The following is a 288,358-nucleotide window of genomic DNA, read 5'->3' as shown; positions in this document are numbered from 1 at the left end:
GGGACTTTCATCCCTTTCAACTCGGTCCCTTCCTAAGAACTGCCCATCTTGCTGGCTAAGCGAACAGTCTGCAATGACATGAATAAAACTTCAAAACGTAAACGCAGTTAAATCCCTAGGGGCAACCAGAAATTAGGAAAGAGCAGAGTTATAATTCTTTGATATCACAACCTGAGAAACAAAATAATATTTTCAGGTATATGTTCAAAACATAATTCAAGATACCAGTAAAAATGCTTATCTGTAACTATCATCATGCACCACGTAGAAGCACCTGAACACTCATAGTACTACTGCCCTTTTATTCTTAAGGGCTAAGGATGTTACACTGTCTTCTGTGGACCACTGCAGGCATAATTTTAGCAAAACCAAGTGTGATCCAACCTCTCCTCCCCATCTGACAGGAGATAAAGCAGGATTCCTCCTTAAAATAGCTCACACCAGAGGCAGGGGAGTACCATGAAACCCCTTGGATGGTTAAAGTGGGCTTTGTGGAGCCTAGTTCCTGCAGCCAACTTGATAGAGATAGAACAGACCACGCTACCGGGAGGCAGCAGCACACCTTACCAACATCTGACAAATCGGGATATCTTTTATCTGGTGCACAGATCACACAACTGATCCACTTTGGGGTAACTAAGCACCAGCTAACCTCATGGAAAATGCTTTAAAATGAATACATCTATCACCAAACATATGATGGACTTAGAGAGGACCCAGAACCAGACGAGGCTTACCTCCATCAGTAAGAAAATACAAACGAGTCCCGTGCCTTACAGTTAAACACGGTAAAGGCACTGACGAGTCTCCAGGTGCACAGGGATATCTACCACATGCACCTCATTCCTGACCCCAGCCTGCTGCTTCAGCACTATCTCAGTGACAAAAGCATGGCTGAAACTTAAGCAGTAGTCACAGCCAACTGAAAAAAAAACCATCAGTAAGGAGAAAGTTTCACCAACAGCAGTTTCCCGAAGAACAAACAGGCTGAGCTGGAGGCTGCCTTCCTCGACCTGCCTGTGCCCAGCAGGAGCTACCACCGCCAGAAGGGCCAACACACACCACACGCTCCCAGAGCTGGCAGCCACATCCCTTTCAGCTCCTGCATAGCCACAGTAAATATTAACATGTGATAAAGTCTAACCACAGGAAAATTTCTAAATACAAGGTAGCAAATATCAACACAAATGACTGAGTACACCGGGCAGGTTTGGGTCTAACTGTTAAAATAAAATCACTTTAGTCTCTAATGAAGCCCTTTCCATCCCTAATAGTTAGTCATGCTACCTATTTTGGTAGTTACCTGAAACACTCGTTCACTGCTTTCATCTACTGCTTTCACACAACAAAATACTGTTCTGCGAGTACTAGGTGCTAACAAGATTATTTACCAAATGAGAAAACTCCACTAAAAATGGGTTATTTTTCAGAAATAAGCTCTTCCACTCACTATCTTTGGATCATTGATACAACAAACCCAATAAATTCTATGACTCAATGGATGTAACAAAATGCATTTGTAACAACCCACCTTAACTTAAACCTAAAAAAGCATGAGCAATTTCATTAACGACTGAAAAAATACTAACAGAATCTGTTACTTCCCAAAAAAACTCTCATTTGAACTGTTATCCACAACAACCTTAAAACTGGATTCCATCTTTTCTCAAGTGGTAACTGGTGGTCAGTGAGAACTTTGACACCTCAGATAAACCACCATTCCTCTCCAGTCTTCCTAGACACAGGTGCTCATGGCTGCGAAATCCTAACTGCATAAAACACTCACCCTCGCTGCCAGCACTAGAGCAGGAGAGCTCCTGCACGGTGATCTGCTGTGGGACATGGGAGAAGACTCCTGGGTACATCCCTGTCACTAAGCTCACCTCCAGGTGAGCGCGGGAGGTCGAACATCCGGAAGGTTCCTCTCCTACTGCACTGACCCCCACTCCCTGTATCTAAAGACTGCCCTCCCGCCAGCAATATCAACAGTGCACACAAATAAAAACTGAGGAGAAGGACCAGTGCTTAGAGAAGCACAGGGAAAGCAGAGAAGCAGGACAGTACTGGAGCCTTGCGGCCCAGCACCAGTCAGGAAGCAAAACTGGCAGTGGGAGAAGGCAGGCTGAGTGACCTGGTGCTGTAGGAGAGAGCACACATCCCACCCGGGGTCAACAGGGATGGTGGCACACTGCCAAATTCTACAACTTCTGATAGTCACTGGTATTACTGCCTCATTGCTTGCTTGCTTCCCTTAGAAAGATGGGATTTCAAAGCCACAAGAACAATATACAAAAAAAGTCAAAATAGCAGTAAAAATGTCCCTTTTTTTTTTTTTTGAACAAACTCGAAGAGAAAGATTTAAAGGAAGGTGGCGTCAGACGCTGGCAGAGACTGATGCCTGTTGTTTGCACTTCTCTGGAAGAAAAAAAACAAGTGAAAGGCTCAGAGAACAGCATGTTGTGATTTAGCCAAGAGAACAAATCAGGTCAAGTAGCAATCACACAACATGGGGGGGAAAAAACCCAAACCCTATCACTACTAAGGTAATTTACTGGAGATTATTTCATTGTCATAGCTTCAGTATGTCATACCCAGATTATGATATATGTTGCAAGTATAACAAATAGGGAGCAAATACAAGAAATACAGTATTAATGTATCATCTAATGCACAACCAGGCTGTTGTGAACTTTACACTTTCTGTTCTTCTGTTTGAAAGCAAACAGCAATACCAAAAACTAAAACTCATGATATGGCAAAACTAGCATGATTAATCCAGATGCCAAACTTTGTACCATCTGCAACCATCATCGGGTTTAACAAAATTACATATTTGAAAAAATGACACAAGTTTTTAAGAGGTATGTAATAATAAACAACAGGAATTTAGAACATTTTTACTAAAAAGCAGCTGAAATCTTTATGTAAGTTTAGCTTGTTTATGAGACTGCTTTGTGAAATTCAGGGTCCTAACAGAAACATTAGTATTCCTAATGATTAAACAGTTCCACTGAGACAGTGGTTTGTGTATATAGAAAAATGTGTACATTCAGGACATATAAAACTGCCGCTTCCTTAATAGTAACCCCTTGCATGTTCTGGATATGGCAGCATGTATCAAGCAAGCAAGCGGAAAAAATCACGTACGGATGCAGAATACCACCTAACAAGGAAGACCAACATGATATTTGCTTTTCAGTTTGAATACTGGTATAACTCCTCTTAGGCATTACTTGTATCACAATCATTTAATAATATAGTTTAATTACAAAGAGGCAATATGCAATCTGATTGTATAAGTAAATTAAATAAGCGATAAACTTCAAAAAAAAAACTACATATTGAGGCCATAACATACACAGCAAAAAGTGCTTTTTTAATCTCCTTTAAAAATTCCAAACCTGTATCTTCAAGAATTACTTCTATTTGAATCCTACAGTAGCTTTAAAATATTAAAATCCCACTCCTCATAGTGAACCTTCATAAGACTTAGAACACAGGTACTATAACAAGAATTACTCCACTTTATTCAAAGCTGAAGCTTGTAGAAAGCTTACAAGAGAGCGTCTTACCAAAGCTTAGTACCATGAATAAAACTACTGAAACTAAATCATGACATTAATGTAATAGTCAGGAAGTTTCTAAAACATATATCAAAGACACACCAACCACTCCCAAACAGCCGCCAGCTCAAGGAATAACTGAATTGCCAAAAAAACCCTGAAAAAAACCAACCAAAACCCCTAGTAATACTGATAAAACCAGTCTTTATAATCACTGCTATCACAGTTAAAACATAAAAACTTACTTTATGAAGATAATCACAACCCCTAGACCACCACCACTCTTGAATATTCTACTGATGTTAAAGGGATTATTATTATTAATAATGTGTGGATTTTATTTTCAATTGCTTTATAATGAAAATACCAACTTCTTAAAGGACACTACTTTTCTCATCACTTTTACTAAGAATAACCTAAGAAATAACAAAGGCTGTAACATCCTTGAGAGGCAAAGTAGCTAGCAAGAGGGTATTAGGACACACACTAAAAAAATTGGCTAAAGTACTGTTGCAAAATTTAGGACAAAACTGTGGAACCTATGAGAACATAGCATTAACTAGAAAAAAACCCCCAATATTTACCAAATACAGCTATGCAGTGTACAGGTCGGATTTGTCTAAGTCACAGGAGTGAAAAAAAGCAGTATTACAAATCCTACTTGTAGCATCATCTGAGTTTGTCTCCATAGAACCAAGAGGCCGAAGAGTTCCACGGTGGAGAATGGAAATGGGAAACACCTCTGTTGTTCAATCTACGTCATCTGAAGAGCATCACAGACCCACAGAGGGAAGACCAGGATTTAAATTATACTGTTTCAGACTTGCAGGACTTATGAAACTCGTGTATTTATTGTAAGATTACTTTCCAATTTCTTGCTCTTCAGAATATAGTTCAGAAGTTTGTTTACTTACAAAGAAAAAAAAAAATGCAAGCCATCAAAAGTTACAGATGCAAGACAGAGGTTGAAGTATCTGTATGCTTTCAGTTCAAGGTAGTTACAAAAGTGAATAGCTAAAATGCTGGGTGTATGTGACATCATACAGTAATTTTTCTAAAAGCATCAGGATTTCCTTTATTCCTCAAAAAAACCTGTTATTTTTCTCTTACAGGTATAGATCTATTAGAAGTCCATAGAAACAGAATCTAGTACTCCTCAATCCCCCAAATAATTATGGTCAGGCTTCACTTCCTGTAAAAGGCACTCTGGAGTTTATTACCACCATCCCCATCTCCTAAAATCTGAAGTTCAGAGTCCTTTGTTCTTAAGGGCATTATAAAGAAAGCACTGCAGCCTTAAGTTTCAACCTATTTAAAACTGCAGATACGATGAGGCGAGATACATTGCTTAATGCTCCTGCTGCCACCTCTCAGCAAGCAGAGGTGGACCCAGGGAATACCAACCTTCTCCGTGACTTCCAATTTCACATAAAGGCTCCAGTAAATTAACTTTCCCACTCCAAAGTGATCAGATTCCTGTCACAATTGTGTAGTCACTCAACAATCCCTAGTTTCCCCTCTAAATCCTTGGAGGACAGTTGTCAGCTTCAGAGTCTCTCCAGATAAAACTACTGAGCACAAGGCAGGCATTTTTTCTTATTTGTGTATTTTAAAAACACGCTTCAGCACCAAATGCTTAATCAAAGCTTGGAGCAATAAGTTTATGATCTATTAAATTCATAAAAGAGAAAAATAGATTCAAACATTATAAACTTTAATGCTCTGCTGGCAGCTAGACCATCACATCACTGGAAGCTGTGGGTGAGCTGCCTGAATTGGAGTTTTGAAGCACTTGATCAGCTTTCACCAGCAACTGCTTCGGCCACTTTCATTTGTTCAACCACTTCAACAGCTGGTTCACTCAGAACTGCAAAAGAGCAACCAACAACTTGGAAAGCAGGAATGCCTGGCTTTCTCTTCCAAATGATGGACAAGAAGGACTGGTGACTAGATTTGATCTATCAACTCCAAATCTCGTAAGGCATGGTGACCAGAAGTAATTGACTCATTTCACAAACTACAGCTAATTCTCCTTTATCTGTTTTAAATGCAAAGCACATTTGGATATATTTGTTTCTTATTATGTACATGCACAATTAGAATTCATTTTATTTAACTAAGTTAGCTAAAAGCTGTCTAAAGCACAGGGAATTATGTTTCTTAAACATTAAGAATCTAAGCTGCATAACTCCTTAAATAAATGCATGTAGATGTGTCCCCTCCTGCCTAAAAAGAGGTATGACCAAATTAGACCAATTAGAATCAACTTTTCTTTAGGAAAAATAATTAAGCACAAATGCAAAATAAAATTAAAAACAATTATTTAATCAGGGTTTCCTGCTCACTGATTTAAGTCATGATTAAAATTAATAATACAGTCACTCAGATTTCAGTCAATCCCTCCAGCATGGACCCATCCCAAAGGGTTGCAGAGTCCCAGTCTTCCCCCAGCATCTTCAGCACATCCAACTTCACTTAAGACCTTCTGTTCCCTTCTTCCAGGACTAAGATTGAGGTGGATTAAGGCTTACAAGCAGTCATGTTCCTGCCACCTACCACATCCTCCCCAGGGAAAGCCTAGGTGCCAAGATTTTTCTGCTGGTATACCCCAGCACTCTGCTCAGGAATGAAAGAAAGGTGCCTGGGAAGGAAGCAGACCCTTACTTCCTATCCTAAACAAAGCATCTCATTAAGGATGGAGTCAAGATGACAGGAAATGTAGGATCCAAAATACCTTCTGATGCTCACTAACGCTTCCCTACCGCTAGTGAACTTTGTCCTTAAGTACTGCACATGAAGTGCAGTACTTGTTCCTTGTTATTTTCAGCAACTAGTAGAAGTTTTCCACTTGCAACACCTGAAAAACTGGGTTATATTATGGTGGCCAGCTTCTGTTTAACTGCTCTCCAATGATCACAACTGAAGTACTGGCATTCTCAACAGAAACCCTGACCACTCTACTTCCTCTACCCACCTTCATATATCCACTCAGACCAATTTGGCAAACCAAATTTACCTTTTCCTCTTTTACAGCTGAAACACACCAAGCCAAACAGAAAGAAGTTCATAAGGCTTTTCTTCCTCCCACTTGTGTCCTTTTGCGCTTTTTAGCTACAGTTCGGGAAATATTCTACTGCATAAACACTGTTTACTAACTTCAACATTTTCTTCTTGTGTAAAAAAGCTCAGCATGGAAGCAAAAAATTTAGTATGAGAGTAAATGGATTGGGAGCAAGTACTACTTCAAAACGCAACCTTATACCAAGAATACAAAAAGCATAAAGGATTATTTAAGACTGTCATATTTCCATAATCTCAATTCTTAAGGTAGCAAAATTCCATAGAACTAACTTTGATCACGATGCACACATATATGGTAGTGTTTCCCAGGAGTCACAACAATATTTTGCAACCATTTAGGATTATCAGGCTCTAAGAAAACCCAAAGAAATGTAAGGACTAACTGCAGACCACAGTTATTACTAACAAGCAAGTTTACTTCAGCTTGGTGGAGAAAAAAAATTACTTGCTGAAAGAAAAAGCAAACCAGAAAAAAACAAACAGGAAAAAAAAAGAATGAGAAAAATAACAAGCTTTTTATTTGAACAGAGATAATAAATAAAAACATGCTGTCCTTATATTGATTCTCTCTTCATTTAAAATGGAATAGGTTAATAGGAAATTCCATTCCAGGCAGAATAAAACAGAATTAAAACAAAACAGTTGGCCAAGGACTAATTTACTCTATTTGCTACAGCACTTGCCTTTTAGAAAACCAGATTCTAACAAGGATCTGTACTAAAAAAGGTTTCCTTTTCCCTTTCTCATTTGGACATGCTACAAGATCTCCTAAGAATTTGGCATAAGCATCAGATTACTATGAGAATCACATCTTCAACAAAACCAGCAATAATATCACAAGCTAGAATTTGTGTGTATCACTGGCACAACATTAATATCAGACAACACCTGCTCACGCTACAGCCAGCCTAAATAACCTTTTACGATTGCTGTGCTCATTCTGAGTAGAAATATGCCATCATTTTTAAATATAAAAAGTGTTCCTGTTCTTCTCTGCCCCCATATAAACTGCCCAAATCCATAAAATTTTTAATCTACAGTTGAATTATAAAAACCAACAAACTTAATGAGAACTTACTGTAAAAGCAAATAAAGTAGCTGAGGTTTTACACTACAAGCAAACAACAGAAAACAACAACTCTGGAAGTTTTAATACGATTCAGGTTGCTTTTGTGTTCAAGGACTAATATATTGTACGTAGCATACAGATACAACCTGGCATCTAGAAGCATTTTCTAGACTGGAAACTTAAGGAAGAAATAAACTGTACCTTTGTGCTACAAAGGTATACAACAACTACCATCACATTTTAGGTAACAATAAATACAAATTATACATATTTATCAAATTCTAGGAAAAAAGTTACCAACAAAATTTGCTACCCATACAACATAACTTTTCAAAGACTGTCAAATACAAGGCATAAGTTTATTTACTATTTTGCCATCATATATTAATTTGGACTCAAATCTGAAAACCGAAATTTGCATTCCCGTTGTGTTAATTCAAAGTTCTATTTGGCATTCTATTTTGCTTTTAGCAGAGTATTGAAAGCCAACAGCACAGACAAAAAATAACTTACAAAGCATCATGCTTAATCACCAGACACTATAGCAATGCCCAGTGAGCCAACCATATCCTGGGCTGCACCAAAAGCAGCGTGTCTAGAATGTGACGGGAGGGGATTCTGCCCCTCTACTCCACTCTGCTGAGACCCCACCCGGAGAGCAGTGTTCAGCTCAGGGGCCTCAACATAAGGACATGGACCTGCTGCAAGAACCCAGACAAAGGCCACAAAGATGATCAGAGGGCTGGAGCATCTCTGCTATGAAGACAGGCTGAGAGAGTTGGGGTTGTTCAGCCTGGCGAAGCTCCAGGCAGACCATACAGCACCCTCCAGTACCTAAAAGGGGGCCTATAAGAAAGCTAGACAGACTTTTTACAAGGGCATGAAGGGACAGGACAAGGGACAGTGGCTTTAAACTGATACCAAGTAGACTTAGATTAGATATTAGGAATAAATGATTTATTTTGAGGGTGGTGAGACTCTGGAACAGGTTGACCCTCTTGCAGTTGTGGAGCTGGGCCTACTGTATCCCTGGAAGTGTTCAAGGCCAAGCTGAATGGGGCTTTGAGCAACCTGGTCTAGTGGGAGGTGTCCTTGCCCATGGCAGGGGGTTGGAACTAGATGATCTTTAAAGTCCCTTCCAACCCAAGGCAATGTATGGAATCTCTTCTGACTCTCTGCCTTGTCGTTCTCCATTTACCAAACAGCACTCTGCAGGTATGCGCTTCAATATTTTTAGTTACGCATATAAAGCAACTGTCAAGAAGTCAAGAAACTTCAAACAGGAAATTGTGTGACTGCAATTATGTGAGCTGTGGCACACGATTCAGTCATACAATCACACATACAGTATGTAAAACAATACCGCATAACAGTACTCCTAAATTCCTGATAACATCTACTGCAAGGCTCTTAAGTGACCACATATACCACATGTAAGTTATGGGTATATAAAACAACGGACAGAATTAAAGACATTTACAAGCTACACTAAAATGCAAACAAGAGATAGTTCTTATACAGTAGAAATGTGCAGGTGCAACCATACTCAAGTCCATCCCAGTCTTTTCATTTCAAAACCTCAAAACATAAATTCAAATCAATACAGCAAAGCCATGAGGCCACTCCAGATCAAGATACAGAAGATAACATCCAATGGAAAATGTTGCTGCAATGTTGCAGCACATTTTAAAAGAATAAATTTTTTTTTAAAATGTTATTTTCACCTGTATTTTCCAAGTAGTCTCTTTTGATACTGACAAGGTATTGCCATTTTTTCAAAAATGAGTTTGTGCAATAGTTATATATACCAGAGCTTTTCTTTTTTGCTTTTTTCCTATTAGAGATTCAGAAAATATTTTTAGAACTTCCTAAAGGTGTTGCAGGCTTCTGTTCTTAATAAACGAGAATGTTCAAATGCCCATGTGAGACATGAGAGCTGATACCAGACCTTCAGAGGTGAGGTCAGATCAACCACGGCACATGCGGTACGCTCTGTGAAGGCCTGTACTTCCAAAGGCAACAGGGACACAACTCTCACAGGAGCCAACCAAACGGATTTTAATCCACAAACACGAAGGCCAGGCTGGGAAAGAAGCTCTGCACAAGTGCCAAATGAGCTGTATCGGTAAATATTACCCACTCAAAATTGGCATCAGCAGTGATGCAGCTGTGATCCAGTATATGGGCCAGCAGCCCTGTGCATTGCTCCAAAACTCACAACCTCCGTTAACAGCACAAGGTATCACAAGTTTAGAATTGATGACGGCACAGGCTCCTATAAACACACTACACTGCAAATACAGCATGCTTATTAGCTTGATCTAGGATCAATCTTTCACATATATAAGCCAATGTCTATGAATATACCGATGTATTTATATTCCAGGGCCTACTGATTTCCGGCAAAATACTTCATTGTAAAATGTATATACATAAAGTAAGATGTGTTGATAACATCTCATAAGCATGAATGCAAAACATAAACCCAAGCATGGCAGCTTATGCTCATTTTCAAAGAGAGCTACCTAGTGCGGACATACAATTAAATGCAACCCAGGAACACCATGCAAATACAATACGTTATAGTACCAGGCAAACACCAAGGTTTTGATTACTTTTAACACCATAATCTGTATTAGAGGATGCAAATTACAGTATCCAGAAAAATCCAACAGCATGAGTTGTAAGAAAAAAATGTAAAAAGCATCATCATCATATTAAAAATGAGTTTCACAAAAAATATTTTTCTTGTCTCAGTGGAGGTACTCAAAGACCACCATTTTTTGTTAAAATAAAGATACATAATTTATGCTGCAATAATCATTTCAAGCTTGTATAGCAGGTATTTGAAATACACCCAAAAATATCCTACATATAGATATTACATGTATGCATATTCATAACAAGAGTTGCAACACTGAAGAAACCTACTCTCAGTAAACTTAAAACTACGAATTTGGCTGGTGATTGTCATTTTTCTAACAGCTTTGGCTTCCCAGAGAAGATGAGCACAAAATGCCTGCCACTTTACTCAGCATCTTTAACATGTACTGTAATTCCTTCCCAGGTATTTTCTAGAGCATTTCACGTCCATCTACCTGCAGGAGCATGTGCAAAAGTGACACAGAGTGATACAAGTCTGACAACTACTGGTGTGGAAAATGGAGAAACCGGACTGTGTTATACATTTTCAGGATGTCGAATCCCTGTTACCAAGCCCCTAACATTGCTTATCAACCAAAAAAAAAAAAAAAAAACCAAAAAAAAAACCAAAAAAAAAAAAACAAACCAAGAAAACCCAAAAAGCAAGCAAGCAACTACAGGAAGACCTAAAAAACAAAGAGTCCCCATCTTGGCAACTATTTCTATTTTAAGTTAGCAAGTTTCCTGCTTGGGCGATGACGTTTTGCAGATGCTACAAGAAATGCTACGTAGTATTCATTAAACTGGGGCAAATCAATTAAAATTATACAACTGCTCGGTATGCAAGTATCTGTGCATAAAAGTTCTCCTCCGCCACTAACCGGCGTTCAGCAAGTAGTTATTTTAGCTAAAAGCGCCGAGCAACTCACTTGCTGTATAACTGCTACATCTTGTGGCAACACATTTCAACACAAGGAGGAAAAGCAGACAATACCCGAAAGGGAACAGCGAAGGGACTTGTTTGCTCATAACCTTCATACAGATATTCCCTGCAAACACCCACAACACCCTGCTGTCGCTGTCGGTGTAACACAAGAGGGGAGGAGCAGGGGAGGGAGGAGAAAAATATTATCATCGAAGGCGTGATGGAGGACAGGAGAAAGTTGCAGTCATTCCGTGGCGGCCGCAAGGCGCCCTGTCACTTCTGGCCGCAAAACCGGCCGCCCCCGAGGGCGCTTTCCCCACGGGGACGAACCTCCGGTGTCGGCCCCTCTCCTTCCCACCTCCATGATGCCAAAAGTGCCCAACTCCCTCCAGCAACAGCGGCTGCATCCTCCAGCGCAACACTTCTACTTAGCCGCTGACGGAGGGGAGCCTATTTCGGGGAGGACGCAGCGAGCGGCCGCCCGAGGAGACGCGAGCGGCTGCGGCAGGCGGACGGCCCGGGGACGGAGGGAGCACGGCGGGTCCCCCTCCGCGGCCCGGAGCGGGGGGAACAACGAGGCGCCGCCGCACTGACGAGCGGGCGGGGGCGGCGGGGCCCCTCTCGCCCAGCGCCCGAGGCTCCGCTCACCGCCACCGGGCCCAGCGCTGACCCCGCGCCGCCGCCGGGGGCACCGGCCTCTCCCGCCACCGCTCCCCGGCAGCCCGGGACCGGCCTCCGCCGGCGGCGGTTGGGCCCCTCCCCAAGGGCCGGGCCCCCCGCGCAGCCCCGCGGCGCGCTGGTTACCTTCCTTGGGCGACTTGCCGAGCGGCGCGCCGTGCAGCTGGGAGGCCGCCGCCGCCGCGGAGCAGCCCTGCAGGCTCGGTGGGGACGTGGAGAGCCGGGACCAAGATGGCGGCCCCTCCAAACTTCCACTGCTACTTTGGACACTCATCAAGCTACTTTCCTGGAGCCCGGCAGCCGCCGGGGGCGGCGGGGAAGGCGGCGCGGCGGGGGGACACCCAGCGCCGCGCTCATGGCCGGGGGGCCGGCCCGACACCGGCGCGGGGAGGCCGCCGGCAGGGAGCGAGCTCCGGAGGCAGGCGGGGCGCGGGAGAGACGGGGCGCGGGGCCAGCGCAACCTGCCCGCACCTCTGCACTGCGTCGCCGCCGCCGAGCAGCCGCCTGTGTCTGAGGCCAACCTTCCCCGCTGCCGCCGCCGCTGCCGCCGGGGAGGGGAGGGGAGGGCGCAGGCGGGGAGGGGTCATGCGCAAACACGATCGCGAGCCGAGCGAGCGCCGCGCTCCGCCGGCGCCCAGCCGAGCCCCGCCGAGCCGGAGCCGCCCAGGGGCGGCCAGCGGGAGCGGCGCCAGCCGCGCACGCACCTGCCCCCAGCCCCACCGCGCCGCGCGGCCCGAGGGCGCCGGCCGCTCCCGCCTCCTGCCCCGGGCTGGCCCGCAGCCGCCCGCCGGCTGACCTCCCTACCCATGCACGCCCGTCCCGCGGCGCTGCCTCCCGCCCTTGCCCAAGCGCGCACCTTCCGCGCCGCGGGCGGCCCTCCGTTGGCCGCCCCGGCCCAGCCGGAGGGGGCTCCCCTGAGGCCGCGGCGCTCCCCTCCGTCCCGGTTTCCTCGGCGGCACGGTCCGCCCGTGCCCCCGCACCGACCGCCGCGCCTTCCCCCGCGCCCCGCCGCCACGGCCATGGTGGTGTCGGGGCGGGGCGGCGGGGGCGGGAGCGGCGGCGGAGACGGAGACGGTACGCGCGGCTGCAGCGGCCGCGGCCGGAGCCGCGCCGCCCGGCACCTCCCAGGCGTGCGGCCGCGCGGGGCGAGCCCAGCCCGCTGCTGCGGGAATGCGGGCGGCAGCGGTGGGGCTGAGCGGGCTCTTCCCGGCGCGGTCCAGGTGAACCTTGTTTTGGCAGCATCTCCGGGCGCTCTGGGGCGCCTGCTGCTTCTCAGTGTTCTTCTTTTCCCGGACAGGACTGTGTGGCAGCAGAGACTCGGGGCTACTCGGGAGAAGCTGATGCCCCGAGGGAGAAGGCTTTGGCCGCCAGTCGCAACCTGCTTCGCTGCGGAGCGGGAGCTCCCATCGGATGAACTGGAAGTCGAGCAGTAGCCATGTACCAGGCCCACCACCTCACCCGCTTCAACCACCAGGCTGAGGTTCCCAGCTGGGCACCAACGCCGACCTGGCAAATTTCTAAATTGCCTTGAGTTTAGAGACTAAAGTGCAAACTTAGCCGAATTTTTCAGTTTTTCCTTCTTTAAAATTAACATAATCATGACTGGGAATGTGAGATATATGGAAAGTCATTCAAAGCCTTTTAATATACCAATGCAACTTAAGGATAACGATGACTTTGATTACTTAACAAAAAATCACGGGTTGCAGATATATTGCATTTTGTGTATATGAAGAATATATTCACCACTCAGGCATGGCGCTTGTTTTGTGGTTGCAGTGTGGAGACATCCTGGCCATCTACTAACCTACTTTCCCCTCTATTTGAGAATGACAGGAATAGATTACTAATGTTGGATTGCAGCTCTGTGCACAACTCACATATTACTAATTCTGTCTCTTCCTTTTAAAGTGACATCTGTCAAATTATCTAAGATCTTCACCTCCCACAAGTATACAGCATAGCTGCAAATTTCCTTGCAATTTGGTATTAACTTAAAGTAAAAATTAGTATGTTTACTTGCTAAACAAGTCTGTTCCAGGACATATATTTAGTAACAGCTGTACTCTTTTTTTTCTTTTTTCTTTTTTCTTTTTTTTTTCAGAGAGAAGTGATCTGATATTTCAACAAGGACTTGCTTCTAAGGACTTGATCCTAAAGACTTCTCTGACTTTACCTAAGCAAGTTACATCAGGAAACTTCCAGTACTGGGGCATGAAGTAAAACAGTGCTAGTTCACTCTGACTGCAATATTAATACTTAGCAGCTGGCATAGAATATTCTTGCCAGGTTAAAACTAAAAAGTATTCGTAATTCCACAATCCATATGATAGCATAAGTGAACATGCACCTCGTTTCCTGTTGAATATATCCTGCTGCAGCATGCTGCTTTTAAAATCTGCCAAGTAAAAAGCAGTAAGTGAAAGAAATTGTCTCTTTGTTTATAGCCCTTTGCATCCACTTAATACTAACCCCTGCTATCCTTACAAAACCATACATAAGCAAGCATTCTTTCTGCCAGTTTTGCTTAGAAACTGTTGCCTACAAATCATTCCACTGACATAGTTGAGACTTCTTGTTTAAATAAATCATTACTTGCTTTGATTAGAGGAACGGGACACAATGAAGAAGATCCCATTTATTACTTCTATCAGACATGCAGTTTAACTATTGTAAAAACACTGAAGTGTCTTTTTTTTGTCTATTTTCAAACATTAACACTATGAAAAATAATCAGATCTTTGCCATCTCATAATGTGACAACACCTCATTGAGGGACCAGGAGTAAGTGGGCATGTACTGCAGAACTTCCCAGCAGAGCACACAGTAGCTGCTGAAAAATATGGGTTGAGTCTGCATTTTGTAGCATAGCAGAGCTGTATCTCTTGGTTTCATGAGTTGTTGATGTAGAGACTGAAAGCAGAGTGTGAACTATATAGGTCATCTCCAGATGAGACAAACCTATATAACTTCAAGAATACATGGAGCTGGGTATATTTCCCATCTTTAGTTTACAGAAAACCTACTTTCTTCTTAGTGAGTTAGACCTGACACTGATTTTAATGTACCCCTTTATTTGTAAAGCCACATTGCTTCAGTGTTACCAATTTAATAGTACCATGGCAGGAGAGAACACCTTCGTTAGTACCTTTCAGAAATTTCAAATTTCAAAATACTTATCAAATAACATTGTAAATGTACATAATGCTTTTCCTCGAATTTCCTGTCTTTATTTTGCAATAAAACTTTATGATCCAGTGGCCAGAGAGATGGTCTTTCTCTCACAGTTGTGAGCAGTCAGCATCACCTGCCCAAAATGTTAAAAACTAAATCCAACTCAAATAGTACTGAGTATTACTCTTTTTCAAAAATATAATAAATATTAAATCTTTCCTTCTAGTTTTTAGGAACAGGATAGCCAACTATCAAGGTTTCTTATGTGAACACTGCATGCCATCAACATCAGGCATAACTTGAGATAGTAGATACACAGAAATCAACTTTCAGTGGGATTGTACCGGATGACAATGAATAAGGTGCCACACACCTACCTACATGGGAAAATTTGATTCCAGGTGAAGCCCCAGACAATTCGTTTAGTTTTGCTAATTCCTAAGGAAGAGGACCTCAAAATTCAGATCAGAACAGAGAGGAGTGAAAAGCCTGTGTGCTGTTTTTCTCATGTGTCAAATGAAAGTTAGCAAGGTTTATCACAGTAGTAACTCTCTCATTGAGGATGGTTGAAGAACAGAAAAGCATAAGGAATTTTACTTATTCCAAAGATAAAAAAGCAACAAAAATCCTGAAAAACCTGAAAACGGTAAGAGCTTTCAACTTTGTCACTGGAGTTATCTGTGCAAGAAAATTTTATCACAGTAAGTTCCCAATCTCTAGGAAGTAAGAGAAGTTAACTGGCAGATAGCAAAGGAAGGTACTTAAAGAAAAGTATTAACGGTCTGAATAGCGACAATAAGGAAGACTACAGCAGGAGTGAGTTTTTGAGACATCTACATTGCATCTATAAAGATTACTGTGCACTCAGGTCAAATGTCAATTAAAAATTTTTCACATACATCCTTTAGAGAACAAAGAGACATAATTTCAAACATGACACATAAAATCCAGAGTTTATCCCAGATGTTCTCAAGGAAGAATATGCTATGATTGTGGGACCAGTTACAGAGACATGGCAGTTTCTTCCCTATTCTGAGACCTTCACCTTCACTGTTCACAGGCACCAAATACAGTTTGGTGTCTTCATGAAAGATATGTATCTAATAATATCAAATAATACATGCTCTTAATAACTGCATATATCTTACTTCTCTTTTTCCCACCAAAGTCAATTTGCTATTAGCTGGCTTAGGTTTCATGCAAGCAGCAGATACTGCAATACCAAGGCGTAGCAACTGACCACACCAGGCAACTGATTATATGAATAATGTATGTTTACAAATAGGTTCCAAATAAGACCGTTTTAAAATTAAATCAGTAATTAGAAGCAAGGCCTCAAATTCACGAGATTATTGGAAGAAGTAGAGATAGAAGAGGAACTTGATTTAGCAGGCTGGTACTTTTAGGAATGAAAGTCAAGAGTTATGAGAAATTACAATATCCTTGGAAAAGTAGTAAACTATATGCTTCCAAACTGAAATCAGTCTCTATCAGCTACAAATCAGGGAAACGTTAGGACTCAGATAGCATTAGGGTCTTTACTTCTGATGCTTTTGGCATCTATTTTGCCTATAACTTTCTTCCATCATCTTGGACTTGGCGCAAGACAGTAGAGCAACCAAGACTTAGTATCCTTTGGTTTATCCCCTCAATTATTTGTAATGCCAGTGAAACAGAAGTTTCAAATTCTTTGTTAGTTCCCTGTCAGCCTGGCACTGGGTAATAGACCCGTACTGGTATTTCTTAAAGCATAAGCTATTACAGTATGCCTCACTATATATTTGCCAATATTTATGAATTTTATACATAAAAATATGTATCCACATGTATTCACCTATCCCATATGTAGAAAGACCTACACACATCCTATAACTATGCCAACACCAGCAGCCAATCTGATTTAACTAGCATAGTAGAAAAATAATCTTACAACTAAATCGACACACTGGTGCAGCAGCTTGTGTAGAAAATGCCTAAATTATTTCATCATCAAAATTATGTATTTATGACATTTCTAGGTTAGATGTAATGTAATATGCTGTGAAAACATAATAGAAAAAAGTACTGTCTTCTGTCTTGGTGAATGCTGGAAGTTTGTAGCTCAAACACTCTGTCCTTCCTTCTCCTAACGCAGCTGAGCACATGTATGGACCCTCCCTGTATCAGACCAACAAGCTCCTGGCCAGTCTGGGTTGGAATAATGACTAGTATCTCCCAGTCTGTGTTCTGTAGGTCAGAAGACTCAGAATGCAGTTTTGGCACAAGGTAAAATGCCATGTGACTGTGCCAGCAAGTGCATTGCTGTGATAGAACGCCGTCTCAGATTGGAACAGCTTCTGCACCTGTTTCTCACAAAGCATTTCTATTTATGAGCAAATAGAAATGTTGCAATTGTACTAACATTAATTTTAAAGTTTAGTTAAAGTTTTCTAAAACTGGTTTAGTGCAATAACACTTTTATAGGAAAACGTGATTTTGATCTCCATTAAATCAATTTTGAGGCTCACTGAATTAGAGCTGTCTCCTTGAGCCATATACTGCACTACATGCTTTATAATATTTTTAATATTGGTATTAATATTGCTGGCAACTCTGAGTTGAAAGGTAACAAAACCTTACATAAATAATATACAAGAGTATCTTCCCTACCAGCATATCAAGATGCAGAGAGGCTAAAAGGAAAACAATGTTATCACATTAAGCTTACATTTAAGAAATAGACACAAACACTATGTAAACACAAATCTATTTTTATAATCTATGTGATTGTCATAAACAGCATTTATTATACCTTTAATATCATCACCATTAGTCTGATCCAGTGATCCACCTCTGCTGTAATGATTTTTGCTCCAAATCTCCATGAAGCCCGCAAACAGCTTCCTGTCAAACCAAACACAAAAATTTAATGGAATTTGTGGGGGGTTTTTGCCATAGAAATGTTCCTTTTGACTTCAACTCTAGCTACTTTGATTGTTAGCTACATTCTAGTCAGAATCAAGGAGAGTTTTACAATCTTCTTGTTTAAGTCATTTTAATAAAAAATAATTTGGTTTTAAATGTTCCCCAATGAAGAAATAAAAGAAATCATCTTGATGGATGCTACACTCACTTTTTTTCCCCACCTGTCTGTTTTCATTTTATTATATTACTTTTCTTCCCATGTCCCTTGCAATCTACTTGTCTGCTCTTCCCTGCAATTTTTCCTACACTCAGACTATTCCTTTTACAATGCTGCTCTCAGGTAAACAGGCCCCTCTTATCTGTCAGGCTTCCTCTCCATGTTTTTTTAAGCTCATGCTTTTCCACACATCTTTCATAGTTCTGTCTCACTCTTTACACCTTATATCTTCTTTCCTGAAGTATCTGTCTTGCCTGGAGCTTATTTTGTTGCCTTTGATTTTAAGCCATGAGAGGCAGACAGTGTTTGCAGAGAGCCATGCCTGTATGTGGTTTCCAATAGCAATGGGGCGTGTCTTGATGTTTTTTTCAGGCAAGAGTCTTACCAGTTTAAGGGGTTCAGGGTTTTTTGTAATTGTTGAATAAGGCCTTCTTTGTTTGGCCACAAAACATCAACATTAAGCCTGGAAGATGATTAAATATTATATACTAAAATAACAGTATTCTAATTACAAATTCTCTGCCTCTGTTCCCTTCCAGCTCTAGGTGAGCTGGTCTGCTGCATCATTCTGCAATGCCCCCTGTGCTGGGAATAGGGGAGCTGCTTTTCTCCAACTGTTCTGACAGCCACTCAGTTCAGTGTCCTATCCCTTGTTCTGTCCAAGCATAGATCCAAAAAAAGATAACAGCCCCATAGTCAGCAGATTTGGAGCAACCTTTCTTTCAGAGTACTGAGATTTCAGACAGTTGAGGGGATAAGAGAGAAAAGGCTATTTTGCATAGTTAGCTCATCAGTTAATACTTCCTAATGAGAAAAAGGTGGAAGATATAAACACAAAACTGATCACAAAACAATAAAATTAATGATGCCAAAGAAAGCATAGAGTGACAGAAAGAGTATGGGCTACCAAAAGTGGATTTTTCTTGGCTTACGGATTGAATGGGTGGGTAGATCTTTCGGAAGAAATTAATAAGGAAATAGAGCATAGGAGATACATCAGTTACTGAAAGAAGTGTATTAAAGGCACAAGAGCAGACTACCCTGATGTAAAGTAAGCACTGAAAGAGAGCAGCGAGGCTTCATCAGGAGCTATTTGGTTAACTAAAAAACAGGAAGCAATCGTGCAAAAGAGTGAAAACGAGAACCAATGACTAAAAATGGGTTTAAAGGAATAGTAAACTCACACAAGGAACAAATGGTGAAGGCTAAGAGGATAAATGAGTTAATCTAGGAAAGGACCTAAAAGCCAATAAAAGGTTACACACACACAAACTAAGGGAGACAAAGAAAAGTTCAAATCCAGTATCTAAGTAAAGATAGCAAATAATGTGACACAGAGAAGACGTATATTCAGTGCTCTTATTTGCCTAATGTGTCTACAAAATATCTTAGTGTCAGACATGCAAAGCAATTAATTTTAAGAAATGTCTACGACACATGGACCAGAAAAGGGAAGGAATGTGTTAAGCAATATTAAGGAATGCCAGTTTCCAATCCTGCTGACTTAAACATGTAGTTCAGAAAGCAGTGGATAAAGCCAGCATCCCTGTAGCCCTGTGTCTCCTGTTTGCATTAGCCCAGAGGAAAAAGTATGACTGAAGTTTATAGCTGAAATATTCATAACATTCTTCTGTGAGTTTTCCAATGCCTGATATCAGGGTTTCATTTACACTGAATTCCTTGTTGCCATGGAAAACTCTCTATTTACCTGCTTATTTTCACAAAATCTGTAGAAATGTGGTATCTCTGAGATCACAACTACTCAGTCCCGTTCAGTTGGAGAGTGAGCAACAAGTTCAAAAGGCATGGTGTGTTCTGACTGGTCATATGTGGGATCATATAAACTGTGTGTCCACAGGAAAATGTGCTAAAAATTACCCTGGAGCACTTAAAAGATAAAATAATCTCTGTATGATGATTCTGGGATGGGAGCAGGGGAGGGTGTTGTGGAGAGGTTTTTGTTTTGGTTTGGGTTTTTTTGAAAATTCATGAAGTGCAAGGGAGGTCCTAGAAGACTAGAAATGAGGAAAATAATGCCTGTCTTAGGAAAAAAAAATTGCATTGGCCTAACTTTCATAAATAACCATGCATCTCTGAGAGCTACTGTCAGAGGTTATTAGGCAGTTAGTGTACAGGCATGAAGATAACAATATGATAGAAAACAATTATGTAGTAAGATTTTAAAATGTAATCTTAGAATCATTACTGTGTCAAACCTCTCCAATTTCCTTCTTAGAAAGGGCAGCAGGCCTATTGAACAAGAAGGAAGCAGTAAATGGGGTATCTGTACTTTAAAAAAGCCTTTAGTTATGTCCTCTCTAATTTTGCCTGCAATACAAAAAATGGTGTAGACAAATTCAAGTAATTGTTGATACACAAGTTATGAAGTATTTCTCCCAAAAAGTATTTATTTAATGGTTCCCTGACAGAGTAGGGCAGAATGGCAGCAACATCCTTCAGGGACTTCTCATCCGTCCTATGCTCTTCAATTTTTCATTGAACAGTTTGGAAAACAGGAAAGGGAGTAAACTTGTATCATTTGCAAAAAGTCTGGAAGGGGGTTGCAAACACAGGAAAGCAGATCAGAATGCAAAATATTTAGATTATGTGAGAAACAGTACAACTGCAATAAACTCATACTAGACAGAGGGAAATTGACAAAAATAAAACACAGTATATTAATATAACCTGAGGATGCTTTAACAAGGCAACAGGACTGCAAAGAAGGCTAGGAAGGTTCAAGTGGATTTCAAACTAAATATGAGTCAGCATGATGATGTTGCAGAAAGGCATTTCACATTCCAAGATGTAGTAGGAAGTGTGCAGCATGTGAGATGCAGGACCTAATTATCTTGCAATCTTCAGTGCTGCTGAGGTCTCAGCTGGAGCATTCTGTGCAATTTTGGGCAATGCACTCCAAGAACAATTTCAACAATTTGGATGAAGTTGAAATGAAATCAACAAGAATGATATTTTGAGAATATGACTCACAAGGAAAGGTTGAAGAAATGAGGCTTGGCTTTCTCAGAAAAAGAAGACTGGGAGGAAAATGCATAAAAGGTTGCATACAGAAAGTCATGGTCAACAGATCTTTGTACACACCTGAATTAAAACAAGTAATTGCTTAATTTGCATCGGAGTAGACTAGATGTAAAAAATGAAACTACAGCAAAAAAAATCCTTTCAACCTAAAGTCTAAATTAGATGGAATAAATTTATGAGGTTGTGGAATCCCCTTCATTTGTGGTTTTTAACAGCAGCCTATACAAACATCTGTCAGGGATGACCTAGTTACCCACTTCCTGCCACAACAGGGATGGACTGGACCTCCTTTTTTTTCCCCCTCGTAATGATTTCATGACTGGAGAACCTGTTTCATTTAACTTGGCTGCTACAGATTAAGCAGTACAACTGTTACAACTGGGGACCCAAGGCCTTAGTAAAGTATAGCAAACCTCCACATAAAATAAAAAATCATTCAGAAAAAAACCCCAAAAAAACAAACTAGCTTTAACATTTTTTAAACATACATGTATCAAAGAGTTATTCTTTATTAATTACATTATTTGTTAAAATACAGTTCTATTGTCCAAAACATACCTTTTACAACCATTAAGAAGTCAAACTGAGATTTTGAATTCCTTTAAAATAACCAGGCTACTAAAAGTTATTATGATGTTAATTCGTGGTATCTTTATTTAAAGTGAAGAAATATCAATGATTTTCATCAAGAAAGAGAAGTGATACATGAAATACAGAAAAACAGCTCATAGGAGAACTGTCAATGAAGCTCTGTCAGCACCTCGGGGATATGATGGTATTATAAACATAACCACACAGGAGCTTTTCTCCTGTACTTAAGATGCTGTCATCAGAAACCTGTGTTTACCCTCGGTAGCTTTAGGTATCACTGTTACTGATACTTAGATAATATCAAGCTATGCACATGCATAGAGGCACAGAGTGTCAAGGTATAGTTACAATTGATCTCGTGACACTTCCATCCTGAGAACTAATGTGATCCCTTTTAAAGAAACCAAAATATCATTTATATTGAAGTCTTCATGACTACTGTTAAACTTTTAGATTATTTCTAAGAGTCAATTTTAAAAACTACATATTTGTTTTTCCATTTTTTGTATCTACCAGGAAGGCTTCTTCCAATTTTCTAAGCATGAAAAAAATTTTGTTCCAGAATAACATTTTAAATTCTTTAAAATTACTTGCCTAAAACTCTAAAATGGTTATATTTTCAGACCAAGCTTGTCGTTTACAAAATGTACGTAGCATAAGAAGCTTTCAATTTGTTTTAAACCCACCAACCAAGAAAAGAATCCAGCTCCTACTACTGGCCTGCAGTGGGATGAAAGGAAACAAGTCAGTAAACCACAGACATCTGGTTCAAAATATGGATGTGTGGCCAAAGGCTTTAGCAGGCCTAGATTACCAAGATCCCCATCAACCTTTCCAAAATATGTGAATTGTTAGAACTACGCTAAATGTTAATTGATCCAAGATCAATGTAATTCTCTTCCATTTGGCTCTCCCATTTCTGTAGACGGTGTGTTTAATTCTTTGTGTATTTCCCAGACTCTGCTAGGTGAAAAACAACTGTGAAAGAATTCACTAAAGTAGCAAGACAAAAAGGCAAAATGCTATTGCTTCATTTTGTGTATAACATTCATAAGGCAACTGAGGAGATTAGCTTTAATTTCCAATCTTAACACACAATTGCATGCTGGATTTTTACAATGCAAAAATGTGCACATTCAGGATATTGCAGGAACACTGACACACCAATGACTTCTCCATTTTCTGGATTGGATTTTTGATTGTCCTGCATGCCAAAATGTAGGGTTTTCTCCCCCTTCCCAACCTGGTTTAAAGCACAAAGAAAAGATATGAACTACATAATGTAAGAATTAGCATAACTGTTCAGGAAATACTGAGAAGAAAGTACAATAGTTGTGCCTGTAAAATAAGTTCTTATGCATGTAGAAAATCAAATGTATACAGCTGTGCAGTTTCTACCTACAAAGTAAAAGCCTGTGCTTATAAATATATGTTTTTGTGGCTGCAATGTATGTAGAATTGCTTCTTTTTACACCAGCTTCAAGTGAAATTGAATTTTAGGCCCTCCCGTTTTTCCACCAATCTGGTATAATTCTGCATATAGAATGAATGGCATAATAAGGGAATTTGTTTGGATCTCATCTCTTTTTTTCACCAAATTGTATTCCTAGACTGTTCGCAGCAGCTGTTCATCTAATTCATCGGCAAGAACCATATTCAACAAGATTATACTGCTTTCATTTGTCCCCTTCAGAGAAGCAGAAGAAGAGCAGAAAAGTAGGAGAGGTAAGAATGCAGTAAGTGAGCCTATAGGAAAACACAAAATTCCCAGAGTCCTGCAACTCAGTTAAACCCTAGCTATAGGCAAAACACCACAAACTGCCCTTTGATGTGTTAATTGAAATTTAGCTTTCCACACAGTCCCATTTTCTTCTCAGCACAAGGGACCCTAGCTGCTCTTGAGAAAGAAAAAAATTAAATGCCTGTCATATAGTTTTTCCTTGCTTACTTCAAGAACAAAGGGTTAAGACAGGCATTGAAAAAGCATCCAAGAGATTAGATAAACAAATAAAAAAAGCTTATGTACATGTGTATGTGTGCATGATGATAAGACAATTCCTATACATATTTCCTTCTCCCCTTGCTGCAACACCGACAAAAGACAGTGTCAAGCCTGTTAGGCCTCCTCCCTTTCTCTTCTGCTACAGCTTTCAGTCGGCACAATGCTTATTAGTACCATAAGAAACAGGGATTTTGCAGTTCAAATGAATCACATGTTCTGGGCTGTAATCAATGGCTAAATTAAAAAAAGGAAAGGTCATAAGCTAAGGACTGAAACTGCAAACAAACCCAGAAAGGAACAGCAGATGTTAAACATGCCACAATATGTAGAGATGACATTAACTCTTACCTGCATCATATCAAAGAAGCTCAAAGATCAAACCAGACACATTCATCTCTTGCTTGTAATTTGCTCTATGGCAGTCCAGCAGTGTTTCACACAAGTATTAACAATCACCAAAAGTACAGATGGGAAAGAATTCTGCATGTCCTTCAGCCAATGCAGGATTTTTCATTTTGTATTTTTCTTTTCTTGGTTCAGCATCAAGCACCGGAGATTTTTAGTGGTGGATCTGCAGCCCAGTAGCTCTCAGTACACTGGAGTATTCTTCATTATGGTCTGGCAATGTTAGCTTTGCTGATTTTTCTAGAAGGCACAAGATTTTTTTTTGCTACACTCTCTCATCAGCCTTCTAATTCTCCAATAAGTACTAAAAGGGTTTATAATTCTTGCCAATTTTAGTAGGAAGCAGTTACTGTCCACTAATAATAAATATTTATATTTGCAAAGTTGTTTTTTCTGTTATGTTACATCTTGACCCATAGCTGTTCATTTCACAAACAATCCCAATTTGTTGCATATTTGTAAAAGTCAGTATCAGTATGCAGATACTGTAGCATATTTTGAGGATGTCCTGTTGCTGTCTGGATTCTGTGCAATTTATATCCTCCATTATGATCTTACTTTGAGATATCTTATATTTCCCAGCTATGTTATATTTCAATCCCCCTTTTTTAGATTGTCTCCTATTTGTTGGCCCTGTGCTGGTAATGCTAACTGAATGCTTTCAGCCTGGTCTGACAGATGTATGCCAGGATGAATCTACTGTCATAGTTCATACATTAGAGAAAAAAAAAACAAAACTGCATTGTCTGCAGCATTGATTAAGGGACAGCTTGAATTCCTAAGGCATTTCAGAGCACACTGCTAAAGATATTACCTGTCAAAATAGGAAAATTTAATCTATTGCACACAGAATAAAAAGCCAAGTTCTGGACATATTCAGCACACAGCCTGAAACATACTAGCATGAAATGAGGCAATGGAGTGGTGTCACTGTGCCAAGCTGAGTATCTCAGGATGTTGACATCTAATACCACAATGCAGAACTTTGCCCAGTCTTGAGTAAAACTTTCAGTACTTTCAGACAGTAAAAGGACTCTATCCCCGCATGCTACTGCTCTGTTTCCTTCTGGTTTGATATAAATAATTCTTTTTCACTTTATTTTTTGGAAATTATTCAATGAAATCCTTTTCTTGCCTTCTCAAGCTCACTCTGTCATATACACACATTTCTTCAAGCATTTCCTATTTGCAATCAAGAGACTTGAAGTTTCTCAGGGAGGATCATTGCAAAGAAATTCCAGGGCCATCTTTAGTATGAGTCTTGGTTTGTCTTTTATAGAGACAGAAAAATTCCCTAACACAGACTACAGCCACTGCTGAGTTTAAAGCTACAAGGCACCACTTGGTCTGAGAGTCAGCCAATTTTAAGTGTGCAAACAAATACAGGCAGGGATAAACTGAATGATATCTCAGAGCCTCCTTAATTTGGAAGAGGCTATTACACAATGCACTGAAACACCCATAATGGCTCTATTCCTGCATATATGTATAAGCTCAGCAGAAGGTGATCTCCATTGCTCTGGCAGGAGGCACTCAGACACTATTCAGAGAAAGAGCAAGTGTTTCCATGTCATTAATCAAGCTGGTAACTAACATTAATACACTGATTGACAGGATGCTCACAGCAGCTATTATTGGCTATGGAAGTCATTCAGTGTTACCTTCTTCCCATCATGTTGCATTGATGATGTGCTGGCAGAGGCTGTATTTTATACATTAGCTTTCCTAGGAAAGCCCAGCTGCACCATAGGAGTAAAACTGTGATCATCCCGAAGTCAGGAGCAAATCTCTCATTAGAATCATAGGCCTTTAACAAGTTCCAACTTTTAACCTAGCATTAGAAAAAGGGCTAGAATTTCACAGTAGCAGTTATTGTATGGAGAGATATACTAATCCTTTATTTCTTATCTTTCTCTCTCAGGAAAACTTATTTTCACTTTTGAAAAAATCTTTTATAAGACTCAATACTGACACATAAATAAGGATGTCTATCAGACTTGACCACTAAAAGACAATGCATCTCATCATCTGCTTTCCAAAGATAGATTCACCATTCACATTCATCTGTCATAGAAACAACAGTGAAAGCAATGCCTGTCTCAGATGAAGGGATTCAGTCAACGTTTAAGGGTCCTAGGGAGGCAAAGAAAACAGTTTGTTATCAGATTACTTGTCATGCATGTGCTTAATAAAGCTTACAGACCTCAGGAAGAGCCAAAATACTTCTTTCATTGCCAAGAAAACTTTACCTTAAGCCACTAAAATCAGTCATAAGACTCATACAGACAACTTTGTACACAATTTGCATTTTTTTTCCATGGAAAGTCCCACCCAATTTTCCTATCAGACAATTCCACTTCAGGTAGTAAGGGCAAGTGCCTAATAACATACAGGGCTCTTTTAGCTGCTTGCACGCTAACAACCAGTATAATTGTGCCTAGCTTTTCATTTCCAATGGAGACTACCTGCTTGCCATCATAATGGTCCTTCATTAGAGGACCTATTCCATCATGATTTATATGATATCTACGCAAGTTCCCAACAGGAGTTGTACTTTGAATAATAAAGGTAACTTCTTTGTTCCATACAGATTTTGTGCCAGTTCTATCTCCTTTTCACTTATTCTAGTCACTATTTTGATCTTCTTTTTGATGACAGTACCACAGTACACTCATAAATTCATATGCCAAGTTATTAAAAAGTTTTAAAAAATCCAAAGAAGTTATGAAGTACGCTGTAAAACTTGTTCCAAATTGAGGTTTTAGATCCTTATGGATAAAGGATAATAGATGGTCAATTGCACATACTTATTTATTTTACAACAGCATTTAGAGGCAAACAAAATAGCAGCAAGACATTTCTGCACATTAGTTTCTTTTTCCCATTCTATTTTTTGTGTATTTCTATAGTTTCCTGATCACACCTCAGGCATGCATAAAGCAACACAATTGCTATCTATGTAGTTCTATGATTCTGATTCTATGTGGACATGGGAAGAAGCAAGTCAACTTGCTTTGTTTTGGAACTTTTATTTTGCTTTACACACACATGCACACAAATATGGATACTTATGTTCCTTATTGGTAGTTTCTGAGACAGAGGTAAATTGTTTCCAAAGAAAACTGTCATGGTCAAGCTTTGCTCTTACTGAGGAAGGATCCATTGTTCTAGATGACCTATGTTTTATTTCTGAGCTTTAGTAGATCTCTTAAGTACGCCAAATCTCATTCCTGGAGTGCCTAGAGAAAATAGAGCAGAATTCTGATACCAATTTATTATTCTTTGAACAGGTAGAGCAAAGAACAGAAGACAGATGGGCTGTATCCTCCATCTCTGAGAATACACAGCACTCTTCTGTCTTAGCTGCAAGTCTTAGGTGCCAAACTTACTGCTGTGCATGCTACCATATCACTCTCACTCTAACCCAACCATGAGCAAGCAATGAGTTAACAATGAGTGAGATGAGATGATTATTCACCAGGATGGGATAATTTCTCATACAGCTTCATAACCAATTACAGCTTAGCAGCTGCACTGAACTCAAGGATTGCAGCCATGCCATGCCTTTTTTTGCTGATGGGACACATACAAAATATCCAGGTTGTCTGAGAAGCCTTTGTTTATATACAGCTTTAGTCAACCTTTATTATGGTGGTTATCTTATCCATGGATCTTGTTATTTGGTCCTGATGTTTAGCAATGGCAAACTGTTTACTGGATACTTTCTTGCCGTGGGATTCAACAATATGAAAGCAAAGATTACATAGGGATTTTTTTGAAAAAAGTTATGATTCCTCTTTTATAGAAGCTTTCACTTTTCAGTACTCTCATTCCAAACTCTAGCCCTTCTACCTTCATGTGGTAAAGGGTAAGAGTAACCTTTTTGACAAGGAATGGTGCAGAGAAGTGAAAGAAAAAAATCCATCTGGGGACCAGGGCACCAATAACTGAGGCTAGCACACATTCAGAATAACTCAGGACATCCCAGACTCCAGGTGAAAGAGCAATTGCACTGTTACTGCTAAGTTCCCCTAAACAGAGTGTGAGTGCAATGCCACAAAGATACTAGCTTTTTCTTGCTTTTTAGGGTCAGAACCAAACTATCACCCTGCGTTAATACAAAGAAGTACTTATTGCTAGGAATAAACTCAAAAATGCTATTTACAATCTGATGTGTCTAATGCTGGGTATCTTAGATAGACTATGAAATACCTAATCCCCATTACCAATTTGGGTATTTTTCCACAAAGCACTTCCTGAGTGCAATTCTCTAATTAGATTCCTGTCTGATTTCAAGATGATTTTGCTTTTGCATAAAAATCACAAACAAATTCCAAAATATTACAAGTCTCAGGCACCTTGTTAAATATACTACCTTGTCCATAAAGACTGTACAAGATACCTGAGAGATCTACACACAAATGCTGAAACAGAAGGAGACTGAAATAAGTGTATTACTAAGAAGTTCCACATACAAGGCAAGATTTCTCTTATACTTCTAATACAGTTTTTTGTGTAACCCCCAAGGCAAAGCTTCTTATAACCACTGTCTGCAGAAAAAATTTACTGTCAACATATACTGCATACTAAAGGAACAAAATTACCTCGGTCCACATTCACACCAACCCCACAGCTCCTTAAGATAATAATTTTCAAAATATTTTTCTTCAGTAAAATAAGCATTGTTTCAAGTTTCTTTATGGCAGACCAGTAGAATCAAAATGAAGGCAGACTTGCTCACCACTCAAAGCACTTGCCTTCTTTTTAATTCCTCACAGGAATGAAAAGTATATTCAGCTTTTCCTCCTTCAGCACCACACTCTGCCCTTGTAGATTACTGAAACATGAATTTGTGAAGGCTGTTTCAAGTAGAAGGATGTTCCTATGTATAGGAATAATGTTAATTCCTGTCACTGAACATCCAAGTGAGATTGTTGTTAAAGCTGCTTCTAAAGGACCAAGAGAATTTGTGCCACTCAGTTCAATGGCTTTCTTCACCTCTATTAGACTAAACATAAATGTAATATAGCCAAGCCAGATTCCAAAGGTTAGTCTTTCATTTAGGCAAAATACTGGAGATGCAAAACCTGTGTAGCATTTACAGGAATCTAGCACGGATTCAATAAACCAATTGAACACGAAAGGAACATCCTTTCTAAATGCAAATTATTCAGGTGCAATTTGAGTTCCTTAAAGGTTACTCTTCAGTTCTCTCTCCCTGTCTAATAAATGAGAATGCAGAATACCTTAGTTTCCTTTTAAAAAATTTTTCATATTAAGTCATTCTGCTGCTTCTGTTATGGGCCTTTTCTGTATGGGACTGCTTCTGTTTTGTGACTGCTGAACACCAGTATCAGTATTTTTTTAAAGCACTTCTTAGAAAAACTTAAAAACTAATTTAAAAAACAGGTCTGACAACACAGCAATGTACAGATATACTCAAATTGCAGCATTTTTTCTTTCCTTTTCATTTTGGGAAAAGATTCTACATTTTTCTATCTGGAAGTATAAAATCAAAAATATCAAGAATATCCCAGAACAACTCTTGATATTACACTCATCAAAGTGTCAACAGATCCCTGAATAGGTATGCAAAGTAGTTCTAGATCTGACTATGAAATTTCTTTACGATGAGAGCTTGTCTGAAGTGAACTCTGTGGTGGAACTTTTACTTGTTTCCTGAGGGTCAGAACAATATTTGTTGTATCAAATTTGAGGCAGAGTCACCCTAGGAATCACATGAAAGAAAACATGTCATATTATACCGTAAGTGTCATACTAGAAGTGTTCTCACAAGAGGGACAATATTTGTGTATAATGATAGTCACGGGCCAATAAGCTGCTGTGGGCCCTTTGTGGCAAGGCACATTCATTTGAGAAATTCACAAGTGTATTTTCTACACCCAACTTGCTTTTTTTTATTTTTTTAATTTAATTTCACCACAAGTCATATGGCAGCATTGTCAGAATTAACAGGGATGAGTGAAACTGGAGAAAGAAGCACGAGCAGTTTTGTAAATACAGTAAATATTTTGCATTTTCCATGCAAAATGGAAATTTTTTCACATAAGATTCAAATGAGACATAATATCTGGTCACACAATGTTAAGAGTTTCAGCTGGAATTGTGGCTATATTTTAGACAATCAATAATTCATTCCATATCTCTGTCTCATCTCACCTGTATTCTGTATTTTTTCAATTGTATCAACGCCTCATCTGTTATATATTAATGGTAGCACGCAAAAAATCACTAGTATTTCAAATGTTGTAGGTAGAAAATAGACAAGTAACAGCAAAAAGTGAAATTATGAAAAAGAGATGTATCATGGTTTTCAGTCTGTGGAAAGACAGCACCCAAAATAATTATAATAAAAACCAGTAATTAAGTCCCAAATTAATACCTTCAGCATATCATGCATAATTGAAAGAAGGATTCAATGTTCCCCAAAGAACATGTTAGGAAGTAGGTTGGATAATAAACATTTCCTGATTTTTCTACTATTGGAAAAATCAATTTGGACTTTTGTGGTTTCTTTATATCTACCACAGGCAGCAGAAATACACTTGTAGGTCACATCTTAGGCATTTATCTTCTGGAGTCCAGAGACCTTGACTCTACCTACATGCTGCTGAGAAACTCCATGAGAGCAACAGACAAGATGTTTATGGCTAGGGCCAGACCTTGTAGCACAAGTGTTAGAAGAGTCCTCTGCCCTAGTTCAATCAAAAAAAGATTCTTCTCATCATGCTGCTATAATATTGTCAAGAAACTGCCTTTTTTTGTAAAATCATCTGTCTTAGTCTTATACCAGCTGGAAGGAAACTGATAAAATTCAACTATTTTCAAATTTTAATGAGCTCCTAATTTGTTGTGGCTTTAAAACTCACACATGGCCGACTCATTTTTAAAACCTCAAACTTTGCATGTTTCAAGTTCTCACAGAAAATGAGGGCACAGCCTCATTTTGAAGCTCACATCTTACAGTAAGGTAACGGTTGTTTTTTTGACGGATGAATCAGCTGCACATGAATTGCCACTGTACAAAAGCACTGCATGTTGGATGCGATGGCCAGAGCTTTGTCACTTAACACAGCTACAGGTTTTTTACATCCTGTTAAAGAGTTCCATTCCCAGCTATTTCACCTACAAAAAATGGCTCTTGAAACATACTGTGCATACTCAGGATGAAAGTTTGACACAAGGTTTAAAGAAAAAAAGTATTTTTCCTCAAAACAGTCTTTCCTCTGCTGCCATCCACTTATTAGATATTCTTGCCTTAATTCAGAGTTACAAGGAGTTTTACCTACTTGACTGTAAGCAATCTAAATAATGAAGCATGTGCTTTACTCAAAGCAGAGCCAGGCACTGGAGTGCCCCTGGGCCATACCTGGCCTGCCAGAACAATACCCATGGGACCTCACAGCTTGTTCAAGAACTCGCTTTCCTGGAAGACCTTGGTAGCTGGATGGGGAGATGGCACCTGTGCTGCACATGCTCTGCAGAGAGCAGAGATTTGTGCAGAGAGAGCCAGGGGTGAGTCAGTGGCTGAGGTCTGCCCTGCCAGAGGCGCGACGCCGCTGCTGGCAGTGTACGTGCTTAGCCAAACTGACATTATTGCTGACCAGGCAAGATTTCTCCCTCCCTGCCCCACATTTTCAGGTGGCAAAGCATTCAGCAAGTACCTCTTCAGCTAGGATCTATGCAGGAGGCACAAATTGCTGTCAAAATAAAACACTGAACCACCAGTGTAAAACCTTGCTTTAACAAGAATGAGGTCCTACTATATAATACTGAATTATACAAATTCGTCTTAAGTGAAAGTGAAAATGCCTGTTCTGATTCTGTTACAGCACTTTGAATATCAAAGGTCCTACTTTAGCAAAGTTTCCATACAAATAAAAAAACCAAGTGTGCAGAACTTCATCAGAAATAAAAAACTCCATACCAACCTATGTACTAATGTTAGTATAGTACAGCAACTGCAAAGGTGATGCTAGTATAAATCTCTGATAATGTAATTCATCGAACTGACAATTTTCAGGCAGACCCCCACAAACTCACACTCCTTATTCCCTGAACACAATAGCTAAAACCCAATCAAAGAGGCAAAATTCACCCCTTCTAAGGCTTAACCTAAGCTTCCTTCCTTAATTTAGGTTGCTGTTATGTTCCCTCCCCCGAAGTCTACTTGTTCCACCTCCTCTGCATATAGCAAAGATACACAAGCTTTTATGAGAGGGTTCTGATGATTATCAAAGACTGAAACTCGTTGTTCTTCTATATTTCTTTTAATAATTTTTAAATTTTAATTAATTTTTTGTCATGGAAACCACAGTTTTTCAGGAGTATGTGTAATACAAGCACAGCTTTGGTTCTGATACAAGCCTATTAAGAATGAAATCATTCATGTCACCAAAGCTGCACACGAGTGTCCACTGTTCCCAGATTAGGGCTTTAAATGTTCACCTCTATATTTAGAAACCAAAAACCAAATAGCCAGCTTTCCTGATGAGTCAGCATCCATACTGACTGCAGAAGAATGTGGATCCCCAGCAGGCCCCTTGCATAAAAGTGCCTAAAAAGTCCAAACATGAAAGTTATGGCTTGTATACTTTTGCAGATTAAGAATAGAAAGACCCTTATTAGCTTTTCTTTAACTTCTTATTCCATACTACCATTTGTTTTAGGAAAAACTTCTAAGCAAACAATCTTTCTCTCTTACCTTACGTTAAATGCCTATTTAAAGAATTCCTTTTTTCTCATGCCTGGACCTTTCTTTAATTGGATGCCAGCCAATTTCCATTTCTCTACCTCCCAGCCTGCTGATGTTCTCTAGGCTCTCATTTTGTTTTTATACATACACATATACAAATGTACATGTATGTATATATATAATCTAAGCCCATTAGGCTTATCTTTGGCAATAACTGTTTTGTTGTGGTTTTGTTTTGTTTTTAAAAGAAGAAGTACTGAAACTCTCTCGAGAGATAGAAAAGGTTGCTCTAGGCTACCTAGGGGAAAGTTTGCACGTTCATTGCTGATCTCACCACACAAGCTGGGCATGAAGTTGTCATTGTTCATGTAGTTACACATGATTACACATACATGTTTATGTCAAACTTCTTATTTATTCACTTTATGAATACAACCAGTAATACTTAGATAACATATACTTAAAATATGTAAGTAATACTTACTTACACTCCACTTGAGAATCCCTAAAAGCTTTATTAAGATAAATCAGAAAGTAGTGTAGCTGGAAACAAGAATATAAAAATTACATGAATTATCAGAAGCATACATACAGCATACCTCTACTAAAAAAAAATTGCTGGTAACACACCAGATAAGACTGCCTTATTCTTGATCTCACATAAGAAAGGAAAATCCACTGGAAAAAACACTTAGCTAATATTTGCCTGCATTACCTTCAACTATCTGTGACTTCCAAAGAGTGTATGTTTGCTTTCTTTTTTAATCTGATTGACTAATTTAGAAAAAGGAGAATGAACAATTGGAAAAAAATAGAAGCCCAAAGCATATATAAGTTTAGATTATATTTTGTACTGGCATTTACTTTACTGGTATTTCCTTAGAATCACATTATGCAAAGTCTTTTGGTAATGAAATAACACAATGTCTATGAAATGTAAAAACATAGGAAAACATAAATATGCATTTTCACTTTCTGACAATGCATTAAAAAAAAACATTTTTTCCCTTATTGGTTTTTTTTCCTATCTTCACAAACTTTGTTATTTTGGACTTCAAAGGTCTTTTAAGTTTAAGAATAGGCATACTTTCTTACAGGAACTTTCTCAAGTATGTGAGAGAAAAACAACAAACGTGTCTTAAGGATTTTATTATAAATCACTTATCTTAATCAATCATGCTTATCTGATTGGTTATTAAGTTTCATAAAACTTATTACCGACTACAGAATGTTGTAGGACAAAATATTCTGAATATCCTACACAAAAACATAAACACGTATGTGAGCAAACCAAATTTCAGCCCTTAAACAAAGTAAGAGTAGTGAACAAAGTATTTTTGTACTTCGGTGTTTGCAATTTTATCTTTACAACTAGTATTAGGCCCTGTCATGGATTAACCCCAGCCAGCAACTAAGAACCACCAAGCCGCTCGCTCACTTCCCTCTGGTGGGGTGGGGGAGAGAATCGGGAGGGTAAGAGAACTCATGGGTTGAAATAAAGACAGTGCAATAGGTAAAGCAAAAGCTGTGCACACAGGCAAAGCTAAAAAATTAATTCATTCACCACCTCCCATGGCCCAGCAGGTGTTCAGCCATCTCCAGGACAGCCAGGGCTCCACCACACGTAACAGTGACTTGGGAAGACAAACACCATATCTCCAAATGTCCTCTCCTTCCTCCTTTTTTCCCCAGATTTATATGCTGAGCATGACACTGTATGGTCTGTAACATCCCTTTGGTCAGTTGGTGTCAGCTGTCCTGTGTCCCCTCCCAAATCCTTGTGCAACCCCACCCCAGCCTTCTCACTGGCAAAGCAGTACAAGAAGCAGAAAATGCCTTGACACTGTGCAAGCACAGCTCAGCAATAACAAAAACATCTCTATATTACCAATCTGTTTTTAGCACAAATCTAAAACAGCACCATACCAACCACTGTGAAGAAAATTAACTCTACCCCAACCAAAACCAAAACAGGCACCAATTAACTTGGATTCCAGTTGTGAGCAGCTAGTCAGTATCTTGAAGAAGCTCTATAGACTTTAAGAGTCTTCTGGATTTAAACTGACATAAATGATGTCAGAAAATTTGGATCAAAGATTCAAAGATTAGTTTTTTCTTTCAGATTTAACCCTGAGGCCTTTTACTAACATTGTTTCAAAGTACAATAAATATTTACTGTTTCTGATACTCTGCCTCAAGCCAACTGATGCAAGAAAAAGAGAGTGATTTAGTATCTTGTATATCTTACAAGCTTAAATATCTTGTGATATAATAATACTTGCATGTTTTGTAGACTGTGTACCGTGCAGCCTCCTTTTCCATCTGCTTTCTTTTGCTATTAAAATAATGTAAAAGAAACAGAAACTAAACCAAAGGTTCTTGCTGATTATATTGATTCCTCATAAACTTCAGTAAAACAAAATGCAGACTTACTACCAGGAGGATTTTGTTCTTCTTTCTTTGTATAAGCTAGCTCAGACTGTTTCTGATTTTAAAAGCAGATCTTATTTCAGAGTTTGGTAACTATCACTGAGGATTTATTCAATTCACTCTTTATAATATTCACTCTTGAATAAAAAGACAGAATGTTTATCTAAAATAAGATAATGACTATGTTTGTCATAATTTGTATGTCAAGAAAGTAATGGTCAGTGACTGTCATGGCTTTTTCATATCATCTTTTCTTAATACAAACATCTCTGGTTGTTAGATCACAAAAATTCAAAAGGATTAAATGAATGATTTTGAACAGCATTGTCTGTCATCCTGGGGTTTAGCTCAGCCCATGTGTAAACAGGCTTAGCATTGTCATTGAGAATTGCACCCGTTTATGCCAGGGATTAACATGCCAGAGTCTCTCTGCGAAATCACAGCTCCATGCTAAAGATGCAGCTTCTCGCTACTGTTATTCTCCTCTCATTTTAAGTAAATGCATGTTTAACTACAGGCTGCACTGGTAGTTTGCAGGGATGGAGATTAAACCTGAAGTGAGCACAGAAGATTCAGCTCTGCTCCACTTCAGAGTAAGAACTGTTTCTCTGAGAGATTATCGCCCACATGCAAGTGCTAGAGTGCAAATCTCTTCCCTGAAATGCCTCGCATTGCCTTTTCACTTCACCCACTACTCTTTCTCATGCTCTCCCTGTTGAGTGTAATCAATGTCACTGGAAGCTAAGCTGCCCGATTCCTCAGAACGACACCTGACTACTGTGCTTAGTAGAGAACGTAGCAAACAGAGACATTTAAAATGGCAAAGCTTTTCCTAATGTAAAATACAAGTCTAGCGGTAGCTTTGGGTTCTCTAAGCCCATCTGCTAAATCCTACGCTGCACAACAACCCTTTTATTCAAGTTCAAAGATGCACTCCCCCATTAAAGAGCACTTGTTACCTCAGAAGGAAATGGAAGCTATAGTGTGCCCACTAAAGAAAGAAAAAATTAGTGTTGGCTTTGCAATGAAACCCTCCAAAAGAGGCAGTCTCACCCAAGCATAATTAATCAATTGTAACTCTTATAGCAAACCAATTGCTTTCATTCTTTGGCTTTTAGCTTGTACACGTGCCAGTTTACAGTTGTAAGTGACAGGGAAGTGTCTTACGGTTGTCTCTCTCCCGCTCTCTCAGGAACTGTACTGCATTTGTCATGCTATATAAAATACAAAGTGCTGTGTGATTGCTACAGGACTACATGTTGTCATGCCAATTAGTATGTTCTCTATTTTTCTACCTTTTCCCCCACTATCTTTTCTTAATTTGGTAACTGTGTCTACTAGACCCATTTTGTATTCAGGCATATTCTTCAGCTCTACTGTTGAGCTGAATGTTGAGCAATGTTAGGATCTTACAAAAGGTAATGAGAAAGGTTTTAGGACTGTTGTTTCTTTGTTTTTTTTAAATTGGAAGCATTAAAAAATCTTGAACAGTAAATATGCAAAATTCCCCTTTCACACATATAAAAATGAAAATGGAAAAATCTAACACAATCAGTTTTTGGTAACTCACCAACATTTTAGCCTTGTGAACATTGTGATTCCTTGTTTTTATAGGTCATGGTCATAAATATATACAATGAAGGTTTGTTGCCTGCCAACTTGACTAATTTACCTTGCTTTTTGTATCATGTAAAGATATAAATTAGACCCTCTAAATACTAAAACATAATATTATATGCCATTCTCACATTGTCTATCATTCAATTCCCTGAGCTGTCTTCATATGAAAATTCCTAGAGACATGAAAAAACGTCACTATTTTTACTGCATCTTTTTCTTCTAGCTGAACAGGACACACTACAGAGAACACTAGACTGGATTTATGCAGTAGCTGTAGAGCATTCTATTTTTACATCATGCTTAAAAATTTTAACATTTTGGTTGTTTTTATAATTGTTGTATAGCAGCATACATCAAGTCTGTTTTTTAAATGAACTTAAAATTTAGTTTAGTATCAAAACACAGGAATGCCTAGATTATTCTTAATCTAATTATTTATTAAATTCTATATGTCATCTGTGGCTTTTAGCCTTATTAAGCTAATTCACTTGCTTTCTTAATCTTTCAAGCTCCCTTCAAAATTGTAGCAACCTGATCAATAAAATGCCCTTTGAAAATGAGACTATCTTGTTGCTAACTCCTTTTTCACAGCAACAATTGATAAGGTATCTTTGGCTAACATTAAGTATACAAAGCTTCAGAACATGGGTTTTAGCTTTAATATTCTTGACATACATTATACCTCAAATAAGCTAAGTTTTCAGCTTCTTGGATAAGAGCTCCTTTGCAACCATAAGTGTTTTAAAATAACAAAACATATTCCTTCTCTAAATTGCTGTAATCCCAGATGAAGCCTATTATGCTATTTTTCTTTAAGCTTTATTTCTAGTTTATATAAATTCATTTAAGTTCTGTTGAACAGATGCAAGCATAACAGAAACTGATATTCGGAGGCTCTTCGTGGTGATAATCTGCATATATCGTCCAGATTTAAATGGGACATCATCAGAACACATGAAGTAAATTTAATTGTTCTACCTTGATTGAACACAATCAGGATACAGACACTTCTGTTATTCTCTGGTATTTGCTTCCCAGGAGGTTAGGAATGTAGCTTCTGTCACTATAGGGTTCTACTTGAAAGAAGGTAAAAACATTGTTCCCTAAGGAGAAAGCAAAAGCAGGTATATCATACACTTGCCTGCACTGTTGAAAACATGTGCATAGCACACACAAACTACAACAAATTAAACATTCCATCTTTTTAATATATTGAAATACATTGTGCACATATGGATGAAAGAAATACTGTAATATTCTGCTAAGACGTGAAAATACATTACCACTTGGGAGAATGAAAACTTCGATGATAGGTCTTTCTGCCTCCAATCCTTATACCGACGCCTTTGTTTACCCAGATTTCACCCTATTTTTGTGATGAACAGTCCCCTTTCTCTTCTCGCCTCCACTACTTCATCTCATTCATTTCTAGGCCCAAGGTCCTCACCCTGCCACACTGTATCCTGTGACAAATCTTCCCTATAAACCATGCCCACAGTGTTCTGTTCCTCAGTTGCCTGTTCTGCATCTCATTTTTCTTGGTCAGTTTATCCAAGCTTCCTTCTTACTCTAGTTTCCAGAGGAAACAGTCACTCCCTCTCTCACCTGCCTTTGAGATGCATCTTCATTTTTCTCCTCTCCTGCATGGATGGCTCTTCCTTTCAAATCAGGCAAGTTCTCCTTTTAGTTGTTCAGTACTAGCAAAGGGTGAAGGATGGTCTCTCAATGGAGAAGTTTCCTTCTCAGCTCAAAGCCCAGTCCAGGCCTCCTGTATGCCAGGAGACACAGCTAAAACAAGGAACCTGCTAAGATGCCCATGGCAACTCGTAGTTCTTACTGACTACATAAAAAGCGTAACTGCATAGAGGAGACTTACGCTTGTCCAGATTCTGGATGATTCTTAAGAGAAGGGGAACTGGTATATAACTGATGTAAAAAAATCTTCATGTCCAATCACTGTTCCAAATGTGGAGAGAAGTTTACATATACTGAAAGGCAAAGTGACCTGTATTATTAACAATAGCAGTGTTTAATATTTTTGCAATATGTATACATGTTTTATTTTCAAGGTTGTTCAACCACCCATTATGAAGATGCTCTATGGAGAAGAAATGGTTTATAAATGATGTCATATATCATAGACATCATACCCATATTCAAGGACAGGCTGGATGGTGCTTTGAGCAACCTGGTCTAGTGGAAGGTGTCCCTGCCTGCAGCAGATGGCTTGAAACTAGATGATCTTTAAGGTTCCTTCCAACCCAAACCATTCTATGATTCTCTGACACTTGACTTAAAATGATTTAAAATTAAAGCCAATACCATTGTAATTTAGCATCTATACAACTCACTGCATTCACACAAAAAGAAAAAGCAATCTGTACAGAAGGAAATAAAACTCTTTTTTCGATCCTAACAATAACTCAGCCAGCAAACTTTACTGCAAATATATGTGTATATAGCTCCTGGGGAAACTGCTTAGTTGTCCACTACACACAGGAAAAAGAGGAAGCAAACCATAGGTCAACAGATCAAAGAGCACACTGGAACAGTGAATAAAGTTTACACCACAAATGAAAACGAAGTAGCAAAATTTATGTTAAGTGATTTCCACCAGTGTTTAATACAAATTCTGGGGTTGTTTGTTATAAATTTTTATTCATTATTAACCAGCAGAATCAGGAGATTAGCTGCACAGTTTCCAAGACAATAAACTTTTCCCTAGTGTTGTGAGAGTTCCTACTCAGTATGATGACACTCCTCATCAGGCCTGCATTTTGACTGTCCTCTTCACATTTGGTGGATTTGTGAATACCACACAAGCACCTGCCTTGGTTCTGCTGGGAAAAAGACAACATTTTTTTAATATGAGCCAATTGTTATTGACTAGATACCTCAAAATTAGTGTTGGAAAAAAGCTTGGTCACTTTCTTTACTTTTTAACTGTCTCACGTTTGCTTAAAAACTAAGGAAGGTCTAAACCAGTAAGTACCATGGTCAAGTGTCCCTGTACATAAACGTCATGCAATACCAGTGGAGCTGGGCAAAAAATACACAGTACTCATAAAGCAAGCCAAAGCCAATGAAGCCAAAGCTCAATTCTAACAAGACTACCTTTCTCTAATTGCCATTAGGAAGGCACGCTGAAACAATCAAAAAGACTCCACAAAAACTTAAAGAAAATTTGCAATTACAAATTAAAATGTTTTGTATTTGTAGAATGTGTATAAATTAATTTTACGTACACATCTGATTAAAGAATTAACTTCATATGTCAAAAGTGAAACTTAAATGCCTTTTTCTATATTAATAAACTAATTTTTATTTCATCCAGAAATTAATTAACAATAAGCAGTTTTAAACTGCCTTTCCTATATACGTCTCCATCTCTTTTTCTTCTTTTATTTCAGTAGTCCTACTTGCCTAATGCAGATAATTTGGAAGCATTTTAAAAATACGTCTTTGATTAAGCTTTTTGAAAACTGAAATGTCATGAAGTCAAAATACAGAAAGTGCTACTCAGACTCAAAAGTTCTTAATGGGAATGATGCCTTTTTCCATATCCCCCTTCTTTGAATCTTACAACTGTTCAGACAGTGGATATTCTACACTTAAAATAGTAACTGATCTTATTACCTCTAAGTCAGGCACCATTATTCTAAAAGAGGCAGTCAATACTTATGCTGCAAATTGTGGAAGAGAAACAGCCGATTTTGCTTAAGGCCATTCAAAATTCAGGGTTTGTTTTTTTGTGATGTCACACTTTTGTTAAACTAACAACATAGCACATTCATATCCTGCCAGAATCAATAGATCTTTGTGAGTGCCAAAGCAAACATTACATTAGCCTCTACATATGGAAAATTTTATGTCACACACATGAATAACACTGCACGACGCTCAAGAACTTATCATCATCACTCCCCTGGAAAATTCTACAAGTGAAAATGATTTGTGCTAGCTAAGAGCTATGTATATTCAAAAGCCACAATTAATAAAACAGAGTAGCAACATATTTAAAATATAAGGAGATATTTATTTATATTTTTAATGAGGATGTTACAATCTCTTACAGTTTTAAGAAACACAGCTGTGTTTTAAACTTTGATTTATACCACAAGAGTTTTATTGCAGTTTACAATAATGCCATTGTTAACCAAAGGTTCCTAAGCCTCTTAATTCATTAACAGTATCTTCCTGTAATGGGAGTTTCGAATATATCAAAAATGCAGGTTCAGACCCCTTATTACACCTCATTCTTGAAACACATCTGGGTTAAAGGGAATGAAGCTACTTGGCATCCCAATTTAGATCGCTCATTCATGGGTTTTCTTCCTAGAAGACCATCAGTCTTCCTTAGCTTGGCAACTAACAGATTGCAAAAAAAACCCAACAGGCTGGGCTGTCAGCTGGGACACATTTACCCTTCAGACCAAAACAAAAGCAAGAAAAGAGACTTTGAGTGTCACTGTATTAATGACACTCAAAACTACATGCTATAGATTACATGCATCCCCTACCGTTGTTGAAATAAGAGATTTATTTTATTCATTCACCTGTTTCTTGATCTCTCCTCCTTGTAGCTAAGTGATTTAAAATTATATTTAAATAGCAAAGTGGTATCTTTAAATCCCAGCTCAACAGCCTCAGGATCATGTTCTACATTTGAAAACAATGTTTGCATTTCAGTTTCCTTCTTAAAAGAACTTGAAGTACTAGTGTACTCCTGTCCTTTACTGTATCCCCACCCAGCCAATAAAAAACATTGCATTTTCTTTCTAATATCCAATCCCTAAGAAAGCAACTTATTTCTGTAAATAACAAAAATATCTCAGCTGCCAGGTAGATTACCATTCTAGTGTGATTATATTACCCTATAACAATACTAATAAAATGTACTCTGGACTACTGTTTTTGCTCCTCCCTCTAGCATATCTAACATACCATAAAAATAATGTTTGTATTTATCCAGACAAGTATTAACTATTTGGTTTCGGCACTGTTTTGGCATTTTAGTAATTCTTTTCTACAAGAAACATGTTCAGCTTATAACCTAGAGCACTTTAAATATAATGTATTGTACGTGAATTTGGCATGTTCCTTATGAGCATGTAGATGAAATGGGGAGACTTCAGCATAGTAAGTCAGTCACAGTGGAGGACACCAATCACTGAGTAATCTGATATGTATATATAGCACATGCAGCTAGTGTGAAACATTAGCTTACATGCAAATCAGAAAAAGATTTTTGTCTTCATTATTTACACATCAAGAAATTTCCCTCCAAAGAGGAAATACAGTTGCAAGACCCACAGTGGTTGAAAAGGACATGACTCAGAAATTAACACAGTGTAGTAATAGTGAGAACAGATATTCTAAATCTCTGAAACAACTATGCTCCAGACTAAAACTTTTTACATACTGTGAATTTCAACAGGAATGAGGTATATACTTGGTACTTACTGACTATTCATATTCAAAGGAGTAAAACAGTGCCTGGTCACAGTTATGAAAGATTATTACAAATAAAGCAGAAGTCAGAAATGGCCTTTTCCCCTGGAGATTTTTCTCACACATATTTACAAAGAAAGTCAGAAAAATGTTTTCAGTTCAATATATTTATTGAACTTTTTTATACTTTTCAGTGGCTAAGACAACATTTACGGGAAATATACGTACTTAAATTTGCTTCAGTTTCTGGAGTTCATTTCTGTACCACATTTCTGGAGTACAATTATTTACAAGGGTGCCTTTTGGTGGTTTCTTCAGGATAATGCAGAGATAGCAACGGCTTCTGGAACTTGCTCTGTATCCAAACTCGCTGCATTTTCACTTTTTTCTTTCTGTTTACTTGTAATCGCCGATCAACTAAATTCTGTACTTCAGTTAATCCAGCCAAGCTGAACATGTTCCATACCTCATCTATTTTTTCATATGAAGAATTATTGCAAATAAAAAAAAAAAAAGTCATTTGTAGAATGTAATAATTGCCAACCTGTAGTTCAACCAAAGATGGAAGTAAATCTGTTTTGCAATTTGAAAGATAAAGGACACTGCCTGTAAGAAGGCTTCTGTTAGAAATTCATTTTTACAGCTCTTGATTTACATTGCAGTAAAAATGGTTATGTTGAGGCTCAAACCACATTAGTCATTACTCATAGGATCCATAGATACCCTTTCTTCACAGTGTTCAATATGCCATAGTTGAGTAAACAAATGCATGCCATTTGGTCACTGTTCCTGTGTTATCAAGATAAAGCTATTTCACCTGACAAATGACAATCCAGACTCTTATGCCATATATAGCTACAGACTCTCCTTCCAAGCATGTTTATCTCAATTTTAAGAGAGAAATCATGTGCATGTTTAAATAATAAAATTTGAGCATACAATTAGACACCGGATACTTAAAGAGAAATTTCCAGTGATGTCTGTAAGCAATCTTGCAGGACCCCAAATGCAACAAGTGTGCACACAAAGGAAATTATTTCCTTACAACAGTTAGCTTTGGGCTTTTTAAAAGCAGAGAATTAAAAAAAGCCAATAAAACCTTCTTTAAATTTATGTTTTAAGATGAGCTTTCATAATCCAAAACACATTGAGAAACACTCAACCCTTTCTATGAAACTAAAACATTCCATACCTTTGGTAAAGAAATATACTCTGGTTCCATCTCCTCTTACATAAAAATTTTCTGACAAGCAATGACCTAAGAAATTAGAGCAGTAATGAAAAAGGACATGTCACTTTTTTTCCCAGAAAGAGCTAAAATGAACAGTGAACAACAAAAACATCCAGAAATTACCTTTTTTAAAGCGAAGTTGAGCTGTATCGTATCTTCCATAGTCTCGAAATAACAACATTCCTCCAGGTTTCAGTAGCTTAGCCAACCTATTTACAACCCCTTGCATCCTTAGAAAATAGATGGGATACTGGTGAAGTTTGCAAACATAAGCAAGCAATTTGGTGCCACAGACCAAAAAGGCAGCGCCACCCAAGAATAAGAGACTCTTCAATACAGGTAGTTGTGCACAGAATTACACACTCTGCCTATATAAACAGAAGTTTTGCACACACAGAAAAAGTGTATGCGCACAAAAAGTGAAACTGCTTTGAGAAATCCCATCCAGCAAACTAGAAGACATTAATTACACAGCTTGAAGAAAGTTTAATACTTTGAATTCTGCAACCAAATTTTAGAGGTGCCTTCCAGCAAAATTGAACCGTGTTAAAAACTGACTACCAGAGTAGCAATTATCAAAAACTAAACACAACAGCCTAGAGAGAAATTACTAAGTAACAATTTTCTGAATATAAATGTGTCCCTCTCACATATATTTTCCATCTTTTCAAAGCACTGAAGTTCTGCATCATGATTCCCTTGGTTTTTTTTTTTCATTTCCCACTTTCAAAGTTTCCAGGAAAAATGTATACTGAGTAAGATGAATCTGGATCACATTTTCTTTTATGCAGTCATTTTAATTCTATGAGATAGCAGTGATGACTAACACATCTTTGGAAAGCAGGTCTCACAACACAGATAATTACATGAAAATCTTCATGTGTGTATACACACACATGTACACAAAAGCATCCATGTCAGCCCTGGGGAAAAAAAAAAAACCAACCCAAACAAAAAACCAAAAACCAACAATGACAGAAAGACCCCACAAACAAACAAACAACAAAAAAGAAAACCAACCACAAAAGCCCTCAAATGTATTCTTGAAAGACTAATAGGAAAAGATACACAGGAATTCTGACAGAACATCTGATTACTGCTTCTACAGGCAAAGTGATTGAATGAACCACTATTGTCCAATTTCTTTCTGGCAGCATCACGAGAGTTATGGAGATCTGAAGTCTCCTGCTTGAATTGTTTTTGAAACCTGGACCCTGGCTTTTTGTGACTCGTGCTCATCTCTGAATAAAAAGAAAGGAGAAATATCCTTTACAGGGAAGGTTATTCTGTATGAAGCTAATCACTAGTAGCAGGAAAACAGTTCTCAGACTTGGGCAAATACTGTTCTGTATGTCAAGCCCATTTTAATGACATTCTTAAAGTTATAAATGTATTATCACACAAACAGCATGTCTTGCCCTTCATATAACCTAGTTAGAGTCAAGAAGTTAAACTTACATGCCCTGTTTCACATTTTTCCCATTAAAAAAGGGCATTTTCACAATGAGCCAACCTTAACAGTCATAAAATTTGGTTCATCAGACATTGAGAGGCATTAGCAAAGGCTAACAGTACTCAGCATAACACCATACATGAAAATTAGATCAAATGTTCTTAATCCAAACAAGTTACAAAATTCTGGACGCATTCTAGTTTAAAAGGCCTGCATGTAAGCATTTGAATGTGGCTAAATCAGCAATCTAAGTCTATATCAACATACTGTAAGGTGTTAAATCATGAGTGTCAGTCTGGTTTTTTAATTTGCAATTTTTTTGAATCTGTCACTTCTAATAGAGGTGTACTTAGTTACAATATACCCCTTGTATTTTGATGGAGGCTGGAGACTCACTAATTATAATTAGCCTGACCAGCTTTTCTCCTGAAGCCTGAAAATGGTAAACAGCATTTAAAATACCTTGTTTTATATATATTGTAGCTTATTAAATAACAAAGATTCATCATCTTTTGCTTTTATTGAAAATCTCCAGTTAAAAAAGAGATTTAACCCGTTTTCTTTGCCCTTTAGTCTTCATTTACCTGTCAGGATGAATAGTAGAGAGCACAAAGACAAGGAGAATGACATCCAGGATCTCATCTGGAAAAGGATAGGGTAAAGCATCATCACACACATCATGAACAAAGGCAGAACACCAGGCTGAATTGTAGGACGAATGTGACTGTCAGGAAAAAGATGAAAAGAGGCACAGAGAGAACAGTAGTAGTTAATACGTTTACTCTGACTCAAGAAACATTTTTTCTTCAATTATTCTGCATTGTAAAACATCTCATATAAAAGCCTATTCTGTCCGGTATCTTACTCAAGCTGAGCAGCAAGCTCACTGATGGTATTCATTCCACTCTGCATACAGTATGACTTTGTTCTTTGGAATACTGAAAACTTCAGTTAAAAGTTGTCAAAGCCATCACATTCTTTTTCATGAAGATGGCTTCCTGGCAGCCTCCTGAATTACCGGCTTGTAAGGTACTCTAAAGCGAGTGCATGAATTACCTTTACCAGCTCCACTGCTCCTGAAGCAAAATCACAACAGTATAGAAAGGTTCCAGGTGTATTGCTAGGAAAACAAAACCAACATCAGTTAAAAAATTATTAATGTAAAAGATGAAAGTCTACATCAGTGTTCATGAAACTTCAGAGGGTCCTCTGGGGTTCACCACAGGTTTGATCAAGCATGCTTTATTGATGTCTAGCACGTGGAAAGCCACATAGGTTGTAATGAAGCAATAGGGCAGACAAATTAATAAGAACACCAACAGGCAGTTAGTATAAAAAGAATTATAGCCTTGTCAGGGAGGAGGCAAAAGGAAAAAAAAAGGTCACAGAGGGCTGTCAGAACTGATGACAATGTCCTGGTGCTGTAATGCATAAATGCACATTAATAGGTCGCATTTTCTTACAGGAGCACTGCATTATTAGCCCATGCATGCAGTTTAATTAGCAATATGATTTGGGCAGGGATGGGGTGTTGCAAAAGTCATCCAGTTCTGTAGAAGTTTCGGTTTCCATGTATCACCTTGCTGTTCTTTTCATTTGATTAAGCATTATTGGTTATTGTCCTCCATTATCTCCTGTTTTCTAGATAGAATGAAGAATTTCTTCTAGCGCTGTCTTCCCTTCCTATCCAAGACTAAGCCTGCAAATTTCCTTGTACCATTCATCAGATACTAGTAATTCTAGGGAGAAGTTTTTTCACCTCTGAAAAATTCATTTAAGATAAACTGAGAAAGCTACTCAAAATCCACTGAGAGATGACCTCATGATCAATTTAATTAATTAAAAATATATTTGTGATTTTGCATAGATGGCTCCTTTAGAAGGGAATCAATAAACTCTGCCAGTGCCTATAACATCTCACAGTATACAAAGTTAGTGACTTCTGAGGGCTCAACAGGAGAATGCTTCTGGAACAAAATATATTCCGTACTTGTTGCTGAGTAAAACTTTTATCAGCTCTGTGCCCACCATGAGAATTGACGAATTTACATATTTATTATGAACAAGGACAAGCAGCCAGGCTTCGGACCCAGCCAGTCCCTTGGGAAAGGTTAAGCTGATTACCTAATAGACTTGTTAGAATATTGGGTTTTTTTTATTTTTTTAGAGCAGAATATGTAGAAAATCCACTTAAGACAAAGACATGGCTTGATGCGGATGGTGTTTTCATGACATGCTGTATTCAAAAGCACTAACTTAAATTTTAAGGGAGGGAGGGGGAAGAGGTTTAAAAGTTACATTATTAAGCTAAGTGAAATTTTCTTTTGTAGCCAGGGTACCCTTGCTTAACACTGGCTTGTTTTTACATGCATATAATTATATGCATATAAATATATTATTTTATATGCATATAATTGCCAAAATGGAAAATTTTATATTACTGAATTCAGAGTAAAACCAACTGTTCTATAAAGCCAAGCCTGCTAAGAGATAAGAGATCTTTCCATTAGGTCATATACAAGACAAACCAGCAAGTTGTTCCATGTATCAACCAACATGATTGAGTGAAGGATTTACATAAGAATAGAGATCTCCAGGAAAAATACCTTATGAGTAGAGTCTTAATTATCAGAAACGCCAATCTATGACTAATGCCTCCTGTGAGGAAAACACAGAAGTTTGTCTCATCCTTTTCAATACAGCCACATGGTATCTTTTTCTATATAGTGTTCCTTTCAAAGTTTTCGTATGAAACCAGGCTCTCCTTTCACTACATGCTGTCTAAAGCAAAGCATTTGCTGTGGGATGAAGATGCATTGCTAACACTTAGAGGTTTCATGTATGACCCTGGTGCATCACTCAATTCCTCCTGCTGCGTTTCCATATCTGCAAAATGGAGTATTTTTGTATAGGTGTGATACTAGCAATCAAAATTCATTGATAGAATAACGAATTGTGTTGTTCCCAAGCTCTTAAAGGCATGAATAAAAATAAATCTATTTCAACCCTTGATACATACATAGCCTTTTCTATAAAACCTTCCTGCCTACATGGATGGGAGGACAAGCTGTCATAACAGATTTTTCTAAAACTGGAAGCTAAATGGATTAAGATGTTTCAATGAATTAAGTAATGTGATACAGGACTTGTGCCTTGACACTAAAACCTGAAGTAATGTGACAAATATACCAGCCAATTCAGAAACAACAGAACTTTTTTCCAGTAGATCACATGCCATTATCTATGGTCTCTGATTTTAGCCTTTTGAAGAGATACCTGGTTGCTTTACTGTGATACATAAAACAAGAGACTCCTTCATCTGCCTGAGATTAACTACAAAAAAATAAGCCTGAATGCACCTGAAGACAAACTTTGTCAGCAAATATGACCCCCCAAGACCAGGGTGGAGCAATTTGAGGAGTATCCTATACTGATGCTGCCAACATTATCTGTGGTCTGACACAGTAAAAATTTTAGGGCTGTAAAATGGTTCACTCAACACTTCCTGCAGCACTGATCCAGCACCAACATTTGGTGAAAATGAAGATGTGAATACAACATTCATATTTGGAAATCCAACATTACGTACCATAAAACTTTCAAAATAGGAAAGACACTGTTTCCAGCTCCACAACCAACCTAAAATCAGAAGAGAAAGATAAAGTTGAAATAAATGAGCAAATAAAACCTTTTTTTGGTTTTTTTTGTCTTAAATTAGTTGGCAGGTAGGACCCATTAGACTTCAAGTCTATGTTGGACAGAAAAGGTATAAACAGCTCATACCACGAGCTCATTCACGATTCATTTATATCATCCCATTTCTCCCCAATGTCTTTCTAAAATTAAGAGAAAATCCATCTCTCAAACTGCATAAGAAAATGCAATATTCCTGTCCAATTTCACCATTTGGCAGGAATGCAGCAAGTACTTGCACTTTTAGACAAAGCACTTAAACACACACCTTTCCTTAGGAAATGAGAAACCTGACTTTCAATGAAAATGGAATCTGACAATCTAGCCCTATTCTGATTTGGGAGAAACTTTAAAGGGAAAACCAAGTACAGATCCTAGGTTTCTCTGAAAGTTTCTGCCATAAATGAATGTAGTATGTAAAATTCCAAAGGCTTCCTTTCTTGATACTTAGTAAGGGTCTTTATCAGATTTTTGAGCAATTAAGTGGAGCTGTATATGATGGGTAGAACATTTGCAGTGCATTACCTCTAATATTCGGTACGTGGCATCACAACCAGGGAAGGATTCTAGCTTGCCAAGTTCTTCTCCACAGTTTTTACCTTGAGGATTGTCTGTAAGAGCCTTTGCTTGATTTTCATTATATACACATCCTTGTCCAGCAGTAGAACCACCTCCATAATTTTTCCTCCAGTATTTCTCTCCTTCTTTAAGCATTTCATTTTCAAATGAAAAACTGTTGTTATTATTTATTTTTGTGTGTTCTGAAGATATTTTTTCTATTTTGAACTCATGTCTCCTTTTTTCTGGAAGAATTTCTGGAAACTCCAGAAACAGCCAATTGCGATCCTTGAAAAAGCTATTTTTATGGGTCTTGTAAAATTCATTCCAATATTTACTGGCTTCTTTCTCATATTTATCTGAAATTAAAACAGAACAAAACCTTGGTGAATATGAGCTCAGCTAGAATATACTCTAAAGCAACATATAATTTGGACCTCAATATACAGTTTAAAAATCCATAATTCCACACATTGTACATTTAAATTAAAACATATGGATTTTCTGTCTTACCTTAACTTGTGCTCAAAATAACTCCTATGAAGGTTTAATCAGATTTTATGTCGCTTAGGAAGAGGTAGACAGGCTTACTGCATTTTTAAAAAAATTTAGAGACATCATAGAACAGCACCACCAAAATAAGCAATCTGAAGTTCCTTAGACAAGCTTTCATGGCTCAAATAAAAAAAGCAATGCATCTTTTCACTTATTTAAGAAATATTAAATTGAAATTATGTCATGCTTTATGAAATTCCATAACCAATTGCAAATTTGTTGGTACCTCATCACCTCTTAAAACAAAATTCCAGTTCTGTGAACTGGACTGACAAACGCTACTGCATAGCAAATAGACAGTAATTCACGCTTAACCATTCACCAATGCAGAAGGAACATACTGGCTTTCTTACTTTCAAAACACGTCAGAGTCTTACAGTAGACCTTTGTGTTAACTTCTAATTCACAAAACATTCTAACTGAGTGTTAGAATGTCAAAGAGTGGGACTGAAAGGGATTTCACGCAGTCAGGGAGTTCATACCCCTTCTCCACAAAGATCTGTCCAACTTATTCTTAAAATACCACTTTGCACATACAACTTTCTTCAGTAATATATCACAGTCCTTAATTTTCAATGCAGTTGGAAACCTTTTCCACTACCTAACTAGAAACTTCCATCTTGCAATTAGGTCCAGCAATTCTTGTCCCAGCTAGGGACCAAGCAGATAAAGCAAAGATTACTCTCTTTTCTCTTTGCAACACCTATTTACATATTTGAAGTATTTTACTATGTCTCCATAAACAACCTCTTTTCTAGATTGTCTAAACCTAACTCTCTTCTTTTTGATTTTTAGACTTCTGATAATTTCAATTTTTCTTCTCTAGATTCTCTCCAATTGATTTACTACTTTTGGGTGCTGTATTCTGGCAAAGGCATTATCAGTGCAGAGCAAAAGGAGTATTTTACGAGGCTTACAGGTTGTAATCCTGTTTATAACTCCCAGCTTGCCATTTTGCAACAGTATGACACTGCTGATTCAGCTAGTGATTCACCACAACTCTCCAATCTTCCTCTGCAAAATGACTACCAAACCAACTGTTCCAGAATCTAGGTTTTTTCAATGGATTCTTCTGAAGCAAAGAAATCTGCACTTATTTTTAGCAAATTTATATATTTCAGATTATTTTTTTCCACTGTTTGTCCAGATCTTTCCAAATCTTAATTCTGTCCTTCATCATACTTGAAACATCTCTTCCCTTAACATCATCTTCAAGTCTCCTGTTTCCTGAGGTCACTAATGAAAATACCAAGCAGAACTGGACACAGAATAAAACACTCCTCTGCCCAGCACAAATCCTTTCCCTTCTGAAAGGATCTCTCTAGGCATTCATTCACCCAAAAGCAGTTTCATTAGCTCTTGCTTGCCTAACTTGCTTATGAAAATGTCAAGTAAAGCAAGTCAGAAGCCTGACTAAGGATAAACTTCAGGACATCTGCTGCTTTTCCCTTATCCCCAGGGCTTGTAACCTTCTCCAATAAGGAAATTAGCTTGATTTTACATGATTTATTCTTGAAAAAAATGATTGTTGGCCAGTATTCATCTCCTTTGTTCTTCTGAACCCAATGTCTGCAAGTTCTGGATGTACTCTTCCAGTATTTTCCCAGGAACTGAAATTAATTATCTGACTCTTCTTTTTTCCCACCTCCCTTTTTAAAAAAGCAAATATTCTCTTTTCTGCTTTTCCAGTCATCCATGTACTCTATGGATGTATTTTGTAACCTGTTCTTTCTCAGTTCAAGAACAAAATCTTTCCTCCTTCTCACTAGCACTAAGTGTGCTAGCCACTGGACTGGAGCTAGCTAACCCTTTCAAAGGAAGGCTGATAAAAAGATAAGAATTACAGCTTTTCAATGTCTCTTTTGCTGATGGTTTTCCCTTCCTTATCCCTCCTAAGTACCAAACCAAACCTTTTTTCTTGCTTTCCCCCCCTTATTTCCAAAGCATTTGCAGAATTATCTTGCTACCCCTGACATCTCTTGCTGCAAAAGTGTACCTCATATAATGTGTTGCCTTTCTTATTTTGTTCTCACTCACACCAACACATTAATTCTTTTAATATAAATGCACAGAGTAAATGCATGGTGCACTTCTCCTACTACTCTCTTTAAATCTTAACATATTATTTCCTAAATCACTACAGCTTTTCAGAGATAAACAAGGCTGAGAATTATCATTAGAGGCACAGACAGGCAGTGGGAAGTGGTAAGGAGGTGGCAGAATGCCTTGTCCTAGAAATCTGCATAATGTTTTAAAATTAACATTTAATATATCCAGTTGTATTATTAAAGGGCAAGACCCAGCCATGTAATTGTAATTGTACAGACCTGTTTTATAAGTTCAGAGTTGATTGAGGTCATACATATATCAGATTTCAATAGTTTAAGTTGCACATTTATAGACTGCTCAGTTTCAGTATAAAAAACAGAAACCCTTCTACTCAAAAGGTTCTCAAATTATTATCACCCCTTGCTGTAGTCACCACTTTCCTACAAGTCTGCTCAGAACCCTTGTACTTAAATTCACATCCAGTTTTCTGAAGGAAAGCAGTACCTAAAGTCAGCCTTTCAAATTGTGTTAGTAAGGAATGACACGGGTTCAAATGAAGGAACACTTTACTCTGCATTGTTGCAGTGGTCATTCCTGCACCTCTGTGTAATAACATGTATGCAGTATTATCAAATTTTTGTTTCATTTTGTGTATTTAATTAGCCTACCCACTAAATTTGCCAAAGCATGTAAAAATTACATAACTAAAAAACAGATAAACTTCCAAGACAAAAAAAACCCCAGCCCTCCCCCGCCAAAACAACTTTACTTTATCAATCAATTTTTCTCCATAACAGAATCTTCCAATGCTAGCAAGCATGCCTGAGACAAAATTGCACATGCTAATAAGTAAATGAAATTCCTAAAGGTAGTATCATGAGTTCATTCGGTTTAACTTCTCTTGCTTTAAAAAGGCTCACCAGGACTATTCTACTTTAGTAATATAATAGTATTGTTGAAGTCTGTCTTGTCTTTTTTCTCCTTACAGTATTTTTCAAGGCCCCAATATAATCTGCTCATTAGCCTTGGTCTAGTTCATTGTTTACACAAATAGGCCAAAATGTACTTCCACTTGCAGAATGAAGCTGAAGCTTTCTGAAGGAGCACTATCACCAATGCTCACCTATTCAAGTTCTAAACAGAGGGGCATTCATAGGAGATGTCCTTGGATTCTTGCATTTCTTGGCAATAGACAAATGACTGATTATTCCATTTCTCACCAACACAAACTAACTTGTAATTGATTGTAGAGAAAGAATGAAAGGTTCCATGAGCCACATGGTCACACAACTTACTTTTCAATTACGAGCTCTTTTTCAGCTTTTTATACAGATCAAATGAAGATACTAGATGTAATTTTTGAAAAACAAACATTGTACTCCTGCATGTAGATAAAGAATGTGTGAGAGGTAACAGAGAAAGGCAGGCTGACAATCCCAGAGTATTCAAGGTGGTGAAGGCCACACAATGCAAGGCACGTTCTCAAGTAATTCAAATAAACTCCAACAGGTACCTTAATTACATCAAGGCATAGGATCACAATGACACTATCTGACAGATTCACAACAGGCTACGTAAACTGAGGCACAGGACATCCAAGTAACTGCTTTCAGAATATCTTTCAAACAGAACAACAAATTAAGAATCCAATCTTCTATGCTACTATCAAGTTGATATTCCAGCTTTAGCATTCATAACTATCCTAGAGTTTAGTCTATGGTTTAGTTTGCCAGTTTGAACCTAGAGCTATCACTCTTCAGAAATCCAGAACACACTAAATTTCCTTTCTGAAGACAGGCACAAAACTCCTTAATCCCATACAGAGCAGACTGTGCAGGATGTATTGGAACACCCTCCACACAAAGTGAACACATTGATTGCTGAAGCACTCCCAGTTCAGCCTGGCAGACAGCAAGCTGGGACCAGCTGGGACCACTGCAACTTTCATGGCAGTTAACTGAAATATGGTGCAATGTACAAACACAAGCTCTCTAAATAGTCCACAAATCCCTAAAAAGCATTTGAATATTGTACATGGGAATCTTCATCCCTAGTACCCTAGCTGAATGCAAATTCATTCCCTTTGATCCTGTAAAAGCCTTGTGTAGTAGGAGTTGTATTCTGAAGGACTGTGAAAGGGTTCAGAACAACTGCACCATACTGATGTACTTGTTTACATAGAGCCTACTGCCACTCCAACTGCAAAATTGTTCAAATAAGTAACTATATTGCTAGAAAAACACACTTTGAGATCTTTTGAGGCAACAAAGGGAAAAAAACCCAAAAACTAATCAAAAAATTTAGACAAGAGAAAGAAATAAGAAGGGTCTTCCTGAATTCTACAGCATCTTCAAATGTTTTAATAAAGAGCATTAAAACGAGAATTTTTATACCATTCAATATTTGTTACCTTGGTCTTCTGATTGAACTTTCACAAGGGAGTTCTCTGTTGCTTTTTTCTTGGCATTCTCCTCTTCTTCTTGTGACCATTGCATGTGGTCCCTGCAGAAGGCAGTTGAAGACCCAGCTTTTCAGTAGGGTTTTTCACAATATTTTTTCCCAGGAAAAACAGTCATGAATTAGCGACACTGTCTCAAATACTTTTTTTTTATATTTTGAGTGCAAGCAAATGACCACAACGAGACTGACAGTTAAAACCTAAGTTTCAGTGTATGATAGATGAAAATTAATTACTAATTAGGTAAAAGTCAAGTGATTAAGATGTCCCAACTGCAAAGAGACTGAAGTAGAATGTATTTCTTTTCTTAAATATGGATTACATATATCTTGCAAATTGAGTGTGTTTATAGGCATGTATTTTGAGTATCCCATTAGAACTGTATTTAGCTGAATACAGTAACAGACCTACCGACAAACACCCTAATGCAAGAAACATGTCACATTAATAGTGCTTATGATGGGAACTAAGGACTAGCAAAGAAATCAGCTGTTTCTGAAACAGGAAGCATAATCCACCTATTCAACTGGAACAGGTGGAATTGATTAACAGGATTTTACTTTTCTGAGGAATAGAGATAGGTAACATTTTAAAAAAACCTGAATGAGACATTTGTAAGAAAAGTCAAGCAGTGCTGCAATGTTTCCAAAGTCTATGCCATCTATATTTGTGTGGTTACCTAAATGTTATGTTAATCCATGGTCACAGAACCAAGCCCAGATCTGACCCTGATGACTAAACTGCCTTCCCTGCAGATTCTGGGTTTGGATCAGACAATGGGGGGTGCCCAAAAATGTGCTGCGGGATGTTTTCAAAAGCCAGTCAGCTGTCCCTCCAAATTCTCCGGTCTGAACAGATTAAATTAGATAATATAATTCAAGTCATCTATTAGATCCTAATCCTACTGAAATCGACTAACTGAAAGCCCATTACTAAAATTCCGTTGGTTACTATGGGAAAAGGAAGAAGGTGCCAACTTGAAAAGAGTTGATTGTCTCTAAAAGCTAATGAGCATCTTCCTTTTCCGTACATGGTGACATATAGGTAATTTAATTCTTAGACCTTCACTGTTCCTCTTTTGTTAATTGTGGGAGACTAATTGGTATATATTTGTCTGCTTGCCTCAGACTTGATTTCCGCCTCTCTACTGAAATATTTCTCATTATTGTCCCCAGTAGGTTGCCTCTCCCCTTCCTGTATTTGTTCATATACCAAATGTTCCTGTGCAGTGTCATGGCTCTGACAGACACACTGCAGCAGAATAAAACCAAATGACTGAAGCATTACTAGGCAGACATCCTCTTGGAAAGACTTGCTTCCCTCACCGCTATCACCAGTTTTGACCTTGCCTATTCCAGCAAGCTGAAACCAAGGACTATTCAGATGGCAATAATACACAGGCAGCCCTTCTGACAGATGACTTGCTGCGGTGTAATCTTTAGCTGATCAATTTTAATCCATCATTGCATGTCTGTCAGAGCCCTTAGGGGCTCAACACACAATACTAAAGGTGCCTGAAGCCCTCCATCTTCATTAAACGCCTTTTTTTTCCTCTCCTTGGAAAGTCATAGAGCACCTTTTGGCACTTTTGTAGAAATTTCTATATGGTAGATCCCAAATAACAATACTGCTGCAGCACTTCTTGATCAAAACCTACAAAAGAAGGGACATTGTGTAGCTCTCCCACAAACTATTTACATAGTTTGGATGCTTCAAATGAGGCAGCTCCTTCAGCAATACAAGTCTTGAACACAAGACACATAAGAATTCTAAGCACAGAAGTGTTTAAATACAGAATTGTTTTAAGCTGAACACTTAGAGCAGCAAAGCAAGCTATCCATTTTAACCACACCAGGAACTGTTAACATGAGCAGGCCTGATATGAGATCAAACAATGCTGCTTTCAGTTCTGCTTATTCAACTTAGTCCTTTTCCACTAACTTGTTTGCTAACACAGGGTTTAATTATCTCTGGGATAATGTGAAAACTCTGTCAATTACTGACCTGAATAGAAGCAGGCATTTTTTGCTCCAATGTCTAGCATCATTCATTACTTCTCTCCCAAAACGACAGAAAAGCACCACAACAAACATCTAAAGCATTAGTTCCCAAATTTAATTTACTTAGTATTTCTAGCAGCAATGGTAGTAGCTCTTGTCTCTCTGCCAATTCACACAAAAAGAATGCCACTGTATGAACTACCAAAGATGATGAGTGGAAAACAAAAGGACATCATATATCAGTGCTAGAGGAGATGAGTATCTTATGGTCACCCTGTATAATCTATTTAGCTTTACCACCACTCATCCTAATTCTCCTTATGTCCCTAGTGAGAACCCTGCCAGTTCAGTGAGATTCAGAAACAAGGACCTACCCCACATCATAGCCAGGTTCTTGATTTATCAAGACCATCACAACATCCATGGACTTCTGCTTCAATTCAATTTCACCTGTTTTCCCATCTGAGCTACATGGATTCATCTGAAGATCCACTTCCTGAACAACCCTGTTTCTTTCACTTCCATCTTCACAATCCATCCCAACCACCTGCATCAAAGTTTGATAACTTTGTATTAGACTGTCTTCAAAGGCTAGCAGGAAAAACTGAAGCTACACATGATCAATTTTTTGAAGGAAATTATAAAACAAATGAATTAACTGAGTTTCATCAAGAAAAAATGTTACAGAAAAAGGGTGGCCTTTTTCTTAAAATCTTTGCCTACCTTGCTTATATAGCCTACATTTGAATCAGCATTTACACATGTAAAGGATTCATCCACATAGCAGGAAGCACTGAGCCTGGAAGATGCTCCAGAACTACACTGCATATAGATTTATGAAATACAGAGACAAACTTTACACTCTTAACACAATAATCAGCCAGCTTCCAGCTTTTTTGACCAAGAAGAATAGCTAACTCCAAATTTGGCCTTAAAGTGATAAGTGCTGGAGACCACAGCTTGGGGACATCTAGTTTAGAAAACACTAACAGCTGACAGATCTGGTTGTGTATCTTAACTAATGAGTTAAGCCCAAATTTAGAGACTAAAAAGAGTAACAAATATACTACTTTATTAACCAGAAGACAATCTTCTGTATCATATTCTTAAGACATTTTCTTCATCAGAATTTGATATAGAGAATATTTTGAAATAATTTAGATTAAAAAGCAAAGTGGACCAATAAAACAGATTATAAAAAAATTAGTAATTTTAAAAGCCCTGGCAAGTTGAAACTTCATTTCAGAACAAATGCTTGTCTTGTAGCTTCTCTGACAGCTGACAGCAGAGGACACCTCTGAGGAAAGTAAAAGTAAAATTGCAGATTACTTCTATGAAGCAAGCTTAAGTCCTGAAATGCGTCATGTTACTCCTATGTTATGTTACCCATTGGTTATTGTTAGCCACATCCAATCCTTTTCCTAATTTTGTTAAACCTTTGCTTTCAAAAATGGTGACAGAATTCAAAAATACATTTAACATTTTGTAAGAAGTAATTTTTTGTATAGCTTCTAAATTTACCACTTCTCAACAAATATTCCTTGGGTTTATTATGAACTATAGGAATAGAAATTTCTGGTCTCCCAAATATCTCAGGTAGATAGATATTTGGGAGACCAGATATTCTACTTCCTAAACAAATTTAGATATTCTTCTATCCTTCTAACACTTCCTATATCACTTGCTGTTTTGTGTTCATCTCCATTCCACAGTCAAAAATCTTAGGCTTTTCAATATAATTTTTCCCACTGTGTTGAATCTCACTCTTTTCTGAGTATCCATTAACCACAAAAATACCTTTTAGAGATGGAGATGTTGCAAATCAGGGCAATTCTTATTCTTGTCAGCATGTATACATTGATGTTTTCTCTGCTATTACATCTTTATGTTAAAATTCAATTTACTTTTTTTGATAATTGCACAGTGTGTGAAAATTTCTGTTGAATTATCTGTAACATCTTCAGTACACCTTTAGAAGAATATGAGTAATTTACACGTACCTTCCAAAATGATGTCAGTTTTAGACTAGGGTGCCAGCATGCAATGTTATTGTACGTAACTAGCAACTTTCTGCTGTTATAAATAACATGAACTATCTTATCTCTACATTTTCTATCTCCTAATTGATTACTGATCTATAACAATATTTTGCCTTTCACTCCTTGACTAACTATTTGCTTGGCAGCTTTTAACGCGAATCACCGAGAGCTCGTAACTGTCAGATTACTTCTGACAGTCTCAAGTTTCCTCTAGTGCTACCTTCACGTGTCTGTTCTGGCAGTACCTTGTTTTATACACCCACACCATCATTCGTCAGAGTAAACAGTATACAAAATTATATGAAAATCAGCCTTGAAGAAACATCTTACCACATGTTATGCTCAAAGACCTTAGAAGGATCAGTTAAAATCCGTGATCCGAGTGGAACCGCTGGTCGTCTACTACTTTGGTGCCTGTGTTGCATTTTGCTTTTCCTCAGATATAAAGCAGAAAGCCTTGTAAGGAAGTTTATTGTGTTGAGAGACCTGAAAACACATTTAACTCAAATTACAGTTTTGTAGTAACCTAATTATTTATGTCACTTACATGAGAGACTGGTCAAATAATCAAGAACTGGTATCAGATTTACCAAAATGATTTACTAAAATATCAATTCAAATGCTTTTTATAAAATGCCAACACCCCTTCAGTGCGCTGAAAGCCCAAATAATCCCAAAGTAGGCTACTGGAATGAAATCAGTTGAAAGGTAAATTATTTGGTATCATTTCAAAGTCCTATCAGGCAGGCAAAAGAAAAGAAGTACGCAGTAAAACAATAACCCAAGTTTGATATTGTATGAACGCAAGCAAGAAATGATCAGTAAAGAAACCACTTCTTCTAGTGGGGACATACTGTCAGCAAAATTGACATTTTTCACCCCACTCATTTTCTTCAAATGGAACTGTGACTGTGGTTTTATGCTTTTAAATAGGAAATTATATTATCTTTCTTTAAGTGTAAACATAATGCACATAAAGCTTTCCAAAATTTCTGCCATGTATTCTCCAAATCCCTGTTCAATGCTGTCTTTGAAATCTAATGGTTATACATGTTAACTTCTACTAATGCAAATCATAAAGTGATTCAGATTTTTCTATTACATGTATTATTTTGTCTTATATTGCTATATTTTACCTTATTTGGAATATCTTCATAAAGGATCTATAAAAGTTAACAAGTGTGTGCAGCTAGTGCCAGCATTTTTGGTGGGGTTTTTTGCATATTGTTTATGTAGGCTTTCTATGAGACGAGTAAAATGAAATACCCCTCCTGCTACTTTTATCCTAATGGGCTTTTGTTCTTTTTTCCTTAAATGCTCTGCATGACTTTAAAAATTATTCTAAGTCCTATTTTTCCCGCCTTTTTCCTCTTTTTTTTTTTTTCCCCAATGCTGCTTCTGTAAAAACCACACAGACAAATTTAATGCACTGGAAACACAAAACGTAGTTACAAAAGAACAGGCACAAAACACTACTAGAAAACATTCTGTGCAAATTGATTGCAAAACAAAGATTTTTATCTCAAGGAAAACAGTACTAGTTGACAAGTCTTGTACTGTGAATTGAAAATTGTTAATCTGTACACATCAATACAAAGACTGGCAAAGGAATCACTTTAATTAAATGAACAATTCCTCATTTAACATGTACTTTTGAATGAGTCATGCTTTAAAAAAGGCATTGTTTATTCATTTTAAGCCTAAAGGAGAAAAAAAAGGAAAAAACATTAAAATTTCTTTTTATTTGTCAAAGATTAAATAAAATGGAGCTTGCCTTATGGCTGACAATGCCAAATAAAACCACTGTTAATTTTGGCTGTTGAGACTGCAATGTTACCGAGACATGGAAGCACTGCCATACAGTGAAAATGTAACATTTAGGCCTATTAAAGAAATCAAAACTTCTTCTAATGTTAATGAGTTTATTATGGCTTTTTAAAAAAAATGTGGCTCAGCAGCTAAAACAATTCCAATTTATACTTCAATTACTACAAGTTGTTCATGGTTTTTATTTGAAAATATGTATGCATTTTTCATAATATAATCTATAATTATTAACATATATGGGATATAATGAAATAATAATTATGAGGCATGAAAATTAAGATATCATGACAATTTCTGCAAAACGTGTAATTTACATAAAGGCAATGAAAAATAAAATTCTTGAAAATAAAAACAAATAGAAAGTCCTCCAAAACCTCAAACCACAATCGAAAATTATTATTACTAAATTACAGAAATGCTTGGACAAAGATTCCATTATTACATTGCAAACTGTTTACAAATCCTCTTCCTCCCTCTGTCATTTGAAAAGACCTGAGTTAGTATCTTGCATTTCCTGTGCCAGCATTGATATTCACCATAAAACACAATGATTCAGCTGCTAGGCTAGTCACATAATTTTTCTTGGCTTTCTAAATATCTCAATAAGAACATGAAAAGATGTGCAGATGGGAACTATAGTCAGATGACTAAGATGATCTTACATCAGTAAAATCCAGATATGCAACTCCTTCTTTGAAAAAGTGAGCCTTTGAGTGATAATTGAACAATTTCAGTGGATAAATTCTGAAAATGCAAGGTAAGTAGGGTAGGTGAGGAAGTTTACTGCTGCATTCAATGCTAAATGTGAAGGAACTCCCTTGAGACATGCATGTATATCCCTGAGAGTTAAACGTCATCCACAGATCACGAGATTAGTGGGCAACAGGGCTACTAAAAGTTCAAAAAGCATTAGATCACTTGTAAGCCTAAATCAGATTTTCTGAAGCGAGTCATTGCTCGATTGTTCAGCTGAAGTTTGTTAATGAAACAGGCAAACACCCTTTCTTGTTATCAGGTAAGATGATCATACCCTGAAGTTATGACAGCAAGAAATGTTGTCTAAAAGAATTAGGAGTTCTTTCCTTGTTCAGAGTCACAGTCAGGAATATTTTAAGTTTGATTATTAATCAAAACAATTCAACTTTCATCTTTAAGGAAATTAACATAAAACTGAATTACATTAAAAATTACTAAATTTTGTGGCAGCATAACTATTTTTCAGAAAAAAACTTTCAAAGAAACAATGCACTTGATAACCATGTTGAAGAGCAACATGGAAGTCTTAATTTCTCTGTGGAGCACTGCCTTTTACACTTTACAATTTTGTCACTGTTACAAGTACAGATCAGGTCCTCAGTTTAATTGAGAAATTTTAAGAAACAGCCTTAAAACCCCTTCCCTCCACAAACAAGCTAACACAGCATCTTTAGTACAGCTTTATGCAGGTGAATATGCAGAAGAACGTACATACATCCACTGCTAGCCAGACCTGATGTTGGCATTAAATTAATTGATGTAGGCTTTAAAACCCTGAGCAGTCACATCCACAGAAGAAAAATTAGATACAGGAGAAAAGAACTGCTCTAAGATTTCTAACAGTGAATTACACCCCAAAACATATGTAAACCACTTAACTGATGAGTAAAATTCTTTAAAAGCATCAGTTCTGAGAGGGATGTCAGAGGAAAAAAAAACAAAACAAAAAGAATAGAAATAACCTGTTACTTTTGTCCAAGAACCTAATTTTATGTATTTACTGGATGAAAATATTTTGACGTTTGACTGATCTCCAACTACAAATCTAACAACTTCTTCCATCTCCAATCATTAAACCTACTTGTAGAGTCTCTCTTATAAAGAAAAATATAGCCTATATTAGGAATAGTATGCGCAGTTTTTGTGACACTCCTAGACAGAAAAGTATTTTGAAAACTATTAACTTCATACAATTACTTCTGCTTGGTACCTAGAAGCTTATCTAGACAATATTTGACCATTAATTCCCAATGCTCTCCTGTAAAGCCTTCCTAATCTGTATTATCACCACCAAACACTACCAAAACTCAAAACACCTTACACAAAACAGATGCAAGTGGCAATCAGGGACATAAAGGAAAAAAAATTTCAAGATAATGGTGACACAGAAGATATAACTACAAATTACCAGTGGTTATTTTTAAACTACATACATATTAATATTTCTTAATATTTCCAATCTGGGTGGAGGTGGGGGTGACTTCACTGTCAACCAGACTCATTCATTAACTGAGTGCTTTACTCTATTTGGCCAAATGACTAATCATGCCCTCTTGGGGCTTCATAATTAGTTTTTTAATTATATACATCCAAAAAATTTTGCACATTTGAAACAACAGGGTATTTCACAATTTTTCAAACTCAGCAGATATAAAAATTTCAACTGCTTTTCTTTCTCATGCACCGGGAATGATGCAAACCTCCCTGTGAGTACAGCAACCTCAGTAAAACTGCTGCAGAGCACTGCCTCCCAGGGGAAAAGAAAAACAAAAGAAAAATTATTTTGATTTATTCTGATTCCTATAGAGACAACAAAGTTAAAATTAGTTGAAAAGCAAAGCAGATAAAAACAAACAAACCTGCCCCTCCAGATATAATTTTAATCACAAAGACATGTGCTGAGAGAGAAGTGCCTGTTCTCCCACAAGCTGCGAGGCAGCCTGTTAAAAATAGTCGAGCAAAGAGGAAAGAGTTTATGCAATGGTAGAGGGAGAGAAGGGGAGATAAACCCTGCTGATTTACTGGAAATATTTACTTGAATAATCAAAGAAGGGTTCCTCGTTACCCTGCACACCCTCTGCTGGCTGCTACTTACACAGGAAGGAGGGAAAGGAAAAAAAAGAGCTGTTGAGACTTTACGTGTATGCATACATATATACTTGCACAGTGAAGATACATCTAAACCTCCAAATGCAATCACTTAAACTGTTTTTAACCAGATTATCTACAAAATGCTGAATATTTAACTGTATTGCCTAACAAAAGATGATTTGTCTCAACACAAACTATGGGTTTTTTTATTAAAGATTATGAGAATTGGGATAGGGCAACATGAATTTTACTACTTGTCTACAATTTATATTCAAGAACTTCATCCATTTACATTCTTGCAGGACTCTGGATGTCCACGTGGACTTTGCCTTACCAGCTCTGAAGTCACTGGCGATGTTGCTAATCCACCGCACAGTAAGCTCCACTTACTCCTCTAATCAGCTCTTTGAAGGAGCAACTGCAACAATCGAGTTTGTGTTTAGCTACCTTCACGAAATAGCTGCAAAGCAGCAGAAACTTAAAGGACTTTCTCTATTCTTAAAGTATTAGTGATGATTCAAGGTTCCGCTCAGATCCTGAAGAACAGATATGGGCACACAAAAGATCAGCAACTTTTGATTACCCCATTTGGTCGCTTGGTTTCTGGCAAGGAAGAGAAAACAAATCTGTCTACAGCCTCCAGTTGCTCTGCCGGCAAGTAGCGATTGATGACTGCGACAACATTTGAGAGGTAGCTCTAAAAATACAAAAATGAAGTGTTACACGTCTTAAAAAGTTTCTGTTGACCTTGGAGTTTTAAAAAGCTTTCAACAAATCCCTTAACCGTCCCCCCAGATCCAGGTACACTCAATCCCACACCGCAGTACCCAAAAAGGCTCGCGGCCGGTGCCCCAGGCTCGCAGGTGCCAGCTCGGGCGTTCACCCCCGGGAGTGCCCCGCGCCCAACCCCGAGGATTGTGCTCTACAGCAGGAACATTTTAAAAGAAAGAATATACTAGTTCCCACTTCTCCTTAACTAGTTACCACTAAAAAAACTTTCCTGCCATTATTTTAAAAAACAACCGGTAAAATGCTTCCATCTGCACGTCCCACATGCCGAGCGCCCGCATCCTTCAGAGCAGGGTCGGCGGGGAGCCCGGCGGGGGCAGAACTCCCGGCGCGCCGGCGGCTCCGCGGGTACCGGCGGGCGGCCGCTGCCGGCGGTTCTCACCAAGCCCTGCGCAGCGCCTGCTCCTGCCCGGTCCTCCGAGCAGCGCCTTATCAGCCCCAACGCCGCAGCCCTCCCCCGGAGGAGAGCGACCCCGCTCCGCCCGCCACCCGCGGGCACGACGCGGCCGCCTCAGCCGGCCCGGCCCGCCCGGGAGCGGTGGCGGCCCTCCGCGGAGCGCGGCGGGAGGTGAAGTCCGGGCGCGCCGCGCGATTCCTCTCGCGAAAAACTACAGTACCCGGCGAGCCGCGGGGGAGGCGGCGGCGCAGGGCTGTCCCCGCCTGGCGTCTGCGGAAACCGGCGCTGTGGTGGCGGGGGAAGTGCAGGGCGTGGAGCACCGTCGGCAGGCCTCGGTTTGCCTCGCTCGGCAGTCAAGGAGCAAGGGGCCGTTCGGGCCTTTACCCGCTTCGCTTCACCTCTCGCCGGGCAGGGCGGGGGTTTGAGAGAAAGCCGGCGCGGGCCTGGCCCTGCAAGGCTGCACGCCCCGCCGAGAGCGAGCCTGGAGCGAGGGAGAAAGGCGATCCCGGCCCGCGGGCCGGGAATATGCCCGCAGGCGGCCGCCGGCGGGGGCAAGGCCGCCCCCCGGGCGTGCGGGGTGCACAACGTGTGCCGCCTCCTCAGCCGCAGGGCCCACGGCTTCTATGCCAGGGATGCTGGTGTCGCCCACAGGAAGAACCTGGGACTCCTCAGAAAGATAATGTGTCAGGTAATGGGCTGCGTTTCGGCGCTGGCTGCATCCCTGAGGGTACGGGCTCTCAGTCGAGGGGGCTGAGTATCAGTCCTCTGGTGTTCGAGAAGTCCCCGGTCACGCTGGAGAACAAGTTGGGGGGAAAAAAAGGTGCAGTTTTGACGAAGACAGTTAGTAATGGTTAAATTTATTTCACAAGGCTCGGGCCTAGAAATGTAGAGAGGATTGTGCTGGGCAAAAACTGCAGAGGCACTTGTATATCTAATAATTGTGTTAGAAATAAGCTTTTATGAGATTCTATATCACCTATTTCCCTAAGATGGCTTCATATTTAATACTAATGTTAAAGTCTTAGTGTTTCATGTTAAATTTGAAAGGAATTTTGCACAATAAGATAATCAGCAGAGATTTTCAGGTAAATGTAACCCCAGTTCTTAGTGAAACTAATGTTACAGAATAAATAGGAATTAAACCAATTACAAACTGAACCCTTTTTTAAAAACAGTTTTAAAACAATTACTGCTTCCATACAGTAGTTGATAGAAATACATTGGAAAAGACTGTGGAAGTGAATTGGCAATTATCTTACACTGAAAATACATTTATTGGAAGTCATCTGAAGTATTTGCTTATGTAACTAGATCAATAGGCATGCAAGGTTTACTGAAATGAAAATAAGTATGTCTGACTTACACTTTTTTTTTCTAATACTGGTACCTTTGTTAATGGTATAGAGCTCCTGATATCTTAAATGCATGGAAGAAACTTTAATGTGAGCAGTCTATTTCATCAACGTTTTGAGTGCTTATTGCAAATAACAGTAAATACATTTTTCTGTCTTTCACACCGAACACCACCAGCAGAATGGAATTACGTATTTAATAAATCCAATTAATTACATATAAAAGAATTCTGTGCATATTTATATTCTGGGGAGTTGAGTCCTTGATTTCAAAAGTCACCATGGAAGGTTAGTAGCCAGTTTTAATGCAGGCAAGTTAATGACAAAATATTCCTTACCCCTGCTGTCCATTATAGCTAATTAAAAATCTTTTAACTTGGTTTTTAAACAAGACAAAATTTTCTTTAAAAAGGTCTGGTAATTTTATTTATAAAAACCAAATAAGATTCTTCCTTGTGTATTTGGCTGTAAAGTTTCAATTAATGTGAATTATTAAGTTGCAGGAGCCAAATAAAATATTTTTCAGAAGCAAAGTTTGTTACAAACAGCCATCACTGTTAAAACGATTCTGTTTCAGGAAAGTACTAAATTCAAGAATGTCTGGACAACTCATTCTGCATCTCCTATTGCGTATGAAAGAGGAAGAATTTACATGGACAATTACCAATGCTGTATTACCAGGTAATAAATTTACAATTGTAAGGTACTGACTTACAGTTTTGAGACTGATTCTGTGTTCCATTGCTAACTTTACTCATACAAATAGCTGGCATGAATTGAGTGGAGTTTTCTAAGGAACAAAAAAAAACCCAGGTGCATAAATCTTTGGTTTACAGTCTTTGAATTACATTTAGATGTCGCTGTATCTTAATGTGACACCTACTTTGGTAAAAGAAAGCCTGATCTTTCTGGTGCTGTATAACCTCAGCTTTCAGAGCAGGAATGGAAGATTAGCACCATTTTCTAGTCTTGCACTAAAAAGCCAAATGAATAGTAGTTCTTTGTAGTCTGGTAACTAGCACTGTGCTAAAGAGTGTGTCACAGAATCAGCCTATGTAACAAGCTTGGTACTACGTAAATTCTGTATAAAATAGGTAAATTATTCTTCATGTAAAAGTGCAGCCCGCAGTATGTGCTAGTTTTTGCTAATGTATTTTGCAGATTAGTTCTCTGATCTAATGTATTCTCCTGTTCCATGACCAGTTGCAGATACACAGGTTAGGAGGCAGGACATGGTAGGGTAGAGGACAGGAAATCTGTGTCCACCAGCCCTTGTCCTTGCCTGTCCCTACTGTGAGGGAAGTAGCATGGACTTGGAGAACTGCATTGCTGAGGAAGTTGTGGGCAGAGCAGTTTTGAGATAGTGTCATCTGATACATAAAAGACAAACTACTCTGTCAGTGTAAACCACTAAGAGTTAATTAAATTAATCTATAACCCACAGCTGAGATCTAAATCTGCTTTTTTCCTACATTGTATGAATGTTTTCAGTACTGGGTTAACCTGTCTAACATCTTTCAGGTTTTTCTTTGTCTCATCTTCTCCCAGAGGGCAAAACTGTGCACAGTACACAGCTTTTCTTTTAGTTAGTAGAGGTTTTTTTTAAAGTATCTGAACATGACGCCACACCTTTGTTATGAACGGCAACATTGGAAGAACTTGAGGGGAAGGTTCCAGGATGATCATTAGTTTTTGAAATGTGCTTTCTTCTTAATGTATATCACTAGCGCAAGAATGTTACTATTGTTACTTAAAAGAAAAATAAACCAAACTAAAAGTAAACCCAAAACTAAAAACAAACAAAAAAAAAGCAACCAGACCAAAAGATTTAGAGAAGTTTAGCTTTTAAATATTGCATTATATTAACTATTGCTTATTAGGCCTTATTTTGAGAGCAATTTCAGGTATATTTACAAAGGTATATTTACAAATTTTTCTGACCGGCCTAAGGAGAAGGCAGGATTTATAAAACTGTATGAAATGACTTGTTGATAGAAAGTGGTCTATAAAATAGACTAATGATTAGCAATCATTTTCCTCTAGCATTGCACAAGAGCCAAGAATACTTTATCAAAAGTCAAAGTGTGCCAAGTCTGAAAAAATAGAAGATGCTTTATTATTGGAATGCCCACTGGTAAGATTGCTTTTTACTGGAGCATTGTTGTGCAAAATACTAAATTAATATATTTTGGTGAAACATTTAGAATGGAGTGCTCTTTCCATCCAAACCATTTTCTCAATGTTTTTAGGGAGTTAAGTCATTAAAGGTTTGCAACATGTGCCTTATTTATATTAACTGAACATTTAGAGGTATACTTCTCTGTATTTCTCAGTAGTGCATTCAAATGCTTTTTTTGTAAGCTTTCATGGAAAATTTTAAAACCAGTGCTTTTATGCTTATGCAATTAATTCTTAATTCCTTACAAAATAAATTCTAGGACAGTAGCTGGGAGTTTTAGTTTTCTCCAGATCTGTTGACATTAAAAAAACCAAAAAGCAGATACACTGGAGGCCTATTGAAGCAACCATGCCCAAAAACTGTTCTATTGTTTCTAACTAATAATTACATAATTTCTCTCCTTCACCCAGTGTCCACAGAGCTTAGAAATATAGCCCTATCCATGAGGTACCTAAAAATAAAGCAGTGTAAATGCCATTTGTAGCAGTTACTACTGAATGTCTCATTTTGAAATACTTAAAGAACTTTATCTTCAAGATTGGTATCAATTAGATCAATAAGCAGTTAATTTTTCACAAGGCAAGGATGTTTTAAAGGCTGTCTTTTCTAGAAAAGGTAACTGTCTTGCAAAAAATGTGACAGCAGACTATTTATGTGATAGGTGATTATTTGGCATGGACATGAGCTTAGAGATACTGATCTGATTAGCAGGCAGCTTTCCTCCTTCAGTTTTTGAGGAATGTGTATTTACTTTTGTGTTCTTCTGACTGTGTCAAAATGTTATGTATCCTCCTGATACAAACTTTTTTCTAATAGCCTTTTTTTATGTAGGGGGAAATGCTACCGAGTCCATCAGATTACAAAGCTTCCCTGATAGTCTTGACAGTGCAGAACTGGCTTCTACGTCTCTCTGCTGATAGTGGAGAAGTACTGGAAAAAGTATATCTTGCTGGTTCCTGTTGTAAATTCTTCAGGTATTACACAACAACTAGGCTTTATATCATTAGCAGTCATTAGTAGTATAGTGGAGAAGGAGAGCTTTATATAATTAACAGTGATTAGTACTATAGAGGAGAAGGGGAATTGTGTTTATTTTAGTACTATCCTATGGCTGACAACAGATTTGTTAATCTAGAACATTACCTGGAGTAGTGTTCCTGCATGCTCTTACCTGTAGAAGAATTTCACCAACTTAAGTATTATGGGGTCAAATTTGGTATCAAGTTCCACAAAACCTAGCGTACTATTTGCTTTTCTCTGACAACTTTACAGCCTTTAGTATTGCAATAGCAACATACCAAGAGAGGACTTTAAAAGCTGAAAAACAAACCTGATCAAACATACAAACAATATGCTCAAAGTCTGAGATGTTTTTAATTTGCAAAGATTCTTCTCCATAGGGTAGATTTTAAAGCAGAGCAGTTACTTTTCTGGTAAACTGCTTCTTTTTTTCAGTTTTCAGAAGAAATTATTTTCTTTAGGCTGAAGGATAAGAAAGTGTGATTATGAAGGGAAGGAGAAAAATTAAGATAGTGAATGTTCATGCTTTCCAACTATTTCTCACAATCCTGTATGAAATAAGCCATTCCTAGTTCCATGGATTTTACATCATTGCAAAGAGCAAACATCTTGAGCACCTCTTCCAAATCAAATACTGAAGTTTGCCTGGGCACAGGCATTGGCTTAGTTATGGTTGACTATATTTTATGTGAAATAATATATTTATTAATAAATAGTTTTTATGTCATTAAGATAGGCCTTTCTTGTCACAAATAGGTATCTGAGCTGGGATACTCCTCAAGAGGTAATGATTGTAAAGTCAGCTCAGAATAAGCTCCCTGCAGCAGCACGGCAGGTAAGTTTGTCAAAAAACTGTCATTTTTACAACATTGATCAAAAAAATTTACAAGCACAAAGATGGGGACATTATACTTTGTTATTACGGTAGAAAATAAAAGTTGTCCTACCTTTAATAACTATATTCAGTATTGTTCCTTCCCAGGCAGGAATCCAGCAGACTGTATTGTTTTATCTTGCTGTATTCCAAGTTTTGCCTCTTTCATTCATTGGAATGCTGGAAATAAACAAAAAGGTAAGTTAATTTTTCTAATAACATGTGATCTGTAATGTAGTTCTATGACAGCTGTAGTTTAGACACTTATTTCAGAATTTCAGAAGTCATACTTACAGCTTGTAAAAGCAATTGAAACATTAATTAGCAGCAGTGTTCTTGTGTCTGATAGAGGCGTTGGGGCAAATATTCTTAATTCTAATGACCAGAAGAGAAGATACAAATAGATTCTGTTACTGGGTTGCTCTTTGACATGTGGAAGGACTTTAGCCTTTTCTTAGAACAATCATAAGAATTAGGAAATCCTAAAGTGTTTGTACACTTCTTTTCACCTCCTTAAAGAAAGATAGATGTGCCTCTGACCCAGTCCTAGTAACTGTCTATCAAGTCTATATGCAGTTACAAATGTTTCAAACTTTTATTATCACTGTTACTGAATGACAGAAGTAAATATGTCTTGCTTTACCAGTCAAGAACAAACAACCTGAGTTCAGTTTCTGACCTGTAAGTAAGCGCATATACTTAGGAAGAAACTTTGAGCCAGATTGCAATTATTACTGTTTGATTTTAAGTCAAGAAAGCTCTGGATACAACTTACACATGAAAGAGTACAAACATGCAAACTCTGTCTTTTAGGTTCTGTGAGGTACAGTGTCTTTTAAGGTCCAGAGCTATAAGCTGGAGTTTTAGCTGGTGCTAGGTTGGGTTGAGGCTATAATTGAAATTGGGCCTGACAAGTGAAGGCATGGGGTTAAACTTTTTCATTTGGGCCCATGAAAGTTTGGGGGTACTGTGTATTGTTCTGTTCAAAATTAGTATTTGGGACTGGAAAAAATGTTACCAGTATCAAAGGTATTCTCAATCTGGTTAGGAATGGCATGCCAAATTCATCATGGTCATAGTAGGCGGAACATCTGAAAGAGCACTTCTTCAGCTGGGTCTGTACCAAGTACTCATCAGAGAAATTGTTAAACTATAATGGAAGGGCAGCATTTTAGATGTGAGAATCACCCAGCAGGAGATGCAACCAGTGAAGGCAATGCCAGACCTGCCGCAGATCGGAGGAATGTGACTGTTAGATTGGAGTTAGGGTGAGTGTTACTGTTTAAGACTGCAGAATGCACCTCATGCATCAGCTTTACTGAGATGGTGTACCACAATAAATTCTGAGTTCAGAGTGGCTGAGGTCTTAAGGATAGAAAGGAGACTTGAGGGTTGGAAGATTATTAGAGTTTGTGTCTGAAAGACACAGAGACCTAAGCTAACAAATGTATTGAGAAAGAGCTGTAAAACGAAGTAAAAGGTGAAGTCTCAGAAGTGAATATATCTTTCATAACTGAACAGATCACAAAATTGTAGGTAGTGTTAAGGTGTAGGTGTCTTACAGTTTCTGGGTTTCTTTATTTTTTATTGGTTTTGAGCCTGTTTTAACTGGTTTAATTGCTTTTTTACATAGTAAGTCAGATTAAAGAAAACTACATTTCCAAGCATATCTATTAAAAAAACCCAATGAACTTCACATGTTGCTATTAATTAAATATGAAGAATTCGTTTGTGAGGTTTGCTCAGTGATGTGTTAAGCAGTAGCACAAATGAATAGTGCATAATTATTAAAAAGGATAAGTCAGCTTCTCATGTATATGTCTAATTTGGATTCAGAGAGAATCCTGTACTCTGTGACAGCTGGATAATGAAGTTTTAGTACAGCTGTACGCAGCCATAGAGTTGTGATTAGACTAGTATTTTACCCTGGTGGTGAAGAAAGAACAGAAGATCTGAAATCAGGACTTTTGGATTGAGTTGCTAGTTTTGCTAACATTCCTGTGGGATGCTGGATAATATAATCTATTCATGTATGATAATAACTGGGTAGCATGATATGAAGATAAACTGAGAATTTATTAGAGCATGAATCTGCTTGCAGAATATGACTAATCTAACCTCAGGTGTTACTGCAGTGCAACGGATTAAAGAAACTCAGCAGAAGAGATGAGTTACAGAAAACTTCATGAATTTAAAGACTGATCGTAGAGATTGGTCAGAATAAAAAAAAATAAAGCAATTGCAAAATCAAGGACATAATGTCAGTTATTTGTGTTTTCTCTCAATTATTTCTTCTCTAATAGAATATTTTTTGCTTTATTTTATTCCAGATTTTTGGTAATAGTGTGACAGATGTTGCTGTTTCTAATGGAATCCTGATTGTAATGTATAGCATGGGTCTGGTCAGGCTCTATAACTTCAAGGCCATTTTGGAACAGGTAATGAAACAAAAGAGTTTTCATACAGTCCATGCTGTTTTTGGGTAAAAAGTCATAAATATTTGTGTATGCTACATAAGTACATGGGGCATGGGTCAAAGGATAGGTTCCTGCCCGAATTTATGGTCAGAAGATACAAATGGATACACTATTAGAAAAATTACTTGCAACAGTTACAGTTGGCAAAACATAAGAGATACAGGGTCAGACAGGCACTTCTGAGGAGTTATGTAAATGTTAGACCAGATGTGCTCCTCTTTACACACGTATACTGTAGTTATAGATGATTGTTAAGGCCAGGAACTGGTGGGCATGGGGAAGTTTGATCTCAAACAGAACTGCAGTGAGACTTGTGAGTTTATATCCTTCCAGTCAAAAATCAAACTAATTCAAAAATAAGACCTCAAGCAGTGTCTAACCAGATAAAGAATGCGGTAGTAATAGAGCAGTAAAACTAAAAAGCAAATAAATATGCATCTGTAAAGCTAAATTGTTCTGTGTTATTTTAGTTCATGGAACAACCATTTGATTTGGGACAAGAATTCAACTGGAATGGTCAGGTGGGAGTTGTAGGAAAGTATCCATTTGGTCTTCCATGTAACATTAAAATAACAGGTAATTATGATCTTTGTATTGGCTTGACTGGTGGCTTTTATGGATTAATTGTGACTTATTTCACACTAAGGAAAAATACTAAAATCACTGTGCTCATGTTGTGCTGTAGCTGTATTTCTGGATTTACATTATAGTAAAATGCGCTTTGCTTTACTTCTAATTACAGTAATAATTATATAAGACACACCAAGAAAACTATTAGAGCAACTAAGCTATCTGAAAAACTTTATAAGCAGTGCATGAAATGGAAACCCCTTTCTTTATTTCTGAGATGCAACTGTTCTTAAGAAACAGGAAGGACTAGGATAGCTGTTAGTAGCACCCAGAAACAGTATATGGTATGTAAGCAGAAGATGTGAGAACATTTACTCCAGCTTGCAGAGGAAATTCAAAGAGACTGAATAAAATTTGTCTGACTTGCATTTTGATATTCTAGGTTGTCAGAAATGTGCCAGTTTCAGTAAAATGAATTCCCGAGAAGAGAACAAATTATTAAAAACAATTCTAATGCCTCAAATCATTAACTTATAAATGTTCTGTGTTACTTAATGACTTCTTTCTCTAAAATGAAACAGTGGCTTCTGTTGGTATACTTGAGATTAGAATTTGGTGCTAAGAATCTTAATGAATGAGCAAAGCCTGAGACTTTCTTCGAAATTTCTTTTCTTACTTTAAAAATACATTCTCACAAGTTCACACTTGAGGCATCTAAAAAAAAAATTTAAAAGGTTGGTTTCACAAATATCAAAGAATGCATGTATTTATTTATTTAATTTAAAATGCTTCTGTATTAAACGTTTTTTACAGGTGATTGTCCACATAAAATATGCTTTTTCTTTTCAGTGTCAGATAACAAGTGACACATCAATCCATATTTATATAAAAATGAGGGAGTACACAAAGATAAAATACAGACTTACATAGTGAAGTTATAATGCAATGTTTTAGCAAAACAAAGTAATAGGCTGCTATATTTGATCTCTCAGGTTCTTTCCCCATTTTTCTCTCCATCTCGATCTGTGAAACCACCATTTAACGTCAGGGACCTGTGGAAAGCCTGCTGTGGGAACTTTAATAGGACGATTTGATCTCATGGCTTATAGATCATTGTAGTTTTTAGTTTTGAGATTTAAAACCGTGGACTGGAGAAAACATTTTTGATCTTTAATCACATTCAGGAATTTGTGGTTAGGAAGTTTTGAACCCATGACATACATTTTTCGTGGTTGCTTTTTGCAAATAGTTGCATTCCTGTGGTTTCCTTCTTGAAAGAATAGTTGCATTTCTGAGTTGTTTTCTTTCAAGAATGAGACGGGCAAATGCTTCAGTGAGCAAGATCCTAACAGTTTCAGAGTGCAGGCTTGTATTTACTATAATTGAACTGTGTAGTTTTCCTTTTTACTTAGTCCTAGCCTCCCTACAGAAATTGCCTGAAGGGATGGCCATTATTACAGTACTGTTTCCATGGTGTGAGGTACCCAAAAGGAAGTGTAGAGAGATCGAAACATACAGGCTACTATGTACTATGCTACAGCTCTTAACTGGTGAGGAATTGATTTTGGTCACAGTGTGTGATTTTCTGAACGGTCCAGAACTTAAAACTGTAGTTTGATTTATTGTTAGATGATATAGTAATTTCAGGAAAAAAGCAAGGAGAAGGATACCTTGTAGAAACCTTTTCCTGTTCTTGTTTCTTTGGTTTTATTTGCATTTAGAACAAACACTTGTTAGTGCTGCCAGGAACAACTTATGATGAGTTTAGATGAGTCTGCAGAGTTTAAAGTAAGTGAACAAAGAAGCTCAATTGGAGATTGAAAACTGGCAAGACTTGAGAAAGGACTTGCAAACAATAAAACAGGAGGTGTTAAGCAACCAGAGCAAGTGACATACAGCAGGAAAGAGGGAGTTGAGGCAGCAGAATCACATTATCACAGTGGTTTAGGTGGCTATGATCTTGCAAATCTTTGCCAAATGAACATAAAAGGAAAGGCGTATTTTATAAGTAGGCTCTACTACTCAGTATTGATATACTATTGAGATACATTTAATTGTATCATTTAGTTCATCTACCAGAATTTTTGAGGGACCTTGATATATATGCTTTATTTAAAAAGTTGTTTGGGTAAAATGTTAGCAAACTTTCTTAAGTCATTTTTCATTTTCTGACTGATTTTAGTATCAGTAGGTCCTTTGCTTATGCTTCCATCTTCAACATTCTCTACATTTCCAGCAGATGCATGAGTTTTTTATAACCTGTAGTTTGTTATATCTTGCACAGAATCACCCATTTCCTATGCGTCACTCCAAAAGGCAAATAGAACATAGTCACTTTCCAGCTTAGGAAAGACTTCATTTCCATTGGCATTGAACTAATTCCATTCAATCTAAATGGCTAAGTAGATGGAAACATGAACAAAGGAAGAGGAGAGAAGCACTCCATAAACATAGTATCTGATGTCATGTGACAGCACCATTGGCAGCTAGGATAATTATCTACACTAAGCAGGATAAGAACAAGTCAAAATTTGGATAAGACGTTTGGGACCCAAAGTCCAAATAAGAACCTTGTTCTCCTTGCACTAGTTCAGTTTGGGTTTTTGTGTTCTGCCTGTCTAAATTCCCCTTGTAACTGCAGATTTTCTCCACATTTTGTCAATTTTTTCCCAGCTTTTCTCTGTTAGAAAGAGCTGATCTTCACTCTAAAGTTGATTCAGTTATAGCAGCTGTAGAAATTGCTTTGATTTACCTAGTTGGCAGAAGTTGTAAAGTTCTGTGCAGTCCATTTCATTCAAAATGCCTCTCATTTAGTAAACAGAAGACTTGTAAGAATGGCCTAGTACATCTCTATAATTTATCCCAACTGAACTGAAAGGAAAACTAGATACCTTTTGCCATTAATTGCAAAAATTTTTATATTTTGATTGATTTTTATGAACTCAGCTACAGATTGCATCCATTGTGGTCCACACTATTTTGTTGTATTACACAAAAGGAAAAAGCAGAATCTGCATATTCTATCCTCCTGCATTTAATTCAGTTGAGATTGCTGCTTGCTGTTTCCAGTTATTTATCACTGTTTTTCCCAAGACAATAGTGACCATTTTGATATGGTCTTCGATCTGTTCATGTGTACATCCTTTCTCACTCAGATAATTTTAATTATTTGCTGTGTCTTTGCTTGTAAATCAAAGGTACTAGAAAAGTAGTTCAGCATCAAGATCTAAGAAGGCAGTAACCCTCCAGAGGGAACAGTGCAGATGTGCACCCGGATGCTAGGTGAGGTAGCATAGCTGGTGCTGGAAAAGAGTTCACAGCCAATGTGTTTCCACCAATCTTCAAAAGTTCTGAAGAATTTGTAGCTTTATTGGAATTTAGAATTGTAAGGATCAATGGAATTATGACTGTTCTGCTACTAATGGTGTTAACATTACCGAATATTTGCAGATACCCCACCTTTGCTATTTGAAGCATCTTCTCTGGAGAATGCATTTCAAATTGGAGGTTACCCTTGGCATTATATCATCACACCTAACAAGAAAAAACATAAAGGAGTCTTCCATATTTGTTCTCTGAAAGACAATGCTTTGGTAATATATTCAGAAAGCAGCTTCTCTGAAATTAATGTGTATTATGTTTGTCTTCATCTCTTATTCTGAGTAGGTAATAATACCTTTGTTTAGCAGTGTAGAGCTTACACAGGGATCACTCCAGTATCAAATTAGCTATCCCATGGAGTCATATGTAAAATAGTTTCTTCTGAATTAGTACTGCTTCTCATATTTCTTTCATTCCAATATAAACAGTAGCGCTGTCAGAGCTACACAGCACTGTATTCATGACTTAAAAGTTAAGTCTCATTACCTGTTTCCTTGGTTACATGGTAACATCCTAACACTTCTGACTAGTCAGCCTACTAAATGCTGACTAAAGAATTATTTTAAATTTTAAGAAATTGCAGAGTAAATGTCCTTGATGTTTGTAGTTTATCTTTGACTTGTACCTTCTCTCTCTCCTTAAAAAGATTTGATTGCTCAGTTTAATCCCTTTTTGTCCCTAGAAAGGTTTTATTACTTAGTTTAATCTGTTCCTAATTATTTTTGTTTATGTACTATTCATCATATGAATACTATTTTGTGTGAGCTCTCCCTCTCAGCTTTTATTTTGAATCTGGAATTGACCTGAAGATCATTCTGTATTTCAAGCAACTTCTAGGTCTGTTCAGAGTTTCTTGACTAAATAAGTCTCATTTGTAAATGTCCTTATCTCTTTTGCTTGCCTGATCAAACCAGTTATTTCCCTCCTGTCTTATTTTCAAAACTGATGTTTCACAACTGTAGCTGAAGATCAATTTTGATTCAAATGGACTTGTAGAATCCTTTCTCATCTGTTTTTTTCTATGTGGGTTCATATATTTGGCAATTTGAATGATCGATGTCAGCTAAATTTAACAACAGAAAGCCACTGCCAAAATCCCGAGATTTTGACTGGCTTGCATTTGATTGCTGAAATCACAAGGTATTCCAGGCTTACATGCTCCACAAATAATTTGCACAAAAGAGGCTAAGCCTGAGGTTTGAAGCTGAAGTAAAACTCCGTGCTAATGTTTGTCACATATGTTGACACGTCCCATGTCTTGGATACTCGAATAGCGGGAATTATTGAAGCGTTTGCACAGTTTCAGTTAAATCTTCATTTTGCTTAGTTTCAGGAGAGATAGGATGATACATAGCTAAGGTACAAGGTTATTGCTTATTGCGTATTAAAAATCTCGAAACTGCTCCACCGAATATCTTGAGAATTGGAACTGAGTCTTTTTATTATTATTGTTGTTGTTTTTATTATTGTTCCACCGCCATCCTTTCTGGTCATGGTTAGGAGCAATACTTAAAAACCTCCAGAGGTATATAGTGAGGAGCTCAGTATTTCCTCTTTAATTAGATCTGTGAGACTTTCAAAATACTAATATTCTAAGCTTTCTTTTTCTTCTTCAGGCAAAAAATGGCATACAGGATATGAAATGCTGTTCACTTGAACCTGACTGGATATATTTCCATCCAGATATGTCAGGTAGAATAATCCACGTGGGACCAAACTTGATAAAGTATGAGCCTTTTTTACTCAAATCTTGTTTTCATTACAGAAGAAGTTGCATAACTGCAATAAATTCAGTACTTTGACAATTTGCAGGACCAAAAACTCATCAGACCATAGAAATTGTAAAATCTATTAATTTGTCAGAATCAAAAGTTCTTCTAGAAACATCTGAAGACTTCTGTGTGATGAATGTGGGCACTAGAGGCCACAGTTTAGATTTTGATATGAAAAATATTCAAGGACCACTGTGTCAAAATTTCACTGGTAAACATAAATTACAAAAATAATTAATTTTCATTTTATTTATTTACAATGTTTTAATATAGATTTTAAAAAATTATATAGAAATGTTGCAGTAAGCAGATTAGAATACATTGACTAAATAAAGTCAGTAAGTCATAAAGTCACCCCAAGACATTTACTTACTTTATAATTTCTGTTTCTTTTGTAGAGTCTTAAAGCTTAAGGAAGTTAAAAATCATGCAGATCAAATGGAGATTGCAGAAGATTTTACAATTGTAGCCAACAGAGAAAACTGTGTGAGTTTAGTGTCTGAGACCACAATGTGTAGTTTTGAGCTATACACAGGGGGTTTGCATATCTGAGTAATCACTGTGTTTGATGGGCTTTATTCAAGGTTTATTGAAAGACATTTCTCTGTCTTCATTGGACTTTAAGCAGTATGAAAAGAATTTTGAAAACAATAACACTTTCAGGATAGATTTCTGAAACCTCCAGTCTTTTCTTTAGTTTTCAGCATTCTTTATGGTGTGCAGTGTAAACATGTATCATGGATATAAAACATACTTAAAAGATGGTGACAGATTTCCTTCAAATGAAGGTGCCACCAAGTGATAATTGTGTGCATCTCTGGTGCTCAGGTAAGTAGAGCATACAAATGCTAGAAATGTTTCAAGTCTCTCATAACTTAGGGGTAAGTCTTCATAAGCCAACAAAGACAATACACTGCTTCCAAAAGTCCATTCCTTTTCCTGGCCATCCACACCTGTCACTCTCTCGTGACAAGTCTGGCATTCATCTAACCCTTGGCACTAAAATAACAGAATAATAACCTGACAGAAAACGTGAGTACTTTCCTGCTTGCTTGTTTTGCTGAACTGGAGCAGAACAGGATTGAATCATCAGTGAATCAGAAGAGTGCAGAAAGGTGGAATCAAGCGTGAGAGGATGTTTAAAACTACTGGTAGAACTGAGCTCTTAAATCACCTCAGTTGTTTCACGAAGTCTTTTACGATACAGAATCACAAAGACAATCTAATGTCAAAAAGGTTAAAGAGCACACATGAAAACAATTCTAGGTAGTGCCTGGAACTGTCATTTTGATTGAGCAGACAAGTTATGTCTTATCTAAAAGCAAATTTTTATAATTTGAATACTGTAAAATGTCTGCGAATCTGTGATACTAATTTTGAAGCTTTTGCAGGAAAAAAGGTTTGTGTATTAAAAATCTACACAAACTCAAGAACAAAACTTGCATTGAATTAAAAAACTAAACACCAAGTCATCTAATAACTTGACATACCGAGTTCTACTGCTGCCTGTGCTGTGCTTATTCCTTTTGACTTCTATTAAGACACTGATAACCTTTTTTTAAAATATTTTCGGTGTTAATGAAGCCCAGTGGAAGCACCCATGGTGGTTTAAGATGCTACTTTCCCCATCTTCTGGAAGTAAGAGTTTAGGAAAAAAATTGGTGGTGATTTAGCAGTCATAATTCTCATTCTAGCATCTTGGTTCTAGTCACTTCTGTTCAAAAAATTATGGTAGCTGAGAACCTTTGCCACCTCTGTGGGACACCTCTAAATATGAGTAAACAGCAATAATATCTCAACTAAAGTCACCAAGTTCATGAACTCCTAAGGAAAACAGCAGCACCAGGGCTATGCATAGCTATTGAGTAAAACAAGGTCAGAAAACAAAATATATGAAACAGATACGTTGTCAAATCAATAGAAACTAAATTGTTCTGAAGTCTAGAGACACTTTTTGTATGTTTCTCCAAAGGTGAACAACACTGTTACTGTAACAGCTTCTGGTCGAGTGGTGAAAAAGCGTTTTACCTCGCTGGATGATGACCCAGAACAAGAGGTAACTGATGTAGTAAGAGCACTTCATGGATTATTTCACTGTTTAGCTAGCCAAAAGCCCTTCTTGTTTCAGGTGCGGTGGGTGTAACCATTAGCTGTGTGTATCTTTGAGTTCTTTATTCTTCTTCTCTTTGTCTTCTTCTAATTGCTTCACATGCTGTTTATCATCTTTTCTCCTTGGTTGACATTTGAGCTTTGAATTTTCTTTTTCTTTCAAGAGCTGATATTATGCCCCATGATACCATAACTCCATGTGCCTTCAGTGGCACAGAAAAGATATGTTAATGTGTCAAACCATTACTCTTTATTTAAATGTCTACTTTGAACGTTCCTTATAAAGCATTTTACGAAATGAAAGGCACTTCTTCTTTTCCTCTGCTTTAGGATCCTCTTGTCTTTTTTATAGTATCTCTAAACTTTCTTTTTCTCTCCCAGTTACTTTGATTGGATTGTAGGATAAGGTATTTAACACTTTTCCTTTAAGTAACTGCTTCTTGAGAATGAAAACACCCCTTGAGTCTTAAAAGGTTATGAAAAACATTTTTTAGCTCTATCTAGAGCTGGATCTGTAATTGACATAAGCACAACAGGTAAAATTCATCAGTTTCTGGCAGTCTCTCCTATTCTTTATTCTAAGGAAATAGATTTTACTATGGTAAAAATACAGCACAGTCCAGTATAACCCATAAGGGTCTGCAGTATATCTCTATTCACTTTTTCTTTTAACCATAATAAAAATAATTGCACACTATTTTTCTTTCCTGCTGTTACACTTTACTTGTGATTCCAGTAAATGTTTTTACATTATGGAAGAAAGACTGGCTTGAATTTAAAGAGCATGTCACAGTGAGATAAAGGCAATTAAGATAGTTCACAATCTTCCCATTTGGGTCTCAGTTCTTCAATGACATATATCTGTGGAGCAAGAGAGAGATCTGAATAGAACATAGAGATATTCAGGTAAATGGAATTACTCTAATGTACCCGTTCACTCAAAACCAATGATGGTTTAAAGCTACACTGTCTCTTAATGACTCTGCTTCAATAAATACATATAAATAAATACATTTCTTCAGCCTCTCCAGAAGTACTTATTTTGTATTTCCTGTATGTTACATATTAAATACATGTACTTGCACATTAGGATTTTTCTGAACATCACTTCTTTTCTCCTACTTAAGGAATTTTGCTGAAATACCCTGACAGCTCATGTTGGGAAAAATGCCTGTTGGGTATCGAGCTCCCAAAGTTTTCTTTCAGAAGATAAGTACTAGAATTTGCCCAATTCTGCTTTCACCTGAAAGAAAAAAGAGCTCTACAATTTAGGTAGAGAGGAATGTGAATTTATGTTTGATTTGTAATCTTGAGGTTTTGTTTTTCCTAAGACATTCAAAATTGTGGACTATGAAGATGAATTGGATTTATTATCCACGGTGGCAGTTACTCAGATAGGAGCTGATGGAAGAGCTCACCTTGACTTTCATTGTAATGAACATGGGATTCTACTTAAGAGTATTCCATTAAAGGAGTCCTGGGATGTGGTGAGGAAAATTCTTGTCTTTTGTTCCCACTGTCTCTTCCCCACACTCATTTACATACCACTTTTCACATTTCAAGCAGATATAGAAGTAGTGTTGCGAAGGGATGAGATTTGTATAAAATAATAATCACAACTCTAAAATTGTAACTGCTCCATCAGACAGTAGTTAATTTACCTGCAAATCTCCTTTATTTGAAATTGTGATTTTTTTTCATTGGTTGATTTGTTTGGGGGTAAGGGTTGTCCTTAATGTATTTCTGAAGTATTTATCAACTTAAATACTCATTCTGTGGCTATTTACATCAGATTAACTTTGCAACTTGTAAATAGTCTCCCTAGTTTAACTTGAACTACTCATGCATTGAATGAAGCATGGACCTCACTATGTATATATTTGGGAAGATGGAATGGGCTGTTCATACAGTCCAAGTTTAGGTGGACATCCAACTAATATGGTCTGAAATTTTCAGCACTTTTGCACCTCTTTTATCATTGACTGCATAGGCAACTTGTGATCTTTAAATCGGATGCTCTGAAATTAGATTCCTGAAATAGGGATGTGAGAAACCTCTCACAGTTCTAAAATTCTGTCCTTTATCTGGAAGAGTAATCTCTGTGTATCCACACAAAATTTCTGCCTGATCATGGAGTTCACTGGTGTTAAATATTTTTTGTTCCTTGCGGAAAATGATATGGATCTTAGCAAGTTGTGGAAATAGAGACTGCAATCCTTTTTTTTTTTTCTCATTTCAGACTTACAGTCATGAAGTTTACTTTGACAAAGACCTCGTATTACATATAGAACAGAAGCCTAACAGGAGATTCAGTTGTCATGTTTATCAAATGGTCTGTAATACTGCAAAAGATGATGATCCTTAATGCTATGAAAAAAAACAGAAAGTGTTTTGAAAAAAAAAGGAGGGAGAACTTTTGTATATATTTAAGCCATAAGCACCAGCTACAGAGACTTTTGGATGCTATTTAATGATACTGCAAAAGATGATGATCCTTAATGCTATGAAGAAAAACAGAAAGTGTTTTGTAAAAAAAGGAGGGAGAACTTTTGTATATATTTAAGCCATAAACACCAGCTACAAACTTTTGGATGCTATTTAAGGACTCCATACATATGAAGTAGTCAACTACTGTTTTTCTTGCTGGATTTAATCTTAACATTTTATACTACTACATAAGGTTTTGTTTCTTTTTTTCTTTGTGACACTGTACACTTGCCTGTAGTTCCTCATGGCTTTTCATGTATTTACCAGTTCATCATTAATGCTAGATGCAGCATTTATTGCTTCTCTTCAGCAATAGGATTGAAATACTGGATATCAAGAAGAAAGATGTGGACTTACTTATTATCTACCATTTGCTGTGATCTGTCTTACATAGTTTTACCTATGCAACTCTAATACAAACTGTTAATTAATCCAAGTATGTAAAACTATCTAGGATAAATTTTGTATGTAGTATGAAAATTGTAGTGTTCCCATTAAACCACTTAGACAAAATCCTTCTCTTGGTTTTGTGTGAGAAATAAAATCACTCAGGTTTTCTGGTTGTGTATGTTTTGGTTTAAAGAGAAATATTAATAAATTATGTATTTTACTGTCTTTTTAATATATCTTTTTATATGTTTTTACAGATAGATAGATAACCAAGCAGTTCTCTGCCTGACTCTGTTAAGGATCAGGAGTTGTACAGTGTGAGCCAAAGCTCCCAGCTGTTCACCCTTACAACTTGTGTGCAGATACATTGGAATGCTATGTGGTATATTCAGAATCTGCAGAATGAAAGCTTTCATTTTAAATTAAAAAACACTCACAACAACAAAACACAGGCTCTAGACTTCACAGTGATAAAGTTTTTTCAAATGCAAGCCAAAGCTGGGCTCAGGAGAATAGCTCATCAAAACAGAACTCACTGCTATCACTGTCATCATAAGCATGGCGATTCTAAATGCAAATACTTCTTTTTGCTCCAGGCTTTACTAATTAAGTGTGGATCATTCTAGTGATGCAATAGAGAAGAGCTCTAGAAGAATGATAAAATTTTTCTATTGTGAGTTTTTAAAGAAAGTGTAATGCAAAAGAAAAAGTTAATTACAATTGTGGAAAGAAAAAAACAACACAATAAGGACATTTAAGAAGATAATGAAACAACAGTAGAAAAAAAGGGTTGCAGCAACACCCAACTTCCACCCTATCTTCTGTAAGTTATCACTCTGGGTCCAGGAAAGAACATCTGTCCATTACCTGCTATTTTATAACTATGTAAGTAATATATGAAGATAAAAACTAATATGAAGCTGTATTCTTAAGACAGAAGACCCAACTTTTAAGCAGATACTTAAGATAATTTTTTCTCTCATTGCTGTTTGCTTTTTGAAGCAGTTCCTCTCAGAGAAAGATATTTAAACTTCATCTTTTATTAAATAATGCAAGTATTGTTCATCAAGACAAGCCATAGCTTTCAGGAGTTTACTGTGCTTCCTCGTGGCTTATTTTTAAGCTATGGCAGACTTATGAAGTGATAGTCTGTTAAATCTATAAATGTACATTAGTATCTTTTTAAAAAACAAAAATGCAGTAATTTGTAATGACCAAAAGGCAGCCCAAACTTTGATGAAGATTGAGTCTTGTGCAAGAAGTTCTATCACTCTAAATGCACACTGTGTTGCTGCATTACATATAAGGGCAGATGTTCCATCCTGGCAGGTCCCACATAGACATTTTCATTCAGAAACAAAGAGGTTTCTATGGACTTTAAAACACCTTGAAAGCTACTTAAGAATAGAGAATCCCAAATGACTAGCCCTGAACACTTCTGAGTGTCTTGGCACCCTACTTACAGCCTGGAACACACCAAAGAATCAGAATTATTAAATGTTTATGGTTTGTGCTTTTCAAGCTGTGAGTTGCCTTCTGTACCTATGCAGAGACCTAGAAAATTCTAAAAATAAACTACTGTTTAAATAGGAGGAAGATGCTGACCACAAACCAGTAGTTTTTACACTATTTAAAATAACTGTATCTAAACCAAATACAAATACCTGCATGCTTGGTGGCAGCCCATCTGAATCAACTGCTTTTACTTCAAGTTAAATTTCTAAACAAAACTCATCCCCCAGAAAAAAAGATAGTACTTTACTTCTCCAGGAGATTTTATATGCAAGCATTTTTAGTCACTGTTGCTGGTAGGGGTGTACTGTTGTGTAGTATCAAATTGATATTAAATGTGAATTAATGCATTAGATTAATTAAAGTAAGACAGAGAAGATAAAACTTTTCTTCCCTTCTTATAGGCAGTACCTAGCTCCTTTTTTATCAGGAAACCCATTTTACTGATAGGTTGTTGTGGGGTATGCCCAGCCCCCGCCCTGGAGGGACATCTGCTGAGATAAGGAGATTGAGCAAACATCCCAGCAGAACTCCCCTGGAAAGGGAACCACTTTGCAGTTAAGGCGAGAAGAAGACAAACCCAGAATCCTCTGGGAGACCCTATGCAGATCCTTTGTAGCCCATTGGCCTTTACCCTCTGACACTCATCCCCTGTGTATCCCTATAAAGCTGGCCCCCTGCCCCTGTGAGGGCAGAGAGAGGCTCATCCCTGGCCTCCCCTTTGCCGAACTAATAAAGCTGCCTCGTGTGGAACAGCTACACGAGCCTCTCGTCTCTCTCCCTGGTCTGGCCTGGAGGCTGCCCTGCAGAGCTGAGCTGAAATCACGAGCTGACAATCACTAAAGAGCTGACAGCTTCTGCACGGGCCCTCCTAGCCAGCAGCTGAGGGAAGACACCGGGCCTCGGGAAGACAGTCTCTTTTTGGGACCATCTCTCCGGACCGGTCACAGCTTCCTCGGTCAGAGCTACTGACCCCTCACCAGCGGTTTTTATTTTACAGAAATTAGACTAAGGAATTATTATCGACTACCCTTGTTTCCTGTGATTTTCAGAGGGTGCTTAGCACTCATGCCATGGCTTCCAGAGTATGCAGATAAAGCCTCAATTAATTACATCAAATGCAGTTTCAAGTACATCCTTTAAAATATCAAACCAGAAAGGCTTATGGCCTATGCTTCCATTATTTTCACTAGCACTAGATGCCCAAGGGAAAAAGATTATATATACATATGTAGAGAGATGTAAATATATAAGCGAACTGTTAATGTGAGGAAACTCTCAAACACATATTTCAAACATAGAGTTGAAGGAATCTTAGCCACTTTCGCCAGCATTCCCAATTAGGTAACTTCATCCAAACTTTCCTTTTGCATTTTCAGTGTGGAGAAATGTTTCTTTTTATTTATTTTTTTTCTGAATGTGTCCAGTTACTTTAATGGCACGGTTTCTTGCTCATTTTATTCTCATTTTGTCTTTAATCTTCCTCTTGTTATTGAGAAAAATACCATTTATATTACTTAACGGTAACTGAAGATTGCCAAAAACTCACCAGCAAGAATTTTTTTCCTTATGGAACTGTAACAGCTATCCCACAAGATGGAACAGCTAATAAATTAATTTGGTTCCCAGTTATAATAAAGATTGTTAATAGGAATACTTGCTAGAAAGGACACCCATACAGGGTGGCATGTAGGCTGAGTGCTTTCTGAAAGAACAGTTGTGAGGAACTGCTGTTTGCTGCTTCAAGCAAGGTCTCTGAGCACTCTGCCTGCAAAAAGCAAATTGTTGGTCTAGTAATTAAAAAGGTCATGGACTAGTGAATTCATGTTGGATTTCACCTAAGGTTGGTTGATACAAGCTTTCTGCTGTTGCCAGAATGAACAAATCCTAAATGATAAGTACAAAAAAGGGGAAGTAGTAAAACTGGTTTTCTAAGACTGAACCACAAAAAAATATATAGAACAGCAGCTGAGTTCTTTTCTAACTGCCAAGTATTGCTACACTACAGAACTTTAAAAAGCTGCTTTTTTCTTGACTTGATCTGATATGTCTGTAGCAATGCCTCAAAAATAATAATTGAAGTGTATCAGCAATTCAGAGAGGATCACTTGAAGCTCTCTTGTTGCTAGACTTGGCATTTATACAACTATAACTTTAGTATTTATTTCTGCTTTACTGAAATTACAAAAAGATGACCAAAATATTCAGGTTATTACATTCTTATATTCTTATATAATATAGAAAGAATTGGAAAGAATATAGAAAATAATTTTATGCCAGTGCATTCAAATATTTATAGATTGAACAAAGTAGTTAAAGTGCTTGCTTCAGCTAATAAAAGATTAACAATTGCAAAAATGGGTTGATTGGATTTTTTGGTTTTGATTTTTTTTTAATAAAAGGAACTAGGTATCCTAGCAGAGTGAAGAGTTACAATAATGTGATTGTTAAGAACCACTTGGTATAGCTTAGTAACTCATTTAGTAAACTGGGAGTACAAATGCCTTATTCCCACCTGAGTGGAGAAGGAATACTGTGTTGTTGAGAACATTATATTTTTAGGGAAGAGTAAGTGCACATTCTTCTCAGGAAGAAAAAAGGAAACATGGTAGGGGAAGCTAAAATTCACTGGAATTATTCCACAAAGTGACTCAAGAACTCTGTCTTACTTGAATGCTGCAGAAAAAGCAATGCATTCCACATGATAGTCTTGCAGGCTCTCCAGACAGTCCCCAGTAACAGCTGCTTGCCAGAAGACAGACAGGAAAATTATTCTGTTAACATGTTTACTTGGATGTTCCATATTCAGACTCATACATCGGCAGTTTTCCCTATTATCTTCTGTAGCTGCAGTTAGTCTCAACTTTGGATGTTGCCTGCCTCTAACATGCAATTTGCAGCATGGTTGCACACATTTCCATGCTCTGGGGCAATGGAAATCTAGGAAACTACTGAATATTGACACCACACTCTTCCTATTTTAGCCCTTTGTAATGCCACTGCCTCTTCTTTGTAATGTCTCTGTCCCTGTATGCTGAAAGATGAGTCAACAAGGCAAATGTCCAGCCTGGAGGGGCAAGGAGCTTTTGAAGGAACTAAGGAATAAAAAGAGGATGTATCGTCTTTGGAAGGAGGGTCAGGTATCTCAGGAAATACTTAAGGGGGTTGCTAGGGCATGTAGAAAAAAATTAGAGAGGCCAAAGCTCAGTTAGAACTTAATTTGGCAACTTTTGTGAAGAATAATAAAAAATGTTTTTACAAATATATTAATGGCAAATGGAAGGGTAAGAACAACCTTGGTTCTCTACTGGATACAGGAGGGAATTCAGTGACCACAGATGGGGAGAAGGCAGAGGTGTTTAACGCCTTCTTTGTCTCGGTCTTCATTGGAAAGACGTTTTGTCCTCAGGACAACTGTCCTCCTGGGCTGGTAGATAGTGTTAGGGAGCAGGATGGTCCCCCTGTTATCCAGGAGGAAGCAGTCAGAGAACTGCTGAGCCATTTGGATGTTCATAAATCTATGGGACCAGATGGGATCCATCCCAGGGTGATGAGGGAGCTGGCAGATGAGCTTGCGAAGCCACTCTTCATTGTTTACCAACAGTCCTGGCTCACTGGTGACGTTCCAGATGACTGGAAGCTGGCCAACATGACACCCATTCACAAGAAGGGTAGGAAGGAGGATCCTGGAAATTATAGGCCAGTCAGCCTGACCTCGGTACCTGGCAAGGTAATGGAGCAGCTTATTTTGAGTGCCATTACACCGCACTTATAGGATGGCTGGGGGATCAGACCCAGCCAGCATGGGTTTAGGAGGGGTAGGTTGTGTTTGACCAACCTGATCTCCTTTTATGACCATGTGACTTGCCTGGTGGATGCGGGAAAGGCTGTGGATGTTATCTATTTGTAGTTCAGCAAGGCCTTTGACACTGCCTCCCACAGCACACTCCTGGAAAAGCTGGTAGCCCACGGCTTGGACAGGAGCACTCTTTGCTGGGTTAAGAACTGGCTGGATGGCCGGGCACAGAGAGTGGTGGAGATGGTGCTGCATCCAGCTGGTGGCCAGTCACTGGTGGTGTCCCTCAGGGATCTGTGCTGGGGCCAGTTTTGTTTAATATTTTTATTGATGACATGGATGAGGGTATTGAGTCTTTCATTAGTAAATTTGCAGGTGACACTAACCTGGGAGCATGTGTTGATCTGTTGGAAGGTAGGAAGGCTCTGAAAAGAGACCTGGAACGGTTGGATAGATGGGCAGAGTCCAGTAAGATGAAGTTTAACAAGCCCAAGTACCGAGTCCTGCATTTTGGCCACAATAACATCCTGCAACGTTATAGGCTGGGGGCGGTGTGGCTGGACAGTACCCAGGCAGAAAGGACCCCGGGGGTGGTCGACAGCCGGCTGAACATGAGCCAGCAGTGTGCCCTGGTGGCCAAGAAGGCAAATGGCATCCTGGCCTGTATCAGGAATGGTGTGGCCAGCAGGAGCAGGGAGGTCATTCTTCCCCTGTACTTGGCACTGGTGAGGTCACCCCTCGAGTGCTGTGTCCAGTTCTGGGCTCCTCAGTTCAGGAAGGACGTTGAGACATTTGAATGTGTCCAAAGGAGGGCAACAAGGCTGGTGAAGGACTTGGAACACAAGCCCTATGAGGAACAGCTGAGGGAGCTCGGGTTGTTTAGCCTGGAGAAAAGAAGACTCAGAGGTGACCTTATCACTCTCTACAACAACCTGAAAGGTGGTTGTTGTCAGGTGGGGGTTGGTCTCTTTTTCCAGGCAACAACTGACAGAACAAGAGGACACAGTCTTAAGCTGCACCAAGGGAAATTTAGGTTGGATGTTAGGAAAAAGTTTTTCACTGAAAGAGTGATAAAGTTCTGTAACTGTCTGCCCGGGGAGGTGGAGGAGTCACTGTCCCTGGATGTGTTTAAAAAAGACTGGATGTGGCACTCAGTGTTTCGTTGAGGTGGTGTTAGGGCATGTTGAACTTGGTGATCTGAAGGTCTCTTCCAACTGGTGAATTCTGTGTGTGATTCTGTGTGATCTTTTGTACTGCCTGAAAGCTGGCTTGATCTAATGACTGTCTTAGGAACATTTTGTTTTGTGGACCAAAGCAGCATACTTCCGGCATTTCTACTTCAACAAAATGACTTTTATTTCCCACTTCACCACGACATCTCAATGACTGGTTCAGGACAAGAGAAGCAAAAATGGGATCCCCAAAGTGCTAGTCCTTTATTTGTATTGACAAATATAGCTGTTTAGAGGTCAGGTGCAATTTCCCAGCCTAGAAACTTAAAAGATATGAAGGAATGGCTTCTCTTGATAAGATTTGCTTTGAGCATAATAAGAGTGCCCATCCTGCCTTTCTCTTTTCATTTGAGTACATACCCATTGGCAAGGCTGGAGAGTGGTAGGGAAGAAAGTAAGAAAGCACAAGCCAAATAAAAACTGAAAGCAGTTAAACTTTATAATCTTGCATTGACAATTCCAACTATTGTCCCACAGTTCCACAAGTTTGAAAAAACTACAAAATACTTTAATTATTAGAAGAACATCCTATAACTCACAGAAGCAAAATGTTTATGGATTGAAGGTCAATAAAGAGTTTCATTGCACAGGTAACAGTGACTGGCCTATAACCAGCATAGCATTTTGGACAAAAACTGTACTATGTGCCCTATTTTATCTCAGCAAAAGCTCTTTCTAGGGTGAAGAATAAGTAAAAAATAATTTATTGGAAGAGTCTTGTTCCAAAGAGTAAAAGGATCATTCTGGTTTGTTTGTGCCATTCAAGCACTAATTACTTGAACTCCTTTGTCTGTATTACTCCTGGTAAGATAACTTCTACAGGGGTCTTTCTAAAGCTTCCACAACAGTCAGTTAAATTAGCTGCCAGAACAAAGCTGACTGAACAATCTCAGCAGTTTTGTTTGTTTACAAACTGAACAGCCATCAAGCTTCTGAAAAACTCATCGAAATGCTTTAAGGGGTACTGTAACTTATCTGGAATATCCAGATCTAAGGCTTAGATCTTAAATTACTTGTCCAGCATGGAAAAACAGAGATAAAGTTGTAGCTGATAAAAGAGACTCTAATCTTATTTTAAGTACAGAATACAAGCCAGTTACTGGTCACCGGAAACTAGAAACACTTCATGTATTAAAAAAGTTACATGAGAAGCACAAAATAATGGCCTATGGTGACATGGTGTGTTGCTTAGATAGGCATTTATGTACACTTATGTTTAGGTTGCTGCTCTCAGAATATATGAATGGTATAGCAATGATGACAGCAGTTGCCGAGTACCACACGTTCAATACCAGCAGGAATCCACTGCAGCCTCTTCAAAATAATCTGTGAATCTTTGTCTGTTTTGTAGGTCTTATTTTGCCTGTCTATTTTGTAGGTTCTTCCAGGTCTGAAGTCACAGTTATCCTGTGGGGTATGCCCAGCCACTGCCCTGGAGGGATGTCTGCTGAGATAAGGAGATTGAGCAATCTCCCAGCAGGACCCCCTCTGGGAAGGCAGCTACTCTTCAGTTAAGGTGAGAAGAAGACAAACCCAGAATCCTCTGGGAGACCCTATGCAGATCCTTTGTAGCCCATTGGCCTTTACCCTCTGACACTCATCCCCTGTATCCCTATAAAGCTAGCCCCCTACCCCTGTGAGGGCAGAGAGCAGCTTGTCCCTGGCCTCCCCTTTGCTGGAGTACGGACCAACAATAAAGCTGCCTCGTGTGGAACAGCTACACGAGCCTCTCATCTCTCCCTGGTCTGGCCTGGAGGCTGCCCTGCAGAGCTGAGCTGAAATCACGAGCTGACAATCACTAAAGAGCTGACAGCTTCTGCACGGGCCCTCCTAGCCAGCAGCTGAGGGAAGACACCGGGCCTCGGGAAGGCGATTCCTTTCGGGACCATCTCTCCGGACTGGTCACAGCTTCCTCGGTCAGAGCTACTGACCCCTCACCAGCTGTCATATTATCCTACATCTGACAATGCAGCAAACCAAAGAAAGAAGTGCATGTTAGATCATGTCCCAACAGAACTGCTAAGAGGGAACACACACTGATAGAGTTGGTAATGTATGGAAAAATACCATTGTCTCTAGGAGACAGAGGCTCTGGAAAAGAATAGAGATTATGAACTGCTGTAGAAGCTATCCACAGTAATGGTTAACAAAAGCAGGTGTTCATTGATCCAAGAGACTTGAAAGCCCCATACAGGATAGTTCATTTTTATGCCAGTGGAAGTTTATTTTCCAAACAAATTATAAAGTGCGTCATTCAGCCCTCAGCAGTCAGCTGTATCATGTTGAGTTCCCACCCCCAGGTAAACATGAAATCCACTCGGACATCATAGCTGTGCTAAGGATTGCTTCTGATTCTGTACCAATCTGACATTTGCAGCAGGTGGGCAAGAAGAGGTGGAAGAACAGGAAACGTGGAGAAGTACAGGCCAGAGTTACTAATGGTGCTGCCTGAAATCTCTTCTGCTTTACAGATGTTCCATACAGAACATTTCACTTTGTCTAACAATTTATTTTGCACTTTGCTCTGGTTTGGTTTATTTAACAATCTCTAAGCTTTAGAATGTCTTCAATTCTATTTTTTTTTTAAAAATTATTCATCGTTATTTGGTAAAACTAGGCTTCCTTTTCAGTTCAATAAAATTTTGTGTTTGCTCTTGTTATTTGCTGCTTTAACAGGGTAAACCAGTTTGAGCTATAGGAATTCATGAAAGTCTTCCAAGAGATACAGTTTTAGGTTAAGTAAAATCTGCTTGAGTAGAAGATTCCTAAATGGGGCTGTTGGGATACTGGATGTAATCAAAGCTTGTTAAAATCAGTGGGAACTGGAAGCATTTTGCAATTGGGAAATTTAAGTTCATAGGAGGTAAACTAAAATAAGTATTTATGTCAGTTTTTAGGCTTTACAGAGACAAAAGCAATTTTATTAGACCACCCCATGTAACTGGAAAGAATGGACACATTTTGGGGCCTGTGAATCCTTTCTTATGGAATTTCATGTAAAAATTTTGAAACTCCCCGTATGGAACTAATATGTACCATGAAACTGATGCTTTGCAATCTGTAACATTTCAACATAAATATGAAGGTTTTACAATACTCTTTAAGGAAATACTAAGTTTTTTTTAAAGACATCAAAGATTATAAGGTTGTTTAAAAGACAATGAAGAAAGGATTCTGGATGAGTAGAGGAAAAGATATTTTTACAGGTAAAAATATCCCCAATTTGATCAAGTAGAAACACTATTCTGTTTAACGCACATGATATTTTTTGTGCATAAGCAGGCAGATCTACAGCTTTATTATATGCTGGTTTGCACAGAAAACTTTCATTTAAGAATCAATAGAAAACTTAGTAAAATTTTAATGACCATAATATTGAGATGACCTGTGTGCCTCATAAGCTAATGACAACCTGGCACCCTTGCAAGTTTATGCACAAGTGCATTCATCAGATGATTCAAGGCTTAGATCTTCTGTTAGATGCTGTGACTCGTGAAATTTAACTATTTCAGTGTTCTAGTTACCATTGTGAGTAGAATGAGCAACCAGTTAAATCCTGAGGGCAGGTCACAACAAATCCATGCAAATTAAAGTTAAATATCTTTATACAAGTGATGTTCAAGTCAAGCTTTTCTTTAAAATGTCAGCATCTATTTTTAGGAGATTAAAGAGAATAATGAAGAAATATATTTGCATCCCTCTCCAATCTAGCTTGGTCTTCCTGTGTCTATGTAGATATTTCCAACACTTTAATCAGTATGGTGTTTGAATCGGCAGTATTCTGCTGGAACTATTTTAAGTTTCATAAAACTATTTCCTTTCACTTTCTAGGCCTCAATACAAGTGTGAGATACCAGAGAGCTCAAATGTTAGCCAGAGTAAATAGTATTTTTTTCACTCAATCAGTTAATGAACTTCTAATTCATATGTAATTCAACACTACATATATTTTAAAAATAAGCTAATCAAATACCAGAAAAGTAGTGTTGAATATATGTTTGGACATATCCTCCTACTACATCTGACAGGCTTCAGAGCCAGGTGAATGACACCAAAGCAAAAAGTAACTGCATTATTTGACCAAACTGGTCTAATCTATCATGTTATATTTTTGGCAGGTTGCCTATTGTCTCTTTTGCAATTCTCTTTTATTTCCCTCTGTTTTCCTCTCTAACTTCCCTGCAATGGGCCTTTCCATACCTATTGGAATTGTCTAAATTTTAACGCATTCCCTTTCTTTGCTAGTGGATATTTGATACATTTGTGCTATTCAACAGAACAAAGTCCACATCCTCCTGCCTACTTAGGCCAGACTCCACATATGAAACTGGTTAGTATCTGTTCTATATTTGCAGCACTCAATTAAACCAGTGGGAAGGGGGAGATCATGATGGCAGGACTATGCTCCAGGTACAGTACATCAGTGTCCTTAAGCGCGCTCCTCCTTCTCTGCATTTTCTGTATGCGTTTCACCATAGCAGCGCTCCTGCGTTATCTCTAAGTGCTTATGGCTGTGGTGGCTTATCTTTATGTCGGGTCTGTGAACTCCCCAACCTCCACAAGAGCCTCTCGCACAAAGCCCGCGACCGTCAGCTCCCTTCCTCGGCTGCCGGGGGGGGAGCGCTTTGGGGCTGCCACCATGGCAGGGGACAGGCTGCCACAGAAAATTCTTTCCTAAGGCGGAGTTCTGAATGCGACGGGACGCTCGGAGACCGCAGGGTGAGGGGCACGGAGTGCCGCCCCGCTCCCGCCCTGCTCCCGCCCCTGCTGCGCCCGTCCCGTCCCCGCCGGGCCCGAGCCCGCGCCCGAGCCCCACCCCGCCCGGCCGCCGGCTCGCCCCTCCTTCGCGGCGCTCGCTGCCGCGCACGGGGCTCGAAAGATGGAGGACTACGGGCGATTCTTGGCGCTGCTCGCCTCGACGCTGCTGGTTGGGTTCGTGTCGGTCATCCTCTCCCTCGTCTGGGTTTTCCACTACCGCGAGGGGTTGAGCTGGGACGGCAGCCAGGGGGAATTCAACTGGCACCCCGTCCTCGTCATCACGGGCTTCGTCTTCATCCAGGGCATCGGTGCGTCGGGGGCCCGGGTCGGCACGGAGCGGGTGGCGCGGGGCTGCGGGGGAGCCGGGGCTGCCTGGGGCCGGGGCGGCGGGGCGCGGGAGGCTCCGCGGCCGGTAGCGGGTGACAGCGGGAGCGCAGCAGTCGGTCCGCGGTTTAGGAAAGCCAGCACTCCCGGAAAAGGGACAAAGAGTTCCTTGTAATAAGCCAGAATTGCTACACATGGGGTTTGGGTTTTTTCGGGGTTTTTTCTGCAAGCACTTGTTTATTCTGGCCTGGGGATTGCCGTGGATTTTGAGTAAGGCTTGCGAGGTGTGTTTTTCCTACGCAGCTGGAATTTATGCAAGTTGAAAATCGAAATGCCAGAAATGCTGCCCTAGGAAAGTTTTTCTTTTGGCTCTCTTCCATGTCCCAAGAGGAGAAAGGAAATTCAGTACCACAAAAGCCTGATCCAGGAACGGGGTTTTTGCCAGAGAAAATGTAGCACCATAAGCACTATTAAAATGCAGTTCTTCAGCCTAGACTTAGCATTAATTGTTTTGTAAAGTATATCTCTTAAATTAATCATTTGTTCTGTTGCTTAAATAACATAATAACATACAAATACTAAGATACAGGGTTGCTTCTTTTTATTTCCTTTTTTTTTTTAAAGTGATTTTTTTTAAGAGTGTATGAACTTTGGATTCCACAGAATTCAGCTGTGGACTAACATTTTCCCATTACACTTCCAACCAGTTAAAAGGCTGGAAGATGCCGAAGGCTGTCTAGTTCTGGCTATGAAGGGAATGTTGTGATTTGAACATACACTGTAAGATTTTGTTTACCAGTGGGAGTGGGGCTGTTCTCAGCCTTCTTGTAGCTTCAAGCTGCAAACTACTATTGAGCAATAAACCACATTTTGAAGTTGTTTTACATAATATTGCTCAATAGGAAGTGTAATTCCATGCTATAAATAAGCAATGAAAACCACCTGTTGACTTCACTAAGATCAATACTACTTAATGTGCTCAACATATTGGTTTTTTATACACGCATAGAACTTACAAAGAAAATAGGGAGAGGTTTTCTGCAGCTTTTTCCTATGTATTTTCTTTTTTTTTTTTCCTCTGAAACTGAGTTTTTTACCTGTGTCATAGAGAAAGGAGGTTGCCTCAAGCCCTGTATAGGTAAGGACATAAGTAAAGTAAATGGAAGTTTACCATCGCTAAGAAACCACACATATACAAGGAATTCACTAAAAAGAGAGCATCATTTAGGCAGGAAATCCTATTGCATAATAGGAAAAGCACAGTTGGAGACTGAATGAGCATTGTAGTAAATCAGATGAAATATCAACAGATAAGATACCACTGTGAACCTGATTCAAATTTGGCTGACAGAAGTCTGCCACTGAATTCAAAGCAAATTGGATGAGACTGGGAAATCAGATATCTCTTTGGACACGTACAAGAAAAATCAGTCTTTAAGTAGTTGAAAATAGAAAGGTGTACCTAAAAAAGCTTGGTTAAATTTTTGTAGAGGACTTTAAATAATAACTAAACCAGTTGTTTCTTGAGTTTATTAGCCTATACAAAGGATGGAAATGTTGTGTTGTTGGTCTGTAGGGAGTAGAAGGGATGACTATAATACAATGAGCATACTGGGAAGTAGATGTGCCCCAATAAAAGTGTTGTATATATCTTGTCAATCAAATGGCAAAGCTGTAGGCATGTTAATATTAATACTTATTATTTGTGGATCAGCATCTATTGGTAAATTATACCTGACAAAACACTGTCAGTGCACAGTAATTGTCCTCAAGATTTCCTATACTTAAGGCAGGAAAAACATAGGCAATAAAACTCTGTGTGTATATTAGTACAGCAGCATTTTGGAAAATAGTAAGAAAAAAACATGGGGAAAAAGTGAGTTTTAAGAAGAGCTTGAAGGAATAGTAGTGTGATAAAATGTGTTAAATAAGTAAATGAGGAAATCTGTCTTATTTACATGTGCAAATGTTGCAGTGTCTGTAGACTCAGGGCATGATTCAAAGGTGTATTTTCATCATGGTTTGTGTTTGACCTGCAAATGATAATGTTTGGTTCTCTCTCAAAGGACTAATTAAGAAACCCATCAAGATATAATGTAGTATAAATTATTTTTAAGAATTTCCAATTACTCACCTAATAAAAGAACATTTTTTTTTCTACAGAGATGTAAAAATCTCTGTTGCAGACTGAGGAGCAGCATGGTGGCTTTTGGGGTTGTGGAAGATTGAATAAAGAGTGAGTCAGAACAAGCAGGGTGGGGTAGTCTTTGTCTCCCACCCTCAGATCAGACTTCTACTGCTTAGAAGTCATATGTAAGTTCTATACAATAAAGTTGTAAGTTGACTATAAATCTTGGAAGGTGCTTGGAAAATTAATATTCCTCTCATATATGATTCATAAATATCCTATAAACTGTATTTTAAACAGGCTTAAAACATGAAGCTGTAGTCTAACAGCAGCAGTATATCAATAAAGGAATATGACATGCATGTTAACTAAGAGAGATTACACAGAAAAGAGAAGAAAAAATCCAGATCAGCCACATCACCATGTGGTGTTACAGAATCAATTAAATTTCATTTGTTTGGATTAAATTATCTAAGTGGGTGAGACAGTCTAACAGCTCACCATGTCTGAAATACTTCAAATACTTCTACTTTTTTCCTCTACTTCTCCTTTCAGCTTTCTCCTTGACTCAGACTTCACCTTCCTACCCATTTGTTTGTGCCAGCTCCGGCCACTGTCAGATGCATAAACTGAATTAACTCAACTAGCAGAAAATTATCAAATACACCCCCACACCCACCCCAAGTACCTTTCTTTCTCAAATAGAAAGCTGAATCGCTTGCACAAAGGGTCTCTGAACCACCACAGATGGGAGAAGGGAGATGATGGACAATGTGCAAGAGCAAAGAGAAGGAGTGCAAATCTATTTTAAAGTAAGCATAGTCTTTCATCTTGAAATAACAGATAAAGCTTTCTCTGAGTTATCTGACATGCGATTACTTTTGCTTCAAACATAAAATATTTCTTCAAAGGAAAAACAGATAAATGCTGGAGTTCCTAACATCCAAGGAGCTGCAGAATTCTCAAGAACTGGAAGGGTAAATTACTGGTGACCTGTAAGGGTCTCATCACAGGCAACTTTTGAAGACGGCACTCTCTTGATGAGCTTAATTGAGTCCCTTTGAAATCATAAATCAGCATTTCTCCATTCTGGTGTTGAAGTTATTTCCAAAGAACCTTGTGGGCATTCAGAACTTCCCAGAAGTAAACAACAGGATCAGCCAAGAAGGGACAGAAGAGGAAAACAGGAGGAGGGAAGAGGAACGTTCCTTTCTGACAGCTGTGAGGTGCTGTGCAGTGCAGCCCCAGTGCACTCACAGAGCCATTCTGTGTACCTTCTAAGGTGGAAGGCATCTTGTAAGCAATCCATCACACTTCCCTACAACATGTGAAACGCATGCCAGAAATACTAGGAAGCTAACTCTAGAATTTTGCCCTGTACATTTGTTAAAGGACAGATGTCCCATGCCATATAAAGATATTGCAAGAAAACTGTGCCTTATGTGATGTGTTTTAAAATCATAGTTCAAAACCGGAGTAAGATCTGAGTCAAAAAGCTCAGTCTAGGGTGCCTAGGCTGTGAAATCTCTTAACAGTACTAGAGACGCTCTACCTTGATAAAATTCTTCACAAGGCTGCTTTACCATGTCACCGCTAAACATTCTAACTGGGTATGTGCTTTTAACCCAGGCTGTTTTAGTCTTGACAAGAAATTAAACATCACATCTGAGTAAGTTTTTAAGAGTTTGTACCACTGAAAGGTGAATCTTCCTTCTCTCCCCTTTGTTCCCCAGATTGTCTTCTTTCTTCCTGCAGGTCAGAAAAGCTCCAGTTATGAGAAAGGCAGGGAGAAGCACACAGAAGTGGTGATAGGGAAATGCAACTGTCTTTTCACAGTAATAATTCTGCTGAAGTTGCAAGGTGTAACTTCACACAAAAAAGAAAGAGGATTAAACCAAACTGTAACATCATGCATATGTCCTGGGCTGTGGCATGTAACATGGTAATGGATGGTATTAACAACTGGCCAAACCATTAGTCTGTTATTCTTTGGTTTCCGATTGTAATGTTTATGGGAAGCAGTTTAGAAAGTTCAAGGCCCAGAGATCTGAGACTGTGGACAAGTGACTAAGGATTTTGATAGTGATTTTGGAAGTTACATCAGCTAGATGACAAGAAGAAAACCCTTGACCCTCTGAGATCAAAGACTGAAAACTGAGACCAGGACCTATGCTCATCAAGTTTTCTTCATACAGAGTCCAGTACTCTGCTGTACTTTGAATAAATTATTGACAATACTGTGGGACATATGGTAGGGAAGATTTACTGGAATATCCTCATGGGACGTTGTGGCCTGTTTGGGGCCTTTTGATACATCTGCTTTACAAAATCAGGAGTCATTATCATTAGTACCAAGTTGATTAATAATAGTCTCATGCAGGATATTACTGGCAGACAGCTGAACATGAGCCGGTGTGTGCCCAGGTGGCCAAGACCAACAAAATCTTGGCCTGTATCAGAAATAGTGTGGCCAGCAGGACCAGGGAAGTCATTCTTCCCCCGTACTTGGTACTGGTGAGGCTGCACTTCAAATCTTGTGTCCAGTTCTCGGTCCTTCAGTACAAGATAGACACTGAGGTGCTGGAGTGTGTCCAGAGAAGGGAAACGAAGCTGGTGAAGGGTGCGGAGCACAAGTCCTGTGAGGAGCAGCTGGGAGAGCTGGAGTTGTTTAGATGGGAGAAAAGGAGGCTCAGGGGGCCCTTACCATTCTCTACAACTGCCTGAAAGGAGGTTGTAGCAAGTGGCGATTGATCTCATCTCCCAAGTAACAAGTGATAGAACAAGAGGAAATGGCCTCCAGTTGCACCAGGGGAGGTTTAAGATTGGATACTTGCAAAAATTTCTTCACTGAAACGGTGGTCAGGTATTGAAACAGAAAAGTGATGGAATCACCGTCCCTGGAAGTGTTCAAAAAACATGTAAATGTGGTGCTCAGGACACGGTTTAGTGTGGACGTGGCAGTGATAGGTTAATGGTCAAACTCGATTATCTGAGAGGTATTTTCTAACCTCAGTGATTCTGGGATTCTGTGATTCCAACATTATCACGTAATGTCACTTTGGGGAACTGTTGGAGGTGATAAGCTTGGTGTGCTGAATCATATTTATGTAATAGATTGCTTTAAGACAGTCAAACCATTTTAAAAACAAGGTTTCTATCTTCCTGATTTTGTAGGATTTACTACTGTTGCTTTTTATAGTAGAACGGCAAGAACAACCGAAGTGCTGTATATATTTAAATATTCTAAGGAACGCCTTCATTCCAGTATTATATTTTCACACAGTATGTAAGAGCATACATTGATTTAAAATCTGATCATAGTATGGAAATCTGACTTGTAAACTGTTTTCTTTGTGAATTACTTAGTGTAGTACTGTATTTATTGAAATGCATCCAAGTTTAAAAAAAGTGTGAACAGAACTTGGAAAGAATTTGTAATTTATTACTACTATTCATCAGAACATGCAGAGAGAATATTTTATTTATTTTCCATAATCGATGCTTTTTGCCTAAAATGCAAGGGTTACGGAGAAGTAATGAATAAGGTGCATGATAATCAATTAAGTAAATTTCTAATTTTTGCATTTATCAGATAATACTTTTCTATTTCTTAATGGTTGGAACAGGTTTTTTTTAAAAAAACCTATATAAATTATTATTCCTTTGTTTTATTATACCTAATTATATATAAAATTTTCACTGTAATTTCATAAGCAGAAGCCTTAAATTAGGATGTGATGAATCACTGAGTGGAGCTCAGACTTTTTCTTGGGCAAGACATTATAGATGGGGGCACTAGTCTTTATTGGTTAAATTATCAGTTGTCCTCATAAATATTTGTCCTCTGTTATCTGAATATACTTATGTGCTGTCACACATTCAGAATTACTACCTAGTTTGTAATCAGATGTACCTGGAGCTTCAGTGATCTAATCTGGTCTGTTTGTGTCCCCTGTGGAAAGCACCTGGGTCATATGACAGACAGGGGACAGTTGTGGCAGGATAGGGGCAGTGAGGATCTTGGAGAAAACTTGGCAAGAAGCAGCTCTAGGTTAAGTTATTCTTATGGACCATCCGCAGTTAGATCAATGGATATTATTGTTTTGTTCAGACTGGACAAAATACTGTCTGCTAGAGTTATTAATTCAAGTATAGGCAAAACTTCCCTACATTCATCTAACAGTGGTGGAAGACTTGTATTTGTCAAATGCTTTTGTCTCTTAAGTGTCAGATTATGATTCCCTTATGCTGAAGAGCATTTTCCCATTCAAAGTACTCCTATTGATATCAATGCAATAGACAGTCATATAAGTATCTATGCAATTAGAGAATAGCATTATCCAAAGTTGGCAAAGACAATAAATATTATAAAATAATTCTACACACTTTCTCAACAAATTATCTTCTCAACATAAGAATCAGGCTATATTGCTCTAATCTGACTAGTAGCAGAAAAATCAAAATCCTATGCCAAATCCCTGTTAGATCAATTTAATGACTGAGGAAAATATGATATCAAGTTGTTTACTGGTTTGTTTTGGTTTTTTTTTTTGAAACACACTTAGGTTTCTGGAAGTGTTTTTTAATCAGGAAAAAATCCCTTAAAAGCTATATTTAAGCCTCAGTTGTATATTTAGAATATGCTATGCTATGTGTATGAGAAAAAGCCTTTCAATAGACATTTTGAGAAGATTAAAGGTTGGATTTTACTGTAATTTACAATGTAACTATGTGAATTATGCATAATTATTAACATCTGAGAGAAGTTACCCTATAAGGCATAAAATTTTGTTTCTCTTCTTTCTTCAGCTATTATTGTGTACAGATTGCCCTGGACCTGGAAGTGCAGCAAACTCTTAATGAAGTTCATACATGCTGGATTAAATACCATAGCTATGATTCTTGCAATTGTTTCTATGGTAGCCGTGTTTGAATTCCACAATGCCAAGAACATTCCTAACATGTACAGTCTGCACAGCTGGATTGGGCTGACTGCTGTTATATTTTATTCTCTCCAGGTCAGAATCTAACTGTATTTATAAACAGGTTGTAAATTTGAAGAAAGTTTTGAGTAATTCAGGCACAATAGGCTCTCACAAGTACATTGTAACTACTGGGATAGCCATTTTACACTCTGATTTGGCAAATTAGCATGTAAACGTACAAATACTGGATCACTGACTCTGAAGAAAAATGCATTTTTAAGCATATTTTATTTATTTGCTGGGATAACGGCCATTAATTTACAATACAGTTACACAATAGTGTGATTCTAAGCTCTATTAACTCCTGAACTTACAGCAAGTTATTTGGTTTGTTGGCAGCATATTTAAATATAGTTAGAGCATTTATTAAGGAAGTCTTCAATGAAGCAACAGCTTTTCTTTTTTTTTTTTTTTCTTTTTCCAGCTATCATAAATTTAAGTAGTCACTTCTTGGCCTCAAGACTTTTGTTAATCAGCAGAACAAGTGCATCAGGGAGCAGTAGAGATGTAAAGGATCTGACACATCTGAATGAGCTACTACTGGCTAACCAGTTTTCCTGAATCAGCAAAACTCTGATAGATGTTCCAGGGCATGCTTTAAACTGCTCCTCTTGGCAGAGAATTAGCATTATTGTAATGTAAAATGAGCTAACTTAGTACGTTTTGCATTTGGCAAAGAAGAGCAACCATGCCCTGAAATTTACAGAACACATACAGATGCTTCTGTGTATACATTCTGAACTCCCTAAATTGTGTTATTACACTATGGAAATTTATTTTGTTACTTCAAATATTTTTTTTCCAAAACACTAGAAAAGACTTAATTATCTATGATCAAGCACAGAAAATCCTCAGCTAAGGGATTTGGGTTCTGGACTTTATCCTTCACTGCTCAGGCTAGGAGGTACAGGAAATGTTGAAATAGTGTTTTTAACACTTGGAAAAAAAGAAAGCATATTGCAGCATTGTTGAGTATATTCTCTATAGCTGAACAAATTAATAAGAATGAATATGAATTAATAAGAAAGAACAATGTTAAGATATTCTTTGTCCTAGTAAAGCAACTATTTCAAGGAAGTCTGTGCTGCCACTACGCTGAGTATCAGTATCTTTTCTAATGGTTAAATGAAGAATTGCAAGTAAGATCTTAGTTCTACTTTTCATTTTGCTACTATAAACATGACCAATGGCACTTAATGCCTTGCCTGTCACATCAAAAGATCCTTGGTGTTCCTTCCTCCAGTCTGGGATGTAGTTCTCCAGTCAGACTGATGTTTGTTAAGTGACTGAGCACTACTAAAAATAATCATAAACTAGTATCTTCGTTAATAGAGAAGATGTTTGGCACTTACCAGAAGTGGCATGTCAGTCCTACGCTCACATAATACTCTGCCTACAGGAACAATATTGTAACTATACTGTATTTAAGTCAAATGTAGGTTAATACAGTATAGCACACTGACATAAATTTAAGAATAGGGCAAAAATGTAAAATGAGACTGTCTCTTGGAAAACGATGTCTCTGGAAAGAAGTACTCAAAAATTACATGAAGCTCCAAATGAGTTCTCACAATGCTGTGACAGCAGGAAAAAGATGGCATTAGTGAAACTAATATGAAGTATTATGGAATAATTTTTTTTTAAATATAAACGAATTATCAGAAAAATTAAAAGCAACAAACCCAAAGAAACTCTGGAAAAGTAATTTGAGAGCTGGAAAAGCTATCTTCCAGTGCAATACTTAAAAAACTCCAACCGTTCAGCAGATCTAAGATTAAGAGACTATTTGATTATGGTGTACTAAAAAGCTTCCCAGGTAGAAAATACCAGGGTCTCTAATACATCATGGAAAGACAAAACAAGGACTAAGACTGGAAGTTAAAGCAAGATGAATACAAACTCATGCCCTGTGTCTAATTTAGCAGCAGGGGCAAGTAACAGTAGAACAAACTAAAGACAGGATGCAACCTCAATATGACTGGGCAAGCCTGTGACTGCAACCATGGGACATGATGGGTTATTTTCCATCACAAAATTAGTGCTAATGGGAGGACTAATGTCCCCTGAATAACTTGATGCCACCCATACATGTCTTCACTCTGTAAATGCCATGTGATTGATATCTTGAGAGACCATTCTCTTTCTAAAGATAGGCTCTTGAATTTAACTGAAATTGTTACAAGGTAAAATTATTTAATCCATTTAAGTCAGAAGGTTAGACTGCCTTCTGATGTTCCTTTATGTGCAAATCTGTAACAGGAGCAGAGAACAGGACTTGAAGAGACTGTAAAAGTGCAGCTCCTCACACCTTTACTATACTAGCGAATTAGTGACACTGAAAACTTAGTTTGGCTGGAGTTTTAGCATTATCAGTAAGTTTGGACACTGATATTAAGTAGGATGATTTATAAAATATTGAATGTCTGCTTCCCAAGTGCTAATCCAGAATTTTGTTTTGGTTTTGACAGGAAACACATTCAAAAATAGAAATGCCAATTCTTTTCAAATTTTTACCTGAATATATCTCAGAATGGAATTTTTATGATTATTTTTATTCTGCTTGAGAAGTGCAGTTTGTTTTCCATCTAGCTTTAACTATAAATCTGTTTTGGTTTTAGCTTCTCTTGGGTTTCGCTGTGTTTCTGCTCCCTTTTGCTCCAGTTCACCTTCGAGTAGTTCTCATGCCAATACATATTTATTCGGGTCTTACCATCTTTGCAACCGTGATTGCAACAGCTCTCATGGGAATCACAGAAAAGCTTATATTTTCATTGTAAGTATTTGTTTCCACTTGTTTATTAAGGTTATTCATTGTAAACTATACTTCCATTTGCCCAGAATAATAAGCATCCAGTGTTGGGACACTGTTTTGTTTGTATTAAAATGACCTACCTAGTAGGAGACTGCTGCTTTTAGACCAGGATTGTTTTTAAAACAATCTTTTCTGACCTTTTCTTTCTTTTTCCCTTTCAAAGGAAAAATCCTGCATACAGTGCATCCCCACCAGAAGCAACTTTGGTCAACTGTCTTGGTCTTTTGCTTGTCATATTTGGTTCACTTGTTTTATGGATGGCAAGCAGGCCCCATTGGAAGCGCCCCCCAGCAGAGAATGCTAAAATTCTGAGGCTCAATGCAGCGACTCCAGAAGGCACACAAGTGGAATCCACAATGACAAACAGTAGTAATGCAGATAAATCTGATCTGAGGATCAATACTGAAGCAGCCAGAAAACAAAACATCAATTTTGATGAAGCAGGACAAAGATCAACTATGTAAGAAAATACACAGAATAAAAGTACTATTATACTGCCAAATTTCCCCTGGTGAGGGTCCTTCTAATTTAGTGACATTGATATATAAGTAGGTTGGGGGTTCATTTTTAGTATGGCTTGCTGAAAAATACTCAAGTTTTCTGCATAGGGATTTAAATTCCTGTAAGTCCCAAACATATATTGGTCCATGCCTAGTCCTCATTTAAAAAACAAGAGCATGAATGACATCACATAATGGGAAAATCACATAATCGGAAACTGTTTTCCATCTCACTTCTTAATTTAATGCTTATATCTCTAATAGTCATGAAAAATTTAACAAGATTCAAACTAGATTTTGCTCTTGAGTGATTTTTCAGGTTATAAATCAGACATGAAGTATACCAAACAGAATAATTTAGTTTGTCACACATGAATTTCCTGGTAGTTTTCACTTTTTTAAAGCTCTGATTTCTCTAGTTAATTAACCCCCTCACCAGCTGCTATGTTCTATGGGATTTGAGGTCATTCAGCACTTTACAGAGTTGCTCCATAAAATGTTTATTCTAAAATTTTTAATTAAAAAATAAGGAAATTAAATGTTTGCTTGATATCTTCATAAAATGTTATGTTTCCCTTAGAAACTTCTGGAGTTTTTTGGTTTTATTTTTTTAAAATCAGAATGTATTTGTTGACTTTTTAACAAATTCTACCAAATATATTGTATGCAGACAACATTTGGCTTTGAATTATGTGCAATTATTACTGAAATCTAAGGAAATTTAACGACATCCAAATGCAGAATTTGTCTTATTTGAAAAGCTATAGAAACACACTTAGAAAAAATTAACACTTAGTTTAAGTCTTCCTTTTATCCCAGAGGCAGTATTTTACTACCTTTATTTGATTGCACAGTTCTGTTGATTTGTGGTACTAGACTACAAATTAGGAGGTTAGAAACCAGAAAAATCTCCTATCAGTCTCACAGAAAAAAAAATAAGCTTGAAGTGAGAAATGCTTTCTCTAAGACACAGGTGAGCTTTGCTGTTTTAATAAAATGCTACCTGTTAACTGAAAGCCAGTTTGGGTATCTTCACACCTGACATCAAAAGCATTATTTTCATATGCATGAAGACATGCTTTAGTCTATAAGCAATCTATATAAACTCGATGACTTTTTAATTTGAAATTACAGTGTAAAATAATGCCATTTTCTCTAAGTAACGAAGAGTCCCTACTGGCACTTTACTTTTATAGCTCTTTCTAATAATTAAAGTATTAATGTATTATGCTCATTCATTAATTTCACAGGTACAAACAATATTTATACTTCTACTACTACAGAAGAATAATTTTAGTAGATTATTTGGACTGCACATGTCCAAAACGATGAACGATTCTATTATAATCTCTTGTAAAAGCTTCAGAGCCCACTAGAAATCTAAATTTACCACTGTTCATGTTGGAATATACATAGTTTCAGACAGCATGTAATTTCCTATTTTTTAAATACTACATAAATTTTTATCTTCTTCAGCTTTTAAAAACATTTTAATACATTACCCTTCAACAAATACACCATTTTTGTAGTTCACAAACTATTTTGGACAAGAGTTACTCTAAGTTTTCTCTGACAAGAAGCACCTCAGTTCCTGTGATTTGATTTGTAATAATATTTTATTATTTGGTGAATTCAGTACAGAAAGCTAGCATAGTAAAATACTTCAAAAACTTTTCTGCTGTACCATTCGGGACTCCAGGACTACATCCCAGAGTTCTATGTTTTCACTTGTTGAGGATGACTGGGACCAACCTCACATTGGTATATTTTTTCACTGTAGAAAATATCTACGTTTAATGTACAATTCAGGTATGACAGAAGGAATACTAAACTAAACTACTAAACTATTGTGTGAGCATTCCTCCAGTCCCACTATATGCAGTGAATCAAACAGTGAAGCCTGACAGGGGAAGTGAATAAATGAGCTCACTTGTAGTAATTTACTATGCAGCTTTCTATACTGCACTCACACAGGCCAACAGCATTTGAAATTGTTATGCACTGGCCTGTTACTCTGTCTCATCCACCTGAGAAAATGAGCTCCCTCAATTCTTGCATAGTACTAGGTCACATAATAAAAGCACGTGTTTGTATGGAAGGTAGTCAGTTGCCTAGGGATTGTTCTGGAAGAAACTAACTGTACAGTGTACTGGAAAAGAACACAAAATCTATGACTTCTTTTGTTACAGCACTGAGTTGAACGTATTGAAATGAACAGCTTCTAGGTGACTGGTTCTATATACTGTTAAAGTTAAGCTATAATAACCAGTATGCCCTCTGTTTTCCATTGTATTCCATGTACTGTTCAAGGGGAATGATACTTGAAAAAAGAATGATGGCATTTCTTTACTTCTCTATTCTCAAAATCAAGGATTAGCAACCTTTTGAGGGGAGCCTCACAGAACATAATTTTGTTTTTAAACTTAGAGGTTAAACATGATGGTAGAAACTCAGTGGAAGCTGGAAGATTCCATTTGGGGAATTTATAATCAGTGATATCTCATGTGCATGAACGATGGGATTCTGGCTACTGGTCTTTGGAAGGTCCCCATGAGATGCAGTAGCTGTGCGCTCCTGAACCTTGATCAGTCTTGGTGAGTGCAATTTAAAACTGACAAAACATACTGTAGACTTTTGGCTTAATTCTAAACTGACTAGAAAGACCTCTAAGTATCCTTGCAAAAAATGAGGTTAGTTCAAGTGCTAAATAAAAATACATAAGTATTTGGAGAGTAATAGTCCTAAACCTACTTCTCAAAGTGGCCTTCCGTTAACTTTCCTTTCATGCAAATTTTCTTACCTGTATTTATGAGTAACATAAATACGATAGTAACATAGGAAATAAAAAAGTGTATTTTCAAAGATACAAATGGGAGGTAGAACTCTAGCTTTTTCATCAGTATTTTTCTGCATGTTTGGAAATCATCTATGTGGTCGTTTTTACAGGAACATGATTGTAGAACTTACATTCCAGGTTTGGATTCTTACAGAAAAACAGGAAGTTACAAAACCTAACATTGAATCTGCTATCTTTTTAAGAGGCCTGGGAAAAAAAATACTATCTTTACGTGCTGTCATGCAGTACTATGCACAGAAGCAGAAGACTTTTTTTTCCAACATTAATGAAACTGAGAAATGATGGTGCAAATTTGGTTTTAAAATTGAATGTAATTACATGTGTACTTCTTACTACATGTAACCAAGAATATTGCATATGATATTGTAAATATGAATTACTTGTTTACATGGATATTTTATTGAGTGACTAAAAGATATTGCCAAATATTTTCTATTTCAGAAGTCTCTTTCTTTCGCTTTTATTTCAGAAAATTCCTTCCTCTGTTTCTAACTGTTCAAAAGAATTTTAAAAATTATTTTATTATCCAAGGTACTTATTAGTAGATGAGAGAAAATATTTAATTACAATGTCTGTTTTCCTTATTCTTTTTTTATATGTTAATAAAAATGATTTTTTGAGCTTATGATACTACTGAGTACAGATTTTTCTTATGGTACTAAAATATAACTTTCTAAATTTGGATAAAGATCAAATTATTCCTAAATTACTTTTTGAAAACAGGAGGACAGTTGTACAAAGTTTCTTAAAATGTGTCTTAATTTCAACTATTTATTATGATCTTTTTGATGACATTTATATCCTTTGTAGTCTTAGAAACATAATCAGTATACGGCAGAAAATGAAGGAATTCACTGTATAAACAATTTGTATTTCATCTTCTGATCATGACAGAAATTCCTCATAGCAGTTGTTAGAGGGAGGAAAAAAACAAACCAAAACTATCCTGTCATAAGAATGCTGTAGCAAATACGGGAAGATCATGAATTCTGATATATATAATGGTAATATAATGCACTATGAGATCCATATACCCTCAGATAAGTAACAGCCAGACTAAGCACAGACCCCATGGAATCTTCTGACCCAATTTAACATCTGCCTATCAAGTTACCCATGAATAGGTTAATGATCATAAAATGCTATAAAAGTAAAATCATCTATATGAATGTATCGGTAACAGCTAAGAATTAAGGTATGTTCTTGAGTTTAGTAAGTTTAATTGGAAATTCTTCTGAAAGTGTAAAGCATAAATTGATTATTTGTGAATACCATATGGCTGTTGGCTAAAATTTTCCAACATTGTCATCATCATGGAATAAGAAAAAATACTATTACAAACATTAGTGTAGCAGACTGTTGCATTCAAACCTGACAATTCCCTTAACTGATAACTTCCCTTAACTGTTGCCTGTAGGCTGGATGTGTTGGGGAAAATTCTGATAAAATAGTCCAAGTTTTTAAAATATTTTGATTATTAAAAAATTCAGTAAAAGCTCAATTGTATTCAAAGTTGAAAGAGGGGACTAAAATTTTGGCATGAGGACTACATTTGTGTGGAAAAGTGGTTTTTGTAAGTGGTTGATGGAACCCTGGTAACTTACAATACAGATTTTTGCATTGTGTTATGGTATGAGCAACTCTTGTGACCTCTCTAAGACTAGTGGGCAGTAATGAAGGGTGAACTATTAGTCAGGTAGAAATTCAGGTCCAGGTCAACAAAACAGATGACAACCATTCCAGGCAATTCAGGTAAGAGAACAGAAGAGGTAAAGCTGAGAAAATCCAGTTACTACTGTATACATACCAGAAACCTAAAAAAATGACAGGGCCCCAGCTAACTCTTACAGAAGAAGCAGAAACAATAGATATAAATTTCAGCGAGCTCATTTATGTTCACCAAATGTTCTCATCATAGAGCACCAGCCAACATATGTTAGCGTGGGGCTTGAGTTTACAGGTGAATCCATGGCCATGTACACTGATTACTCATTGGCTCTCAAATTCCATATTTTGCTGGTCTCCAAGTCATGTCATAGTCACAAATACAGCTATCAGAAAATGGATAAAAGTTTTGAAAATGTTTGCAATTTCTAGTTCAATTTTCACAAGCATTTCATTCCAACAAAAGAAAATTCCATTGAGTAGTACTCAAATTCTGCAGGACATAATTAAATATTAGTGTGATTAATAGCGTGATGGTCAAATATTTTTGTGGCAGATGATCCTTCTCATATGTGTGTACAAGCACTAATCCACTAGGTGGCAAGCACTACCAAAACGGCCTTTAGCAGATGCTAGACCAGCCTTGCTTTTAGATGATAAAATATGATGAGTTGTCTGCCTCAAAACAAAATTACAAGGTTAGTAGACATAAACCACACAGTCATGTCAGAACTTATATATCCACTTCTCTGTTCTTTTAAAGGGTCCACTTGGAATACAGTATTTCTTCATTCCTGATGTTGGAAATTGTTCTTTATTGTGCTCTACCTCAGAGCTCTTAAACTTCTGTTTGTAACTTTTGTGCAAATACAAGCTTGGTTAAAAGACACAACAACGAGAACAGAAAAGCACGAAAGTTTAGGGATAAGTTCATATACAAGATAAGAGAGTAGCAAGAATTAGAAAAAAACCAGGAACTTCCAGTACTTTTACCATTTGACCTTGCAGCTTAAAAAAATTAAAAATTGATCCTGAAAAGGGGAACATGAGTGCCAATTTCAAATAACGAAAAAGAACACTTCTGCTGTCTGATACATGCTAACAGCTTCTGTTCTTAATCTACTCTCTTTGTGGATACTGGCTTGTTTTCTGATGATGTTTTCTGATCTATTCCACTGAACGGACTAGTTTCAGTACTACTGAAAGCTATTTTTTACATGGTATGCTAGTGATATTGCTTGATCTTCCTTGCTTACCCATTCTCTCAGTCTACACTAGAAGTAATTTTGTCTCCTATGGCTAACTAGTACTGATGTAGACAAGGCACTGCGGTTTTTCATGAAGCTTGCTATTCATGTTTAGGTCAACAAAGTGGAAAAATTCATGTAATTCTGAACATTAATTACTCTCATTATTGTTATGACTATTGAATCTGGTAGAAATACTAGTTTAAAATACCCTAGCAATTCAGCTTGAGTGCTTGATCTTTTTGTTAAAAACAGCAATTGCTGTTGCAGTTAAGGAATAGCTCGTACATCACTGCAGCAATGGGAGCACTAATACTGTCTGGCTCCTGTTTCTGATCAGATGTAGAGAGTGGGATTAAAAATACAAGAAAATTTACATGACTGTTCATTGCTGTGATTACTGTATCTGTAATGAGGAATTTGGAAAAAAGTTCAGTATGGTACAGCCTCTCTAATCATTTTAGTCTGTTCCAAATGCAAGACTGCCAATGGATAATAATGACCCTGAACACAGTAACAGATAGCCTTTAATGGCCCTGACCAGCCTCACCTGGGAGCTTCAAACCCCATACTCCTGCTCCTGAGTCCAAGGGCTCTAATCCAGATCCACCTGGCTGTTCTCAGTGCTTGCCTGCATCCTCTTGGACCTGACTCCCTAGCCTCATTTCTGCCTGACCCCATCACCCTGGACCTGCCTAGTGACCACAAGACTCTGGCCCTCAGTAGGTCGGGTTAAGACCTGTGGAATGACTTTCCAGCCTATCTGTCAACCTGCCTCAGCAGCTGAACCTGGTTGCCATTTCCTGCAATTTGTGCCTGCCCTGCTCCCGGCCATTCTTCATTGCACCCTGACAGCAATCTTCTTGCCTGTACTCTGAACTGGATAGATCAGTCTTCATGAAGTATTTGCTGTAGACAGACAGTGGCTTCTCCATTTATAACTATTTCTTCTGTTCATATTGTTTTATGGAAATACCTTGCTTAAAAAGCCTAAAAATTACATTTTAGTTATAATCTACAAATAACAGATGAGGTGCCTGGAGTGAACAATGATATTTGCCAGACAGTTACTCAACAACAATAAAGCACTTTTTTTTTCTGCATTTACAATTATACTGAATGATACCATCATTTCACAAGTCTCCATACCTAGTAAGACTAGCAGCAGGAAATATCCATTTCCATGTAGAAAGGTATGCTTTTTTTAAAATCTGCAGCAATGTAAAATCAGAGATAAATTTTGTCCTCACTTTATTGCATACTGTAAGCAGAAGTTGCAAGGGCCTAGCAAACCAGAACTGCAGCAGATTTTAAAATGCTGCAGTAGAAGTTTTCCTAGCTCTTTGGTCTGTACTGACAATTATGCAGCTGGTGGCTGGCGTAAAAGACTGCAGCTCTGAAAAGAAGGCACTGTTATAGATGGATTTGGATGAACTCTTCCTTGCCACCAAGCAGCGGAACCCTGATGGTGGCACTGCAAAAGCCTAGGACCAATTTGTCTATTCATGGGACTGTAACTGTATAACCACAAGTACTATTTGAGTGAAAAAGTTTGCATACGGACCTAAGCACTGCTCTCCTCAAATAAATGAAAGAAAATTCACAGGCAATACAGGTGGTCAGCAACTCCCACATTCAACAACTGTTCAAATCCCCTCCACAGTTACTTCACTTGGAAAAAAAAGTATCTTTAAGTAAGAATTGCTTCGAGAGCTTTTAGTTGACTTCAGGGACAGGAGAGTTCTCTGTTACTCCAGTTTCTGACTGTATCTGTACTCCATTTGCACCTGCTTTTAATATGAAGTCAAATATTCTGGCACAGAATCACATGGAGTGCTTCTTTTGATTTCTTCCTTTGTAAGCCTATGTCAGTCATCATGGAGTCTTGTGTGCTATGTTTGATCCTCTTTTTTTATTTTCAATTGTTATTCAGGTACTAACTATAGGAAACTCTATCAAGGAACCTACACATGGTCTGAGCTTGCCACAGCACTGCCTTGGTCTTCTTCCTAAGTGAAGAGGTGACTACAATCCTATGACAAAGTGAAGCGGTGACTACAATCCTGTGACAGTTCAGACATTTCTCCACATTTTCCTACAAACTGTATTAATTTGCACTTACTAACATTATTCTTTCCAAGCCACTGAGTTACATGTCCTCCATTCACTAATTAACATTTCCTTCTTATCCCAAACTCCTTTCTCCAGTTCTTCTGAGGACATTTTACTCCTATCTTCATATTCCCTGAATCTCTGCTCTAGCAACAAAATCTTTATATTTCTGGGTATGTTTCCTCTGGTTTAAAACCTGGGTAATCAATGTCTCATCTTGGGGAGGGTAACTCAGTTTAGTCTGAGTAAGACAATTCCTCCTAATGCCTTAAAGGACTAATTCACTCTAAAGTAAACTCTTGTGGAATGTAATAACTGGATACAAAGACATCTTGTACATCAGTACAATATGTACAAATGCAAATTATATCACAAACCCTACTTTTAGCCTTATTATGTTGTCACCATGTTTATGATAGTTATTTGTATTTTAATTAGTCTTCCTTTGCCTATCTCTAAACACCTGAAACATCCCTAATCAAATAATAATAATAAAGAATACCTTGGGGTTTTGATCTAACATTTTGAATTTTCAATTAAATATATTTTATGGCTTTAGAGCCAGTCTGTATGTAAAATACATAAAATTAATTCCACCAGCTACATCCAACAATTTTTGGTTACTTTGTAATTTCAGGTCTGACTCATTTTGAGAGAAGACAGCTTGTGTAGTCTCTATGTAAAACACTAGGAAAAACTTCAATTTGTTCTCTTTATAGATTTGTTTATTCAGAAAGAAGCTTTGAAAGAAAAGGCATTGAAAGGCTGGCTGAATAATGAATTGTTATTCTTTGAAGGCATATTATCTTCAAAAATACAAGAAAACCTGAGGGTTTCTAATGAGTAGAACTCTTATTTTTGAAAGAAAATAAATGGAAGAGTTTGAAAAGATTTTTTTTCTTGTAGGTTTTTTTATTTTCTCCTGGAGCTGCCTGTTGCTCTCATGTGGAAGCTTCCTGCTGATTTGACTTTCTATTCTGCTGTGAGACTGATGCCAAGATTTACATGATTGCTGTGGATAGGAACTGGATTTAGCATAAGGAAGAAAACTGCTTTCCCCTAGGGAGAGACAGAAAAGGGAAAGACAGAGTGGGGCACATAGACAATAATATCGGAAGCTATATTCTTGGTCAATTATTTTATTCATCCTCTATTTTAGATTATGCTGCAACTAATAAAAGGCAAGAAAACTACTGGTCTCAAACCAGGAACAAAGATAAGCAAGGAAACTATTTGTGGTTTAATGCAAATGTCCAACTATAATGGAAGCAATGTACTGTTTTTATGCAGAACTGACATAGTGCACCTTGTGACGTAAGTGTAATTATCAAAAACTCTTATCAGAATCTGTCAGGCAGAGATTTGCCTTCTACACAGGGTCCTTCAGCAGAGAGAAAAGGGTGACTGTAGAACTGTGCATCATTACAATTATTTTAGCAATTCATTGTCTGTATAGTCTTTTGCACATTCTTCAGTTTTTAATTACATTCTCTGAACATTTAAATAGGTAAAGATTTTTGCTTATAAGGCAGACTTGTGCAACTTGAAATAATTTACAGCCAGTTGGCCAACAACTGACTTCTGTTAACCTACAGTACTGATGGAAAATGCAATTTTTTGAGATACTGCAAAAAGTTTGCATCAAAATGTAGGGAACTTCACAAGCCAGGCAAGACTCCACAGTAAGCACACAATAAATCCTGAAGGCAGAAGGCAATTAATGGGACTTTGGCACTGAGAGGGTGTAGGTTTTCAAATGTAATTATTAACAGGTGATTTAATTTATTTTAGTATTTTTTCTAATACTAGATACCTAATAAATAAAATTAAATACCATAATTGAACAAAATATAAATATTATCTACTTGGTATAAAAGTTTAAATTCAATAACTGGAAGATAGCAAAATATTATTGAGGTAAATATTCTGGAGTTCCTGAACTAGATGTATCTAACAGAAAAAAGGGTAAGAATTAATTTTATTCCCTTTTCATTTGATCAGTTACACAAGCAACATTTATTCTGACATTTAAATCAGATTTTCTAACTACAATGACAGATTTTATGGTTTTGCATTTTGTTGATTATACATTTATGATTATCTCATGAAATTCAATTATTAAGAATAACTGATCCTTTAAATTAAGTCATGCCTCTTGCAGTGCTGGTTTTGCTGCTAGAAAATATTTGAGATATTCAATTATCATCTGCAAATCCTCAAATGGCATTTCTTGAAAAAAAGTGTCATCTTAGGGCCACTGATAATAATTGCTCAGTATGTTCTCATTTGCTAAAGATTACCTCTAATATCAGTGTTACTTGAATAGGAGTTCTAGCAAAGCCTTAAATTTGGAGTATATGGACAAGCTTCCTGGAGTTTAGAAGTTTATTTGAGCACCCAAAGTCCCAGTGAATCCACCATTCTATTGCAACTCCCCTGAACACAGAATTAATTTGAAGATAAACCTAATAACCTGATTCATAACTCCAATATTACCATGAGGGCTATGGTGTACTCATTATCTACCTTCGAGAAGAATTTATTTCCTTTGCAAATCATGGCAAATTGAGACTTGGTTTAGGGTTTTACATTTTGCTCCCCTGCTTTTAGAGTGGAGTGTTGACATAGAGTTTCCTTGTTTCAAAACCTCTAATTTTTTAACTATCTCCTGCTATGTTGCATTTGACTTTAATTTCTCTTACATGGGGAGGAGAGCATGTGGGGAACAAGAAGTTATTGTTATTTCTCCCCTCTCTATTTCCTACAGTTGGCTAATGAGATTTCTAATGATGAAATTCAGGGCAAGAAGTCTTACCAGGAAGATCAGAGAGTGTGAAGTCCAGCCTCTGTGAACTATTCTGATCTCCTACAAATAAAAAGTTGTAGGTCTCAGTCAGTAACTCCCATAGCAGTTCAGAAATTGTGCATAAGCATACAGAAAATATGACAATTAAAGAATTTAGATAGAATAGATAGAATATTCCTCTTACCCTAGATACACTGTTCCAAACTATAATTAATAAATTTTTTGAAGTACATAATTAATATATTAAATTTCTCTACCTTCGACTTTTGATCATTGGATTTTATGCTTTTATCTAGTAACTAAAGGATCCTCTACTACTAGATGTTTTCCTTCTATATAGATATTCATAATTATGACTCGTTATCTTTTCTATGAAGCTAAATGTGGAGTCTGCATATCAAGCAGGTAGACTGTTCATCCTTCCACCCAAAATGAAAGAACCTACCCCACAAAGTTGACTAGATAGAGCATCACTTTACACCCTTACACGGAGCTATAATCAACTTTAATAGCCCAACCTTGGGCTTGTCACTGCTAGCTCAAACTGTTACTATGTTCATTGTGTTCCAACAGGGTCAGCAGGCTCAATGCAGAGACAGAGCAAGTTCACATTTATTCCTACAGAATACAATATAAAACTCCCCAATACATGATAAAGGTGGCTTTAGGACTTCTTTGGAATATATGTGCTCAGATAAATTTCCATCATTTCATCTGAAGAATAAAGTATTTCTAGTTTTGTAAAGATTTGGAATAAAACTGACTGTCCCAACAGAGTAACAGGTCACCTTCTTTCCAGAAGTTCTTTTGGTCATTTCATTCATTTGTACGGTTAAGCACAGGAGTGGGACAAAACTACCAGCAGCTAACAGCACTTCTTTACCTCAATTCTTTTCCACACTTGTACCACAAGTCAGGGAGGTGACATTATGAACATGGTTCATCAGATTGATTAGAAAGACAAAACATCATATCCTATTTTGACCCAACACAGAAACCTGTCCAATAAGATTTTTTAAAAGCAACCAACTGGCCATGATTAACAGCAATATAACCAGAAGAGACCTTCTGAGAGGAAAGGAGAAAGTGCCAAAGAAAAGGCAACAGTGTATGCAACTATACATACACCCTATCAGTGAAAACTAGCTACAAACATAGTGCTTTTCTATAAAATCTGGAAAAAAAATATATGTGCAAACTGGATTTCATGCAGAAAAACAGAAGTCTTCTTAGCTGTCTAAGCTATTAGGATCCAGTCTTGCCAGCTCTCCAGAGCTGTTCCCTTAAAACTGTCTTGTTCTATGATGCATGCTTACCAAAACCTGACAGTGCTTCACTGATACACTGAATTCACTGTCTATCATACCAGCCAATACCATCTTGGATTTTTTAAATACTAAGCTTGAGACTAAGCTGTCTACCTCTGTCCAACCTATTTTATACTTGGATTATAGGATGTGCCAGCGAAGAACAATCTTTTTTTTCTTTTTTATTTGTATAGTTCATTGTACAGCAAATTCCTTGTTCCTTACTAGAGCCCCTATTTATGTCAGTAATACAAACATAATGAGAAGAGAGGACAGCAGAAAACATCCAAAGTATTGACTTCAGCTGAGCTCTATCACTGAAGGTCTAAGAGGAAAGCCTACATTTCTGCGGTAGAAGTATTTGTAAATCCACCAAAAGATAAAATTATGAATACTTCTTCTTTGCTTGAAATAATGAAAAATCTTACCTACAAAGTGTGCTTAACATTCCACAAGTCAATGCTGTTTATTACAGTGTTATTACATACCTGCAGCCATTCATTACAGAATAAACAAAATTAAAAATCTCTTATGTTTCGCTGGGTCAAGAAGCACTGGCAGAGCTGTGCTTCAATTTGTTACAATGTCCCTTGAAATCTAGTTTTCATAAACATGAAGCTTCCTTTCCAGATATACAACCAAACCACACTGGATTTGATGTCAGAGAGCTCATCCAATTAGTTTTCATTGACTTCAATATATGCTTATGTTTCTTAGCTGTCGTTGTCAGTTTTACAACAGTATTTTTTATTCAAGGGTAGCAAAAGGTATTTAACCATTTCTTAACTGGACTTGGCTGCACAGTTCTGGTTGCTGGCATATTTTGCTAAAATCTCTTGATTCTTCAGAATAGTTTTGTGTATGATAAACCCTAATCCACTGTCTTTATGCAGCTGTACACAGGATCAAATCAAAATCGAGTTAAGAAAGCTTGCAGAATGAATCAGCGAACAGTGTTTCTTTAAGAGAGAACAGAGTCACTGTGTTTCTAAAATAAAAAAAAAAAATTGTATCACAGGTTTCCTTACGATATGAGAAGTCTAACACACTGTAGTAAGCCCTCCATCTGAATGCATGGCAGGAAAAATACAAAACACAAAGTTTAAAAAATCCAGTAAAATTGTGAAGTCTTTTGTAGTATTGATTCTACAGATCGCATTACCTCTCGAGGTCGGAGACAGAGTCTCATAATGTAATCCTTTTCCAAGCAAAACAGGCATCCAAGTAAAAGACAGTCGTGTGGTCTAGCACAGTGTTCTGGAAGTTGTTTGAGATATATGCAATATATGTAGGATGTTCCTGCATCAGTATATTCTAGCATCATCATTTTGGCAGATCCGTCAGTAGAAAACCAGTTCTAATTCATACCTAACATCTTTATTCAGCAGCCTCAGAAGTTCCATCCTGCACACTTCTCCAGTCTCCTGTCACCTAGTTCTGCACATCTGGTTGTCTTTGTGTTATTTGCTTGGCACAGTCTCTTTCCACTTCAAGCTAAATATGAATAAAATATTTCTCTTTAAATGCTTATCCTTTCTCTTTTTCTGTGGTTAGCCTGCACATCTGGTAGCATTCTATTTACCTTTCAAGCTATTTTAGAAGGTAACAACATTTTTGCTCCAATTTTAGAACCTTAATGAGAACTTTCTTGCATTCACATGCAAAACAACAGCAAACAGAACCTTGCTGTGCCTTTAAAAACTCAGAACACCAAGGTTTGATTTGTATTCTGAAAGAAGTCCCTTAAAAATGGAAATCTGGGGAACACTTACCTTTGTGCACTACAGTACAGTGCAGATCTTTGGCATACTGATGACAGAACCTGCAGAGTCCCTTTTAGCTCTCTAGGGAGTCCTACAAATTTCAGATGCAGCAGCCCATGGTTCAATTTCTTGCTGGAATGGATTCTCCACAAGTAGGGATAATCCTTCATTTGATGCTTACTCACTTGCATACATTTCTGTATTCCATACTGGCCATACCAGGCTTTGCAATGCTTATTCTTTCTTCCCAGAATGTGTTTCTGCATTAGCTGATATTATTACACTTATTTGGTTGAAATGGCAATTTTCTTTTATGACCTTCTTCTCATTAGGTTAAATGAAATTTTCAAAGCCATTATCTCTAGGCCAATGCTTATCATGCTTGTTGTCAGGCTAACAAGTCACATTTTTTCCATTTTTAGTTTGAAGAGAACCACTCAGCAGTTTGTGGGGATCAGACTTTCAAGTATATACAGATACAGCTGGTTTTACTAAATACTTACCAAACACAGTAACACCTTATTTTCATTCTTTTTTTTTTTTTTAATTTTTCCCTCCTAATTATAAGTACATAAGATATAATAGCACCTCAAACACCACTTTCAATTTTTTTTTTTGTTTTGAATATCTTCTCTCTGGTTTTATAACAGCTATAAGGTATTTGGAGCATCTTTTGACTTGACTCGCTACCTGAATTTATTAAATAAAATTAACAATAACCTCAATACCCTTACTATAAGAACTACGCATAAGTTAACACACATACTACATGCATGTATTGATATATTACCTACATTACATAGTTTTAGTTTATGTAATAATTATAATAATAAATATATTGTCTAATATCTCAAGTAAAATACAGCTAAGTTACAACTTACAAAACACAAAACAGATGTTAATGTTGTAATTTTGAATCTATAAAAGCAGTCTAGCTAGCTAAGATTCAAAAGAATATGCTGTTCTCCAGGTAAATAGAGCACAGTGAAGCACACAACATTTTATGACCTCATGGTCATATAGATACATATACATATAACAATAATGCAGTTAAGGAAACAGGTTATTGCATCTGAAAGACAGCAGAGGAAGATGGTAGAAAAGTTAGCTTTATGCAAACCTTATGCTGTACCACCTGCCACCTTGTGTCATGCACTGTTCAGCCATCACTGGAGCTCCTGTGAACAATGAAAGATTCAAAATAAATGCAAATCAGAACAAGCCACAGTCTTCTTATACTAAATACTGCTTAATCTTCCTTAATAATTATATTTTTGGTATCTACTATTACTGAACTTTAGTTGGTTAAGAAAATTCTAAAAGCATTTCCAACATTTTCTTAGCAGATACTGAATCAGAATTTTCAATTGCTACAGTATCACACAAAAAGTCTGTTTAAAATGAATTTTAGTCAAAGCCCTGAGCAATTTCTCATTGCTCAACTTCCTAGTACCAGCACTGTTCTTCACAGTGCAGAAACAATTCAAAATACACAGAGTCACATTAGCATTCTGCTGAGTTCTACATGTTCTAGCAAATAAAACAAGGTGGTTTGACAATCAGAGATATTACTTAATCTTTCTGGATAAATAAAAAGCCAGTAAATTTAAGCATTTCCTTTCATTTTACAAAATATTGTGGGATTTATTTTAATAAAATGAACTCTAAGACCTAATTGATTGGTTTCCATCTGTAATTTAGAGAAAGATTTTCAGAGGCATGAAACGCATCTAATTGATTTTCAGAAAGAGCTGAGGTCTTGATGCAGCCTTTACTGCAGTCAGCAGTGACATTTCCATTGATTTAAATAAGAACAGGTTCATATCTGCAGAGACCTAGCTGCTATTTATGCATTTTACATTATTCCTTCCATAGCTAGAGATTTCTTCCCTTTGTTTTTGTACAAATAATCTACACACTTTTGTACCTACACTCAGTACCATTTCTTTTATATTAAAAAAAAAAAGGTCACATTTCCAAAGGTAATGAAAGTTTTAACACTGAAGAGTGAACACAGTGCAACTGCCATTCAGTTTTATGGTGCCTCTCTTCACTGAAGTCAATGGCATTATTTATGAGTAAAACAACCACAATGTTGAATACGTAGTTCAGTTACTCGATACTAAGATTACTCAAACTTGAGTAATTATACATAGAACTATTGTTTTACTGCTGCAAAAGTGAGGAAAATGTTATGAAATAGTCAATTCTATCAATAAATGAAACACTGTGATTTTATTCTGGTTTATTTAGCAAAGAAACGCAACTGAATATTTTCAAAGTATTCCTGTCTAAGGAATAAGGCTTTTCAGAGAATTGTCTCACTGATACGTGCAAAGATCAAAAAGGGGTGGTAGTGTTAGCATCCCAAATTCATTTAGATGAAACAATAAGATAACTAGGTGTAAAAAATGCACAGTCTTATGTTCAATGCAGTAAAGGATCAATTTCATCTAAAGGCAAGTGGAGTGTACACTATATCATCTGATCCAAAGGAGTGACCTTCTTGATTCAAATGCAAAATGCCTGTGCGTAGTGCAGATGGAATTTACCAGGACAAAATGTTCAATAGAAAGATTGCATTTCCACTGGGGCAGAAAGGTATTTGTCAGTGTCTCATTACAGCTTTGATACAAACATCTTGGATTTCAATTAGCTTTGAGATAGAACAGTAATCCAGCATTGTAACTACAGACAAATCTTTATTTCATTTTTGTGGATTTTTGTTTCATTTGCAGTAAGATATTGCAAGATTTCCAAAAGAAATAAATAGAAGTAAATAACATTCCAGCCATTTTAATGTCACTTAGTGATTGTCTGTCTGATAACTTTGCACTAGGAGGCGAGGGTGACATAATTTACATTTTTTCCAGCATAAATGAAAAGTGCTGAATTCTTTGAACCATAAGTGTCCCATCAGTTCTTCTACCCTCACTGTCCTACCTCCTATTATTAACATACCATATCCACTCTGATGCTTTTGATCCTTTTCTATGAAAAGTAATTTGCCTTCCCAATGGAAATAAATATGAAATTTGCTTTAGTACATATCAGGAGTTCAAACAATGGCCCATAAAAATTTCCACTCTATGGAGGTCATGTTTTAACTTCACAAATTTAGTTTGCAGTCGTTTAAAATGCTTACTTCTACATACTGTTTGATATTTAAGAAAACTTGTATATTCTTCTGAATCAATCAGAGATGGACTAAGAGATGGAAGGGCAATTTTTAACCAGCAATTGAATATCTGTGACTGATTTTGGGTTAACTCCTGTAAAACTCTGCATAGTATTTGCCACCTTTACTTTATACCTATGTCAGAAGAGTAACTCTGTCAGCTTCTGAAATGTGGCAGGAAGAAGAGCCCAGAAATCACAATTTGGTATGATTCAGATGTTGATTTCCTTTCTGGGAAGGAAGTTATGAACTATTTCACGCAGCTATGATTTTAATAACACTCCAAATTATATATGGTGCCTTCCATTCAAAAGGCTTCCTTTCAAATATCAAATCACATAGCTTTAGCAGTAAGGAATATTGCTGTTGAAATCAGGATGGTTAATTTGACACATTAAGCAACTGAGACTAAGAAAAAATAAAGATATGTTTGTAACCTAGTAACCAGAGACACAAACTACCCAGGGCAAAACACCACTTTTCCTCCGATGACAACAAGGTGAAAAAGATATGACTTAAGTCACTTGACCCCACAATTCAGAGCAAGGACAAGGGGTGAAAAAACAGTCCTTTTAAGATGAATTGTTTTATGTACTAGCCACAAGCTTTTTTCTCTCAGAGAAAAAAATGCTACAAAATGCAAGATTTATTACTAAATATAAAAATGAAAAGCAGAAAACTATAAAATCGCATTGATCCACATTTTTTACTTCCTCTTGGACTCTTAATTGTTGACATAAATATATCACAACAGCTGAGCAGTAATTGTCTGTGGACACATACAATGAATTAAGCATATAGAATGGATGTTTTACCTCATTCCTGAATTGCAACCATCTTTACTAGAATGAATAGCAAGAAAAGATACAATTCTATATAACTATATGAAATTAAAAATAATTTTCCTGATTAATGACAGTATTCCTTAAATATAACATACTTCCACTGACTTTAAAACCAACTGTAAATACATTTTGCTCCTACAAACAGATCTGTGAATGTGTTGGAGCTTGCAAGCATTAACAGCATACACAATACTAACAAAAATAATGCCGTTTATTTCTTGCAATATTGCTGTAAAAAAATTAAATTTAACAGATTAGACTGTGCTTTGTATATGTAATGCAGAGCAAAAACTACCAAATTGTATGTGTAGATTTGTTCCAGAAGAATATCTGAACATGTTCTATTTACTGTAAAATAAATGCAAGTCCCAACTATAAAACTATAGTTAATATTCTAATGAAATTAAATTTAAATTTTATGAGTTTTTCCTGGAAGAAGGATTGAATTTTTTTGAAATTATTTTTTGCAGAGTGTCAAACTTCAATTATAAAATACTAGAGCTGTCTAAGAGTCCAGATTGCTATTCAACAATGTGTTCCATGAGAAGATTTACATCTGTTGGTCAAAGCACTCTAGGAACAGACTTGGGAAGGATATCAGAGATCTAGTCCAATCTGCTTTCTATCTAATCTCTGGTTAAAAATACCCAGATAGAAGAGATTCCAGTAGCAAATCTAACTAAACAAAACCACAAACTGTTGTCTCTAAGACAAGTAGGCTCATACCTCGTAAAACTTTTTTTGACAGAAATGACAGATTTGACTCAATGGAAAGGTGAACACTAACAGCCATCAAGACCTGTGGTGATGACACCTATGGTTAAAAGCATTTATTGAAGAAAAGTTTGGATTTCTTGATTCTCAAAACCATGTGTCATGGCAAACATGTACACTTACTTAGGTCTATACAAATTCACACACACACACATATATATATTCCATTTACAAGGCCTTTTGCAGTTTTGTCTCTTTTTCTGTTTCAATACATATGCACTCATGTAGTCGAGGGCATTGAATTATCTACCATGAATGTACCATTCAAACCTAAACAGATTACTTCTGTTCAAAACGTGTTATTTTTAAAAATAAACTACTTGCATAGGTCAAACTATTTCACAAGAAAACATAAACACTTGTCAAATGGGATATTAATGTGGCCAAATTTAGTTCAAGCAAAGCAGAAAGAAAAAAATTAATCCTGTTTTAAAAAACAATCAACAAACAGGTTAACACCATATAATGTGTTTGCCTAGAAAACCTATCCATAAATAAGTAAGAGGAGATATTGTTTGTTTGGAGTATAAAGCATTAAACTAGTCTTAAATTAACAAGTACATGAGTTTAGCTATTCAAATCATGTTTATTTACATGGTTTGAATTTAAAACTTTTTCTGTTATTTTTTTTCATAGCAATGCACAGTAATTTTGCAGGTTCTCATTGATTGATTTTAACATTTTTGAAATGGAACAAAAATCTGAATCAAATTCAAATACAGTTTAGTTGCAACAGTCTTCACTGACAGACAACCAGACTTTCAAAATATAAGTTTGCTTGCATAAAAGGTATTGCAAGATGCACCGAACTACCCCTTACAAACATTCCAAATTATGTAAAGTTTAAACATCACTGTTACTGTAACAGTAATTGCTACAGGTGATTCACTTGGCCATCACCTTTCTGCTCAAGTGTTTTGTAAATATGGTGTAAATACAGAGCTTGGCTTCTGCTAGTAATAAATGCATTTTCAACTATCTACTGCCTTGCAACTCATGTTAAAAGTAAAGATTTAAGCTAAGAAGTAGGAGGTATACGGAGAAAATTTTTATATGAAAAATTGATGCTTATGTGTTTGCTTTATAGTTTAACTGCGCTCTGAATGCAAGTAATTTTTCAGAGCTTCTTCCATCATATCAGCAAGTTTCTTATTAAGGAACCAGAAAAGAAACAAATTCTATCCATTTCTGTTTTCAGTAAAATGACTCCATGGCACCAGTCTTTATGAAATAGATCTGACTGATGCTGTGATTCAGTGACTCTACTAATCTCATAACAATGTGAAAATATTAAAATTTAACTGTTAGAGCTAACAGTTGCAGCAGGAAAAAAGTGCACACTTTCTGTCTCCTTATTTACCCTATGATATTTTTGGCTAGTAATGCTAACATAATCCATACAAAAGGAATCCATTATGATCTTAACCAATATTCAAACGTATTCTCCTCTTTTGATGAGCACACAGACTTCCATAAAGGTCAATGGGAAACAGGTGCACACACTGAGGGCAGAATATAGCCTAGTGTACAACATATCTGAAAACAGTTCCTTTGAGCTGATCTCTTTGGCAGTTCTCATACTCCCTCATAAAACCACTAGAACTAGTGCAGGTTTTTGTGCCCTACAGTATACCTTAAGAAGCTCTCATTACGTCCTGTCTTAACCACACAATAGAAAAAATTCGAGAGTACCGTATGCAGACTACACTGAGGAAGAACTTGGAAATTTTCAGCTGGTAAACCTATTTTCTATAGTTCTTGGCAGGGAATCACTCTCAAGTGCTGCACCATTCACTAGTGTATGTTTTGTGCCAAAGGTTACCAGACTGCAAAAGGGTTCTCATCTCAGAAAGGACCCGTCATTCACCATCACCTTATTTGGACACAACAGAAAAAAAATGTCCATGTCCATCTCGCAGGAAAGAGGGGAGAAACTCTTACAAAATGTATGGAGGTTATTAAATGGTCAGAAGTCATCTAGACAACAGACAGGTTTTTTTAAGGTATAGTACGAACCATGACTCACATGGAAGACTACAGCAAAGTAAATAATCAACACTGATTCCTGGAGCAATTGAAGTTTTCCTAGCAGCTATCCCAACGAAGTACCAACCAACCTGCTCAGTTTATGATATCTAACAGGATTGCAACAAAGCCGGACTGCAAATACAGCCTTTTTCCACTGCTTGTCAGGACAAGTTTCAAAAATACACTCACCAGGCATAACTATTTGTAGATCCAGTCATTGCAAATAAATTATTCCAATTCTGTAATAGTAGAAAATTTAACCTGCTCTGGATTTGATAGTTACTACCTCCAAAAAGCTTCATTTCATAGGGTGTTGTGAACATATACTCCGCTTGAACTACAGCAATCTTCCACGTAATTCTGCTTTGGTAAGCACAGTTCTGGCAGACCACCAGGCTGGGGGACCTGAGATAGTAGTCAGTAGCACTAGCCCAGCAGTTACCAAAAACAGGTAAAGGATTTTGATACAGGTTTCCACAGGATACAAGTGACAATGTACTTATTACTTTAGGACGAGTGGGGAACAGCAAAGTCACTTGCTACCGGTTTGGAACTGTATCAAAATGAGCTGTGTAACCACTCCTGGACAAATCTCATGATGGGAACGCCGTGTGGCCAGGGCAGTCCAACGCCACCGGCTGACACGCACAGAGCGCAATTTCCAGCGGCCACTTTGTCACTCGCCTGACGCTCACATCGAATCAGGCTTTTATACTCCTTATTCCCAGGTCACTGGAGGGATTATGGCTACGGGCCGCACGAGGGCCCCGCGGTAAAACCATACAGTTCCTTCAGTGTCCGCACCGAAACGACTCGTTTTCACGCTCGGCTGCGGGAGGGGGCTAACGCGAATCCTCCCTCACCGCCCGGAAGCCAAAGCAGAGGCGAAAGCGCTGTCCCGCCCATGGATCCCGCCTCAGCCCGCTCTGCCCTGCCCGGGACCGCTGCCGAGGCCTCCGTGAGGCGAGGTCGCCCCGCGCCCCCACCACCACCGAAGCAGGGCACGGCGCGCATGCGCGCGCACACTCCACGGCAGGCGGTGGCGCTCGTTGCCCGGACCTCGCGGGCGCTGAGCCCGAACTGCCGGTGGGTTCCCACACCGGAAGACTACAGTTCCCATCATGCAACGCGCGGGCCCTCCGCACTCACGCCCGGGGAGCGCCTGCGACGAGACCGACACAGCGGCGCGCGCTGCATACTGGTCGTCGTTGTTCTGCAAGCGGCTTCCCCAGCCAGCGCCCCGCGGGAGGGGTGTGGCACCGGGCCTCGGGAAGCGCCCCATCCCCGCGTCGCTTTGCGCTCTTTCCCCGTGTTAATTCCTTTCCGATCTCCGGCCCTGACGGTGCGGACGAGTGGGGAATTGGGTGCTTTACTGCGCAGATCTCCGTGCCCTTCCGCAGTTCCCGTAAATATCTGCGCATCCCGCAACGCCTTGGGAGCTGGTTTGACCCTCGTTGTCTGCCGTAGGGAGCCGCCTGCCAGCTGTCGGCGCCTTTGTGCGGCGGCGGAAGGGGCGCGGGGCTGAGGGCGGCGGGCGCAGGGCAGGAACCGCGGGCAGGAGCCGCGTACAGGTGCGCAGGGAGCCGGGCCGTGCCTGGCGCTGCTGCGGCCCGGTGGGAACGCGCCTTCCTTCGGCCTCGCCCTATGCAGCGAGGCCGCGGCAGCAGGGTGGGGCCAGGGGTGGCCCGCGCCGGGGCGCACTTAGTGGGGAGTGCTGCTTTCTCCCGGGCCGCGGGGCGTGGTGCGACCCTGTCAGGGCTGCCGGGCGCTCTCCCCGGGACGGCCCTTGTAGGATTTGGGTGGGGATTTTGGTTCTGATGGCACCAGGTTGGTAGCGCGGTCAGCTCCAGGCGGGGCGGGGTGCGCGCCGCTCTCCTCGAGTTCGCTCGGTTTGTGCTGCTTTGCTTCCCCGGGCCGGCTCTGGACGGGCGGCAATCCATGGTGTGACAACCCGTTTTCCTAGTGTTCTTCTAAAGGGACACGGGAATGCCGTTTGAAAATACCGACCGTATTTATTTATATAAAAGGTTGTTTATTTATTAGCACTTTAATGTTTAAAGATGACATGGAGGAATACATACATTTACTCCTATATACGTATTACTAAGATATGGGATTAGACGTATGAGGCTTGCAACATTTTGCATCCCTTTCTGTGCTTAGCTGTGCTGTGCAAACACTTGAAAGTATTCTTAATTTTGCATTAGCACATAGTCATATTACTAACGCTTCATCTTGTATCCTCATTGTCAAGCTTAGTGTAAAAGCATTTATAGTTCCCTCATTTGTTGTAGGACCACTTGTGCATTTTCTTTGCTGACTTGACTTTCCTTAAAAACGGTAAAAGTGAAATCTTCACCTAGCCCATTCACAGAGTTTTTCATACCTGTGTTCTAATTTTTTGTGAAGTTCTAAAGTTACAGGGTTTCCACCTTTTGTTGTTGACTGTCTTGTTTGTATTTGAGTTAGTTATATAAAAAAACTTTCTGTATCATTTTTGTCTCTAAACGATCCACCAGTTTATTAGCAGTGTAGTAGTTTTGCGGGAAAAAAATTATAATGCATGTATTTTACAGTTTTCTTTGACCACTACACTTGTACTTACATTGTCTTGTAATTTATAGTAATCCTACTAAATGTTTTAATAAATCTTTATTTTGAGTCATATATGAGTTTGTAGAAGGATATATAGCTCACATACTGTTAAGTTGTAGCATGCCAATATTTAGCTGTTGAAGTGAAAAGTGAAAGAAATATTGCATTGCTGCTTTCCTTGCTGTCTTCAGTCTCACAGTCTTTGTAGCTGCAGAAATCCTGTGGCAAAATCAAATACTCACATCTTCAGTGCCGAAGGTTTCTTTCACAGTAGTTCCTTCAAAGAGCATCAGACCTACCTTGGAAGTGGATGCCATCACCATGTCATAGTTCTGTCTGTTTGTTTTAAATCAATTACTTAAGTATTGAAAATGTGTTAGGTGAAAGAAAAACAGAAATAGGAATGTGGGTTTTTTCAATTATTGTTGACTTCTCAGGCTTCTGGTAAGCTGTTTTTGGTAAGCTAGTGTAATTTCTTTGAGGATACCTTCTGGAAAGAAAAGCTGCTGTCTTTAAAAAAACCCAACAACAACAAAACAAAAAACCAAACAAAAGCCAAGCAGTGACATGATTGCTGTTGATCAGTGTTTCAGCCATGTCTGACAAAAGTGAACTGAAGGCGGAGTTGGAGCGCAAGAAGCAGCGATTAGCTCAAATCAGAGAGGAGAAGAAGAGAAAGGAGGAAGAAAGAAAGAAAAAAGAAGTAAGAAATAATTTTCACTTTGAAAATTGACTTTGCATATGTAACTTGCCCAAAATTTAAGGGTAGGTTCACATAATCATTTTCTGTGTCCTATTCAGGGAGTGTCTTTTTAGTGGTGGGTGCTAATACAAATGCAGCACTTTCATTTTCTGATAATATGAACACCTACTGTTTTCTTTACAACTGTCCGTATGATAAGTTGGATTTTAAAAAAGCCCACAAAAATTAGTATCTTACACTAGCATAAAGTTCAGAACTACTTGTGTGCATGTGACGTCATTAATCAAATCACTCTGATCTATCGCATGAAAGCTCTACTTAATGAGTTGTGATTGCTGTTATTTAAAGAACTCATTTCTGAAGTAGGGTTCTGAGCATACCCATAGGAATTGTCTGACTGTCAGTATTATCATTGTACAATGTGCTATGTTATTCTGCTCTTTGACCTATCTATAGGCTGAACTTTAAAACCAGAGTAACACTCAGGATGTATACGGTACTTGTGTTTTGGATTTAGTATGTTAACAGTCTTGTGGCTTTCTTGCTGCTCAAGTATGTGACAATCAGTGACATATTGCTGTTTCTCCTGAATGCAAATTATACCTCATAAAAGAAACTTTTGCTGGAATGTTTTGGGGTACTTTTTCATTACTTCTCTGTGTTTTGGTTATGATGTAGTTGGTGTTCTAAATCAGCATATAACTGAAGACTGGGCAGTTGCCAACTACATGATTCAGACAAAAAGGAGAAGGAAATAGCTCAAATTATTTCCTAATGATCTTTTAACAATGTATTGCCAGAATTGCTTTTTAAAAAGCAGTTAACTAAGGGTAGAAAGATACGGAGTATTCAGCATCTTTTGCAATAGAGCTTGCATTATTTCTAAATGAAAGGGGGTGGGGGTTTACTTTTTTCTATGTAGCAGATAACACAACTTAAAACTACTTTCTTTTGATACAGTTATTGTAATTTTAAAATATTTATCATATGACTGTCTCTAAAATAATTTTATGCCCAGGTACAGGATGTTTTTTTCACCGTTTGCATGTTACAGTGTTTAGGATTAGTGTAAAAAAGGTACTCTTAATTTTATGAAGTGTTAGTCATTTTGGCAAATAAGCAGACACTTTTTGCATGTTTATATATGTCCTTCAAAGACAGTACCAAAGCTTCAGAATGTTGTCATTCCTGTCTTTTTACTTTATCTACTAAAAAGAACCATCAGATTTATTGAAATTGAATATCTAACCTACTTGATGATAGGTTTCAGTATTACAAAAAACACTGTGGGGTCTCAAAATAAATGAAAGATTAAATGATGTTAAATGCTATAACTTAATTATTGAATCATTTTTAGACTGACCAAAAGAAAGAAGTTCTTCCAGTACAGGAAGAATCTGATCTTGAAAAGAAGAGAAGAGAAGCTGAAGCGTTGCTTCAGAGCATGGGGTTGACACCTGAGTCTCCTGTTGGTAGGAATGTTACTATTTGTTTGAAATAAATGTTTGGGAGTTTTTTGTTTAGTTTTTTGGGGGTGAAGTGTTTTTCAGGGCTTTGTGTTGGGGTTTTTTTTTGTGGTGGTGGTTTGTTTGCTTTTGTTAGGATTTGAGGTATTTATATAACTAACATAAGAATTCTCTGGCCACTTTTTGTGGGGTATACATGTCTAGGTTTTATACTGTTTGGTCCTGCATTATTTGTTACAAATATCAAATTATGTGCTTCAGTACACATTACATAACATTATTTTATAAAATAACACCATTTACACTCAGTGGATTATTTGAAGTATATTAGTTAACATATGTAAGTATCATGTATGCATTTTCTTTTCCCCCCCTTTTTTTTCCTGCTCATTATTTTCCTCAATTTTTTTTCCTTACTCTTTTCCATAATGCCAGATTTTAGTGCTGATATTCTTGTATGGAGTTGGCTTGTTTCTTTTCCACATCTTTTACACTCTAGTTTTTCTTACCTCAAATACCTGACTGATTTTGATGAAGCAGTAGCAACACTAAATACAAAAATTAGCTTCCCAAGGTGCAAATTCGTATCTGTGCAGCTCTTGGATGTGTTAGCATATTGGCTGTTGCTTTCTGCCTTTACATAGGCACATCTCTATGGAAGATGAAAGCAAGGAGCATGATAATGCAACTCTACTTTTTCTCTCTAACTTTGAAATCAAAGGGGTTTAAAGCTTATCAGTTTGGCTTCTTGGTGAGGCTCTATTCAACTGGGTTTGTAAATAAAAAGTAATAATAATTTCTTACAGATATATCTGTGATTATATTTTCATAATTGCTTTTGTATAATCCTCAAGTGTTCGAAAGTGAACGTGGAATAAACACCCTTATAGCTGCTCACATTCCAACAGCCCCAGGAGTCATTTTTGGTAGTTGAAACTGTTCTTATAGTCAAGAGACTCCATTTGGCTGCATTCGCACTAGCGTGCAGCTGTTAAAGTAATCGATTCTGACCTACTACAGATTTTCTTTGCTAGACTAATAGTTGAACACTTCTCTTGCATGATACTGTGCTAAGGCAGTTGATGAAATTTTTGTGGAAATGTATGTGGTTGTTGGTTTTTTTCAAATCTGGAAGAGAATCTAAAAACCACAGAAGAGCCAGTCCTCAAAGCAAGTTAATGCATATGCTTAGAGTAGGTGTTCATGAAGAACTGGAGGTGCTGACATGCAAGACTGGGGCACGCCCCTGCGTATTGTGTTTAATTCCACTGAGCTGCTACTTAATCACAGCCTTCAATGTACTCAGGGAATTCATTCTGTTTCCTTTCAAGATAACCAGATCTGATATGGATCCTTAATCAAGTTAAAATGTCCTACTTGCTACTGCAGTTAGCATGCCTAAGGCACAAGCTCCTTTTCTGCTGACTAGGTGCTGGCAAATAGAGTGATTGTATGCCTGAACTGATGCTAACTCATGGCTGAGCTGCTTGGTGTGCAGGTAGCTTGTGCTTGCACTGTCAGTGGAGGGGGATAGCTTGATATTAGATTCTTTCATGGAAAACTGTGTTAATTCCTAAGGCAATTCCTGTGCTATTAACTGCTTGAGAGAGATACGGTCCCTTCTCTCTTACAGGAGAAGGGACTGTATCAATGTCAGTATGTTTTTGAAGCCTTAAGTTAGTGAACCAGAATTATTTTCAAGAAGATTCTATAGTTCAATCCTTTGGGGTAGGTGAAATTCCATCTGGTCTTTTCGTAAGACTGTTGGTCTTTCAGTGGGACTCACCTCAGTTTTGGGAAGGGTCTCGCGAGAGTCGCTTTGCCCACAAGAGAGCGCTGCAGCACCAGCACTGGGCCCTGCGAGTGGCGCCGCGATGTCACACTGTCCCGAAAATGCACACAAATGACAGTGCAAAGGCCTGCGGGCATCTCCTTCAGTGTACGTTAACCAGTACATGGTCAGGAGGAGTTGAAGAATTTATATATTCTTACAAGCCCGCAGTTACATAAGTATAACGTCTAAATGTGTGTATGTGTGAATTTATGAAATACAACTGAAGACCTATAAAAAAGGTCTCTCCCCTAGCGGGAATGAAATTTTAATAAATTGAAGAATTCGCTGTTATTTTGGTAAAATTAAGGGAGAATTTTTGTCACTCAGAACCGTGTCTCTGTTTTGGGATGGGGTAGAAAAATTCCTTAGAATTCACAATATACTTGTGATTTCAAGAAATTCTGCAGAAATCCTGAAGACCTAAATTCAGAGTTCTCCTATGCTTAACTGCTGACAGAGTAGACAGCAGTTTATATACATAATTTGTGTTCAGTTGATTAAAGTGTTTTTTAAGGGTTGCTAAGCAGTGAATGCTTTACATATTGCTGAAAAACAAAGCATATAAGGACCTTCAAAACACCGCTTGATTCTTGTGTTTAAACCCTAAGTTTCATTCAAAAATTATTATTTCTAAAAAGAAAAGTTGAAAGGAATATCAAAGTAGCTTTGTATTTGTATCAGATTGCATGATATCATTCACTATGTATCACTTCCAAAAAGCATGTTACTTTTTAAATGGTAAATGTAGTCTTCATCTACATGCAGAAAATGAACTGACACTTAAGAAGTTTAAATACAGTGGTACTAGACTGTTTACTGCCAAGCAAAAAAAAAGTCATTTTCAAGACCTAACACTAGAAACTTTGTAATACACAAGATTTATGTTGATTTGATTCAAACTAGAACAAAAATAACAGGATGTTTTATGACAAAGCCATTTTTTTTGGTCCACGCTTTGGTGATTCTATATTTTGAAATAACATTGCCAGTTACAGACATTCATTGTCTAATCTTTAAGAAAGACTAATGCCAGAGCTGTGTTAACAACTATTTTTTCCATGTTTAAGTAACATGAATCAGTGGAAATTACCCTTTGGAAATCAGTGTCATCATTTGTCAAAAGTTCAGTTTAAAAATATTTTTTCAATTCATTTTCTCTTAAATGTCTCCCCCTCCATGTCTTTTTGTATGCTCCAGAAGCATAAATGCCAAACAACTGCATGAAAGTCCAGCATGAATTGTTAACATTGTCTTTTCCCCTCTCTTTCTACTGTTCATTTTCATCCATGTATTTTTTGTTTGCCATCACTTTTTTTTTTAATACTTCATTTTAAATTAATTTGAAAACATCCTAAGCTGTGCAACCTCTGCGAGTAGTAACAGCGGATACCTGTCTGTTTCACTATTTAGTCCCTCCTCCTACCTCTCCGTCTTCCAAATCTGTGAGTACGCCAAGCGAGGCTGGGAGCCAGGACTCCGGGGATGGTGCTGTTGGATCTAGGTATGTTACTTTCCTTGTCATGTTCCTTTGCTCAATACTTGTATTCTGAATAATTAAGCTTTAGAAGAAATCAAATTATCAAATAATAACATGAGGTTATAGTGTTGAATCTGTCAAGAGTGACTGTTTTGCAGAAATACTTTACTTCAAAATTTGAAATGCAACTACACTTCCTGATTTGAAGTTGCCAACAATAATGTTGAGTTGTTTAAACTTGCAAGTTTGAAGTAAAATGAATGTCTTGGGACAATAACAAACTCAAAAAGTCTAGCTTCTGCTCTTTTCCCAGGCTTTTTCTAAAGGAGGGTGGGTATGGATGATAGGCTATTTCCTTTTTGCCTTACCTAGTTAATGTAATAAAAGATACTGTCTATAAACTTTGCATTACTTCTGATTTAATTTTTCCCTTACCCAGAACCATATTTCTCATTATTTCACTTCATCTGTGTAACACAACTACAGCACTTGCAATCTCTTATTTTGTCAAAGCATAACTCCATCTTAGAACAATTGCCGTTGTTTTGGTCTTTTTTCAGTGCCAGTACTTGTCACATCTGTTTGACCATTTCTTTGGGCATGGTGGTTTCAGACATGCTGCTCTAAAGAAGAACCAGATAAATATTTCTGTTAAATATTTCAAGTGGTGAAATATGGGTGATAAGGTGGGAAAACACTACTTCCAAAGGGTCTTTCTACTGTTTCTCATGCACAGTCTGCAAATAAGAGCAGTAGATGCCTGTTAATATTGGCAATATATTTTCAGCAAGTAAAGGTCGTGTACTTTAAATTTATAAATTTAAGTATACATTGTGGATGAAGTTTAGTTCAAACACAGTAACTGCAGCAATTATCAGTTACCATTGTTGTATGAGTAGTTGTTTTTGAAAAAGAGTCAATGGTTAGACCACTTTGAAACATCTTTTAAACTGACTGCAGTAACATCTTGTATGCGTGTGGATTATGCATGCATAACTATATGCATCTTAATCTGAAAATATCCAGGATACTAATGACCTGAACAAAGGTTACATGGTGCCTATTTCTAAGTAGAAATCATTAAGTTAAAACAGAGAATAAATACATCAAGCAGCAGATGTGAACCCAGATGTCTTTTTAACAATGCTCAGGTATGATCTTGTTTGCCTGTCATGTTAATTAAGAACCAATATAATTGTTCCTTAATTGAGTAGCAAGCACATTTTAATTTGTTCAAATTGTTATTATTGCTTATTAAATTGTCATTTTTTATATTTATATATGTATTTATGTTCACTAGAAGAAAAAAAACCCCGAGTTTTTGAAGTATGATGACTTTTTTAAAGAAAATATTATCTTTCCATTCATACCTAATTTAAATTCAGTATGAAACAGTATGGATAGGCCACTTACCTGTAATGGAATGCCATGTTGTGTACTAAATTTATTTCCACCTCATCAGTGCACTGCACTCTGATTGTGTGTTCTCAAACACAGTAATGCAATGTTGTATGCATGCATTTTCTTATGAAGCTTTGAGAAAACCCATATCCTAAGTCTTAATAGCTTCATGCATTTTCAAACTTTAAAACTAAATCTGTCCCAGGATTGTGATTTTTAAGGCACGAGGGTATGAATGTACAGCTAAACTGAAGGCTTTATGGAGTCCCTGTTAGAGTCCCCTTACTTGTTATCTAGCCCACCAGTGGATTCTTCCCTTTCCCCAGTAAATGGGTATCGAGATACTGGTTTATTAGTACAAGTTCATACATTTTGAACATGAAAGGTGGACTGTATATCCCTTGGTGTTATACATGGCATTTCACAGGTGACTCCTACCAATATGAGATGTATTATAAAGCCTCTGTGATGCTGAATCTTGTCAGTAACTCTTTCAGTAAGCAGTAGAGCAGTGTTCAGACTGTGCTCCTGCTGTTACTTCCATCTGTCTTGCTTTATTTTCATTAGTAAAGAGTTTTGTTTCCTGGTTTGATCCTGGTTCTTTCTCTTTTTTTCCTCAGTCAAGAGCGTAAGTTCTACAGTAGAAAAGCATACAGCTGGTTTACTTTTGGGCTAGGTGCATGCTTCATAGAATGAGTTTAAAACCACAAAATATTTTTAGAGATACAGGAAGTATTAGGGAAGTGCCTGGATACAGAAAAATCTGGACATATGTGGAAGAATGGGAACTTTGGTTCATTGAATCTTGTAGATAAATTCATTTAACTTAAGGCAAAACAAGCAACTGATAAACAAAAGAAACAGTATTTTGCATCATTTTGGTACATACACAATAGGTGAATTTTATCTTAGAATGTTACCTTTATTTTAAAAGAATCTCTGAGAAATATTTAACTGGATGTCCTGTACTACTGTGTTGGCTTCAACTATTTTAAAAGACAGACTGTCCCTGGTACCACTGAAGCAACTTTTGGAAGTGAAAATCATGCTTTGAAAGCAGGAAAGCTATCTCATTAACGGCTAGGTCTTAAACAGGTGCAGAAGTTGGAGCCTTTTATGTTTATAGCCTTTTCCCCAAGTTCCTCTCAAACGCGTTTGAAAAAGTTGAGAAAATATTTGACAGGTATTGTGGTAATGCAGCTTTTGTATCCAAAAATAAGGTGTCCCTTGCAACATGAAGGTTGGGGTGGTGGTTTGGTTTTGCTTATGATTGCACAACACATGAGCAATACCCAGCTTGAAGTCTCAGGCACCAAATTAAACTCTTAAGCTGAAATCTCTTCAGTCAAGAAAAGTAGCAGAGATCTAATGAATAAGTATGCTCAAAGTAGTTAACTTTAGGCTAAAATGATGTGTTCTCTGATACACAAAAGATATTAAAAGGTTTTGGAGATTTGAATATTAAGCTGTTGCTGTGGATGCTGTTGATTGGCTATATATGAAGACAGTGGATTTGTAATTCCTAATTAAATTATTAATTAAATTAATCCTAATTAAATGATTAATAGTCGTAATGCATACTTTCCACTAGAACAAGGTAATGCATGACACAGCCATACTTATGAGCTTTTATGGCATTGCGTGTATATTTTTCAGATCAACTTTAGGAATTCTGCACCTGTTTTATAGAAAAGTTACCATGTATGGGATGAAAATGTAAAACTATCTTTCATTGACTTGCCATAGTAAAATGTTGCATATTCTTTATTTTTTTATTCAAAAACGTTATTTTAAAAAATGCAGATAACATCTTGAGACTGTCTGAAAAAACATGCAAGTTAAGCTGCTAATCTCATACAAGTGTGTTTTTAAAATTCTGCCTAAGCCTGATAGCCAGTAGACTACATGAAAATTTGTGAAGAGGGGATGAAGGCTAAAAATGAAGGTAGAGGGAATACTGATTTCCCCCTTCCTACTTCTTCTGGTACAACTTGAAATGGATCCATTCTGTTTGTTATTCCACATGACTTTGAAACGTGTTATTAATATAAAGCCCACAATTTATAAGAGATTTTAAGTGTCTTAGATGCAGTTGGCTCTAACTCAGATGACACTTACAAGCCCAAGGCAGTGCTTAACCCATAATTACTGCAATGTCACATCTTGGAAACTCTAGCAGTTCTCTATCCCAGTGGAAATGCTTTTTTGCCCCACTACCAAAAGGCTTATGTGTTGACTCATTTCCTTCACCAACATGACAGTTTCCTCCACATATTTACTGCTTTGGGCAAGTTTGTGTTATGTTAACAAATCTGTCTTCATATACCTTGAACATATCTGAACATATTTTAAAAGGAATTTAAAGTTTTTAGTGGTTCTTTTCAGTATTTAAAATACTTCTATTTGCCTTTCATTAAGGCAACATTTGTTTGCAGACCTTTAATTTTCAATCTTTAAAATAATTCTTTGCTAATAGCTCTGAATTCTGTTTGCTTCTTAACTTTTGTATTTACTGCATGTGTTATTGCACTGAATGTTTGCTGAATTTCCCTTAACTGATGTTGCATTGCCTTGTTTCTTGTGAACAATGAAATAACTATAAGCTTGCTGTAACTCTAGAATTTCATAGTGTATATTTGCTTCACTAATCTCTGGCCTTTTTTGCTAATGCTGCATGATTGTTCAACCTGGGGTACCAGGACGCTGCATTGGGATACTGATCCATCAGTTCTTCAGCTCCACTCTGATTCCGATCTGGGGTATTGCATAGATTTCTTATATTCCCTCTTTCATGTGCTTATGGATAATAAGTATGAGCGTTTTTTCCTTTAAGACTTGTTGTTGTTAAGAAACTGTTTTGTAAGTAATAGAAATTCACTATCCCTAGACTTAGGATGGGAAATTTTTATATCATTTGATATATATTAGATGCTCATTTCTAACAAACACAAGTAAGTTTTGTTTTCTTTGAGTCTTTCTTTGACAAAATGTAAACTTTAAGAAGTCATTTATTTAAAATAAAAAGGTTAGCATGACTGCATTTAAAAAAAGAGCAACTCCCATCTTACAAATATTTTTATAAAAGCTGTAGCTCATTATAAGCACTAACTAAAACCAGTATTGTGTACTAAGAATTATGATTCCACCAAAACCTTTCGAAAAGAGTTATTCATTGCGTTTGTCTTGGGAGAGGAGTGGATAATAAGAAACTAAGTCTGATAATAGGTAAATTGTTGCATCATTGCAGTATTACTACAGTACATAACTGCAGTTGGGTTTTAGAGGAGGCTACAATGAATTGATGTTGTGCAGGTTTTGGAATATATTATGTGTTGTATGATGCTAGCTATATCTACCTTTAATAAAGTCAGAAAGCTCAAAGGTTTTCAGTATTGTGCTCTGGAACAATGTATTACGGATAAATCATTTGTCCATGTGAGTTCCAGGTCAGCCTGGCAGTTTTGCATTCTAAATAGTATCTTAGAGGTGGACGAAAAAGGGCAGCAAAGTTAAAAGACTAGGAAATGATTTTTCCTTCAGCATAACTAGGTTGCTTTTCAAGCTTTAAAATCCTAGAACTGTTGCTGTACAAGCATGACTTGTGAGTAGATCTGTACCCCCGATAATACAGATGTATCATATATGTGGCAGTATTCTGGTCAAGCACAAAGAGCAAAAATTTTAAATTATATCCTAATGTTCAGATATTTATATGTGCACATCTTCCTTTTTGTCACAGATGTATAAATAGTTGCTGATTTTAAATAATAATGATAAAATAGTAGTCATAATCGTGTGACTTCTTCAAAGTTTCCACTGGATTTAAGTTTGACTAAGCAGTGCTGTGACATATGACTTGGGTATTATTCTAGGCAAAATGTGAACTAATAAAATTAAATGGTTTTTTTCTGATTTTTAAATTAATTTTATTTAGACGTGGACCTGTTAAACTTGGAATGGCCAAAATTACACAAGTTGACTTTCCTCCTCGAGAAATTGTTACCTACACAAAGGAGACGCAAACACCTGTTATGACTCAGCCCAAGGAAGGTGAATGGTTAATTTATTACTATTGAGTTATTTTTTGTTTCTTTTAGTGTAATGATGACTGGCTGAATTAGAACTAGGACTTGTGATCTTGAAACTTAATAAGGTAAATGAAGGTTGATATGTGAGATAATTTATATGAATTGTATTACTAATTTTTTATAGGTTTTACTTAACTGTTACTGTTATTCTGCATCTCTTTTAACATCACTCTTGCTACTAATATGTGGTATTTTCACACTCCTAGTAAATGTTCAGATGAAACACCGAGTTGCTTAATTAGCTGACACCTGATAAATAAATGGGATATATTTTGCGTTTATGACATTTGAGAATCCACACACAAGTTGGCACATGGAGAACAGGGAGGTGATTTGAGGCAATTGGCATGGCTTCAACAAGGGCAACTCCTGCCTGACCAACCCAGTGGCCTTCTACAATGGAGTCACTATACCAGTGGACAAGGGAAGTGTTACATGTCTGTTTGGATTTCTCTAAGGCCTTTGACATGATCACCCCCAACATCCTTCTCTCTCAATTGGATGGAGATGGATTTGCTGAGTAGACTCTTAGGTGGATAAGGAATTGGTTGAATGGTTGCATGCAGAGGTCAATGGCTCAGAGTCCTGGTATACATCAGTGACAAGTGATGGCCCTCAGGGGTTCATATTGGGACCAGTGTTATTTATTATCTTCATCACTGACATACAGAGGGGTCGAGGGCACCCTCAGCATGCCTGCAGGTGACACCAAGCTGAGTGGGGCAGTTGACATGCCTGAGGGATGGGATGCCACCCAGAGGGACCTGGACAAGCTCAAGAAGTAGCCCAAAAGAAAGCCAAACATACCCTGGGCTGCATCCTCAGCAGCATTGCCAGCAGGTCAAGGGAGGTGATTCTGCCCCACTACTCTGCTCCTGGAGTGCTGCATCCAGCTCTGGAGAGGGACCTTGAGCAAGGGCATGTGGTGACTGGACAAGGGGTAATGGCTTTAAACTGGAAGAGATTAGATTAGAAATCAGGAGGAAATTCTTTACTTTGTGGGTGGTGAGGCACTGGAACAGGTTGCCCAGAAAAACTGTGGTTGCCCCATCCCTGCATGTGTTCGAGGCCAGGTTGGATGGGGCTTTGAGCAGTCTGACCTGGTGGAAGGCGTCCCTGCCCATGGCAGGGGGGTTGGAGCTAGATGGTCTTTAAGGTCCCTTCCAACCCCTAACATTCTGTGAGCTTACTTGAAGGCTGTGTATCCTTACAGCAAACTTAGCAATTAACCCCCCCCCACTACTTCTTAAGAATTTTAATTTTTATACCTGAAGCTTACACTTTGAGTTTTAAAAGAAGGAACTAATTTATTTATAATTTACAGAGTTTCTGGTTTTGGCAGTTGAACATAGGCTTTCTTTCAGTCACGACTTTTTTGCTTTTCAAAAAATAAATTTTTCCAAAGAAAATACAGTTGGCTAACAGATTTGCTTTTCCATGTTGAAACACTTGAATTTATCTGCAAATGAAAGTAATTATTCTTGACCTAGTTTGTGTGTAGTTCTACAACAAAATCTCTTGGTTGTTTAATATGACTGACTCTGAGTATGCCTCTATGTTAGTAATTTTAGGACATACTTCTACATCCATAAATTTACATTCTCCTGCTCTTTGATATGTGAACTTTTGGGTGTTTATGCAAGGATATATCTTTGAAACTTCATTATTCAGTGAGCCAGAGGATATGATTTTTCTCTAACTGTGTTTTCTTTTCTATTTTCTATTTTATCTGTATTCCTGCACAGGTAGGTGTTTGGGATTTTCCTGCTTTCGTTTCTCCCATGCCCTCAACATTTCCTTTCTCTAACCTGTCAGGTCTTTTTTCCTTTCCTCTGTCAGGTTCATAGAATCTGAAGACTTAGTTGATAGTTTATGTATTTGAAGAGTTTTACTTCTGCTGCCTGCTGACAGTGGAAATTGCTTGGGATTGTATGATCTGAGTTTCACAGTAGATAGGCTGTAGCTGAGGTTTACTGTAGTGGAGTGGAACAGTGGTCATCTCTATTTCTGCATTTACCAGAAAGCTGTCTCAATACATGTATTGTCTCCTGATCCATTCCACCTTACAAATACTGATTTCTTGAGGGCCATAAATTTTTTTAATATATTTATTTCGTGTTCTTCACAAAATTCACAGTCTTTTCATGATTTCAGTGTTGAGGATCTTTTTAAGGTCTGTCTTAAGACTACCTGAATACATTCATAATAAAGCTCTATGTTCCCATTTTACAATGATGTCTGAAATAGGATGTAGGTTTTAAAAAAAGAATAAATCATGCTGTATACAAAAAAAGAGTTACTAGGTAAGAGATTTTTGTTGGTGGAAGAAAATTTTAAACTCTTTAAAACAATTGACAAATGCAATATCCTGAATTTACAGGATGCAATTAGATAAATTTAAATTCTGTAAAATATATCTTACTGATTTTTATTTCTTCTCACAGTCTGAGTTGTTGTGCTTACTTATCTGAGTGCATATACTGTAAACAAAAACAACCTTGCAAAGTACTTGAAAGTGGAGCTTGCAACTGAGTTTACACCTGTAGTAGCTCCCTTATACAGTAGCAAGTTGCATCTGAGCTAGGTTAGCTCAGTGTTCACAGTTTCTTATAAAGTGAAGTGAACCGGACCCTTCTTAATATATCTTAAGATTTTAAAATACTGTTGGAGCTCTGCTTTTGAATAAGGAAAATAGAAGCAGTTTTATTAGATATGCTCTGCAGTCATTCTGCTTGATTAGGTCCACTTGTGCTAACACTTGGTTTGGTGGGGGAGGACAGCACATGAAATAAAACCAACAAACCCACAATGAATCACCAAACTAAATAGTTCTCTTTGTTCCAGTTCTGTGTGTTACAGTAGTTATGTAGTTACATTGTAAGCTGCATTAGGAAACATTCAAAGTACAACCAGTCTGTCTGGTGGGACAGATAGGAACTAGAAGTAAACTAGTTTTGGATTAAAACCATTTCTAGTTGTTATGGAAATATTTGTGGCAACACATACCAAGTGAGTTAAATATGAGAGATTTCATGTCCTCAGATAAAACTTGGCATTTGGAAATGCCTGTTTTGGATTCATGTAGCAGTTAAATTAATTTTGAAATGTGACAGCTTCCTTAGGAGATGAAGACATTTAGTGTTCTAACAGGTCTCACAACTTCCATTATTTTATTGCAATACTAAAATGTTGATTTATTATGACCTCAAAGTATTTGAGAAACTGCCTTAGGAAGATTGATCTTTCTATATTATAAAACAATAAAATCGGTCTCTCTCCTAGAAATCAGTTAATCCAAAGAAAGATGGGTGTATAGGGGAATATGATTTTGCTCAGCTGTCACAATTAAGGCTTTCCAGGGCTAACTGGATATTTGCTACTTAGTGTTGCTGTACAATACTGTGCATGTGCAATCACAGCTGAGTGCAGACAGTATTATTGCATTAACTCCACTCTTTGAGGAATAACTGTCTGCTAGCAACTCCAAGACACAGAGTTAAAATATTAAGCACAGTAATAAAAATATGATTTATAGGATTTGCTTCTTGGATGCTGGTATGACGAATGCAGGATTTATGAATTTTAGTATTTTTTAAAGAAATAACAGACCATTGTATATTCATGTATGATCCTTGTGAGTCCCTTCCAACTCAGAATATTCTGTGATTCTATATTATCTAGTACATGCCTTAAATGTACAGAAATACAGATAGGAAAACTTGATGTGAAGACATTCGGCTTAACCAAAGCCACCCATTTCACAGATGATTTAACTTTGATTAACCTACTCTGCAGCAACAGATTACTCAGACAACTGGAACTATACTCTGCAGTGTTATTGCTAGGTGCAGCCTAATTTACAGCACTGCTTTTCTTTCTGTCTTGCCAAAATACATCACAATTTTGATGTTAACTCAAAGTAAAAATTCAATGGTTCATTAAATCTGTTTTTAGCATTCATTGACAAGACATTTGTTGCTATTAAAGATTGCATAAAAATAGCAGCTACTTTACTGCTCAGTTTGTAACCTTAGATCCCCTGATTGCCTGTCAGAAACAACATGGAGTTAATCCCTTAGCATATTATAATGAATATTCATCGATATGTTGATGTGACATAGAGTCCCATTTCCTGTCTTCACGGCCCTGTGACTTTTCCAAGTCTTTGTGGCCTTTTTTGAATCTGAAATCATATTTGGTACACTGACAATTGAAGTGGCTTAAAATGCCAGTAGATACAGTCAATAATGAATAAGGGTGGATGCAGTTAGGGCATGCCCTTAAGGTTTCAAATTTAGGTAGCTGACTTGAAATAAATGCAGTGCCCCACTGTATCATGGGTTCTTGACTTATTAGATTGGAACTTTTTCAGAAATAGTATGTCCAATGTTTCAGTGTTTGCTGGGTGCTATATTATTGTTATGGTAATTCCTTGCAAATTCTGGCATCTGGCCTGCTATTAAATAAATTCAAGATGAAGGAGAGACAGGAAAAGTAATTAAAACAAACATTTCTTATCTTGTTTTTAGTCCAGCAGCTTAATGGTGCCTTTTTTGTGAACTGTGAGAAAGCTTCCTGGGTTTGGAATAGAAAGCATTCTAGTTTTGGATAATGAGGTCAAGAACTTGTATTTGTGGAGATTTTTTTTTTTTTTGGTGGGGGGGCAGGGGGGCGTTTCTCCAGATCCCTTAATGAGAAAGTTTGGATGCGACTCTTCTTTAGAGAGAAGGTTTTAGATTTATGCAGTTACGGATAAATCAGTGAGATGACATGTTCAATTTCAAGTCTGATGCTTTGAGAATATTAAAATAAGTGTTGTATCCTGCATTTAAATGCAGTAATATCAGCTGGCTGTATGCAGTGAAAGTACTATGAAGGAATTTAGAGCTCTGTATAATATATGCCATTTATGTTTCAAACATTAAAAGGCAGGAGCAATCAACTATATGATCTTTTGAATAAAATATGTAGATTAGAAGGTCATATAGCACTAAGGGGTTGACCATCTACGTTTGACAAGAATTTGACTCCTGTCACTGAAAATGGTACTTAGAATCAGTGTAGTATGACTAATGGGGGGTTGGGCTGAAATTTCTAATTTGGGACTTTCAAAGCTAGAATAATGTATCCAGTGTGACCCAAAAGCAAATTTCTAAATTTGAAGGCATAATTCAATTCTGCAAGATTGATTGGCAGGGCAAAAAAGAGGGGGATTTTTATCCAAGTGGCCATAATTTGAATATGTGATCCTGTATGTGTTTTTCTCAAAGTCATGTGTGTTAACTCATATTACATTTTTTAATTAATCATTGTTCACACCTGTAGTTATTTGACATTAAGAATTCCCTTCTTTAAAATTGCCACAAGTTATACAGTTTTCAGGTTACAAGGCTGCTGTACATGTGAATCCATCGAAAAAGGAGCAGTGTCTTTCTGTTTCTTTGCGTGATTATTTTGCCCAAAAAAGCTTTCATTTTTTTTAAGTAGCACAAAAGCTGTAATTGGCATGCTTTGTAAGGAAGTGTCAATGTGCAAGAGAGTGGAGATCACTAAGAATTCTTTTACGGGTTCTTTCCCCTTTGCACCACCGCCTCCTCAGCAGGGTCACTGAGATCACTAGCTTTTCTTGAAATGGCCATTTTCACTGGCAGGTGCATTATACCCTGTATTTTCAGATTGTTTTTCCATTCTGAATGTTTGGCAGGTTGATTGCTCTGGCTGCATTGACGGAGAAAGGGCTGACAAATGCGGTTGGGCTGGCTGAAAAGACAGTGATTACTGTTTTCCTTTGTGGCTGATTGAGGCCCTTGAAAGGAAAGATTTTAACCTTCACCATTTGGTTCAAAAGTATGAGCATATATTGAAATCATTCATGCCATTTATCCTAGTTCTGTAAACTTGTCAGAACATAAAAATCGCTCAATTTCAAGTAATGTAGGATTGGCATACGTCATTATCATTTTGATTAAGTTGGAGTTTGTATTATTGTGTGCATTATACAGTGTCATTTAAAGCTTTCTTTCCTGCAGGTACAGTTATATTTTTATTGCCTATACTATGGAGTTAGAAAGATTTTCAGACCTCTTTAAACCTATCACTATGTGTGTGGTTTGGCAGCTGGTATGGCCTACAAGCTGTATTTTGTTTGCAGGGTAAAGGCTTGTCTGTAGACCTCCTGGAGTGCTGGTAATTGCACAGGCTTGCCATTGGGGAAAGACATGATTGGAAGCAGTGAGGCAGAAAAATGTTGTGCCATCCCATTGCCACCTCATAGCAGAGAGACAATCTTTGCAGTACCATCTGGTTGTTGCTATCTAGTCAGCTGGCCTGGCTGCTGGGACCATGGCTTGGCAGCTGGTTCCCATCCCTTGACCACCCCTTGTTTTTTTTTAACTCTTTTTGTGTGCATGCATGTGGATTTTGGTTTTTTTTTGCTTTTTGTGCTAGATAACTTTGAACATGGGTCAGGGAGATGGCTGCAACAAACAAGCTTAGTCCCTGTTGAATACTGTCTCATTACTTGTGATGAGGTATGCAGCAGTCTCCTGCTGCCATTCCCTTATAAGCAGATGACGTAGCTGTTTAACCAATAAAAACAAGCCTTTTCAGAAGCTTATTCTAGAAGGTGGATAAAAAAAAGCCAGCATATCCCACAGTTCTAAGTAATTTAAAGGTATTTTCTGGTTTACAGGATTCAAAGAATAAAATGTAGAAATGCAGAAAGTGCTGTAAGCCTTGTCAGTATTCCTGAACATTAACATTTTATTGCAGTTAGGGAAAACACATTTTCCTGTAAAGTTCTCATTGCCAAACATGATACAGATAATGAGACTTGCATCTAGAATGACAGAAAAAATGTAATCTCTCTGCTATTATCTTTAGCAAAATTTGCCTCTCAGAATAGCAACCTGAAAGCTAATGTAAGCCATCTTCATGCCATGTGCAGACCCATTAGACTGATGGTTTCAGATCACAAGTAAGCAGCTGCTCTGTAGACTATTTTAGACATTTGATTTTTCTTTATTCCACGGCATTAATGTGTCAGTGTGTTACACAGAACATGCCTCCACCGCATGGTTCTGTGTGGAATCATAAATGCCTGTAAGACAGATTTCCACTTTGGATTCTTTACAATTTTCTGCGTGTCTTATTTCAGTTTATGCAACTACATAACTCAGCCAGTAATACCCAGGTGTAGACAGTATTCCAATGATATTTTGGTTTGTGATAATGTTATCCTTGGGACTGCATTTTACAAATGCAACCATTTTAAGCTACATGATACCATTTTTCATCAGCTTATATGGGATTCATATAGAATGTTACTGTTCCCCTTTAGAAACACTGCCTGTCTCACCATAATCTTTCTCCTTAGATGAGGAAGAGGAGGATGATGTGGTTGCACCAAAACCGTTAGTTGAACCTGAGGAAGAAAAAACATTAAAAAAAGAGGAGGAAGAAGAAGGTACAGTTCACCTCAAGACATTCTGTGTGTGCTGTAAAGAAAGTCATCAATACATTTTTAACTCTTTGTTCTATTAATTTAAAATTAATTTCATTGTTAAGTACCAATTAGCCAGCAAAGCACAAAATCCAAAAATTATTAAAAATCATGATAAACACTGTTTTTCTGTCTTGCAAGGAATTGGTGAAAGCGTGCAGTGCAGCAAATGTCTGTATAAATCTTTTTCAGCTGCCCCTCATGAACTCACAGAGGAGGAAAAGCAACAAATTTTGCATTCTGAAGAATTTTTAAGTTTCTTTGACCACTCCACAAGGATTGTTGAAAGAGCCCTTTCTGAGCAAATCAACATTTTCTTTGACTACAGTGGAAGAGACTTAGAGGACAAAGAAGGGTAATGTGAATATTGAATACTTTTCTGTGCATGTCCAATACTTTTAATTGAAAAAGTGATCTAAGATTAATATCTCCTAATTGTCTTTACAGAGAGATTCAAGCAGGAGCAAAACTGTCCTTAAATAGGCAGTTTTTTGATGAACGTTGGTCAAAGCATCGTGTTGTCAGTTGTCTGGACTGGTCATCTCAGGTAAAAAATAATGCTTAAATTAAACAGTTGACTTTGTAAATTGATGTAGTTCTGTGCATTTGACTCCCATAAAAGCACAGCTGATACAGGCTGTATTTCTAAATGTGTTCCTTATGTGTTCTATGGCTTGCAAAAAGTTGACAGAGCTGTTAATCTTCTGTGAAAGGTAGCAAAAGGTTCGTATTGTGAGGAAGGTTGGCTTATGGACTGCTTTGTAGAGGTAACTTGGCTTCACTTAAAAGTACTGGGTTTTACAGTTAAAAGCAAGTTGTGATGAAAGAACAAGACTAATGTGTATGTTAATGCTGTTTTAGGAGCTAAATTAGCAACAATTGCAGTTTCAACTGACAATTTTTCATGGCTTTATAATGCAAGGTGGTTTTTTAACCTTACTTTGGCAAAAGAAAACAAAGATTCCAGGATTATCTGGACCATTAGACAGTTATTTTGCTTACTTTGAGTCTTTTTCGTTTACCATGCAGTATCCAGAATTACTTGTAGCCTCTTACAACAATAATGAGGATGCGCCTCACGAGCCTGATGGAGTGGCCCTTGTATGGAATATGAAGTACAAGAAAACTACCCCAGAGTATGTCTTTCACTGCCAGGTATGATTCTGTCTTGGGAGGGATTTTATGTTGATGAATTTGGACAAGTGCTTTCCTTATGTTTGTCAATATAATTTCATTGGGCTGGCATTTGCTTTAACCACATTTATTTGCCAACAGATGTTGATAGCTAGAGACTTCAGCTGAGAAATATTCTGTTTCAGAATTTCTGACATCATTCAGAATTCAGTCTTGTTTGAGAACTCATTTTCTGTTTTTATTTAAAAACAAGAAGACTTTCTTGTGTAATGGTTGAACCACAAAGGTTTGTATGTAAGGGGCTTGAGTGGGATTGTATACTACAGCTTAGTTTACTGAATAAAATGAAGACAGCCTGAGGAAATGGAATGAGGATGAAAACTAGAAACATATGCATCAAGGAAAAGGGCAGATGGAGGTTTTCTAGTAGTTTTCTGAAAGATAAAAACATGCAAATCTCTAACATTATGCCAAGCCCAGGATATCCATATTTTTTCCATAGTTTTGGAAAATTACACAGTTGAATCAAAATTTAACCTCATGTTGTCACATTACTCTCAAAGCCCAGATTGCAAAAGTAACTCTGTTATATCAAAATGAATTTCTACATTCTCAAAGAAGCAATGACTACAGAATGTGGCAAAACATTATTAAAATCTTGTGTGTTACTGGGCCTTCCTTTGCTAATAAACTACGCTAGGAGGAACACAGATGTATGCATGTGAAAGAAAAGAGGAGGAAAACTTCATTTTTAAATTGAAACAACAATAATGTTGAGGGGTTACAAAGGGTGTGTGAATCCTTAAGTAATTGGGCAGTGAAATAATGTACTGAATAAATTTAGGCAAAGAAGTTCTGATACTTCCTTTAGCTTTAGACAGAGTATCATTGAATGATAGTTTGTGTATTTTGTTGTTTTTCTTCCTTTCAGTCAGCAGTGATGTCAGCTACATTTGCAAAATTTCATCCCAATCTGGTGGTTGGTGGCACGTACTCGGGCCAGATAGTGCTGTGGGATAATCGCAGCAATAAGAGAACCCCAGTGCAGAGAACGCCACTTTCAGCTGCTGCTCACACGGTAGGAGGTGAAATATCTTCATGGACTGTGCCCTGTTGAGATGTGTTTCATGTCTAGGAAATTCTGTCCAGTGCACTAGATTGGCAATGCTTAAATGTTTATGTCCATATTTTGCCACTTAGGAACCAGGCTATTCACAAAAATCAGTGTGTCAGAAAAAACAAGTATCAGTTTTATAGGGGAGTATCATTTGTACTTTTGATTGTGATCAATCTTTTGTGCTTTGTTAAATGGTGAACTTGTGTATTTTACTGTACGTTAATTATATCAGAACTGGTTATTACCTCTAAATTCTTTTCTGATAATATTTTGTTTCTTAGCACCCAGTGTACTGTGTAAACGTTGTTGGGACCCAGAATGCTCATAATTTGATCAGTATCTCAACTGATGGGAAAATATGCTCTTGGAGTCTGGATATGCTTTCCCAACCACAGGTAAGATAAGTTTGGATATACATAGTATCTATTCCAGATTTATATTCTACAAAAAATTCAGTTGATCTAATAAACATTAATCAACATTTTCCCAACATGTAGAATTAAGGTAGTTTGATATTTGATAAAATATTTCCCCACCTGTGGAATCAAATATTTTCTGTTGATTCTTTCGTATATTTTTGGTGTACTTGTGTTAGTGGTGAACACAAATGTAGTAATAAGACTTCCTTATTCCTGCTTAATCTATCCAAGTAAAATAAAAAGAAAACCCTTCTATTGTGAAATCTAAAGGATTTTGTAGGTGTTAGTATTTCTTTTTATATATTAAGTTGCTGATATTTTCACTACAGGATAGCATGGAGCTGGTTCACAAACAGTCCAAGGCTGTGGCTGTTACCTGCATGTCTTTCCCTATTGGAGATGTCAACAACTTTGTTGTTGGCAGTGAAGAAGGCTCAGTGTACACTGCATGCCGTCATGGCAGGTGAATACAAACTTCAATTATTCAAAGGAATTAAAAATAGTGAAAGGATGAGTTCCTGCATGCTTTACAATCAAAATTTTTGTATATTTTCTCCTTTGCACTAAGGAGTATCTCTGTCTGAATTCCAGTTCACTTTTTCTTGAGGAAGAGCTTCATTGAAAACAGAAATAGTTGGAATATTGAATTGGTATTACGAGTTGTTTGTGTTGATGAGGATAGCATAGGTCACTGTGCTTTTATTCATTTGAATTGTAGCAGAACATTCCAAACTTTGTATCAGTTTTGTAGATAATTGTACAGTAACATCACGCACAAATGTTAAATTGGCTAGCTGTTCTCCTGCTGTTCAATCTATTTTGAAATTGTCTGACTGTATCTTATCAATTGCTTTCTTAAATACAATTGAGTGTCCAGGTTTCATCTCAAATACATATCACCTTGCTGCACAGCTTTTTTGGTTCCAAAATACCCCAAATCGTATCACTTTTGTGTAACATCCTTCCCATCTGTTTCCCTCCTTTTCATCACCCCTGATAGGAGGCTATTAGGGATATATTTTTACTGGTTTATGTCTGAACCTCGTGCCCATTAAGTGTATGCAACTTCTCTTAATTTAATGGGAGTTTTATGCTTATTCCTGAGACTGGATTTTGTTCTTTGTATGAATTGAAGTTGTAGCTATTGCTTGGAGGACAATGTAGTTAAGTGTGTAGACTGGTACTTGCTGAATGAGTCTCTTGTCCCTAGGATACATTTTGGCACATAAGGTTAGTAGAAAATACTTGTTGAACTTAAGGTCTGTTTTGAAGCCTGGTCTTCTGTGATCCTGCTGTGGTGAAGCCTTTTGCAGTGGGGTAACATCCATATAAGGCAGCAAAACCTTCTTGTGGCTGTATTTAAATTGCATTTCAGTGCTATCTCTGTCTGCAGATGTTTGGTTTCCAGATAATTAACCTTGGTTGTATATTCTGAAACAGCAAAGCTGGAATCAGTGAGATGTTTGAAGGACACCAGGGACCAATCACAGGTATCAACTGCCATGCAGCAGTTGGACCTGTAGACTTCTCACATCTTTTTGTCACCTCTTCTTTTGACTGGACAGTAAAGCTTTGGACAACGAAGGTAACTTAGATAGTTCAGTGGTTTTCTTCATAGCCCTTGACACAAGGTGGTGCTATAATGTAAGCTACTTAAGGAGGTTCACTAACCTGAAGTCAAATTGTGTGAAGTTCTGAGGGTCTTAGCTGCAGTCCCGCAAAGAGGAGACAGCTGATGAGCAAAACTAAGATTAACAACATAAAACTTTGCTTTCAGCTTGTACATCATTTGTATATTTCTGATCCATTCTTTTCACCCTTTTGCCCTTTGTTATCAACAATTATTACAAAGTAATCAAATGTAAATCATGTTATAAAGTCAGTTACCTCATATATTCATAAGGCAAATGTTTTGCTACAATTTTTTGGAGGACTAAGGGACAGCACCAAAACTAATGTCAGTTAAATTTGGTGAGACTCACAATTGAAATACCTGTCATTTCCACTGCCAGAATTACTTCTTTCTCTGTTAGTCTGATGCCCTGAGAAATGCAAAGCAGAGGAAGCAGAGTTAAAATCTCCGAGTAATAGTCACTGAATTATCATTGGCTTGAGTTACAAGATTCTTAAAACATTAAATTTACAATTTACAGTTGGCTTGCTATTGATTGTTTTATAGTAGCAGCCAGCAAAATGGCTGCATGCTTTGGAAAGCATATCTTTAATAATAAAAAGCATTCGTTTTTGGCTGATTTTTGTAGTGGCATTTTTTTAAAGCAAGTCAAAATGCAAATCACTTTTTACTTACTGCTGGTAATGCTGTTGAAGTTCTGTATTTTGCTTTACCTGTTAGTTTTATAATTTTGAAGTGTAGGGTTTGGGTATTGCATTATTATCTTTGCTTCTTTTCAGAATAACAAACCTCTCTACTCCTTTGAAGACAACTCGGATTATGTTTATGATGTGATGTGGTCTCCAACTCACCCTGCCTTGTTTGCCTGTGTTGATGGGATGGGCAGACTTGACCTGTGGAATCTCAACAATGATACTGAGGTGAGAAGTCAGGTTAAGAGTCGAATGCAGCTGGAAAATTGTTTGTACTCTTAAAAAAAAAAAGTCAGGAGTTTACTGTAGTTTGGGGTTTGGGTTTTTTTGCCATAGATTGTTTTTTTTGTTGTTCTTCTTAAATATGCTGTAGTTCCAGTAGTTTCTGTGTAGTAAATAGCATTCTTTGATTACACGGTTACAAATGACTCCTCATAATGAATAACAGCAATAATTAAATTGTTTTGCATATAACAAAAGAGCAAAACATCTGTTGGTGTAACACTGATCCATGTTGGGAAAGTGATTATAGACCTCTCACCCTTGTCAGTCTTGTCAGCCGACAGCTTAACAGTGTGAATAAACCTGTTATCACACACCACTGTTGTTCCCATTGCCACAGTAATACTGCAGGGAAATACTGCAGACATTTGTTTCTAAACTTAGAGAATTGAATGTTTGGTTTTCTGGTGTGGATTATACTTCATTATAATATAAATCTTTCCCAAGATTTGCTGGAGGTAGATCAGAGGAGAGACCTGACAGATATTTAGTACTTAAATTTCACTGTCTGAAAACTACTTATAGAAGAAAGTTGTAGGACCATATGCCAGCCTGTGGCTTTAAATTGGAATTACCTGTTCAAGCCTTTTGGACAGGGTTTGACCTGCCAAAACAGCTGATTTCTTCCCTGTCCTGTGTCATAATCTTCTGACATCCCAGGGTGCCTCGTCACTGCCTGAAAGTGGGCCTGTGCCTCCTGTCTCATGAGAAGAGTGCAGATGTGCCTTTTGATAGCAGATGTTTGTACTTTGGCCAAGGGACAGATGTGTTGTTTTGGTCATGTCACTGGCAATAGCTTAAGGTCACTGAGGGTCTTTGTATTGTGAACAGAGTCCTTGTTCTGCATACCATGCACCAGTTGAAGTGTTGGGTGCTTCTTTTGATGCAGCACAGATGGCTTAGCTGTGTTCTGTAATCTCTAGTTTATGGAAACCTGATGCATTTTTAGCAATGTGTTTTGAATTGGTACAGGTGCCCACTGCAAGCATCACTGTGGAGGGCAATCCTGCTCTGAACCGTGTGAGATGGACACATTCGGGGAGAGAGATTGCTGTAGGTGATTCAGAGGGACAAATAGTTATATATGACGTGGGAGAGGTATGTATGCCATGTATTGTGCAAAGTATATTGCAAAACACTTGAGTTTCTTTATTTAGCAGCTTGCCTTTCACTTTTTTCTCCTGTCATTAGAGGAATAATAATTAGGTTTAGTTTGTATTTTTGAATTAATATTTCCTAGTGGTGTTTTATTTAAGGTATTCTAGCATAACTTTTTAGCATGTTGTCATCCAGTCAAAAAGAAGAAGCTTTACTGTAAGGCTGGTGAAATAAGAATCAATGGGTTTTTTTCATAGAAATTGTATCTTTTTTGTAACTGTGGCACATGTGAATTCTGCCCCTAGCTTGAGAAGTACTGAACGAAACAAAATCGTTGCAGTGAAGCAGACTTGATTTTGTTCTTACAGGGAAGCTGTTGCTACTGTGCAAGTATGTGTACTGCAGTAGTACATGACTAATTGAGGGGATGAGATATAGCATTAGTATTGCCCTTTGGAGGCAGGCTCTCAGAGGGAGATACATAGCACAAGCTTGTAATAATACCATTCTGTACTTCAATGCCGGAATCTCAAATTCTGCTTCTTTTATTAGTTGGAGCTTGTGTTGCTTACACTAAAATAAAGGTAAGCTTATCTAGTGGAACCTCTTCTGAACGTTGTTGAAGTGCTCTGCTGTTCAAAGTGAGCTCAGCTTTATTTCTCAGTAGGTTTCAGTAACACTCTCTGTGTCACAGCAAATCGCCGTTCCTCGCGGGGATGAGTGGACTCGGTTTGGCCGAACGCTGGCAGAAATCAACGCCAACAGAGCTGATGCGGAAGAGGAGGCTGCGACCCGCATCCCAGCATAGAGCCTTCCAAACAGGCTGCTGGGCTACACCTGGGAGTGGCTGGATGCAGATCCTAGTGTCAGTTCATGTGTCAGTTCTAATCATAGCTTAAGGGAGGAATATATGGATTCAACAATGGACTTTGAAACGTATTAAGATCAGTGAAAATCAGATCCTGCATTATGTTTTATATATAAATTACAAGCACATTCTTGGATTTGTGTAACTTTTAATACAGTTAACGTTGACTTTGCAAGGATCTTCTTTTGCTGAACACTAACCTGGTATAAATTTGCTACTTGGCTTCTGTAAAGTCCAATTTGAAACAATATCTTTCTGAAAAGTTCTGCTCCTACAACTTTCTGTATTACAGACTAACCTTCATTAGGTAGTAAATCTCTGAAGCATTCTTTAATTTGAACTCTTCAAATTACCCATGATATGCATGCATATGTTCCAAGTTTCATTGTTTATATATAGATAAGCCTCAGACTCTGGTAGTGGGTAATATATGTGAATAAAAATTTGTCTGTAGTTACAAACTTACTTGATAATCAGACCTGAATTAATGAAATACATATTTAATACCAATTTCCTTTTGTTGAATTGGTGCATTAAAAGGTGAGACTGATTCATAAATAAATATTATACGAGCACTTGTCAGCTGCCCTGACCTCTAATCTGTGTCCCTGCAGTAGTTTAAAGTTTCTGGGAGCTGATTTTACTACACACATCACAGGGTTGTTTTCTACTCCCAACCACCCCTTACTGCCATGGCAATTTGGTCGATAGCAAAAAGGCTCCTGTTATCAATTGTTTTTTTTCCAAAGGATAAGGAACTAGATTTTGACTTAATTTCTATAGCATGATGATTTGCATTCTGTTAACCACGGACGTGCTACTAATTTTCTGTACTAAGGTAAAGATTTTTATGATGATTATTATTGATTTTTAACATTTTTATTGAAACAAAACTTCTAATGGCTTGAAACAGAACAGTTGGAATTTCTGTTAAAGGTTACTTGTTTTTCTTTCTTAGCATATTATAAAGTTTTCTATCAAGACTGGTTGCAGGGGGACTGTTGCTTTTGGTTTTTTTTAAATAAATACTGTGAGTTGCACTAGTTAGGCACTAAATCAGTTTTGTAGCCTTTAACTTAGGACTCTACGTTTGTTCTTAGTCTTTTACAAGCTTATCATTTTCCCAGCAGATCTGGTTTTATATGCTTAAAAATAGGAAATAGGTTTGTATTCCTTAATCAGTTTTGTGTCCAGTATTGTCATTGTTTCTTCATTGTTTAACTTTTCTGGTTTGGGTTTTTTCCTGTTTCTCCTTGTCTCAGTTCTGTTATGAGCAGCTTACAGAGACACAGCAGTAACAGCAGTTCTCTCTTTAGAAAGTTTTCTTTTTTGGTGGGTGTGGAAGTGAAATGTGTTTAGGCTTCCCATTGGTGTTGGCATTCCAAGGGTGTGTCCCCCTCCTTTTTCAGTGCCGTCATGCTGCTTGGTTTGCAACATTTACCCTGTGTGTGATCTCAACCATACAACAGCAGCTCTGTTCAGTTGAGAAGCATGTGAACTGTGTCAGAACAGGCACATCATGAGATGGTTTGTACCTTTAGGCACAGGAAATCTTAACAAGCAGAAGGTCTCTTGGTTTGATGGTTTTGGAGGGAGGGGGCACTTGGGTTTTTGGTTGGTTGTTCTTGTGGGGTTTTTTACTGAGATTACTTCTCATTGAATAATACATTTCCCTCACACTTTTATTTTCAGAAGTCCAGTAGCTAAGGCTTTCTTCCAATGCCTGTTGCATACATGCAGGTCATATGGCATTAGTTTTGTGTCATTTCAACCTTTTAATAGTTTTTCAATTATTAAATTTAGTACTACTGTGTCTTTATTCCTGCTTGTGGTCCTCCCTCACAAATAGTTGAGTACAGATTAAAAATGTTGTAAAAGCCATACCTGCAACGATGAGACCAAAAGCGACGCTAGATGCTGTAAATGATCCTTCTGGGAGCCAAACTGTCCAGTTTTGGAGCTGTAAGAAATACAAATGCTGTTGTGCATTGTGAAGTCTCCTAAGGTCTTGATCAAGTCAGTCAACAAGCTGTGACTAAGATTAAATGCCAGTGGGTACGCACCATTTTTGTCTTTGTTTAGAAAAACACAGGACAAAATACATAGATACAGGAGAGGGTTCCTGTGAAGCCTGTCTCTATCCAGAAAACAGTACAGAACAAGAAATTCCTTCAACACAATACAACAAATAAAGAAGGAAGCCTTCGAATGGGATTATCTATAGTCATATTGGAGAATAGTGATCAGACTCCCAAGGTCAATGTATTGTAACCTGTGGCTCACTAAATATTATTCAGCATCAAAGTCATTTTTATCTTTCTTAGAGGCTAGAGCTGAAGGAGGGCTGGTCTGTGTAGTGTTCAGTTCTTAAGAAGCCATTTCTTCATAAACTGATTTATCCCTGATGGGCCTGCTGTCACCTAAGTAAGAAAACAGAACCTGAAATCAGTTTATACCACTTGGGTATTATCTAGTCCAGGATGTTTAACCCTGTAAGAAACATGTAAAACTTCAGTAAGCAAGGCTGGAAACCCACCCATCTCATCTCTGGCTGGCTGGACAGTGTAACTAATTTTGTTCCACAACAGGAGAAATCTAGACTCCCCTATTTCCTCTGACATTTTTGCATTTAAATATTATACCAGGGAAACTTTTGGCAGATATTAAGCCAGAAATAGTTCAAGCTTTCACTTTCTCTTTTACTTCCACTCACCTGTAAATGTAAATGTAAACAATCAGTTTGGTGTATTAAAATAATACAAATATAAGTAGGTTTTTTCCTCCACAGAATAACCTAATCTCATGGTAAAACAATCTAGAAATAAAGAGAATGCTTTCAGTTTTTTATAACAAGTTTTCTATTCGGGAAAAAAAGACACGCTGAGTAATAAACCCTGTAAAAATTCTTGAGTCTTGATTTGCCAGTAACTGGCAAATCTCTCACTGTGTTTTAAATATGCTGCTGTAGAAGTAATATCTATTACACATTTAGTATTGCCTGTATTTTGAGAGAATTCCTTGTCATAAAGTAGTGCTGCAAAATAAAATACTGCATGTGCTCATCTAATTACTGTGCTCTCTAACACTTATGAGCCAGCACAGAGCATTTTAATTCCTTTGCTGTTACCAGAGGGAAGGGCATTCCTGCAGAGTCCTGTCCATTCATTAAATGGTGCATCTGACCTTTACATTTACTCTGTGGAGGGAAAAACAATCATGCTGGACAACTTCCCAAAAATTCAAAGAAACGAACTGACACAAGTGTTTTTAAACATTTTATTGTCACGATTGTTAACAAAACACCTTCAAAACATCTGTACATTTCAAACTATTTTGAACTGCAATACCCATTATATAAATGTATGTGTATAGATGCCCTGATGTCTCTGTACAAAGATGTACAATATGTACAGTAACATTAAATGCAAGCTGTGCAAGGCAAAGTCTAGGCTACAGCTTCATGCCACTGGTTAAAACAAGGCAGAGAACCACAGCTTCAATCAGTTCCTTGTGTGTAAATAAATAAATGCAGGTATGTATGAATATTTGAAAGGAGCAATTAGATTTGCAAGCTCAGTTCAGCTAGAACACATGCAGCTGACTGGAAAAAATACAGCAGTACTCTTGTGAACTCTTTCCACTGCATCACTTTGTTCACTTGAAACATCTTTTCAGGATTCAGCTGTGTGCTTGAGCTGAGGTGGTGGCAGGAGCTCGAAACTTTGGAAGATACAAACCAAATTTATTTTCGATACCAGCAAACGTAGCTGTAGCAAGTCTGTATCCACCTATATGTGCAGGATTCACAGGAGGAAGATCGGAAATTCGAGTTTTTGGGGTAGATTCTGATCCAGTGGGTTTGCTGTTCGAACGAAGAAAAAAGGTCTTTTTGTTAGTCTAGATTACATAAGGAAGGACTTTAAATAGACTTATTCAGGCTTAAATACTTAATTCTTTTGTCTGAATATGGAAGACTGTTAAAGCTGACCTTAAATAATTAATGCCTATGGTGAAGTGAATGAGGTCAGACCACTACTTAATTTTAAATCAAACCCAAAACTGAAGTTACATTTTTTTGATACTTTCGTAAATTCTTTTAACTTCCAGTGTCACGAGGAAAATGGACAAAACTATGTTGCTACAATGGAAATACAAATTAGTGTATTGAAATAAATAGGAAATGGCTCTTTATCTCCTCATCTGTTTACAAGTGGCATGCAAGTTTCCCTCAATTATGTAAGGATATATAATTGAGGGGATTTTTTTTTACATGCTGCAATTTTAAGTACAGGTGCTCAAAGTCAACAAGCTTTAATGGGTCCTATGCATGAAAAAGTCAGGGTTTTTTTCTTAACTTGGCAGTTGTTTCGTGCAAGCTAAATAGCAAATACTTGACTTACAGGCCTCCAAAATCAACATAAAACCATCTCTGCAGAAGTTCGTAAGTGACCAAAGTAACACCAAACTGGGGTGAAGATCTGAACACACGAGCTGTTAAACATTACAAATCATAATGTTAAACAAATAAAACAATTCCTCAGGAGAGAAGCTAAACATTTTTAACAAGGTGTTATGTTTTTCACAATCACACCTGGTAAATACTGCTCTGAGTCCTTAACAAAGCAAGTGCTGATTTGCAGATTTGGGGTCAGCCTTCATAATTTTTTTCTCACCTCCAGCTCCCTTCCACAAAGCCGAAGGGCCTTCTTCCATTAGAATCTTTCTGAAGCAGTCAATAACTCCACTGTATGTTGTCTGACCAGCGCGAGCTGCCACTTGCAGTCTTGTCTTGATGACATCAGCAGGGGTTACCAAAGAAGCAGCAGGCACGCCTTTTAGAAGAAAACCACATTTAATTTGCACAAAGGATCTTGTAAAAGATGAAACACTTACAACTGAAAAATACAAGTGCAAACTTTCATATTTTTTACAAAGGCTAGACATTACAAAAAAAGCAGGTTTTTACTCTTGATGGTCATATAAACTGTCATGCCTGATATAATCGTTTTGACTTCCCTCTAAATTTAAAGGCTGTAACTGATAGTAAAGGAAATAAACTATCAAAAACCATTCTCAACATCTTCTAGTGGTCTGGCAATAGCAGTAGTTTGAAACAAGATAAAATTGGCTATATATGTAATATATAAAAATTAGTTGTGCAAATTTACTGTATTTTTTTATACTCTATGACATATTTTGCAAATTACATAGATGACTGATTTGGGAATTTAATCCTATGCATCCATTTGTTAAAGGTGTTGATGAGAAAAACTACTCCTTAAAACCCCTATTCTACAGAAATAACGTCTATACTGCTGTTTGGACTGTTCTGTAGAATAGATGCTGCTTACTTCAGTAGGCAAGCCATATAAAGACTGAGGACAATGACGGTGTTTTACAAGTCTGCTTAGTACCAACAGTGTGATATTAGCCAGCAGTGATGGAAGAACAAATCTCCACTTCTAAGGCACCACTCTCGGCTTTCTAGTCAAAGGAAAGGAGAAAGTTTTCAGAAATTTACTCCACAGTATATAACTGTGTTATCTATTTCTGAATACTTCTGCATACTGTAAAAACTTCATCCCCTTAAAAAGAGGAACCATCATCTGACTTAAAATTATCAAATTAATTTTGACTTCTGTTAAACTTTTACAATTGGTTAATACTGAATTAAAAATTTTTACAAGTCACTGGCTTGCACAGGTGATGATAAACTCTGAAGTCTCACTGACCGATTCAGGAGGTTTTAAAGGAAAACAGAAGCACTGTGATTAAGCCAGCAAGCATACACAAATAGCAATCATATGCAGATTTTCCTTCCAGGCAGATCCCTTCAGACTGTATTCTTGCCTGCTGCACACGCATAAGAGGAATTCAGTGAGCAACTGAGAATTTGAAATTTGCAATTCAGAGAGGCAGATTCCTGTACATACTAGAAAATTAGGCCTATGAGATTTACACACATTTTTAACTGGGTTCATCACTTAGTATGAGCAACACAAACACTAATGAAACAAAGAGAAGGTGTGAAGTTTGCAGTCTAAAAAGTCTTCTAGGAGATAAAGTTAATAATATCTTTTAAATTATATAGGAGTTTTGTATGAGTATAATAAGCTAAATAATTTTCCATTTCTGGCAGTTCTGCAATACTAAAGAATAAACAGGGCTACAAATCTATTGGATTTTTCCTAGGTGGTCTCCCTTCACTCTGGCATAAGGAACACACCAACTGGCACAGAGCAGGTGCGGCCAAGCTCTGTATCAAGTCCGATATAGGGAACTACTATTCACACACAGGCACTCATGACTGATGTATATCTATAGTTATGTCTTACAATTGTAACAAGTGGCAAAGTGTCTTGCTCAGCCCAGTGGTGTTTTTGAACTGCAGATTCTGACACTGAATCATTCACGGCTGAGAAGCTGCATGCGGATACTTGGTTTTCATCTGCTAAGCTCGTCCTTGGCAGTGCAGAATCTGACCCTCTCTATCTGCATGCCTAAATATCCACCACTATAGTTCCTACATCTAGTATTTCTATACCCCTTGCCATTTAGCAAAAAAAACTTTTTATCACAGCTGCATATTGTCTTTGTACTAAACTTGTTTGAGAAGCTGTAAAATATTTTAAATTTCAGAGTATGGTACTCCAGCTTCTTTACAAACTAATGCCCTATTTTCAGCAATTACATTTGAGCAAAGTTTCCTTTCAGTTATTCCGGAATCCAAACCTGGGTAAGTCATTTTCTTCTTAGCTCTTATGATCTCTCATTTTATGTTCATCAAAGATTCAAATTAGCCTTCAACTCTGAGAGCTCAGTAACAAGTAAAACCCCATTGAGACAGACAGATCAAATTTGACTACAAGTTGCTGAGCTGCATTATGCTGTTTATCCACATTATGCAAATGTAATTAGCTCTCATCAAAATTACATCGCCTCCCACTAAGGATAACAGTGATCAAATTTAGATTAAATCAGATACAATGGTACAGTACCTTCCTTTATATGGGGCTACTAAATGAATATTAAATATTATTCACTAAAAGAAGAAAAAAACTACTTTTAGGAAACATTCTGCAGAATTACCTGCAATGGCTCCAGCTGCAAGTAGATTAAGCCCTCCCACATGGCCACTTTCATCAGCAAGCATCATTTTACTATGAGCATAAACCGGAAAGTAGATTGCAGAAAAGGGAATGTCTCTGAGGAAACATGCTTTGGCACCCTGACACAGAGAAAAGAGACAAAATGCAAATAAATTCTGTAAATAAGGCTAAAATTGGTATCCAGCAAGCAGCCTGAGCCCTGAAAGTACAAACTCATTTGATATATCATGTAAATAACACAGAAGATAAAATGTCTCAGGAAACAGACAATACAGGGAACTTGCAAATAAGAATAAAGCACATCTAAACTGTCTGGAATAAGCAAGATTCAAGGTACATGTCTAATTTTGGTAAATTATACACATCAATCCTGACATCGGTACTTAGGATAAATACTTCTTACACACTGTGTGTCCAAAGGCAATGAAGGAAGTGGCAAAGATGAGTCCTTATGTCATTCTGAAAACCAGGGAAGCAGCAAGACAAGTCCCTGCAGGCCATTTTTTCCACCAAACACAAAGGCACTACTAAAATACCAGTGAGCACTGTAAGACCTCACACTGATCATCATCTGGTTGACCAAAGAAGCTGCACTGAAGGCTAACAAAAAAAAAAAAAAAAAGCTGCAGATTCAGTGCAGTTTAATAAGAAAATACAGTGGTCACAAATCTCATCTACCAAATTCAAAACAAAAGCTTCAGCTCTAAAAGTAAATGTGCACATGTCTATACTATTATTGCAGGTCTATGGGCAAATCACATAAAGCAATGTTTTGTAAGTGCACAGCTCATACAACTGCTGAATTTACGTATTACCCTTGCACTGGCAGAAGATACAGGAAGAAACACTCTTCTTGTTTAAGGAAACTAATAGCTTCTGCTCCATTACACCTGATCTGTAATGATGGCAGTAAGTATACCTGCAGGGAAGGAATCTGTTGACTGGCATTCTGCTGAAGTACCATACAGAACAGGCTTTTTTCAGTGGAATTTATTGACAAATCCCACCACTTAACTTCTTAAAAATCTGAATCCTACAAAACTTTACTACTGTTTCACTGCCATCAAATTATTAAGACAAAGAGAATATCCTGCTGCAAAGATAACAACAGAGATACAGAGATCCAAAATAAATATAAGAACGCACAGGGAAAGCAAAAGAAACTTTTCACAAAACCCCACCAAATGAAATGAGCAGTGCCAGAAGCCAGGAGGTCTGCAATACAGGGCTCCCTGTAGCTTGGCATATAAGCCCAAAGGATAGAATGGGGGAGTATTTTTTTGTATCCCACTGCCATTAATGAGTTTATAGAGTGAGTTTTCCTCAGTTTTCCATTGTGGGGCTGCCCTGCAGGAAGAGATTGGTTTTAAATTCAGAAGACATCTTTGTTTTTAACAGTTTTTGTTTGAACAATATAGAAGTTTAGCATAAAATGATGAAGGCACTCAAAGCAGAAGTACGTACCTTATAAAGACCAAGAAAGCCTAAATCTTTTATAACAGAGAGGGCACTGACTCTGGGTCCTGTAGTAATTTCTCCTGCTACCTGCAACCGAATCTTTACAATTTCCAGAGGATTGGTGAAGATGACCTGGGAAGCTCCTGCCTGCAAACCCAAGGAAAAAGAAAGTAAATTGCATTACCTAGAGCATGTGGTGATATATTGACTTTGCAAGTTGATGAGTGCCTTTACTTCTCACTGCATTAGCTGATATTCTCATGTAAAAATACATGAGAGAGCTTTAATAAAGCACCTGTCTGGAAGTTAAAAGCCCCAGATGAGAAATCATAGGTTTGCAAATATAGATTTTTACATTTATATTTTTATAGTCCCCTGAGGTGAATTAATTCAGTTTGTCTCTACTTTTCTCCTTGACATTGCTTTCTGGAAGTCATGGCTGTGTTTAAAAGTCTATCAGATATTACAGGAAATACTAAACTATAATAAACATTAGACTTGTGCTACGAGAGCATCAAATACACATAAAGACCTTATGTTTATTCAATAATAATCCATCACCAATGTGTAGACATGTTATTTGCATTTGGAAGTGATACTGTTTAAAAGGTAAATTTGCATTTTACAGTGTAATTTTAAATTATTAGAAAAGGTGTTTGGAGTTTTGTTTAGCAGTCAGTAATAGTCCTAAGTGGAAACAAAATATAAAATTCAAATAGGAAGACTAACATTTCAAAATATGATACTAGAGAGAAACAGGAGTCATATCTTTGCACTGAGCGTGACAGATTTTGCTTGCAGGAAATACTCTCTTGGCAGTGTTGAAGGACTACCTTGCAAACTTCCCAGCAGCAGTGTTGTAAAGCAGCTTTTGATTCTGCACTTTAACCAAAGACTTTCAAAGAACTGCATCTCAGGTTTGAGAGAGATTCAACCCGACAGTTCAGTTTCAGAGTTTTTAAACCCATTTAAAATGACATGTTTAGGTTTCTCCCCGGTTTGCTGCAGGTACTACCATTCACTTCTGAAGAAGTGTGTGGTTCATCACAAACCAGCTATATTTTACTAAGCTTGTTATCCTCCCCTCTTCCTAAGCCACCTTTTTTCATTTAAGAATTAAACCCACTTCCTTAAAATTTGTGGCATATAACCACTTGAATACAGCCAACTTTAAAAATGATTTCTTGCACAATATAAAAGCTCCTCTTAATTCTGATCCATTCCTCCAACCCATCAAATTTTAGTGAAGTAAATAAATGCAGAACATCTGCAATTAAAACATTTTACCACTTCTACATTGCCCAGGCAATAAACCCTTTTTGTGATGCTGGGGGTTTGGGAGGGGGGTGTGCATACAGGGGTGTGGTGAAGTAAACCCAATAGTCTGATATTGCACCTCCTGGACAGCCTGCATGGTGTTCTCTGCTAACTGATTCACAACTAACGAACACCAACCCTTTCTGCCTATAGCACCATCTTTTCTCTCCAGCAGCAGGCAGAATAAATTTGAGATTAGCCCTGATGCACAGTTTAGAAGTTGCCAATCTGCATTATTCTAGCCTAGAGACAACAGAGCATTGCAAACCTCATCAGCTCTTACTGAGAATGGCCCAGCACTTCAGGAGTACCTATGGGCTGGGGGCAAGAAGCATCAATGCCTCCGCTGACCAAGCATCCCATACTTCACTGAGCCTTTACTGAGCACTGACAGCCTTTTATTGCAAGCCCCATTTATAACTTCACTCAATATTGACACTTAAAATCATCACTGCACCAGCTTTACTTAAGCACCTTGACCCAAACAGTGGGAGATCCACCACTGCTTCTGATTAACTATCTCCACTGTAGTAAGTACTGTCTTTAACACTTCCTACTCAAATAATCAGTCCATACAGTCATTCTTAATTTTATTCCCTCACTTCTTCACCTCTCCGAAAGCAAATCAAAACCTACATTTTTGTGGACATTTGTTGCAAGCATCGGGAAGATCACCAGAACTCCCAGACCAGCCAAAGTGATTCCCATCTTCTCTGTTCCTTGGACTTACGGCATTGTTTACTCAGTTATCTGACACCACTCATGTCCAAAGGCATTCTTCAGACTCCCTTTACTTCTCATCTCATCTTTTCTTTTCCAGTTCACACACACCTATGCATGCAAGATGAAATGGCTGTCTTGCTAGGCAAAGTTCCAATCTAAATAAAATTTATAAAAGTTGCATCTGGCAAGTTCTGTTAAACAACTAATTTTTTTTGTTCACATTGCATTAAGCATAAAACCAATTTCAAATGTTTAGCATTTCCTTATATCATTTAAAAAAATAATTTTGGTAGATAAAATGTTAAGCAGTGTGTTCTGGCTACATAATACAATGGACCACACAAAAAAATTCAAGTAACTTTAAATTGCAACACTAAGCTAGAAATTCACTCCTTCTAGACAATTACCAGCTACTTGCCTATTAAATATGTATTATTTGTTTACATGTATATGTGAAATTCCATTTTTTATTTTAATGTTAAAAATTAGCACATCCTACAGAGCAGCCAAAATAACTCTTCCTATTTGCTTAACACCTACCACAGAAACACAAATAGGCCAATTTGTAAACATTCCTATTTTCTGCCCTGAATTCAATCTTCCTGCAATTAACATTTTCCTCTCCTAGGTGCACAGCTGCCTACCTTTCTGTTAAAATCAGCCATAGCCCTCTTCTGATACAGAAAGTAAAAGACTCTGAACACAAAACATTTTAATAATTTAGCAGCAACACTAATCAGACATACAATGTTACAAATTCTATATAGTTAACACAGAACTATGTATTCCAACAGTATTAAGAGTATGATTTGGTGATCAGGTTATTGAGAAAAATAAAATACGGAAAACTCTATGCTTATATTATCAGTAGAAAACCCACTGAAAAGCTCTTTAATTACATCAACACTTTTGAGTATTTACAGTGTTGACAGACTTCTCAACAGGCAGCTTTCTCAAAAAGAGCTGTAACTACCTAGATACCCCGTTAAATACTCCCTGTTAGCAATATGTCCTTCTATCCAAGTCTTGACTTACGCTGTTTTACTTGGAGCTTGGCAAACTTTTCTGCCCAGCAGTGATTTGATTCACACGAAGAGGAGCGCTGCATTCAGTGGAGTGACACAAATGAGTTAGGTCCCTCAACAGATCACAAGTACAGACAGGACAAGCATTGACTTTAATACAGAACATGTAACACAAGAAAACTCACTTTTTCACTGTGTATATTTTAAAGAATGAATGCAAGCATTGTTTTTAGTTTGTCAGTGTTTTCTATTTAAGTAAAAGATAGCCTGTCTATCTGACAAAGAATGTGTGAGGCAGAGGAGAGTGCTGCCTTGGGGAGCAGAAGAGCACTCCACAGAAAGGATGCAGAGGAGAATGACACAAAGGATCGCCAAATAAAAATGAACTGGAAGCATGTAGGTTTGCAGTACAAATCTCCACGCTCCTGTGCAAATCATTAGCAATCAGCATCATTCTTTTTCAAAGTCTCTTACTTCAGCTGTCAGCTATGTATGTTAAATACACGTGCACACGTATATGCACACAGAGGTATACATTGCAGTCCCTGAATTGCTTTTGGAGATGGTGCAGTAAATCTAGATTTCTCTCCCATAAAAACCTCTCTTCACACATAAATTGCAACAGACACTTTAAAAAAGGTTGACAAATTTGTTCCTGAATGGAGGTTATTCATACACATCAAAAATACCAGTAATAAAAGCTTCTACTTAACCTTAATGTCATGTAAAATAACTCTACAAGGAGCAAATAAAGGAACTAAATCTGACAGCAAAGGTTATGAGAGAAAAGATGTAGTTTGAGATCCCACAGCAAACGCCCCATGACATGCCAAAGGCTGAAGGAAATACACAAATGACCCTGCAACATGAGACCTCTTGCCCTTTCCAATTCCACCCGAGAGGCATATGCTCCAAAGGGGAGAGGCCTATTTCAAGACCTTCCTTCCTTCCTTTTTGAAACCACCACATCCTGGACCACAACTATGTCCCATAGAAGCAACTAAAATAAGATGTTACTTAAAACAGTCCTGTTTAAAAACATCAAAGAACTTGCACTTCTTTCTCTAGGCAAAGCTGACATTGTTCATGAACCTACAGTGTGCTTACTGTCTCTTTTATTAAACAATCATTTTCTCCCTGATTTGAAATGTCCACAATAGAAATCAAGATAAAGCAGTAAAGTTTAATTCTGCTTCTGTATTCATCTTTTCAAAGTATAATTAAAGAAGCAGAGTATCTTCAGGGTTTTGAAGGAAAAAGCAGTCTGACATCTACAATTCTATATTTTTGTGTTTGTTAAACAAAACCATTAACATTTCACATTATTTTTTCAAAAATAAGTATTTGACACAGTCCTATTTGCCTGATAAACCTATATACATGTTTGTGTGTATGTATGTATATATGCATGAACATGTATGAAAATTATTTTTCACAAGTATATGAAAAATATTTAGACTAAATGTTAGATTTAATGTTTATGAAAGCTTCAAGATCTATGGTAAGTTTGGACCCCTCTGTGAATGTATGTGCAAACACAAACACACATACACACATCCCAACCTCTAATTATCAACAGATGCATTGCCTACACCTCCAAAGGTTCTCTGACCCTTTCTGCCTGGCACCCCGCACTGTCCTCCTCCCTACAGCATAAAGCAAAACCATCTTTCTGTTGAAACACAATTCATCCATTCAAAATGCTAAGCACCATGCACAGGACAGGAAGAATCCATTTCTTCCTGTGAAACTCATAGGAATTACAGCCTAAAAATCACAGTATCTTTGTCTACTGTAACAGTAATCATGAATCATTTACATAGCATTAGATGTCTACTTCAACACTGCTTCCCATCTGAGAATGAGCAGTTGCCCTACAGCACCTTGCCCTTCACGATGTACTCACATGTGTCATGCGTGTAAGCTCCTCTGGGAAGCACTGTCCATATCAGGCATGCGCTCTCTGCTTCCCAGGCCTCTGTCGGGATAGAGGAAAGCATTGCCAAAGCCTCACTCAGTCTCCCTGCAACTCAAAGCTAACGGTAGCTGAAAACTTCAAAGGCAGGAATGCAGGTTAATCACTGAATTACAATGAAATGTAATTCAATTAATTACAGTAACAGTAGGGAAAGAAATTGTTTGCTCTGAACATGTGTAAATGTGGATAGTGCTGTTAATGATTAACAAACCAGCATACTTCAGGCAGGTAGGAAGACAGGCTATCAGTTTCATCTATCAGGGACAAGAGCCCTTTCATTGACAGGTATGACCTGACTGCTGTAACTGAGCTGCCCCACATAGCTGCTCTGCAGTTTTCAAATACAGCTACAGCTTGAGAGCAGCTGGGAGTATTTGGGCTCTGAAAGACCAGACCCTACACTTCCCAGTGACATTTGCATTGCCCAGCAGCCAGCAGGTAGGTTTAAAGGAGCACAGGGCACGGGCTGCCTGCGGGAGGTCCCTGCCCTGCAGTAAGGAAGGAAAGACAACAGACAGGCAGCTAACCATATAAACAGGCACTGCCTGGGCGGAAGTCTTTGTTAACTGCTGTGAGAATGAAGATGTTTCCTCTTACTGGGAACATGAGTTTACTCCATATTCTTACAGAAGATGAGAATAACTGGAGCCTGAGAAGTAAGATTTTGGCCAAAGCGATTCAGTCTCCTGGCATTAGCATTTCTGGAGGAAACCTGTGAGTGGCCCCCTTGCTGGACAGTACAGCACTGCTTGCAGGTACTCCAGAGCTGAGGATACTGACCATCCTACACAAGGTCTCCTGAATTACTACTGTCTTAATGTCAGAGGTTTCACCTGTTCTTATGTGTGGGTCTTAGAAAACTGTAACACCATACATAAGCTTTGATACAGCACTGCCATCCAGAGAGGAGAATTTGCCATGTCTGCTGGAACCTTTCCCAAGCTGCCTTCACTTCCTCACAAGAATTCTTTTGATTGAGGACTGTGGCATGCACAATGTGCTTTTGTATACCTTGCAAGAGGGAAGGCTTTCAAAAGCATGGAAGGTCTCTACTGTAAACTCTGTAAAATGGATGAAAATACAGCTCCATACCAGAAATTACCAAAAACTGCTTTATTCCTGTTAATGAGGAGATAGTTCAGCACTAAACACAGGTAAGTGAGGGTCAGAGACAGTAATATGTAGATCTCTGAGAACTACATGCAGGCATAATGTTATTTCTTCTGATATTGTGACAAGGTGAAAATATATGTTTTAATTTTAGCCTAGATTTATACTGTACTATTAGCAAAATATTTAAGTGTTGAACAGTAAGAAAAAGCCACAAAAAACCAAGGTACCCAAATCCTGATGCTGAAAATAATTTTGGCATATATAAAATCCAAACATTCGCACATTAACCCATCATTTTGTACTAACAGAGAGTGAAGGAAGAGAAAAAAGGAAAACTGAAAGGCAGCATCACCCAAACAGAAAGCCTTGTGTGCCCCTGCAAGGAAAAGGACTAAGCTTACTAGTGGCACTTCCTTGGATGTAACTGCTGGTTGCACCCCACAGTATTTTGTAGAAAAACAGAACACAGTAACACCGAAAGCATGAAGACCAACACTATTTCCAAGCAAGTCAACATAGAGAAGAGCAGTCACAACAAGAATGAAAAGGTCTGAGGATGAAAAAAAGAAAGACTAGTATCAAATTGTTCCTGCTTTAGCCAACTGATACTTTCAGACTCTTAACCTTACTGGCTTGCTAACAAAGATTCTGCTATTTAGGAAGAAGTGGAATTGCTAAAATTGAACTAAGCAGCAATACAGACAGAAAAATCTTCAACCAGTAAGATATCAGATGATCCAGATGAAGCTACCAAGAAACATCCCTCAGGTTGCTAAACTGTGACCAACACTTCTATAATTTTTTTAAAATTCTCCCAGATTGAGTGTGATTAATATTATCTTGAAAAAGGAGATGAAAGTATCAGCTAAGACAGTCAGCTTGAAGGTGTTGTGTTTGGACAGACTACAAATCTGCTCATCTTCAAAAAAACATCCAAATCTCTGAAAGCTTATCCGAAGCTCAATTTATCTCCAATTTTTCCATGTTCACTACAGTAAGACAATTCAGTTCTTTTGAAAAAAGGAGTACCTAGCAGGACATGAAAAAGCCTCTAATGTAGACTGAATTTAGTATTATATATTTCAGTACAAAATAATGTAAAATAATAAAATTCATTAGCAGATGTTTGATTTTAGTTATGAATTTAAGCACAACACAAATACTAATGAATTATATTCTCTTCCATTATAAATGACCTGCATTTGCTTTCTGTGTTACTGAGCTTTCTAGAAAAAGGTTAGTCTTCTGCTAGCTACACATTAGAGCTCTTTCTCACATTTCTCAGAAAATAAACTTTGTACACTGACAGGTGAAGACTCAAGCATGTACCAGGCTGCCAAATTCAATCAGGCAGAACTATAAGCAGCCTCCCTTCAGGGCTGTTTCTTTGAATTAAAAGTTTGCAGAGGTCAACAACCTTTCTGCCCCAGGTTTTGTTGTAAGCTGAGGAGGTTTTATACCAGCCTGTCAGCCTACTCAACTGGAAGTTATTAGTGCTCTCTGCTACAAAAGAAACCCAACTCAAGCCTTAAGCATATTATAGGGTTAACAACTGTTGGGGAATCCCACAAATGAAATTAGCCAACGTGCAAAACCAAAAGAAATCTATCATCAGTATCAATTCAAACCACTTACAGATTGCTAAAACATCAATTGAATTACAGCCCTCAGTTTCAACAAAAACACAGTTAGTTTTTTAACTATATTTAGATGAGGGCTGTAATTATCATCTGGACTAACATAGCTACATTTTATACAAAGTCATTTAAGCAGACAATTCACTCATACCTGTTACCTGAAAGGTAAGGCTATATTGTTCATGTTTTCCATATTTTCATAACAGTAAAAATTTCACATACAGCAAGTTGAAGAGTTTCTTTCTTTTCCTTCTTAAAATCATCAGCAAGAAATAGATTTTCTTAAACCATTCTAGACATCTCCATCCCACCCCTGAAGGAAACTTAATCATGCCTATAACCCATTCTCAAGGAGTACCTGTATCTTCCCACACTAATGATGAATAGCAACCCAGCAGAACTTACAGAAAGGGAGAATAGGCACCCTCTTCTTTGGACTTTGTGAATAAAACCACTGCTGAAACTGAAAGTTGCAAACTGAGCCAAAACAAGTTGTTTAAGCCCATCCTTCAAGGGAACTTAACTCAGAAGTATGCTAAGCTTTCCAAACAGACAAAGTACTTTTTTTAGTTCTTGCAACTGGGGGAAAAAAGAGTACTCCTGTTCAAATCGACAAAGCACACCCATTAACTGTCATTCCAGCTATTCTGGACATCACTGAGAATCAATTTTTCCTAGGAATACAGGACAGATACTTACACAGCCTCCAGCAAGGATCTCTGCAGGGAGTGGAATGGAACCATCTTTCTTAGTAAATTTGTCTCTGACAAAGTCATTAACCTAATAAAGATACAATATATTACACACTATTTTAAGGTATTTTTCCTCCTTACTAATACATATCAAGTACATTTGTAGCCATATATATTAGAATGCTTGTAAGTGGTCATCTTTCACACATTTTAGGAAATAAATCCTGTGCATGTTAACAAACAAAAGGATGCCAGGGAGGAGAAAAAAAAAAAAAAAAGATACGTACAGTTAGCTTAATAGCCTTTTCTGGAGCAACACCTATCAGCTGTGGTAACAAGCCTATAGAAACAAAGACATCATAAGGCAACATTATCTTCCTAATAGAAAAACTAGTATTTTATAAGTGCTGTTCAGAAATGCCTTTCTGCACAAGGGACATCCTTTGAGGTGGGAGGCATTTAAGTATGGGATGCTGCTAGAGCACTGCATATTCCTACAAGTACGATTTTATATTACAATTATCTGTTGAAAATTATAATGAAATGTGTGACCAGATCTGCCTTCCTCAACCAAGTCAAGCCTGATGCTGCTGCTGTACAGAAGGAAAAAAGTTTAATGACCAAACATATACCTTGGATATGTCTACTACATAAGTGTTTGTTTGACTTTTTTAGCCCCTTAGCATCATTTCCCATAAAGCTTGCAATCACTTTTTAAAATAGGATAGTAATTGTGAGATATACACATGACTATGATAAATTATCAACTCACTTCTACTTGACTCATTAACCTGAGTTTTCTGAAGACTCGAGTCAACTAAGGGTATGAAGGATTTTCTCTTGTTCAGTTCAACATGGTAGCATGAACTTCTTTAAATCCTATTAGTAGTAAGCATTTTTTATCTCACTAAAAAGAGGTATTAGTGGACAGAAACCAATTTTGGCAAGGTCCTTGCTATGGGAAAATAGCTACTATCAACATGAACTGTCATTTGAAAATCGCACATACACTTTTCTAGGAACTAATAGGTTTAAGAAGAAAATCAGTAGATGGCAGTCTTAACTTCCCACAACACATTATAACAGCATCTATTATTTTTAAATCTGTTTTCTCCACAGTCATTCTGGCACATGTATAGATCATAAAACTTAAAAAGAAAGGTTTTTTTACTAGATATGGTCAAATCCCAATGTTATTCCATGGTTATGGAATATCATTTTGTCAAAAGTGTTTGCCAGTTAACTAACTAAAAACCTCACAGCAACAAAACTGCATCAATGCTGCTTTCCACTATTCGTTAAGTATAAAGAAATCATAGCTAAAAATGTTAAATGTTCAGAATTCCCAAAAGTACTCAGTCTGCAGAATTTTTACACTACTTCCTTAAAAGGAAGCTCAAAACAAAGGTACCTTAATAGAAAGTGCAGCAGTTAATATATGCAGTGTAGGGTTTTCTTCCAACATAGTACTTTCTGTGCGATTTACAGACTTACTATGCTGAGGAAAGGTAGTTATTAAATACAAAGAAAGGTTGACAGGAACAAAAAGAAATGGTGCCCTCCCAGACTGAATTTCTGATCTACCATGAAAAGACAATCTGGTTCTGCAATGCCTACACTTAAAAAAACCAAAACCACCAGACAAAACACCACAAGACAATCCCCCCACTCCCTTTACGTAGCTGAACTCACTGGGCACCCACATTTGGTGTGCCAGAGAACCTGGGACTCTGTATGGTCTAGTGAGGGACCTGAGAAGAAACTTCATTAGCTCTGAAGGTGGATGTCAAGACTCAAAAGAGTCTTTATTTTCTTGACCAAAAATTCTAAGTTTTTATTTAGAATTATAACATTTCCAGTTTGTGTTCAGTTCTATTTTTTAAAGTGCGGTAAACAACTATATCGTACCATTATATTATGGTATAGATGCAGTTATATTACAATACAATTAGCATAATCCAGCTCAGGAATATAAGAAGCCAGTAACAGACCCACAGCCAACTCCGTAAGTGTTTCTGCTGTTTAGTTTAACATACTTCCAACAGACCATCCAAATCTCTGAGTCCAAATCTTAGTAACATGCTGACCATTAACTGTAACATTTTCAAAACAACTACATGAACTTCTTATCCTAAGCAATCTTGAAGACAATTATTAAACAGGCTATTAAAAAGTTTAGCAAACTGACATTCTTTCAAACAAGAACTTTTTTTCAAGTGTAAACCACTGCTTTTAACTCATCAATGGAATCATCCTTGATTTCAAAGTGTTTGTGAAAGGTCAGAAAACAAAAATAAAATAACAAATTATTTTAGATGCTGCTGTGCAAAAATGGGGCAGGGAGGGCAAGAGAAAGAAAACAGTACTGTAGAACAGCACTGAAGAATCAGTCTCACAGATGTAACTCAAGGAGTATTTGCTTTTGTGAAAGATATAGCATCCAAAAAAGAAAACAATTTACCAGTAAGACGTAATTTACACAGACTACAGCTATTTCATCAACTTTGCACCAACATATTCCTTCCCTTACTTACTTTCATAGCAAAATCCTGCAAGACTACAAAACACTCTTTAGCCAGAACCCACAGACTTTCACAGGCAAAAACTTCTTAGATACTGTCCATAAAGGACACTGTCCAGTGTCTTCACTGACAGAAAACATCACAAAGCAGAACAAAATGCTGTAGCCATCACATAAGTGAGTGACTTTGCTGCAGCTAAAGAAACAGGTGTGCCAATTAATAAATACTTTGTTCATCCTTATGATAATTGTGAACTTCATAAAGTTATGTGAAATTACAATTAAAAATAGAGAATTCAACTAAGTATCTATTTCAGAGGGCTGGTAAGCATTTACCCTGCATGTAAATCACCAATGTGATTAAAACTCTTTCAGAATCTTCCAAGATAAAACAAGGTATGATAGCTTTCAGCCTAACTGATAAAAAGCTGAATTCTTAATCTGTATCTTAGAGTTTTGTTCTTTAAATTACAGTTTTCTGAGTTCCACTGGTGATATTTTCAAGTAAAATAGAGCAACATAATTCAACAGCAGAATGCAACTTCTGTTCACCAGACAAAATTATAAAACAAGTCCCACTACCTGCAAAAGTATGAGGCATATGATCTGGCATCCAGCTTACAGATACATTTCAAAATTACTGTCTTTTGTCTCTTAACAAAAAATATTTGCTGTAAAATGAATCTTTATTCCTCAGATGCTAATCTGCTCCTGATGTCTGATCCCAGCCAAAAGTTGCAATCCTTACTTTGTGAGGTTACAATTATGTCCTCAACACTTACAGCCCAAAAATTAGGTCTTTAAACAACTTAAGCAGCAAGGAGCAAATCAGCAATAGCAACAAAAAAAGCCCAGTTTTTCCCAGCAATTGTTTATGATGAAGGGTGCACAATGGAAGATAAATACTGAGCTCAGAAATGAACGCAAAATTAGACATGCTATCAAGTATCCTGGTTTTCCCATAGGAAACTAGCTGTTGGGGTATTAAAATAAAAAAAGGGGGCAGAAAATTACTGACTTTTTTTTTTTTAATTCACTTACCTCTGTAAAGACCAAAAAAGCCTTCAAAACGCAAAACCTTTTTGAAGCAGTCAAAGCTGTTTTTATACATCAACTCCCCTACGACTGAACCTGTGGAGCGCTGATTCTGCATACGAGTTTTCACCAGGTCTATGGGATAGACTGCAGTAGCACCAACAGCTGTAAGAAAGCATTTGGAGTATTACTTCTGCAACATCATTGCTGGTGTAATATATAATTATCAGGATGATTTTCTACAGCATTTATTTAAACACAAAGAATATATAAGCTGGTAAGACCTCTGATATGTTGGAAGTAAGAAAGAACGTTAATGAAGGTTTAGAAAAAAAAGTCTCAAGGAGAACGAATTACATTGTTACATAAAACAAGGTGTGTAGAATGAACACCTATCTGAATTACCACTAAGGAAATTTGTTACTGGTGCAGTTTCAAAGAACTGTAGAGAGATTCTAGAAGCCAAGTGATAAGGAATGAAAGGGAATAGCAGAACCAAAATGGTTCCAGCATCCAATTTTACACATGTATAACCAAAACATCCACCTTAGATGAGATCAATTAGTCTGGTAAAACAGTGTTAAATTAACCCAAGCTTGAAAACAGGAAGCAGAAATATTACTCACCTCCAGCAACTGAGCCTAAAGTGAACCTGTAAGCTGACTCAGCTATTTGGAGCCAAATAGGTCTGCTTAATTCTCCAAAAGATTGCTGTGTGAGAGGAAAAAAAAAAGAAAAAAAGCTTGAAAATCTGCACAGGAAAACAAAGGCATCTGTGAATTGCTTTTATAATGTTACAGAAAGAATCTGGTAAAAACTGGTAGCTTTATGTTGAGGAGGAAGAAATAAAAATAATTACTAGATAATGTCTGTTGTGCCTAATGAATGAGGCATATTTTTCAAATACTCCTTTCAGAAAATATTCCTTACATATTCCTAGTTGTGCCAAAACCAGCACACTGGTATAACTGAAACAATGATGTTCAAGAAAAAGGAGACAGAAACTCTAAACAACTTTGCTATTTTCTATTCTGTTGCCTTTGTATTTGTAAGGCATGGAACTCCCTTTCGAGTCAAATAAAACTCAGTATCTCTAAAGGAGTTCACAGAATATCTCACAGACAGGCTCTATCAGCACAGGACATATTTTAAGATTACACACCCATTAATGCATAGCATAAACATGAGATTTCATGTCTTCAAAACAAGCAAAATGTTAATTATTCCTAAAAGTATTCTCCACAAGACTTTTTCAGGCAGTTGCTAATTTAGAGAGTAACACTGACCTCACTCCTTTCAATTACATACACTATTATAAATCTTAAGTGTTCTAAATAATATAGTCTGCACAGAAAATATCTGCAGAGACTTATATTATTAAATGGCTATTAGAAACAAGGTAACTGATTCACAAGATGTATTCACAAACTTGCACTATAAAGTATGCAAGACAGGCTGAATTTTCTTCCAAGCATAAGACCAGTAGAGAAGAATTGATATTATGCAGTATAACTTGCCTGCGCTATCTAAGGGGCCAAGATATTAACTGGTAAATTCCACAGCAAAGCAGATACTAAAGTCCATTTTCCAAACACAAACCTGTTTTTCCTAAAAGTACCCTGTATTGTTAGCAGATGTGCTGCTGACAGCACAGCTGGAATGTCTACAGACTCCAGACTGATGCAGATTAGGAATTTTCACTAAGACTACCACACACACACTTCTCAGCTCCCTCACCAAGGCTACCCAGCCAAGGCACGTTCAGCTCACTGAAGCACCACAGGAAGACAGCGCCTACCTCAGCACAAGCTACTCTGTTTGGATGGGTGTTACACGGGATGTGCAAAAACCTGCCTGTATTGCATAAGGCTACACAGCATATACACAATATAGGAGAAAAGCCTATGAGGTCAAGATGAGATCATTACCTTTAAAAAACCATGGATTATATTTTATACCATTTTTCCACAGAATAAAAAGGTACAGCTAAACCCACTTCCCTCCACAAGACATTCTCCTCCCCCACAATACAGCTTAACAGACAAGAATAGAGAAATTCTAGGTAGCACCAAAATTACACACTGCACATGCGGACCAGCATAAAAAAAGCATAAATCAAATGTACTGTACTCCCTTTACAAGCAATAGAAGCAATAAATCCAAAGAATATCCTCACTATTGTAGAACCACTATGATTTTCTATTAAAAAAAAACCACACACAAAACCCCCCAAAGGATAATAAAACAAAATAACCACAAAAATAAATTCTAAAATTCAGATATATTTCTTTTGATTCATGTAAATAAAAGACACACGCAATAATATACCCCAAAAAGCTTTAGAAGCAGAACTAGCTCTTCATTCCACTGATATTTTCTCCTAGTTTAGCACACCTGCTGCCTTTCAGCTGGTTTAAGATTATTCTTTTTTTTCAAAGCTTCACACGATTCTCATCAAAATCCGATCATTGCATTTAGACATCAATCTTAGCGAATGCATGACTGAATGTTAAAAATCAAATTCTTTCTGAAGGAAATGTCACTTTTATATTATTAAATAAGTGTTCACAAAGTTTTCAGTTTACTTGTGTGTTCAGATGGATATGTAAATGAATGTAATTAATGCTATAGCTTTCAAATCATGAATATTTATAAAGAGAAAATTACTGTAGCTGTCATCCCCATAGGATATTCAGCTGCTAAGCTTTAAAAAAATCTTACACAATGAAAAAAAATTGACAATAAAGTAAATATGGTTGAAAGCAGGCTAATTTTCATTTCTACCAAATCTATATGAGTGATTTTATGCAAAAATTTATATTTTTCTTTACAAAGGGATTTTAAAATCATATAAAACTGATTACAGAATTAGTTTCATTTCCCAGGAACAGCTGGACTGCACTGGGATGATATTTCTCTTCATGAACAGATATCTTTCATTTCGTCAATACACTTAACTTACTGTTAATATAGCATTCACTTAGGATAAGGTCTAATAAAAGACTGTTCCTTATAAACTAAATAAAATAAAATTATTTTGTTTTCTGGTGTCTGGTTTTAACACAGAATGTAGAATAAGATGAAAATATAATGTATTACTTCAAGAGTGTGAAAAGAGTATATTCTGTTGTAGCGATGAGTGAAACTTTTATCAGTGAGCTTGTTTTAAAAGAGTGCCAAGCTACAAAGGTAGCTCTCAAAAGTAAAATATGTCAGTATTTTTTTCTACTCAGACAGGTGAGTACTAAGACACTGATTAAAACCAAAACTGGCAGTGGAATGTCATTACCAAACTTCATCAAAAATACTTAATAGCCTGGATAAACGTTGTATCCACATTTCTGGGTCATTCCCTTCCATCATTCTTGTCATCAGGAATCCATAGGAAGACCATTAGCACTAAGTAGGTTTTGGACATGTATTGGCTCAGATATGCTTAATTGCCTAAGGACAACCAAGCACAAAAGAGCAGTGACATAAAGAACAGAGCAGACACTGTGTTTCAGACTATTTTGTTTGAAAGAGAACCAAATTATCAAATTCAGCTCTAGTAACAATAACTAAAACAATGTAAGTTAAACACCTGCATAACATTTGGTCCTAAATCTTTAGTTCTTACAGCTAAACTGTAATGAGCCACTGAGGTAAGAAACAATTTATATTCAACATCCAACTGCACGGCCTGGAACTCCTATGCTGTACTATACATGTGTAATGTTTATTAAGGATGCTATGATAAAAGCAAAGCTAGCAAACATAAATGTAAAGTTCTGGTGAAATAAAGAGTTAACATTCTATCGCAATATTTTTCATCTTCTAATTCTACCTTTTTTACTACCTGTATTGAGTTTGCGAGGCAAAGTCAGGGGCGGGGGATACAGAGGTAGCTTCTGTGAGAAGCTGCTAGAAGCTTCCCTCATGTTGACAGAGCCAATGACAACTGGCTCCAGGACAGACCCGCCGCTGGCCAAGGCCGTGTCCATCAGTGTCAGTGGTAACACCTCTGGGATAACGTATTTAAGAAGGCAGAAAAAACCCTGTGCAATGGCAGCTGGAGAGAGCAGTGAGAACGTGTGAGAGAAACAACTCTGCAGGTACAAAGGTCACTGAAGGAGCAGGAGGACGTGCTGCAGGCACTGGAGTAGAGATTCCCCTGCAGCCTATGGTGCAGACCACGATGCAACAGCTGTGCCCCTGTGGCCCATGAATGTCCACAGTGGAGCAGAGATCCACCTGCAGACCCTGTAGGACCCCACACAGGAATGTGTGGATGTGCTCCAAGGAGGCTGTGACCACATGGAGAACCCACGCAAATCTATTCCTGAAAGACTGCACCACGTGGAAGGGACCCACACTGGAGGAGTTTTTGACGAACTGGGGTCCATGGGAAGGACTCATTTTGGAGAAGTTCATGGAGAGCTATGTCCTGTGAAAAGCCTTCTCAGGAGTGAACAAATGCATTCACGGTAAGGAATCCAAGTATCCATACATGCTCATATCTGAACAGGCCATTCAGACATCTCATACCCTGTTTAGACACATACAGTGTCTAACAGCCTGCCCCATTTCTATCCTTACAGCAATACACCCAGCATGTTTCACTTGTCAGGAATCTGTTTAAAGTGCATTATTCCTACTTCTCATTTGCAAGTACATGTAAACATTCACTCAGTTTCAATTATTTTTTTCTTCTACCCACCTGCCTCTGGAGTTCTGCCAGGTTGTAAGGTAATGCACCTTCAGCCAGTGGTGCTATTCTCTCAATATCTGCCAAAGTTAAGCGCCTTTACACAAGGCAGAGAAAAGCAAATTATGATTAGATAAAGCATCAAACATATTCAGTACAGTATTCCTGGCCACACCCCACAAGCTACATCTGAGTTTCAAAAAAGACACTTGTCACTTGAATGCACACCTAAGAAGTCTGCTACACTGCATTAAAGTGTGCTTGGAGATGAAGAGAGCACAGATTATTCAGAAGTTAAGTTTTTCATAACTAGTAATAAGAAATATAATACACAAATTAAACTATTTCTAGCTATTTCTACCTAAGATTTTGCATGCATTAAAGATCTACACAAAACATCAACCAGTGCATTGTAGCCTTTTAGGAGTACTGTATTTTGCTACTTCATATGTGTACCTATAATACAACAATTAATAATTGTGCTTGACATACACAACTCGCTTACAAAACCCATGCACACAACAAAATCAGTTTACATTGAATAAATTACTGTAACAAAATATAATGGAACACAAAACCTTTTAAAATTAAGACAAATATAAGAGGCCACACAGGAAACACAAAAATGATGATTGCAAAATGATAAAATTCATGATTATGTTACCCAGTAACACTGTATAAATCCGTAAGTTGGTAGAGAATATCTATTTCCAGTGGTGTAATTTGTCCAAAGTGGATTGCAGAGTGTGTAAATTCCTCTGGATTTAAAAAGGAAAGAGAAATACAATAATTGTGTTATTTATCGAATTGCCTCTTTGAATCCTTTCAAATAACTTTAATATCATAAAAATGAAGTCTATCACCAAGAAGCAAGATCCAAAATGCAAAGGGAAAAGGATCTTTAGGAGAACATCTATCCTAAAACAGGCCTTCCCAACACAGATCAAGTCTGACTCCACAACTCTGATTTATGGTAAGTATTCACCAAAGACAACAAGAATCCTCAAATTAGCAAGCTTAATAAAATGACACCCACAATTTGTGATTCTTGCTTCTGAAGTTCTGCAAAACAGAACAGGACAGAATAATGGTCCATTATTCACAACTTTTAAGGACAACTGACTCATCTATTCCCATCACGTCCAGACTTCTTCCTCTGCTAGCTCTGAATGAGCCCAAGCTTAGGTATCCATCTGGTGAAATTACACATGTTCATGACATAATTGGCAACTTGCAGCTAACAAGTCTGAGCAGTGAAAACACAGCAGCCCTTTTTCTCAATACAAATCCAAGCAAGATGTATTTATGCCTCTGTACCCAAAAGCATTGCTAGGCAGTTTGTTAGCACAATTTGGAGGATGAGGAAAGATATTTTATGCTTTCCTCTAGGGAAAAATATGCAGAGCATATAAGCTAAACAAAGAAGAAGAAAAAAAATAAAAAGAACTTGGCATGCTTTTTGCCATACAATGGTTTGGCGGATCTCATCCATACAAGTAGTAAAATTGGTGGTAAAATCTGTCATAAAATGGCTACGAAAGCAATCTGCTTATGTATGTGTCAAGACTGAAATATGGCAACCTTTCACATGCACAGCCATTTGTTATATACTAACTAGCATAATCTATATATAAAACTACTCAGATTTTCAAACTTAACCCATTCCACTACATTCCCTAGGAACTTCCTACCTCTAAGCAACAATGCATCTCTTTCAAGGAGTTGTAAAATCCTCAGTATTATACTGACTTGCAGTTACTCATTCAAACTAGTAAGGCCAACACAACTCCTGCCAGAACCTTCTCCTTAGTGAGCTAATTGAAAGTACTTACTACCCTGTGAGGATGAAAATCACCCACAGCTAAAAAAACACTTTCCCAGTGGCAATAACCTCACTTCTGACTCACCTTAAACCATCTGCATCACCAATTACAAAATGGACAGAATTAAAAAGTTAATAAAATGTAGGAAATATACCTTACCTTTTGTGACTTCAACATCTCTTCTTGTACCTGCTATATTACTGTATATCTTCCTAACAAGATCCATGTTATTCAAAAGGGCATTAAATGCATTGAAAAAGGAGAAGCTGACCTGATGTGAAACAGTCCCACCAGCTACCTTTAAAAATTAAATGAAAACAGTTAAGTGCCTTAAGCACTTTTACATCATCTTATTACAATTACAGAAACATTCATTTCAGCAAATTATGAAAGAATTAAAGATATCTTTCTATTCCTGTAACTTTTAAGATATTTTTAATAGAAACATGAGGGGAGAATTATTAGACAGGATACTATTTTTGTGGTAAGGATGAAACACTAGGAAACGATTAGGAAATAATCATATAAGTAGATTATTATTCAAGTTATCTGATAGACACATTAAAAGTGTCACTGAGTAATTTTATAAAACAGAAATGCATGCAAATGCAAATTCCTTTAGATAAAGGGACTGACTTCTTGCATCACATACACCAATGACCATTTACTTCAAAGTCCAAAGTTAGTAGCTACTATAAATTTTATGGAAGATAGTATGCCTTATGAGTAAGACAAGGCAAGATTTATAGGTAAGATAGTAAGATAAAAATTATTACTTGATCTTTTATATAAATTTCATTCTTATGTAATTTTCATACTACATATTTTCAGATTATAACTTGTATGTCATTACTTTACCTACAGATCTTGCCAAACTATCAGAGCTGTAACCATTCTACCTCTAGAATCTACATACTGATTTTCCAAATTTTTCTGATCTGAAAAAGAAAAGAATGCAAGAGTACATAAAAGGACAAAACTGTAAGTAGTCTCCAGCTCCTGAGATGTCATATACAGAAATATAAAAACTGGATGCTTTTGCCCTAGATGATTTCCATTGGATTTGGTGATTTTAAGGGTCTTTTCCTTCATGGTTCTACAATTCTATGATTCCTCCTGTACCAAGTCATTTGCCCTGCTCTAGTGAAAAGTAAAGCAGACTAACTCAAACTGCTTCCAATGGCACTTTAGACATGTAAACCAGATTGTCAACCTTTTCACTACTGCAGCCAAGGAATGCTGCTATGTTTCCCCTGTCCACTCTATTACAAAGCTGATACTCCAGCACCAAGGCAGTGAGTGATAAACAAGTAGAAGACAAAGTCAGAGAGAAGCAGTACTATCTTCAAACATCACAGCTACTAAACACTGAATTCAAGGCACTTTTGGTTAACACTTACTGAAACTAAATTTTCTTCTACAAATGGAGTTAGCATATGGGAGCGAATGGTAACCATGATTTCATTGAAGTCCAGCCCAGTTATCAGACCACTTTTATTTTTGTCCTTCAATGCAAAGGCTTGTCTTGCATGTTCTGACTGCAGCTCCTAGAATGAATATTCAGAGATAGCAGATTAGAAGCAAATTCTGCAACTCATTGTTCACAAAACTTTCACTAATTTCATATTCTTATGCTCCATTAGGTCTGGGCACATAGACAATAGCACAACTACAGTTTAAAACTTCAAGGCCAGCTCAACTAAAATAAGAAGTCTGCATACTGATTCTATCCACAGATTCATTCCTCTGTCAAAGAAAAGCCTCAATTTAACTGTAAGGAAATATGCACTTTCACTAAATCATTTGAGAAATGAACTTCACACACCCATGTCCTGCCTGCTATCTATTCCTAATTAAATATTTAACTGCTAGAAAAACTTCTAATACTGATCTTGAAGATGCAAAGTGAGCTGATCTCTCACACATCCAAGATGAAGTATGACTGGGCTATTATATACTAACTCATTGGAAAGTACTTGAAAATAAACAGGAGGACAGTGAAAATGATGTAATATGGATTTAGATTGCCCCAAACAGCTATCTCCCATAATGTCACAAATCGTCACTCATTTCAGACAATTTAAAACTCCTATACAGACTGTAAAAACCTTCATACAAAGATCACTGTGGTAACCTAACCTCAAGATAATAATGATAGTTGTAAATTCTATGTCCAGAAAAAGTTGTTTCCTTTTATTCAAGCAAACAATAAAGCACATTCAGCTGTCATTCAGACCTCTAGAAGCTGCGAAAAAAATAACCACATTCTGACAAACAATAAGAAGAGGGCAAACCATCTAGCTTCTATCACCTTTACAGTAATTTCTCAGCTCTCATAACCTCATGATCAAGGTTTTCTAGATCAAGGTACAACAAACTTGCTCTGATCCAAGTCTCCAACCCTAAAAGATGGCGTTAGACCAAATGAGAAAAACAATTGTATCTAAAAGGAAGCATAAAAATATCCAGTTTGTGTACATACTGAAATTACTGCAACCCATACCAGTCTGCCCTACTAAGGGTTTTTATCATATGATGACAATAAGAAGCTACTGTATCTTACATGGCAGTATCTTGGGGAAAAAAATCATAAACCCAGAATAGATATTTATCACTCTGCTCTGAGTTCCCAACAAACCATTTTGGAAGCAGGTGCAGAGGAGGGCCATAAAAATGACAGCGGACTGCAGCACCTCCACTATGAGAAAAGGCTCGGAGCTGGGGCTGTTTGGCCTGGAGAGGAAAAGAAAACAGAAGGCTCCTGGGAGACCTTATTGCAGCCTTTCAATACTTACAGGCGGCTTGTAAGAAAGATGGCAACAAGGGTTTTTAGTAGGGCCTGCTGTGACAGGACAAGGGGTAATGATTTTAAACCAAATGAGGATGGTAAAGCAATGCAACAGGTTGCCCAGAGAGGTGGTAAATGCTTCATTCCTAGAAACACTCAAGGTCAGGTTGAACAGAGCTCTGAGCAACCTGATCTAGTTGAAGACATCCCAGCGGATTTCAGGGGGGTTGGACTAGATGACCTTTAAAGGTCCCTTACAACCCAAAATATTCTGTGATCCTATGAGGTATTTTTATCTTGGACAATAATTACAGATTACGTCAAAGCACATCTATCACTCCTTACTTTTAAGACACTACATACAAAACTTTTATTGCATGAAGGGAGCTCTAGAAGTGCATAATCTATTTTTCTTCACGTCTACTAGACAGGCAATTGTAAGTTACATCACAAGGTGGTCACTGTATGTTAATTTATGGAATTCAGTGCCATTACCAACAACTCTGTGAACTTCTTTTCCATGAATTACAGTGTAAATTTCTGCTACTTTGCTCTTTCTCTATCCTTTCTAGATGACATTTTCCTTTTCTTCCTTCTAGTATAATGTTCAATTCATAACATGTTTTAACTGTAACTTTTTGTCTTAGCATAAAGCGCAGTTCAACAAGTGAAATTCTTTAAAGCCCAATTCCTAAAGGGTAGTTCAGCAACATCTCAGGAAATCAGATTTATCTCCTGCAAGCTGGCTGCATTTAAGACTGAACTCCCAGTATATGTGTGGTAGCTTGCATGCCAGTGAGAGAAAAAAAGTGGTAAGTATTAGAATGTTTATAAAACTAAAAGAAATGTTACATAACCTAAAACCTCTATAGGGGAGTTTTTATCGTCAGTAACAACTGGCTATATTAAGGACGCTAACTTTCTCTCGTAGAGTTTAGTTTTGCTATTAAATGCCTATGACAGAAAAAGTAGACCCTCAACCCAGTTTAACAACGATCAGTAAAATGGTTAACTTCATAAACAGTGTGTTTTGTCCCATTCTTTTAAAGGATGGTATTCAAGTTAAAGCACATTGAGTACACACTGCTTACAAAACTGGTAGAGAGAAATAACAGTTCACCATTAACTGTCAGGATTAGTATCAGATAAGGATTATCACTACCAGAACAAACTCAAAATTTTAAATGGTATTAGTGTATTATTAAAAGTTAAATGAATCTCAGTTCCAACTTTGGAACAAGGTTAACAACTGACCTGAAGAAACTGAGTGAACTCTGAATAGTTAAGATGCTTCTTCCTGTTATGTCCAAAATGCAGTCGAATAAACTCACAGTCCCAGTTGAACGGGATTTGAAGATGAGTAACAGTTTGTTCAAATATTTCTTTGACATTTGCTTTGGGGAAGGAAAAACAAGAGGTGAGCCCTGGGGTACAGTAAATCTACAAACATTCCAGGAAGGATACAAAAGTTAAGATTTCAGCAGCTGTTTAAGAAGTGTTTTAGCTTGTTAAGAATAATTGCTAACCGAACCTTTACAGACCTGTAAAAGAACACATTTGAGACACGACATGATACTTTTTGTATTATTGCATAAAACCTTGGAGTGAGTGTTTTATTTAGTTTTAATTAAGAAGCAATTTCCCTCATACATGACAAATAAAAGCTATTTTGCATTCTGATATAAAAATCAATAGTGGTTCTCTGTCTCTGCTAGGAGTCAAATTAAGCCCTTTATCAAGAGCTCGAATACCTGCACTACAATCTCAGGCAATATTTGTCATACTAGGTATGGTTTGATTGAAACTTGATTATTACAATCACACTGTCTGAATATGGCTATTGAAGATAGGTATAAGAAATGACATCTAAAACATATCATTAACTCAGCAGAAAGCACGTTATTAGATGCTTTTGATAAGGCCTTAGCACAAAAATCAAATCCTATAAAACATAATTGGTAGTCTCAGTTATTAAAATGTTTTAAGATAAGTGAAGATAGAGATGTTCTCTTTTAAATAAAGTAAAGAAAAAACCTGCCATTTCAGATTATGGAATTCTCCACATGTATACTGTACAATTGAAATCTCAATGCTAAACATATCATCTGAATTCAGTCAAAAACCTCATCTGAAAAACAGCATGCATTATTCATACACAGCATTGCCATGGTGCAAAACAAGCCTGTTTTTTGTGCAGATTATCAAACACATGAACTGTATAACAGGACATCTACCCATACCACAGGAACACTTTTGAAAATTGCCCTCACAGTACCTGAAGTGGTTTATCAACCTAGAATCTGCTAACAACCAAAATAAAATGTGGCACAGAGCTTAAATTTAAGACTAAATACAAAATGTTTTAGCTGATAACACGCCTCTTCTTTTCTATGTTTAAACAGTTTTGCTGAAAGACAAAACGCAATGAGAAGAACCTTAATTATCATTTGATAACTCTACCAAGACCTATTTACTTGAAGTAAATGTATGCTTTTTCTATGCTAAAGGACTACTTGATTCATTCATTGTTTCAATTCTATAGTCTTTCTACTAGTTCTAGATCAAATCTAGGAAATCCACTGTATGGTTTTATCTTTTCAGTGAGGAAAGAAAGGGAAATGTCCAGAATGTATGTGCCAAAACAGGGGTGCACAAAGCAGGATTCTTTGGTTAGATCACTTCCTTCACAGTTAGACTGAGATTACATATTCAAATGGCAGATTATGGCCAGTGATTTAACCCTTACATAAAGGTCAAACACAAGAGTCAAAACCCTACAGTTTAAACCAGTTTCCTCTGCAAGGTAGGCTAAAGGATTTGTTAGGGTCAATAAGAAACCTAAAAACTACTCTGACTGTTTGTAACTGTCTACTCATACCTACTCATCAGTATCAATATCCAAGGTGAGGGTTAAGAAAAAAAGAGAGAAAGCGCCAAATACATAGTGCTCAACTATTTTATTTTGCCATACTTCCTTTGGAAATTCCCTCTGCAATAGAGTTTTACATCACTGTTGCAGATCAAGGAATCAAGGTATGCACGTTTCAATTCCCTACTCACCACTAATTCACTGCAGCTTTTGGCCAAGCTAGAGTCTCCATGTACTACAAACACAAACAGGTCAGTGCAGGTCATTATGGAGCCTGAAAAATGGCAATGAACTGTGAACAGAGCAGAAGACAGGCCTGCTTCACTGGATCTATTGGCTTGGCTACTAATGTACAAACAAGGGTGCCAACTGGCTACTACCTACATATATGTAAAACTGACATCTAATGCACACTGAGCTCCCCTAATGAAAACTTAGAAAAGAATGTGTTGAAGCAGCCAGAAAATTTAAATCATATTTTCACTTGTTTCCAGTAGTTGCTTCTCTTAACCTTAGAGAAAGGTAAAAACAGTACCTTTTTTCTTTAGAAATTTTATTTTCTTATCCATCCATGTTCACAGAGACATATTTTTCACCTGTTTTTCGTGAGACTTAAGCCCCTGATGTTCTCATAACTCCCAAGCATTTAACTGTATATACTTCAAAAACAATCAATTTCCTACCCTCAATCTTTTTCTTCATAAAAACATTTACAACTACTCATCAACATATCTCAAGATTCTTCAGCACATAAAAATAATAGTTAAATTAATTAATAAATTTATATTCAATAGTTGAGTGTATTGGTACTTGATGAATTCCAGAAATGCCTAACTAGCTTTAATAAATGGTATCCAAACTAGCTTGTTGCTTCTCTGAAAACTGAGGTGCCTTATCCATTTCTCTTTCCCAGGCAATCCCTCTCACATGCAGTAACGTATTCTGCATATATTACAATAGTCTCAGTTTGAACATATGCTCTTGTACGTAACAATTAATTCCATGTTGGCTTGGTTTATGAAACGCTTGGGGTACAGAGGCAAAACTGTGCACTAGTTCTGAAAAATCACCAAACCACAGAATGGTTTGAGTCAGAAGGAACCTTAAAGATCCCCTAGTTCCAGTCCCCCCGACATGGGCAGGGACACCTTCCACTAGACCAGGTTGCTCAGAGCTCCATCCAACCTGACCTCGAGCACTTCCAGGGATGGGGCATCCACAGCTTCTCTGGGAAACCTATGCCAGTGCCTCACCACCCTCACAGTAAAGTAACTGCCCCAGTCAAACCCATGGAAACATTAAATACAATTTTCCAAAGCCACCTGAGATTCTCACGCGCCTCTTGGTAGGTGCTAAAACTTACTACATCTACCCAAGAGCAGGGGTGCTTTCTTCACAATATATCAACAATACCTTTATAATCCAACTCTGCTGGCTCTTCTATTATATTAACGGAAACAGCCATCGCCACAGCCAGTAACTTATGATGAGAAGCAGCAAACAGCCAATGCAAACATTGCAGAAATTATACACAACGTGATCATCAGCTACACTTTCACCACTGAATTATCATCAAATGTTTAATTTTTAATTTTTTTTTTCACAGTAGAAGCAAAGCACTGACAACAAAGAAAACAGGCAACATTAAGGTACAGATGCTGGCTTTGCCTTTTTTTTTTTTTCCTCTTCCTCAGTCAAAACCTAGTAATGCTTCTAAATTAAGATAAACTACACGTGTTTCAAATTTCCAACAGAGCTATTCTGCAGGGGGCAAACAGCAAATTATTTTTCAAGCCTTTCATTTTAGTTTGACATTTTACAGAATGCATTCAATGTCCCTGTCAATACATGTTGCTCATTTACTAATGTCTTCTACTCTTTGCTCACCTTTCTGTGGTGGAATTCTTTCCTACTGAGCCAATAACTTTCTTTCCAGGCTTATAGTAATGCATTTTCTTTTCAGATAGGCATACAAGTCAGCAGCCTGATGACATACTCAACTTACCATGAGCCCCAGGAACAATAAACCTACTACTCTTAGTGTACTAGTACATTACCTCCAAGGCGACACACATTCTCTCAAGATTGCTTCAGCATTTCCCCACCCAATCATTTTAAACAAATTATAGATGCCTGGAGCAGCTATCTGCAGGCAGCACACACATGACTGGCTCAACTTGCATCAAGCACTGTTACCTATCAGGCTCAGAAAAACGATACAAAACCCCAAAGATTCTAGGCAATAATCAATGTCATGTACGGAGGAAGAATACTTTAAATTATAAACACTATGATGTCTCGTTGGTGGCCCATTGTGGGGGTGAGCTCAATACTCCAAGTAAACCTTGAGGCAGTACCTATTATTTATTTTGACTTATCAGCTCCCCAAGAAGCAGAGTGGAAAGCTCATACAGTTCTAGTGCCATCAACCTGTTAACAGTTTGCCATTCCCATGCACCAGTGATAAAAAAGCAATCACACTTGTTAGGGGCACAAAAATACAAAAGTGGTAAGTTTTAAGCAGCAGCATAAGTATGGTAAAGATTTGTTGTTTAACAAGGTTGTTTTGGGTTTTTTAAAATCTGTCTACTCAGTAATCCACTGTCCAATTTGTGCATAATTCAGGCCTAAGGTACATAATTAATTTTAACATTTACATGTTGCTATTTTTCACTACTTCTGCTAACAGTATGTTTTCACTTTGAAGCACAAAATAAGGAAACACAGTTCAAGGCAGAAAGATATTTTTGTAGCACCTGATGCCACAGAAGTATATTGGGTAATCCAAATGTAATACAATAATTACTTTTATGTGAGAAATTTTAACTAGATATAGTTACATTTTATTTCTACTCTTATTTTAAAAAGATTAGTGATTCTATTGAAAGATGAATGACAGCCACATTAAATTGTCAATACATATAATTTTAACATGAAGTTCTCCTTTTCTGTTCCCACTTGTTGAAGCATGGGTTGAAAAAAAATTATCATTATCAAGAGGAGGGGGTCCCATCCCATTCTGCATTGCTCACAAGTATTTAGAACTATAGTTTAAGCCTGAAAAGAATTATACAACACAAAACAAAAAAAAAGGAAAAAAGGAAGTCCTAACAGTGATGTTTCCTATGTTACTTGCATGTGTTAAGCAAAAGACACTTTGAAAACAGGCAACTAATGTACAGCTCACAGGAGGCCAAAAAAAATAGCAGTTCTGGTTTACAGCACAGTTGATGAAAACATGGATTTTTCCCTCATATCCTCACATCTGTAGTCATGTGATTATGAGTACTTTTCTGTTTACATTTTAAAAGGTTTCCAGTCTTTATGGTTGCCAATACCATTTTAGAAAGCAGAACTTTTCAGATTAAATCCAAATCCTAGCATTTTCAATCCAGCTGCCCTTTTATAAATGGTGAAGTACTAAGTGAGTACTAGAAGTGCTCTCTGTTTTCTGAAAAGTAATACTCATAAGCAAAGCACTAGCTTGTATAATACAACTCCTTTCTTTTGTTCTTGCTCATCTTCTTCCAGTGTTCTCAAACTCTATGTCCTGATTAAGAGAAACCTGAACTTTCTCTATCAGATTAAAATTTGTCTAAGAAAACAGACTGGTCAAAACTTCAGTATCCTTGTATACTCAAATTCTGAAAATATTAAATCGTTATTTATTATTTCAATTCACCAATATTGTACAATTTTCACATAGTTGCATTAAGAGGCATCTGATCACCTTCCTTCCCCCAATGCCTTTGAAGAAGATGCTGTTATACTCTGCAAAATAATTGTAATTAGATTTTGAGCACAGGATGTTTTTAAAAGCCTTAAGTTCAGTTCCATAAATATTTTCCAATTATCTCCAAAATAATTCTGAATACAGAAGAATTGCAAACATATTTAGCTCTATCTTTCTATCCATATCAGCAAGTGTATTTAACTGAAAAAGCATCTCTGAAACTCTCCAGTTTATCAGAGAATGGCTTTCTTTGTGGTGACTCTACCAGGAAGAACAGCTGGAAAATGCCTTGAAACTGTATATTCCAATTAAAAGTGATGCAATCCAAATCGTTGTGTGGTGTGCCAGAGAGATAAATTACAAAGAATCCTTTTACTCCCAGTTAGACAACCTATTTTTCAGAGAAGTTTCGCAGATAATCACAGACTTCACCTTTCAAAACACAGTAAGGATTATCTGCTTTGACATCGGAAAAAAACTAATAGCTTGAGCAGATTTAATATTCAGGTTTGCTTTAACCCGAATTCAGGTCAAAAGATCTGCACAGAACAGAAATAAAAATAATATTCCTAAGTAGAATAGTATTAATTTTATGGAGTGTTTTTGAATATTTCACTCATGTTAAGTAGCACAGTCAATACATCCCACAATCAAAAGAGCACGCGCTTGTCAGTCTTCTCTGGCTACAGACAACCACCTGAAAAAAGATCACTTGTCTTCATCAGCTTTAGCTGCTAGCATTTAAATATTTTATGGATAATGCAGTATTGTATGGGCCCAGCAGCAACACATTTTGCATAAAATATTCACCTAGGAAGCATTTATGAAGATGTAGGAGCACTTGATTAGGAATATATACTTTTTCTCTATTTCTCCATGATTAAAAACTTATTTAAACTACAACCATATCAATGGGTTACGAAAATAGTCATTTTACTGCTTTTTATTCACCACGCTGACAGCAAGTCCAGTGCAGCTGAAACACATAGTGAGTACTGAGCATGCTGTGTAGTTTGCTCAAAGTAGGTCCAGTTTCATGTTCTTACATGGGCCTACTTTACAAACGTTGCAGAATACCAACTACACATTTATGGCAGTCATTCATACAGGATTTCTGCATGTCCAAAGCTCCTGGATAAGTGTCCCAAAGCAGTAAGAAAGTAGTAGATGACATTAAAGTGATAGAAGGTTTCATGTTTCAACATCTGATATTGCAGACAAAGACACTGATTAGCTTAGCATACAAGTATTTCTACAAAATAGTTCCTGAAGTCGTCTTCTAAGACAGTTCTTCTGTGACACAATTAATAGTTTCATCACTGGAGAGCTGGAAGCTAAGTATTTTAAGAGACTCGTAGCAGACTGAGGCTCAAGAGGACTGCAAAATGCTGAAGTGCTTGAGAATGGTTCAAAATCATGTCAGTAAATAAATCCTAAACAGAAGTGAACCCAACTAGAGCAGCTTGCTTCCAAAAACACCGACAGCTCTGAAATTCAACAAGCATACTTAACTTCCCCCAGATAATTGAAAACTTGAGTAGATGAGAATATTTTTTGAGAACACGTTATCTCACAACCAGTGTTGGTTCAAGTTACTGGTCTAACAGACCCAAGTTGATTCTGTCCCTTGCTTTGGATGCACAGTGCAGAAAACCTCAGTAAATCCATGTTGCTTCTGGCAAGACTTACTGGTTTGAGATAGCTTTGGCATCAATGCAATCACATCCACAGAGCGTTTCATCTGAGCTAGAGAATCTTGACTCATGTTTGCTCCCATAACCAACATGGTTTACCTCAGACTGGATACATTACAGAGTCTATAAAAAACCTAACTTGTCTGATAGTGATTCTCACACCAACTAGCTAAACTTAGCACCATTTCAGCATATTTCTAATAATTTACTAAAACTTTTAACTCTAAAACTTGTGTTTCTATTTTGTCCTGTTTTTACATGAAACTAAACTCTGTGCCTTTCTGCTTCTGTGGCATGAAAATGAAAGAGTGCAGGTCTCATTTACAGAACAGCCGTAAGACTGACTTGGAAACTGACTGCAGGGTTACCAAATTCTGAAGATGTCATGTATCATCAACATTTTTCACAGTTGTATTAATATGTATTATATGCGTATTAAGTAAAAATAAGTAGCCCGTGTTACAAACAAACAAACAAGCCAAGATAAAAAAACAGCACTAAATGTGGGAACAGTAGCACAAAAAATATGTACCATGTTAATAACAATGTTAAATTGCAATATAATTAATTTTGCAAAAACACCCCAAGAAACCAATAGTAAATTTAAAATTCCCTCAAGAATTTCCTTTTCAAGATTTATCAGCCTTACAAAAAAATTCAGCAAGAAAGATACAGAGAAAACCACCAATTTTCTACTTTACAATTTCTCATTTGTGTTTTCTTTTAGACTTTAATTATATAAAAATAACAATCCTCAGTCTGATTGAGGAATTTGTATATAATCTGAAATGGCTTTTTGTTCAATTACGGAACCAGCTGTTTCACGTGTGCTCATGAGAGCTACCAAGTTCAAACCTCCATTTTGTAAGATTATTAAATAAACCATCATTAACACGGTCACGCTGATTGTAGTGGTTTGTCCAATTCCTAATGACTGCATTTACTGACTTCACTTTTATTTAAATTCTAAAATATTTTCTTTTCAAGATGTTGTGCATCCAAATTGCTTAGTACCTGACTCTTCAGTTAATGATGTAATTTGACAGGCATCCTAAGTCAAACAGTTCATTTCCATAAAAAGACATTTGCTTTTTTTTCCCCAACAAGTTACAGTAATTGTCATAAGAATGAAAGAGTACAAACAGCAATTGGTTACAAATGCAAGCATAGTTTGTATTTTCTTTATTGAGTGCTTTATTCTTTTGGATAGAAATAACATTTAATTCCCATTTCATATTATTAAAATTCTTACCATTGATTTATCTAATTTTCATAAACATGAAGCTTTAAAAATAAAGCCTAGTCCTCCTTGAACTGCAATGTTAGCAACAGTTATTTAGCAATATCATAAAGCAGTATAGTTAGCCTAGAGAATTTAGTCTGATTACTAACTCACGTGATTAGGTAACAAAACCAAAGGCCAGACTTTCTTCCTAATTTTGCAAATATATGATCTAGTTGTAAGTTACACTCATAACATTAAAGTAAGATTTGCTCCTCAAGAAAAGGAACACTACCACAGGAAATCAAATTATTAGACCTCCTTAATTTCTATATTGAGCTCTTACTGTATGAAATGACAATTATTCAAAGATATGTGGAGATCCAGAACATATCTTAAAACTCCCTCACTGTTGAAGGAGTTTGAAATCCAGGGTATTGAATTTTACTTAGGATGACACTGAACATCATGGTATTTACTACTTCAGGAAAATGAAAAATCTTGATTCAAGAAGACAGAGAAAAATGTATTTTGTCTCTGTATACTTCTTAAGCTTGAATTGAGAGAGAAAAAAAAGTTCTACTCATGCAGAGTCTTAGGAAAAAAGTACAGTACTGCACAAAATGCATTTCTATGCACCTGTCATCATGAACCATTATTATGACAGATATTATAATAATCACTTTCTTAAACTGTTTTTCTTTAGGTATTCTTACCAAATGTTACTTCTCCACTGCCATTCTTGTCAAATAACTGAAAAGCAACAACGAATATTGCATCTGGAGTACACAAAACAGATTCAAATGCCAAAAATTCTTGGAAGGAAATTAACCTAGAAAGGAAAACGGAAAAGTTATAAAGATTTTTTTAAATTGTTCATAATACCAATGATAATTTGCATTTGATACTCTAGAAAAAAGTTTGATCCAAATATTAAATAAAATTCTAACTTAAAATAATTAACACTCTAGAGACTGAAAAGTATGTTACATTCAAGTAGTTAACATTTATGCAACTCAGTTTATTCCTCTATGAAGCGACGGAATTCTTCCTATCCATCAACACCAAAATACAATCAATTCTAACTGAACACCTACAAGTTATTACTTGTAATTATAAGTGTAATCAGACAGCATTTAAAAATTAAGACATAAAAACACCACAAAAATTATAACACCATGAAATTTACAGGTCTGTCATTGTATTACATATGTATTTCTACTAAGGTACTGTAATGCAAGTACAGGAATACACTATAAAACATACATTTCTTTAAAACAATACATAACATTCATAAAAAACAAACAGGTTCAGAAAAAGTTATACTTTACTATGCATATGGAAAGGATATTACACTTCAAATGTGATATGAACCGCCAAGTCATGTACTCGGGGCCAATAAAGAAGGAACATAAATATATTTGGACTCAAGGACAGACATGACAAGGCAGGGAAGGATTTGAGTGTAACAGCAGATCACAAGATTCTGAGCTGTGTATGCAAGACAGTCATTATGCACAACTCAGGATGCACTAGTAAATCCAAGTCCTTGTCACCAATGTATAAACTCAAACTTGAACGTATGCATAGATAACTTACTAGGATAATAATAAGTAGCTTTTCTAGAGGAATTCTGCTTATTCTGACCAACACAAAAAAAAAAACCTTTAGAAGGGATCCTAATGTTCATGTATGAACAGCTGCAGAAAGATAAACCTGAAGCTAAGAGCAGATAAAGGATAATGCTGGCACAAGAAAATAACAGGACAGATGACAGAATATATATTTTAGCATTAAATAATCAATGGGAATAAGAATTTCAATTACATTTTTTATATTCAACAAAAAATTTACCATATATCAGTAAATGCTGTTAAAGCAGAGAATATCGCTGCTTCCTAGAACTTTACCTAGAAAATGTACATAATTGATCTGAACTTAGTACTCATCATACGAAATCATTAGCTCATAGTGATTACTTCAAACATTACTGCTTACTGCTAAAGAGTCAAGTATAAATTTTGTTCCCTGCAAGAAAAAAAAAGAAAAATCACAGTATTCACACTATTATTACTTTATCTAGTTTTTCCCTGTCAAAGTACACATGAAGCAGAATTGAGATACTTTAAAGAGGTTAAATATGTTAACATTCTTGTATATACGCACTGCGCAGGAAATACAGAAAAACCTAATGACTTTGAAAATAATTAAGATATGGAAAATACAAAATTATCATATTTAAGCCACAAAAATCAGAGATATGAGAATGGTTCTTCACATGCAAAGTCAATTCCATCCAAAGGATGATCTTGATAAATAAAAGGTTCGTATCAAAGAAATAAATGTTCCTTTAAAATAATTGTAAATACTATCATTTCAAAATATACCTTACACACAAGCATAAAGCTGAAACAAATTGATTCCTAACCAGGAAGCTTCATAACTGACAAGATCAAGTGCTGATCTCTGGAGAATGCATTCATAGATGCCTGAACCTCAAAGATGTCTTCAGAGGTCTCACTATAACAGTGCCTACAGCAAAAGGAGATAGACACATTCAACTTCCTTTCCACATATTCAACTCCCAATGCCTAAGAGCAGGGATATCCTCTGTGATCCTCCATTAGCCATTAGGGCGGACATAACAGGAGCTGGATTAAACAGAATGATGGAGCTTCCCACCCAATCACTCAGTACTCAAGTATCATCCTGTGAACCCACTGCATTACAGAGTACATAACAGTATCAAATCACTCACTTTTCATTTTCTCTGTAACATTTAAAAAAATTTCTTTTCCTCTGATTTCTTCTGTACTGCTACCTTTCAAAAGCATACAAAGTAACCCACGTGTTTGCAATTCTTCTCTTTCCTTTTTTCTACTACTTTTCTCATTTTTTCCCACACAACATAGCTTTTTAGACATTATGTATAGCTCTGTTGTGACTCTCCATTATATGAAATATCAATTCTTTCTTGGGGACTTCACTTAAGAACACATTTCCAGATTTAAGAACGATGTGATGATAAAAAGAATACCCAGAAACAATCAGTTAAAATGAAGAATTTTGAATTACTACTGTGAAATTTTGATGTTCAAAGGGGGAAGAAAATCTTTTACCTAGTTTTGGCATATATATATATATATATATATATACATATATATACACACACACACACACACACATATAAATATATAAGTAAGTATATTCTTCAGAGAGGGTATTTAGCCTAATTTCAAAATCAGTGCCTGCACCTGAAGACACAGGAGTGCTTTCAGCATCAGTGAAATCCTATTGTACTAAATAGGTAACAGGCAAGTTTAAACCAAATTCTAATTTAGAGGTCATCACATAAATTTCTTTATGCACAAGAATATGCACTTGTAACAATGAGGAATAAACATTTTGGAAGTGAACAGTCATCTGTTTTAAGAACTACTTTACCGAGTTCCACTAAAGCAAACCACTCGTGTACAGCAGTAATGGGAGAAGGCAATAGTTCTCTGGAACAGTTAAGTAAGGATCAAGTTACCATTAGAAAAAAAGTAAAAACATGGTTTTTTTAAACACATGCCTATACAGAGCCAGTTCCAAAATGTGCTGTTTCTGTAAAGTGCCAAACTTAAACCTAAAAGAAATAAAAAAATATTAACAATGGAAGCAGTCACCAACCCTCTGAGTATTTATTTCAGGGGCAAGCAAGGCTAAGAGAATATGATAGCAGATACAGGAATGAAATTTTCTAACAGAACCCAAAGCTTCTCAATGACTTGCTGCATGACACTGGGCTGTCGTTTAATGTACAGGTATACGCATGGAACAGGACTACTGATACTTCCTTGGACTTCATAAAGTAACCTTAAGTCCTTGGAAAGATGCAATGCATCCTGGAATTCAGTTGAAGACTACAATAATTATTCATGCTATTAGAGTCTGGATTTTGATATATTACAGATCACTACAAATAAAAGAATGTGAATATAAAAAAAATGATGATGATAATGGAGCTATAATAAATTCTTCAGATTAAATATAGATTAAATATAAATATAGATTAAAACATTTATAAAAAAGTTTCAGAGAAGTATTCAAACAATTAAGCATTATACACTTCAAACTATATGGTTGTGCAAAATAAAAATCCCACTCATCCCATAAAGAAGGTGATAAAGCACACTTACCCATACTTGATTATCTCGCTTCAAATATTACCCAGATTTTTAAAAAAGCAATAAACAAAAATAACAAAAATCTTATTCACAGGGAAGGTAACAAAAAGCAATGCCTGAAAGTTCTGTTGTAGCAGTAAAACAAATGATTTCCTACTGTAAGAAAGACCCTTTTGTAAGACTTTTTCTGAAGAAATGCATACCATAAAAGATAACCAACAGCTTTCAGAGAAACAAGATGCTAAGCATGTTGGTTTACTTTATCAATTAAACTATTATTTGAACAGATGCATACAAAATTACCTTTTCAATCCATAATAAAGCAACAAACTGCAGCCATGTATTGGAAACAGAGACAGGTTACTTAAATTTATCAAATGTATGTATAATCAAATATATTATCAAAGTGCTGCAGCCTGATGAAAAGAAAAATCATGTAGCATTACATCAAACAGGAGATCCTATATTTGTCATTTAGAGCAAGAAGTATACAGCACATACAATTTCATTTCTACAGCACAGATACTGTGCAAGCTGCTCAAGATACTAAGCAAACTAATAAAATGTTCTAGAGCAGAATGCAGGAGAACAAAAACAAAATTTAAGTAACCAAGGAAGTTAAGGAGCTGTCAATTTAAAATAAGTTACATTTTTATATTTACAAATGTATTGTATTTTAACAGCATTTTCTTCTCTACAAAGTAACTACTCACTTCTGCATTCTTGACCTCTTCTCTGATCCATCTTAACCTTCTCACTTTACTTTAACAATGTCCATGCCTCCTACTACAATCCAAGGCCAAAACTAGAATCTTACATACAGCAGAAGAAAAGACTTGTCTTGGAAGACAAATGAGTTAGAGGGCACTACCTCAGCGGAGCAGACATTTTGTAAATTAGTTTCAGAGAACTGTCTAAAAGCAAGAAGGAGCTGGAAAAGCTTTATGCAGTGTGACCTGATCTTGATTAGGCAAACAACTTCTTCCTCCACAGAGTCACTACTGTCTCTAAGTCAGCACTTTAAAAAAGACCTCAGTGGTTTGATTTGAATTGCACACTACAGAAATAAAAAAGCTCTTCCATATTTTCATGTTTAATTACAGGTACTGAAGACTCTAAACAGTACCTAAAGATGGATGCGGACACACAGAAAAGAACTTCTCCAAGGCAACCCTACTACACTAAACTTACCTGCCATTCAACTTCCTCAGCTTTTGTAGAATTTAACAAAATATCATCAAAATAAATCTTAACTTAAAAAAACCCCCATGTCAAACACTGCCATTTTTTCTCTGTTTTCAAAAATGTATAGTCTATTGTACTTGTGAAAAAAACTTCTCATTTAAATAAACCTAAAGTGTAATAAAATCAATAATGTATTTCAGAAGATGAAGTTATCAAACTCATGCACTCACACATTTACCTATGCACTACAAGTCTCAAACGGAAAGCAAAATTCTCACCCATCCTTAGTTTGATCGGCCACTCCAGCCAACAGCTGCACTGTTTTAGGATTGTGATGCGGATCTGTATGAAGTCCTAGGTATTTTTGCACAAAATCCTCTGGGGTCATGTAATGTTCACCATCTTTCTCAACACTTGCATACTAGAGTAAAAATAAAAAACCAAAGGAACACAAACAAAAATTAATCCATTTAGATGCTAATTATTGGCAATTACCAAATTAGTATCTTTACTGAATATAACTTAAAATGGTGCACAACTGTCTGCACGTAACTGCTCTGAAATTAAAGGGCTAGATTAAACTAAGAGTGTTACTGTACTAGTTTTATACTAACAACAGTCAGATTCCCCTGTACAATAGATATGTTCACATAATGACCAGTATCTTCTAATTAAAAGACAATTACATATTTCAGAAACTGTCAGGTAATCGCAAAAATTTATAAAACTTACAACCATGCTGTAGCATTCCATTTGTAGCTACACTGAAACCACAGCTCATAAATTTTCTTACAATTTCTAGTAGCAGATATCTTCTGAATAATTGTTCCTGATCTTTATTATGACTATTTTGGAAAATATGTATTACTTCTTTTCTCTTTTTGTGAGAAATAAATGTTCAGAGTAATTTTTATCCTTAAACTAATGTTTTTAAGGAAAAATTCACACACACAGACAGTGCTTGCTTCACCATCTCGTGTATCTCTTCCACAGTATCAGCCCCTCACATCACCTCATCAGCTCTCCCTCTTCCACCCTATAGCTGTGATGACAGCTGTTTGCAAGACTGCACTGTAAACAAGATTACTGAATTTATGGAGAACTAAAATAAGAGTATTTTCACTAAAACAGGAACACAAAGCAATGGACAGGAATCCCTTAATTCAGCATTCCTGCCAGTATGACAGCACAATGAAATTGTGGCTTCCTTGAATCAGCTCTGAAAGGTTTTCTTCTCAGCTGTACACACAAGTGACTGAAAAATGCCTTCCAAAGCACAGTTCTGCTGCAAGACATGAAATCCAAAGAAAATTATGTATGAAGGACCACCAAACATGCAGAGTATGGAGCATATCTTCAAGAATCACTGAAGTCAACTGTATGACAGTAGAGTGCATATCGAAGACAGTCAAAATCTAAACACCATTTTTTTTTCTCCAGACACCAGTTTATTGGAGTTTATCATAAATAATAATTCATAATAATACCTTTCACAATAAAAACTGTTTGGGCAAAGTTTTGTTAAAAAAATTTTGAGATAAAAATAATCATTGAGCTCCATATGAGAAGGTCATGGCATTTTGGAAGAGTTTGGCAGCAAGTCAATAAATTAAAGCCTAACAAAGTAGCTCTGCATGTAAATACATTAGTCCTATGTTTTCACCATATAAATTAAGTCAAGAATCTCTTTGATCAAAATAAGCAATTTCAAATTATAACTTGAATGTAAAACATATCACATCAATTAAATCTATGTTCCTCTCAGTGTTGAACTCTGTTACTTTATAACACAAAATTCTTAGTATACATTTACAGATTGTCTCAGGTAAGCACTTGATGAATTTCCATGAGACTTTTTTTTTAAAGCATCCTCACATAAGACAAACACACAAACCCCCTACTCTAGTTTACAATCTGGTGCTAGGTATCACCACACTTTCAGAAACAATGCTTTGGGAATTTCTTTTTGTTTCTTTCTCCACCTTGCTTGAACAGGTTACATTTTAATTCAACAGGCAGGGAATAATTCAACTATATTTTCCAAAAGCTGACTGTGTCTTGTCTAAGAAAAAGAACGAAGGTTCACTAAGAAATCTGGTAACTGTTTTTCCATCTAACTCTTTTATCCTTCTGTGATAATCTGTTACGGAATTTGTTCTTTTATGAATGTTACTGAAGTCTGTGGTTAGCAAACATCTAAGAGGTAACTTATTTGATGGTGCACAGACAAGAAATTTCAATGCCTGCATTTCATAGTTCCAGGATTAAGAGAAATAGCACATCTTTTTAATGCAAATCGAACTTTGTATTTTTAACAGTTTAAAACAGTTAGAAGAAGAAGATAGCACACTTCAGAAATACTGAAGAGGAAGGTATATATCGTTTATCCTTTAAGATACAACATAAACTGCACGGCCAGAGGGCACCTATCACATTAGGAGACATGCATGAACAGAAGGAAATTTAAATACACTCTCTGTGATTAAGGTGGATGGTGACAAGGCCTACAGTTCAAATCTTCCCTTCTAACCGTTTCCAAGGGAAGCCAAATTTAGGAAGGAATGCACGACCTTTAGCTGAAGCTCACAGAAGAGGCCAGCACTCTCAGCAAAGAGCACAACACATCTGACCCCTAGATGTTTGCAGTATTTCATAATAAGACTTTCTACAACTTAGTTGCAGGCTTTAAAACAAAAGAGAATCACTCCTTTCAGAACTAAGTTTGATTTCTAACCATCAAACAAAAATACAATTTCAAATTCAACTGTGATCAAATAGAATGCAGAAGAAATACAAACTCTTTTTCTACGCTTTTTTTTTTGCTGCAGAATCTCAGATAGTCAAAGGAAGAGAGGACAGCTCTCATATTTTTCATTCCTCACAGCACAAAACAATCCACAACTTCATTTGCATGTTTCTTTGAAGAAAACAAGACAGACATGGAGAAGACCAAAAAGCCGTTTTTCAAAGACAGACTCTTTTTTAGGTCAATAAAACACGTACTGTCAGAAAGAAAATTTCAACATCCAGCTGTACAATATTCTTCCTCTCCACTGTTCTCTGTATGACCACTATCAAGGACTTTAACTGCTTATTTCCAGAAGCAAGAACTTCTACTGATTGGATGTCAAGAATCATAAAGAGTTCACATTTACAATTGAATAGAGTATTTTGACACCTCATTTCACTTATTTTCATCCAAATGTGCAGAAGCATCTTGCAAAAAGTTGGAAAAAGGTGTCCTAGAATCATGTTTTTATACTGTATTAATATATATTATTTAAAATAATATTTTCATGTTGCTAATTTTATTAACGTACTCTACTGTAATCTTTATCTACAAAAGCTGAATGCCATGTCAATCAAAATAAACATGTGTTGGAATATTTTTTACTAGAAACTAAATGTTGAGCTTCCACAGTTTGATGCCAGCATTCTAAATTTCTGCACTCCAGCAATGCTACAGTGTAATCCAGCACAAAAAAGAAAAGGCCACCAAAATTATAGCTGGGATATAACTCCTCTCTGTCAGGCAAAAAGGTGTCTCTGACTACTTATCATATATGGAAATTGTCAGATGGTATAGTAGAACCAGAAGATACATATAAAAAGTTAAATAATGGACTTTATTATTTACAGTATTAGCTCTAATTTTATACTCTTTATTTTTTAAATAGAGAAAAGCTTCTTGAATATACTGTGAAACATTCAACATTAGGGGAAAAAAGATATTTCAGTCATTTTGAAATATCAGTGGCCCAACTATGGACCTAAAACATAGTTCTTGTTCTTCTTATTCCATATGCCTGATTCAAACTTTATTATCAAAGTTTTGGGATTGACTGGATTTTCCTTTCTGATCATGCTTTACTGGAACTAAGGAGTGGAAAAACCTTCATACCGTTATTTATATATGTTAATTCTAAGGCCCTGCAAAGGTTAATATTACAAAATATATAAATCTTGAGAAATTAATTTTAAGTTCTAAAAACATTGCCAGCGGTTCCATTCATAAGAACACATATAAATCCTAAGGACAAAACATACAGTCATGGAAGAAGAATTTTTTTGGATTCCGCAAAGGTGCATTAAAAAAAAAAAAAAACAACAGTACTTGGTCATAAATATTTGTTTTATAGAAAACTAGAAAATAGTTCAGAAAATTATTTAATATTATAATTTGGGAATGGTTATCACGATTTGTGCCAGCAGCAGTTTTCTCCTCAACGCCTGACAGTCCCTTCAATACACTGTGCCCGCAAAGTGAACTTTTAAGTGTCCCACCAGCACACCACGCGTTTGATGCCACGGCAAACTGCTGGAAGGGCAAAAACCAGAAGTCTGTCACTCAAATGACATTAGATCTTTTTACCTGCAAAAAAATATTTCGGAGTTCAGCAGGATCCGCTCTTTTGCTTAAATGCACCTGTAAACACAAGCAAATTAATGGTTCGCTTAGTCGGGCTACTGTCAAGACCGCAGACAAAACCCACCGCGCCAGCCAAAGGTTGCATTAGGGGGTCTCCTGTCAGACCGGCAGGCCCAACCTCAACCACGACCGCGCCGTGCTGCCGCGGGACGGCACCGGGTTCCGCGCCGGTGACAGCTGTCAGCACCGGGCTGCCTGCGACAGGCGCGGCGCCCCGGCCCCACGCGACAACCACGACAACCGCGACAACCACCACCACCACCACCACCACCGCCACCACCGCCCCGGGGACCCCGGCCCGCGCCCCCCGGGGCACTCCGGCGGGCGGGGCAGCGTGAGCGGCGCTGCCGCTCCCCCGGGGCCGCCCCGCCATCACCGCCCCCGTCGGCGCCATTCTCCGGCCCCGCGGGAATCCCGCAGCGGCGGCGGCCGCCTCCCCCCGCCTGCCCCCGGCCCCGCGCAGGATCCCCCCGGCTCCTCCTGCCACCAGAGACGGAGCCAGAGAGTCACCTTGACCGCCATACTGCGCCCGCCGAGGAAGAAGAAGAGGAGGAGGAGGAGGAGGAGGAGGAGGAGGAGGAGGAGGAGGAGGAGGAGGAGGAGCCGCCCGCCCGCCGCGCCGCCGCAGCAGCAGCCACCACTTCAGCGCAGCGCTGTGGGGTGAGCGCCCTGCCCCGCCCCGCCCCGCCCCGCCCCGCCCCAGCCCGGTAGCGCCGGGTGGGGGCCGCGTCCGCCCCCCTCCAGAACACCGGCGGCGCGGGTGTGGGTTCTTGTTGGGGGGTTGCTGGTAGCACCTCCACAGTGCAAAACTGAGCCTTTTAAAATGCTGCTGAATCTCATTTCTGGCGTAACAGATGCAGCCCCTGACGGTCAGCAAAGCTGTACCTGTTGGTTTCAAGTGCCGAAACTGTTCATAGACTGATGTTCTGGCAGCTTGGCTGCAAATTGGTTGTAGCTCCGTATTTCAAACGTACAACCATAGGGCCAAAATCTGGCTGGAATTCAGTAACTTCTGACAGGGTCTTATATGCACACACATACTTTATACTTCAAAATTAACAGCATGCAGGTCACAGCCTTAAGAAAGGGTAAGTTTATATTTTGTTTCAACAGTTCAGTCACAGTAAGTGCTTATAAAATCTGACTTAAATAATACTGCATGTTTTGTCTTGCTGTGCTATTTCAAGGGCCCAAAGAAGTGTCTTTTATTACATGCCACTGGAAAACATAGAAAGGGCAGATTCTGGTACTCCTCAAATAACACAGTGAAATATTAAACTACAATACAGTAGCTGGTAGTTTATAACGATAGTCATGAAACAAGTTTAAAAGTTTAAAAGACTCAAGTTTAAAACAACTCTTCTCTGGAGTACAACTTTCTTCAGTCACATGTCAACAAGAACCTTCTGCATATAAATTAGAGTTCGCATACTACGTATATGCCTATGTCCCAGCTGACAGCAGGAAAAGTTTTGCTAGAAATCTTATTTGGTAACCATCTGACCACTCAAGCATCTTGTTCAGCAAATCTATACATATATATGCTAGCTGCAGTGTCGTGGTTTAACCCCAGCCAGCAGCCAAGCCCCACGCAGTCACTCCAGTCACTCATTCCCCCACCAGCAGGATTGGCAAGAGAATTGGAAGGGTAAAAAGTAGAAAACTCGTGGGTTGAGATACAGTTTAATAGGGAAAGCAAAAGCCACGCATACAAAGCAAAACAAGGAATTAATTCACTGTTTCCCATGGGCAGGAAAGCGATCAGCCATCTGCAAGAGGGCAGGGCTTCACCTGTAGGCAAAGTGGAAGACAAATGCAATCACCCCGAACATCCTCTCCCTTCTTCCTTCTTCTTCCCACGTTATATACAGAGCATGATGCCTAAAGGTCTAGAATATCCCTTTGTCACTTGGGGACACCTGTCCCGGCTGCATCTCTTCCCAACCTCCCATGCAGCCCCAACATCCTTACCAGTACGGCAGTACAAAAAGCAGAAAATGCCTTGGCTCTATGTAAGCCCTGCTCAGCAGTAACAAAAACATCTCTGCATTATCCACCCTGTGTTCAGCACAAATCACAGAATCACAGGATAAGCTGAGTTGGAAGGGACCCTCAAAGATCGAATCCAACACCCCCATAAAAGGCACTGTGAAGAGTAATTCTACCCCAGCCCAAACCAGCACACAGAGTAACAGTGTGCATCAAAAGCCAGCCCTTTGAAAGAAAATTGCAGAAATCCCCATGGTCCTTCCCACAGCGGCTGTAGCAAGTGGTTCAGCATATAGCTTTTTTTTCCTCTTTACTAAAGACAAAGCTCCAGTTGTTTGCTCGGCTAAAGCGTAACTGCAGCAATGAGCAACGAGGTCTATGCGTGAAGAAGGAGCGGAGCCACTCCGAAGGACTCAGCCACTCTGAAGGCCGCTGCCGAGCCAGGGGAAGGCTCAGTCAGTCCGGCGCTCGGGGCCGGACAAGGGCAGCGGCACCGCAGACGCGACGCGCTCCGTCAGCGCGGAGCAACCCCACGTGGCAGCTCCACTGCGCATGCGCGCCAGCCGGCCCGCGTTCCCGGAGGAGCGGGGCGGAGCCGGCCGCGCGAGCGAGCGCGAGGCTCGAGGCAGCGTTGGGCATGCGCGCGGGCTGCGCGCGCCGCACGGGACAGCCATTGGCTCCCCGCCGGGTTTCGGCGGGCGGAAGCGGAAGCGCTCGGGCGCGCATTTCCGCCGGGCGGGCGCGCGGGTTGATTCGCTGTGCGCGGGGGCTCGGACATGGCGGGTGAGTCCCGGCCGGGCCCGGCCGCTCGGGGAGCGGGCGCTGCCGGCGCCTCGCTGTGAGGGGCAGTAGGACCTCGGGGGGAGCGCTGTGACCGGGGGGCAGGGCAGGGCAGGAGAGTACGAGTTCGGGGCCGACGGACGGCGGTGAGCGCGGGTGGAGGGGGAATGGGGCGTGAGGGTGGGGAGCGCGGCTGACTCTCTGCCCCCCGGCTCTGATGGTCTTGCTGCTGCTGCTGTCCTCGGCCTCACGGCCCCCGCGGTCTGGTAGTGTTAAACCAGAGTGTATCTCCGTGTCTACGTCCACGAGTTTGCTGGGGGTGGACAGGGAATAGAAAACACGAAAATGTTTTTACTTAAAGTTTCCTACCTGAAGTAAGATACAGAAGAACTTTCTTAGGATACTTTTAGAATGAAGGGGAGCTATGCTTGTAAAGCATTTGGAACATACCTGAAGTGAAACATGTCTTCTCTCCTGGATTATGGTGTGGAAAACAGACTAATTGTAGTTTATGTGCATTTTTCTTCTACTTCCGCTCTGGAAGAGGAGTGCTGGCTAAATAATTGCTAGTGGTATACGTGCCACTGTAGTTGATGTACACCTGTTTATGAAAATGACTTAATGCAAACACTTGAAATGTCCTGACACATTACTTAAATAACATGTTAGACTGAATTCGTATTTTGTTACTTATATCTTTAAATATATGTCTAATTCGTAATAACTGAATACTTAATATTTTTATGGTAATGACTTTAATTCTCAGAAACTAAAGAGAGATACTTGTATGCTTTCTAGTTCTTGTTTCTAGTTCAAGAAAACTGCATGAGATAGATCTCTATTCTCTGTATTGATGTGTTGTGACATATTGTAGCTTTTTTAAATTTTGTTCAGCAGTTTTGTGTTGTGTATTTTTTCTTGGTTTATGACCCTTTTTCTAAGATAGAGTCTGAGTAATAGTGACAGACTGAACACCTCAACTGTCAAAAAAACCCCTTTTTTTTCAGGACTTACTGCTATGGAGAAGAAGTTGGCTGAATACAAGTGTAATACAAATGAAGCAATTCAGCTGAAGCTAGGTAATACCGCTTTTTAAATATTATACAAATGATACTGAAGTATTTTAGTACCTTCCTATAAAATATATACATGTATACATCTGTGTCAATTTCTCAGTCCTAGTCTGATTAATGATATGATATTCTCAGATCAAATAACATGCATCTAAGTTGTACAGGATGCCTTGATTTCATTTTTATGCCACCCTAACATAGTTTCTTAATTGAAGTTGTCTGACTAGTGGAAACGTCCATGAACAGCTAGCAGGGCATAAAACAATGTGGATAAACAAATGGAAGATGGCGATTTGGTCATGCTCTTTTTTTTTTTTTCTCAGTTCGCTTTCCTGAGGATTTGGAGGATGACAACACAACATTTAATCCTGAGTATAGCCATCAAGTGTTTGGAGATGAGTAAGTTAAAGTTTCCAGATTCAAATTAATAGGTCCTGAAGAAGAAAGTCGCTTTTAAATCATTAAAAACCAAGAAATCTTGCTAATATCAAGTGCCAGGGAAGAAGTGCTGCCCTGATGCTGCTGCTACACTTGCTGATGCAGGCCAGGATGCCACTGGCCTTCGTGGCCACCTGGGCACGCACTGGCTCATGTTCAGTCAATTGTCGACCAGCACCCCCAGCTCCTTTTCCACTGGGCTGCTTTCCAGCTGCTCTTCCCCAAGTCTGTTACTTGTCATTGTGACCCAAGTCCAGCAGATAACACTCCTGTCCAGCCTAGTGTTGTCTGCCGTCTGGCTTAGTGAGCATTCAGGTCACTGATAAAGGCATTAAACAGGGCTGACCCCAACACTGAGCCCTGGGGAACACCACAGGGGATCAGCTGCCTGCTGGATTTGACTCCATTCCCCACCGCTCTTTGGCCGTGGCCATCCAGACAGTGAAGAGTACACCTGTCCAGGCCATGAGCAGCCAGTTTCTCCAGGAGAATGCTGGTATCAAAGTCTCTCCTGAAGTGTAGGTAGAAAAGTATTTTTTCTTTTATTTTGAGTATACTGAATTAATTAGTGCTGGTGTCATTTATTATTTTCAGTAGAGTGATATTCAACAATCTGGGCATAGTTTAAAAAAACCCAACAATAACAACAAAAAAATATCGAGGAAAATTCAGCTGCATGTTTCTGTGGACTTCTTTAAGTAGTTATGTGTCTTAATTTCAATTTTCTTTTGAAAGCATTCTAAGTACTCCAATTAGGATGAACTACCTATATTAAATGTCATAAATTAGTTACACTATTGCATATCAACTGCACCTATCATTGACAATAATTATAATTTTAGTAAGCAGAGGACTCTCCGATCTGTTAGTTTAGCTAACAAGCAAATTCTTGTTCAGGCACTTATATTTCAAATTTTAAATTATGAATGTATTACCATAGAAGAAAAATCCCAGTAAAAAAAAGTTTTAGCTATGCTTTAAAATAGCAAAAAAATTGGCCTGTTTCTTTGTGAACATTACTGTTTTATGCAGATTTTTTTTTCAGAAAAGAAATTGTCTATTCTTCATAAGAGTATAGGGTTTGTGTTCAGGCAGCTCATATTTTCAAAGTATAAAAAAGGCTTTTTTATTCTATACTTTTTTTGCATATACTAGTTTCTGGTTAGATTGGATAACTAAATAGAAACTGTCGACTAAAAGCTGTCTACATATTGCTACACCTGGTTATCTGTGCTTCGTACGCTATAAATTGAAGTAGTTTATTCCAAAATATTATACTACACTGCAAAGTAATTTTTAATAAATGCTAGCGATCAATTAACGTAAATAACTGTTAATGAGTTAAAGCTGTTGAAAAAGTATAAACACAGTATTAGCTGTTTCAGGTATTCTCTCCTGAGCTATCACAGTAAGGACACAGTCACTGCCTTGCTGAGTTTAGAATATTTCCATTAAAGGAGCGAAACAGTACAAGCAGTGTAAGGCATGATCTCTGTCTAGACAGTGCACATCCAGTTTGACTCCCTTTTCCTACTAGGAAGCTTACTTTACCTTACTGGTAAGGATTATGTGAATGTTTTATTATGTATAGAGTTCCTGGTTGTTATTTTCTCCTTTCTCAGTGAAGTTGCTTTTGGCTACAAGGGACTGAAGATCCTCTTGTATTATATTGCTGGAAACCTGTCAACGCTCTTCCGCGTTGAATACACCTCGAAAGTAAATGAGAAGTTCGACTGTGTGGAGGTAAGTGCAGGTCTGCTTCTGTCTTTAACGTAACATTGATAAGGTTTACTTTGGTATGGACAGGAATTCTAGGTTTAGATTTAGCTCACCTAAATGTGATTTACATTAAAAGCAAACAAACAAAGCTTCCTTTTGCTAAGCTAACAAAAAGCTTTGAACTTCATCTACAGATTTCCCATTCTCTCACTACAGTACAATCAAAATTGTGTCAAACAGAACAGTCAGATGTCAGGAGCTGATACCAAAACCAGTTCCACAAAATAAACCTCAACTTGGCATGTCTATATTTTCATATTAACTGTGACCAGGAGGAGGACTAGCATTGGTGGAGTTTGATTGAGAGAATTCAGTGAGAAGGAAAAGGAGGTTTCTGTAAGCACTTCATGAGATAGTAGGCTTGACTGTGTCTCTCTACATGTGGAGATAAAGTAAGGCAGAAAACAGATTGTGAAGTTCTGCATGGGTGTCATGTATGCTTTACATCTTACTTAAAGGAATGTGATAATACAATTACCTGCAGGGGGTTTTTGTTTGGTTGGTTTTTCTTTTTCCTGCAGGTTTTCTAAGCTTACAGAATACTTGTAGAAGAGCTTTTTTTTTTTTTTCCCCTCTCCTACTGTCTATGTGCTCTCTGAATATGACTTCAGGCTGTATTTAAGTTAGTAATTTCACATTCATCGGAGTTTATTTAAATAATTGCAAGGAAAGGCCTATTTTCAAAGGAGAAATACATTGGAATTAATTCATTAAATTAATTTTAAAGATTTGTCCTTCCTCATTCTGATTATATTCAGTTCAACAGGCTAAGATCCTGGATATGTCTTAAATACTTTGGAGGCTGGAGCAACATGTCTCAGGAGTGAAAGGTCATGCTCTTCAATCTTATGAAGGTTTTTTTTGGGAAATAAGGGAAAAAAAAGGAAAGACTGTTGGCAATGTAGTAAACATATTAAAATCAAATGGTCCAACCTTTCACCGGTATAATTTCAAAACAGTCAGAACAGGAATCTGCACCATAGCAGCTTTTTACTTTGTCTATTTTCCGTACAAATGGCAAACCCAATTTACTTACCTGGAGGTCTAAACAAGGTGAGTCTTGCCCTATGCACACTGCAACTTTTTTGATTTCTCAGAATGGTTGCTTTTTTCAAGCCCTGTTTCCTATACTGAATTTTTCCTCCAATTCCTTAAGGGATTAAGATGGGGACAAAAAAGATCTTTTTTGAGCAACACTTCTGTATGCTTTCCAGAGCATTTACGTGCTTTGACTGAAGGGGAAGGATGTGGTTGCTTTCTCTGTGCTTCCCTTAGTGTTACTAGCGCTGTACATTCAAATAAGCTGCTTGTATTGCTATATCTAAACATACGTAGGAAAAAAGATACGGCTGTAGTCAATCTTTCTGCATTTGTATTTGCCATCAGTTTAACCACCCAAAGATAGGCATTTGCAGAGGTTGAAACATAAGCTGTCATTACAGCAGGATGTTGATTTGAATGCATATTAACATTTATTTTTCTAAATTAACTATTTGCTCCTTGATGATAATTATACTAGGATGCAGACTATCCGCCACACATGACAGATAATCTTGTGCTGTGAATAGATGGGGTTTAGGAAAGGACAGCAGTTTCTGCCTTTACTATAACTGGTTACAAGTAAGTTGGTATTAGTGCTCCATGAAGTTATTCACATCTTAGGATTTTTTATCCAAATACCCATACAAGCCCATTCAACAGCAGGTGATTTTATTCTGTAATATTGAGTTTGGTTTCATTATCTCTAAAGCAGCTGCTACTATCTCTGCTAGGGACTGACAGAAGTATTCATCCCAATGCCACTATTTTTTTTTCCTCCAAGATCTTTTTGAACATGAGGAAGTGATACTATCCTGAAATGTCAAAAGGCAGAACTCCAGTCATATTTATGCATCTTAACATGGTTTAGGTCCATCTTTAAGAAGATATTATTGGGGAAGGCTCAGCGAAGTATGATCATGTTTTGAACAGAAGTTCGCACTTCATTTAGTGAAAGTAGACAGAGTTTATCCCTTGAATTGATTCTTTCAAATAACTGAAGAGAAACTGCTTTCTTCCAGTGTAAATATTAATAGCAATGACCTCTGAGTTGCTTGCTGCTTTGAGATTTGCAGCTGTTCCAGTATCTTCCTTTTCATCTGTGTTTTATGATGGGGTAGGGGTAAAGTTTTATTTCACTAAACTTTGCATCTTGCTTTGCAGCTAGTCTATACATTTGCTTTCTACAAAAGTTAATTGAAAAGTATTCTTTCAATGTTTGGTGCTTTTTTAGTGTAATACTGCTGATCACTCCATTGCTCCGCACTGAAATATGTGCATACAATTTTTAGAGAAATCCAACTTTCAAATATGCTTCTATAGTTATTTTAAATTAAATCACTTTGAAACAGCATCTACATGCTGTGCAAATGTCATAGCTGCCTATTAGTACAAAAATAATTTCTGTATTAAAACTACCCAGAGTTAAATGTTATGTACAAAGAGACATTACACACTTAAGCAGTCCTACTACAAATCAAGTGTAGTTAGAAGCCTATACCAGACTCTTTGTCATCACCTCACATGATTCTGATTGTGAAGGTCATACATTACAGGCAGCACTTACATGAACCATAAGCTCAACAACTCATGGCTGGCTTACTTCAGGTTTTTGCATGCTTTATTGTAAGTGGCTTTGCCTATGTTAAACATTGCTGCAGTAGTCAACAGGATTGTTTTTTTGGAGAGAAACTTGTGTGCATCCATACGAGTATCTTGCTCTGATAAAAGAAATTAACCTTTCACCAATATCAAAGAAAAGAACAAGGAAAGGCAGTAAACACATTTAGGTAGCTCCTTGGATTATGGGCACCTGAGAGAGAAACGTTTGGAAAGGACCTGCTAAGTAATGATTGTGTCCATTAAAAAGTCCGGGTATTAATGAAATAAATTCTTTTCTAGGTGGTTGATATATCAAGATTACAGTATTCCAGGTCTTACTAGCTGAAAATTGCATGGCTTAAACTTCTGCCACTGCTCAAACTGGGGATTCTGGGATTTGGTCTCTAAGGAGGAGAGATGCTGTTAACTGTAAAAGTCATTAAAGACTATGGTTTCTTGTGTCAGACGCCATTCCAAGGGGAGAGAATTTTTAGGAGACAATAGGTGAAAATATGTTGTGGTCATACAGAACTGAGATGTATTAGCCAGTGCTTTATTTGCTAAGCCGCTGTCATGTTTTAATTCCTTCTATTGTATTGAAAACAAGACTTTTCTGTGGTGGCAGCCAGTGATGGATGGAAACCTTACAGGCTTTGAGCAGGTGACAGTTTGGCTTCCTTCTCACCACTAGTGAAGAAACTTACAAATGTGAGGAGAAGCAAAATTACTTAAACATTATGTATAAGTACTTCTTACTGTATATTCACCCTTTTTAGATGTCATCCACATAGTCTGAGTTTTTGTACTGTTGCTTGGAAATACTGCTTTAATTCTAGATTATTTTTACGTGCTTATTCAGCTATATAAAATGCAAGTCACTCTGGATTCTTAGTTGTGGTTTCCTACAGCTCTGTCAGTAATGCAGACTTAAGATCTGTGTAAACAATGCATTTGCACAATTTAAAAAAAAAGGCATTTCCAATTTGTGTTTCATAAAAACACCTTTTTTAATGTAGTTCATTGATTCCGAATAAGTGGCTGGGTTTGTGTAATGCCCTTAAATAAGTGTAAAGAAAATGTGTTTTAGCTAATACTGGTTTATGAAGAATAGCAAAGGCTCCAACAAATTATCTTTGTTTTGAGAATGAAATGATTGTAAAGATTGTACATGTTTTAACTGAGTTCTTACACCAGGTATTGCAGAGCTGTATTTTAACTGCTTAATAGCTCTCTCTCTAAATATAAATATAGATGTTGGTAGTACCAAACCATTAAGAATAAAACTTGTTTGTGCTGAACTAAATCTATCTTTTTCTGCACTAAAAATGTAACTGAATGCTAAAGTGCTATTCATTTGCAGGTGCATTGCTTCTGCTTAAGGACCCATGGTTGAAAGGACAGGAATTAGTAGCATGTTGTATTAGCCTTTTGTAGTGTATTTTGTTCTAAGCATCTTAATTTCCCTGTTTTGAATGCTAAGTAGCAAGGGTCTTGGTTTTGAACTAATACCCATCATGCATGTAAACGGTGTGAAAGAGCTGCTTAGTAAGTTAACACAAAGTGTTCTTGTGTCCGTCCTTGTGGAAATAGATACAATACAAACATTACAGCTGAACTCACGGCAAACTCCATTAAGTAAAAACCTGGATTCATTGTCCAGAAGAAAGTTTGAATTGAATGTAAGCTCATTTTGTTGAATGTAATGTCAGGCTTTTAGGGGTTGTATTGAGGAGTATGGTTTTGTTAAGTTGGGACCAATTCATTAAGTTTTATTGCCTGGTGAGAAGCAGTAATACGTTATTGTGAAGCTTCATCAAATATTCATGGTTAAAAAGAAGTAGTAAATGTATTCAATCAAGTGGTCTTTTGGGGGTCTGAAAAGGATTATGAAGTCTGCTCAGCTGATGGTCTCTAACTTTGGTTATCTGAAAAGAGTAATCTCTGAATTAAATTTTGGTGTCAGAATATTTTGTCTTCCACAGTATGTTAGACTACAGGTCAGATTTGCTGACAGTATTCATAAGTTGTACTATTTTATGTCAAACTTTGTTTTCAAAACTTTCTTTTATTAGAATGCAGGATGTGGTTGTCAGGGTTTGTACTGTGTTTTGCAGCTGATTCTATAGACAGGCATTTCAAGCAGGGGGCCATAAGAATGCAAGAGTGTGCTAGCTGTCACTTTCTTATTTGGGAGCTACTGTTTTTGATCTTTGTCCCTTTTTCTCTACTTAGTTCTGCATCACCTAATACCTCTTGTAAGCTGCTTGTTTGGGAACCTGAGTTCTACAAGGCTGTGTAGCATAGCATAGTCTTCATGAGTTGGTGTCTGGAAAGTCTTGGTTTCTGAACATGCTGCACTTAGAGAGTAGCTATCAATGCTCTTAGTCAAACTTGGACAAATATAACAATCTCTAAACATAAAAATGTTCATGAACTTAGGCTGTAACCAAGAGCCTTCTGATGCTTACAATGGCTGGATTGTGGCATGAATGAACAACAAGAATGCTTGCTTTTTCTTTTTTTTCCCTTTTTTTTTCTTTAAATTGCTGGTAGATACAGTATGTCTCATATATTCATTTCTTAAGCAGAACCGTGACATCAACGCTGTCTTTTTCTAATCTTCCACTGATCCTTCCCCTTTTTGTAATCTCCAGGCAGATGATGTTGAAAGTAAAATTAGAGAAATCATTCCGCCTGGTTTTTGCACAAACACTGATGACTTTGTGTCTCTGCTGGAGAAGGAGGTCAACTTCAAGCCCTTTGGAGTGCTGCTACACACATATTCTATCCATAATGAGGAAGCTGGTGAAGATATAACATACCAGATTTACAAGGTATGAAAACTTAAGTTAAACTTCTGGTTTTGAGCGACCAAATTAAATTTTATTTTGCAGAAATGCACCTTCTGTAGTGATACAACTATAATATGTAAATACTATAATTTTACCCATTTATTAATCATCAACATGCTTTTTTATGTCAGAGAATTTAATTAAGTTTTGCATATTTTTTTCCTCTTGCATCTGTAATAGGTTTCACCTGACTTCTCCTGGCTTTTTCCCTAGGCTGACATGACATGTCCAGGCTTTCGAGAATATCATGAAAGGCTTCAGACGTTCTTGATGTGGTTTATTGAAACTGCTAGCTTTATTGATGTAGATGATGAAAGATGGAACTACTTTCTAGTGTAAGTACAGTTCTAAAGCAACAGTGGACCTTATTACCTCCACAAAGCCTGCATTTTAATTGTGGCTGGCCAATTATTGGAGCAGTATAATGATATTTTTCCCAGGAAAGAAAAACTATTGTTTGTGAAGCTTGAGTTTTCCTCCATTATGCTTTGGGAAAGCTTGAGAATAGAGCTGAATTAAATGCTGTTGTCCGTTAGAGCCCTGAATGTAGGCTTAAACAGTAAAATGAGCTTTGCCTGTGTTTTCTTTTACTTGCCACCTATTCATCTTTATAATAGGCAAGTGCACTGAAGTGCTGTAAAGAGGTCTGATTTATCCAAGTTGCTGCACACCAATTAAGTGAATTGTACATTCAGAACATAGCAGGTGTACCCATTGGGCCCTCACAGAGTAGCTTGCTGACACTGAAAATTCAGTTGGAGAATGGAAAAGAAAATGGACACTGCATGGGAGCGCGACTGTAATTGACCTGCTTGGCTTTCTGTTTTATCTGCAGATTTGAGAAGTATAATAAGGATGGAGCTACGCTCTTTGCGACCGTAGGCTACATGACAGTCTATAATTACTATGTGTACCCAGACAAAACCCGGCCACGTGTAAGGTAATTGGCGGTGTAACTCGTGCCTTGCCTTTTATTTCAGAAGAGGGAACTGCTGAAGTTCCCAATACTTGTTTATAATAGTGTTGATTTGTTTAAAAAAATCCCCATTATTAGCTGTCTATGCACTGATTTATTTCATTGTTCCCTTCTTGAAGGAGAGGGAATCTCAAGTTTTGAATATTTAACAATTTTAAGATTCTGTTAAAAATTGCATTTTAACATGAAGATGGCACGCACCTTAATCTAAAATGAAATATCATTTTATTTTTAAGACTTTGCATTATGTTTGCAAATGCTTGCATTTGAACTGAAAAGGCATTCCTTTGTCTGTAGCCAGATGCTGATCTTGCCACCATTCCAAGGAGAAGGCCATGGTGCTCAGATGCTTGAAACAGTTCATAGATACTATATGTCTTCTCCTACAGTACTTGATATAACAGGTTTGTGTTAAATTTTTAATAAGCAGCTTTCACAGGTTGTTAGCCCACAAGCTAACTTTGTCCATTTGTCTGAATTTAAAGCCTTTTGAAGATTTAGCTTCTGCTCAGTTCAGGATTAATGGTACCCTGGTTTACAGAAGTGTATATAATGTAGCTTCTTAAATACTTTACTCAGAGAACAGCACGCCAGGAAAATTCAGTCCCTAGCGTGAATGGATTACCAGCTAATTAACTATTTTATTGTGAGAGACACAGCTGAGTTTGCCAAGAGATCAAGCTCTGTCAAATTCCTTGTTCAACTTACCCCATTAGCCAAAACTCAAACTTGAGGGGGGGGACACAACACACCTAACTAAAATAGCATATTAAGATTAGTGTGCAAACTGAAATTTTGCAGACAGTAAAAGTCTGTAGAGAACTTGTGCTCTAGGAGCATGTATTGCTGGCTGAAGGTATCCATGATATTAGGTGTGTGTGCGCAAATATCTAAAAATAAAAGATTGTGGAAATGGCAGGTAAAGGGTCCATGTGCATAAGAAAAATAACATTAAAAATTGCCATAAGCATGACATCAGTCCTGTGGTTTCAAGTCTAGTGTAGGAAGAAATGCAGTTCAAACACATTGACCATTCAATTCTGTGTGTAGTCTCATCTTGGTTAGAAATAACTCTCCATTCTAATTGAAATCCAATAGACCACTTGCTTTCATAATGCGTTGTTGCAAGATCATCATAAAGTAATCCACCTTGTCATTTCAATCCAGTTCGTGGGAACCTAAGAAAGTATAACTTAGTTTATGCAACAAGAACTCATGTGCATCATGTATTTATTTACTTTTTCCTTTTAATAGTACAAGCCTTTATGTAGCTTTTATAATTGAGGATGAACAAAGTCTTAGCATGGTACTGCATAAATCCTATGACGTTCATGGCTCAGTGCCTTAAGTGCAGGGTTGTAGCAAACAGTAAATCTGCACTAAAATAGGGTTCAATTTTTATGGAATGAAGCAGGAGAAAGCTTGCAATATTCTACATAGCACTCAAGTTATGAAAGTTAAGGCTCTTACAGAATTATTTATTTTCCTTTTTGAGGGGGACATTTGGCTTGGACAATTTTAATATAGCCAGGATATTTAGTTACATACCATCTAAAATTGTGAAATAAAGCATTTAACCTTTCTGGAAAGAGGAAATGACAATCTAGTTAATCTCTTTGAAAAAGGTAATTATTTACAAATTAAAATTACTTCTGAATTTCACATTTGCAACAAATATTTTGTTCGGCTTAAAGCCTGACACAAGCAAAAAATATGCTGATGGTGCTTACTGGACAGAAACTGCCTCATTCTTCTTTTAACTAATCTGAGTGCAAAAGAATGAATCAATTTAGTTTAGGGCACTTCTCCAATCTCTTTTGCAGAATATATGCTATAAGGCTTGCCATGCAAGATTATGCACAATACATTTTAACCCAACCCAAAAAATAAATTGTTAGTTGTGCGGTGCCACATACATGCAGCAAAAGCTTCTATCCTAGTCCTTCTTGGTAACTTTGTTTTGCTTTTGATCATCCTAAAACTGCAAATTTTAACTATTTACAGTGTACCTCAAAACTAAAGGAAAATACAGTTGGGATATAACCTGGTTAGCAATAAACTCCACAGTGCTAGCTCCCATAAAAATGAGTGTTGAAAGGGAAGCATGGCCCTGCTACTTCTTTGTAGTGAGCTTGTCTAAAGCAAGGAAAAGAAAATACATTCACAATGTTGTACATATTTTCCTTCTGCGTTAAATAGTTGCATATGGGCTCATGTTGATGTTAACTGAGGCTAGTTCTCAATTTCAGGGGCTTTTTTCTAAAGCAACAGTTTTGATAGCTATGCTGTCTTTAAGTAACTTGAAATCTAAGCTTTTGCTTAGGTCATTTCAGCCTTTTTATTTTGGATAATCTTGTCTGTTGGGTCCTCATACCTTTTTCTTCCTTCCTTCCTTCCTAACAAAGACTAACTCCTGGTCAATACATGACTTCAGCTAGTTTATTTGTATACAGTAGGATATTTTCACCAATCTTTTCCCATGTTTTCCCTTTCGTTTGTGTTTAGTAGTTCTACCACTGTCAAATATAGAATAGACTAAAGATAAAAGAAAAAGGGTTTATAGACTAGTCTTCTTTTCCCAATGAATTAAATGGGTTTAAACAAGTCAGTTTCATAATACTGTACAGCACTGCATACACAAAATATTAGAAGTTTCTGTGACCTGTTTGAGTCTACTGTCAAACATCTAAACCTGTGATAACAGTGCTTACAATTAAGCACAGCTGTTTATATACTGATGAATACTGTGTCTGCTGTTGTTTTCCATAGTTCTTTGTAATTACATACCAGAGATGAGAAAACAAATAATTCTGATAAGCTTTTTTTATTCTTTCTAGCTGAAGATCCATCTGAGAACTATGTGAAGCTTAGAGACTTTGTTCTTGTAAAGCTCTGTCAAGATTTGCTTTGCTTTTCCCCAGTAAAGTTAATGCAAGGTTTCAGTCAAGAAATGGTGATGGAAGCTCAACAAAAATTGAAAATAAATAAGGTATTAAATCAGTTGTAGTTGGACATATTCTTATCAAACTAGTACAATACAATTTAAACTTAGAGATGGAGACATGGAATTTACACACTGTGGCTTATTTTGACAGTTCTTAAGGATATAATCTGGAGATACGTGGCTCATGGTTTTAGATAAATGCCTTTTTTACCTACAAATTCTGTTGTAAATAGAATTTGACATGGTTTTGATTTCTTTCAAGAGTATTTGTGCAAATAAGTGTTGCTTTGGGAATGCAGAATGCTTAAGTGGCAAACACCTTACTAATGCAACTCTAAATACTTAAAGAGTTAAATTGAACAATTAAATTTTCTGGTAATCTTAAGTTATTCATTTTTGTGTATGATAGTGAAATAGCAGAGTTGCTTAATTAAAAATTATTTGAATGTGGTTTAGTGAAGACTTTAAACCTTGAGGGATGGGGACTGTGAAGCTATATTCAGATGTGTTCGTGAAAATGGTATAGCTTATATAGGGAAGCTGCATCTGCAGCCTTCTATATTTTAAACCTGAAAGGATAAATAAGTTTCATTTGGTTTTTTAACACTATATAAACATGTGCTAGTGTAGCAAACAAATCACTTTATTTTTGTTCTGTTGTTCAGCAAAAAAATACCTCGTATTAAATTCTGTTTTCATACAGATACAGCTTATACTAATATAGTATCAACATAATTTTTTTTTTTCTCCCTAGACGATGTACTTTCTGGTTCTGATACCAAAAGCACTTCAGTTTTTCCATTTACTGTTGAATTTTCTTCCCTAGTAAACAGAAAACTTTAAATATTGTTGTTTCATTTTCATATTTAGAACTTTCAGGGGGGCTTGTGAAGGGCAGTAGATACATGTGGATTATTAAAATTAGCCAAGTGGATACTGATTGGTATTGCTTAATGTCACTCTAGTTCCAGTTCTTGTTCTTAGAAGTGTTTTTGGACTCTGGCTTCTGGACTTTCTGCTGTTCACTTAGAGCAAGTCCTTGAAGTACCTCTACAGCTGGTGCAGCACTTGAAAGATCAGACACTGGCTGCATGGAAGAAAATGATTTTGAAGTGAAAATAAAAATATTTATTCATTGAACCCACCAGATAGGAGGACAGATTTGTCCATACCCCTGTCTTCTGATAAGATGAAGAATTACTCTAATATTTCAGTATTTCTTCACTTGGAGTTCTGTTGAGTGACCTCTTTATTCAGATGTGGTTTTTATTCTCCTTTCTGTTCATTAGCAACACACAAGACGAGTTTACGAAATTCTCCGATTGCGTGCAACAAATATGGGTGATGCAGAACAGTCCAGAAGCTATCGGTTGGATGTTAAAAGAAGACTGATTGGGCCCTATAAGGTGTATATGACTTAAGTATCATTTAAAATTTATTTCAAGGCTAATTATACTTGATTTTACTTTCATTTCCATGAATGTAGTTGATGCCAATTATGTTGCCAATCAACTACCATTAGTTATGCAGTGTTCAACTGACATATATACAGATGCAGAGGACATTTGTACATAGCAGCACTGAAGATCATGTGTTTGGCTCCTGACTGTTTTCTGCCCAGTTTCAGCAGGAGGTTACTATTAAGCTTACTCTATCTAGCTACAAGTGGCATTATGCCCAGGTAGGTTTAAGGGGGAGAAAATAGTCAGTTAACTGAAGAGGTTAAAAACAACAAGCCAGAAATTTGAGGAGAGATAAAGTTTGCACTGCAGACTAGGTATAGTTTAGGTTGCTGTTCTAATTCTTTGCTAGGTCTTAAGAAAACAGCTTGCTAGAAGTAATCAAGTCATGTCAACATAGAACTCCATGCAGATAGAATATAAAATAATACTGGCAGTAAAATTCAAGCAAGTACTAAACTTAGGACCAAGTAATTTTCTTAGTTCCTATTAATTATGCATCCTAGGATTTTCAGTGTGGTTGGTCTGTGTTGCATAAACTGACCCTTTGAGATACAGATTTTAAAAATAATATCCTAGTGGCTAAAGGCATCAGTCCTTGTGTCAAGAGTCAGAAAGGCCACAAATAAATCTAGGTTTATTGCTGTAACTAGCATGTTAGCTACTGTTGTCAGTTAAGTACTTGCCAAGCAACCCAAAATCCTCTATATAAAGCTACACAGGGTACAATGAGTACCTCGATTAGCTTGAAAGCCTTCCTAAAGCAGCATTTACCCTGTTACACCAAAATAACAAAAATGTGCTTGTAATCATGTTGGGCTTACAGGGGCTGTTAGTAGAAATGAGAGGCCAGCATTGTATTAAGTACCTATCTGATCTGGTGATAACTCTATGTCATGCTGAGTGGCAGGACCTTAATCAAAACACGCTCTCTTTCACGAGTGTCTTGTCTCATTCGCTAGATTTCACCCAGTGTCCACTACAAATAAGGTGATTTTTCAGCAACTGTTTTTCATGACTAATGCATGATTTCAATTCACTCACTCAGAACTGAGGTCCTGTAGGCAAAATCCAAAATTCCATAAGCAGCTTCAATTCTAGTGCTTCTAGCAGCTGTTTCCACTTCAGCCTTTGCACACAATAAGTGCATGGATAATGAATGGATTTTGTATTGCTAAGTATGCGATATTGCTACTTTAGAACATTGCTTTTTTAGTTTTTTTGTTATCTCAGTGTGGATTCAAAAGAATCCTTAAAGCAGCTAACACCTTTTTTCCCTGATCTTAAATTTCGTGTTCTGAAATAGTCATCTTGTTTATGGTAGCTCTTCTTAGTAAATAGCTTACTCATACACTCATTTAAACAATTAAATTTTAGTCCCAGTGCTGTTTTCAAAAACTTTTCAGAAATGTAATGAAACTCTCTTTTAATATAGAGAGGGTAATTTTGTGGGGGGAACCAAACTTCATAAACATATAATCAGGAATATTACTGCATACTCTAATACTGGTATCATTATTATATAAACCGTTGGATAGCTTCATTTGAACAGTGCTGTACAGATGTAGAATAATTCTAAGTTGACACTACCTTAGTTTAATAAAAATGGTATTCCATCTTAGAATTATTTCCTGGCTAACATTAGCAGTGAAAAAAACTATATGCAGAAACCTCAGGGGGGAAAACATGTAATACCTCTGCTGCCCTTGAAGTTGTTACATTAGCAAGGAGGCGGTTGCTAAAGATACTGAGACCTTTATATATGTGGCATCACTAGACTGGAATGACTGGTGCAAAAGGATGTGTTGCTCTCTGTATAAGTAGTACTTATATAGGAAATAAAAGAATTGGTATATTAGTGACCAGGGCGTCATGCTAAGGTAATTTAAAGGATGAGCAGCTTGTGAAATTTCAGTTTCACTGTGGCTTCTCCATTTCTGATGAACTCTGCTATTTATTAGTGAACTGTGCTGGTAGATATGTCTCCTTGATCAGGTCTTTGTTCTTCTTGTCATCCCTGTTGGAAGTAAATACCACTGCTGCGCTGCTTTTCTTAATTGTAATACTTTGTTTGCTACTTGAAGAAAATATGCTTTTCTGCCCAGCCCAACAACTTGCTCCCAAAGCATCCTCTTGAAATTGCCCAGGTAAAATGTTACTGATGGCAGTTTTCAGAATCTTGTCTACCTGGATATGCTTGTAGTATATTTGGCGGGGAAGCGGATATTGAAATGACTGGTTATCTGAAACATGCAAAGAGTTTGCTTTTTAGCAATAATCTGGAACTTAAAGATGGCCTAATGCTACAGTATCAGATGTATTGAGCATTTAAAAGCTGGCACCCTTTTTTCAGAACTAATGTTGATAACCTAAACAGATACCTCCTGTTAATTAGGCAGACTTTGAATTAATTCTAGAATAAAGCTTTAATTGTTCTAGTGACAGAAGCTTGGCTAGACGGTACTCATTTCTATTTTCATTTGGGCAGCTCATCATATGTTTTGAGTACCTTACTCATTTTGACTACATAGAGCTAATGTGAATCTAAAATTTAAACATCTGTGCTGCTTTTCACATACTTTCAACAAGGAAAGGTTTCTTGATTATTGGCCAGAAATGTTCCTGAAGGCCTCATCAGGACTTAAGTACAGAACCTCCTTTTCTGAACTGAACTTTGCCTATCTGTGGAATCTTTGGGAGATTATAAAAGTTTTTCTGGTCTTACTCATTTACTGTTTACTGTAGTTTCCACTCCTCCTTCCTGACCCTCTGCATCAATCACAGAAAGAAGACAAATAGTTCATAAGTGTGAAATTAGAGCACAGAAGGGCTTTGATTTTGAGACAGTTAGAAATAGAATAATTTGGTGAAATTTTGTTGTTTTAATACATCTGATTCCCTAGGTATTGCTAAGATTTATTGGTAAGATACCAGGCATACATAATGCTTTTTTTATTTTTTTAAATGAAATGTTGAATGATATTCTGCTTTTACAAAGCAAGAGAAGACTGAAGAATGGAAAGTACCTGAAGAACTGAGTAGTTCAGAAATAAGTATCAGCTGTATAAAAGTATATCTGGGTAAAGAAAATACAAAAGTATTTTGAGGTGTTTTTAAGAAACAGGTAAAAATCACATGTCACAGAGCAAGGACAATTCATCATCTTCTGTACAAATATGTTTATGCTTATAAATAATCTTACTGCATTTCAGTGCTGCTACTGCTAGTCCCTGGTGACTTGAATAATTTGTAAGAATTTGTGAAACTTTTCTGTGTACTGGAGACTTAAAATTAATTTTTTATAGTCAGTTATAGGGAAATTAGTTGGCTGAACAGTCATGTGATGGGACACCAATGTAATTAATGTCAATGTAGGACTAAATATCCTGGTCAGATTTCTACAGTCAAGTTTCTCATGCCACACATCTTCAGTAATAGGTGTACTGTTAGACTTACCTGGAACAAAATTTGAAACCATTCTTCCGTTCACTACCTCATTGGCAATAGAGAAACTATGAGCCTTTAATAGAACAAATTTACTAATCAAACATTGTTACTGCTTCTCTTGGGATTAGGGACATCTTAAAGAACTAGATACTGAAATGGAATAAATTTTAATGAAATACCATATTCTTTATAATTACTGGTTGTGTTCAAACTACTATTTGTTTGATTGCTTAGAAAAAACAGAGAGAACTTGCCAAGATGAGAAGGTGTCTAAGACCAGAGGAGATGACTAATCAGTTGAACCAAATAGACCTAAGCTTGCAACGTGAACAGTTAGAAGAGAGCTTCCAACAGCTTGTTTCAGATTACCGAAGAGTCCTAGAACGACTTGCACAAGCATGAGGATCCTACCTGTACAGGAAACTTGCAGATATCTATACAGTGTTGTAAAGCACATCCTTAATTGCTACTTAACTGCAAAAAATCTCATGTGACGTTTTAATCACATTAAAGGTGACTTGTGTTTCTGTGCATTTTGAATATTTTCTATTTTTGTGTTGTAGATTTTAAAATGTTGTACTTTAGGTTTGGGGGCACTTCTTGATGAAATAAACAATGTAGATTCTCAGATACAGTGTTACTTCAATTGTATGAATTTTCTTCTACCCTTTTGTTTTGATCAAGACTGAATATATATTTGAATAGCAAGTTAATATATCAATCTAAGCAATCTCTTAAATTTCTCCTAACCTGATTCTCCTCGGGCTGTTCTCCTTGGATCCTATTGTACGGTGTATGGCCTGTGCAGGTTTAATGTCACAGGAGCAGGTTACAAGATTGGTTCTGTGGTGTCTCGGGTGTTTCCTGTGTACAGACTCTTTACCCTTTGCTAAAAGTGGATCCTGCTGCTGGAAGCTAACAGACCCATTCTGTTTAAGCCTCTAAAGTGCCTGAAGCACATTCTTTTTTAAACCCTCAAGTTTTCAGGTTTATGATTTTCAGGAAGATACCTCACAGTTGGGGAGCCATCCAAGACTTTGTGAGGACTCCAAAAGCACTCCTACTGGTGAAAGAAACAAATCTGTAGGAAGCAAGTGCCTTTATATAGTTCCTTGATTCTATTCTGCTATCCCTTACTTCTCAGACCTGAGGTTAGTTCTTAAAGATCCTGTCAGTCCTCCCTCAAAGGAAAAAATTTTCATCTTTTCTGGTAGTTCAGACTTTAGAGAACTTAGTCTGAATAAGGATCATTGAAATTTATTAACCATGTTTGATGGTGCTAATGGGATTCAGGTCCAAGCTTTCAAAACTGGAGTTTTTAGGTTGACAGTTCTCCACTATCTGATGTGATGTGGAGGAAGTGAAATAATTTTTAAGTGTTTAGAATCTGTGGCATTTTTTGTATTTTCTATTAAATTATTTTTAGAAATTTTACTTTTGGATTAGGATATCTTTTCTGTATGATATGTCTTTCATCTACTATAGTATCCAAATCTATTAATCAGTAGTAACAATTGTTAAAAGACCTTTCCTGATAGTAGTAAGTCTAAGTTGGGGAACTTGGGCTTTGTTTTTTTTCTTTGGTTGGTTTTGGTTTTTTATTGAACATGTTCAGATCTTGGTGATAAGTCAGAAGTGGGAAAGATGAACTGAAGAATTGTGCTTAAATTTGGTTCCTGCATAGAGATCCAGGATACTTGCGGTGCTTCTGGGGCAGCCTGCACTAACACTCCCTGATCTTAAGCCATTTAAGGAACTGTAGGAGTGACAAGAAGAAACACTGCCTAATGGGCTGTTTGCCCACTTAGAAATTACTGAGCCAGAAAGCACAGAATTGCTTTCCTTAATCACAATTTTCTTTTGCTATTCACAAATAGTGAAACTTCTCTCACGCAGTGAGGAGGGCAGATATATTTTTTCATAACGCACCAGAATTTTTTTTTCTTTTTATGCTGACACAGTTGAAAGAGTTTGAACTAGTGCTTCCAGTTCCTTTAGTGGTTTCTCATTCCAGTATGGTCTTGGGAATATTCTCAGATGTTGGGATGTGCCTGTGAACTGCAAAACTGCGTGGCAGGAAAAATGGGAATAAACAGCCTCTTAGAGGCTAGAAACTTTGAATCCTTCCATCCTGCAGCAGATTACAGCTTCTGCAGCTCAGCTGCCAGGAAAGACCGTGTGAGTACACACTAATCCATTACAGTAAATTAAGTCAATTATCTGAAGCAATCTTCATCAGCAAATTAAACTAGCGCTGCTGACTTTGCCTGAAGTGGTCTTAACAGTCTGGACTATCCCTTGGCAAAGAGAAGGAGGCAATAATCTTGTTGGACAGCTAGAAAACTGCAACAGCTCTTCTGACACTGCTTGGGGGGGCATATGCCAGTTTCCTTCAGTAGGCTTCTGGGGTGCATCTGTTCAAGCTAACATTTTAGAGACTATGCATTCATGGTGGAATTGACTAAATACCCAGATCTTAGGATTCTACTACATGAAGTTCTAGCTTGCCAGTCCAGGTATTTTGTTCATGCCTTTCAACAGGATAAATTTCACCTACAAGTGAGCTTCAGGATGCTAGTCTCAGAAGTACACACAGCAGCAACTCCAGTTGTTCAGTGAGTCATACTGTGAAATAAAAAGTTTAATACTATTTATAAAAGTTTAATAAGTTTTGTGTAATGTTTGTATTAATGTAACTAAGAACAGGAACCTCCTACTATATTTAAACAAATACTTTGTGGTGTATTACACTACTCGTGTTGTTTGACTTTTGCATGGTGAGAAGACCTGTGAGCTACTAGCAGCTGTCTGTATGGAATTGCAAGTAGATACTGGAGGGGTTCAATTGTGTGGATTTGTGAGCTGACAAATTAACACTGAGGCTTAGTAGCAACTCTTTCACTGTAGATGTTGGGAGCATGAGAATTGGATAGCTGAAGCTGAATGCTATTGGAGCCCTTTCCTATTCTGGGCACAATGTGATGCTAAAGTAATCCTGGATTAAAAATATTTTTGTTCAAATACTTAATCTGTTATCCTAGGTTTCTTAAGCTGCTATTGTTCTTTTCAGTTATTACTAGCTAACAGAAACTTAAAGCAAACACTAATTATAGTCTTACTAATAATAGGTTTATGTGACTTTTTTTCTGCATTTTGGTAAAATCCAGATTCTTCAGTCACTTCACTCAAATTTCAAGTGAAACTTTGCACAACATACTGATAAAGCATTTTAGAGAGGTTTTACATTTGAATATTCTTTTCAGAATGTGCATAAGATCTGTAAGTACATTTTTAAAGTTTTTCATTGTAGATGCTTCTGGTATCTATCTATCACTTACAAATCCAGCCACAGCAACAGTGAATCTACTTCAAGAAAATTCAGTAGGGTATCTAAAAGAGTGAATTTAGTTCAATTGGCAGACACGTGGTTTTTTTCCAATGTAAAGCTATTGTCAATGGTGCTAATACATAATTTTGTCCTAAGAGGTAAATAAAGCTCTGAAAAGTGTTTTATGTTCAGAAACCTGGGTCAAACTGTTCCCTTTCAGGTATTTTGAAACATAAAAGTTACCTACTGCAGATGCTAAGAAACAACTTCTTGCTCAAAAACTAATAATCTCAAGAAATACAGCAGAATACCTATAGCTTCAGAACTGAGGAAGCAAACTACCAGAAGCTGCAGGATTTGAAGGACACTAACTGGTGTAGTTGGGGGAATAAAGATCTGTGTGTTGCTGGAAGTGTCTTGGACAGCAAATGTCTTTGCCTCCTACGAACCAACATACAAAGCTGCTATGTGGCAGTTTAGGCAATTCAAGACTGACCTATTGTCTCTCTCTGCAATGTCAGCAGGAGGGTAAGCAGCCCGTAATGTCTGTATGAAGGATTTGTGTGTGCTTACATAGATTTTTTCAATTCCTTTTTTTGTCTCTCACTGAGACTTTGTTGCTCTTTATGCTTCTCCTTTATCGTATTTGATGACTGTCAGACACTAGAAAGCTTGAAAATCTTATGTTGCATATTTTGCCATTTTATCTTTCCTCGCAGTGTCAGTTCTGACCTGGTTTCTTCAGTATCAAACTGTTAGAACTAGAAATACCTGTTACATTGGTAAGCCTATAGTATAAAACCTTGGATTTTCAGCTTTCAAATTTAAAATGATTCTATAATGCTACTGCTTTGTGAAACATTGCTTGCTAGGATAACTTGGACTTGAAAAAAGACAGCATAGTAAAATACTAACATCTGTATCTCATACGCAAATATGTGTTGCAGATATTTCCATTTTCTGGAAAAAAAAAAAAAGCCTAAAGTAATTGGAAATATTTTTCCCCATGTTGTCAGTAATTTCAGCTGGTTTATACTGCTAGCTCTTTTCTCCAATGATCAGAAAGATTTCAATCTAACAGAGTTCTTTCTATTAAAACATTTCATTTACAAAAGGCAGTTAACCACACCAGCGACAATATTTGGAATTGTGAGGCTAAAAATTTAGTGCAGCCAGTAAAAATGGAAGGCGATTACACAAAGCAATACAAATAGATGTAAGTTCAGCTCAGGCAGGGCATGCTATCTGCCATCATACTGGCTTATAACTGGTGGGAAAATTGTAGGAATGAGCTTGCCTCCCTATCACTCATCTTTTTTACAATGTAAAAAGAAAAAATAATACAAATACGAGTTTCTACTCATAGCTACTCATTCAAATACATGCATGCTTACCAGGTTCTTTGTTCCTTGAGCTAATGCCTTCAGTAACACACATTGCAAGAAACAAGATTACACACTGTGCATCTGAGCTTCCTTTTAGATCTAGAATGGCACAAAGGATCGTTAATCTAACAGTTTTCAGATTTCCATGTTCAAAATATTTTTAATTCTCTAGACTAGAGGCAGAGAGAAAAGGGCGAAGAAAATGTCCTACTTTGCTTCTTGAAAGCTCATTTCGCATATAAGGCTCGAACCCAAATTGGAGGAATCTCAGGTAACCACACAATGAAGACAAAGCCTTGGGAAGAGGATTCAGAATTCCCTCTTTGCCTTTACAAAAAATCTATATAGCAGGAGCAGTACTGTGTGTGCACTGGTTTCTTTTTCTGAGAGTAGCACTAGCTTCTTTCTTTAGTAAATAAAGGACATGTAATGCTGTAAACATTCCTCACACAGGAGGTATGTGCTCCATTTGTGGTTGTTGCACAGTTTGAGCTGAAGAGATAAAATGTAAAGAAAATCTAGATCAATGGGAAGAGCTTGACATCCTTTTTTTTGTTTCTAAATGGTAGGGCAATAAGCAAGGTGTTCCATGTTCAATAGCTGCTATTTTTAGATGCTTCCCTTTCTTCTAGGTAGGCTTTTCTCTGAGCTATATGGGGTGTTCATGTTTTAAAGCTTCATAGTTTCATGGAAAAGAGAAAATCTTTGCCTAGAATGAATTTAGTATGATAGGGACCTCTAAATACGTCGTTTTTCTTTCCCTAGAGCTGTGATGCAAGTTCTATTTGGTGTAGCTTTCCCTGGTTATATATATTTGTATCACTGATGTAGGAGGTTTCTGGGTTTTTGCAAGTTCAGGAGTCCAAACTGTCTCCCCCTGGATCAGATGAACATCAGTGCTGAAAAAAAGAACACCTATTTGTCATTAGAGCAAGGACCCAAACAGCACCAGCCTCATCAGCAAAAGCTGCGGTGGAACTAAATAATCTTTCAAGACAATTTTAAATAGGGAAGTCTAAGCCTAACCTCAGAAGTATCCAGCTGCTACACTTCAACTAGAAGTGTGTTTCTATATTGCTCTATATAAGATTTCCTGTGTATATAAGATGTAACTGTTGTCTTACAGGCTGTTACAAGACTGCTTTGAAACTTGCATGTAAAAACTTATCTTTGTGTCTTCTTTAGTACACTTTTGCTTATTTTAATATGCCAATTTTGGGAGGAAATAAAGTTGAGGTTCTACATTTAGTGCTTGGTGGCTTTAACAGCACAATGGTTTGACAGAACCAATGTAAGTGAGATGGGATACAAAGCATTCTTCAAGGAGAGTCTTTCACACAGACGTGTTGAATAAACCCTGGGCTGAAAAGTGGTTTCTCCAAAGCTGCCTCTCAACCTGAAGCTCATAACAGCTTGAGACATCACTGTCCATCTTAAACATTTCAAGGGATATGTCAAACGTAACCAAAAGACAATTATACACATGAGGAAAAAAGTGATGGATTTTCTTTTGATGACAGAACTCGAACACAGTAGAGTATGATTTTTTCAGGTTTGCTGTGTTGGGATCTGGTATATCTCTTTTCAGAGATATTCATCCCCATTTTACTGCTATAAAGGTCTGAAAAACTATATGCTTTGTTTATATAAAAGCATAAATTAGACACTACTGAATAATGACTGTTGTTAGATTTAAGATTCATCCAGAGACTGCAAAAATTACATAGTTCACTTGAAATGTAATTGATCATAATTTGATTGATCCCCTCTTGTTTTCTGGCATGCAAAAATAATTGGTCCAATCTAACCACTAGCTAATACCTACAAGTATTTGTGAAATAGCCTGACACTTAAGGACAAGTTAATTACAAAGGTGGTAGCAGCATAACTGGAATTGCCTCTATTTTTTTATGCCATCAACCAATTTTCAGGCTGTTACTATAAGGAATTTGGGTCTTTTAGCTGCAGACAAAAGCCAAGCACTCACTTCATCTTCTCTAACAGTGGCCTCATTCCACTGAGTAGGAAATACTTGCTGACTCAAATAAGAAAGGTGAGACTAGGCTACCTTAGACCTCTCAGTTTCTCTCCTTTAGTTGACAGTTGAGGAAAACATGAGGAATTTCTTATCATACATGGATGCTTTCATGTGAAGTGTGCTGTTCTCTTTAAGCACACACAAGCACACCCACTCGAGAATATATATATAGTTGCTTAGGCCAAGCAGCAGAATGTGTGATTGCTTTACACTGCACATTGTTGTTATAGAACTAGTGGTTGAGTGTCTGGATTCCTAAAGCCTTGCCAAGATACAAAAGAGGATAAAATGATGCCTAATGCAATTTGAACTCCTGAAAGACCATACTACACTGTAGAATTAAGAACAAAGTAAAGACATGCACATTTTGGCCCTGCGAATGAAACGTGTGCATACCTCTCACCAGTGAGCAGTGGGTAATGGTGCTCATGAGGTGTAACTGATCAGCTTAGCAACGCTTTCTCTACGTTTATTTCTATATCTTTATTTCTGTCAAAATCTTATCATTCTCCCCTCACTGAATAATGATGATGAAATATGTCAGTTCATGCAGAATGTGTCTATAAGAAGTGGAATGTTTTATTTTTTGGAGGCAGTGCCAGGTATTGTATTGATCTTTAAACTATTGTGTGGTCTGGATATAAGCTGTATGATAGGCTGCCTATCATGTTGTGGCAGCTGATTAAGAGGTCCACTTTTACTAGCAAAGTCTAAGAGGATCACAGCTTTTTTTCTTTTTTTTTTTAATCAGAGAATGCTTGAAATTTGTTCCTTAAAATCAGAAATGCTTGAAGTATAACTTCTAAATTCATACTTTCTGGGGGCTTTTTCCGAAGTACCTGTAGGTAACTATGCTCAGCATTCCCATCTGCCTTGGGCTTTGAGTCTATTCTTCTTAACTGAATCATAAAACTTGTATGTCGGAAGATAAGAACTACTAATGGCTCTACCAGGAGGTAAATAAATCTGGAGCTAAACAGCCTCTGTTCTCATTTGACAATTTACTTACTTATCCCACAGGTTACCGCTGTGTGTGTACACATGCACGTATGTAAGGATACAAAGATTGTTACGTGTGTGAGGATGTAAGGATATTTGTATAACTTCTACATTTTGGAATGCATCCAGGTGGGTTATGAATGTCTCCAGATGAAGACTCCAACCCTTCCCTGGGCAGCCTGCTCCAGTGCTTTGCCACCCTCCACATAGAGCTCTTCCTCATGTTGAGGTGAAACTTGTATTTTAGTTTATGGCCATTGCTCCTCATCCTGTCACTTGGCACCACTGGAAAAGATCTGGCACCATCCTCTTGGCACCTGCCTTCGAGGCATTTCTTTGCATTAATTAGATCCCTTCTTAGCTCATAAAGACTAGTGAGTATTTTATTCACAAAAGTACAAGTTGCGGGGGAGGGTGGTGGTGTTTGCTTGCTTGCTTACTTGGTTAGTTGGTTGGGTTTTGATTAATTTTTAATGGAAAGAAATTATGAGGTAACTCCAGCACTCATGGGCCCGAGTCCCACTTTCGGCAGTTCTGTCTCACTGCCATGTCTGCCGCTGGCGGAAGGTGCAGTCACCAATCCCGCTAGGGATGTTGTCGAGCTGAGCGGGATGGGGGCCGTCCAGAAGGGCAGCTAGCAGCACCTCCGGGCACCAAGGAGCTGCGGGCAGCGGGCGGGCGCGGCACGGCGCGGCACGGAACGGCACGGCACGGCATGGCGCGGCACGGCGCGGCACGGAACGGCACGGCGCGGCACGGAACGGCGCGGCGCGGCACGGCGCGGCACGGCACGGCATGGCGCAGTGCGCTACGGGCTGGCCGCCGATCCGGCCCCGCCGCCGATCCGGCCCCGCCGCCGATCCGGCCCCGCCGCCCTCACACCCACGCTCGCGCCGGCCGAGGGCGGGAAGGGGGCGCTCCCGGCCCGCCGCCACACACGGCCACGTGACAGCCTCACATGGGCAGCATGGCGGCGCCCAGAGCCGCCCGCGCGCTGCGGAGCGGAGGTGAGTGCGCGCCGCCGCCGGGGTGAGGCGCGGGCCCGGCCCGGCCGCCGCTCTGCCCTTCTCGCCGGCCGCCGCTCTGCCCTTCTCGCCGGCCGCCGCCGCGCCGCTGCTCAGTTGGCGCTCGCTTTGAAATCGAGGAGCGAAAGGTCCCGCCGCGCATGCCGAGGGCTGCGAGAGAGCGCTCCGCCGGCCGGGGCGCGCGAAGGCGTCCGGGCGGGTGCGGCGTGTGGCGGCGGGACCTCGCAGCAGCGGCCGCAGCTGTCAAGTCTCGGCTTCTGTGAAGGCGTGTTCCCGGCGGTGTGCTCGCCCGGCGGTGTGTTCGCCGGCGTGTTTCCCCGGCGGTGTGCTCGGCGTGGGGCCGGCACACGGCAGCTCCCGCCGTCCCGGGGCCCCCGCGGTGCGGGGGAGCTGCGGGAGTGTTTTGCTTGAGTTTTGCTGTGGTGATTTCTGCTGCTGAAGTAATCTAACATAAGTATACGTGTTTCTTCTGCCAACCCGTTCAACTGCAGAACTTCTTAACCTGCTGGCATGCCCGTCGGTGTAATGGCTTTTCAGGGCCCGTTGTCCCCCGTGCCCTGAGGTTCTCTGAAAAGCACTTTTTCTGCCACATAACCTTTCACAAGCGAAGGTTATGTGCCCATATCCTACATCCGTCTTCAGCCCCATGCGCACTTAAAAACCCAATGTCTGTCATCCAGTTAAAAGAACCAAGCGAATAAAATTTGGTAAGCCTTCCTACCTTCCCTTCAGGCATCGAATCTTGTTGAGCTTCCCTAGGGGATATGCTTTTACAGAGACTTGAGAAAGCTAAACTGTCATAGTTAAGACAAGACTGATTAAACTAAATCCGATTTTCTCCGAATTGGACAGTTCAGTATAATTTAATTTGCAAATACTGAAAGACGAAAGTAATTTAAATTGGCTTTCTGTTCACCTAAGGATATCTGTTCTACCTAAATTGAACGAAATTACTTTTTTATAGCCTCTTGTGTGTGTTTGTTTGTTTGTTTTAATATAGCTGATGTGTTTTTATAAATGATGGAAGTTTTCTTTATTATGGAATTGTTTTTACATAAGTCCATTGGAGCAGGAGAGATCTTGGAAGTTTGTATATGTGTTAAATGCTTCCTCCACGTATCAGAAGGACTTAGGCTAGCCTAAAAAAAGCTCTTTATTATAAAAAGAAAAAAAAGAAAATTATTTGACTGAAACATATTAGGAAGTTAAAAAGTACTTTTCAGTAGTCATATGGGGAAATTATTTGAATAATTTCTGCCTTGCTAGTGTCAGAATTCAAACATTTTCAGCCCCAAAAGAAGGCACACAGCTCTTTTAGGGTGTGAGTGGTTTCCACAAACCTTTGTGAAATTCTGCATGCTGGAATGCTACATTTCAGAGTGGACTAGCAGTGGATTGAACTGCATTTTAGCTGTCACCTTTTCTTGAAAAGTATTCAAAAATAATTTTACAGGTGATGCATAGAAGTGTGAATTAAATTTGCTGTTTTGTAAAAGAAAACTAGGAAACATCCAGAACACAGACACATCAAGTCACTGTCACAGTTTGTAGTTAGAAATAGTATGGATTGTGTGCTGGTTCACTGGCTTGTAAAGGGTCTAATTAGATATTATCACAGTTTCAGGTGTTATAATAATTGCATCTGTGATACTTTATTGGTAATAAAGTAGAAGACATGAAAGAACTGCATTTATATCTACAGTTCTATCTTAGATGATTTAAAGCATAGTAATCTCTTACAGATCTATTTATTTCATACAGGTAAAGTATTGTAGAATAGAAGCCCCTAATTTCTTGTAATGAAATTTCAGGGCTTAGAGCCCCAGGGAAATAATTGATGAGAAGACATCCCATGTAAAATGAGTTTATTGTGATAAATACTGATATAAGTGATTTCTGATCTTGCTTCCTTAACGATGAATAAGTATGCTGTAATAATCTGTGTGACTTACTGTGGGCCGGGTTTTTAAAGTCAGGTCAGTAGAGACTGACGGGGTGTGATACATCCCTTGGATATGTAGTTTGTGTTCCCAGGCTGGCTGTTTGCTTGGTAAGGGGCTGAGCTGCCTCGTTCAGCCCCTTGCGGAACTGGGAATTCATCCGCAGGCTCCTCGGTGGGAAACCTGCTAGTAGTTCACAAACTGCACCTGGCTCGAAGCTGTTGCTGTCTCCAGCACCACAGAATGTGAGATGTTGTGAGATGCTTCTTCTTTTACTACTACAGAGCCTTTTAGAGATGTTTGTTTTCAAAATTTTTCTAAGACTGTTACTCTTTCCCCTCTGTTAGTAAAATGAGGAGGAAATACCTAAATGGGGTTTTAAACTTTCTTTTTTTTTTTTTTTTTTTTTTTTTTTTTTTTTTAAATAAAAGCAGGGGGACATAGCTGGAGTTCATTCTGTTGCAGTACAACTTCAAAGCCTCACACTTTCAGGTTTGCCCAGAAGTGGTGAATCTCATCAGAAATTACTTGGGATCTGATTTGTTTTCTTTTTTTTTTTTCTTATTTGGGCCATATAGGTCACAAGTTTGGTTCACAAGCCTTGTCGGTAATGCATGGTTGAGTATTGTCTATACTTCATAGTTAGGTTAGCTGAAATTGAATATATTAAAGGAATAATAAACTCTTCTCCAGCAGGGTATTTCTATGAAAATCATCAAACTATTCTGAAGCATTACACAAGCTAGAAACTTTAGTTGGACTAATAAAAGATGGTGTAGCAAGAGACTAAGGCAATATGAAGTGATCTGGTTCATGTGCTCTAGCTAGAGTGCAGACGTGTCATTTTACGTAGTTTTTCTTTCTGGTCAGACATGGCTTTGCCATTTAGGATGGTAAAACTGGTAATCAACTTTTAAATTGCCATTTTATGTTGAACTCTGCGTGTTACTGTACAAAAGTGTGCTAAGGGGTCTCCATCTGGGAAGTGATTCAATAAATAAAGTACCTGCTTTACTGAATCTTTTACTGAGCAGTATTTCTGATACAGTTCATTTCTTGCATTTTTTTAATCTGCAGACCTTGGTAATGCTCATGGTTTTACAAAATTCAAACTTTTCAGTATTTCTAAGGGGAAGTGAAAGGACTCAAAATTAGGTGATTTTCTTTTTTTTTCCTGAAATCAAAGTATGCATTTCAGATTTTTTTACTGCCATATGCTACTGAATCAGTGTTTCCTTCTGATGGTGCATTGTGAAACAGGAGTTGTATTTCTTTTTTTTTAATTGTTGTAGCTTGCTCTTTGATAAGAATATTAAACCACAAATTTCAGCTTACTACATACTACTCTTGTGTTAAGAATGAATCATAAAAGTCTTCTTAGCACTATTAATATTCAAATGGTAGAAGTATCTCTTCGTCTGTACTTTCCTCACTCTTAAAGAAATTCAGAAATGTACAACTCAAACAATTAATCCTCACCTATAATAACTTCCAGTACTTTTAAGCTAATGCTTTTTTAAAAATTAACCACAGAATATCCAGATAACAGTTTTGGGGAGACTTGGCTGTTTCTTGGTATTCTGGACTTACAATTAAATACTTCTTGTAATTCTGAAGTTTTTTGGCAAATGAGAAAAAGTTATTTCGAACTTGTGCAAGAGAGTTTTCAAGATCAAATGTGCTTGTCTGCACTGTGCAATATATGAGTTAGGCAATTAGCTGGTAGAAAATATTAATTCACATTTTCCATTAATTTGTAGACAGACTCATGTCTCCAGAATTTAATATTAGCATTATGAGCTGCAAGTGATGCATGGTAGAAGTTCAAACCATTTGATTGTAGTACACTTTTACCATTTTTTAATGATCCGAAGGTAATTTCATCCCTGTCTTGAAAATAATCAGTCAGGCGGGGAATTATTCCCATTTCAACTGTGCAGCAGCTCTGGGGAAGACATGCACTTTCATGGTTTGAGGCATGAGAGAAAAAATATTCCCCTTTCAATAAAGTGTTTAATTGTTCTCTCAGTTGAGAGGTAATGTATGGTTGGCAGCACACTGTGTTTTTTTCTTACAAGATCTATCACTTCTGGCTGTGGGTGGATGTGTAGGGTGTGGTTTCTCTGTGAGCTTAGGTTTCTCAGCATTAGCTAAGATTGCCTTTAAATGAAGGAAAGTCATTAGCAGATGTCCTGGACAGCTGCTGAAGATCAACATTTTCTGCCACATCAACAGCTTTACTGACCCACACCTACTCTTGTAGCCATTCATTTCAGACTAAGAAGTCTTTTCTCCTTTGTAGGAAGGTGCCCATTGACCTGGCACCGGGGCGTCACCATTGTGGTTACAGCTAAAATCCACACAGAGACACAGTTAAGTACAAGTTCCTGAAGAGTACTTAGTTTCAGCTTTTTGCAAATGCTTTCTCCACTCTGCATGCCTTATATCTTGGGTGCCCAGATCCCAGGCAGTGTCCTGTATCTGCCAGTGTTTAGTCTGTGATAAATGTATTAGGTACATTTTCACATGCCAGAAATTAAGGAAAGTAAGCCTAGCCATAAGCCTTCGGGCAAAATTGACCTTCTTTGAAAATGTATTTTGCATGTATCACTTTTCATTTTGCAGAATTTTCCTTAAAGCTCACCTGGAGCTTCCCCTAAGCAGAAAAGAGCTACTTCCTCTTTCCATTCCTATCACAGAGCTCTGACACTTTTCCGCCATCTACAGAAGCTCACTGCCCTGGTGTGGTGATTTGCTGAAGGGTCATTGTCCAGCTTTGTGCATAGGCTACTGATCCTGAAGTAAAATAACAGAAAGCTCTGGGAATGACTCTAGCAAGAAAGTGGGATGCCCCATCGTAGGGAGTTGTCTTGCTGCTGTGCTTCCAAAGTGGATTTTACAGTGCTGTTTCTGTCTTCACAGTTGGATGTGGGCATATCTGTGAGCGAGGACTGTTTGCATGCACAACTTCTACATTGCCTGCCAGAGTCTGTTGTCCTTGTCTGGCGTTTCCTTACCTGGCTGCAGATGTAGAAGCAAAGGCTCAACGTAATACCCTGTAACAGAGTGGAAAGTCTGAAATGGAAAGTCAGTCTGTGATTTTAATTCAAGATACGCAGTTCAGTGCTGCCTCTGGGCAGCACAGGTGGCAAACTTTTTCTGTCCTTTTGGTGTTTCTTCAGTCTTCTACTCTTCAGGCTCACAAATGCAGTGTTAACCAACACAAAGCTTAGTGTTGTTCTGCAGAGAGCCAAATAACTGATTTAACCTCCTCTATACTCATACAGCAAATCAGTGAAATGAAGGATAGCACTTCACAATCTTTAGAGGTAAAATTAAAGGCAACAAAAATACAGGCTCCTAAAATCTATGCTGGAAGATGACCCTGCCAAGCCTATGTGCACGATCAAACTGTGATGTGTCTGGCTACTTGGTCCTTGCATGTTCTGTTACTTAAAGCATCAAGAATAGTGGTAGAGTATATGACAAATCTCTGGTGGTCTCTAAGCTTGTTCAGAGTAATATATAGCATTTGAGGAGAAAGAATGAAGGATTGAATCCTTCCTAAAGAAATTCTGGACCTCAAATAGTGAATTACCTTGTATTTTAGAGCAGGTAGCTTCACTCCCTAAAATCACAGGATCAAATGTCCTGTGAACATACAGTAAAACAATTTTTCTGGCTCTGAGAGTTCACAGTGCAGATAGCTAAGGCAGACAGAAGGGGCTGAAATCGTGAGCAGTAGCTGATGGATGGAGAAACTCTAGCACCAAGGGAGTAATTTCTGGAGAGTTTTGTGGCAGCACAGCATCAGCAGGATGAAACAGAGCCTGAGCCTGCCCTAGTGCCTGCTGCTCCTAAGTTACCAGGCAAATGCACTTTAGCAGTGGACATAGGTAAAGTGGCTGTCTAGATTTAGATATAGAATTTCTTTTGCTCAAGTTTTTGCACTGGATTACCCTACCTAGACTAGAAGCTGAATTTTAGGTGCACATAAAAACAACATACCACATATCTGTAAAGTTTGGGCTTTGTGTGTCGTGGGTGTTTTCTAGCTGTGCAGGAGAAACCCTATTGAGCCAGTCTGGCACACTTACCCTCATTTCTTGTGTGGCTTACTATGTATAGCTATAGTTGGAGTGTAAGGTTGAGGCTACCAAAAAATATTTCTATGTTGTCATGGTATTTTCTTTTTTTTATTTTGAAGAGGTGTGAATTTTGGCTGAAGTCACCTTGAAGACAAGCTACTTCTGGTTTTGAACCTGTTATGGTTCTAAAACCACAGTGGAGGTCTGTGTCATGAAATCTAAGCTGGTTTTCCTTTCCATGATATTCGGATATAGCAGACATGATTCTGATTGTGACAGTTGTGAATCAGGAGTAAATTTAAGCAAAATCTTAGGAGCTTTTGAGCATTCTTCTGTGACAGTCCTGCTGGTCCAGTGCAATCTGTGATTTCAAAGTAGTGCTTGATCATGTATGCAGTCTGAAAAGACCTTTTCTGTGCTAAAACCATCTGTAGGACACCCAGTTAAAATGATCTTATCAACTGCGGATTGAATAATTCCCCTTTTTTTTGGTTCCTCCTTCCTTCTTCACTCCCAAACAAGCACATTCCTATAGCACTTCAAAATGCACATCTGGTGAGAGTCTTGTTGCCTCTTCTTCTCTTTGGCAGTTTGACATGGTGATGTGCCATCATGTGTAGCTTGCAGTGCTTCTAGACACCACATCCCAGTGCTGTTGATCTAGCAATACTTATTAGCATTAAAATTTAATTTGAAAATATTTTGAAGTAATGTTGTGGGACAGAGAGTGGGTTACAGGGCATTGACTTTTTTTTTAATGTTTTGTCTATTCAAGCCATGTATATTTGTCACAGTGGTTTCTTTCGTAAGCATTTCTATTTAAAATCAATGTTTGTTAAAATATGCTTGTCTGCCCAATCCAACTTTCATATTATCTATGTGAAAAGGCAGGAGAATGTATATAAGGAGCAATCTGTATGTTGTAAACTCTCTGCCTTACAGTTATTGCATCCTGTAGAAAGAGGCTGTTTAGCTGCAGCCTTGTTTTAATTTCATTTTTTAGTTTTCAGTTACACATTTCTGGAGTCCCCCTGACCACTGCTGTTACCTGATGGCGCCTATATTTCATCAAGTTTAGACAAGCAGTCTACCTGGACTTAGGCCCAGAGGAGCTGCCATAACTGATGAACATGATCCCCTCTGCCTGGGAATTCAAGACCTATAGAACCATGATTCCCAAGGGAATTGAAAGAAAACTGTATTCAGACCATGCCTCTTGCTTTTTTAATTTTCTTTGCTGTTCTTATGTAGCATTGCCTTGTACTGCTGGGTAGCATACTTTACCACAAGTGAAATCTGGTACTGGTTTGCTGATGATTAGGAGAAAAGATTCTTTTTAACCTACCCTGAAAACAGAAGCAGGAAAGAATAGAGCACTCAGAGACAGAAGTTGCTGTGACATCTCTTCATTACTGCGTACAAATGAAGTGACGCGTTATTAAACAAAATAACAACAAATGTTGCAGCAGTACTGTTATGATGTTGGGTGTTTTTTTACTGCATTATCATTTTTAGGCTTCCAGAGTTTAGTGGATACAATTGCATATTTTAATTTTGTTCTTGTATGCTGCTCTTTAATCTGTTTTGTTCTGCAGGAAAAACTGCCTTATATAAAGATTGCATAGTATCTTAGCTGTAGAATATTATGGTGGATTTTTTAATTTAGAAAATGTTTTTAGACTTTTTTATGATTGCAGAATGAATGTTAGTGTTCAATGTAATTAAATTTAATTGCATTTCCTGTATGTTTTATTTTTAGTTTGCTCTTATATGCCTTTGTTTCCATTGGGAGTTGTAGATTTGACACATTTTTTTTAAAAGCGTGGTGTTGGCAGTCAGACAAGCTCACTTTAAATCGATGAAATAATAAGCTTAAATGTCTTCTAAATGTGGGGAACTTGTAGTTTCTGCTTAGTGATCAGGAGTTGTTTCTTCATGTTGTTTCAGATTATGTGGCCTTGTTATTTTTTTTTCTTTATAAGTTTAAAACAGTAAGGTGGGGAAGAGTAATTAAAGGCTGCTTCTTTCTTCTTATTCTATCTTTTATACCCAGGTCAACTGGGCAGACTGGCAGAGCTCTTTTAGCTTCATACATTTTTGCCATTCATTTATCTTTTACTGCTCATGTTTGCTTAGCACGTTGTACCATTACTTGTAGAAAGACTTTTTTCTTTGATATCTTAAGAAAAAGTGGGGTTTGTTTTTCTGTTATTATAACAGTTTGTCTGACTGACTTACATTTTTAAACATGAGCTGTTTACCCAGGGAGGAACTACAGTGGCTGGAGAACTTACTAAGCTTTGGTTTCACAAATGTGAAGACTGAACAGATAAGGATTCTCAAATTTATTTATTTATTTAAATCTAGTGACTAATAAACATCTGAAATAAAGATGTCATTACTAAAAGGTCATTATTCATTTTCTCTGTGTAAAGGAGTATAAAGTCTGCTGTAGCACAGCACAGGTATTGTATTGTTCACACCTTCCACGTTTCTCATCTGCTTCAAGTTTGACATTCCTGGTATTTCCAAGGTTTAAAAAAATAATGATATCATATATTTTTAAAACTCAAAAAAGTTAAAAGTATTATCATGCAATATAGTCACATTAAGATTTTTTTTTTCAGTCACCAACAGGGAAGAGAATTATCGTTCTTGAAGTCAAAATTTCATTACAAGTTTTTAACAGTTAGAGAACACCAGAGGAGTAAAGCTGTTTCCTTGAATTGTGGCAGTACTCAGAGGCCACAGGCTTCAGGGTTCTGTTGTCTGACTTGCAGGGATCTCCTGCTTTGGAGTCTATGCAGCAGTTAGAAATAAATAGGGAGAGAGGCAAAGGCTTCTGCCAGTGCAGAGGCTTTTCCAGCTCACTGCTTGGTGGTGAATCAGTTCGAGAATCTATGTTGTGAATCTCACTTTGGCATCTCATGGACTTCCCACTTCCTGGAGTTGGTGATCCTGGTGGGAGCTAGCAGTCTTTGGGAACTTACCAGCTTTGGAAAAGGGAGGGTCTCCAGCTAGACTGCCACTCTGCCACTGCCTCACAGTAAAACAAGTTCTCCTATGGCTGTGTGGCTGAAGAGAAGGTATGATGTCAACACAGAGTGGGGCTCAGGTCCTACATGGACTAGGAGCCAGGAGCTAGGGATATTTGGTGCTGGTAGTGTGCGTGGCTTTGCATGAGTCACTGAAATTTGTGTGTCTTTCTCCACCTACAATGCAGATATTTATCTACCTTGCAGGTGCATTGGTTGAGATTAATGAGTTGTTTGTAAAGCACTTTGAAGATGAAAAGCTCTATAAAAATGCTAAGTATTATTATGTATGAGCTCTTGAGTGCATAATGGCTGTTTGCCTGCCAGTATTTAAAGCAATTTATAACTCACTAAGTATGAAGGCATGGTATGAAGTCAAGTTCTAGTTTCCATTTAGGAAAAGTCACTTATAGTTTTTGTTCACCAGTTGAGGTCATACCACTGGCCTTCGGTGTTATCTAGAGTGAAAACAGACTCAAGATTTTTTGAAAGGAACTGTTTAAAAACATTAAAATCATGGGCTTTTTATAAGGGTTTCTTCTCAGTTGGTCATTTTTTACCCTCTTTTTATGACTTGTGTTTTGATTGCCAAATTCCCACATTTTCTGCCTTTTTTTGTTTCTCCAAATGCTTCTTCTGACACTTACACTTTCTCTCCCTGACCTTTAGGTCTGTGTCTGCAGTTGCCATCAAAGCTATGTTCCTCTGCTCAGTGGCCACACGACACAGGTTTCCTTAGCCCTTCATCTACCGATCCCTCACTTTGGGGCTTCCATGGCACTCCTTCCCTGAGAAACCTCCTGCCCCAGACACACATTGCCAGCCAGTGCTGCACAGTATGGTGCTTTTCTGCAGGGTGCTTCTGCAAAAATGTCACAGTGAAGTGGCTGGCAGGCAGGCAAGAACACTGCCCAACAACAGGAGGGACAAAGCTGCCCTGTGCTTGAGAGCACACCTCCCTAGCTGTGACCTCTTGGTTCACTGTTCTTCAAGCTTTTTGAGCATTGGTTTTTGTAAGCATCCTCTAGTGGCAGTGTGGACTCCCATGTAGGAAGCTGAAACAAACTGATAATGAACTTACTTTCTAAATAAAAGTCTTGCTATCAAATTCCCCGGTTTTGTCAAGTCACAAGTTGAAAACAACTGCGCATTGTTTGTTATGTATCAGCACCATGTAGTCTGTCCAATTTGGATAATTAAATATTCCCTTTAGCCCCAGTCTGGGTTTGCTGCATTGGGTTAGAGATGGGAAAGAAACAAATGCCTCATCTTTAATAGATTCACAGTCATATATAATTACTTAACAGCAGTCTCCTTCACTTCATAAGATGTGTCATGTAACCAGAGTAGTGCATGTTTTAACTGTAGGAGTAAAATGCAGGAGAGTATGCATGAAAATTTGCATACCACAGAGTAAGGTCTTGTAGTTTATTGGATGCAATTCAGGCAGGAAAATATAGTATGTGGCTATGTTTAGTATAATAAGAAGTGTCAGAATTCTCTATTTTGTCATAGTTATTATATTATATTGCTATGTTTCTAAAATTATCTAGGAGAAATGATTGGTAAATGTTACCAACTGAACTGTTCATTGGCAAAGGGCTTTATCTGCATGATAACTGGCTGTTCCTTGGAGTACAAGGGAAGTTTGAATTTATTTTTTTTTAATTCCCTCAAGATACTTCATATTGAAAAAATTATTTGAGTGAAAAACACTGGAAATGTTTTATGACATAGAAACAAAGTATGGAAAGTTTGTTCGTTATCCTTTTAGACATTATGTCCTTTCCAAATCTGTAATGTCTTTCCCTTCTTAATTTCTGAAGAAAAAGGAGAATGTTGAAAACCAAGTGTTCAACAAGCTGCCTTGCTGCATGGAAGCCTTAGAAAGGAGAATAAAGGGCTCTTCAGAGTTCCTTGGAGGTCTTTTGGCAGACATACTCTGTAGTGTGCAGCCTGAGAAAACTTCCATGAGTGTTTTTGAAAGTCGCACTGTTGTCTTTTGAGTTTAGATTATAAATATCCAGCCACTCTAACCAGCTCTATAAAGTCTCTAGCTTTCACATTTTAAAGATGTTTATTTTCAGGTATTCATTGTTAAAACCTGTTTAAAGCTATGTTTCATTTTAGATCAAGCTCATTTTGAACCATGAAGAACTATTGCAGTAATGAACACGATCTAAATTTGTATGTTAATACTTACAGCGTATCAGATGTTCTCTACAGAAATGTGTACACTTCTCAGATTATCTGTTTCATGCTTTCTTGTACATAAATTTAAATTCAGTCCTGCCTTATGTATTTTTTAAATCTGAAAGTCACCAGATGTGGCATAACATTGAAAGAAAATGACAAGTTTGTTGCTCACATGAATTCTAGCTGTTGAGTCTCAGATTTTCTGATAGACACAGGTGAAGATGGAGTTGGACAAAAGCAACAGTGAACTCCTAGCTTACTTCCTTGTAAAACGGAGATGCTTTATGTAAGAAATGGTGCAGTCACTGCAGATCTGCTTGTATTCTGCTTGACTTCTCAGCTCTTGAGTGTGCTTGTAAACTCATCTAGACTTGTTGAGTAGACTTTTCCACTGGACAAAGTGGATAGGCTTCTCGCAAAGACATGCTGGTTTGACGCTGAGAGGAAGTGTTGCCCACAGTCATTTGTTCAGATCTGAGCATCAAGTCACATCCATGCCTTGTGAATGAAATGGTAGGTGATGACAAGGCTTAATGTCATTGCCATGTGCTTTTTGAGCTAACATCTGTGGGGTGGCTAGGCAGGTCTCACCTCTCCAACCCATTTCTGGTTGTTCTGCACTGATTACTATTAACATAATTCCTATGAGTCATGGCAGAAATGTGTGTTCTTTAAAGAAGTAAATAAAGTAGTGGGTCTTGTCTGGGTTTACAAAGATTTGTTCATGCTCTGACATACCCTGCTAAATCAGCAGAAGCTCAGCTCATGAGAATAGTTCTCTTCCGGTTGCTCAAAAAGATCAAGTTGTACCAGCAAGAATTATTTTGCTGTTATAGCTCTGTCCCAGCAGCTTTCTGAGTAGTACCATTATGTTGTCTGTTAGTTTTGAGTTGTAGAGTACTCTTCTTAACTAATACATGTTTTCTGGCAAAAATTTAATTGCAGAGCAAACCAAAGATTGCAGAAGTGACTGTTTCTAAAATCTGCTTGATAAAGACAGTCTTGTTTTTGTTCATTTGGATGCTGTTCTGTCCAAATAACTCTTCTGTAAAAGCTGATTCAGAAAATCAGATACAGAATGATGTAGCTGGTGGACAGACTTTGGCAGGGCTTGCTGCAACAGTATCCCCAGCTGTGGGAACCAGATGGATGTTGCAAATGGGTTGGTGGGGTGTTGGCAGCTGAAAGTTCAACCAGATCAAAACAATCAGCTGGGGTGGCTGGGGAAAGGCAGCGGTTTTCTCATGTCCTGTCTGATGTGACAAGCAGTGAGAATGGACTACCAACCACTGCAGGATGAGCAAGCATGGCCCAGGCATGGGCATAACGCTTCCAATGACTGTGCCATTGCTAGGGGAACAGCCATGTCAGAATCAACTTTGTTGTAGCTCTTTGCCTACTGAATGCCGAAAACATCAGGAGCCTTGACGTTTATAAAGTTGTGGCCAGGGCTGTAAAACTCAAATTCACAGGCACATCACTTTTCAGTAAGGCATGCATGTAGATTGAAACAGACTTCACATTTTCCATGTGAAAAAAATGTGCAGCAGGATTCTTGGTGTGTAATTGACTGAATCTAAAAGTTCTGAGTTGAGTTTACAAATTAGTAATTGATTAAGTGGACATCCCCATAGAGAATTTCATAGATTACTGCCCAGTTTTGCAGACAAGGTAGCTAAGTATGTTCAGGAGAAGTGCCTGTCATATTTAGCTGGCAAGTTAGATTATCTTCATCTTGTGGAAAGCAAAACATTTATTTCTTCTTATAGATTTACTATCTGTGCAGAAAAGCCTGTGTGAAAAAAGGAAAAGACTTTTCAGTCTAGGAAAAGGAGTTTGAGACCTAATTTCTTGCAAAGACTCCTTTCTTTATCTAGCTTAGAAAATCAGACAGTGGAATAGTCCAATAAACTGTACAAAGTGAGTGAATAACCTCGTGAAAATAGTTCAGAAATTAGATTTGGGTTTTTTGTTTTGGTTTGGTTTTTTTTTAGCTTAATAATGTATTTTTTTAATAAGTGAGTCTGAATGTTTGGTACACAATCATCCTGTTACTTTCTGCCTGTTTTATACTTATGTTCTTTCCTTTAGCATTTATTAGAACAGCTTCCCTTTCTACAGAAGGGCTATGTTATTTATAAATTGGCATTTTATTTGCAATATGCCATATATGAAGTGGGCCGTAGATGGTAGTTACATTGCTTGAGAATAGAACCCTTAATTTTGATGTGTTTTATAAACAATTGGCAATAAATGGCCTCATCCTGTGTCCTTTGACTTTAGTGGGAGTTCTAACAAGTGTGTTTATGCCAGAAGAAGCCGGCTGCCAGCGCAGCGGAGCAGGCAGCGCGCCTTTGCATTCAGCACAGTTGTGTGTCCCCGTGCCAAGAATGAATTTTGCCGATTCAGATTTGCTCAGTTTGTCAACACACAGCTCCCATTGAACTTCGCAGGACGAGAATCATTCTTGGCACGGGGCCGCGGGCAGCCCAGGGAGCGGGGCCGGCAGCGCCGGGAGCTGTGCACTGGCCAGGGGAGCAGCGCCCAGCCTTGGCTTCCCAGTTTCCGAGGCTCCCGTCTCCTGGAGCATGTGTCCGCTGTTGATGGAGTGGTGGGAAGAGTCAGTGATAAAAAGAGATTTCCTAGGTTAGTTTTCAAGGCTATTTTTTTGTGTGTGTGGCTGTCTGGATGATTAATGTGAGTAGGAAAATACTGTTGACCCATTTAAATCATGTTAGACAACATCCATTGCTCATCTACATAATGAAATACACACTGAACATTATAGCCTAAGTATAAGAGCCAGTGAACTACAAAAATAATATTTTACTCATTTAGATTATGAAGTAAAATATAGGACATTAGTACTAATGATAGTATTAAATTTTAAGCCATGCAAATGGCAATTGTCAGTGAAAAAGAACTATAAGTTGAAAAGGCTATTAGCATTTCAGCTTTAACAGTTAATTTGAGTAATTTCTTTTTTCTGCTAGTGTGCAGCTTTAAAAAGTCTATATGCAAAACATTTAATAGTAAGTGCAGAAGTGTTTTTTATATTGTTATTTAATTTCAGTCATTAAAGAAATGTTAGAAATTAATTTGCAATATTAAAATATATTAACATTTTATATTACCGACAGTAAACTGCAATTTTTACTTGGGTAAAATCAAATATAAAAAATATATCAAAAATAAAATTATTAGTAACCAAGAGATGAAATCATTTTAAGCATTTATTTAAGTACCAAAGCAGAAACTGTAGCCTTTAAAAATACAGATTTTGTCAAATAGAAACAGAATTGTCAGCATTTTAAACTAAATACAAATTTTAAAGTACTGAATTTAGGCTGACAGGTTTCTATGGTTACCTACCTTTCCAATAGTTTGGTGAGATGTGTAAATTGGCCTGTGAGTCACTAGTAATTATTTGGGTTTTGTTTGTTGTAGTTGTAATTCTGTGTTCAGTTTGAATCTAATACATTTCATACCACATGCTTTGGTTTATGTATATTTTAGTGTGTATGATTGACAGTGATTGAGCATTTCTTATGGAGTGCTTGGGTTTTTGTCATAAGTGATGTATGTTGGTACTTCTGAAAATGTAAACAACTTCTTCCTGTATCACTGTTTGATAAACAGGGATTTTTATGCTAAAAAGAGGTCTTTGTAAATGTTAACCGAGGAGATAAGTGAAAGGTGTTTAAAAATAATTTAAAACATCTCCCAAACATTATATTGTACTCTTCCAAATTTGATCCATAATTCTGTCATTATAATTCATTCAGTGACCCAAATGTCACATATTTATGAATAAGCTTCCAAGTTACACATTAATAGCACATAGTAATGACTGACAGGTTTAAAAATAAATGTTTTAATCAGGATGCTACAAGTTATCTGCAGCAAGCTCTTGATTAGAACATCTTCCTTGTGCAGAGCATTTTCTTGAAATAAAAATAAGAGCTTATTTCTACCACCGCCACAGCAGTTTAGCAGAAAAAGGTCTAAACTCTTAGACCTCTCTGCTCATATATTTTGAAATCTGGATTAGAGAATGTAATTCCCCAACCTTAGACTCATCACTCTAGCAAGGGACACGTATGTGTTTTCTCAGTAAAGACTTACTGTCCTAACATAACTTGTGTTTTCATGTGAAAACAGGACAATACAAGTAATTAATAACTTTTAACACAAGGCAAGAATTACTACTAGCTGTCAATTTTACCAAATGAGTAGTAATGTAATCTTACTTTATGAAGGTATTCATCCCAAAGTTGCTAGCCATGTGCACTTTTTTTCTTAATTTTGGGATAAGACTGACCTATGATTCAGAAATCATCATGTGTCCTTAGAGATTTGGCTGCAGGTGTATTCAAAATACTTATTGCAGGAAAAAGACCAAATACTTTTTCTCTTCCCATGTGTCAAGCTACACAAAACATCTTCATACAATGTTCAGGAGCATTCCTAAATTTCCTACACAAAGATTACTCTTATTTGAGCAGTGTTGCTTGCCTACTAAAAGGGTGGGAAATGTTTTTTATGGTGATCCAGACATATTTTTTCCATTTCAGGTGGAAATTTAAGAGGTTAAAGTAGAATTTTTTTTAACATTTAATACTGTGTCAGGCATGTATATAGGACATAAATATGCCAGGTGAAAAACAGTTGTTTCACAGAGCACCTGAAAAGATTTTAACCCAGTAGGATTCAATGAATGTTAGAGCTGTGGGTGGGTGCATACAAACAACAAGATTTGGTATTGTGCTGTGTGTAAGGACTGTTTGAATAGCTTATTATTTTAATCTGGAACAACTGCTATTTTTTAAACTAACTTGTTCCAATAGCTGTTACTTCCCTACAAAATCAAAATAATTAATACAATAACCAATCTTTCAAGCAAAAGCAATTTCTCTGAGCTTTTAAAAAATCTAAAGATAGATAGAAAGTGCTTGGAAAATGTATTTAAATATGGAAGCCTGAGCAGATATGTTTCTCATTCTAATTTATTCACTTTATGATAGATTAATTTACTCAATAAAGGAATGCAGTAACATAAGAGGAATGTTTCTACTGCTAGTCAGAGAAGTTGAAACTTGCCAGATGCTGTGATCTGGAGCCTAAATTCCCTTGATAGTAACTGTGATTGAAACCCTTAATATTGCTTTGTCCAGCTTTTGTACTGGACTTGTCTCATTTTGTGGAGATATTGCTTTAGACAACACTGTCTTTTTATTTTCCTCTTCTGTTTTTCTATCAGAGAGAGAAAATGTAGTAGAAATAACATTAGGATGGAAGGCTCTATTGGAGAACTGCAGTGTCCTGTTCCCAAAGTTAAGTCTGTGCAGCCTGATCCCGTGTTCTGTAATAGACAATTCATTTCCTTTGGTATATTAATGAATATGTCTCAGCTATAGTTAGATTGTACTCTTTATTTTTTAAATCCTATAATAAAAGGGGGAAGTACTGTTTAATGATACCAGAATTTTATTCAGTTAATTTATTTCTTATACTGCCTTGGTGTAACTCTGTGTTGTGTATATATACAGAACTGCTCAACTGGTCAAAGGAGGTTTTAAGGATGTAATACTAATTTTTTCTTCTTGTTTGTTAAAGTTGTACTGTCAGTTGCTGCTGATAAAAGGTGGCATCGAGCCAGCTTCCTGAAGGAGCTGTGGGGAGGGTCATGGCTTGTCATGACCTGGGCACTGGTACTTGAATGTTGTTATTATTGGGATGAAGTACCCTTAGGCTGTCATCCTTCCTGTAAATAGAAGGGGTTCTGATTCTCTGTGGTTTCCCAGTTTACCAACTTGCAGAACAGCTATTTTGTTGGCCCTAAGTTTGACTGAATAATGAATTAGAAGCACAGCACGATTCCAGAAGGCACTGATTCATCATTTTAGTCTGTTAGTCTAGACCAGATCATAGTAAGTAAAGGCAAACAAGAATCTGTTTCCCTATAGTTGATAAATTTACAAACTGATATGTATTGGCATATAGCCAACGAATTGCCCAGTTCCACCCTGTATGAAGTAAGGCCAGAATTGTAATTAGCAAGGAGCATAACTGAGGGCCAAAACTGACTTTTTTGGTGACATGGAGGAGTCATGTTGATGTTGGCAGAGGGGCTGACTCTTCTGCCTTGGAGTCGGTCGCTGTTCGACCATTGCTTTGCTTCATTGCCTCTTAGGAGAGTAACAAGAACAGTTCTGTTAAATCCTTTATTAACTAAACAAATTCTGTCGTTAATGTCCAAAAAAATTAGATATTTAAATAAAACAATCCCAGTTAGAATATAATGTTTGCAACATACTGGCCTGTGTTTCGATTTATCAGGGTAGGGTCATAAGCATGCTGTTGTTGAAGTTTTCACCAATGTGTTGATGTCGTAACTGAAGTCACATCTATCCTGATGAATATTTCATTTCCCCAATCATGCTATTAAAAACAGAGTGTTTTTACCCTTTCATTTCTGCTTTCTCTTTTCCAGTGACAGCTGTGGCTGCGTCCTGTTTACAAATTGCTGCTAGTCACATTTTCAGTAGTCCTTACGGGTTTTGCTTTCCCCTAATACATCCAATTAGGAGGAAATATTTCTCGCAAGCACCGACTTGCTCTTCTCCTTGTAATGACATAGTTCTGCAATCCAGGAAACAGTGCTGCATGGTGTCCATGTCCACGATTTCCTGATGTGGGAAAAACGTGTGGAAAGCATCTGGAGAGGAGGAGACCCCCTTTACCAGCTTGTTTCCTGTAAGCAAAATTGGAAGACCTTGTCTGTGCAAATAGATTTCAAAATAGAGTCTGCCCTTTGACTGTCTCCATAATTACACAGCGCTCTCTGTATTTTATTTGGCTGCCAGAGCAGTTAACCCCTGGAAGTAAGGGGCTGATGATGGCGTGACCAGCAGGGGTATGCAGACATGACCATGTGAATACACTCTTGTTTGGAGAAGCCTGTTGTTAAGACCTTCTTGCAATATACTTTTACCAAATTTGAGAATTATTATGTGTTGGATTATGTTGATTAAGGTACGTTATATCCGTAATGTACAGAAAATGTGGAGGTATTAGTTGCAAAAAAGGAAAAAAAAAAGAGAAACAAAAAAAAGTTCTTTCATGGCTTTGATGTAATCAACATCTGTCAACAGAATGAATTTGCTTTTGTTTAATTTCAAGGGCTCTTGTCCTTCTACTTTGCCCAATCAGTTTCAACTTCTGCCTCAGGCATTTCCCTGTGTTGTTCTTGGAGTTTTTTTCTTTTTTTTTTCCCTTCTTTTTTTTTCTTCTTTTTTTTTTTAGCAAATGCACAGGTTATTGCATGTGAAATGTGAGCTGCTCTTCTGCTACACAGGTTACCCAGAGCTGGAAAGAACCTTTAATCTTTCCCATCCTATTTTTGAAGCTTGGACATACCTTTGCAACAAGGGGGGTTACAAAGTCGGTGTTTTGTTAGACAGTTAGAGTTACAATTGCAAGTTAAGGTCTTTCAAACCACAGTAATTATTTTGGATTGAAAAATGGGAACATTTTGTAATTAGTGGTAAAAAACTAAGTATTCTTACCTAGTTGACTTGGCTGGATTCCACGTATTGTTACCCTTAGTGATTTTTAATACCTCATTTTAAACTTCAATCCTCAGAAGTTTCAGCAAAATGAATATTTGCACAAGTAGCTAAATTATGCTAGAGTAGTAAAATCACCTGACAAGCCAAATGAAAGATCTCTAGTGTTTTACCTCCAAGTGAGTATATATTCAGAAAATCTCCAGTCATTCTTTTTTCAGTTTAAAAAGAAAGATTAAATCACATATTTTGAAAAGGGTTGTCAGAACAATGCTTTTGATGTTGTTAACTTTATCGAAAGCAAGTCGATTTTATTTCCTAAATAGTTTGGGATGTTAATTCTTGTAATCCTAAATAATTCTGGTACTCTGCTTCTGTTGATACTATGACTAAATTATTTTAAAATATGTTAATTTATTTCTTGTCTCTTTTAAGATGTACCCTTTTATTTATTGTAGCTCAGAACTGTCACAAAGTTTATCCATTGGTAATATTTTTGTTATTTGCTTGGAAAATTGAAATTTTTCATGAATAAATACCAGAAAAATGGTTGCTAACAATCACATTTGATGAATCATGTAAATGAGCAGGTTTTTGCACAGCTATCCCACACTTCATTCATTGAAAACATGGCTTGATAAATTGCTGTAACTGTTAAACAAGAAGCATTAGAAAAGGGCTTATGTGAGAGTTCATTTTCAACATCTCCCGTTAAAAATACTTCTTGACCAGAGGAAAATCACATTTAAATTACTAAAATCAACTTAATTAAGGGTCATTAATAGAGATACACATAAAAAACTCTCCACTCTATGAGTGAAATGGGAGCATTTCATTATATAGTATAACATGCATGAACAGATAACAATTAAAATAGCCCTAGAGTAAAAGGCTAATAAATATAGGGCACATTGTGCTGCAAAATCAGTCACTTAAAAATGCTCCCACCCATCATAATTTTTGAATGCCATATTCAGCCCCTCTGACTGACTCATTTAGAAGAGGAAAAAAATGTAATTTCCACAAAGATAAATTAATCTGGTAATTCACAAGAGCTCACAGTGCATATTTATATTATTAATCCAAATGAGGGTCTGGAAGGTGTGCTGAGGAATCCAGCGGCTCCAGCAGGACATGCACGCACACGGATTGCACAGTGGGATTCACTGGCAGCTCAGTGGAGCAGTTGTCAGTAATTTTCTGTGCTCGACGCATCCAAGCTGCTGATGTGATTTGGTAATGCTGCTGCTAATTCTCCTTAGTGCAGCTGATAGTAAATATTCTGTTGCTCGTGGCAGATGATGTAGCCTTGCTGTTGGGGTACAGAATAAACACATAGAGGGTCAACTTCGTATCGTGGTCGTGCTGGTCTGTTACCAGCCTACCCAGTTTCACATGCCACGCTCTCCGGTGGCTGCAGTTTCTGCTGGAAGATGCATAAATGCCATTTTATGAATTATCTTACAGTAATTAATATACACAGAAAGCTGAACAAAAAGGATGTGCTTGAGCACCAGTGCTGCAGAAGTAAATAAAGGCACTGAGAAAAGCTTTGATGGGTGTAAGGGGTGGGGAGGAGGGAATCTTTGAGCCAGACTTGGAGAATACAGACAGTTGTTCCTGTCTTGGGTGATTGATGATGTTGCTATAACAAATTAGCTGGAAATATGGGAGCTTAAAAAATAAAAGGAGCTGTGGAGGCATTAGAAGGCTTTCTTAAGGAAGGAAGTGTGTGGATGGAGTCCAGATTTTCATTATAAACGAGTAACTTCATTATATTTTAATGCCGTTTTATTTAATTTTATTTTTACTTTGTAGGAGAATGTTTTCTCTTATAATTTTTTATATTTCAAATAAAGGTTTAGTTGTCCTGTGTTTATAATTCGTGTGATATAATTTAGGAATTGTATTTTAATATGGTGATACTTATTTGCTTGTCTCATTCCTTCTGTTCAAGTAGTAGATATTTTTGTATGCATCTGGTTTATAATGAGTAGTTAGTAGAATAACAACAGCCTGCAGTACCTTATTATCCTGCTATTTTGTGACAACGCTTGCAGTGTATCCTTGGGAGAACAGAGGTAAAAATTTTATTCCAAATAAAAAGGCATCCCTTCTGAATGTGGGCTAGTCAATAGAAATGCACCCGTGAATATGGTTTAATGTATTTAAGAGTGTGTATTTGGGGGGTGTACATTGGGAATAATTGACAAGCACACTGCACCTTTTCTTCCCCAGTTAAATTGTGACACAGTAGACAAGGTGCCCAGTGAGCATGCTGGGCATCAAGGAGAGCATTTGAAATATATTTTCATGTATTGATGTCCATTTGGATGTTAGCTGACCACATCAGTGAGTGTGGGATGTTGATATATTTATAGTACCTTTAGCTGTAGTAAGAGCAAGGTACTTCAACTGCACTTTGTAAAAGAGGCAACTTGGCTTACCCTGTCAGAGTGATTGCTGCTTCCGGTGACCCAAAAGTTGCTGCCTCAACAGATTCTGTGCTTCCAAATTCCAGAAACGAGAGCAAACCAGACAGGGAGTTTGTAGGATGCTTTGGGTTCTCTGGACGTGCTTACAGTTGCAGGTTAGGTGACCCTTTCTTTATTTTTTGTATGCTTGGGTGTTTTTTGTTAATTGGACAATGATTTTTTTTTCTTGTGAAGGAGACTCTAGGAAAGTAGGTTATGAGGCTGCTGTTTAAATTCTAATTAATAGGCTATCAAACCAATTCATCCCCCTGTTAACTGGGCAGCTTCACTTCCTTGGAGACGCTTTCTCCTGTTTTGAAGCAGGCAGCTTCCACTGGGGTGCTTAGGTTATACTGAGAACTTGAGGTGAACCTCATCCTTCAGCTCCACTTTGTTGCTTACTAACAATTTTAAAAAAACACCCAAAAAAACCCACCAGTAAAAATTTGCTTGAGTAAAAGTTTCTACACCTGAGTGAACCTTTCGGATATCGGTACCTAAATGTAGCCCTGACGTGCAAAGAGACAGTCGGGAACACTTCTAATGCGAACCTGATGCAACTATTTCATTCAGTCTGGGTTTGGGGCTCCAAAACAGTGCATAACTCGAATCTTCTGTATGTCATGGAATACTGTAAGAGGGCTGTCTGTGAAAGGTTGCACATGTGGAAGGATAATTTCTGCATCTGAATATGATAAATGCATTCAAAGGAAAGGAAGGAAGGTACAATAGAATAAAAACATGCGAGATATGAAAGAAACTCTTCTAAAAATTTTTTTTTGCGTAGATGCAAAATATGCTGTAGATTAATTTCTTTATTTCTGTGATATAAAAATGTTTAGTTACTTCTGTTTAAACAAAAACTTTTTACTGAAGAATAGTTATTCATCTGGATTACTTGCCACAAGATTGCTCTTGTATTTGTATACATAATGACATTTTTCAGAAGCAGATCAACTGTTATGTTAAACTTACGTTTCAGAAAAAAACCCTATGTTTAGATTGTAGAACGTTTGAGTAGTGGAAATACACACTGTGTGTAATTGTAATGTAATTGAGCAGTGTCAATAATCCTTTTGAATTTCCTGGTTTTGATGTTAGCATTGTCTTTTGTGGTGCATTATTTTGGTTTTGATGTCTCTGAGAGCCTTTGGGCCCCAATGCCCTTTCTTTTCCTTTTTTTCCTTTTTTCTTTTTTTTCCCTTTTCCTTTTTTGAGGGGGAAAAATGTGTCATTGCCCAACAACTAGGTTTGAGCTATGAAACTTTCATCCCAAATTCCCATGTGAATCAAATGGAAATCTGAATCAAATACTCCAAATAAATTACAAATTTTAATCCCTTCAATTACTTTTGGCCAAGATTAAAAATATCTCCTGAAGTTTTTTCTGTTGCTCCCTGAACAAGATGAACCCCGTTCTTTGTGTCTTGAGCAACAAGACAAAGAGAAACATTAGCTTTGTTATGCTCAGATCCGTGACCAATTCTGCAAAAATACAGCTGAAAATATTGGCTGAAATAACATTAAATCTTTTTTTTTCTTCTCTTTTTTCACTATTGTCCCTTATTAACTGCTTTGCCAAGCCTTGAACAGTGCAGCCGTGTAAATTGCTCCAAGCAGCAGCCAGTTAGAGCATCACTCCTGTCTGTAAACTGTGGGGAATTTACCCATTCTGCTTTTTAATGCATCAAACCAAAACAGATTTGGTGTTTTATAAAGCTTCAAAGTACTGTTTTGGAAGTTTTTTGTTCTCATTTCTTCTCATTCTTACTGCTCTTTCTTAAACAGTGCAAGATTTTAATTACCCTTGGCAACTACGTGAGTTCTGTGCTGTGTTTTACATGGTGCCCTTCTTTTTGCATACTTTCCATTTTGTAATGTGTAACTAGGAAAAAATACTAATAATTTTTAATTTATCTGTTAACAGGTTCTGTGACTGGCTGCCACATAATCTTTTCTTCTTGCAATCGTAACTACCTGCACAGGCACTCAAGCAATCATCAGCAAAGATGCTTCTTCTTTCAGGGACAAAGAAATACTGCTTATAGTGTAGTTTGGCCAGCCATGGTTTCTCCAGCTCACCGAGTTCCTAAGGTACTGCAATTTCTGTTACGTAATCTGTTCTTCAGTCAGTGTACAGTTTGATTGCAGTCATGATCAAGTGTATTTGTTGTCCAACAGCTGGGGGTTGGATCACTGTCTTGTTGCTTGGTCTGGTATTTGAAATAAGAGAGCTGGTGTTCAGCTGTCTACCATGTTAAACATGGTGATGTATTTAGTTATGAGGGAGTTCAAACCTGGGGCTTGTTCAGTTATAGTAGTGTAAATGTGAGTATTATTATCTGTCAACAATTCTGGGTCCAGATTCTTGTTTGGAACAATTATAGACAGTCTTACTAGAAGTCAGGAGGAATCACTCATGATCATCTGAGTCCCTTTCTGTATAAATCTCTAGCAAGCAAATTATAAAAATGTTTATATTTTGCTGATGGTTTTATTGTTTATGTCAGAAAGAGGACAATACCTTCTGGTAGCTGTCCCTCAATCCCACTACACATTTTAAACTTGTCTTTTTTGTGCCTGAGTGTTCTTTTTCCTTGCAACATATATTTTTATTTTTATTTACTTTAGAGCCAAAAGGGACTTTTTCATGCAAATGCAAATTTAACATGTGCTCCACTTCTGGTTTCCTTTTTTGCCTTTTCTTTTTTTTCCCCCATTTAATTACAGCATACAGATTAACTGTTTAGTATCTTTCCTTTAGCCAAAAGAAACCAAAGTACCCTTTCTAAACAGTGCTTCACAGGATGTGTATTAGTACTTTTTTCGATTTTGTTTTTCCTTTTAGTATAGATTTCTTATGCCAATAAGAAATGGGCTCGAAATACTAAAAGGTTGTTTGATAGGAAAGCAGATAAGAATGATGGATGTAGGGTTCTTAGCCCTAAGAGGCTGTGGCAGCTCTGTGTGCAGGGAGAACATAGGGTTGCATCCTCTATATATTTTCAAAAGCTTTAAAAGCGTAGAATTTACAAACTTTATTTTCTGTATTTAGATGCTTCTTTTAGGATAAAGAGGAAGAAATATATTGCCATAATGAAAACTTTTCTTCCCAGATCAGAGTTCTCAGACTGTCTAAAAATCAGTCCAACTCTATGAACTCTGAAAACCTGATGGCAAAGTTATTACTTTTATTCAGAGTATGCCAGAAATCACATTGAAATAACATAGTGTTTTTTAAGATGTTGGTGTGAAACTGTCCACATAGACATTTGTATGTACGCTTCTTTGGGCTTCTCCCTTAACAGTTCTTAGAGGTCAGTAGGATCATATCTCAGTTAACAGGGGACTGCCCTCCAAGGAGAAAGCGAGGATGATGCTGTGTATGGAGTTGCTAATGCAACAAATGGTGTTGTTTTGGGGTTTTTTTAATTAAGGCCCAAACTACTGCATTAGGACATTGTTAAGGTTGATACAGCATTAATTTGAAAGAAATGGGAATCTGAAATTCAGTTGATGTAAGTTCACTAAAGATTCACTTTTTATGGGATTAGACATAGAATACCTGTAGGAGTAGCAATAGTCTTCCTATTTAAAGTCCCAACAGAGCTCATTAGTTGCCCCACTCTTTGTTACTCCTACACCTTGTTGTTGTATGGTCATGTTGCATACAGCCTAAATGCCTACTTTGTTTTCTGCCTGCCAGCTTGACTCTGTATTTTGTGAAGTCAGTGCAAAACTCACCCTGTGGCCAGCATGACAGAAAATCAGCCTGGCTGTCATGGGCAAAGGGATTCTTCCGCAGCCAGTGAAACAGCCCAGGACCCTCCGAGAGAAAGTGCATTTCCATCTCTGTGCAAGACATTAGTGTTCTTATTAGCTTGCATGTTTATAAACGTTGTGAAATTGTTGTGGATTTTTAAAAAATCAGATATTGAATTTCACCTCATGCGAGGGCTGAGAAGTTCTTTTGTGGAAAAAATGAGGTTTATTACACTTCCCTTGACATAGCAAATTTGGATACCTTTGTGTAATGTTGTAGATGGACAAATTCGGGCACAGCATATGAACTAGATTAATGTGTAAAAGCCTTTGAATTAAAATGAGTTAAATCCTAAGGTTCTTAGTCAAAAAGCAATCTCATGGATTTCTCAATAGGAGTTTTGTCTGAATGAGAAACACGGGATTTGATCAGGTTTAATTTTGAGACTAATTCTGTATGTTTGTCCCATCTTCTTCCCATTTCCAGTGTTTAGATGCCTTTTGTTGAAAATGTCCCTCTTTGCAAAAGATAATGAAGGGTTTTTAAGTCTTTTTCCCAGTTTCCTAACTTGAGACTGTCTGTGCTGGAAGTCAGCTGCAGTATCTGGAGTTTCAGTACTGGAAGGCTAACAGACTGTGTAAGTCAGTAGTAACAGGCAATGTTAAGTTCAAAAGGGCAGTGGAAGAAATACTGAGGCAGCCTTGAGGGTTTGCCCTGATGGCTTAGGAAGGTCGATACTACGACAGAAAGGGCAAGCTGCCATGAAGCAGGAGGCAGTATCTGAGAAAATGATCCCATTGTCATGCTCAGTTTTCTGATCTTCATTTTCAATCCTTTTTCTCCAAGCACATAAAGAAGCCAGACTATGTGACGACAGGCATTGTACCAGACTGGGGAGACGACATAGAAATTAAGAATGAAGATCAGATTCAAGGGCTTCGTCAAGCTTGTCAGTTGGCCCGTCATGTCCTGCTTCTGGCTGGAAAGGGCTTAAAGGTAACAATTACAGAAGTCCCCTAACAGCTTGGATGTCTTTTATGCTTTCACTTATTTGGGTTTCGTTCCTACTTCTTTTTTTTTTTTCTTTTAACTCTCCTATAATGTGCATCCAACTTTAAGTTTGATCCTGAAAAAATAAGGATTTATTAACTTTTGATTCAGTTCATGATATGCCTGTTTAATTATTTCTGTATTTTGGATCTATGTCATGCTCAGTTGTGGCTCAGGTGTAATAGCTCTGTGTTTGTTATCTCCCTTTGTTCGGATTGTGTCAAATCGTGTGAGTTTCTCCTAAGGCCCATGCTACATTTTTTCCTTTCATTTCATGGCCCATCTTCTTCATATGTCATTCTTTCCAGCTCTGCATGTGTACAAGCCCAAACTTGGTCTGCCTTCTCCATTCCCGTCTATCCTTCAGCTCTCGCTGTCCTGTGGGATCCAATAACACTGATAGAGCTGCCGTTGGAAAAAACAGCTGCCAAATTCTACACAATTTTCCAGAGTGCATTGATAATAAAGCCTCATGGTTCCCAGAAATGTTCCTACAGTATGCTTTTTGGGATACCTCCCAAGAAAAAATATAGAGGGAGGAGCCTACTACCCAGGTTTTGCAGACGATGAAGTGCTTTTTTAGCCTTGCCTTGGTATTTCATGTAATAGCATATTGGATAAGGTGAAATGGGTTGAGTAGCTATGAGATGCAGAGATAGATGGGGACTGTAGGTCAACGCCATTGACTTAAAAGGGGATTTTTCTTTCAGCTCTCATCACTATTTCACAAAGGTTTAGTTCTGGAGCTGGGATGGCCAATGAAACTGCCTGAAGCTTTAATCTTACTTGGCTTTGTGCATGTTTAACTTTTTTAATGTTCAGTTATTTCTCAGTACAATAAAACTTACTCATTTAAAGTTAAGGGTGTATATATGTTTCTGAAGGGTCAGGGTACAATGTGGATTTTGAATGAGAGCAGTTTTTCACAAATACTCTTCGGTTGTTATCATGTGTAAATACACAATTATGCAGTATGGTGTAGTTTATGATGCAGTTCATAGTATGTGCCAAATCATGCATAATAGCAAAATACTGCATACACATAATGAATGTTTTGGAGCAAAAATATGTATAAGGTAATAATTACATAACCAGGACCTGTGTACTGGGAGGGAAGTGGCATTTGGAGTTGCAGTGCTGAGACCACTGCCCAGGTCAGTCACAGACTGCTGGGGAGCTCTGTTTTTCACAAGTGTTTGTTCAAGACTCTCCTGACTGGGAGGAAGCTCCAAAACTCTCCCTCATTGACCGTGAACATCTTCTGCTTTCCAGCCTGTTGCTGCACATGGTCAGTTTATACCCATCTGTTCTTGTGCCAACACTGCTCTTTAATTTAAACAGCTTCCTGCCTTTCTTTGAGTCTTCCCCTTCATGTGGGAATAGAGCTGTGCACCAGACTAAACAAACCAAGCTCTTTCAGGCTATTCTCGTAAGCTAAACTCTGCATTCCTGTTTTACCTGAAGAGTCCCACCCTCCACCTGTTCCTGTTATCTTGCTGAACCCACCTTGCACGCAGTCCTCCAAACTGGCTCTTGCCTGTGCTTTAGCTAGTGGCAATAAGATCCCCCAATATAACAAGGGTGCATTATAATCCATAGATACAGAGAGATATAGTTTGATCATGGTTTTGATGTTACCGTTACTGCCTGTGGGACTTCAAATTACAATATGGTATTATATATGATAGCTTTCCTGATTTGAGTTACAGATTTGGGAATAAAGCAGCAGATTCTATGACATGAAAATATTTTATTATATACCATTGAATTGACCTGCTCCAAATAAGGGATTAGGTGCATTGTAGGTGCATCCCAAACTTGCCCAACTAACAAAAGTATCTTTAAAAGTAAAGCACATACTGTTAAAAGCAGAGCTTTTCACAGGGTGTAAGCCATGCAGAGGCCAGAGGGCTGTCTGCTGAGTATCCAAAAGCCACATCAAATTGCTTGAGCAGAGCAGCAGTAAACAGCAGACAGCCAAGTACATAGCAGTTCAGTTTGTCTGTGGGCTAAAGATGAAGATGTTTGAGCAAAGGCAGGAGCAACAAACTTACATTTATTCAGAATCAACGGCTTCCGTATTCAATGCAGAGAAGTGCCAAGGCTGCAGCTGCCATCCCAGCACTGAGGCTGCAATGGCTACTGCAAAGCAGGGGGCATGTGCAGTAATCCCAAATCCTGGTCTTGAACCCACGTTCGTTGCTCCTCACTTGCCCAACAACGTTTCTGTGCTGAACAAAATTCAGCTGAGTAAACAGACCTGGTTTTATGCTCAGCACAGTACACAAGTGCACTCTCCTGTATTCACTGTGCATGGCCACTCAGTATTTCAATATATGACTGTCTCCTCCACCACAGCCTACCTATATTCCACATGTTACTCCAAAATCACAGCCACTGTGATTTTTCCTTCAGTGTGCTAAGAATGATACTCATATCTGTACTAAGTATGATTTTCAAGGGCTCAGAACTCATTCAAATCAAAATCAATTTACAGAGGAACCCTCAAAAGTACTTCTCAATGAGAGAGGTTTCCCTACCAAATTTGAAATTTCAGCTCTAACCATTCCGGAGACAGAGTTGATCCAAAAGAAAAGTGAGAATAATGTCATTTTAAGCATGTGAACTTTCCACTCCATGGATACTCAGAAAATGGCTGGATGATTTACAAGAGGGGATTTTTTTTTTTTTTAATATGTAAAATCTTGAGGAAAAGATGAATCTAGAAAACGTCAAGCATAAAAATTAAGATTTCTAAAAATGATGGGTCAGCGCTTGTAGATTCACTATGATCACCCAGGTTATGGCAACTTTAAGTAAAATATCCTCAAAATTTGAAGCTAAATATTTAAATATTTTATAAAATTTAAGAATACCTGGAAAACAATTTCTTAAAATGCTTAAATACATTGTGGTAAATGTACAGGACAATTACAAGACTTAATATCCTTTCTTTTACAAATAAAAAGTAATGTTTTGTTTTAAGGGACTGAAAACATTGAAATGAGACATTTCTGTAGCAGCTACTGAAACTATGCCATGGGAAATTGGTGTCTCTGAGAAAGTATATATGGAAAAAAGAATAGAAAGGAAGTAGTATTTTAAATTTTCTAGGAACCTTTGAGTGCTCATTTCTACTGCATGCTTTATTTAAAACGTTTTTTTCTGAAAAAAAGTCCATATACCAATAAAATATATCAGACAGTATAGTGTTTTATATCAAAGCAATGTATTTGAAACATCCAATATTTCATTGAAGCTTGGCTGCAATCACATTCAGTAAATATAAGAAACTCTCTTTGCTTTTTTAACAGGATGTTATGTTTGATATTTTAGGTTGGCATGACAACTGAAGAAATAGATTCCATTGTTCATCATGAAATAATCAGACAGAATGCTTATCCATCACCTCTGGGCTATGGAGGTTTTCCAAAATCTGTTTGTACTTCTGTAAACAACGTGGTATGTCATGGTATTCCTGACAGGTATTTCCTCAATAATTTTCATTTTACAACCGGGAATTAAAATGTTAAACTGAAATTAATAAATTGTATTTAATATTGAACATATTTCAGCTTAACTAAATGTTGTATGTAAATGCATTGTAGATGCATGTTACCACATGATGCTGATAGCTGTTATAGAATTATGCATGTGAAATAGAAAAAAAATGTATTATCCTGTTTGTCCAGACACTTAAAGAAAAACAGCGTATTGCATTTTGAGTTTAGTGTGTGGGGAAAAAAAAACCAGTACAGTCTGATTTTTTTTTCATCCAGCAAAATAAGTATAGGCTAAGGAATAAATATATTTGAATTTATGTGGGGTTTTTTTTTATATTCGCAATACATTCAGCTACTCACAAAGTAAAATATGAACCCTAGTGAGAGAAAAAGAATAAATATAATGGTAGATTTTTCAGGTGTTGATATGTTTTTCTGGTAGTTGTTTCTCATTATTTTATATTCAGCTACACTTGTTCTCTAGGTAGTCAGAGCTGAACATTAAAAATGGTTATTCTGTTTGCTTCTGCCTTCCTCCATCACAAAATACCTACCCCTTGATTTTTTATGTATGTGTCATTAGGTGTTTATTCTTATATTCCCTTTGTTGGGAACTGTCTGTCACCATTATTTTTTTTTCTGTTTATGTTTCAGTCGACCTCTTCAGGATGGAGATATTATCAACATTGATGTCACAGTGAGTAATTCATATAAAAAATAGTCTTTGATCAACTTTAGAATCACTAGTAGCAACAGGAAGAATAGTGGATTGGAGATGGGGGATGCACAGATGGATGTGCTGTTTACTTCTGAGCCAAGGCACAAGCAGCTGGTTTCCTTTTCTGTTTTTAACTGTGTGTTTATTCCAGCTAGACTCAGGCCTGACTTGAATTTAGGACTGGAATCAGATGCACTGAGATCAATGTTGGCCTAAGTGAAATGTCAACCCAATCCTGCTATGTGTCATGTTTTTGAGAAGGTGTAATTGTTATTGATCCACTGTGTAGTTAATGCAGAGCACCATAGTACTGGGCAGCAGCTGAAGATAGATATGTATGAGATGAGCTAACATGAAGAAAGCCAGCATTTTTCCTTCACTCTGCCAAGATTGATCTTCCTCTTCCTGCTGATTTTGAGTGGGGCCTGACATTATCTTACTCTGTCATTAGAGGCTACATTGGCCTGTGTATGTCAGTCTATTTGGACAGCAACTCTTTTGCTAGCAGTGTTCCCTACATTTATTAAAACCCCCGAAGGTAGTGTTGTGTTCCATTTCTGGTATAAAAGCCCTGAACCTTTTGAGCAGAAACAGAAATAGTGTGATATAACCATGACTTAATATTTCCAGGGAATCATCAATTATAGCTATTTAAATAAACACGGGCTGGGTTTTCCTAGGAGCAAGAAAGCACAGGAACTGGAAACCTAATTCTCATTTCATTTATGAAAAAAATATTTGTGTCTTGCACAAGTTTTTTTTTCTTTTTGCTGTGCATGTTTGTATTTTTCTGAAGTGCTATTTATTTCTAATATGAACACAGAGGTTTTGAATCCCACCATTATTTTGCAATAATATGTCACATACAAGGGAGTAGAATCTCATAGAAACAAGATTTTTAAATCATTAAAGAAACTATTGGTAACTTGATACTATTTTCATACTGGCAGAGTGAAGAAATCTTCAGCAGACCTACCTCTGAGCATGAGATTCAAGCTTTCTAAAATATTTTTTCTATTAAAATTAGGGTCAATAACCTTTTTCCCATTATATACTCACATGTGATCCAGAACCGGGTTTAGTTTGGCTTGGGTTTTTGATCTTTTTAAATTTTCCATACTTTCTAATAGTAGAATTCTGGCTATCAGGTTTACACAGTGCAATCTAGCATTTTTAAACTTTAATTTTGGCCTTCATTTTTACTTTGGTGAATTGGTGTTGCTTTGCTCAGTTTATTAGACTAAATCAGTTTGTAACACCTAAGGATTTAAATCGTATTTCTTTGTACCTCCTTAAGGTTCATTTTACTTTTTGTTCAGTCTGTCAAGATAATAATGATACCTTAGATTAGTCTAGACTCATATCACAAATCCTTTCCATTATAAAGTAAATGAAATATTTCTGTATTAACATAGTGTGCATATCTTGTCCACTCTGCCTCACAAATGTCTGACTAAATGTTAGTGGCCTTTTTGAAGACATAGGTTTATGCCTTTCATCTACTCTCATAAAATGAAATAAATTGTGACATGTCTGTGAATGTGAAGATTCCTGCAAGGATGGGAATTGCTGACTATCTTTGTAAGATTTTTTTTTTTTTTAATTTAAAACTGAACTGTGCCGTGTGTGGTAATTGCTTAGTCCAAAACAGCTGAGGAAAAAATACTACTTTTCGGCATTATTGACTGATCTCTTAGCTTATTTTTAATGAGCAGAACTAGGACGTTTCACAGCTGGACAGAATAAAAATCAAAGTAAATATTGCACAACAAATTGTTTATAATTGTGTACAGGTTGTATAAAGTAATTAAATAATACTCAGGTTAAGTGTAAATACCTAGCACTATGTACAAATTATCTGAACAAAAAAACCCATTTTAGCACAATTAAGATGATAGCATTTCATAGATGAAATACAAATTTCATAGGCTTGAAACACATAGACTTGAAAATGCATTTTAGTATAGAGACAACCGTGTTATCCATTACTGGATCCTCAGAATAGTGCAATTTTCAGCCTATTGTTACCAGGTTAATGTTTCTTACAACTTGGTCTTTCACTGAATTTTAAGCAAATAGTATGTTACAGTTGCTGTGGTTGTAGTTTATTAACATCAGAAATATGTAATTGCAGTGGATGGGCTGCAGTAAATATTATTATTGGTTTTGTTGTTGGTTTTTGTTGTTGTTGTTTGGTTTGGGTTTTTTTTTAAACTCTCCTATGTTTTAAATCTGTGTTTGCTTTTCCAGGATGATGATGTTTAATTTTGGGGGTTTGTGTGTTTTACTTGCTAGAGCTAAGAACAAACTAGTTCAGTTTAAATATGAACTATCTAGTTTAAAACCTACCCAATGGGCATTAAATACAAAAATAAAGATTTTGTGGTAGTCTGAACTGGCAGAGGAAGGGGTAGAGCAGAGGATTGCAGCTGCTTTTTGCTGAAGTGGTGGCAACCCAGTTAGGCCCTTGCTGGCACTCACCTTTCTTTAAAATACCCCTTGCTCCTAGTGGCCTGCATTTTCTTTACATTTCAGCCTGAAGACAAACCTGGCCTTGGGATAAACTGTCTGTAGCGTAAGTTTTTTGGAGTTGTGGGGTTTTTTCAGTTTGGAATCAACCAAAAAGAATGTGAGTCTGTCTTTCACAAATAGTTTGCCAGTGGCAAAAGTTCAGTGGTTCGAGCTTGGTGAGTAATTAGTTGTAGAAGGATATTTGCCACTGTTTGGGGGAGAAAAAATGTTTTGGAAGATCAAAACTGTGCACCGTTATAATTTGTCTTTTTGTGGGGAAATTTGGCTTGGTCTTACAATTATGGGCCTGCCTACCATGGTGCAGAGCTGCAAACCCCATTTTAATGGTGTGTTGCAAAGCTCCATAGTGCATAGCCAAGATTTCTTGTGCTCAACAGAGAATTTCTGGAGAGCTAACATTTAAAACCTATGAAATGTTAAAAAAAAAAAGAAAGAAACAATGTGTATTTAATTCAACAGCATGTTTCATTTTCAGAACATGAAAATTTTCAGTGCCACAGTAGTATGTTTATTCTCTCAAAATTAATCTCTGGAAATCAGAAGTAAAATCCAATGTTAATGCCACATTGCCGCTTAAAAATGAGATGAAAGAAAACCTGCAACAGCTGATGATGGATTTGGTCCATGTGTTCCATGGGGTTCACTCTGGTTGTTGGTAGCAGGGTATGGCTCTCAGCTCAGAGCTCCAGCGGGGGCTGCTGACTGCAGACTTACATCTCCCTGCCAGCTGCCAACAGGTTCCCCCGTGCCCACGGCCAGCACTGGGGCTCAGTGCCCTGCCCCTCTGGGGTGCAAGCAAGTCCCTGGCTACAGGGGCAGGGGCCAGGATGGGTGGGCACCTGACAGCCCCAAGGCCCCCTTCAGCCCACCCATGGCCCCCACCCATCTTCTCACAAACAGCCCAGTTGTCCTCATGTCCTGTAGCTGAGCAGTGTCACTGTCTGGTGCACTGCTGGGTGCTGATGCGCAGCTTCTGCTTTTCTTGAATTTTTAATTGGCAGCATTGGCAACCCTTAGGCACCTTGCAATCTTTCAGGCTTTTTCTCTTTCCTTTGCAATGTTTTGCTTTTCCAGTCTTGCAAATATGACTTACCTGTCTATCGGTTGCAATATATATCTTGGTCCTAGAAAGAATGGATTTAATTAAGAAGACAATCTGTTTCTGGATGCAAAATGAGAAAATGTCTTTGCATTTCTGCATATGTTTAGGTGTATTACAATGGCTACCATGGTGACACTTCTGAAACCTTTTTGGTGGGCAATGTGGATAAATCTGGTGAAAAGTTAGTGGAGGTTGCCAGGAAATGTAGAGATGAAGCAATTGCAGCTTGCAGACCAGGGGCTCCCTTCTCTGTAATTGGAAACACAATCAGGTAAGCCTTATATTGACAAGTAAAAGGAGGGCTGGCAAGTGGGACAAAGGTTATTGGTGGTTTGGTATAAAGCTGATGACATGTTTTATGATTCAAAACCATCATTTCAGTCTGATATCAGTATGTGAACTGCCAAGATATAATGTTGTTCCTTGGGTAAGAGGTATTTTTTTTAAAGTGAATTACACTAGGGTCAGCAAAGATAACTGTAGAAAGAGACAAAGATATTCATAAAGTAGATTTAAATTAACAGATTTAATTTGCGGTGGGCTTTTGTTTATTTTTTATTTGTGTGTGACACCACACCACATCTGTCTAACAGTGTAAGACAGTTAGAAACCATTGTTTTCATTGAATGTTACAAAGGAATTAGTCAACATAAATAAGCTCTTTGTTTAAAAACTATGAAAATATTTAACTCGAGAGCTTCTGATCTTACAAAGAGCAGTGCCTGCTAATGTCACAGGGAAAAAAGAGCAGACATTCAGAGATTTTTCCCTATTTTGCATCTCTTCTAGCTTTCACATAAATGCAGTCATGACTCTTCTTCTGCTGATGGCTTTAAATAAAAATGCATCTTAGTCTTTTGAAGGTACCTATGGATTATTTTAAAATGTTTGCCAAAAAGAAGAAACAGACATATATCATATACATTTCATTAAGCAATACTTCTTCGGACTGCTAATGGTCCCAACAAGCTATTGAATTCATTCTGATTACTTAAAAGCTGCAAGGCTTAGTCACCTTGAAAGGATGCTGCTTTTTTTTTTCTTTGTAAATCTTCAAATACTTTAAGAAAAAAAGAGAATGGCAAAATATCAGTTAGATATATTTATAGCTTTAAAAATATTGTAACAGAGTCTGAATCAAACTTTAGTAAAACGTCTCTGGGTTATATCTGAGAAGCTTTTATTGAAGACTTTGTATAAAATTGTGTTTTTGACAGTTTTAAATTATAGGCTAACTAGCCTGGAGAAAAAGGATAGTGTCTTTCTGTTCTTTCATAGGAAATGTTGAATCAGACCCCTACTGGGAAAAGAAATTTAATGCATATCTCACTATCTTACTGTCCATGAATATAATAGAAGTGAATTCAAAATGTAGTTTTATTTTTGCAAATGGGATGAGTCGATAGATGCACCTCATATTTTTGAACACCTAGGGTTCAACAAATTTACTGGTGGTGCTCTTGCATTTTAACAAAATTTATTCTTGAGTAGAAGGGGGCACAGAACACTGGATTCTTATTCAAGCATTCTATCGAGCTCTGCATTCATGGCTGTGTCTAAAGGGCATGTCAGCCTTTGATTCTCTCTGAGAGGTAATTATCCTTTTCCTGTCACGGAACAACAAATGATAGCTAACTACAGAGGCACATTTGCAGTAGTCACATTCATCAACTGCAGAAAAAAAATTCAATTTAATTGTGCAACACAGCTGCACATAGGCTTTTTGAGCATTTCTGTTGTTCTCCCTGTCTTGCTATTCCTCCCTCCAGATCTATTTTTTAAACTTTTTTTTCTGGTTATTTTTTCCCCCTTTTTGTCTCTTCTTCCATTTTTACTCTCTGTACTTTCTTGTTAAAGTAATTTTCTTTTGTGGCTCTCATTCTTTTTTCCCCATTGAAGGCTATGAATGTAGAAAATTATCACAATTACTCATATAATTGAGCCTCTTTGTAGCAAGTGCAACTCCAGTAGCCTTTCTCCATCATGAAAATGGTTTCATTATAGGGTTTTTCATATTCTCTGACACCATCTACACAGAGGAACAGGCGTGCAGATGAGATGTACTAGGAACAGGGTAGATCAGTAAGGTCACAGTAGGAATAATTAGCTCTGCTATGGAAAGAGCATCTAGGCCTTTTACTGCTACATAAATGTACTGTCCATGGCTTTTAGTCACAAAAAAACTTACTAACAAATGGAGCTCCCGCCTACTACTTTGAAAAAAAGATTTGTATCAACACTACAATTTTCCATCATTAAGACTAATAACACAGAGCCTAGTATACATCAAGGGGAATAAAAAGAAAAATCTCACATTCAAGTGGCGGCTGGGTGCTGACCTTTGTTCCCTTTTTTTGTGTTCAACTTAACTCTTTACAAAAAAGAGCCACACGCCACACCAACATGCAGGTGAACTCCAGCTAGTGCTAGCAAAGCATGGCATTCAGTTGGAAAATCTGATAAATCTCCATGCAGGATAATGCATTTCATTACAGATTCACTACATTAATCCTAGCTGTTTTAAAAAAAAAAAAAAAAAGGAAGAAGAAGAAAAAGAACAGAGTTGAATGTGACATTGGATTTTTGCTGTGTTGCTACAGAGGTCAGTTTACTTGCAAAATGTAAATATATAGTCAGTGTCCCCTTTGCAAAGCAGATTAATTGAAGCTAGTAGCTGTTCGAAACTGCATATGAAATAGCAGGTCGTTAACTTTATTTCTCAAGATTTTATCGTGTTGACAATTTAAATGTGCTGATTTGTTTAGAACTACTTTAACACTGCCTCTGCTGAAAGATCACCATGGCTTGGTGAAGCTGTGTTTCAGGTTATTTGTCATTTGACATTTGCTTGCAGACAGACATGTAATACATACATATATACATCAAAATCTGAAGTTTCACAAGAGTTGGATATCATAAATGCCTGAGAACAAGCACCTACAAGCTGAAAACATTTAGGTCCATCAGAATGGAAATGTGTCCAGGTTTCTTTCATCAGCTTTTTTAGAAAGGTGCTCAAGTCATATGCAGAATGTATCTTAGGCACAAATAATCAGAATATTTCCTTTCCACAGTAGGTTTCAGAAAAATTATATCTTGGGGTAAGTTTGCAGTCAATATTCTAACATAGTCTTTGTTATGGAAGCTCAATAGCTGACACTGAGTATTTCATTGACAGCAGTTCATTCTCCCATCAGCTACAAGTTGCAAATAAAAGATTGCATGGATTCGGGAGTTACCTTCCTTAGGAAAATTTGGGTCTTTGCTAACCCCTTTCTATTGAAGGGCATATCAAAACTATTGGTCAGTTGCAGTGTAAATAGAATTGGGCCCTATGGTCCATTTTCTTCTACCATTTCTGACATTTTCAGACAAAAATAAATCTAGTTTGGAATCTGCTTTTTAGACAGTGAGTCTAGGTGCATGAACGTGTTGTGAGTGTAGAGAGCTAAAAAACTTAAATGTGATGTTGTTAAATAAACCAAATTTCAACTCCTACAAAAAAAAATCGTAGCGATGAAAGTATTAATAAATGGTTTAAAATGTTTAACTCATAAGTATATGTTTTGATATTAATTTAGAACAATATAAAGCAGATTTTTTAAAAAAATCTGTTTCTATCAGATTATGCACATTTAAACAATAAGTGGCTCAGGCAAAATAAGTCATTTTAATGTCATCTGTGATAGATTTTCCTTGACAGCTACTGTAAATTACAATTACACTGCTTCTCTCTGCACTTGAAAGTAAGCATTGCAATAAATTATCTTTTATTTCAATCCATCATGTCTGCTTTCAGAAACAGAGAACCTCAAATAAAAGTTCAGCACTATTGTAAGAAAAATACAGTAATTTGTGTTCCAGTTTGAAACTAAAACGTACCTTTCTTTCAAAAAACAATTGTTGGCTTTCAAAAATATTACTAATTATACCTCAACATTTATTGTCATTATAGGGAATCCCTGAACTTGTGCATTCCCTCAGTCTAGGATTACTATTTCATAAAAAAACACTTGAATATTTTCCCTGTAGAATTTTGTAATTTCTCGGATTAAATACTATGGTGCTATTCAAAGTAGATATTTTTATCACAGATAAGTATAGTTTAGGCTGATGCTGGTTTCAATACTTAAAAAAAAAAACCAACAAAAAACAAGTATGCCATTCAGTGGCCATTTTGCTAATAATATATCTAAGACAGACATGATTACTTCTAATTTAATAAAAAAAAAAAAAAAAAAAAAAAACTCCCTACATAAATTATCGTGGGGCTGTTATCACTTTCAGTGTTTCTCAAGTATGTTCACTGCCAAGAAGTGTTAAGACAGATTTGTTTAACAGCTTCAGCCATTCATGTCCTGCTGCTCTGCAGGACTGTTTTTGATAAAGTTTCATCCCTGGTAAGAGAAGCTGGCACTGTGGGAGAAGCATCCCTGGCTGAGAATCAGTTCACCAGGATGCTCATCCTTGGTAGCAGAGCAGTCTATGCCATCTTGTTGAATCAGTTAAATTCTTTCTTCCCTTGTGCCACCACAGAGCTCAGAGAAGTAGTTGCTGTCAATCCTGAAAATGGGATTGTTTCACTTTTTTTTTCTTCAGCGAGTGCTAAGAACATTAGACCACACCTACCTTGAGGAAAAAGTGGCAAAATCTGGTAAAAAGAAAAGAAAATGCTCCTCTAGGTGCTCCTAGAGGGTATCTGCACAGGACAGCCCCCTAACGAAATTTTTTCAACCTGCTTTTCAGCTTCTTAACAGGAGGGATTTATCACCCAAGAGCTCCTTTCAGGGAAAGCTTGAGTATCAGGGAAAGCTTTCTGGAGAGTCAGTCCTGCCTGTTCCTGCTTTGTGGCAATTTCCCTGTTAGGCTGCTGTCAGGACAGCAGTGCATGTCTCCACACTTATCCCTCCTTTCAGAGAATTAGCTGTTGTCTGGCAACATGGGAAGAGGATGCTCAGATGGCAACTGACACCCATCTCTCCTGTCTCCACTCTCTGAAGCATGATACCACCATATGACAGGCTCTGAATGGCTTCAGGAGGATAGCTTGGCCCTCAGTGATGTTCCTTTACCAGCTGCATCACTGCTGATCCATCCCAATGCCAGGCACTCGGCCTGGCTTTGCCATCAGCAAAAGCAAAGCAGCACTGCGGCTACTCTTGACACTGCAGCCACTGGGATGGAACACATGGCAGCAAAAAATAAAATCAAGTACTGGGCTCACTAAATAATTATGCTTTTAATCCTGCCCAATTCACCTCTGCCCAAATATGCAACAAAGATTACTATGTGTGATGATAAATTTTGTCAATGGGTATTTTTAACAATGATTATTCTGAAGAACCCTCTTTTTTTCTCTGGATGCTGTCTTGTGAGGTGTGCCTCTGCTGCCCCAGCGTTTACTCTGGAAATCATTTGCTGGGCTGTGCCCCATGGACAAGGGGAACTGGCAGACTGGTACATCCTTTCCCACAGCAGATTCTGGGCGGCCCAGCTCAGCCATACCAACCTCTGCCTCCTGTCTTCACTGCTTTACCACTTGCAGTCAGGGCTCCTCCAGCTGTCTAAGCTTATGCTGCCTGTCTGCAAGAAGCATCTGATGAAGCTGGGGCTGCAGTCTTGTAAGGTTGTCTTGTGGGAAAGCTGACCGGTCCTGAGCTGGGCAGTGAGACAGTGAGACCAAAATGTTGAGCTGTTGTCAGCAACAAATGATAAATGTGTGCAAAAATGCTCCACTCCCTGGCATCTTGATTTTTTAATCAGATTCCACAGCCTGGGAATCCTGCAGACTGGAGAGGCTAACCAAAACCAATAGTTCAATTCACCCTTCTCAGAGCTGTTTCAAAGTTACAGCCAACATGTACATTTACAGGATTACCTTTGCAAGTTGTAGCTAGGATTAGCACCTTTGGTTTTTTATGAAAATTGGGTGTTCTACTGTAACTCCACAAGGATGTAAGAGTTCACTAGGATTTATTAAATTCTCCAGAGTAAAGCTAGTAGTTGTGGAGAGAAATGCCTCATAAGACCTTCTGAAACACATGCAAATACTGAAACCAGATTGAGAGTGGCTGAGTTTCATACCTGCAGCTTATTTTCTCCACAGTTCTTCTGTGTGTCACTTCAGGTCTGTTGACCATGTTACATTTTACGTAAAGAATACCAAGGCTGTGTATGTAGACAAGACGGAAGAAGGAGGGGCACGGTGTCTGTCAGTGTAGATGTCAAAGCCCTGTGAGCTCCAGGATCTCCTCCAGGATCCCCTATTTTGATCACAGACAGTAACCACTGTAGTACTGATGCAAAGAGAGTTGTTTTCAAGCTGTTTGGCAAGAAAGTGGTAGAATTCACCATTGAGATGCATATGAACCATTTCTTTGACTGCACGAGGACAGGATACTGTTGTTACACTGCCTTCTGCGTGCCCTGGTGCTTGCGCACCTGGTGCCCAGCATGCAGCTCCTGCTGCTACTGCCACCCTCCTTGGCAGTAGCTGAATGCTGAGGATGGAGCTTCCCCTGCTCACTGGAAAGGGTGTAGCCATGGTGCTCAGAATAGCTGCACAGAGAAAAACTATTTGTCTTGCTACAGAACATGGATTTTTCTGGAAGAAAAAATCCTGTAGTAATACAAAAAATGGCCATGCTCTGTCAGTGGTCAGGGGTGCCATCTAAGGACATCAGCAAAGCTGAACAGTTAGTGTGATTGTTTATGATTTTGCAAAAAGACTGGCAGAAGAAGGTGAAAAAAAACCTTATCACATGTTGCATTGATGGCTTCTCCCAATCTCTCTTCAGAGAATCACTTCATTTGTATGGGAATCATCATCTGCATTGCTCTGGGCTTGGTCACTGGAGATCTTGGATTTTGTGTATGTTTCTGAGGAATCTGGCTTTCTAACTCATCGCCATCCCTGTACTTCTTGCTTGGCCTTCAGCAGCATCATAGCATCATAAGCAGGCCCAGTCTCTGATCCAGATATGGGGGACATGATAGAAAGGCAGGGGAGAAAGTATTTTCTATTTCTAGTAGGACTTCTCATTGCATAATCCTTCATGATTTTTTTCAAAATAATTGATGTATAAAGATTATATATATATAAATGATTTATAAAGCCCAGACTTCGAGTGCAAACAAATGAAGCCCCAATTTCTAGCTTTGTCGGTAATCATTTTTGCCAGTACTTTGGAGTTTGGGGGTAGCTAAACCTGAAATTTCCATTCTTCTCCAAAACTAATGAAGAAATGTTATGAGCAATGGGTAGGTAAAAGGTAATATACAAATCCTGTTAAAACATGCTCTAAGGTCTGAACACTGCAGCCTTATTAACCAACTCTTCTCTCTCATTGCCATTTCACTGTGGTGGAGCAGCATGTCCCTCAATTGAGTGGCATTAAATTCTGGGACGATGACCCATGGGCACTGGAGCCAGCACTGCAGAGTCTGTGCAGCCTGGTGTGCAAAGGGGATTACTTTGTACAGCCAGCTGAGGCCACTTTGCACCTGGATAAAAGCTAGTCCATGGGGTTTAACAGGCTTTAATTTCTGCAACAGCATTACCTTTAGTTGAGTTTCTTAACTTTTTCTGTTTCCCACCTGTAGTGAAACTGTGAGAGAGCATTTTCTAAGATGTAAATACAGAAAAACCTGAAGTTCTTCAGTGCCTACCTTCATTCAAAATAAGCAAATGAAGTTTTTAATGTTACCGGCAAAATATCTTCAGGCTAAATGCCTTCCTGTCTTGCTCCTGTTTGATTTTAGAAATAGAGTGGGGATGATATGCAGGGACAAGGGTAACTTTCTTGTCACTTCTAATCTATCTCCAGATCTTCCTGAATCTCTGCACTCTTCTGGTTTGGATATGGGTAGGCCTCCTGGCTGAGCTGCCTCAGATCACTCTGTCCACCACTGCCTCCGCCACTGTTTGAGTACAGGGAGAGCCTGAAAGTGAAGCCTGCAGACATGGGGTGGGCCAGCAGACAGAGGATACCCCATGGATCTCCAGGTCCTCCAGTTTTGGGGAACTGGAATAGGAATTTGCTTTCCTAGCATGGATAGGGATCAGTGCCCAGCCATGGTCCTGCAGGCAATTCTGAGATGCTTCTCCCTGAGGCAGGCTATGAAACGTAGGGCAGATCTTGCAGGCAGAACTGAAACACTGTAATTGTTATGATTTGGTTTTGCCTCTGTGTCGATAGGCTCATTAGAAATATATTGTTATTTAGCATGAACGTAGTTGCTGGACTTTCAATTCATTTTTATACTAAATGTTTGAAGTATTACGAAAGTGAAGTAGTAGGGGTCTTAACTCTCCCTGTTGGCAGCAGGAGCCTCTTCTCCTGCAGGAAACCCAGTGCAGGCCCCTGGGTATGCAGCCCAGCACAGGCTCTGCACTTGCAGAGAACTCGGTAGAGGCTGCAGTTTGATGGTGTGCTGGGGCCTTGGCTGCCCAACTTGGCAACTTTAGCTGTGCCATCTTAAAATGAGTTCCCAGCGTGCTTGTGGAAAAGGTTGCCCTCCATCAAGCAGGGAGACAACGCACTGCCGTTTTACTTAGCCAGCAGGGCTGGCACGGGAGCTACCAGCCTCTACTGGCAGGCATGTTAACTCTGAAACCTAACAATGCTCACCCATGCTCGCTTCAATGACTGTTTCGGAACTGTCGCAAAGTGGTGACCCAGTGTCGGTAGCAACGCGGTAGCAGGGGCTGGGGCCGTGTAGCGGGGGTGGTGTCGGGACACGCACCCTGACAGATCCTCTTTGCCCCCGCAGCTCCGTGGCGTGGCAAGGTGGCTTCCAGGTCTGCCCCTTCTTCGTCGGCCACGGCATCGGGTCGTACTTTCACGGGCACCCCGAGGTGTGGCACCATGGTAAGTGGCCCCCGCCGGCCGCGCCCGTCTTCCCCCGCGCCGCTCCGCTCCGCTCCGCCCGGGCGATGAGAGGGCTCCGGGGAGGGGGAGAGGGAGGGCGGTAAAGAGAGCAGAGCCCCCCACACACACACCCTCACCCCCACGCACGCTGCCGGTCCGGCGGGGCGGGGGATTGCCGGTGGGGGGATTGAATCGCTGGGAAGCTGGAGGGCATCCCCGGCCTCGTTTTCTGAGAGTCGCGCGGGTATTTTTGAGGACAAGTCGCTCGGTAACGGAGTTGTCGGGGCCGCTGAGCGCCGCGGACCGCCTCCTCCGCCCGCTCCGGGCGGCAGCCGCCGTGTCCCGCGCCTCCGCATCCCGCCCGCGTCCGAACCGGCAAAGTTTGTCACGGGGCAAAGAAAGATCTCTGCTGAAACATAAATCCCCCGGCCTGGACGGAGCCGCCGTCGGGGTGGTCTCGCTGCGGCCGGGCTGGGATCGCTTTCGGAGGGTGCTCCGGCTCGTAACAGGGCTCGGGTGCACAGTACCTGCGAACTAAAAAGGGGTTTAAACAAAGGGCTGGTTGCGTTCTCTTAAAAAAAAAAAAAAAAAGGACCACAGATGCATAAACGCGTGGTTTTTTTTTCTTTTGTAGCCAATGACAGTGATTTGTTAATGGAAGAGGGAATGGCGTTCACAATAGGTTTGTAACTCTCTGCTATGGTTTTCTGTTAAAAAGCACACGAGGAGCAGCCCAGATCTGTAGCATTTCTTTATTGGGATATAGAAATAGCCGTGCAGACAGGGGGACGTCGGTGAGGTTGACCTCTTAGGGAACAGATTAAAATATCATTTTAAAAATGCATCAGAAACAATTTGGGTGAAATAATTTTCAAATTACAAGATTGAAAGAATGAAATGTTAATTATAAATTTTACTAGTATCTGACTCATATTTTTGGCAAGGCAGAGACTCTGCCAGCACACTTGATTTGAGGAGAGTGAGAAGGATGCGATCGAGTCCCCGAAGCCGAGCAGCCTGGTGGCACTTAGTCATTCGCTGCCTGCCAGAGCTGCTGTTGGGTTTGGGGACTGCGGCGGCGGTAACAGCCGGAGCCTCGCCCCGCAGACTGATCGTGCTCACTTCCAGTCGTGGAGGACTGCTGGGGGGAAAGCCCTCTTTCTCACTGTGTGGCTAAATGGCGCGGCAATTAGAGGGAAATAAGAAAATTGTTGTTTTGCTGATTTAATGAACATTTTAAGCCTGTTTTAAAAATTCAAATATTTAAAACTATCTGTTGTTTATAAATGTGGTTGGTGCTTTGGTTATTATCCACGGGGTCTTAATTAAAGCTTGATTAAAATTCCCTGCTTTTACAAAAGAGGAATGGGCAACTTCCTACCTTGCTATTTTGTCTTCCTTTTTAGTTCACATTTTAATGTGGCAAGAGAGTGCCAGCCCAGGGAGATGGGACCTGTGTGGAAGGGGAGCTACCTGCTGGGACACCCTCCCTTTCTTGGTTGTTTCACAATCCACACAGGAGTGCAACTAACTTTAGAATATATTTTTGTTTTTCTTGCCGCAGAGCCAATAATAATGGAAGGATCCCCCAAGTTTAAGATTCTGGAGGATAAATGGACTGCAATTTCTGTAGACAATAAAAGGTGCCTGATTTTGTTTTTTTGGTATTTCTTAAGACATGGAAGTCATCACTGACAGCCCAAAAAAACCCAAACAAATGAGTTTTCAGGCATGGTGGATATGTTTGCCCCCTAATAACTGCTAAATGTGAATTTCAGATCGGCACAATTTGAACATACCATTGTGATTACCTCAGAGGGAGCAGAAATCCTCACTAAACTGATGGAGGAAGCCTAAAGATGGAGCAAGGAGTGGAGGGACTTGCTGTACTTCTGGGATTTCAAGTTTCACTCGGGACAGAGAAGAGATTTCTGTAATTTCTATGGGGAATGGGTGCTGCATAAGTCAATCCAGGGGACAGAAAAAGCAATTTAAGGGGTTGGCTCTGGACATAGTTCTTTCTCTGTGTTACCTGGTGAGTATTTAATAAAAGTCCTTAGCTTTTTTGTGACCCTTGAAGCAGCCAAGGAGCATCTGCAAGTGGCAAAGGGTTTGGGTTATTTGGGGTTAGGGACAGAAAGCGGCTCCTCTCTCTTCCAAATCCTATGTGGGACAAATAGATATCAGATGATACGTCTTTAAGCAGCTGAGAGGACAGAGAAACATAGCATTTTCCCTTTATAGCTGAGGTATGGAGTCAATTTGTCTTCATTGCGATTAACACAGTGCTGTTTCCCAGATTGTAACTCCTACTAGGATGGAAAAAAGTTTCCCGAGAGTGTCAGGCAGAGGCAGCAGACTCTTCCCAGCATCATTCCCAGCAGCAATCCCCCCCTTCTTGCCTCTTTTTACACAGCACAAAAAGTGATTAAAAATGAGATGCAAAGCATGCCTCTCCGGGGATCAATAATTGCCCTGCTTGAAGAATTAGCTGGTTTGGGGTAATCACTGCTCTGTGGTGCCCATGTTAGTTAAGGGAGAGGCACTCTGCCAGAGTTTAAGCATTATATGGAGGCAGAGAAGTTTGCAGTCCAGGGGATGAGCCCCGACTCCTGCACGGAGTTTGGAACCGAAGGACCTCATGAGCTCCGGGTCTCACTCAGCCCTGTGCTCTCTGCAGTCCTGTCCCTGGCCTGTCAGGGGTGCCGGGGTTGATTTGCAATTTAGCCAGTTGCCGACCACCCTGTCGAGCCAAACAGGTCTGGCATTGGTATTTGGAGGCCACCAGAGCAGGACCTGGTCCTGTGAAACGTGGGGTAGCCTTGGAGATAATTAAAGGACTTCCAGAAGTTCCCCAGGCCCATGGCAACAGCGGTGCAGTTTGGTACAAATTACTTGTCCCTCATTTCAGGCAGATGGGGTTGCGTGCTGAGGGCAACGCAATCCTGAATCTGGTTCAGGCAACCAGAGTGGCTCAGTACTGGCTCCCTCAGTAGACCTGGACAAAAGTAAGCTGCTTTCTTACAGCTTTACTCTGCTGTTTGCTTTCACTCAAGTACAGTGAGCTCTCAGCTCTAATAGTTTCTAACAGCATCTTTTCAAAAAGCAGGGATCCCCCTCCCTGGACACGGCTAACACCGCGGGGCAGCCACTCAGCTTCATCCTCCCCGAGAGGAACTTGGAAGGCCATAAAACCTGCAAAACAAACGGTGCAGCCAAGTTTACAAATGCGCAGAGATTAAACAGTGCGAAGGACAGTCGGCATTGCCTGGAGGGGCACGTATTTTGTTCCATTACATTCCATCGCCCAGCCGCGCTGCCCCCAGTACCTGCCCAGGGTACTGGGGGCAGCTGGGTGTCCCGCACGTCCCGGAGGCACACCAGAGGTGCCTCCCGTGGATTTTGGCCACGCCGGGAGACCCTGAATGGCACCGCAGGTGTCAAGTTTCTCACCATCGTCTGCCCCTCTGCTTCCTGTCCCGCTCTTACCGCGGCGTGGGATGAGGCGGGAACGGAGCAGCCGGGAGCAGGGAACCCCCCGCAGCCCGTCGCAGGGGGACTGCCGGCAGCTCCTGGTAATCGCTGCGTTCCGAAATCCCGCCGGTAACTCTGGTGGGACTGCGTGTTTTACCGGCCGCTGCGGAGCGCTGGCGGCCAGACGGAGGCATTGATAGTGCGTCTTTGTAATCCTAATTACGAACGAGACTGAAGAGGTGTCTCGGCTGTTCGGGGCAGCCAGCGCCTCGCACAAGCCCGTCATGCAGAAGGTCTTGCTGGGCCAGCCTGATGAAAGCCCCGACGTGGCAATCGCTCCCGCGTGGTCACGACGTCCCGTGGCCGCGGCCCCTCTGCGCCCGCCGAAGCCGCGCTGACGGGGCCAGCAATGCACGGAGGGGCGGTGGCCCTGCTCCGGAGGACGGGTGCGAGCAGAGCCTCACCGACCGGTCCGCGGGGTTTTGGCGGGGTTGGAGGGACTGTGGTTCGCCCCGGGACTGCCTGTGTCCGGCCGATCGGAGAAGACGGCAGCCCCGGCGGACGGGGAGCGGCCTCCCCTCTCTGCAGCTGTCAGGCTGGGGCCGGCAAAGGTGCCGGAGCTGCCGGGGCGCCCTGTTCCCTACCCGGTCAAGCTCGCTGACCCGCCTTGGATGGTCACTTCCATGGCTAGGAGAGCAGAGCTGGCTGCCGGGGGAGACCGCGTGCGTGCGGAAACACCGCCACTGCCCCTTCCGCGCCAAGCCTCGGAGAGTTTGTGAGAATGAACTTTGCACATTGCGAGCAAAGCAAAAAAACCCCAAACCACTGAGAAGAAAAAAAAGAAAGAAAAAAGAGGGGAAAAGGAAGCAAAAGAGGCGTTAGGAAACGGGCAATTAAAACCGACAGAGCCACTAATGAAAGAGGGGGAAAAAAAAAAAAAAAAAGACCCGGACCAGAGGGGCTCGGTTGTGCCAGCTTTGCACAGTCAGGGGCCGGCTGCTTCAAGGGCCGTCGCTGCCCGAAGGAGCCTGAGCACCGTGCGGGCTCTGCCGGGGGTGCCCCAGCCCCACTGCCGGCGCTAATACCTCTAACGACATCAACGCTGCGATTTGTTTTGAATGTTCACTTTTATTGGTGTTCTCCCTTTGCCAAAATGTGCTTGATTACACAGATGTAGTACCGTGATAACTGCGCACCCTAGACAGCCTAGGTGTAACCGGGAAAGTTCAGCCCAGGCCAGATCAAATCCCAGGCTGTTTAATGCTGGAAGGCTGCATGTTGCTATTAGTGTTAAATATATGGCTAATTATGCGTATGAAAATTAAACATCAGTGTTATGCTAATGGGGCCGCCTTCAGCTGTGGATCAGAGCACTTGAGACTAGCATTTAATCAAATGAATCAGTAACTAATACATCTGCACGTGTGAACTTTCACAAGATCATTTTCCTGTTACAGTCACACCGCAGAATTATGAAAGAAATAATTATCAACACTTTCTAATTATCTAGCAAAGTAATTTGGGATTCATCGCGGGCTTTCTGGGGAGGATCTCCTAAGTCCCACCTCATTTACCGCTCACGCACGCGGAAGTTTTCATTTTAAGCTCAAATGCGCCGTTGGGGCCTTTCAGGGCGATTTTGTTTGGTTGGATTGCTTTTCTCCCTTTAAAACAATAACGGCAATAGCCGGGCAGCGCGATCTGGAGGTGCGGGCGGCGCTGGGACCCGCGGGCCGGAGCTGAGAACCCCTGCGCGCCCGCGGGTGCGCGCGGCCGGGCAGGCGGGGGCCGCTCGCTTTGTCCGCGGGTCCCGCCGCCGTCTGCCGGAGCGGGGCGGGCAGCTGCAAGAACGCCTGCAGCCCACCGACGCCGGCGGAGCGCGGCTGCTGTCCCCTCCGCGCCGCCTGCGCGGCGAGGGGCGGAGAAGGGCGGAGGAGGTTGCGCTGCCTTCCGCCGAGCTCCGGCTCGGAGCCCTCGGTGGCCGGCGGCGGGAGCGGGCGGCCCGCGATGGGAGCGGGTTCCGGGCGGCTCCTTGGCGTGCCCGGCCGGGAGCGGGCGGGCGGGCGTGCGGCCGCCGCCGGCGCTCGGGCAGGCGCGGCGCTGCCAGCCCGGCTCTCCGCGCTCACCGGGGTCCGGGCGAGCCCCGAGCGCCTCGGACCAATCCAAAGCGATTATGCAAGACGGCGGACCAATCAGCTCCGCCGTCTCATGAATATTCATAGACTTGGCTGAGTCAAAGCTTTTAGGCGAGTTTGTGTAGATCTACAGCATCATGCTTAGACTTTTCAAAGAGACAAACTCCATTTTCTTATGAATGGAAAGTGAAAAACCCTGTTTCGCTTAAATTGGGTTCTTTCCTGTCCTGAGAAACACAACAGACCCCAAAAAGGCAAGCTGAAGAGAGAACACACACACAGACCAAGCGACAAGAAATGACCATGACTACTATGCCAGAGAGTCTAAATAGCCCCGTCTCAGGGAAGGCTGTCTTTATGGAGTTTGGGCCGCCCAGCCAGCAAATGTCTCCTTCTCCCATGTCCCACGGACACTATTCCATGCACTGTTTACACTCCGCGGGCCACTCTCAGCCTGACAGCTCGTACAGCACAGCTTCGTCCTTCTCCCGACCGCTGGGCTACCCCTATGTGAACTCGGTCAGCAGCCACTCGACCAACCCCTACATCAGTTCAGTGCAGTCCTACCCCAACAGCTCCAGCCTGACTCAGACCCGGTTAGAGGAGACAGGTAGGTGCACTCGGCTTTGGGGAGGGGGGGGGGAGGGGAGGAGGGAAGGCAAGGCGGGAGGGAGGGTGTTGTATTAAAAAAAAAAATCTATGGGGGTAAAAAATTAAATTAAATTACAAAATATTAGTCAAGAGAGGCTGAGGATCACAGAGGACCAATACACAGAGCACACAATGCTTGGCTGGAAAAGAAACCAACCCAGATGTGCACGTATTAGTCTTCGTAATTATTTATTGCGTAGCGCTATAAACAATGTATGCAATTAAGGGTAATTAAACCTAAACTGCAGCCTGTAAAAATAGCAAACTTTCTCTGGGAAGAAGCCTGGGCTGCCATAATCGCCCGGAGCCTTTGTTAGCGTTACTCGAGCTTCACTTTTCTTCCTTCTCATTATTGTTATTGTTGATGTTGCTGTTGTTATTGTTACTACTGCTGCTGCTGCTATTACTGTTACAGCTATTATTGCTATTGCTGCTATTATTATTATTTATTCTGCATCGTTTGTTTGTAGGGGCCGAATCGGAGAAAAGCACTGTGGTAGAAGGAGGGGAAGTTCGATTTAATGGGAAAGGAAAAAAAATCCGCAAACCCAGGACTATTTACTCCAGTTTGCAGCTCCAGGCTTTGAACAGGAGGTTCCAGCAGACTCAGTACCTGGCTCTCCCCGAAAGAGCCGAGCTCGCAGCATCTCTGGGACTCACCCAGACCCAGGTACAGCTCCGACTGAGCCGGCCTCTCTCCCATGTCCCCTCCGTGTCCCCACCGTCGGCGTGGGAGACTACACGCGTAATGCACAGGGGTCACAGCCGCGGGCAACGGGGCCCCGGCTGACACTCGTCCTGCCCGCGGGGCACTGCCGGTGCTGTGGAAGCCCCCGCAGAACCCGCTGGAGTGGGCCCAGGGATTTCCTGATGGGTGGCTTGGCATCACAAAATAACAGAGAAATCGCGGGGGGGATAAGGGAGAGAAGCTGGGGAGCCGCCGGGTGCGGGAGTCCTTCGTGCCCTGGGAGGGATGGGGGGATGTCGGACCGTTCCGAGGGATGCTGAGCCCTGCCCCGTTCCCCTTTGCAGGTGAAGATTTGGTTTCAGAACAAGCGCTCCAAATTCAAGAAGCTGATGAAGCAAGGAGGGGCCGCCCTGGAGAGCAGCGCCTTGACCAACGGCAGGGCTCTCTCGGGCAGCTCGCCACCCGTGCCTCCAGTGTGGAATACCACCTCCTCCTCCGGTAAGGCCTCGTCGGGGACCCCGGGCACCTACATCCCCAGCTACACGTCGTGGTATCCTTCGGCCCACCAAGAAGCTATGCAGCAGCCGCAACTGATGTGATTATATGTACGTTTTCCCCTAACGCAAGCACTACCGGTCCCAAAAAGAATTAAAATTATTACGGGGGAAAAAAAAAAAGAAATTAAGTCAAATAAAAGGAAAGGAAAAAAAAAAAAAAAGTGGGGGGAAGAGAGAGAGAAAGAGTTTAAAAAAAAAAAAACACAAAAGAAGCCCAAGCAAACAAACAAGCAGGAGGTCTCTTGCCCATCCAGCCATTAGGACGCTGCACGGTAGCTCGGTGCAGGAGAGCACAGATGTGATGCGGGCCGGTTCCCACCGCTGACAGCTGACGGAGCGGCCCCGAGCACCGCACAACAGCCTGGGAGCAGAGCGAGCGCCGGCCGCGGCTTTGTGGGACAATCAGAAAAAGATGTCTGGGGGGCGGGGAAGCCCTCTCCTCTGTCCTGTCTGTCTGTCTGTGTCTGTTGAAATGTAGGTCATTTATTTACTACCCCGATCTGACGGTCTCTTCAATTGCAAGAGGGAAGGAAGCTGTACAATTTACCAGAGCTTCTTTCCCGCGACGTTTTCTGTACCTTTCAGTATCCATCTGTATATTTTTTGTTGTTGTTAAAAGGGGAAGACAGGGGCTTTATTTATTGATTTAAATTACCACTATGAGAGTGCTAAAAACAAACTCAGCTTGCTGAGTGTACTGCTTGGACGCACAGTTCAAACAAAACCACAGACGGTCCGTCGTCCCGTTTCCCCCCCCGCTTCTCCCCGAATAAATCACCACGAGGGAAGGATGCGATTTTAACTTTTACAATAACTTTTATACTTCGCTGGTGTGGAGAGTTTTGGTCCGAATGATTTGCATTTCTCGCGTATTTAACAAAGGAAATAAATGCACATTGTTTGGTACTCTGAAGTGGAATCGCAGCAGCTGCCAGCGCTTTGCTGAGGTGAAGCAAAGCGCAGAGGACGGAACAAGAGCCCGGAGGGCGGTGGGGGGGACCCGCCGGGAGGGCGGACGGGCTGGCACACCCGCGCAGTCCCGACGCGGCCTCCCCGCGCAAAGCCGGCCCGAAGTCGAAATGCACAAACCGACGTGCAGGAGCTACTCGCTGTACATATTTTATTCTTAATTATTATTATTATTGTTCTGTAAACATGTTGCACAAATTTAGCCTTTTTTTAATTATTATTATTATTATTATTATTATTATTTCCGTTCTGTTTCGTGTGGCTGTATAACATGATGCTTTGTGTACTGAGATCTTGACATTTTACTTGTGAAATTCGAAAAATGTGATAAACTGAGCTCGACTGTGTTTAGTGTTCTATATGTCAAAGTTTAGTTTTATATTGAGAATGTTAACTTATTGCTTTGTATCTGGGGGAGGAAATGGAAAAAACCCACACAAATCTTTGTACATAAGTTATAAAGTTTCTTTGAGACAGTAAAATTATGGTTTGGAAAAAGAGACATGCATGCTCCCTGTCTCGTAGCGCGGCCAGGAGCGGGGTCTGGGTCAGGCTCCGCGCTCCGCGGTGGGACGGCTGTGGCCGTAACCGGGAGGCGAGACGGAGTGAGAGGAGCGACGCGCTCCGGGTAGGGCGGCCGGTCCCCCGTGCGCCCGGCCGGTCCCAGTTAGGCGGCAGCAGCCGCCGCGACGGGCCGCGGGACCCTCGGCGGAGGGGTCGCTCGGGGCCGGGGGGGAACCGGGCACAGCTGCTGGGACGGGAAGGGGATGTGGGCAGGCCGGGACAGCCGCGGCCGCCGTCCCGACAGCCGAGCCGCGGGAGGCAAAGCTGTGCCTCTGCCGCCGCCGTCATCCCAGCCCCGGACTGAGCCGTGCCCGCTCCCCGGCGTGGCGCAGCGCCGGGCACAACCCGTGGCTATTGCTGGAGTGGGTAAAGCTCTACAGAGCAGAGGGAGCCGGGAGAGGCTGGGCTCGGCCGGCTGGCCGTGCGCATCTCTGCGCGCAGGTTCCGCGGGGGATCTGTGCAGCCCCGCGGGGGCCATGCTCGCTCACCCCGAGATACGCACCACTCCCCAGTGCACGGGGCCGGCGCGCAGCCGATGCGCGGCAGCGCAACATTCCGCCCTAGCGCGCACACGCGGCGCAGCGGCCCGCGGGGGTGCTGTATCCGACACGGAAAACGCTCCGCAGGTCTGCATTTCCCGCAGTGCCACGGCCCGAGTCCGGTCCTGAGCGGCCCGAAGTCCCGAGAGGAGCCGGAGAGCTCCGCGACGCCGCAGCGCCCCAGGACCCGCACAACTCCCGGGCGGCTCTGCCGGAGACCAAACACCTTTGACCGGACAGGAGCGGGGTGGTCAGGCAGCTCGGAGGGCTTTAAAGATATATTAGCTTCTAATTCAATAACGTCTTGCTAAACAGTTCAAATAGAGAAATTATAAGTTTTCTCTCAGCTAGGCGGTCTTGAGTTAGAGGCTATTATAATTGTACATTTGAAAATGTTAATCTCAATACAGGCCTAATTAATTCTGCCTTGTTGCTGACAAGTAGTTCATCAAATATCTGATTCGAAGATTTTCATAATGAGGATATTAATTAAACTATGAATAATCCAAAGGTGCTTATATTGAAACAATACCTCATTACAATGATTAAGTCCTGATTTCGAATATTATACCTTTACCAATTGTCACCCGGCAAATACAACCTTATGGATGAGCCTGTAAATGGCAAAATGTAATTTTGGGATATATTTTTCCTTGTTGGGGAAAAAAAAAAAGTGCCCCTCATTTTCAAACACTTCTGAAATAGGTTACACACAGCTTAATGATGATCAAAATGACTCTTTTCTGCAAAAAAAGACCCCAAAGTGCGCGTACAGCTGCAAACCCAAGAGGGTCAGCATCATTTCACTGTATTCTCTTCTTGATTACAAGCCGAGCCCATCAAACACAACATAATTACAGTAATTTCAGGTTTATTTATTCTAATGCAGTTTCCCCATCTCTCTGGTAATTATGAGCAATTTTTTCGCCCAGGGAATCTTTTTGCATTAACAAAAGAGATAACGCACTGAAAGCCAAATTTGCTGTGCATTGAGAAAAGCGAAGAAAAAAAAAATAAAATAGGTGCGAGCTGCCATCTCTGCAATTCTCCTATATTGGAGCTCTGCAAATTGCTTGCAGGTGTATGGAGCAGAGCTGTCAATAGGAAGGGGCTTCCAAATTAGCAAATGCACAATGTTGAAGTAATGAAGACAGACTTAGCAAAATTGCCAAACAACAGATACCTCTTTAATATCTTCCACCCAAAAAGAAAAAGGGAAAAAAATCCCCTTGGAGTGTCCCTGCGAACCCCCTTGAATAGCTGGGGATGTTGTACATGTGTCAATCTAATTGCAGAGCACAGAGAGGCCCCTGAAACTAGAAAAAAAATCAAATATCAGAGCCCAAGCCCGTTTGCATTCGGAATTTGCTCCCTTCGTTTAACAGAGGGGGATAAGAAATCCCCGCCGCCGCCTGCTCCGCTCTCCCCGCCGCCGCCCTCCTATCCCGCTCCTGCCGCCACCGCCGCTCTCATGCCAGTGAAAAAGTGCCATGTCCCCTCCGCCTCCCGGCTCGGGACCGGGCAGTAACGCTGCCCTTCGCAAGGAACCGACAAACGCACACCACGAAACCACCGCCGAAAACGAGCTCACCCGGCGCCGGCAGCCCCCGGCAGCTCGGCAGTCCCGGGTGGCGAGTGCCCCCGCTCCGCACCCGCGCCGCTCTGCCCGCGCCGGGCTCTTCGGCTCGGCGCGGCTCTGCCCGCGGGATGCCCCGGCGCGGCGCGGCTCGGCTGTGCGCGGCATCCCCGTCGCCCGGCCCGCCGTCCCACTCCCTTCCTCGCCCCGGTGCCGCCGGCGGGAAGTTTTGCCGGGAGACTGGGCCGGCGGAGCCGCCGCCGGTATTTCCCCCCTCTCCCGGCCCGCGCGGGGTATCCGTCCACGTCGCGCCCCATAAACTCACCTACCCCCGCGAGAAAGGAGCCTGTGTCGCCACCCTTACCTTCCGCCTCAGTCCCTGAGGCTCTGGGCACAAGTCTTTGCTTTACAACAAACCAAAGGACCGAACGCGGCTTTTTGCTACGAAAGTTAGAAGAACGAGAGAGTGTGAGAGAGAGGGAGAGGATCGGGGAGGGAGAAAGAATGCGAAAAAAAAAAAAAAAAAGAAGCCGAGCACAATAATAATATCCTGAGAGTGCAAATGTGGATTGAGATCCCCCAGAGATGCACATGCCTCTGAGCGCAGCAGCCTTTTTGCAGCTCTGCTCTTGCAGAATATGACTGAAATTTTCTGCTATATAGCCTCTGTCTTTATAGCTGATGAAAAAAATTGCAGATTATTAGCATAAATGTTTACTCTTCATTACGCTGATGACATTGTGCACTCGAGATCTTGGTAATCTTTGGGAAAATTATGAGTAATTTTTAAAAATTTTAAAGCAGCAGCAGTTACCATGCAATTCAGGCTAATTCTGCGTAGGCTCCGAACGGATATAATTATCGAGGAGTCAAGATGTTATGCTAAAAACTATGCATTGATATTCCCATTTATTATGTACATACAACTTTGACAATGTTGATGCTTGAAATAGCAGGAAATTGTCTTGCGCAAAAATTACAGTCCATATTAGGACATGTGAAATTGCGAAGAATTATATAGTAATTGCAGGCTTTCAGATGGGAGAGCCAGAATGCTCAAACTAGTGCAAATGTGGATAAAATTACAGATCAGAGCAAAAATTAGGGAAAAAAGGGGTCTGGGATTTTTCAAGTTGGCTATAGGATTCCGGAAGTGTCTAATGCCACATGATTGCTGCAGCTTTAGGGGAGACATTCATGCCTCAAATAACTCCTTTTGCCAGAGCCGCTTTAATTGAATTTCTCGTGCTTTCTCTTTTCACCGGGCAAATGAGTAAATTGCCTCCCCACGGTATAAGCCCGGCCGGCCCCGCCCGTGCTCCGGGGGACCAGAGGGTGCCCCCTCGGCCGGGCGGCTGCCGTGCCGCCCTCTCGGACCGGGCTGGCCGCGGAGCCCTCACTTATCCCGGCCGCCCCCCCCCGGGACCGGCCCCGCTCAGCCGCCCCCCCGTCCCGGAGCCGGGACCGGGCCGGAAGGGGGAACCTCGGCACTGGGACGTGGGGTGGAATTGTCCCACCCCTCCCCCAGGCTCCCTTCCCCTCCCCCCCCCCCCCGAACCCTTCCCGGAGTCCTGGGGAGGCCAGGGCATCTCTCGCCCCCTGTTATTCTGCTCCCCTCGACTTCGGCCGGCTCCGGGCGGCCAATCCCCGTGTAACTTGTGAGGGAAATCATGGTTCTCAGCGGTGTCTGCCCCGTCCTATCGGACAGGAAAAGAGCAGAAGAGAACAGGTTACAAACACACGCATATCTATACGTGTGCATCTGCGGTGCGCGCGGGAGCTGCTGTAACGCGCCCCTGCGTCCGCTTGCCGTCGCCGACCCCAGCACGGTGTGAGCCGCATCTGGGATGCGCGCAGAGGGCGAAATACGGAGCCTGAAAGGGCTCTGGGAGATACCGGGATGCTGAAGGACGAACAACCCCATCGCACACACCAAGTGCGGACAGCCCAGAGGGGACTGCTACTAGCAGACAGGAAATAAATAGTAATAAATACATAATAAAATCTAAATAACTAAATAACAGAAAGAAAGGGCGAAGGCTCCCGTCCTG

General features: G+C 38.4%; 9 protein-coding genes and 2 long non-coding RNA genes across 24 annotated transcripts in view; 6 read left to right on the top strand and 5 right to left on the bottom strand.

Annotated features, from left to right (window-relative positions):
• Nucleotides 1-12,943, bottom strand: part of TLK1 (tousled like kinase 1) — a 68,771-nt gene extending 55,828 nt beyond the window's left edge. The window contains exon 1 of one of the 2 annotated variants that reach the window (XM_032114177.1): nucleotides 12,816-12,943. Coding sequence is in view for 1 of the 2 variants with exons in the window: in XM_032114176.1 (XP_031970067.1) it covers nucleotides 12,086-12,233 (148 nt within the window). In the remaining variant the exon portion in view is untranslated. Of the gene's footprint in view, nucleotides 1-12,085; nucleotides 12,365-12,815 lie in introns of those variants that run through there. The other variant, XM_032114176.1, reaches the window with a different exon arrangement.
• A 4,924-nt stretch (nucleotides 12,944-17,867) lies between these two features.
• On the bottom strand, nucleotides 17,868-39,270 carry LOC116446268. The gene is made up of 3 exons (XR_004241107.1): nucleotides 38,666-39,270; nucleotides 38,039-38,163; nucleotides 17,868-24,534 (listed from the first exon to the last, which is right to left on the bottom strand). It is a non-coding gene; the product is annotated as an uncharacterized LOC116446268 (long non-coding RNA).
• Nucleotides 39,271-39,701: 431 nt separating this feature from the next.
• On the bottom strand, nucleotides 39,702-64,544 carry METTL8 (methyltransferase like 8). The gene is given in 13 exon segments (XM_032113734.1): nucleotides 39,702-39,900; nucleotides 42,740-42,826; nucleotides 42,828-42,982; nucleotides 43,704-43,769; nucleotides 43,866-43,972; nucleotides 45,780-45,919; nucleotides 46,252-46,315; nucleotides 48,785-48,834; nucleotides 49,414-49,805; nucleotides 54,461-54,552; nucleotides 58,878-59,033; nucleotides 63,805-63,918; nucleotides 64,393-64,544. Coding segments are annotated over 11 exon segments (1,314 nt in total). The 5' UTR covers nucleotides 63,810-63,918; nucleotides 64,393-64,544; the 3' UTR covers nucleotides 39,702-39,900.
• Nucleotides 64,275-83,245, top strand: DCAF17 (DDB1 and CUL4 associated factor 17). Its single transcript, XM_032114700.1, has 15 exons — nucleotides 64,275-64,583; nucleotides 64,625-65,095; nucleotides 66,337-66,440; nucleotides 67,803-67,893; nucleotides 68,770-68,912; nucleotides 69,715-69,793; nucleotides 69,941-70,030; nucleotides 72,163-72,270; nucleotides 72,780-72,885; nucleotides 76,330-76,472; nucleotides 77,877-77,986; nucleotides 78,431-78,518; nucleotides 80,005-80,088; nucleotides 81,473-81,628; nucleotides 82,381-83,245. The coding sequence occupies exons 1-15, from the start codon at nucleotides 64,275-64,277 to the stop codon at nucleotides 82,504-82,506; spliced, it is 2,208 nt and encodes a 735-aa protein (XP_031970591.1). The 3' UTR covers nucleotides 82,507-83,245.
• An 11,127-nt stretch (nucleotides 83,246-94,372) lies between these two features.
• Nucleotides 94,373-108,348, top strand: LOC116446475 (cytochrome b reductase 1). The gene is made up of 4 exons (XM_032114331.1): nucleotides 94,373-94,624; nucleotides 101,578-101,786; nucleotides 104,372-104,526; nucleotides 104,729-108,348. Exons 1-4 carry the CDS (start codon nucleotides 94,438-94,440, stop codon nucleotides 105,027-105,029), a joined length of 852 nt encoding a protein of 283 aa, XP_031970222.1. The 5' UTR covers nucleotides 94,373-94,437; the 3' UTR covers nucleotides 105,030-108,348.
• Nucleotides 108,349-115,606: 7,258 nt separating this feature from the next.
• Nucleotides 115,607-126,783, bottom strand: LOC116446476. Its single transcript, XR_004241241.1, has 3 exons — nucleotides 125,837-126,783; nucleotides 119,943-120,000; nucleotides 115,607-115,812 (listed from the first exon to the last, which is right to left on the bottom strand). It is a non-coding gene; the product is annotated as an uncharacterized LOC116446476 (long non-coding RNA).
• Nucleotides 126,784-126,837: 54 nt separating this feature from the next.
• On the top strand, nucleotides 126,838-155,950 carry DYNC1I2 (dynein cytoplasmic 1 intermediate chain 2). 6 transcript variants are annotated; one of them, XM_032114326.1, is made up of 17 exons: nucleotides 126,838-127,052; nucleotides 128,828-128,945; nucleotides 130,303-130,417; nucleotides 133,602-133,746; nucleotides 137,823-137,882; nucleotides 139,058-139,173; nucleotides 146,587-146,676; nucleotides 146,905-147,067; nucleotides 147,160-147,259; nucleotides 147,742-147,867; nucleotides 148,778-148,924; nucleotides 149,245-149,358; nucleotides 149,712-149,845; nucleotides 150,823-150,967; nucleotides 151,795-151,935; nucleotides 152,962-153,087; nucleotides 153,782-154,289. In XM_032114326.1, exons 2-17 carry the CDS (start codon nucleotides 128,838-128,840, stop codon nucleotides 153,893-153,895), a joined length of 1,944 nt encoding a protein of 647 aa, XP_031970217.1. In that variant the 5' UTR covers nucleotides 126,838-127,052; nucleotides 128,828-128,837; the 3' UTR covers nucleotides 153,896-154,289. The 6 variants fall into 6 exon arrangements, with proteins under 6 accessions (XP_031970217.1, XP_031970216.1, XP_031970219.1 ...); XM_032114325.1 differs by lacking the exon at nucleotides 126,838-127,052 and adding an exon at nucleotides 127,118-127,218 and having other exon boundaries at nucleotides 153,782-155,950; XM_032114328.1 differs by lacking the exon at nucleotides 126,838-127,052 and adding an exon at nucleotides 127,118-127,218 and having other exon boundaries at nucleotides 133,656-133,746.
• Nucleotides 155,951-157,217: 1,267 nt separating this feature from the next.
• SLC25A12 (solute carrier family 25 member 12) lies at nucleotides 157,218-203,732 on the bottom strand. Of its 3 annotated transcripts, XM_032114322.1 has the most exons (18): nucleotides 203,673-203,732; nucleotides 203,106-203,159; nucleotides 199,012-199,154; nucleotides 194,096-194,211; nucleotides 185,116-185,255; nucleotides 182,474-182,620; nucleotides 181,233-181,371; nucleotides 179,915-180,008; nucleotides 179,263-179,347; nucleotides 175,190-175,274; nucleotides 174,570-174,728; nucleotides 171,295-171,347; nucleotides 171,015-171,095; nucleotides 162,529-162,669; nucleotides 161,045-161,183; nucleotides 158,629-158,787; nucleotides 158,356-158,446; nucleotides 157,218-157,817 (listed from the first exon to the last, which is right to left on the bottom strand). In XM_032114322.1, the coding sequence occupies exons 1-18, from the start codon at nucleotides 203,682-203,684 to the stop codon at nucleotides 157,634-157,636; spliced, it is 2,022 nt and encodes a 673-aa protein (XP_031970213.1). In that variant the 5' UTR covers nucleotides 203,685-203,732; the 3' UTR covers nucleotides 157,218-157,633. The 3 variants fall into 3 exon arrangements, 2 of the variants coding, with proteins under 2 accessions (XP_031970213.1, XP_031970214.1); XR_004241240.1 differs by lacking the exons at nucleotides 157,218-157,817; nucleotides 158,356-158,446 and adding an exon at nucleotides 159,307-159,439 and having other exon boundaries at nucleotides 158,646-158,787; XM_032114323.1 differs by lacking the exons at nucleotides 199,012-199,154; nucleotides 203,106-203,159; nucleotides 203,673-203,732 and adding an exon at nucleotides 198,262-198,975.
• A 2,116-nt stretch (nucleotides 203,733-205,848) lies between these two features.
• On the top strand, nucleotides 205,849-224,170 carry HAT1 (histone acetyltransferase 1). Of its 2 annotated transcripts, XM_032114527.1 has the most exons (11): nucleotides 205,850-205,934; nucleotides 206,939-207,010; nucleotides 207,328-207,403; nucleotides 209,065-209,185; nucleotides 214,516-214,695; nucleotides 214,927-215,048; nucleotides 215,549-215,653; nucleotides 215,987-216,093; nucleotides 218,527-218,678; nucleotides 219,923-220,039; nucleotides 223,775-224,170. In XM_032114527.1, the coding sequence occupies exons 1-11, from the start codon at nucleotides 205,928-205,930 to the stop codon at nucleotides 223,940-223,942; spliced, it is 1,227 nt and encodes a 408-aa protein (XP_031970418.1). In that variant the 5' UTR covers nucleotides 205,850-205,927; the 3' UTR covers nucleotides 223,943-224,170. The 2 variants fall into 2 exon arrangements, with proteins under 2 accessions (XP_031970419.1, XP_031970418.1); XM_032114528.1 differs by lacking the exon at nucleotides 219,923-220,039 and having other exon boundaries at nucleotides 205,849-205,934.
• An 8,029-nt stretch (nucleotides 224,171-232,199) lies between these two features.
• METAP1D (methionyl aminopeptidase type 1D, mitochondrial) lies at nucleotides 232,200-277,233 on the top strand. Of its 4 annotated transcripts, none has more exons than XM_032114695.1 (10): nucleotides 232,200-232,297; nucleotides 255,544-255,710; nucleotides 258,226-258,375; nucleotides 261,766-261,914; nucleotides 262,587-262,629; nucleotides 266,392-266,555; nucleotides 275,057-275,154; nucleotides 275,789-275,836; nucleotides 276,719-276,797; nucleotides 276,933-277,233. In XM_032114695.1, exons 1-10 carry the CDS (start codon nucleotides 232,249-232,251, stop codon nucleotides 277,009-277,011), a joined length of 1,026 nt encoding a protein of 341 aa, XP_031970586.1. In that variant the 5' UTR covers nucleotides 232,200-232,248; the 3' UTR covers nucleotides 277,012-277,233. The 4 variants fall into 4 exon arrangements, with proteins under 4 accessions (XP_031970586.1, XP_031970588.1, XP_031970587.1 ...); XM_032114697.1 differs by lacking the exon at nucleotides 232,200-232,297 and adding an exon at nucleotides 232,405-233,022; XM_032114694.1 differs by lacking the exon at nucleotides 232,200-232,297 and adding an exon at nucleotides 250,076-250,330.
• A 3,480-nt stretch (nucleotides 277,234-280,713) lies between these two features.
• Nucleotides 280,714-284,130, top strand: DLX1 (distal-less homeobox 1). Of its 2 annotated transcripts, XM_032114699.1 has the most exons (4): nucleotides 280,714-281,373; nucleotides 281,885-282,084; nucleotides 282,447-282,707; nucleotides 282,914-284,130. In XM_032114699.1, the coding sequence occupies exons 1-3, from the start codon at nucleotides 281,061-281,063 to the stop codon at nucleotides 282,699-282,701; spliced, it is 768 nt and encodes a 255-aa protein (XP_031970590.1). In that variant the 5' UTR covers nucleotides 280,714-281,060; the 3' UTR covers nucleotides 282,702-282,707; nucleotides 282,914-284,130. The 2 variants fall into 2 exon arrangements, with proteins under 2 accessions (XP_031970590.1, XP_031970589.1); XM_032114698.1 differs by having other exon boundaries at nucleotides 280,715-281,373; nucleotides 282,447-284,130.
• Nucleotides 284,131-288,358: the final 4,228 nt, after the last annotated feature.

The sequence above is a fragment of the Corvus moneduloides genome, chromosome 7 (assembly GCF_009650955.1).
Source record: "Corvus moneduloides isolate bCorMon1 chromosome 7, bCorMon1.pri, whole genome shotgun sequence".
In the NCBI taxonomy this organism is placed as follows: domain Eukaryota; kingdom Metazoa; phylum Chordata; class Aves; order Passeriformes; family Corvidae; genus Corvus; species Corvus moneduloides.
Note: the sequence above shows the minus strand (reverse complement) of the source record. Positions and strands in the feature narration are given on the sequence as shown.

Excerpts from the sequence above, each read along its gene's own strand:
- DCAF17 (XM_032114700.1), top strand. The coding sequence starts at position 64,275 with ATGCCGAGCGCCCGCATCCTTCAGAGCAGGGTCGGCGGGGAGCCCGGC. Across the intron at positions 65,096-66,336 it reads TCAGAAAGATAATGTGTCAG|GAAAGTACTAAATTCAAGAA; the intron begins GTAATGGGCTGC and ends ATTCTGTTTCAG. Across the intron at positions 66,441-67,802 it reads TACCAATGCTGTATTACCAG|CATTGCACAAGAGCCAAGAA; the intron begins GTAATAAATTTA and ends ATTTTCCTCTAG.
- LOC116446475 (XM_032114331.1), top strand. The coding sequence starts at position 94,438 with ATGGAGGACTACGGGCGATTCTTGGCGCTGCTCGCCTCGACGCTGCTG. Across the intron at positions 94,625-101,577 it reads CGTCTTCATCCAGGGCATCG|CTATTATTGTGTACAGATTG; the intron begins GTGCGTCGGGGG and ends TTCTTTCTTCAG. Across the intron at positions 104,527-104,728 it reads GAAAAGCTTATATTTTCATT|GAAAAATCCTGCATACAGTG; the intron begins GTAAGTATTTGT and ends TCCCTTTCAAAG.
- DYNC1I2 (XM_032114325.1), top strand. The coding sequence starts at position 128,838 with ATGTCTGACAAAAGTGAACTGAAGGCGGAGTTGGAGCGCAAGAAGCAG. Across the intron at positions 128,946-130,302 it reads AAGAAAGAAAGAAAAAAGAA|ACTGACCAAAAGAAAGAAGT; the intron begins GTAAGAAATAAT and ends AATCATTTTTAG. Across the intron at positions 139,174-146,586 it reads TATGACTCAGCCCAAGGAAG|ATGAGGAAGAGGAGGATGAT; the intron begins GTGAATGGTTAA and ends CTTTCTCCTTAG.
- SLC25A12 (XM_032114322.1), bottom strand. Across the intron at positions 162,670-171,014 it reads AGATCCTTGCTGGAGGCTGT|GCAGGAGCTTCCCAGGTCAT; the intron begins GTAAGTATCTGT and ends TTGGGTTTGCAG. Across the intron at positions 158,447-158,628 it reads TTTGTGGAAGGGAGCTGGAG|CTCGTGTGTTCAGATCTTCA; the intron begins GTGAGAAAAAAA and ends AATGTTTAACAG.
- HAT1 (XM_032114527.1), top strand. Across the intron at positions 209,186-214,515 it reads AGAAGTTCGACTGTGTGGAG|GCAGATGATGTTGAAAGTAA; the intron begins GTAAGTGCAGGT and ends TGTAATCTCCAG. Across the intron at positions 220,040-223,774 it reads GACTGATTGGGCCCTATAAG|AAAAAACAGAGAGAACTTGC; the intron begins GTGTATATGACT and ends TTGATTGCTTAG.
- METAP1D (XM_032114694.1), top strand. The coding sequence starts at position 250,267 with ATGTGGGAAAAACGTGTGGAAAGCATCTGGAGAGGAGGAGACCCCCTT. Across the intron at positions 258,376-261,765 it reads TGGCTGGAAAGGGCTTAAAG|GTTGGCATGACAACTGAAGA; the intron begins GTAACAATTACA and ends TTGATATTTTAG. Across the intron at positions 275,155-275,788 it reads CCCCGAGGTGTGGCACCATG|CCAATGACAGTGATTTGTTA; the intron begins GTAAGTGGCCCC and ends TTTCTTTTGTAG.
- DLX1 (XM_032114699.1), top strand. The coding sequence starts at position 281,061 with ATGACCATGACTACTATGCCAGAGAGTCTAAATAGCCCCGTCTCAGGG. Across the intron at positions 281,374-281,884 it reads GACCCGGTTAGAGGAGACAG|GGGCCGAATCGGAGAAAAGC; the intron begins GTAGGTGCACTC and ends GTTTGTTTGTAG. Across the intron at positions 282,085-282,446 it reads TGGGACTCACCCAGACCCAG|GTGAAGATTTGGTTTCAGAA; the intron begins GTACAGCTCCGA and ends TCCCCTTTGCAG.